This window comes from Numenius arquata, chromosome 3 (genome assembly GCF_964106895.1).
Source record: "Numenius arquata chromosome 3, bNumArq3.hap1.1, whole genome shotgun sequence".
Taxonomy (NCBI): domain Eukaryota; kingdom Metazoa; phylum Chordata; class Aves; order Charadriiformes; family Scolopacidae; genus Numenius; species Numenius arquata.
The window spans coordinates 71905607-72193964 of NC_133578.1; the positions used below are offsets into that span (position 1 = coordinate 71905607).

Sequence of the window (288358 nt, forward strand, 5' to 3'; positions counted from 1 at the left end):
GGACACTTTAGACTGCTCTAAATTCTAACCTCAGAAAGGCTACAATGATGTATTTTAGAAAGCAGATGGCTAGGATGGGATGTGGGAGAAGAATATAAGATAATGAATGCTCTGGAGAAGAATCTTTCTTTCTCGTGAGTCCAGATAGTTGTTCAAGGAAATTAAGAGGTGAGAAATGAAAGGCAGATCAAAGAAATGTCATTTCTAACTCACCATGGGATTAAACTGTAACTAATTGCTATAGCATGGGGATGAGGCCAAAAAATAGCAGGATTCTAAATGGGATAGAACATCTACATAGATAGCAGGAGTACCCACAGTTATTTTTATTGATGATTAAAATTTTTAATTAAAATAATTCACCCTATCAAAATATTAAGAAGGGATGTTAAATCTCGTGCTGTAGGGCTTGAGAGAATCTCCAAACATTAAGGGCTCTGGATGAGTCCCAGCTTGCAGAGCCGATTATTCACATCTTCCAATTGTTAATTCTGACACTTCAATCCTACCCTATGGTTTCAAATGAATGGGGCTGGGCCTCTGCTTCTCTCAGGCTAACCGGAATTTCTCAGCCCTAAGCCTTAAACCGTCCTTGTGCCCAGAGTATCCGAGAGCCGCAGGTGCTGAAGGACACATTGCTACTCATTACTTCAAAACATATTTCCATGCCCGTTTGTAATAAGTATTTATCAGCCCAAAGTACAGAATAGAAGATAAATTATATCCAATTATCTCCTGTTGTCCTCTCTGATATAATAATTTCTAGCTTCTCTTTTAAACTTATCACCCTCCTGGTTTTCCATTAGCTTGCTACTGACTTAATAAAAAATAAAAAAATTCAAAGTTACTTAGCATGGAGACATGCCTATATATAGAAATAAAGTTTGACGTGTGGGAACCAAAGACTGAAAGCAGAGATATTACCTTTTATTGGATCAATTCTTGAGAACTCCAGAAATGGTTTCCTTCTCACTTGTGTCTTTGACCTGGTGATGTTAACTTAAACGTACTTTTTATCCTCAGTGAAGTGCTGAGGCTAATGACTTTAACGTTCAGATCAATAACCCCTTGAAACAAATTGAAGTGAATTGAAGGCAGAGGAAATTGTAATATACTGAATCCCTGGGGACCCACCTTGTATCTCTTCAAAACAGTTACAGCATAGGCACTGTGAAGTCTACCTTGATCATGATGCTCTGCCAGTGTGGCCCACTCTTGTTCTGGAGAAACTGCTTCCAGGGATGACAGACTAAGCCTCCTCCCTCTTTAATTTGACTTCTTAGGGTGCCAATTAGCACAGGTTGATAGGAACTCCAGAGTGATGAGAAATCAATTGCATGCCCCAAGGTAAAGCAAAGACCTCATTTCCTGTTAGGAGGGAAAGGATTATGCAGCTAGGTTATTGCAAAAATTAGAAACCCAAATGAAATGGGCAAACTTGAATGTAGCTTACTTTAGTTGTTAAACTTGAAGCAGATTCGTTTTCTAGCTGCTATTAGGTTAAACTTCATAGAGATAAAATTTTATTTTAAAGTTACATATTTTGTTGGTAGGTCTGGTTGTTTAGCTTTGTCTGATTTCAGTCAAGTCTCCTGTATATCTAATGAGTTTGAGCCTACAGCAGACACAAGTAAGAGAGAACTAAAAGCATATATATCACTGACATTGCAGCACAGGGGGGTGCAGCGTCTTACACTACAGCAGCAGAAAGGTGAGGCTTGCCCCCCTCTCCACAATGACTTTCAGACCACACATGGCTTCCTTGTTTTTTCCTTTTAAAAATGTCTCCTGCAGTTGATTCACCCACCATAAATCAGATGAGATCCATCTTGGTATCCGCTTTGCAGGGTGGGGCTTCGACGTCTTTTGACTTCCTTTTCAGAGGAAAGAAATGCTTCAAATCTAAGACAGGCCAATGTGCCTCCTGCAGTTGTGGTCTTTGTCCCTCAAAGAAGAGTAGATCCTTCACATCCATTGGCTGCTTTGTGGATCTGGGCTAGGGACCTCAGTGGCTGTAGATCAGACATGCTGATCTGTGATCATCTTTTTGATGGCTAATGTGTGCCTAACCAGACCCAGGAGTAACAAGAAGCTGTTGTTAGGCTCATCCACTTCTAGTTTCCAAAAACTAATTCCCTCCTACTGCAGGTTCTCAAGATAACAAAAACATCCCCTATCACTTTCTTTAGCACACAAAGCCTTCAGGCATTAGTACCTTTGCTTTGCAGATGCAAAGATACGTGTATTTATACACATGTATCATAGCAACTACTTATATGCAACAAACCTTCTGTAGACTCATCTAAAGACAATATTGGTTCGATCTTTCCTGGTGTTCAGAGAGTGCTGAGTTGCACTGAATGACACAGATGTTTCCTTCCAATTAACTACACATTTCTGTATTTTGTTGGACGTAAGATACATTTAATTCCCATCAGTATGCACATTGCTTGCATATGCACTTCTGTGAGTCAACAGGATTTCAGGATGAGAGCCCTCAAAATTAGGAGCTGCAAAATCCTTCTTCAGCTCCTGTTTTATCCATGATGTGCCAGAAATAACAGTAGTCGCTCCAGGCACTTAACTTGCTGCATACAGCATAGCCAGTGTATGACTTTTTGCTTTGAGAAGTCAGAGCAACTGAGGGTCTATATCATATCTAACCCAGGGAGGACCCATAAGATAGCAATTCCTTTTCTAGTATTACCAAAGAGATTTGTATGAGGAAAGCACAAGGGAAATATAAGCACTCCATAACTGTATTTTCCGTACCCGGGCTCATTACAAAACACAGCTAGAGCATCCACAGTTATGTCTTTCATCCAAAAATTAAATGAATAAACAATCCCACAATCACATGGGAGACTCTAAAGATCAGTTCCCTCGCCCTGCTTGTGTTGATCTTAATCCATATCTCCTCCCCTCAACCTGCCCAAAGGGTTTGGTTCTGTGAAATACTATAAGCTGTTTTGGAACTAGTGTGCACCTCGTGTTGAAGTTGGACTATTCTGGCACTGCAAGTCTAAAAAAAGATTATATGAACCCAGTAACTACACAGAACTTTCCCCTGCCTGCCCCCAACATTTCATTAATTTATTTTTCCTCCCTTAGCTGAAAGGGCTCAGTGAATCAAAGACTAAAAAAGTTTTTCCCTTTTTTTTCCACAAAGCATTAAGCAAAACAAAACACTCTCTCTGTGTCCCCTAGCCTAAGGAATATATCACTATTTAAATCAAAGTGAAACCACTTCAGTTAACTAGAGGAGGGGAGCTACTCCCTAGTGCTTTTGTGAACATCATCAAACCAAGTGTTTAAAGTCTTTGCCGTAGATTTGGAGTTGTGGTTCTATGTTTCCTTTAGGCAGAAGGAGGATTTAATCTCCCAAACCTCCATGAGTGCTCTACCTACTGACTTATTGGATGAAAGGGTGCTATAATATCTTTCTGTGTCTTGCTCAAGGCCAGATCTGTAAGGGATGCTTCAAGCCTTTCTACCAGACTGAGAGGTACAGGTAGATGATCACCACAAGAGAATGTTGATCTGGGTAGACATATGAGCAAATCAGGATTTCCAAAACTGAGGCACTACTAAACACATTCAAGAGCAGAGTGGTGAGTGTCTGAGGAATTTACCTCAGTGTCTATTTTCCAGAGCTGGTCCCTCTACCTACATGATTCATTTTAAGCAGCCATATGCTGTTAACAGAAATAGGTCTCTGTACTAGTTGACTTATATTTGAGGAGAGTGAAATTATTGTTCTCTCATTCCTAATTGCTCTTATTAAGAGCAGCTTGTGCTACTCCCCATTTGATGTGGTGTTTACTGGCTAGTTAATTATTTCATGTGACTGTCCTATGAAAGTGGGAATGAAAACAAATTCTCAGCTGTGCACCAGAAAAGCTGGAGATGGTGTTAGGAAGCATGCTTTATCAAAGATTTATCCCACAAGGCTGGTTAGCATTAATTTTTCAGAGTTATCCCAGCTAGACTCATGGTCTTGTGTTGATCAGATGATTCTTTCCATCCTAACTCTGCTGCAGAACTGCGCTCAGCTGGTTGTTACTTAGGGTTGTTGCCTTTTAATTTTAGCCAGGATAGAAATTTCTCCCTTCTACATAAGTCCTTTCATTAACAAAACCTTCTTAAATGGTATTTCCTCTACTTGGCTGTACACACAGATAAAACCATCTCCTCTATTAATCTACTCGCTGCTCTTTGGCTACCACAGCTTTCCTTTTGCTCATTCACTCACCGCAGCTAAACTGGACACATCACTCTCAGTGAGCTCCCTTTGATCATTCCATCTTCCTCTACACACCAGGAGCAGGCTCCTTTAGGCAGTTTTACAATTTACACCCCATCCCATTTAGCTGACTCATTAGCAACTCAAAACAAAACCAATTTCTTCTGTCCTTCCACCAGCCTTTAACACTAAGGGATTAAATGAAACACAGTATTGCTTTCCTTCAAGTGATGACATCCCCTTGTTGCTCTGACACAAAGTCAGGATGATGCCAGAGCAGGGACCAGCTCCACAAAGTGCCTTCTGGGAACATGCTGGGACTCTGCTGCTCCTTACTTGTGCTATGCCCAGCTGCCCTCACTCTGTGTCAGGCATTCCTCTGCAAATTCCCACTCAAAATCTCCCCACATGCTGCTGGTTCTTGACCCCTACAGACACCCACAGAGTTGTAATAACACAGCAGTTCATAATCATTACTTGTCTAACTCAACTGTTATTAATCATGCACCAAGTCCAATAGATAAAGTAAGATGTATTATTTGAAAGACAGCCAGCTTCTTTATCAAAATTACTTCTTTTTTTTTTTGTTTCTTTTTTCTTTTAATTTGCTCTACTGGCTCCATTTGCATTAGGAAATACATGATTTTAAGAATCTGACAATATCTATGCTTGTTACTTGAACATGCTTGTATACCGAGGCTTGAAATGAAGTAACTTTGCCTTCTTTATCAGATGCATATTTTCAGTTCACAACAGATATCCTTACACCTGAGATCACTGTGTGAGCTCTGAAAAGCCAATATCCAGAGTAACATTGAAGACCAGACGCAGTCCATCAAGTAGAAAAACATTCATCCATCCTTTCTCTAAGGAACCTGTATAGCCAATGAGAGCCGGTGTCCTCCAGACAGGGACTCAGACCTCAGGATGGGATTAATCACTCTGAAGAAGGCTCTCTCTTTCTATAGAAAAAACATTTGCCAGACACATGCAGTGCTTTCAGTTAAGTATCGGAAATCTAGCAGTATGAATCTGTACTTTTAAGAAAGTAATTATTTATTACAGTTGGCAATGATATTAAGCATCTGTATTTTATATCTGTAACATCTGATATTAAACTTCTGTAAATTCATGAATCCATAACAAAAATCTATTTTTGTGGATATAAGCATTTCTGATTTTTCCTTTTCTGCACATCAGTAAGCTTTTACACTGAAATGTCCACATAACCATTTCCTTCCACTCTTTTTTCGCTTATGCATTTTTGTTTCAGTTATCATAAGCAAACTCTGAATTAATTCATTTTTCCATATTTTTACTTTAAAATCCATTTGTTATGCAGTGCATGTCCCTTAAAACACACTTCAGGGATCACTTCTTACTTTTTTGTTATGCCTTTACAATGTTGTATAAATCAGTAAGAATTTTCTTTGTTTTTTTTTTTAATGTTAAATTTCCTGCATGATTACACCTAAAAGGGAAAGAAATGCTTCCAGAGGAAGTAATGTTCTATGTCCCCACAAGACTCAGATTTACAGCTGGGGTTTCTTTCTAGGTCCAGTAATTTTCATTTACAGGCTGACACTTTTCACGGAAAAAAGGTGGCAGATATAAACAAGTGATGTGAAGAAAAATCACACGAATCATTTTCCTCACTTCAGTGCATCCTATTGAGAAAGAAGTTAATGAATGAGTGAAGTCATATTTTAAATATGGTTCAGATTAGTCATGAACTAAATCTGTTTCTAATAAAAACTTCCCAGCGACCTGTGTAAAAGATATGCGATGCTCTCCCAGACCTCCTAAATAGGCCTAATTAACACCTTTCTTGTTTTTTCAGGAACGATAGGTGGGGAGAAGGGCTCCTGCTCTTCAGCATAACTTTGTCATGACAGCTGACATGCTGTAACTGCCCTATAGCACAGCAGCTTTGCATCTAGGGCTTGTCATTCCTTCTCATGAACAAGAACTCATTACAAAATTTATGCAGAAGACCACAAAATAGAATTAACTTTGTCTAAAACTGAAATAGCGCCTTCTTTTTTCATTGTAGATACTCTTTAAATATTTTAGTCAGAGTTGCCTTCCTGGCCAAAGCAAAAATCATTACTTCCATTGTCTCTTTTCTGCTCTTTCTTCTTCCTTATTAACCTCCTTGATCTGTGTGCAGCTTCAACAGAAGGGTTGGGGCTGGGGAGAGAATAAATGGACACCTGTTTTCTCAGGTCCACTCTCTTTCTTTGATACCACCTTATTCACTGGGCTAGTTAATGTCCTCCACTGAGTCCTATGTAATTCAGCATTCTGGTCTTCTGTGTTACAGAAAAAATTCAAAGCAGAAAGAGCAAAGGCAGTGCAGCTACTCTGACTTGGAGAAAGGTGAGAAATCCTGTCCTACAAGATCCAAGCACAAGGGAGGGTGAGTAGAGAGAAGACGGCAGGACTGGGAAATCACTCCATTAACCGAATAATGACCTCAGCTCATAACTTAGTAGAAGCAAGCTCTATACAGTGAAAAAAATTTGAAAATTAGAAGAGGGCTTCCTGTGACTTCACTTCCTGTGAAGTACTAAATCATCCTTTTGATCAAGCAATAGGGGAAATATTTGCCATATGGATGCCAAGAGCACAGGCTGGATTCTATCACTTAGAAAGTCCTTTCCAGTCCCATATAGAATCATAGAATAGTTAAAGTTGGAAGGGACCTTAAAGACCACTGAGTTCCAACCCCCCTGCCATGGGCAGGGACACCTCCCACTAGACCAGGTTGCTCAAAGCCCCATCCAGCCTGGCCTTGAACACCTCCAGGGATGGGGCAGCCACAGTTTCTCCGGGCAACCTGTTCCAGTGTTTCACCACCCTCATAGTGAAAAATTTCTTCCTGATATCTAATCTAAATCTCCCCTCTTCCAGTTGCCCAGCTTCTTTCTCCAGGAGGTAAGTATTTAAATGCACACATCATCAGTAACAGCTCTCGCTGACTGAGCAGGCCGGGTAGGTTAATGTAGGCTAGGCCCCACCACACTATCTTAAATTGTGAATAGTATTAATAATAAAAAAAAACTAGCCCAGAAGGTTGGCTGAAAAATCCAAACTCGTGGTGGGTAGGGTAAAACTCAGCCAGAAGAAACGTGTCGCAGAGAATCAGTCTGCCAACCTATCTTAGACTCCTGTCTTAGCACGGGATGTTTTATCCTCTGGAGATACCTCTTTCTCTCCACAAACTACTGACAGATTCTAGAAACTAGCTTAGGCTACATTCCTAAATTTTAGATGGCCACATATAAGGGAGTTGAATCTGAGTGCGACATGCATGTCAATTTTGAATACGTGCTGCATTGGCTAATTCTTCTTCCTCTGGTAGGCTAAAGTGATCTTAGCTGTGATACTGTTTGACAAAAGCAGCAAAAGACATAGAAGGAAAAAGACCATAAAAAGAAACATAAGTGACACTACATAGGCTGTCATCTCATCAGATCTCACCGTCTAATGGCTGTCAGCGCTGGAGTAAGTGGCCCCCATGCAATAGTGAAACACCACAAACTAGTTCTAGCAGAACTGTGCTTCCTGGGGGCAGTAGGACAGCACATATAAGGGACACGTGGAGAGTGTGTGATCGACTGTATTTTAATTTGCTACTATTACTGTGAGCCTTTTAAACTCTGTAACTGCCGTAGTGGCAACACCACTTCAGTAAGTTCATACTTCAGTAAGTCATCTGGATGCAAGTGGTTGTATTATAGATGCGACTCCTACCTCAGCTATTCTGGTTTCAGTTTCGAGATGTACATTACATTCAGCGGAGCAACTCCAGAGGGACACAGAGGTGTTAATCAGGTTGCCACCCTGTGTCCTATTCAGTACAGGTTCCCATTTATAGCCTGTTCAGCTAGGAACAGCTGAACTGGTCCACTACTGCTGAGAGCTGACGTTTGAACATGGTCCATCTTCATATTAATTCTGCTCACAGCTGTCAGTCATTAGCATCCCCAGGCTTACCCACAGCATACCCATAGTCCCAGGCTCTACTTGTGAAAATAATGATATGCTAATCAGTACTGTTCTGTGCAGCTTCATTGTATAGCATGCCTGGCAGGGCTATATATTTGAAAAAGCAACATGTCAGAGAAAGAAAGACATTTCATATAACTTCCTCTTATGAAGTTCAACTGGGACCAATTTTGAAGGATGTAGGGAGCTGAATATTTCTGTCTACAACATCCCCTTATGAAAGGAGAGTTTTGATCTAATCTTGCTAATGATGTCTCTCATGCCAGTATTTTGCTCAGTCTCATAGAAATTGAAGTAATGAAGTTTTAAAATAGTCTGAAACAAAGCGGAATAGCACAGGTGGTGAAAGGCCTGCAAGGGCTGACATGAGAAAGAAGCGTAAAGAGATTGAGCTCACCCAGTTTAAATGAAGGAAAGGTGAGGTGAAGGGAAAATGAAAAGCTGTGACTATTTTTCAAGTGAAAATTAGGTAAGGGCAAGAACAATCTATTCCAGGCTGCTCTGGAATATATTCCAAAAAGATTTGCTTTATATTTCAGATGAGGAAAAACTTCGATAGAAAGCAAACAATTTAATCCTCAAAAAGGCATCCAACGAAATTCCCAAGCTACTCCTGATGCTGAGTGAGCTGCTCTTATTGCTGAATATTCAAAAGGATTTTAGCAAATGTCATCAGCAGAATTGTGTAGGATCAAAAATACGCTCAAGGAAGTGAGTGCTTATAGTGTGAATAAAAACATAGGTTGATTCTCACCCTCTAAGCCAGTACCAGGGATTTCTCTGGTCCTCCACAGCTGGAAGTATGGAAACCTTATCATCTTGAAGACGAAGGTTTCAAACTAGTAATAAGTCCATGGCCTCCATTATCAAGACCAAAGCAATATATAAAACATACAAGGAGTCATCTTCAGATATGATGACCCACATGAGGAGGAGAGCAGGATGAAAAACCACCTTCAGAGGAGGAAAATGAAGTAGTTTTAGGAGGTGAGATGGAGGATGTCCTCCAGTTTTAGCTGCTAACACTGTTGATCGGGATTTCTCTTGGAAACTCTTATTTACTTATATTTACAGGAAACAGTGAGCTCAGATGGTTTAAAAACGCCTAAAGCTGGCACAGCTGGCACAGAAAACTTGCTGCCTTTTGCCTGTTGAGACAGATCAAAGGGAAAGGCTCAGCACCTGGCAATAGGAGGGGCTGAGAGATGCCAATCAGATTTCTTATGTTTCTTTTCTCCCAAAAAGTGATTCTCTGTGCAGTAGAGGCCTAAGTGTCTCCTAAATAATTAGTCAGAAATAGGAAAGAGAAAACAATGTGATGCCCGGCCCCTGCATTGATGGATGCCGCTGAGCCGTAGCATGGGGAGGAGAGATCTCCGTGTTCCCAGAGAGGGAACAGTACATGCTCCCTCTGTAAATTGTTCTAATTATGCCCTAATTACTGTACCTGGAGGAAAACCTTCAGATGCTCTGTGCTGAAGTCTCACCTTTAAATTTTGACAAACAGCTGCAAATTGCTGTCAAAGTTATTAAGCTACTGGTGAGAAGGTCACCAGCTAGCTTGGTACCATAGCTTTAACACCCCCTCAGTTTCCTTCATTCACTTTTCTTTGCTCTGCAGCCTACATGTAACCCAGACACAGGACTACATTACCATCTCCCTCTGTGCTTCATACAGTGGTCTTCAAATTGGGCTCAAAACCCCAGCTCACATTCTTATAGCAGCTTAATATGTTGCCATCTGTAAAGATCATGAATTGGAGCCCTCATCTATCACAGTTCATATATTGGAGAATAAACTTAAATGGATGACAGCTTAATTTAGTAGGATATTGCCTGTTTTGTCACCTTTCCCACAGAGATGGTCATTCAGGTTAAGATGCAGAGCAGATAAGTAAAAACTGTAAGGTTAAAGAGTCCAGCACAAATCCTGAGTCCTCTGGTCCTCTGCCATATGAGCTCTGTTGTTCCATTTTTACTCACATTAACATGATGACAAGATACTGTATATGTGAAGCACATTTCAGTTCTAGGTAGGACATCCTCTTTAGAAGTCTTAACAATTGATGACAAAACCTGAATCAGGCAGTTCTTCACCTATTTTGCTGCCATTTATATGAAAGACATGAAGTCACAGCAGGGCTTATTGCATCAGCGCAGTATATGATATTCTACTTTTATCAAGGAGAAGGAGGAGCTAGAATGCAGACATATCCTTGAGGTCATGCTGTAGTGCTGATAGTATTTAGGACCTGTTCTAAAACAAGCCTCCAAGCCTTGATCTAACCACTGGATATTATTTGATGAAATTATTTGGCTGTGAAAAAAAAATGTTTTCAGAAGTGTTAAATGCTGGTTCTCATGCTGCTGTGAGATCTGTGTCTGGTATGAGCTCTCAGTTTACTATTTGCATGGCAAAGAGACATAGCACATGCGTAGGTGGAATATTCATGCATGCTCTGGTTTTTCAGGAAAATGTCTGTGCTATTGTTTCTGGAAGACCTGGTATGGCCCATGTTAAATCACAAGATTCAGCAATGCTAAAACACTCCATTCAGCTGTACCCAGGAAGTTCTAGAAGACTGTCACGTTGAAGAGTTGGAAGAGTAACATCCTTGGTCTTCTCAGCTAAATGCACCTACAGACATGACTGGATCTGTTTGCCGAAGGCCTCAAGACATCGGACGTGGAGAACTGATAAATGCATTAATATACTGTAGGTCAGCTACAGGTTGTGTAATCGAATACTTACAGAACAGATGCCTTGAAGATATGAAATGAAGATACAGTGGAATCCTGGAACTTTTTTGTATCCACTGGTTATGCATAATCCAGTGCAAAAACGTTCATCCATTCAGTAAAAGCAAAGCACAGTCCTGGGGTCGTTATTTGTAAAAGAAACAGGACCCCAGTACCACTCAATGGAAGTTACCATACAAGGAAGATATTTTTGCAGCTTTGGAATACTTCTGCCAACTTTGGTTTTGTTCAAATATTAGTATTTAAACCAGCTATAAATATTACATAAAAGATTATACACAAAATAATTCAGCCACCACATGATTTTCAGTATTTCTGTCTCAGGACATGGAAATTACCCCAGGGACATCTGATCATAATCTTAGGACAAGTTTATATTCATTAGAATTCCTCCTTTGCCAAACTACCTAGGAAAGCCAAGAATCTGACTGTATTAAAGAGAAAAAAACCCAAGTTCATTAAACTTAGTAGATCTGGTTGGATCTGACATTCTGTGTATCTTAAAGACAAAAAACATCAACAACAAGCTACAATGGAGAGCAGTTATTTCACAGTGGGTAAAGAATGTAATAGATGGAAAAACAGGAGGCATAGAAGATCAGCAACAAAGGTGAAAACTATTTTTTTAAAATTTATATGCTGCCTGATTTTGTACATTATTCTCCAAAAGGTAGGGCAGGCAATGACTACACACCAAGGAAAAAAGGAGGAGAGGAGAGGAGAGGAGAGGAGAGGAGAGGAGAGGAGAGGAGAGGAGAGGAGAGGAGAGGAGAGGAGAGGAGAGGAGAGGAGAGGAGAGGAGAGGAGAGGAGAGGAGAGGAGAGGAGAGGAGAGGAGAGGAGAGGAGAGGAGAGGAGAGGAGAGGAGAGGAGAGGAGAGGAGAGGAGAGGAGAGGAGAGGAGAGGAGAGGAGAGGAGAGGAGAGGAGAGGAGAGGAGAGGAGAGGAGAGGAGAGGAGAGGAGAGGAGAGGAGAGGAGAGGAGAAAAACTAGTAACATCCAAGTAGAATATAAGCAGATGTGAAAGGCAAGGTGAGGCCTAGCAAAGAGCAGATACCCTTCTTTTTTTGGCACAAACTGTGGCATAGTTGTCTGTGATTCCTATGGAGGTCTCTGAGCACAGTGTGGTATGTCAAAAGAAACAGAAATATGATATTCACAGTAGTAACAGAATAAATATTTTGTCAAGGTACATGGGGAAAAAAAAGAAAAGGAAAAGGAAAAGGAAAAGGAAAAGGAAAAGGAAAAGGAAAAGGAAAAGGAAAAGGAAAAGGAAAAGGAAAAGGAAAAGGAAAAGGAAAAGGAAAAGGAAAAGGAAAAGGAAAAGGAAAAGGAAAAGAAAATTCTGTCCCATTTGAGTCTGAATTTAGCCAACATAACTGGTAGGATTTATCCAGGACTTGTCAGTTCCCAGCAGGTTGATCCATTTTCTTAAGAAACACATTCACAAACATGCACAGCCCTGGGCATGCTTGTTGTGGAGAAGTAGGTTCATCAGCTAGGAATGTGTTAGAGCAGCCCTATGTTGATGGAACCCAAACCATTCTGCCATGTGAGGAGTCCCTGTATCATGGGGCTGCCTCAGATCTGTGCTTGGACATGGATGGAGTGAGATTCCCAGATCGATGTTACAGGGAAGATTTTTTCTGCCTACTGAATATCTACAGTGAAGGGAACAGAAGTAGGAAAGGGTGAGGCTATCCAGTGCTGTGGACATACCATGATAGACTGGTCAGCCAGTCTGCATCACCCTCCCCAGTCTCTTTCTACGAAACAACCCTTTTCTACACCACAGGTGGAAAAAGACCTACAAACTTCACAAAAATCAAACTTTTTCTAAACGTCCACACACCCATTCAGCAGTATCACTGTGAATGCAACGCTGAGAACATCCAGAGAGGCAGGACCATCCAAAGGAGATTTCAGGATTATCTCCTCAAATCACCTGTATGTCTCATTGAGGGGAGACACTTGCCTTATGTACTGGGGTGTCCTCCTCATGCACAGACACCCCTCTAAAGCACGGAGTGGTTCAGCCTCCAGAATCAAGCAAACAACCTAACATCACGATCAGGTTTAGAAAGAGGAAGGGAGGCAGAAAGCCACATACAGGGCATCCTCCAAATGTTTCCAGTGCATCAGGACCTCTGTCTGGTCAGTCTGCACAACACTAACAGCCATATGTGGGTGGCCTGCACCATGCTGAGCACCTCCATACCTCTCTTTTACACAGAGACAGCATAACTATCACATTTGTACAAAATCACGTATGAAATCAGAAAGCCTTGGGAAGTCAGGGCAAAGCACAAAGCAGAAAGAGAGAGAACAGTAATAATTGGTTTAATCCAGCCAAGCAACAGGCTGCCAGTTGGCACTGCTGGCATTTAGTGTATTAACTGTCAGCGCCTGACGGATTAAGCAGCAGAGCTCAGTGATATGTTTCTGCTGTAGGAGGCAATTCTACACCGGTGAAGGGCATTCGGTCCTAAAGAACAAAAAGCCCAACCTTGCTCTGTACTTTGCTCTTGGTTTACATTGAAATAACAGCAAAGTGGCTTTAGATACACACCAGAGTAGCTGACAACAGAATTTGACCTGACTTCAGCACAACTGCATTCTGTTAGAGGGGAAAGGAGGCTGTCCACAAGGATGGAGAGCTCATTGTGTCTGTGTTTGTACAGCTGCTAATGCAAGAGGGTTCTTGATCCATGACCAGGGCTCCTGGGCATTACGAAATACTAATTATAAAATCCATCTGTGTGACAACACAAGTCTAAAAACACAAGCTGAAGCACTTCCCAGTGACTTCTTTATATTTAGGATGAAACACAGACAGTCTGAAAGACTGAAATGTGAGGATCCTGCAAAGCTATTGAAAGTTAAAGTTCGGGTAAACACTAGAGGGCTTCCAGAAAGACTAGATGAGATTTGCTGTAATTCAGCAAAATGCTTGCTTATACCTTGTTGTGTTGGAACAGTTAGTTGATACTAGGTCAATTACTTGACTTAGTCAACTTGTCAATTAACTATCATTTAATCTGATTCCTAGTTAATCAGATTAAATGATTCCTTTTCAAAAGAATTAGCAAGAAATATATATGCACCAAAGATTTACTCTGGATATAAACATGATGGAGAGCTAGGTGGATGAGATTCTCAGTGCTGTATCTTTTTCCTTGAACCCAAACCTCAGCTGCAAAACTGAGCAAGCACAGATTCAGTAAAACCACCCCTGTACAAGGTCATTGCCAGCTGAGAGCACTAGGAGGCATGTACGTTGGGTGGCTATGGAGAGTGCGCAAGAGGTTTTGTCAGGATTTTTTTAATGGCTTTTTTGCTGTTGTTGTTGATGGTGGGGTTTTGTTTCATTCTTTTAATGAAAACCACAACAATTCTAAAAGTTATTTTATCCCCCATCTGTCTCTCATTTTCTGAAGAAATGAGATTATGACACAGTTATTCTGAAGCTTAGGAATTTGGTTCTGCTGCATGTTATACAAAGGAATACTTTGAGCCTTATTTTGCTTTTCTTGTGGAAAAAAGCTGCTCACATCTTCCTATCCAGGAAGTAGTTTCCTGCAGTCAAGCGAAATCCTCTTCTACTGGCTCTATTTCAATCTGTTCTGTCCCCTGCTTTTCCACACCCTCTTTCTACCTAGTCCAACCTCCTGTCTCCTTGTATCTGGGCTCCTTGGATTTTGCTCTCAGGTTTGTTGGCTTGCAAACCCTCACTGTCAGCCTTAGCAAGTGTCTCTTCTCCTCCATCATGGTGCCTCCACAAGAAACAACCGTGAACACAAATGAGAGGCTTTCAGCTGTCAACACTCATTCTCTGTCAACACCCTCTGCTGTCAACGCCCTCTATCTCCAGTTTACCAGAGGTAGGAGGGATGGGATTCAGCTCCAAATTGAAATATCTACATCTACATGTCTACATGTAGCTGTCCAAGCTCCCATTAAGTCAGCAAAGATTTGGTCAATCAGTCAATAAAGCCTAGAGAACGATTCATCTCTCGTCACTATTGGGTAGATCTACTCTCCTCTAGGTTTCTCTGGAGCCTGTTGTGCATGTTAACACTTACTTGGATGAACATTCACATAACTCATGTGCATATTGACACTCAGAAAGACCGTAGGTCTTGTGATAATCTGGAGTCTTGAAGAGAAGGTCCTGCGCAATCTGTGGAATGTGCATGTGCTACCACTGCATGTGGGGATGCTGTGAGGTGCTGGAGCACACTAATAGTGCCCGTGTCTTGAGAGCTTTTTGCTTCTAGCATATTTTCCAGAAGACTTACAAACTTGGATATGTGTCAGCCAGCATCGAAAGACATCTCTAACATTAAGAGTATCAACAACTGGAATTTCAGCTACTTTGTGCATTAGAGCCTATTGAGAGGAGAAAAAAAAAAGCCTATTGTCTTTTCTTTCACATGAAAAAAAGAAATATTTCTTTCCTCTAGTCTTCAGACTGACTGAAATAGTACAACACAAAGAGACACATACACACCCTTCAGTTTTAGGCACACACCCAGCAAGAAATATTTCAGCCAGGACAATTAAAGTTTGGCAAAGTTACAAGTAACAGAAATGAGGGCAGGTCTTGCATAATCTTAACCCTATCTGGCTCTACCAGCTCAGTTTATGAGACTACAATCTTTTCCTCAACTAACACCATACAGATCTTTCTCCTCCTCTGTTTCCACTGACTTCTCGCAGAGAGAGTCTTATTCTCTGTTCTTATGTCTTACAGGTAAAAGCACAAAATTGTTTTTCTTCCCTAAATAAATTAAAAGTCAGTCTTCACTCAGTTCTGCCAGTGTACTTCCACTCATTTCACCTGACCTCCCGTCAGGTTACTCTTGTGCGACCTAGATGACTGCTTTTCAAATCCTTGCATCTTTCAGAGATTTCCACGTGATCCGCGTTGTCTCCTTTTCCCCATGTACTTACCCATCACTTGTACACACCTGGATTTTTTTCATGCTCTACACCGATAGTATCTTTTTAGGTGAGAGACCACTGCTCTGTTCTGTGTTTCCACAGCTTTCCAATGCAATCCTGGCACAAGACTCATCTTCTTAATGCCAATGCACAGGTACAAAGACATGAAGGACATGTACAGCTAATGGCTACAAGCAGATCTTAGTAAATGTTTCAGCTAAGACCTTCCACTCAACAAAAAAAGTGTTATTTCCCTTATTAACCGCTAGGTCAAAACATAGGTTTCTAACCTTTTCAATTAAAATGCAGCAAGACCTGATAATGAATCACTGAATCTCTCTACAGAAACTAATCACCTCTCACAGTGCATCTCTTCTTATTGACATTCCCCTTGGCTCGGGAGTGACTCACCAGCTGCTGAGCTATGAACTTTGAAATGTTTACTTTCACACTACACAGTTTCGCCTCCATTGCTATTGAAGAGTGAGGACAAGGCACGGAGACCAGCCACTCCGTGCCAGAAATGTCTCACCCTCAATCACTGCAACAACCTGACAGTTAAAAAAACTCCATAGTTTTTAAACGATACATTGAAAAACATTACTAATTAATCATTTTCAAGACTCCTATAACAAATAACAAACGAAAGAGAAGCTACACTGCCCTGCCAACAGAAGCTTATTAAAAGACAAAGTCAGCAAAGATTTCAGCTTTTGCCCCAGTTCTCTGCCCTCCAGGTATGTGTGGGACAGGACCTCCTCTGGGCTCAACCTCCCAGCAATGAGTGCTTTACAGTCACAAACTTCAGCTTTGTACCTGAAAACACAGCTGTGTTGGGCAAAACAGTAGCCATCATAGTTTGTCTCTCCAAGAACTAAAATGAGAAAAAGTGAGACAAAGATGCTGGAGGTAAGAACAGTAAGGGCTGTTTGCTTTTGAATGATCTCTGATGGACTTATGAAAGTATCAAATTTAAGCAGTTTTTGAGAAGGAAGGATAGAAGTGGGGGCACTTCAACATTAAGCCATACAGAGACATTTTAAAAATGGTATCTCCTTACTCCAGTGATGCCTTTTGGAGACAACAATTTAAGACTGCTTAAGTATCCTGAAGGACAAGACTTCTCCTCTGGTGATCCACACATTTTTTTAAGATTATAAACTTGTCGTAGGAAAAAAAATATCTTAAATTGTGAAAGCTGACAGGCGGCATATAATTGGTGCATGTGTGTTTGTGGGAAATGTCTGAACTTATGAACTGTCAAGCAGAAGCCTGCTACTTGCTATCTGCAACCAGTAGAGGGGGGCTGTAAATTTTGGTAACTTCTGATCCAAAAAGAAATGACACATCCTGAGTCCTCCTGTCAGTGAAGAGACATGAAAAAGGACCACCACATAGGAGGCTGATCCCTTGCTGTGCTTTACCTTGACCATTCAGACTGGGAAACCAGTGGGTTCTCAGTCTGGAAAGAAGAGGAGACGTATACTTGAAAAGAAGAAGTGATTTTGAGAAGAAACAGGGGGCCTGGAAAGAAGGTGGTGAATATCCTGGCTGGAGGAAAGTTCTTGAAAGTGGGGGAAAGGCCCTGGAGCTAGGGCAGATGCACAGAGACAAGTCCAGGGGGACAACCAGGGACCTCACCAGTAACGCCCAAGAGTTGTGACTGTGAGCAGCAGCAGAGTACAGACCAACATGACTTTCTTCTCAAATTTCCCAGGCCAGCAGTGACCTCCCTGCAGGGAAGGGAAGATGAATCCTGATGAATGCAAACACTGTGTGGCAAAGGATGTGACTGAGTCTGAGACAACCAAGTAGGGTAAAAACGCCTGTCTCGGTTCTTAAATAAACCCCAGTACCCAGATACACTGCTTTGTTTTGCCCTTAGCACACTCCCACAAGCTTTATATATCTTCTCCTAAAACAATTTCCTCCAATTATTAATATGCCTCTGTATTTTGGTTTTATTTCAACATGAATAAATAGCCCCATGTTTGTCAAAGAAGCAGGCATATTGGATAGAGTGCAAGGCATGTGCAAGGTATACATTTCAAATACTGCCATGATTCTCCTTATTTTCCCTTATCATCTCTTCTCTGAAAGGATCTTGTAATCCATCTCAGACAGATACAGACTCCCGTGGGATGTCAGCGACACTCTCTGTGGTCGATTGTTCCAATTCCCTCCTGTATGTACTTTACACTCACAGTGTGTGCTTGCCTGGGGCACAAGAGATAAGTCTGCAGGGAACATGTCTGAGATCTAACCTGACAATTCACACGTAGTGAATGACGGACTGATCTGAATGACAGAAGATGCTGGGGCAGCTTAATCTCTTTGGGAAAAGAAGAGCTGATATGCACTGCGCTATTAAGAATAACATGCCAATCCCTGCAATTTCTGAGTGAGAGACGTTGAAAGCTTACGTTCTTGTTCTTGTCCCAGTTTGGGAAAAGATCTCTTCCACATTGCCTAAGTTTTAGGGCTTACCTTTTTTTCCACCCCTAACGGTTTGACTTGCACACAAGTTTAGCATTGCTTTGCATCTAAGGAAGCACACAATGTTGTAATGTTCTCTAGATCTCTTCAACAATATTTTGGTACTCTGGGTAAGGTATCCCACAGCACAGAGCACAAAGATAGCTGCATCTTCAGCAGGGATTGTAGTCAGCAAGTACCCACAGTTTGAGGTGCAGTCTGTTGACTTTCTGCTTGGGATCTGTTTCCTCATCATTATCACTGAATACATTGAAGCAAAGGGACTTGCAGCTTTTGGGTACCTTACCTCTATATTTTTTGTCTATGCATTGGCAAACCAAATTATTAAGCTTGACTTTTTAAGGCATTAAACTATTTTTTCTGCATTATTGTACCTTGTGGCTGGTAGCTCTGTTCTTGAGATGACTGTAACTACCACATCCTCTATTGCTCCTCCCAGCAAAAAAGCCTCACGTGCAACCTGCTGCATGGCTATAACTGGCTTAAGCTTGAGTCATGATATGAAAGCCTACAGAATGCTCATAAACCTGCACCGTGGAAATATTCGCCAACTATAAATAGAAGACTGTCAACCGAATAAAAGCAATCTTTTTCTGAAAACACTTTGTGGTACTCCCAGACAACTTCCACAGCTGTTACATCAAAAATGGATAGAAAGTACTGCTGCTAACCCTAAGGATTTAAGGTTCTTCAATAACTTGCACACAATCTTATTGACTTTGCTCTTTTTTGTTGTTGTTACAGAGATCTTGATAAAAACAGTCAGCAGCCAGAAAAATCTATATACAATGAGATGCTACTGTGGGCCAGCATACTGAATCTAGTCTAGCCTGAGACACCTTTGATAGGTAGGTGAGCAGCAGCTAAATCAAGCAGCCTGTGTAATATCAGCCTTGTCTTCCTCTGTCTCTAATTCTGCATGTCACTCCTCTCCCTTGGTACAGACAAGCATCCCCCGACACTTGCTGTGCTGGATTTGCTCTTCACCCAGTGACTTTTTGAGCCTCGGTCCAGTAAGCAGGGACTGAACAGCAATCCCACCTCTACAATTCAATGTTTTTTCTCCACTTACTTATTTTTTTCTCAAATCCCTGAGCATTATCCCAGGCAGACAAGTGTGAACGTGAATGCTCATTGACCATAGTCTTGTACTAAGCTGATTTTAATTTCTGGAGGCAAAGGGTGTGCTTATCTCTTGAGCTATTGAACCAGATACATAATGGCCTAGAATACTTACTGTTGTGATAATTCCAGCCTGGTTCTTTAAAACTTCACCACACAGGCAACAAAAAGTACTTCAGTAGGCATTTTTTTTTCCACATGTGAATGAATGAACAAAGTCTGGCCAAAGGAGTTTTATCAGTTGCTATACTTTGTTATATATTCTATATACTATACTTCTGTTAACATGGCATGAAGAAAGCATGTGGCTAAAGTAATTACATTTATTGAGCCCTTGGACAGCTCTGAAAGCTAAGGAGGCCATAATGTATTCATGCCTTGCATTTTCATGGCACTTTTCATTTATAAAATTTATCCACATAAAAATACCGTAGCTCTCGATCCCTGCTGCCATTTCTAGTGCTGTTATCTGTAGCAAGTATCTGCATCAACAATATATTATGGACTGAAAACTGCACAAAATTCACTTGCATCATGGAAAAAAAAAAAAAAAAGGCAGCAATAGAGAGGCATAAGCATGCCTAGTCTTGTGAAATCGCATTTTCATTTTGGACATCATTTTGGACAAGCTATTCATGTACAAAAGTTAGCATGGTTCAACAGATGCTACAAAATCCAGTCTAAAATTCTGCTGCCTAGGTTAGCAATGGTTTCACTTGGCCTCATGGACTACTTCAGTAGTCAAGGAGGCAAGGAATGAAAGCCAAGAGCCAAAGTAATCATGAAAAAAAACCAACCACGCACTTGTGATTTACTCAGTAAATACCGTTCAACAGCAAGAGATTGGGAGGATTAAAGAGAAAGCCTGTGTCCTTCATTAATAATAAGAGATGTTATTCTGTGGAAAAGATAGGTCTTGGTCATACAAAATGACCAGTATCACAGCCTGGCTTCTGGAATGACATACTTAACTGCATGAATGCAACTCAGCCTCTTAAAGACCTGGTTGCTGCCTTCGAGGGGCCTCTTCCTGAAAATTGGTTCTGTTCCCCCCGTGCTCATCATCCTACCCTGCTTCTGAAACATGGCCTAAAACATTGTATATGCAGCTTTGCAGCACTCTCTTAGCGCAGTTTCCAGTCTGGGAGCTTGGAAAACTGTAGCTATGGAAAACTGTAAGGACTGTCTTGTGTAGCTGTTTTATTGTACTCTAACATAGCGATGGACCTGCAAAGCTCAGGGCTTAAAGCTCTCAGAAACACAATTCCCATTCTGTCTTTAAAAAAGAAAGAAATAATGCTGGAAGGCTATACACAGATATCTGGATAAGTATATTGAAATTCTAGAGTAAAATGAACGTGGCAAGAATTAAATTGATGATCTTCTCATCCATTATTGAAAGAACTCTGGGTTCCAGAATAACCAGTAGAAAATACTTCATGATGACTTCATATATAGCCAGCACCTCTCAAAAGGTGAGAGGCCATCTTTGCTGCAGACTATTCGGTGCATTTATGATGGGTCTCCTGTAGAGGTTATTTCATGTGAAATTTAGAACTGATTCCCAAGTCTTGCAAAGTGCTGGAGGAAACAAAGCCAAAATGCTAACCTCCAGGACAGGCAGATTTCCACCTACTTTAACAAGCTTCATAGATTTTTCTCTAAAAAATGCATTTGTGCTGATTCTCGGTATAAATCTTGAAGGACTTTAAGGAAGAATTTAAAAGCAGGAGCGTATGGGCTTGTGATGTCAAGATGTTGTGTGTTCAGTGGTAGGCTTTCTCTTCCTAAGAGATTGTTGAGCAAGAAATCAAGGCCTTGGAATTCTGAGTGAGTATCAAAGAAATTATTCAGGGAACAATCTGGAAAAGAAGACAGTATTACTTAACTGCCTCATAGGTTTCTTGCAAATAGAGCAGAATATCAAACATTTCCTCTCTAAATCTCATGCTAAAGGTCAAGTGCAGTAAATTGCTGCAGTTGCACACAAGTGAGTGGGACTAAAGTAGTCTTTACTATAGATCTAGCTTGTGCTTTCATGCTAGATGAGTCTGCATCTTTTCTTTTAATATTACTCGAATGTCCTTTATCCCACAGAGACCTTGCAATTCAACGCCAAACATGTTTAGCTTTAATTAATAGATTTGCTCAAAAAGGGTCCTTGTTCTATTTTAATTGAAAAAGAAATGCCAATTTTTTGAGCAAAGAAAAACTGCTGGAGTAGAGGAGGCTGGGAAAAAAAAAAAAAAAAAAAGAAGGGATTCCTTAAACCACAATAACAAAGCTCAGTGAGATCAGTCATACGTGTTTCACATGTTGTTTATGTGTTTTGCTTTCAAAGGCTGTGGTTGATCAGCAAGAAGGCAGGCCATCTGTTTTCCTTTTACTGGTGATGCTACAACCTGGCCAGGTAAAAGCATCAAGAAGGGAGAAGCTTTTGCCTTCCTTAGAATAACTAAATAAGCCTGGAAGAGAAAAACTTTCAAGATGACATGCGGAACGGGGAGAGAAGAAACATGGCCAGGAGGGAGGCTGCAGCACAGGCAGGAGGTACAAGGTGCCTGTATCTCACCAGCAGCAAAGAGAGGATGGATGAGAACTGACTGTTCAGAGTACCATGAAGTGAGGCCAGTGGAGACATCAAAAGGAGGTTGATTCTTTGGGAAATGGACTGTAGACCTAGGAAACTCCTTGCCAAAGATGGTGTGGGTGCAATAAGTTTGAAAGGGCTCAAAACAGACTGGACTGGTGCTTGGAAGAGAGAACCTGGGATTATCTACTAAGCAGACAAGCTACATCAGGTTAAGGTCTCTCCTGTACTGTAAATACTCAGAAATTGATGAAGCATTAAAGGGTGGTATTAAATGTTTTTCCCTTGTCCTTATTTTTCCTTAGGCTACTTTTTATGGCCCTAATTAGAGAGCGAATACTACACAGATGGTCCAAGTTAACCCTTGATCTGAACCAGCACAGCTCTTCTTCCGGAGCCAGGCAGCCAGGACTAATAAGGGATGAGAAGAAACTACTCCGGAGGGTACCATGTGCAGTATGTTACAATCCCAGAAGCTACTGAAAGATTACTGGAGAGATAACAAATCTCAAATAAAGGACTGCACTGCCAGTACAGAGCTGTGTTTATAAACCGATTTTCATTTGTTCTCTCCCACTTCGAGCTTTCTTGGGTTTAAAATTATTAGCGCCCTAGTTCCTGTTGTATTACAACCCAGCTTTTGAAGTTTTAAGCTCTGTTGGGAATTTTGGGGGTGCGGGAGAATGACTTTCAGGAAAATGACTAGGCAAATACATCTGTTAGTTCCAGCCTTAATGCTCAGGGTGCATTCCACAGTCTAGTGCTAGAAGAGTGGTGCTTCCAGGCACCATTTCCAGCAGGTTAAGCCCTCTGGATGTTTTCCAGATGTAGCCAGGAGAAACCAACTAGTTGAGCCGTATTCACTGACCAAAGGATCACAGGCATAGACTGTCATATACCGAAATGGCCAGTGAGCACCACAGTGTGCAATTAATACCGCCATATCGCCTCTAAAGCTTTGTTTGGCCTTAATGTTTGAAGACTTTACACCTCTCTGGCTGCAGATTCAGGTGAAGGGAAGGGATTTGTAGCCGAGGTCATTGATTTCTCTGTGGCAGATATTAAATTTGAGAGCTTACTGCAGCTTATTGCTGTAAGTTCCCCACAGTTCCCCAGCTGTGGGCTCAAGCCAGAAGCCGTTTGTTAGGAGATGCCTGCAGAAGACTCCTGATAAGTATTTTCAGAAAATATATAAGCAACTCTACCCAGGGGGCAGTTCGTACCTCAGAGCATCCTATTCAAGGAAACACCCGTCAGCTCTAGCAAGCTGGGTCTGCAGGGAATCCCTCTGGAGAAGAGCTTTTTTAGGGTCCCTCTGGTCCTCGTTTCTTCTCCAAGAAGCTCTAACAAGGCTGGCAATGCACAGCACTACTGTGGCATGGAGGGGTCCTCAGTGGGAATCAGTTTGAGACCATTTGGCTAAGGAGTTCTTTGCAATCAGTGACAGAGACTGATAACTACAATCGATCCTGGAGATAAGAGGGAACCAGTCTTTGTGGACTCCTGAATGATCCTGCAGTTCAACAACTCCTGCTCTTTTAACTTTATTCCTGTAGCCACCCTCTTTTTATCCAGAGGATTAGATAAATCTTCAGTGTTTTCTGCAACAATAATGTCTATATTTTGACAACATATAATACATGCAGTGTACACAGAAGGGAAAAGAAAATAAGAGAAAGATTTGTTGGTATTGTTTACAATAAGGAAAGTTACAGGTAAACTTTTGATTCTTCTGGAATAAAACACTATTCCTATTTAAATGTAATTGTGGGGGAGGGAGCAAGGGAGGACTTTTGTTACTAAAAAGCAAATTTCATTTTGAAAATTAATTGTAAAATATCCTACGTGCTGTTCTCTAAAGAGGAAAAAGATTTTGGCTTAGGCTCTTTCTACCAGTCTGAAATGCGGGCTGTTTACAGTGACAATCTACCTAGTTCAAATAAAGCAAACGCTAGTTTTCCTGTATAATATCAGTCCATCATTATCTTCCCTTTCTGAAGAAACATCTGAAGGTCTAGCATGAACTCAATGACATCCACAAAAGTCTGTAAAGTGCTTTGAATATTAAAACAGGACAAGGAACTGGGATCTTACAGGGCATCTGCCTACTGGCTTTGCTAAATGAAGATGCAGAATCCACATGTACACATACCCATGGCATCATATAACTTCTTTCATTTTCTTTTCTGGTTTCATTCAGTTAGACCATGAAAAGTTTTCTAGGAAACAAAAAAATATCCCTATGCAGAAAGTGTCATAACTGTGCAGAAGTGGTGTCAGCCTGTACAGTACTAACAACAATACAAAAAGCTAAAGAAAAATAACCTTAACATTTCGAACAGGAACAGTCTAGGTATACAGAGCATCAGTTTAACATGTTCCCAACAAGCAATACCATCTAATAAGCAAAGAGACAACTAAGACCACAGAAGTGGAAGGAACGAGCAGGGTCATCAAGCCCAACTTCTTGGAAGGGCAGTAGCCTTTGGACAGACATTAGCTTAAAAGGCATCTACAGAGAAGTTCTGCCTCTAGGTCCCATACACAGGCCATGCAACTCTTCCCAGCTGCACAAGCCCTGACACCACCAAACACTAGAAGAGGGAATCAAGGGCATGTCCAAAGCACTTGAACCTCACAGTTGCCCAAAAAAATTAGGAATAACGGATAATTTAGGTTTATTAGTGTTCTAGGAACAAATCACAGTTATTCAGTCTGGATAAAGTTTGCTTTACACCTGAAAAACAGGTGTGACAGCAAGAGACACAGAACCATGCTGTTATTACTGTATGGATGATTAGAAATAGCTGAAGTGCAACACTATTTTATGTGTGAAAACTACACAGAAGCAATCAGTCTGGCAGATATTTAGCCTGTGTGAGCTAACTTTTTTTTTTCTATTCTTTTTTTGAACGTACAGACCCAATGCAAAGGGCCAACCTCCTAACAGCCAGTGGTAGAGAACAAAAAGGAATCCTCCTTTCATGTAGATCAAAAGAAGATGCCTGGGCTGATCTGAAAAACCCTTTTTACAAGTCGAAGGGTGCAGACATCCTCTAGTTGACATAGCTGCCCAGGGAACACACACAGATGCACACTGTGAGCTACTGAAACTAGTTATTGAAGGATCAAAACTGTCAGTTCCCTGCTGCCTTCTTAAAAATTACACGCTACTGAGGCCCATTCTGAGTCAAAGAAATAGGATTAAGGACATCTATTTGAAAATAGGACGCAGGAAGAAAAGACAAGGAGAGCTCCCAGCTGGCAAGATGGGACCAAAATGGGTTAGGTACCTCAATACGTGTGTCATTTCCCCCTCCCAGTGACTGTCTTTTCCCTGCACCATGGCTGGGCCAAAGTCCTCTGCACAGCAAACAAGTAGGGAAACGGAAGTTAATGTTTTCCCACAGGTTTCTGAGCTGTGTTTCCCAAGCTGGAAGAGGAGCTGTAACCCTCCACTACCACCATGGGACCACTGGCCATGACGCGGTACAGGCACTACCAAATCCTTTCAGCCTGGATGTGCTTGTGTTCTAATGAGCTCTGCTGGAGTCCCGGTCCCCAGCCCTCCCTGAATCTTTCTCCTGAGGCTGAAGCTGCAAGTGCCTGTTGCATTAAAGATAACTGTTTCACACAGCACTAGGCCTGTGCAAGGCAAAAAAAGTCGTGGTAGCTATAAGGAATATATATACTCTAAGTTAAAAAGCATATTTTTTTTCTTTTTTTTTTTTTTGTTGTTGTTTTTGTTGGGGGAGGGGGATTGGAATCAAGCATCTCTTGCCTTCAAGTCTTGCAAAAATTCTGGAACAAATGCACATTTCATAAGCACCTGGAAGATAAGTCGCAGTAGCAGCTGCTTCATGTAGCTGTAAGGACAAGTAGCCCATGTGGACTTGTCAAGAATAAATTGCTTTGAACCGATCTAATCTCCACTTTGAGCAGCGTAACAGGCTTTAAGAATAAAGGAAAAGTATCTGTCACAAATCTTACCATTACTAAGGTTTTCAAAATGGTTGCGTGTGACATTCTCATAAGCAAGCTGCAGCAGCATGGTCTAGATGAGACAATGATCAACTGGGTGCAAAGCTGGTTTGATAACATATTAGAAAAGTTATTGGTGGTGCTTTGTCAGAGTGGAAGGATGTAGAAAGTGGAGTTCAGCCAGGTCTGTTCTGGATCCAATCCTGGCATGTGTTTTCATTAATGAATTAGGCAGTAGAAAAGAGAGTATGGTTATTAAATTTTCAGATGGCATAAAGCTCAGAGGCTTTGTAAGCACAGGAGGACAGGATTTGAATTCAGAATGATTTTGAAGAATTGTATAACCAGTCTGGGGTAGGAGGGGGAAAGCTGAAATTCAGCAGGGACAAGCACAAGGTTACAAACTCCAGCTTATACAAATACACCAATAACAAATTTTTCCAATAACAGTTCTGTAACAAAGTGAGGTGTCACAGTAGGTGATAAGCTAAATTGCTTGTGAAAAAAGAGAAATCACCACCATACAAGAGTGAACAAACAGGTTTATAACTTCAAAGATGTGCAGTAGTCCTTTCTTTGGCACTAGAAAGACTTCAGATGCCATATTGTGTTCAGTTTTGAAAGTGACTGCTCAGTAAAGATGCGTAGTAATAGTCCAGAGGAGAAGAACACTACCAGAAATGTGGAAAACATGGCCAGAGCAGAAAGACTGATAGGCTCGGTGCTTGTTTAACTTTAATGTCTCATAAGAAGCTCTTCAATGAGCTTCATGTAAGTAAAAGGCTTGATGCAAACAGGACAAGAATAATCTGTTTTCTAAGTCTCTGAGGAATGGAAAAAAAAAGCAGCTTCCATTAAAGGAAGAAGTTTCAGTTTGAACTTTTCAACAATGAGACTTGCAAAGTACTGGAAAGATTTTTCTTTAGACATAATTTTGTGCTAATGGTCTCACCCCAGCTGAACCAATATCTTTGATGTGAGAGTCACTGCCTCCTACTGAATGCAAGTCCTCATAAAGTTCATGCACCAAATGACTGGGTGTGAGATCATTCTGGGAGTCTCGGCAGCAGTGAGCTCCAGGCTGGCTCTGTCAGACGTTTAAATTTGGCAAAACCCGGCGAGGTTCAGTATGAAGGCTCAGTGTGGGCTATTCCATCTGGGCTTTGCTCATAGCATCAGTCTCTTCCCCTCTCGCTATTTTCTTGTTGTCTGAACTGTTCAAGGAAAGTTTGTTTGCATGGCAGTGGGAATGGCAACACATTTTATAGTTCCCTTAGGGTGGTGGAAAAATAAAAAGTTTCTTGGTGACCACTGAGATCTTTAACAAACATAAGAAATCTGTGCCTTGGATGTATATTTATTTAAGCACAATTTACTACCTGTCTCTTGGTTCATGGGCAGAACACTCTGGGGAGTTGAAAACCTTTCTTTGGATGGCTTAGAGTGATCTTCATTAGATATGCTACTTAGGCTTTCATTGCAATTTGATGTGCTGAATGATATTGCACTCGCTCATGATAGATTGCTTTGTTTCTCCTATGGTACCATTGCCCAAATGTAGGGAAACATCTTCATTTGAATCTGGTGCCTCTGACAGTGACTGATCATATGCAATCAATGATAATCAAACCTATGAATCCCATGGATTCATGTCAGACCTGAACCTCTTGCACTGACTCAGTGTTGCATCACCAGAAAATCATTATTTCTGAAGTTGGACTGTCAAGTTCTGAGATGAGGCTACAGAGCACAGAGGAAGACAGAAGAGCAGGTAGAACTGGGGTCCATTCAGCTAGCAGGAACAGTGGCCTCTCTCAGTGATGATGGCCATTTGGATGGACACCCTCCTGGACTAGACATAGAAAACTTCTGGGAACAGATACCCAACAACTGCATGTTCAGAAGGTAACATTCTCCTTTCAGATGTAAAATAGGTTTGTATTGTTTGTAGGACACTAGCTGCATTGTCTTCTGTTTTCTGGGGGTCGGCAAAGTTGTGTTTCCTTTGATCTTCTAATATGTAATATATTTGGTTGATTAACCACAAGACTTTTCAAAGACCTGGAAAACTAAAGTGCTAAACTCCGCTCAAAGTGAATTCAGGACCAGTCTTCCATTAGTGAGCCTGGAAATCTGCTGCTGACTCCAAAGGGCATGAAAAGAACAGCAACTGCCACTTCATTTTTGTTTTGACAACTCAGAGACTCCACCACTGAACACGAGACCCCTCTGATGAGCGCTCCTGGCTTGGGGACCTTCAATTCTTCAAGCATTGCTCGTAGCCATTGAAAACTAAAAAGCTGAAGTTCATGAAGAGGTAAATTGAGGGAGAAGTAAGTAAACACTAGGATCTGATCTTTTAGATTTATGGTAGCCATAGATTGTAGCCATATACTTTTAAAGACAGAAGGAGCCTTTGTAACTTTCACTTTGCATAAAATGAGGTGGAGTGTTGCACTCCTACCTTCAGGTGAGCTAGACTGTGGGGTTTACAGACTTTGGGTGGTGGAAAATCTGTCATATCCTCAGGTGAACTCTCCAGCATCAAAAATACGCAGCTTATCTGCAGTCAGAACTTGTCTGGCTTGAGCTACCAGCCTGTGAAGTGTTATGCATTTGTATGTTAAATTAAAGAGCCCTCTGCCCTTATATATATTATTATTCTGAATTTCTGTTTGGAGCTTTTTTCACACACTGCTTTTACATTTCATTACTGTTCCACTGCAGGAGTTCAAAGTTTTCAGATTAAAGTCCTGTGCAATTCCAGGGGACAATGCTTTTCTCCTGCACCAGTCTGTTTGCAGTACAATATGGGGTGAAGGGAAATGCGTGCACAACTCCCATCAATGCTGAATGCCAGCTTTAACAATTTCCCCCTCTCCCTCCTCCCCCTCACCCCCCAGAGTATGGGTTATATCCAGGTCTTTTCGCCAGGGGCCTATATCCTAGCAGTTTGCCACTCTCTGATATTAATGCTTGAAGTTTTAATGAGCACAGGCAAAGGAGAGAGCTTAGCAACAATACAGAGAGTACAACAAATACAGGATAAGCAGTTTGAGATTAGATTTCAATGCCATCTTAATGACAACACCAAGATCTAGTTATTGCTCTGCGTAACTCTGCCACTAACACAGATGCCAGAATACTGCAGTGCATATGCACTATTGGGGTTTCCACTTTGGGAAGTGGGATTTTGGAAGCAAGGAGGAAAAAGAGAGAAGAAGAGGTGACAGACAGCATGGGGTCAGGACAGAATTTCTTCCAGCTGAATAACATATTGAGTCTGCTCAAGCAGCTTGATGGTCAAAGTGCCCTCACTTGCATTAATTTCTCAGAATTTCTCTTGATCCCAACAGACTGGAGAATTACAGCAAAGGTATTGGCGCTATTTATTAAAGATGACATTTTCTTGCTGGCTTTAACACCTGTTTTTAGCTCCATTCACTCGCAGGAATGACAGGCATATTATTAATGGGTACAGTCAGGCTTCAGAAATTATGTCTGTGGTCTTTTGAGAGGGGGTTACTTAAACTGAGCACTGATTTGCCTTGAAAAAAGCTTGCCTGCTCAATGAGAAACTTGTGGGACCCTCTAATGTATGAAACCTGGTTGGTCAAAATCAAAAATGAAAGCTGTGAGATGCTATAAACTCACCAAAACAAGCTAAAGTTAACTTCCTTTTTGGGAATCACTGGCCAAGAAGCAGAAAGGAAAGGCTCCCAAAACTGGAAATGGATCCTCAAGCCCAAACCCTCTGCAGTGGAGAAAAAGCCAGGCAGGATCTGAACAGTGTGACAAGGCATATGAGGAATTGTCCCTCATACCACTCATCTAAGATGATGCCCCGGAAGGATTCGGTGTGTTAGACACAAGCCTCTAAAAAAGACCACAATTACTAGAATTTCAGTCCTGCACATGTCCCAAAATAGGGGACTAATCTTGTCTTGTGCCCCACTACTAGCACTACCTTTATACATAAGTCCTATACTAGAGAAGCTTTAGAAAGGCAGGATGACTGCACATATTGAATGGGGCAGGAGAAACAGGGAAATAAGGCAGCAGACCCGCTTGAGTCCAGAGAATGAATCACTGGAAGAAATAGGAACAAAATCCCAGTCCTTTGACATCTGTCCTTCCTGAAGGATTTCTCTGTCTGACCTACCACCAGCTTCAGGAGCTATGGCACACACTGTCCCTTTTCATACTGCAGGTCTCTGAAAAACAACCAAGTGCAAAGGACTCGCAGTTCACGTTCTGCTCCTTCACCTCTGATTCTCCGTGCTGCCAGAGAAAGAGCCAAGCGAGCAAGGCACCACAGTCCCTTTGCTCCTTTCTGTCCTGTGTCACACATCTTAAAAATAATCAGCTGCAGGAAAAAACAAGTAAACTGGTTTGATGTTATGGCATGCCCATTATTGCCACGCATTGATTTATTGCTGTGTGAGATACTGCTCCTATACTGAATCTGCTTACTGTGCCACCAAAGGTGACAGCTGGTTTGAAAGCTTCACAGAGGTCAGGGGCAGACGGTGTCAGAGCAGTGTAAAAGTCAGTTCACGCTAAGAATATCTGGAGTCGTGCTTTTGTCACCCAGTAAAGTTTCAGCACACTGTCAGAGCTTTTATTCTCCTTCTGCTGATCCTTGCTACGAGAAGAAAATGACTGAACAAGAGACTTAATGATCCATGTATCAACGTCTCAAACCCTTTCTCTCCCCCTCTCTCTGTGAACCCTGGAAGCACGTGTTCATCTCCCAGCAGGCCTGACTCAGCCCTTCTTTCCAGGAAAGACACAAAGCTGCAGCTTTCCATACATTGGCCAAAGGAGAAATAGGAAACAAAGGAGACAGAGGGCAAAGAAAAGCATTTTTAAGGGAATGAGAGGCTTTTGATGAGAAAATAATGAAACACAAAGATAATGTCAGAGGGAGTAGCCACAGAGAAAACAAAAAGGGCAAAGCTAAGGAGAGGTGGGAGGAAAATGCTGATGAGAGGCTAAGGGGAAGAGAGAGCAAAATGAAACAGAAAGGAGTCTCAGCAAATTCCCATAATGTAACACTAATGAAGCCTTTTATGATTATAGACAGGAATTCTCAGAAATGTTCCCTTGCAGGAATTTTGCATACTCATATTTTAATATCTCGGAACACTTTCCCAGACTCAGTAGAAGCAGAAACCTTTTTGCTAGTGCTGCATGCTCTAAATCTGGGTTACCCGTGTCCATCCCCAAGCTCCAGTATCACTGAGCTCTGCTCTGGATGGACTGGCACATCAACTCCGGGTCCATGCTGCCTCCAGAAAGCGTGACAGCCCTGTGTTGAAACTGCTCTTCAGGAGAAGCTGAGTAATAAATGTGCCGTGTCCTTCCAAAGCAATGGAGACGTCACTTCTGTGGTACCTTGTGGGACCTAGACACAGGTTGGTTCTTATCCAGAGCCAGAGAGAAGGTTGAGCTGATTCCACCTGTGTGTCGGACGTAAAATACCATGGAAAGTAGTGAGATTCTGCACTACCTGAAGCAAAGCCAAATCCACAAGTCTGTGTGTCCTTAAACCCTTCCAGAAATCTCAGCCTGCATCTACTTCAAGTCCAGGCTCAAACACCAACACAGTGTGCAAACAAACAGTAAGGATTATTGCTGCTTTCACACCACCAGTTGTCTACCTGACTCTGTCCTCTCAGACTAGCTATTGCTCCTTTTCTCAGAGTGAATGTTTGTCTGCAACATTTCCTGAGATAGATGTACGCAACTGTAAATAACAAAAAAGATTATAGTTGTCCCCGAATGAATTTTTGAAAGGTATACACCACCGTTCAATACTAGTGTCAAAAGAAAAGACCGCCAGACAAATCACCTTACAGCAGAGAGGAAGCTCTTTTCCATCTGAAACCCATTTTGTTTGTGCAGTTAATTTGCACAGACTAAGTCCATCTCAGTCACTTCAGGAGGACTGGCACCAGTTGTCTAGTCTCTCTGTGCCCTATGAAAGGACAAGAAATAATCTCTGATCTCTTCTGGGCCTCTGCTGCAGACTTCAGGGGGAGGACTTTCCAGTGGATTCCCCTCAAAGTTGCACGAACAGTAATTGCATCCCCAGTCCAGGTTCACCAGCTCCCCAAAGCTTGCTGGAAGGGACCGTAGATGATTGTTTCCCAACCAAAGTGTGTGCAGGTTCCTTAACAGACAGACATCCTCGGGCAGGCTCTCCAGTGAGTTGAAGAGCAATAGCAACGTTTCCAGTTTCTCCAGATGCCGAATGCTGGGGGGGATCGTGCCTATTTTGTTGTCACTCACATCCAGAAAGGTGAGGCTCCTCAGCTGGCAGAGGGGTGCAGGCAGCTCGGTGAGGCTGTTGTTGGCCAGGTGGAGGCTGTGCAGCCTCTGCAGGGCCCCCATTTCTGGGGGCAGTGAGCTCAGGCTGTTGTTGCTTAGAGTGAGCCTCTCCAAGTGACTCAAGGTGCCAATTTCAGCAGGGATTTTCTTCAGGTTGTTGGAGTCCACATAGAGGCAGGTTAGGTTCCTCAGGCGGCTGATCTCTGGGGGGAGCAGCTCCATCCGGTACCTCAAGCAGCTCTCTCTTTCTGGGCTCATCTCCAGGACTTGCAGCTGGTCCAAGCTGAAGACCTGCACAGGAACTGATGGCAGCTCCCTGCCTGAGATCTTGAGTTTCTTCTTCCCTTCATACTTTGGATCGTGCTCTGTAAGGTACCTCCAGAGTAGAATCGGGCCTGAAAAGGCACATCCAAAGGAGGTGGCTGCATCCATTGTCCCACAGGACCGTGGCCAGTTGAACTGAAACAGCCACTGACGGTTTGTTGCAAACTCCACGGGCAACCTCTGAGGTTCTTGGTGGATTGAGGACCTCCGTCAACTTTCCTCTCTGCAAGGCACGTTACCAACGCACACACAGAGTGTTTGGGTTGCTCAGATACATCCCACTGAGTAAACACCTGGTGTTCTCACTTGACCAGGTGTTTCCCTTTCAGTTCTACAGCATACACAAGACCTAGCTCCTGGGCTATGACGTTGCCTCTCCTGGTTGCAGCCAGTGAGCTGGTGGCAAATATCTGTCGGTGTTCAGAAAGTGAAGCAGCAGTACTGTGCCTGTGCTTTTCAGCAGATTGGTTCAGATCCTTGTTTGTGTGTAGGACTCCCTCTGGGAGCACCCAGGGTGCATTCATCTGAGGAATTCACTTTGGTCACTCTCAGAGTGTTGCAATGAAAGCAGTAAGGCCGGGTAGATAAAACACATGGTACACAGGACCAGATAAAGGACACAGTAAATGGGACAAGAAGAAGACAGACTCACAGCTGGTGGCTTGGGAGCTGGGAACCTGTCCTCAGGTCAGTTTGTGCCTTTAACATTCAGCAAACACAATAAAGAATCAATTTTGAAATCTGGAAGTCCTTCTCCCTCTTGCTGAGCTTATGAACTCCTGCACCACAGAGATACTGACTTTCTGGCACTGCACTTGTTCTGGCATATTTAAAAGCAAATTTTTATTCCTCGCTGGCATAAAAGACATGAAAAATGCCAGGTTTATCCCAAGCCACTCAGCACAGTATGTGATGTAGAGAGCAAGGCATTTTCCTGGGAGGAGAAAATTGTGGGTTTGAAGCTCAGGCTGAGAAAACCCATCTCCTTTACGTCATTCTCTAATCCATAAGGCTTTCCACTAAAAAATGCTTAGGGTAACCATTTCAAAAGCTTTTCAAGGAGAGGGGGTCTCCACAGCCTCCCACAGGCTACCAAAAGTAGAAGACAATGTGTCAGAGGTATGGTGTAAGCGGGTCTACCAAGCCAGGTCTTGTGAAGGGGGGGTACATCAGCTATGATTTCCCACCCTGCTCAGTTCTGATCTCCTCAGACAAGGATGGTGCTGAGTGAATACAGCAGCCAAGGAAAAGGGAGATTTACACTTGCAAGGGAAAGTTGCCTACCAGAAATGACAGACCTCACAATTAACCATAAAAATAAGACTCAAAGTTAAACTCAACTCCCATCAAGAAAGTGCTGAAGAAGTTATTGCAATGAGAGTAATTTCAGACTTGGACAAAAGCCATCTCCTGCATTACCAAGGGGAAAAATGTGTTTCTAAGAACACATTGTCAAATACGTCTGTCCTGTGAAATAAACCGAGTTGCCGTGTGTTCTGCCTTCTGCTTAAACGTGCTTATCTCTTCAAATCAAACCCCAAGTCTTTCAGACAGAACATCATGCAGAGCCAAAGCAGTTGTCAGAGAGAGAGATTTTTGTGATGTTGGGCACTGTTCTCCTGTTGCACTTTTTCACACCTGGAATTTGACCTTGGATTTTCCAAGGTGGCAGGTTCTTTTCTGCTCCATCTTGCAGGACATCCTTCTTCCTGATGCTGATCACTGGCTCATCAGGAACGTCAGAGTATGATTAATATCACTCTGTCAAATTGTTCCCTTGTGCTTTCTACATAAGGTTCATGATCCAAAATGTAAAATAATAAGAAGGAGCCCATATTTTCAACATGTGATCTCCCTAGAGATCCCTAGATGATCCGTCCTCAATTCAGACAAACTCCAATGAGAATATTGCCAGCATCAATATTCTTGAGTAAAGCTATGCAAGGTATTCAGAAGTTAGCCACTACAGCGAAAATCTGCTTTGTAAAGCAATACTGAAAACCAGTCTCCTGCTCTTCATGTCTTCATGCTTGTCTAATCAGTTGTTCCCATTTCACAAGTCAGAAGACAAAAATCTAGGTTTATAACTTCCAGGTTTAATCCAGACTGATGAAGCTAAGCAGGCTTTCTTAATTCAACTTCAGCATTTACAAAGGTGTTGAAAGGAAATTCCAGACTCTGATACACCCTTCTTACCGTAAGAACCTCAGACAGATGCTCAAATTGGGATGTAGGACCCAATTGGGTGGCTGATGCAGAGACTTTTGCCCAGCAGCACTGGCTCTGCAGAGACAGCAGCAAGGAGAACTCCTCATGGTCTTTGATGGATTCTCACCCCTATGCAGGGCTGCAGATTGGGGCAGGAGCCTGCCTTCAGCTGCGGGCTGGCTCTGTCCTTGTGCTGCTCTTCCTCCCCAGGCGATGGAGCAGCAACCTTAACCCTCAGCAGCACTGGACTCCAACTCATGGAGGCTGAAAGATGTAGTAGTGGGTTTCTTTCAGTCTGTGTATTTACTGTTGAGTTAGTGCAGTCATTTAAAAAAAAATTTCCTGTTATTCCCTGGCATGAGAACAGCACAGGTTCATGCCATAACCTTGTTCCTCTCCCTCTGAGTTTTCTGGCTGCTACTTACATAACACCCAACACCTCATCATCTGTAACGCGTATAATCCCACACCAACTCAGGGGAAACATGAGTCAGTAGTGGTGGAGGATAAAGACAGCTACCAGAAGATCTTTTATCCATGAAGACCTAGTTAGTGGAGGCAACCCAGCCCAGAGTGCTTCAGTCAACTACTTTAGGATAAGCTGAACCACTCTCCAGGCTCTCCAGTTCACATTGGAACCACCAAGGTGCAGCTGCCATGGCCTGACTGAATCCCACTGAGAGAGACTGAGCATGGGATTCAGGTGCCTAGACATAAACATCTTACATCATTTCATGTGATACATACTCCTCCCTAGGGTCATCCACTGCAGATCTGGAAACACTCCCCTACATCATACCTGCCAGTCCCCTGCCAGCACCTCTGGTACCCAAGACATTGTCAGATGGTGACACCCAGCCATGCCTAGGCTCCAGCTCCAGAAGCGGCCAAAGGGCAATCTGTAGCAGGGCGGAGCTTGGCCAGTTTCCACATTAAAAGTCTGGTCCATCAATAAACTCTATTTTCTTTTTTTTTAATGTAATTTTATATTTTTTTTTAATTGCCTAGAATATAAAAGCCATGTCCATGTCCCAGCCAGTTAGAACACAGAGCTTTCTTGTTATTTTACATTTTGGACCCAAGCTTCTACAGCATTTTTGGTGTTTCTCTGGAAAAAAAACCCACACACATTTGATTTAGTTCTGAACAGAGTAGTCTTGCTTTGATTACACATCTCCAAACAAACATCTAGAATAGACTTCAGCCTTACACAGTTTAATTATCCCATATTAACAACAAGAGGTGGGAAAAAGCTCAGGAAAACAGCATCACAAGGTTAGACTGAGGAGAGCTACTCACAAGTGGCAAAGAAGGAAAATAATCCACTCCCTGCTACAGCTTCCAAGAAGCAGCTAATTCAAAACTGTTTAGAAAACAAGTATAAATTGTTAAATAATTTAACAGAAAAAATATTTTCCCCAAGTGATCCTCTTGCTTTGTTTTGTTTTTCTAGTTTGCTTATTTGACAAACAAAAATTTTAATGGAATAATGGTCTGTTTGCTGTAATTGCAATAATTTACACACTTGATTTAAAAAAAAGAAAAAGGAACAACCCACAGTGATGCCATAAAACCCATGTATCATTAGCACTTTTTAAAATATATAAATAATACATTATCTGGCTCTCTAATGCAATTTTAACAGTATGTTCTCTCTTACCACAGGACCAGCCAAAAAAAAAATATCAACAAATGTATCAGCGTGTTCCTGGGTTTAAACCTCAGACCCAGTGAACGGACTTTATGGTCATGCACCAACTGCTTGTTTGGAGAGACAGAAACACTGAGTTGCAAAAGCCACTGTCCCCTTTATTCAAGAGCAGTTAGGGGAGAGGCCATCAGCACGTCCCTGTCCTATCTGCCACCTCCTGCCTGCGTGGTCACCTGGCAAGATGCTGGACAGACAATATATGTCTACCTGTCACCTTCCATCACGCACAGTCACCTGGCTCAGGCACGGAGGCATCTGCCTTTTCTGGAGGGCAGCTTCTGACCATGCCCAGGGCTGTAGTTGTAGGTTTACCATCTGCCCAGATGGCAGACCTAATTTGGAAAGCAATCTCAGGCCACCTTTCCAAAGAATGCAAATACCCGTGAACAGACCGAGGCAAAAACTGTTGCAGCTTTTGGTGTTTGGGCACGCAGGGCAGAAATCCTGCAAATGCATCCTCCTTTCTTACCTTTTATTGCTGGTGGATCCACAGAGGGCTTGCTTCAGTAAGAGATGGCAGCTGTAGAAGCCTCCCTTGGGCGACTATACCCGTAGAAACAAGGTGGCTTTCAACACAGGTCTTGATCTGGGTCTGCAGCATGTGTCTTGTACTCCTCTCACTAGTGACAGATTATGCCATTTAACTGGCTGGAGACAAAACAAGGTTTAAGAAAAAGCAGGGAAACGACACCCACTGAATTTAGGGCACAGAGACAGTCTGGGGTGTCTCCAGGAACAGACTGAACAGACAACCATATGCTGGAGCAAAGAGAATTAGGCTGCGTCCCCTCTTCTGGGTGGAGAAGTTGCAGAGCTGTAGTCTGTGCCTAACCCTTGCAGATGTTTTAATTGCTATTAAAGATACAGATGTGTCCTTCATGTTACTAATACAGACTCTTGGCAACCGCTCCAACTGACATGCAGAGGAAAAGGGTTATCCAAAAAACCTCCTAGATCTCCTGCAACAAGATATCAGTGCACCATCTCACAGGGGTGAAAGACCCTGAAATTTGTTAAACAGAAGGTTGCTATGTATCTACCCTTCACATGGTGCCCTGGAGTGTATTAAAGTCTATGCCATGCATGGCACAAGCAGGCACACATGATGAGAGATGATCTACAGAGGTTGAGGAGTCACCATCATGACAGGAATTAAATGTCCCATTAACAAGGCCCGGTTTAATGTGATTGACCGTTGTAAAACCTGCTCCTTGCCACTGCATTTCTTCAAAATGACGGCTCGTGCCGTGTTGGGAGGTATCTCTTGTGTAGAAAAGACGTTCTACCTCACTGCTGGAGGGATGAAAGCTCAACCTGGACTAGGGAAAATGGTGCTGTTAAATAGAATGTGATCAACATGCTTGCTGAATACTGAAATACAGCAAGCTGACCTAAGATGCAGAACAGTAACAGATATACCATTGAGAGTTACTTAAAAGCATAAGCTTTTCACTTCATGACATTTTCACTTTGATTAGTCTTTCCATAGCAAGAAACACAGTAAAATCAAATCAAAGAGTTTATTTGCATAGGAAATAGCAAAAATAGCACCACTGAGAGCTACACAGTAAAGACTTTGTTTAACCTTGGCATGTGAACATGTTATTTCATTTCATCTTTCAGTAAAGCAGAGGCAAATTTTATCTGCTACTGGGTGAGAAAAAGACTCCAAGGCTGGCACATGGTTATCTCTGGGCTTTAGTGGTGGGAGCTGATTCTGGGGTGGTTATAGACACCTGTGGGATATGTTCAGCTTAGCCAGCTTGGAAGCACCATGCCATATGGTGAACGTGCCAGCAGGGCAGGGTGCCTCTCTTCCATCTCCAAAAGACCTGATGAGATTTCCAGACACATTCAGCACTTGGTGCCCGTGTCAGGTTCATTACTCCAATCTCTCAATACAAACTGCTTTGTGCAGAAGAGTTTTGAAACTGCAGCTGCTCTGCTGGCTAGCACATATGTTTGAGGCCTGATCACCTCTCAGATCTGCACCTTTGTGGGTGGGATTGCCTTGGTCAGAGGGTTAAACTCACAAATGACCTATTGTGAAGGTCTTTTGAGACTCCATCCCCTCTTTATTTTCTCTTTGCATTCTCAAGTTGATTTTGGCAATTAGCTGACAGGGAAAAATGGACAGTGTCTGACTTTTTGCTTTCACCCTCAAACAAAATTTTCTTTGGGTTTCTGAAGAACTCTTTGTTCTGACCCTTTCATGAGAGATCAACCTTCTCCCAGACCAGCCTGCAACTTCTCACCTACCCTCTAAAACACAACCCTGCCAAGTTATAATCATAGTGGAACATCCAAAATGGTCAAGTTGGGTCACACTTGGCTTCCTGAGATTTTTAATGCCATGTGACTTTCTATGCTGCTCTGGCTGATTTTGGGGTGAAGCAGTGGTAGGGAGCTGTGTGTGCGCTGACAATGAAAAGGGGATTTGGCATCCCTGAGCTGCCAGAGGACAGCATCGCGGCTTTCTGCAGAGGCATCTCCCTGACAGAAGGAAGCTGAGCTCCACCTGGTAGGACCAAACCCTCAGAGTACTGAAGTTCTTCCACAGGGAGCAGTGAGGAGGTTTAGATCATCTCTGCGGTCTCTTCAGACCTTACTGTGAGATCTGACATGGTCCCATAAAAAGTAATTCCTATAGGATACAGATTCACTTATGGGCAGAAGAACGTTAAATTTAACAGGGAATTTCTGGGAAACGCACACTGGCTATTCATAACTGTCTGTCCATTTTGAGCTGAATATAATGGAACCCCCTTCCCCAGCTCTGGCATGGCGTTGCCTTCCTCCCCTCCATGTGGATGGCAGATAGCACCAACAACCCTGCAATCAGCCCGTGTCTCACGGGCACAGTTAATGCCCTGGACTGCACAATGAAGGATTTGATTTCTCTTTCAAGGGTGAGGGGTAAAGCTTTGGAAAGAATTAACCAGGTAACAGACAAAAATTTTGGCATTGGAATGGTTTTGCATAAACAGCTACACAATGCATCGATACTGTATGCTCTTCAAAAGAGGAAAAAACCACTTATTTTTAATGTCGTAATATACCCTGATGTTAGAGAAAACAAAACCAAATTCACATATCACATCAAAGATAATAATAATAATAATTATAATTCATAAAAATAATCTGACCGACCGGCAGCATTTGTTGGCTTTAGAAGGCCTCCCACGAAAGAAACCCAGTTGAAGACATCTGAGAGCTCTTGGCAGGCATGATGAATTCAAGTTTTAAAAACAAGTCTGGGGGTACCCCCTGCACACTAGGGCCCCTTGATGTTGGCGGGTCTGGCAGCCAGGCTTGCATAGTAAGCGCACTGAGAGGGGTCGCACTGCCCGTTGGCTCCTGGAGGTCCCTGAGGGCCTGCGAGACCAGGTACCCCAGCTTCGCCTTGAGGGCCAGGTGGTCCTGGCATCCCATCTTTGGCATAACCAGGCTCCCCTGGGAGGCCTAAAATAAAAACAAAACACCCTTGATGAGTGGTTTTGCTGCTAACCTGGGTGCAAACGTCAGCTTGCACAGACTGGGGCCTGGCTGGCTTGTATCTACAAGGATGTGGCAAGCGTATCTCATCTGAATGCAAGATTTCCACCCTCTGTGGCATCCTTGGGCTGCACAACTGTGTGCTATTGCTGTTCTTCCTCTGTCACCAGGTTGCTAAAGTGGTGCAGCTGCACAAGCCAACCAATGACATACAGTCCTCATTGAGAGGAGGTGAGGATGGGAAAGCTTGAGGCAAGAGACGACTTTGGGAGATAACTCATTCTTATGAAGAACAGTGTGTCCATTGTTATTTTAAGGCAATGCAGGGCCAGAATGCCAAATGCACACCATGGAGATATGAAGGCTTCCCATAGTTTCCTTCTCCAACAAGGCAGGGTGAAGGCAAAACTGATTAATGGCTCCTAATTTCAAATTAGAAACAAAATACATTTGCTGCTTCTTTGCCATCATGAGCTGTATGCCTGAGGCACACATGTTGGATATGACCTTTTATAATATCTGAAACTGCCAGGACCTCTGGGTTCAGCTTGGTCACAACAAGATTCTGGCAAGAGCATAGAGGACACTTCACAGTGTATCTAGTAATTAAAGCTTCACTTTGGATTTGTCCCAAAGGTCAGTTAACCTAGCTCTTACTGAAATGGATCATAACGCCTGTCAAACAGGCTGAGGAAACAAAGGTGGCCAGATGTGATGTTAATAATACATTTCTTCCCTTTGGGCCACTTTCTACAGAAATCATGTATGCTGTATTTATGTTATCCTGGTCGTCTATCTGTACAGCAGAGACCTGTGTCCTTGTAGTGGTTTTGAGTGATGTGGGGTTTTGTGGGGTGTTCTGAATAAACACACCTGGAATTCCTGGAGGACCTATTTCCCCTCGTTGGCCAACACCAGTGTCTCCTTTCTCACCCTTTGCTCCTCTTTCTCCTGTAGAGAGGGAAAGAAAAATAATGAATTTATGAGCATGATCTACAGAAGCAAAGAATACCACCATAGGTGGTATCCCCACTGAAAGCAACATATTTGCTAAAAATAGTTCCTAATTTTGGCCAGTCCTTTGAGATGGGATGTTAAGTGGGAATGAAAAATCACCCTACTTCAATTCTGGACAGAGGTGGAACATGTCAGCAATTGCTGGTCACATTCACCACTTCTGGTTCAACAGATTGTTTCTAACACATGCATTTTGAGGACCACTTAGATGCTACTAACAGAGGAGGTGGACATCAAAGTGTGGTGGACACATCCCTTTATCCAACTTCCCAAACACACCAAGCTTCACTTACCTTTGGGACCAATTGGTCCAGGTGGCCCTTCAGACCCAGGCTGTCCAGGCTGTCCAGGCTCTCCTGGAAGGCCAGTTCTTCCTGGGAGTCCTTCCTTCCCAGGGGGACCAGGAGGTCCTGGTCTACCATGGGATGCTTTTACCTGTGCAGGCTGTAACTCAGCCAGGAGATAAGCTAACTTTGCTGTGAAGAGAGGAAAATGAGTTTGTTAGACTAGAAGGTCAGTGCTTCAAGACATGGAGAGCCAGAATCAGTGGCTCAGTAAAGTCCAAGTATTGTCACAGATCAGTTTTTCAGGGCCACATGTTTCTTGTCCCCACACAATCCTTCCCCATAAGCCATGGTGGTGCCCCTCTGACACTCTTGATACTATTTAAACCTAATTTCTCAGTAGCTTTAACTCTCACCTAAATTTCATCCTTAAACAATTCTCTCAACCTCTGCTCCTTGCGCACCAGGATCTGAAATGTCCTTTCCTTTAGATGTGCAGCTGGTGGATTTCTGTCAAACTGGAATCATTGCTGTTCTGAAAAGGAGAGTCTATTTCCACTGCTTCTGCTACACAGAGCGAGATGCTACATGGCTGCTCTGTAGGGAGAAAGCTTACATTTCTTGTCCTGGGTGGTTACACACGTGGTGTTAAAGCTAATGTACCCATCTTTGGCTGTGAAGTCAGGAACTAAGACAGCTCCCTGCTTCAGCAGATTCTTCAATTTCCAAGCAGGCATATTTGCTTGGCACTTCCATATGAAGACCCTGAACAGCCTAGAGAGCTCTTAAGACATACTCAGCATCACAAAAACATCCTACCGAATAGAGGCAGAAGGGTTTTCTATCTTCTCTTCATTGATCAAAAATTTTGAACGCTTTTAGATTGGCATGGAGTTTTAAGTCTGAGAGTGGGTAAATAAAATCCTTCAAATAAATCACTCCATTGAACCATGATCTTAAGCATGGAGGAAAATGCCTGCAGCTATGTGTCAGCTGCTCCAAGAGCAGTGTGAGAAGCACTACAGCTCTGCATTTCACTGTAGATGAGGTCAGTAGTGGTCTGCAATTCACGTATTTTGGGCGAAGCAGCAGCCCACACCCGCTCCCCATCCCTCTCCTCGTACTGTCGCAGCCATTCTCCTCCAGCTGGGACCTCAAAAGCAAGTTTACCAGAGCCCATAGTCCTTCTGTGGGCTCCCACTCTGTTTACTTTCTCTTCCAGGGCCCCAAATTACTCTGAATTTGTATCTTCTCTTTTCCTACGATCTCAGCCCAGGCATCTGCAGGAATGAGTCTCTGCAGCAAAGCTGTTTTGGTAGCAAAAAGCCACAAGGTGCTTAGCACAGACAATGGCCTTGGGCTGAAGAAGGGAGAAAGCCCCTGTGTTATTGCCGGGAACATCAAGCTTGAATAATGGTAAAGCTTGCTGAGCACATTTTATTTTACACATTACTCCTTCCAGGCAGGCATATTGCAACATTGCCCTCCATAAGCAGGAGAGGTTAAGGTGCCATCACAGCTATGTAAAGTATCTTTCATATTCTTATATATATCTTCTGGATTCCCAGAGCCGATTACTTACCATCTAGCTGCTTGGCTAACTCCTCTTGGATGAGCCTTCTCAAAGTGTCTAGAGATGGGGGTTCCCCCTAGAGAGTAATAATCACAGCAATAACAAGACATCATAATCACAGCCAGGGGATGTGCAAATTAAACCCTCCACAAAGGGTTTAGTGGGTTGCATTTCATCACCCACAGCATGCGCAGGGCTGCAGGGACTACCTGAAAGAAGAACATAAAGGGACTCAAAACATCCACAATTCCCAACCTGCTGGCAGGCCATGGGCTCAGCAGTGTAAGCAGGGAGCCTGTCAGAGGGAATAGTTGGGATACTGTCCCTGTCTCCTTCCCAGAGAAAATCTCCCTCCTATACACAGTCAGAGGAGAAGTAGTAGAAATTGAATCAGGAGACATCCTCTGCCCTACTGAATCATAGTTGGAAGTCTACTAGGGTAATGGTTTTAAACTGAAAGAGGGTAAATCTAGATTAGATATTAGGAAGAAATTCTTTACTGTCAGGATGGTGAGACACTGGAACAGGTTGCCCAGAGAAGCCATGGATGCCCCATCTCTGGAAGTGTTCAAGGCCGGGCTGGATGGGGCTTGGAGCAACCTGGTCTGGTGGTAGGTATCCCTGTCCATGGAAGGGAGGTTGGAACTAGGTGATCTTTAAGGTCACTTCCAACTCTAATCATTATATAGGGGAAGCACACGTGTCCACAGGCTACTTAAGGTGGGTATGTAGATTTGCTGTAAACACTCATACTGATGCATCGCCCACCAACAGGCCCTCTCTCAGGGAACAGAAGCCAATTTACACATATGATACCCATTCTTCCAAACAAGTGCAAGATTCTGCCCAATTTCAGGCAGTTGAAGGGAGATGGGATGTGGCTGCCTGGCCTCGGTCCCCTACCCAGCCTCCAAGGGACAGTATCTGTCATGCCCTCTCTCTGCTCTTTTGTGTGACATTGCTGTTGAACAGCTGTAACAGCTGTCAAAACTCAAAGCTATGTGAACAACAACTCTGGATGATGCAACTGAAAAAACAATGAAAACATTTTTGGTAGGTGAAAGGAGAATTTTTTTAGGTTGTGTTTTTCCAAGATAATAAAAAAAGTGCTTTTAGGCTAACCAGACTCTTGTCTTTGCATAAACTCAAAAGAAAATGTGTAGCTATATGTAAAAAATAAAACATTTTGAACCTGGAAGATAAAATGTTTTCCTTTGTAAATCATAAAGTGAGACATTTCACTTAAAATACATTTTGGCTAAAATTATTATTTGAATTTTTGCCAGTTTTGAAAATACTTCTGGTCAATATAAAGGCTGCTTTTTTTTGTGTGTATGAGCTATTCACATGAAAGCGTTACTTTTCCCTCACACCTGTCCTTTTAACATACAAGGATGCAGTCTGTGTCCTCTATGTTTATAAAAACCTTGTGAGGTCTTCTGAATCAGAAGTTACTCTTCATTAAGAAATGTAGATTTTATTAAATCGCGAAGAGACATTTCAATTTTAACCAATAACATTGCTGGTAAGTACAGAGTTGGTCTATTTACTGCCTGCTTCCCAGCACAAATTTTGCATGAGAAAAAGATGTGTTTGTCAGCGACAAAAGAAACAATTTTGTCATTAAGTACTAACCATTTATGATGGCTGTTAGTGAATACCCCAGTAAGTAAACATGATTGTGGAACATACTTTGAAGGCTTACAAATCATCTTTTCAAGCTTTAACTGTATTAGTTGCATTAGTCTCCATAATCATCACTGCATTTCATCAAATCTCTATGTCGTTGAGACACACAAAGAAATGTTTTGTCTAAAATTTACCCAGCTTTTACATCAGAGATTATTTGACTCTTTATTCCCCTCCGAGGTACCCTCTAATTCATCCTCAGGATGGGCATAGCAGCTTTGCTAGTGTTGGTAGTTTTTCTCATTCTTCTACATACATTACCCTCAGGCACTCTCAGTAGCGAGATTGTTTCCCGTTAGGGAAAAAAAAAAAAAAAAAAAAAGAGTATCAAACAAAAATAGGATTTTATGAATTCTGATGAGCTGACTTCAGGATTTCCAGGAATAGAGCGGTGACCTTTTCACGGCTCAGCATTTTGTCTGTCATAACAACCAGCAGCAGAGGAAGGCATAAGACCTCCGTATGCAATGCTACGCATTAACAGCCGTATAGAAAGAAGGTTTTTCAGACTCCAGACCCATGGCCATAGTCACACGACCTGATTTAGGTTTTTAGGGGTATAAGGTGTCAGGGACTGGCTGCCCTGTCTATAGGTCTGGATTGTTCAGCTCTCCTGAATTTCAGTCCAACACCCCCCCAGCATTTCCCTGGGATATGCTCTAGCTCTCTTTTCTGTCTCAAGAGACAGGAAATAAAAATCCTTCTTCACCATTATAACACACACTTGGTCTGGTTTCTACCAGTTTTACTGTTATCTAAGGTACTTTTCTGGTCACACACTGAGGCGGTAAAATTACTGTACAAAACCCTTCTTGGCAATCTTACCCTTGGTCCTGGAAATCCTGGCTGTCCTGGAGGACCGGGAGGTCCAACTTGCCCAGTGTCTCCTGGGGGTCCATGGGGACCCATCAGTCCTGGATGGCCTTTATGACCAGGTATCCCAGGATCACCTGGAGGGCCTTTTTCTCCTTGAGGGCCTTTTTCGCCTTTGGTGCCAGGCTCTCCCTAAGTGAAAAAGCCGACATTACCACCACAAAATAAGAGGCAAACTTGCAAAATTTCCAAGCACAGCGAAACACAAACAGCTGAGCTGGCAAAGTTACTGAACACAACATCTGGTGCATTACAAATGATCCACAAACTATTACTGATGGAGAATGATTAAAGAGAGGGCTGGGAGGGTGGGGAGTACGGCAGATCTCTACAGACTGCTCTTCACTCTTGAATCACCTCTTCCTCAACCCCTAACTCAAAATAGCTCTCTATTTCAACATAATGAAATAACTAATAATATTCTCCAACCTACCCTCTCTCCTCTGGAGCCAATTCCACCTGGTTTCCCTGGTGCACCCTGCAAAAAAAGAAGGGTGAGCATGAAAGAACTATCCATAATATCAGTAAATAATCAAGTGTATGCCTTCGCAATGATTCTTGTGACCTAAAGAAAATTTATTTCCCTGACATACCCATAGATTCCTGAGAGCTCCCAGTTTACTCACAAATATCAACAATTCAAGAAAAAAAATCAATTTGTTGCAACCCAGGTAGCATCCTTCATGGTTTTTTTTTTTTTTTTCCCAAGACACCAGCCCTACTTAGAAACAACCGGGAATTTCACTTACCTCTTTTCCGGGAGGGCCTTTCTCTCCTGGTTCTCCCTGAGACACAGAGAGTGAATTTAGTACAGAACTGCAAGGAGGTGGAAGGAAGACCCTACCTAATAACCATGACTCTAGCTTTCTGTTTAGAGTACAAGTTTTCTGCTACACAGCAGCAGGTTTGGATGATTTATCCTTATCCTACTGCTATAGGACATTCCTGGAAAGACACATCCTACTATTTAGAAAGCTGCTTAGTAAAGCTGCATACCGTGTAAATCTCTGTAAATAAAAGGACGTAATTTCTACCAAAGTAGCTGAGATCAGGATGGATGTTTCATTGAAAGTGTGTTCCTGCTTTGAATACATTTTATTCCTTTTTCTTATGTTTCACAAAGCTTCGTAAACTTTACTTGGGCTGTTTTAGCTTAATCTGTGCCAATGTTATTGCCAGAACAGTCTAAAGATGTAAGGGACATAACATTTTTTAAGGTGAGGTACCATCTTGTCTTACACCAGCTGAGACAATAGATATAGAGCCAGCGATAAAGCAAGCTTGAGCCTGAAATCTTGCCTGTATTTCAGAACTATATCAAATAACAAGCACCCTATTATGATTTTTTTCTGTACTTTGCCTTTATAATGTGATAATTAGGCAATATAATCTTTGCATTTTAGTCACTGCAGTCCTGAAATGCACTGATAAAGCAAAGCAAACATTAAACTAGATAGTGCTAAAATTCTGCCCACTTTCCCATACTGTGAATGGAAAGATTCATCCTTTATAGTCCATTTACAATCCACACACATGATCATACCTATAATGTATGCATGCAGGTGGTATTTTTTCCCATAATCTGGAAACACATATAACAACTTTGACAGCGCCAGCATTTATCTATGCGTGCATGAGCAATGTAACTAATCACAGATGTGTGATCGCATCAGCTCCAAATTAGGCAGCATCAGACTCACTCGAGTATTCCTTAGGGCCACTTCAGTTTTAAGTGGCCACCACGTTTGCTACTTTAAATTAATTTTCCAGAGAAATATTTCTTTCTCCTCTTTTCATCACGAAACACCCTTTCCAATCATAAAAAAAAAAAAAAATAAAATAAAATAAAAAGAAAGAAAGAAAGAAAGAGAGAAAGAAAGAAAAGAAAAAAAGAATCATCCTGTGGATGATTCAGTTCTGTTAGATTCACATGAAAACCTTTTAAAACTCATTTTAAGTCACAAAAGAGCAAGAAACAAAAATATTTACTTAACTTTCACATTTTCCATCCTTCCAGTGGAATGTAACATATTTCACTCATCTTGGAAAATATTGGATTTCAAGGCTGTGATATTTTCACATGTATAGGTATTATTTTAGATCACTTTGGGAGATATGTGAATGCTTTAATTGCAATGTACCTCTGTTGCTGGTAACAAAGGAATTTTCCTTGGAACAGCAAATATCAGAAGTACCTATATTATTATCAGCACTTAAAATTTCCCTATTTAGCCCTTCTGGGGTTCATGCAGAGATATAGTTTCAGTAACTTAAATACCCCATAACCATATTAAGAAGAGTATTGAACCAGCCCGATTAATGTACACATTATCAGGGCTGACTGACAGGTACCACCCCAGTAAATGAGATTATGGATGATCGTCCATAAGAAAAATGTTATTTTTGCAGTCTATTTTCCCTTAGAAGTACAGAGTTTAGTTTCTTGATCTGTTGGATCCCTGCCTGTGTTTTTTACCCAATTAAAGATGACTACGTTCCACCTTCATCAGTCCAGCATTTCAAAGCAGGCAATTAATGGGTCTAATCAATCCCCAGACATACTCACAGGTGGTCCTCGGGGTCCTATGAAGCCCGGGAGTCCTGGGCTGCCATTTTCTCCTTTATTTCCTTTAGGACCCTTAGGACAGAAATGAGACAGACACTAGCAGCCCTTTCTCCAACATCTCTTTTCCAAAGCATGCATTTACAGATACATTGGAACTGGGAAATTTCACTGTAGCAGCAGGATTCCCAAAACTGACAAGGAAAGGAAGAACAAAGTCACTTAGAAAAGCAGATTGCAAACAACACACCTGCATTATTAATGAGCTATGTGGGGTCCCTGCGAGAAGATGAAAAGGAAGTGACAATTATGGAAGTGACAGGAGGTATGTTCAGTGGCGATTCTGGCACTGCATGGCTTATAAGGTGGTGGTGCAGAGTGGAAAAGCTGTGATGTGCGACAACAGGGAAAGAGTGCAGATGGCCATAACGCTAAAATCTGAGAATACAATCAAGAGACAGCTACCAAGTTGCTCTTTTGCCTTTATTTTCATGTTCAATTTAAAAAAAGTCTGCCTTTTAGTTATCTCTTGTCATATTTTGCCAAACTATCCCTTTTTCTTACAGAGCAGGGCAGATTAAATGGCAGTTCATGATACAGAACCATTTCACGTATACTTCTGATTTTTTTTACTCTTCTTTTTACTCTTTCTCTTTTACTCTCCTTTTAACCTTTTCTTTCACACCTTTTTCCCCTACCTTCTAATTCCTAACGTATTCTTTTTTCTTCTTAGAGTGAAACTTGTCTTCATTTTAAGCCCATCTTGTGTAAATGAGCACCAATGGACCCTGGCAGGCACAAAGCCCATGGCTTTGGGGTAAGCCATCAGCCCTGGAGATGCCAGGGGCTGGGCTGCATTGCTGTATTCAGGCTCAGGCATGAGCCCTGTGAAGAGGGATGGGCACTGATACCCGGCAGATGCCAAAGGAGAAAGCTCCTGGCAGGTTTTACTTTGTGATTACAGGTCAGCAATGGTGAAAGTGGAAAAGAAACCCTTATTGCCATGATAACCATTCTCGCTTCTCCTTTTTTTCAGTATAATAAATATAATACATTGGCTTATCTCACCACATAGTGAAGGAAATTAGTGCATTTCCAGACAAGTTGGAAATAAAGGATTTTTGTAGAGCACATGGAAATACTTCCCATAATAACCTTTATGAAAGGGAGAGGATTAATTTTAATGACAGAGAAGGATACTGATGAGATGACTGTCTGTTCTGCTGACCAATACTGTCTCATTGTTTCCTCTTTCTCATCCATCTGACTTTATCCTTTTTCAATCTCTTATGTTATTTTTGGACTGTAAATCCTCAGGAGCAGAGACTGCTGTAGTTCTGTGTTTGTGCAGGAAGCTGCCTGGTGAGTCCCTGGGTCACTAACTGACTGTCTTGGTAATGTGATAACACGACGATGATTAAAAAAATAACCCCCCTTTGGCACTCACAGGGCATCCCAAAGACATGGTGGCCTGGTCAAGACTCAGAAAGCCAAAAAGCAGTAACAGGAATTGGGAACAGGCACGATAAGAAGAAATGAAGGTTGAAAAGGCAACAGCGGGGATCCACGGGGTAAGAAGCAATGGCAGTGGTCCCAGGAAGGTAAGAAGAAGTTGTGTCAAGGAGAAAAGAGCAGTGGTGCTAATTCTCGGCTGCAGAAAGGCTGCGAGACTGCACCGCCCCTGTAATCTGTGAGTTATCACCTCCCCATGCAGAAAGGTGTTGCTTGTGTCTCTGCGGCCGCTTGGGAGGAGACATCCCTGCAGCAAAGCGATACGTGCCGAGGGCACAAGTCCGTGGCGAGGCCAAGGTTGCTTTATGGCATTGCAAGGGCCATAAAGAAGAGTGAAATCCTGCTGCAATTTTTCAGATTCCTCCTGCTATGCCTTTGTTTCTATCTGAATCCACCAGCCCAGCAAGCTGTAATGTCTAGGTGGACAGAGGGAATAGCCCTGTATTTCAACAGATGCTACTGGACACAAAGGTACATTTGCATGGATTTGCTGAATCCTGAACCATTTTCAGCAGCAGAACAGAGGAATAAAATCCTCCTCACTGTCCCTCTTACAGCTCTTCATTACCATGCCGTTCTTCTGCACAGGATGGCCCCAGGGGGGTTTCATTCTGCTTCATGATCTTGGTTTACTGCCCACTGCCTGCTCTTTCCCCAAGTGCCTGGGGAGGATTTTTCTGCCACTGCTACTCCTCAATGGCAGTCTGCCAAATCCCCAAGGCCCTCTCCTTCCTTGTGACAACTCTCTGCTGGCTGCACAGTCTCTGCTTGGCAAAATTAAATCTACCAGTGAAGATGAGGCATGCCAATCTTTTTTTCCATAGCGGGCAATCAATCATTTCCTTTTTCTGTGAACACTTAACTTTTGCTGGGAAAAAACGATGACCCAGCTAGCAGCTCAGTTCCAGGAACGCAGCCAAACCCCCTGAGATGCCGTGGCCAGCCAGTGATTTTCAGATCACTGATCTTCAGACGTGGCACTTCAGGGATAGTAAGCAGCTACACATAATCCACTTTATCTATACTTCATCGGTCACCTCTCCTTGACATAACTGCTTACCGCATGAGCTTCTCTTTGTGGTACTTACTGGGTTACCTGCTGGGCCAGGTTCTCCTGCAGATCCAGGTGATCCATTCTTGCCCTATGACAAAAGGAAAAAAGTTAGTGAAATAGCGTATACCGTAATTAAAAATATCCACCTACTGCTACACCAGCAGGGATTTCCATTGTCCAACCTCCTCTCTAGGCAGACTACAGAGTAAGGATCTCTTATTTTCAATTGAGCCCACAATTTCTGCATCCCCTGCTTACATGGCTGACCCCATCTCAGGACAAAAAGTGAGACCTAGACCCCTAGTCTGAAGAGGTCCTAACCAGCATTCCTTCTCCTCCTCCATTTCTTCACCCTTATCCCTATCATATGCAACATCCTCCTGTACAGACGGAGCTACCTACTATGGCAGCTCCAAGTTACTAGTGTTCAGACAAGGCCCTTTAGTCCATGTTTGAAGCACCTCTTGGCAACTCATTAATAAATGTTAAAGTGCTCTGCACTAGTCAACAGATATCTCCAGATGCCCCCACACCTTCCTGATTTAGAAAACTTCCTCTCTCCAGTGACTGAGGTAGGTCCTGCAAGTTACTACCTACCATTCTCTCCTCAGGGCTGTCACCTGAATCAGGGTCCAGAGGCCAGGCATCTACTCTTTAATCAACTCAGGCTTCCATTTTTTTGGGGGAACAGAGGGAAATACTTGTTCTAAAGCCTTGAGGCATTTGATACTTGCTTGGCACCAAACAACTCAGAATGAGCCAAATCACCATTTAGAAAGACCTGTTTCTCACCATTCCTTATCAAAGTAGCTGAGCTGAACATCTACCTTGACTCTAGTTCGGTGAGATGACACTCTACACCTTGCTCCTCCCAGCTAACCATGCAGAGATGTTTTTCCCTGCATTGGGGTTGACCATAAAGACCAGCGCTTTTAATCACAATATTCAAAATCATGCCTCACGTTCCTTGTTAGAGAAGAAACAAAGCAGAGGAAGAACAAGAGAAGCTGATGCTTTGCCCTCCAACATACAAAATCCCAAGTATCTCTTCTCCAAAGAAGAATATGATCTGGATTTAATGATAATTTCTGTCTCCTCAAATCTTTTTATTCATTGCTAGCATTGTGCGGGGGCATGACACGTTAGTGAGTGATGCCAGCTGTACAGGAATAATGAGATATGTTACAAGGTAGACACAGGAGCTCTCCATATGCTTCTCTAGTCTAATTCAAACCCCTACCCTCCCAGCTCCAAGGGACCTCCAGCTCCAGCTCCTGGCATTGCTGGCTGAATCAGCATTTTGCCCTGATTATGGAACATGTTGTAGAATCTGTTTCACTAGCAGATCTTCTGAGAAGGAAAAGAAATTACTTGTTGCAACATATTAAAGATGTGCCCAGGTTCAGCAACAGAGACCTGCATTCAAATTTGGAAAGGGTTGATTTTTAAGAGAGAATTGAAAAGCCCATGAAATTAACAAAAGTAATTTCTTAGCTGTCCCAAATGACACTTTCTGAAATGTCAACTAAATTGCCATTTCTCCACTGAAGTTGTAATAAAACACTACAGGTCTTCAATTAAACAAAGCTTCTCCTAAAATTATGCTGCCTTTTTTTTTCCCAGAAGAAATTACAGCAACCATGACAAAAATTAATAGCATCACAACTGGACCCCACATATCTCAAACTGGGCACCCGCAATTAGTGTCTGCCTTTGAAAACTGAGGCCATGAGAGAAGTGAGTGAGATGCCAGAGGCAGGACTGGAATATGAGCCCTTCTGACACTGCAGTCCTGCCAGAATCCATTAAACTATTCTTCCCACCAAGTCAGCAACCATCACTCCATTGCACTATTATAAATCTTCATCAGTTTCTAGCAATATCATTCGGATTTGTCTTCCTCAAAGTAGGCAAAATGTTTTAAGCGAACATCACTTGAATCTTGCTTAAGACTTTTCTTCCAAACCAGAGTTCTGGACTGCAGAAAGTTCCCACTATATACAACGTACCTCCAGAACTGGCTTGTCAGGAGAGAAAACTCACCGGCGGCCCTCTGAGACCCCGAGGGCCCTGTGGTCCTATGGGACCTGTTTCACCCTGAAATGAAGAGAAGTATTCTGGTGAGAGGGAAAGATCTGACATGAAGACAAGAAAACAGGCATTTGAAAATGTTCCTACTAAATTAGGCTGTTCACGTATTAGAGGAAAACAGCATTAAAGTGTCACTACCCCCTTTCAGTTATGTATGAGGAAGAACAGCCTTTTGAATTTTAAACTTCTATCACTAAATGCAATCTGATTACATGCAGAAACCATTATTATCAGGTTATCTTAAAGCTTGTTTTCTCAGGGACAGAGATTCTCCAGTGTTCCTCAAACATTGACTACTTCGTTCTCTCCTGAGGGAGCCTTAAGACTGGCTTCTGTCTGCTCTGAGGAGTTCCCCTAGGTCTGTCTTCCATTTTACTTTGAAGGGTACCATTTGCAGCACAACAGTTTTGCAGTGATACAGGGGGGTGCAAATGAGAAACCACTTCCCCAGGTCCCCTGGCAATGGCACATCAGCCGCTGGGTACATCACCCAGCGGCTGCTGCTGCAGGAACCCACGTCAGCCACGCTCTCCCAGGACTTTGTTATGTGACTGCGTTTGACACTAATAATGTCAGAGGATCTGTTTGTACCATCTCTCTTTCCTCTGAGCAGCAGCATCTTATTCCATAGGTATTTCACAGATTTTGGAGGACCTACGCAGGCAGTAAGGTACAGCTTTTGCAGAGGAAGCGTGACAGAACCTGGCCCAGAGGGACCTGCAGAACGAAGCACTGCTCGGAGAGGGGTGGCAGAAAGCAGGTCCGTGGCTACACAGCACAGCCTGGGATTCAAACAACGCAGCTTTCTCTGCTTTTCCAAGGATATAGCTGACATTTAAGTGTCAGCAGCTGAGCAGTGACAAAGGTCCTCAAATTCTTTGTTACCCTAATGATCTTTGCACAAATCATTCCCTGTGCACTGCTGCAGCAATTCACCCTTCATTGCAGTTTCTGCAGTTGTTTTAGGTCAGGGTCGCTGTGAATTAAAATCTTCATTTGTCAGGGAGAAAGAGATTAGTTTCTGCTCAAAATGGTGTACTTACATCCTTCCCTGGTGGCCCCTCACGCCCAGCAGGACCTGTCGCACCTGGCTCCCCCTGCAATTCAGCAAAAAGGAAAGAGAGACCAGCTCAAGGTCAAAGACAGACCAGTAACACCACTATAAGTGGTATGGGTTTCTGTGATATTGGACTGAGCTCAGTGAAAAGTTTTTAAAAGCCAGCAAGAGCCTCGTACATCATACGTGACATGCAGCTTATTAAAAATAACTCAGAAGCATCTTCTGTAAGTGATGCACAAGGCAGCACACTGCTTCCCAGCAGAATATTTGCTACTGCCAGTGCAGTCACTGAAAACCACCGACCTATTCATGATACAGAAGCTACTGTAATGAGGAAGAGATGAGGAACTCCAGCACTGGATTTTTCAGCTAAACTCCTGCAAACAGAGCATTTTATCTCCCTGTAAAAAGCCAGAATTAGGCAGAAGGACATTCAGGTTTGTATTCCACTTTCTACACCCAGGAGCTTTTTGTACTGCATTGCTTAGAACTGAGAGGAGGCCAATTTTTCATGCAGGACTTGAATTTTGGGGTTTATGATCCAGAGGCAACTAAGTCAAAGGGCTGGAGACATTTCTATTCTCATTTCTGTAAGTTTTGTCCCTCAACTTTGTACTTAGGCATTTTTAGAGGAGAGCTGATACTTGTTCAACAAGCGCTGTAGGTTTCCTCACCTTGAACATCAGCATTTATACCAGAGGGATGTGGTATGGAGGCATCCCTGAAACTTTCTCATAAAGGGAGCATCGGAGGACTCAGCTCTACCAGCTGCCTCGCCTTACCTGGAAGCAGAACTTCCACAGAGGGAATGAAAACAGCTGCTGTGATTGTACGCCATGGGTGTGACCCACGGGTTTGTGGTTGAAAACAATCATATTATACACAGACCTGTCATTATTTTTGCCTATTGCCTCAGAAAGGTCAACTTCCATTCACACAATCTTTCTCCAAAGGATAATCAAGCATGTGGTACATGTTACTTACCCGGGGACCTGGGGGACCTGTATCACCTCTCTGTCCTTTGAAACCCTGCCAAAGAGAATTAAATCAATAATTACCCATTACCTAGATGCGTGAAACACCAAGAAAACTCTAGCTTGAATGTATACTTAATAACCTTCCTGATTTTGCCTAAGGTTACTGGGGACTGGTCAGTGCGGAGCTGCCATGTCCCAGGGAGTGATTAGGAAGGGCCACATCACAGGAAGAAAGAGCTTTCCATAGCTCCTTAGGCTGCAAGTGTATTCCTGGTGTGACCAGCCAAATTTTTAACCTTAAATTTCATTGTCCCCATCCTTTCTGAGGACATGTAACAGCACAAGGACTACAGCTGTGACCATGCCTTCTGGTAGAAGGGGCTTCATGAGGTTATGAGTTTTAATTTCTAGGCAAGGGACCTTCTCCAAATGTGAAGGATTTGGAAATGCCTGTGTTCGATTTTTGTTGATTACTTATTTAGTCACAATGCTGTGACTATTCTCAGCCAGGCCAGCTCTTTGGTTATATGTCTGCATCAGTAAGGGACCTCATCTGCCCAACAAAATCTTCCCAGCTATAGTGAAGAAAAGTGATTGGATTGACCCCTTCAGAGCAGCACCTACCGGTAAGCCTCTGGCACCCTCCTGGCCTGGGAGCCCTGGTTCTCCAGGCTTTCCCTATGGGAAACAATCATGTTCATGTTAGAGAGAGTCTCAGGTCCATCTCTGCTGTTGAAAGCTCTTCCTACTGTGCTCCCTTAGATGTAACGGCACTGAGAACTGTGATTGCTCAGGGTTTCTCAAGCAAGGCTGGAGTCTGAATGTGCAAGGACAGCAGTGACAGATGTTCCCACACATACCGCTAACCTGCAGTGTCATAGAATCATAGAATAGAATCGTAGACTCATCTCAGTTGGAAGGGACCTTTAAGATCACTGAGCCCAACTGTCAACCTAACACTGCCAAGACCACCACCCAACCATGTCCCTAAGCACCATGTCTACCCGTCTTTTAAAAACTTCCAGGGATGGCGATTCAACTACTTCCCTGGGCAGCCTGTTCCAATGCTTGACAACACTTTCAGTGAAGAAATTTTTCCTAATATCCAATCTAAACCTCCCCTGGCACAACCTGAGGCCATTTCCCCTTGTCCTATCACTTGTTACTTGGGAGAAGAGACTGATCCCCACCTCGCTACAGCCTCCTTTCAAGTAGTTGTAGAGAGCGATAAGGTCTCCCCCCCAGCCTCCTTTTCCGAATGCAGCCTTTGAGGTTCAAAGCCAGCTTACACCTTTGGACTGGTGCACCTTTATAGTGTTTTAGTGTCAGAGGCGTAACACCAATAACTGCACTAATACCCAGTCAGCACATGCAAAATCATCATCTGGATGTAGAAACCAGGTGTTTTGACGCAAGCACACAACTGTCTGCAGCTGCTCTGACAGGAGCTGCTCCACATACCACCAGTCGTCCTAATGACTGGGGACTTGGCTCTTCACAGAATCACTAAGTGCCATTTGACAAGTCTCAGAAAAGGGCTGGCAGTATCAGATACTGGAAACACATTCTTCATATAACAAACACAGTTGCAAGGAATAACATTCACTGCCCAATTTATTAAGATTTCCTTTGGGCTGACAACTTCATGGCTCAGTTTTTTTTGCTCAACAAATGCAAGTACACGCTAAGTAGAGAAAATCAAGCATAAAACCTCTAATTCTGCACAACAGAACTGTCACAGAGCAATCCAGAAAAGGCTTCTTTAAAGACGCCTCCTCTAAACTTTTTATGCCCCATAATCTTTCACCTAAAAAATAGATCACTAGTTTTAATGTTCCAAGACAGCCTTCTTTCTCTGCAATATTTACAGTAGCTGTAAAAGTGGAATCACTACGTTTTACTGTATTTATGGTAACTGTAAAAGTAAAAGAACACAGTTTCTTTTCAAGATTGTTAGTGTGTGATTCTTATAAATTGGTCAAGACAATATAGTCCTTCTGGTGTTAAAAAAAAAGACATGCAAATAAGCTCCCTGCCCCCCCTAAGGAGTCCATAGATAGGCAGCTCCAAAAGAAATAACTGGATGCAGGCTTTGATTGCCTGAGTGAAACAGTTTTAAATTAAATTACCGGTTCCCCAAGAGATCCTGGCTTGCCATCTTTGCCATCAGTCCCAGCAATGCCCTGTAAATGAAATGCAAAACAGGGTAAAGTGAAGGAGTCAACAAGAAAGACTGGTGTGGTTTTTGTCAGCGTGAGTTTCACAGTGACAACTCTGCTTCATCATGGCATACTTAAGTTTGCCTAATCCTCCAAAAACTACCCTATTTCCATAGCTCAGCCATACACCTCTCCTTCCCACACCACTGTAACAGCATAAACTGTTTCCCTCTCCAATAAGGGGTTTCCTCCTTTCAGTGAGCACTCCAACAATTTTCAAGCAGGATTCTAAAAAGAGCTGTTATAAATCATTATAATGCTATTATTTTCATTCAGCTAGGCCTCTTTACACTAGAAATAGCTCTGGGCCTATCCCTACGACAGATTAAAAAAAAAACAAAATGTTGTACTAAGACATTTTCCAGAAGAGAAGAGTCTATGCCCAAGATGCACTTGAACTTGGGTCAGTGCAAAGGAATTATTTCAACTGCGGATTCAACGACAGCATTCCATTCTATGAATTCTTGTGTCCTTTTACTGGAGCTATTACTTGATTTTTGTGCTCTGCATGACAGTATTTCTTCCAACAAGGAGGCAGATAAGGAACAGAACTTACTCACATTGGTAATTAACTCTTAGCTTTAAAGTGATCAAATACAGCATTCACGCTGTCCTGGACCACGGACATAGCATCAACATGACGGATGCAATTACAGATCATGCATAGCTTTCAAAGCACCTCAAAAATGTCACCTGTCTGTTTTACACACCTATGTGTTTATGAACAGTTTAATGTATTGAATGAGAAGGAGCTGAATTGCACTCACTGGAAGTCCAGGCAGCCCTGGTGGGCCCTGTGGACCTGGAGGGCCATCTTTTCCCTGGAAAGAAAGCAGAAACACTGCGGGTCAGACAACCTCCTCAGATGCTTCTATCAGATGAATATTTATCAGATGAAGAGTTTGACAAGGCACAACTGTGAGAAGCTGGACTTGTAGCCCTTGTCACACAGCCTATGAGGTTTCCTTGAATTCCTTCTAGCTTAAACTGGAGGGCTTTCTTCTCACATAAAACATCCAGTACTAGCTGTAAGTTGTTACAGATGGAGAAACCACTGAAATCACTGGTAATTTTTTCTGAAGTTTAATTATATTTCACATTTAGTCCTTAACTTCCTGCATGAGGTGTCCAGCCAGGAAGTAGAATATCTATATTTTATAGTTATCATATGAGTAGTTATAAGAAGTGCCTTGATGACAGTCCCAAAAAATCCCCTTGCTCTACAGGACTGGACAATGGCATCCCAGGTCTTTCACAGTGTCTCAACCTTGATCACCCTTTTGAAAGGGAATTTCAGCCAGCCTGTCTGTGTAATCTCTGGCCTTTCTGCTGAGAACACTCATTGATTTCACAGCAGCCACCACTGTTCACTCCTGATGAAGTTCAGGTTGAAATGGATTTGCAAAAGGCACCTTGCTTTAGGAAACCTTGCTCTAGAAATTAATCACAGAATTACACAGTCTTAAACTGTTCCAGCTCAACAGCGTGCATCACTCTGGGAAAGTTAATTTTTTTTCTTTTCAACCTGAAGTTAGCATCAATCAGATTACCTGTCTCTCCCAGGTTTTTCTGATGCATTACCCTAAAGTGGCATCTGAACACCATCCAAATGAAACAGCAGTAGCAAAATTCTTGATGGACTTCTCAAAGGTTACATCTGTACTAGCATTTTTTAGTGGTGCCAGGGAATGGTCCAAGGCCCTGGTATCTGCCCTGAGTACAGGAAAGACATGGACCTGTTGGAGTAGGTCCAGAGGAGGCCACAAAAATGATCAGAGGGCTGGAGCACCCTCCTATGAGGTCCTATGAGGACCCTTTAAAGGTCCCTTCCAATGTAAACTATTCTACCATTCTATGATTCTATGATCTGAGCGGTCTGTGCTGTGACATCCTTCAAAAAGTTGCTGGTTTCATTTTGACAATCCCCATGTTCAGTTCAGATGTCAGCCTGGGTCATGAAGCATCCTAACAGATTTAGGCATCCTGTTCTAGAGGCTAAGAGATGCTAATAGCAAGGACAAACAGACAAGAGGTATAAAAACCTCCTTAGAGGTCCCAGGGACTAGATTGTGCTCTGGCTAATTTCGAGTTTCATCTGGTGAGTAAACAAAACTGCAGGAACAGAGTAATCTGTGGTCATTTATGGGGTCCTACTTGCAGGTGTAGATTTGATTCAGGGTGAATAGTTTGGAGAGCTTTCAAAGGACATTGCGTGGGTTCCCGCTCAGATTTACTTCACAAAGTTAAAAATAGGTGAAGCTGGTGGTGAAACACAAATCTTAGATCTTACTATGTCTCCTGGGTTTCCTGCTGGTCCTATTGGTCCTGGTACCCCATCTGGTCCCTAAAAAAAATAAAGCAGAAAAAACAGGAGTGATTAGCGCATTTTGTACGTTTGTCAACACGCTCCCTACCACAGCTGGCTACACTGAAGTTTTCTTCAGTCATTCAGTTCAGCATTCGTTCCATCATTTCTCATTCAACACAGAAAAGCAGTGCCAACCTCTGCATCCAATCAGCCTCCAAAGCCAGAAATAGTCAGATATTTGAGTTTAGTCCTAGCCCTTCCTTCTGAAAATAGGGGACAAATAGGAAGCCAATCTTGTGACAAAAATAACTCTGAAGAACAGAAATTATGGGAGCAGTTTGAAGCACACTGCGACAGGCAAACTCCTGGAGCCACAAGTCAATGCAGACAGAGGAAAAAGTCAGCAAAAGTTGAAGAAAAAAATATCTAGGGGAACATCACATTTTGCTGTGCTTCGACAGGCTCATTTTCACTTTGCACATTTCCTTTCACTGTGAGTCTATTCAGAGGGTCTCACAGGAAAATTTTAAAGGTTTTAATCCTACTGGAATAACCCCATGGCTGTGGCAGTATGTGTCTGTATTATGATATTCTCCTAAAATAATGCTCACAGGAACACAAATGACCCACAAAGCAGGTCCATGTGTTGTCCCAATGGCAAAACTTTCAGCGTCCTTTAGGCACTGCTACCATCTGAAAACAGAATTTTAATGTAATCCTCTTTTCTGGTACTTTCTGTCGTTTAGTCAGTGCAATGTGAATTGGGCTTTGAAGAGACTGTGCTGATATCCAGAACAGAAGAAGGCTACACACCCTCAGCATGGCATAGCCAAACTGCAGCGTAAGCAGCAATATGAGTGGTGATGACTGTGGGAAAAGAAAGGCACTTTGGAAAGAAAAGCCCTTTGCTAAGGAAAAGTCACAACTCTTGGAGGGCATAAGCGGTGATACCACAAGCAGGAGAGCCAAGTTATTTCAGCCCTGCCTCTGTGCTGTCACCCCTTTTTAAATACAAAGAAACACAGCTGTATTTGCGGAGAGAGTAGAGCTAGGAAAGAGGAGGACTGTGATGGAGAGGGACAGCTCTCTTAAATTAAAGGCCTTTTAATTCAAAAGTAATCCACGGGATATGAAAACTGGAGAAAATCCAGTCTCATACCACTGGGAAAAATTGAGAACTAAAATATTCTTAGATCTGCTTGCTCTAGACTGACAAGGTGTTCCACATATAAGAAAACACCTATACACATGCTACTAAGTAGTCTCTGTGGAAGAGCTTTCATGATCATTGCCTTGTATAAAGAGAACGATTGAAGCTTAGCATCAATTTACAGAGTGAGTTGAAGCAATCAGTGAAAAGTGGCCAATGTATTAAATAGCAATTATTGTGACTAGGGAGCTCTATGACACTCAGGGGACCATTAGGAACACACTGGAAAAAGCAAATGCGATGCACAGGTGGGTGGGAATGGTCCTTTCTTCCATATGGAGCTTGCAACAACTTCATTAGTAAGGAAAATATAGGATAGTCTTTCTACAGAGGAACTTACAGGTGGACCAGGGTTTCCAGGAGCCCCTGAGAAGCCGGGCATTCCAGGGTGTCCCTGCAGAATGAAGAGAGAGGCTTTCTTTATGCATTACTCACATTTCTAGTAGTACAAAAGTTAACTGGTAATTGAAGACTGTGAGGTAACATCAAAAAGAGACAATACACAGAGAACTGTTTATAAGGAAATAAGGAACCATGACTTTTTAAAGCAAAACCTTGGTTTCAAGGCAGGTACTTCATAAATAAACATAGTGTTAAGGTGTACTTTTTCTAATATATTCTTTAGTCTGTACTAATGGGAGACAGGAACAGATATTGTGAATTTGTACAAGGCAGGAGATCAGGCAGGAAACCAAACCTGTTTAAAATATCCTACAAGTCTCATTGAAAAGGTGCTGATCTGCACCTTAAACTATTGACTCAACCCTTGACAAAATTAACTATTGAAGTTTGCTCTAATTTAGACCATTCTCCTCTTTCCTGTGGCATCTCAATCCCTTATAAAAGAGGTCATCCTTACATTCATCTTCTGGGACAAACACTGGCTTTTTCAACCCAGGAGGTGGTTGTCTTTAGGATCTAGAGAACCTAGCCTTTATCTGGGGAAGTGACTAAATGTTAGGTAATGTAGAGAGTTAAATGCATCCAATCTAGATATGAGGAAACAGATCGTAGAATCATAGAATAGTTTGGGTTGGAAGGGACTTTTAAAGGCCATCTAGTCTAACCCCCCTGCAATGAGCAGGGACATCTTCAAGTAGATCAGGTTGCTCAGAGCCCTGTCCAACCTGAACTTGAATATTTCCAGGGATGAGTCACCTACCTCCTTTCTGGGCAACCTGGGCCAGTGTTTCACCACTCTCATTGTAAAAAATTTCTTTCTTCTATCTAGTTTAAATCTACATTTTTTTAGTTTAAAACCATTACCCCTCATCCTATCACGACAGGCCCTGCTAAAAAGTTTGCCCCAAACTTTCTTATAAGCCCCTTTTAAGTACTGAAATGCTGCAATAAGGTCTTCCCAGAGCCTTCTCTTCTCCAGGCTGAACATCCCCAACTCTCTCAGCCTGTCTTCGTATGGGAAGGTTTTTACTGGACATGGGGACAGAAGCTGTGGAGGACTGCTACAGCACTCTTCAGCATAGTCCATTTGATATTTATCAGTGACAAGGAGCTCCCATCTTCCTCCTCTGTCCCTGAGAAGGGTATTCCTCTACTGACATCACAGGAGTTATTGATGAAAGAACAGTCACAGTGACAGCACTGTTGGACACCACATTCTGTTTTTACCTGTTCACCTTTTTCTCCTGCATCCCCAGTCATACCACGGTCTCCTTTAGAACCCTGATAATGAAAAAAAAGGAAAAAAAAAGCCATTGAAAGTCACTTAGATTCAGTATTGTATCAGCTTTTTGACCTATTTCATAAAGTACTTGGACATTTGAGCATAAAACAGATAAATTAGGACTGAGTCCTACTTGCCTTCCTCTTAAAGTCTTCCCTGGACTTTCACTACCAATGTTGGAGGCAGGATTATATGTGATGAATGGCCTTTGAGTAGACCCAGTGTAGCCCTTTTTTTTATGTTTTAGTCTCATGGACATGAAGAGGAATTACATATCCTTAGAAATTAGACAGGTTGTTAGGAACGTCACTAAATCAGATAGTAAGGAATCATCTTGCCCAACAAAGGTGACCACAGTATGAGCTAGTAATCTCTTCCTTCAGGGGCAGCAGCAATAAAACTGGCATTTCTAAGGTGCAGTCAGAAAATTCATACCCAGAAAGTGCCCCCCTCTTTCTCTCTCTTTTTCTTTCCTACTGACAACTGAACAGAAGCAGTCAACTCAAATGTGGATGTCTGAATTATCAGTGCTTAAAGTAAGGCAAGATGAGTCTCACAGTGAAAAATACTGAGATGATGGGGAACAAGTTATGAACAATGCACAGAACACTAATGAATCTCCTACCACGGAAATAATACTCTGGTTTACTACAGGAGAGCTAGCAGAAAAATGGGGGAGGGTGGGCTGTTATTTATTAATTAAAAGAGGCCTAACTCATATTGCCAGAAGGCATGAAGCTGCTCATGAGCAAAGATCTGCATTTTTACTGCTGTATTTCAGAATGGGACCTAATACTAGTTTGGATGTAAAGTATTGTTAAGGACAATATACTACATCTTCAAAAGTGCAGAGCAATTTGAGTCTTTCACTATGAGGATCCTCCTAATGTTAGAAAGGAGTCACAAAGACTATCTTTGTGTTTGCAGTTTCTTAGGGGTCTTACAATATTTTTTTAACATTTGCAAATTCTGTGAATCTGCCTTTTTACTGAATACAAGTTAGACTATTTATCAATTACTTGATTTTATTTTATACACATGTACAGTTTAAAATTGGTCCTGATACTTCACCTAAACATTCAGTCTTTCTGCCCAAATCTCTGCATTTTCATAGCATTTAAGAAAGCAGCAGACATCGTATGTCTCAGACTAATTGGCATTTCTACCAGTTATTGTCTTTATGGGTTACTAATTCTTTTGCAAATTTTATCCTGGAACATACATTCATTTCTATCCATCCTATATTTACTTTGGAGACTCTACTGCTCTCCCCACCACACTTTTAATTGCAAGATATAAAATTAATTCATGAATCTCTATTAGCTTGCCCTGCACTCTAATAAGTGCAAATACAAAGGTGTTAAAAGAGCAGAAGCTGTTTTAGACAGTAGGACAGTAATGCAGGGAAGTCTGGAGGAAACTGTGGTCCATCATGAAATCACCTTATCTCTCCCTCCATTGATTTGTTTTGATTTATTTTACATTAGGCAGTTGTAAAGGTTTTGATTGTGACCAGGAACTGGCATTGTGAGCACACTGATGACAGACCTCTTCATGGGAAACACTTGAAATGTGGTGTTTTTTGAATCCTTCAGACACTGGAAGTTTTATGTTGGTCTCTGTCCCTAGACCATTAGGCAGAAGCATATAGTTGAAACAAGGATTGCTCCCTATAGTGTGTTTTAGGAAACATTCAGAGTCTGTGGATAAAACCACCATGGCTTTTATTAGACAACTGAAGAAACGCAACCAACCTTTGGGCCATCCAGCCCAGGTGGGCCTGCAGGACCTCTGGGACCAGCATTCCCCTGCAACGCAGAAGAGGTAGAGGTGAGCACTAGTTTAGTCCATTGACTCCACAGATATCTCAAAAAAGATTCAGTAGGTTGTTAACGAAAATAAAATAAAAATCAACTCTTTAAAAATATTATAAGAAAAACAAGGTTACACCCCATCCAAGGGATGGTCACTTCCCCAGCTCTCTTACCATTTTCCCATCCTGGCCATCTCTACCTGGTGGTCCTCGGAGCCCTTTGTCACCTTTGAAACCTGGGATGCCTGGCAGTCCTGGTGGGCCAGGGGGACATTCACTGCACACGTCCTTGGACAGAAACATGGAGAAGTAAACTAACGATAGACTGAAGGCCCTTAGCAGACCCTACAGACACTCATTGTGAATGCAGCAGTGTGGGGTTAGTATAATAACGTAGGCCTTTGTAGTTTGGCCACATTGGGTAGGACTTGGATTACTTTGCCTTCCAGAACTGAAATGAGGGCAGTGTGGGACAGAGCGAGGGTCAGCAGCTGAGCTCTCACATGCTCCCATGGGGAGTTTCTATCAGTTCTAGTTGGACTATTCCTAACTGATCATCCAGGATCAAGAAACCAAGGAAAAGCTCTTCCCAATGGGGAGGTCAGAAAGCCGCCAAGCAAGACTAGCAAGAACAATATTGTTCTGAAGCTACAAGATTACTAGAAAATTGTGTCTATACCCGTCTGAAAGATCTGGGTTACTGTTCAGAGGGCAGATTGCAAGGGAAAACCCAGGTGCAGCACAATGTCAGAAAGGGTGCTCTGCAAAGGAAATTATTCAGCAGCTAACATGGCCAAAGAGAACTCATCCAATGGAGTTTGTGAAGACCGTGTGAATGTCACCGTGTCCTGGCCAAATTCTGTCATGGAGAATTACTACCTCCTTCCTTCCAAAAACTCTTTGAAACATCTCAGTAGTCTTTACGTTTCTACTGCCCTCAGGAAATGAAATACCACGAGCATGATATTTCCATTTCAAAGGCACGCTCCCTTCGGGAAAAGGGGAGTGAATTCTGCTTATAAGAGATGGGGTAGCACAACAGACAGATCATCAGGCCGAGAGTTAGGAGACCTTGCTCCAACATCCACCTCTGTCAATGATCTGTTGCAAAATTGTGGGATAAACTGTCTTTCTAAGTCCCAGTTCCTACATGCATATTTATCTACTTATAAGTGGCTTGAGAAACACCCAGAACAACAGAGCCCTAATTTCATCTGGGATTTCAAGGTGTTGCTTTATATAGATCTGTACCAAGTGTGGAGTGAAAAAGTACCAAACAGAAAGAATACACAAGGCATATGAGTGTGTTTAACCATGACATAATCAAAGGAAGAAAAAAAAAGGAACATCAAAATTACATCCTATACCCAAGAATCAGTCGCTTGCTATTGTCCTGATCAGAAATCCCGAACAATACCATACAGTGAAATCTCCAGAAAAATACTTGTCTCCATAAGAAGACAGCTCTTCAAGGAAAGCATTTCACAGTAGCAATCTGAAAAGGGTCCTTTTTTTCAATGGGGTTGGTAAAGAAAGGTAATTTTTTAGTTTCTCTTAATCAATAAGAAAGGATTTCTTGCCATGTCCCAAGACTGCTTAAAAATCTTCCAACTCAGCCCATGGAAATCTGTAAAGATTTTGCAGTCAACACCTATCAAATACTGACTTATTTCCCAAACAACTCTCTACATGGAGAGTAAAAGCAGACAGAAAGATCAGCAATTTTGAAACACAGGTGCATCTGGGGTTAATTACCTGCATCCTTTTAGATGCACTCTGCAAACTGGCTTTGCACCCACAGCTCAAAACTACTCCAGTCACTCCAGTTGAAGGTATATGAGAAAAATCAGACATTTTATTAAAATGGTTTCCATTTTCTGTTTTAGGTAATATAAGTTGACAATGTTTATTTCTCCTATGGAATTCGTGCCTCAGAAAGAGCTGAAAAAAGCCTCACAGCTTTTGTAACACACACCATGTTATAAAGATCTTTGTAGGTCACATCACTGCTGGGGACGGTCAAAAAGCACTGGATTTTGATCTCCAGCAAGTGTTCTAGTGTCCCCATACCTATGCAAGTAGGAGACCTGCAAGTTTCAAGCTTTGACAGAGGATTTAAAGGCACCTTTTTCCCTTGTAGCTCAGACATTTTCCCATCACAGAGTGTTAGTCAGGTCTGAATCAAACATACAGATAAACTCCCACCACCATCAAAGGCTGATTACCTTTACTAAGAGATTTATGTCCTCCGGAGAGAGCGGGGGTGAGGAACCCTGTGGAATGAGAAATTCATTATTTCAGGCAAGTTTAAGAGACACCAAGTTATAAGAAATTTTCCTGAACATGCTTATAGACTCTCATTGGTTTCCCTTGCTCTGCCCAGGACCCACTGGGCCAAAAACATACTTGCTGCCCCACATCATCAATGCACTTCAACAAACCTGAGATGAGTTTGACTCTTCATATATAGGAAACGCAGTTCTTGCTGAGGGTTCTGCACAGCAGTGCTAAGAAACTGCCTTTAAAATTTGGGCTTTTGTTCACATGGAGGATATCCAATTACTTTCATACTGTTCCAAAGCCATCACAGATATTTTTATCATAACCCCTTAGTGGTTCTTAGTGTTTTTCTAGTTGCTCTGCTGGGAAGACCAGCAGTGGAAGTGCACTGAAGTGCACTTCTGAGGTGAGGTATACAGATGGAAACTGAGTTAAAATGAAGATGTAATATAGAAGTGAAGTTACGTACTGGTTTTCCAGGAGGCCCTCTTTCCCCTGGATTTCCAGGTAGACCCTACAGATCAAGAGAAAAAAAAAATGTGAAATTATCATACAATAATGCCCTGGTTGCCTCCACACTCTGCTGACTGCTCTGGACTAGAGCACGTTTTACTTTCTGCCACTGAGCAACACTGCTCCTTGCATGTAACAAACAGTAAATTCCTTTAAATATTTGCAACTTTAAAAGTTATCCCTCTCAATTTTTTGCCATCTCTTAATCACGCCCTCTCAGTCCCTCTTAAATCTCATTTATCTACCATATTACCCTGTTAAATTCATCCGAGTTACACAAAGACTGAAATTGCTGTAGCTTTTCTCCTGATTGCAGGAAACACTGAACTGCAATCGTGTGAAGGATGAAGCTTTAAATCTCTGAAGGCACTTGTAGCATGCAAAATCAAGACCTTGCTTTGCACAGGCCTTGCAAACAGGTCCCTTACACCTGAAATGTCAATGAGCCTTTTGTTTGTTTGTGGGGGTGTATTGGTATCAGCCCTCATGAGATGAAGGCATAGAAATGACCAGCATCCTTAGAATTTAAGGTCCATGAAGTCCTGGTTTGGAAAAGGGACCTCCCTACCCCTCAATAGGCATCTCTTGCCTGTCATTAGCAAGTCATTAGTTTCTTAAAAAAACAACCAACCAAATAAATAAATAATAAAAAAAAAAACCAACAAGCAAACAACATCAATGAAAAACAAAACTAAACATTATTTTTGAATCTTTGCATAAAGTAATGCTCACATGGGAAACCGAATCTTTTGAACAGGACAGTTGGTCACTGCCCAGATGGCGACAGAAATCTGCATTGCAAGGACCCTTTCAGTGGTGATTTAAGTTGGACTGGGTGAGATTTCCCCAAACCATTCTCTGCTAAGTTCCTGTATCCATCTGGCCCATCACCCTGTGTCATCAATCAAGCACAGGCATATTCTATCCTTATTGAGTATCTTAAAGAACATACAAAATACCTTCTACCTATCTTAACCACATATAAAAGGCTGTCCTACGTGATCATTTTTTGCATCCTCAGGAACAGTTTCTACAGATAATTTAAAAGCATCTTGTCTTTGTTCAGTTTGGCTGATTCTGCAGTGCCAGATTTCCCACCCAGGTTATTAATCAACACATTGACGATACAAATAGTGGCTTTCAATCGGTCTAGGCTCAGCAGGGGCTACCTGAGGGACTCTCTGAGACTATCCAAAATTTTCACCGGGAAAACTCCTTTAAAAATTGGTCAAATGCTTTGTCAGGAAGGGACTAGGTGTTCTGTCAATCACTTTGTCTCAGGTTGGTCCATTGTCTCCAATCAGTCCATTACAACCAGTGTTGGAAAGCTCATACAGTTTGAACTCTTTCAGGAGTTTGCAGCCAACAGTGGCAGGCACAAAGTAGAATACCCGATGAGTGGTACAGCACACTAGTGCAGGAAAGAAATGTCAGCAGTGGGGAGGTATGATGCACAGGATCCAGAGTACTCTACCAGTCTGCAAAACCTGACACACAGGAGCGGTCTCTAACTGGGAACTGATGGAAGCTGTGCAGATGACACAGTGAAAAATGGTGCTCAGGTAAGTGAAGTATGTGAAAATAAAAGAAAGAAAGACTATATAGGGAAACCAGTCACACAGGTTTATGGATGGGTAGTTCTATTAAAAGACTGAAAATTAAACTAGAAACGCAATAGCTTGAATAGGTTATAGGTCTCGGGGATAAAAAGCCAATAGGAGTTTTAATAAATGTACTCTGGTTTGGGGTGTATGTACCCCAAAGCACAAAGGGTCCTTGGAACTGTCCCAACTCTATGGGAAAATCAACCCCAGAACAGAAAACTCTTCTTTTCAGATCCAATGGCAGTAATGTATGCATCCACTAAGTTTTTGTAATTATGAAAATAAATGCAGGGGAAGATTAACTTTGCGGTAATACTGGAACTTAGTTATCAGAAATAATTAACATAATTAAAAAGTCATTAATTCAATGTTTATGTTAATTAAAATGATCACAATCAAAATACAGAAAGAGCCTATTAAATGGGTGCTAATAGTAGGACAAGAGAATGTCTCGTTCAGATTGTTTTTTAATCTAAGGGAACTAAGTAGGTATGTTGAACAGAAACATTTTAGCTCCCAGCAGACAGGCAGAGGAGAGCAGATGCTTCCTGAAAAATGTGTAATTTAAGGGTGTTTGGCCGGAGAGTGTCTGCTTCTTTAGGGGTATCTGGTCAAGGACCATTTTCAATACAAGGGAAAATAAGGAGGAAGCCGTTAATAAGAACATACAGAGACACAAACCTGACCGACTAATAATAAGGGAGGCAGAGATGGGAACCAAACCTGAACAGTCACACTAATTGGTGTGATTGAGAGGGAGTGAGGTGGATGTTTATTCCAGCCAGGTTATCTGATCGGGGACCTTGTCAATTTGGAAACTAAGGGAAAAGGAGGAAACCAGAAATAAAATTAAAGGCACAAACCTGACAAGTAACAAACCTCACCACTCATACTAATTGATGGGCTACCAAGAAACCACAGGCACCACTTCAAGCAAATCAACCTGGACTTTGCAAGTGATAAGATTTTGAAACAGGGGGACCCAGGACTTGGAGGGGTACAGGAATTGATAGAGCTGTGCAGACCCATGAGGGGACGTGCAGGGGAAACAGGACATGGGTATAGGGCCACAAAGATGGAGCACCTCTGCTATGAGGACCAGCTGAGAGAATTGGAGTTTTTAAGCCTAGATAAGAGAAGGCTCTGGGGACACATTATAGCACCTTCCAGTACCTAAAGGGGGCCTACAGGAAAGCTGAGGAGGGACTCTTTATCAGGGAGTGGAGCAGGATGAGGAGGAACAGTTTAAAACTGAAAGAGGCCAGATTTAGATTAGATATTAGGAACAAATTTTATACTCTGAGGGTGGTGAGGTACTGGAACAGGTTGCCCAGAGAAGCTGTGGATACTCTCTTCCTGGAGGTGTTCAAGGCCGGGTTGGATGAGTCCTTGAGCAATCTGGTCTAGTGGGAGGTGTCCCTGCCCAGGGCAGGGGGCTTGGAACTCAATGATCTTTAAGGTCCCTTCCAACACAAATCATTCTATGATTTTATGATTCTATGAAGAAAAGAATCTGTAGGGATTTGTGGGCATAGTTCATACTGTAAAGTTCATACAAAGAAACACCAAGGCTTTTGCTAAAAGTAACAGAATAAAGCCAAATCAGCTTTATATATCAATGGTAGTGTAAACCTGGACCAGGATTTTTAAAACCTAAAATTTTAATAAAGCAAGACACTGTCCTGAGAACTCTTGATATTGGATCAAGTTGCCAACAGATGTTTCAAACAAAATGTGACCCTGAGCAGTCCTATTGCAAAAAAATAAGGCATATGGATTTAGGGCACTAGAAAAAAGCTAGGATGCAGTCATGGAAAAAAAAATGAAATCTATCCACCTTTGGGAGGTAATTCTGGCCAAAGCTATTGGAAAAGAAGTATTGACTCTTCCACCTCCCCAAATACGACTGTAAATTGGATTCAGCAATATCAGGGAATACAACAACTTATAGTAGACGCAGTTCCAAGAGCATCTGATGAGTCTGCAACTGGAAAAATAATGCAGAGAATAACCTCATGCATGTAAATGTGATTTAAAAGAATTACTCAGTCTCTGAAAAAATTTGGAATGCATTTGCAAAGACAACAACAAAAGACAAGACATTGAGGCAACTCATTAAGGCTATTGCCACAGAATGGCTTGGGAATTACATGGCAAATTCATATTAGCAATTCAAATTGGAGCTTTCCTAACTCATGATATACTGTTTTAAACACAACAGAGTACAAAAATGGGCATGCTTCAAAGAATACAGGAATGCTACATTCATATACAAGAGTGAAAAGCAGAACAAAAAAATCCTTTGTACTAATCATAAATGAAAGTGGAGATCAAGAAACCACAAATGCATGATCTTGTCAAGACAGGTATCCCTGCTGTTATACCAAGAAATAGTAGAACGTGCCCTGAAGTTACATTTACACTTCCTGAAACACAGGTAGAATTGCTTAGTAGGTGATCAACCAGGATACAGAGAGCTCCTGAAATACGTATTGAGTACAATTAAAACAGTTAATGTAATAGAGGATGTGTTTATAAGTAGCATAAGGAAGGGTTCCATTTGGGTAATTTTCTCGGGGGAAAGGAAAGATCTAAAGGCTGAGTGTTGCCTCTCCAACAGCTGACCAGTCAGTGCTGATCTGAGTAGAGCCAGAAAGACTCAGAAGAGCTAGCTCTGACACTCTCCTCACACAACACAGTTGTAATAAACCCATCTGCCGTATCTCCTGTTTAAAAACTCTAGGTTAAAAATCTCAGACACCTGAGATAAAGTGAGGACGGTCTAGGGGCAGGCAGGGTAATGGAGGCAAAGGACCATTTCTACTATCATGAGGAGTACCCTGGCCATAATTGTTTGTCTTGTGACAAAGTAGGTGAGAAGAAAACAAGACCTTCTTCTCCAAACACTTCAGGAGGAAAGGAGATCCTTCCCATAGGAAAGTACACCCTTTAGGCCAGCTAATGTACATGAGCAAAGCTATACTAGAGAGGAAAATTTCTTGCTGTGGACTTCACGAAAACTGGTACCCATTTCAGACATGATAGCATCATAAAGCAGCATTGAGGAGGAGAATTACAAAAGGCCACTTCCCCCTCCCCACAGCGTTCCCTCAACAGGCACAAATCCAAAGATCAAGCCTTTCAAAATCTTCAGAGCCCCCTTGCTGGTTTTTCTCCAGAACTGGTTTCCACATCGCAGAGCTGGCTGATCAGCAGAGAAAAAAATACCTCTCCTCTTTCTGATTCAGCACTGTGACAAAGCCGGGCAGCGAGAGGGGTCAGCCTTCCAGCTGGGAGTCTGCCACGTTTCTCTCTACCCCTCAGCTCCATGACTCACCCACTGAGACAGCAGGAGTGAAGACAATGCACCAAGAGGTTAAAATGTCATCTCTCATGCACAGCCGCAGCAGCAAAATGAACTCACAAAGCATTTTTTAACAGCTGTGGCCCTGTTTTCATAGAAATATTACAGGTTACTTATTTCAGTGGCTTCTAAGAAGTTCCTAGATAGCTTAATAATCATCGTTTTCCAGTGTGGGGTCATTCCCCAGTGTATGCTTCCAAGTCCCTTCTCTGGAGTCATTTTAAAATGGTTCAGTGGTAAAGTCCACCATTTTCCTTGAGACTACCCCCCTTAGGCTGTTTCCCCCCCCTTACATCCTAACCTGTAAGAGCTCCACTTATGCAAATCATCTCCCTTGGACCACCCTAGTAACACTCAATGACTGTGGTTGAGTAGGAGCATAATTTTTAGGTAAAGTAGATTCAAGCACTGACAAATTTCTTGAGCACTTACACTTTTATTTTACTTACGTCCTGGCCAGGAGGCCCCTGTGGTCCAGGGATACCAGGTACACCACGGGGACCCTGGTAGGGAGAGAACAGACAAGCCCACTAACGTGACCAGTACTTATCAGGAGCTTCTTAGCTGAAGAGAAGTTCTCAACCCAATAGTTATTAGGAAAAAAATTAACTAGCAGTTAAACAACTATGATGGAGTTTAAGGGGAAAAAAAAATTAAATCTCACATTGCACTATCACAATATCAGTAATTTCTGTGCTTCAAGGGACTTTACGTGCATCACTAAAGTCAAGCCTCACATACCATGATTGGAAAGGTAATAATGACTCTTTATAGGAGGCAAGTTTATGAACAGGGAGAAAATATGACTGAGCACAGGACTTGTACACCGGCTAGGACTGGCCATTGTGTTGGAAATTCATGCTAGTGTACACTGAGACCACCATGCACAGTTATTTGTTTCACACCAATGGATTTGTTTCACAACATCCTTGTAAAACTGCATGTTGAGGAACAAAGTGTGTTTGGTGAATACTTGGGGTTTTCTGTAAGGTTTAAGTAAGAAAAATGCTTTAAAATGTTTTATTTTAAACCTTTGAGGCCTTGGCTATAAAGCCTAGCGGTATGCCTTGAATTACGTGCCTCAAAATGCTATTTTTGAATGAAGGCTTAAAAAAGGAACTCATTATTTCTTTTGTAGGACTATTGACAGCTAAGGAAAAATTGTCACCACGCCGAGTCTCAATCAACTTTTTTTCACAACTCAATATAGCAGGCAAGTAGCTGGTAATGCACAAGAGAAGTCCCCTATGGAGGGTCAGCCATCCTGTGACCCTACCATCCTTGGGCAAAAAGAAAGTAATTAAACATGTCTTTATGAAATCACTGGTAGAAACACAATTAATGTGGTTGTCCCCTCCCCATAAAATCTGGGTGTAGTTAGAAAGACATACTGTACCAATGACCCTTTGTCTCCTGGGGGTCCCACAGGGCCCTGCAAACAGAAAAGACACAGCAATTAAAACACTTTAAATTAACCCCCCTGCTTTGGCTGATCAGGGTGGCTCCTGAAGCACACCCTTGAAGATAACAAAAATTGGAGAAGGAAGGGTGAGGAAAAGGAGCAAGTCTGACAGGCTGCTCACACAGACATCCTTGGAGTGTGCAATACTCCAACAGCAGGATGCTTAGGGGAAGGATCAAAGGCAGAGTAAGGAAGAAATTGAGGTGGATCATGGATCAGGATTACCCCGTCCCAGGTGGAGAATCCTGCACTTGCTCTCATTGAATTTCAGTTGGAAATTGCCTAGATCTCTCTGTAAGGCCTCTCTACTCTCAAGGGAGTCCACAGCTCCTCCTACTTTAGTATAATATTTTAGCAAACTTCCTTAATGTACGTTCGATTCCTGTATCCAGATAATTTATAAAAATATTGAAGAGCACTGGTCCTAAAATCAACCCTGGGGAACCCTCATGGTGACTGGCTGCCAGCCTGATGTAAGCCCATATACTATACTGTCATTAAATACTATCTGTAACACTCTTCAGCATGGGTGAGGTCATGAATCTGAGCTCATGTGGCTCAAACTTATTGAGCTTCAAGCCAAATGAGCTGGTGAGTAGGAGAGGTCTGGGTGCCAGCAACTGGGCTGCAAGGCTGTGAACCCAGGGGGCTCGCAGGTCTGGATGCCAGTAATTGGAGGACACTGGGGTCCGGAGGCCTGAGTATCAGGCAGAGTAGGTGACCAAGACCAGTTGCTCGAAAGATCCACATTGCATATATATATTCCAACAGTGGCCTTCAAACATCATCAGCCAGAGAGGAGGAGAGGGATCGAGATGTTCTTGCTGTCTCTCAACTGATGAGAGAGTTCAGCCTGTAGAAGAGAAGGCTCCGGGGAGACCTTACAGCAGCCTTCCAGTATCTGAAGGGGGCTTACACAAAAGCTGGAGAGGGACATTTACAAAAGCATGTAGTGACAGGACAAGGGGTAATGGCTTCAAACCGGAAGAGGGTAGATTTAGATTAGATATCAGGAAGAAATTCTTTCCTGTGAGGGTGGTGAGACATTGGCCCGGGTTGCCCAGAGAAGATGAACACCCCATCCCTGGAGGTGTCCAAGGCCAGGCTGGATGGGGCTTTGAGCAACTTGATCCAGTGGGAGGTGTCCCTGCCCAGGGCAGGGGGGTTGGAACTTGATAATCTTTAAGGTCCCTTCCAACCTGAATCATTCTATGATTCTGTGTTTCTGAGAGTGCTGTTTAGGTTTATATGAGTGTTGGTAAAGGCGTTATTCTCTGCAATGGTCTGTGTGGCCGCAAGCATGTGTGTGTGTGTGTAAGTGTGTGCATTGCATATGCATATGCCCATTGGCAATATGTGCTGAGCCTCACTACTGGCTGGACCTGGGGACCCAGAACGACAACACCCTCATATTTGTTGGGCTGGGACAAGACAACTCCCCCAGGCCCTGAAGACCACTATATTCAACTGCCTCTAACACAAGGAAAAGCATCCCACAGGACCTGTGTGCTCTTTAAATGAGGTCAAAGCAGGGAGTCCAGTGGACTTGCACATGCTATTTTTTTGGGGATGCAACTTTAAAAGGTGTAATTGAGTAGGAGGAGCCACAAGAAGGTATCCACTTCTATGGGAACACCACAGGAGTGATGCAGTACCCATATCCAGGACAGATGAGTCAATCTGGCATTCCAAACACACCCAAACCAAGGCTTGACCTCACATCTCTGAGGCTGTGTTTGAATAAATTGGTTCACTCTATGGCTCTTCTCCCTTTGGTTTCCTTTTCAGGCACAGTAATTCACTAATCCTCATACAGTTCTCCATGCAAGAGGCCTTAATGCTCTGCTCAAGTAAAGGCTAAATATGTATTTCTGAACCCATAGAATTATGAACAGGGCAAGGCAGAGCAAGAGCAAAACCCTTCTCCTTATGCAGCACACACATCCATTAGGCAACTTCAGCACAAGCGCATGAATTCACCCCATTTCTTCAAGCAGTCCCCTCTTCTGCTTGTGGTTTAGTTGGGAGGAACACACTCTGCTAACACTCAATTTATGGCTCAGTGTTATGTAAATAGTAACTCAATACTTCAGCAGACAAAGAAAAATTCCTCATCTACATATACCTTTTACACAGGGAGCAAAGCATGAGAGAGGTTAAGGGCACAGGAGGAAACAGGGTGAGGACTCCAATTAAAAAGAGTTGCTGGCTTTCAGCTCTGAAGCTGAAAGTATTATACACACAGTTTTGTCACATTGCTAAAGAGGGTATTAGCTGACACCTTTAATTCAGTGTGTAATATGCACTGATGAAGTTCTACCGACTTTATTCTATTTTTTTCTGTGGGACTTATTCTTTGTGAAAGCCTGATGGATTCAACGTCATACAGTGTTTTTCAAATTCCACTGGAGCTGAGGTTATGATGAATCTACAGTGGAGAAAGCCATCATAATAGTTGCTAAAAATATTTAGTGAAGCAGATTAAATAAATAAAAACAAATCGATCAGCAATAGCATGGTATATAGGTGGCTACTTATCCTGACAATGGTCAAACAATGACACAGGAAAAAGTAATCCTCTGGTGTGAGACAAGTGATGTCTACACTTGGATTCAAGTTCTTAGTCATTTGTGTTCATGGATATACAGATGCCAAAGCCCCAGTGAAGAATAACTTTTTTATCTGGTGTTCATCAGGATGTAGAGTTGAGCTCATCTACCCCTGTACTGCATCTAAAAACCAGTAATTAAAAACTAGCTACAGCCTAGTGACTTTCAAACAATCCAGATGCTCATTTGCTAATTTCATTTAAATTTTAATATTAATGACTGAACATTAAGAAATGCAAGAACATCAGAGTTCCTTAGATAAATTGTAAAAAATAACACCCAGCAAATCTTCAATCATTGGTAAGCCTGTGTGGACCACAAAGGCCATGACACAGTCGCAGTGTGAAACATGACTGACCCAGTCTGCTTTACCTTGTAGAGTATTCACCATGGTAAAAACAAATATTAAGTGGAGATACACCTCAGAAAGCTAGATTTGTCAACCCCTATTACACAGCAATATGACTTATAATTTCAAGGTAATTTCCTGTACTAATTGGGAAACAGATATAAGTAATCAGAGCATGAAAACATTGACTGTGATTGGTACAGTACAATGGGTTGCAAAAGAACGCAAGGTCTCAGATGTCCTCTATCAGTTACAGGTAAGAATAAAGTTTTCTTTCTCCTAAACTTATTTGACTCAACAATTCAGGGCATATCTGGAGGACTCTGAGCAGAGCTACAGTCAGAGCACTCCCAAATCCCCCTTATCTCAAGAGGGTTCATACATGCCAAGTACTGGAATCAATCAAACCCAAACGATATGAAAAGCCAAACTTTACAGAGCAGAATCCCTGATACACCTCATGGCCTACAAATGAGGGTATACCTTCAACACCGACAGCAGGAGGTGAGCTGGATGAGGTGCAGCTAAATCTCTGTGGGAAATTACGGGGACGATGGCACTCTTGGAACACCGAAATTTAAGTCATTTGAATTTCTATTTCCCTATGAGAGCACTGAATATGTCACTGATATGGGCATGTGTGTCACTCATCCCTTGTAATGGGGTGACAGCAGGGTTACATCTCCCCGGCAGAGCAGTCCTGCTGGCTTAGCGCAGATCTCAACTCACATCCACAGCCAACGTCTCAAGGTGATGCAGAAAAGTCATGAGTAACAGCCAGTGGCATCAATCACTCCTAGAGCACTTCTCTGCCTTTCTCTTTCAACTAAAACCAAATTCGTCAAGAGCCCTCACAACAGACATGTAGACATCTGAGACAGGAATGGCAGCCTCTGGACTATGCGGGTTGCATCTTCAGAGGGTAAAATGTCCCACAGGCACAGCTGAGCACAGGCAACACATTCCCCAGATAACAATGGGTAAATTTTTCCCTTGTTACAGGTTGCAGCAGCATCTGCTACTTACAGGGGGTCCAGCCAGCCCAATTCCTGGCACGCCTCTGTCTCCTGGCTGTCCAGGGAGGCCAGGAGCTCCCCTCTCACCCTGAAACAGAGGAAGAAGTTAAAGGCTGTTTGGAGGAAACTGTTGAGGAAACGTGCTGAAATGCAAACAGGTTTTACAACAGAACACTGATACATCCAGTACCTAAAGGGTGCCTACAAGAAAGCTGGAGAGGGACTTTTTACAAGGGCATGTAGTGATAGAACGAGGGGGAATGGCTTCAAACTGGAAGAGGGGAGGTTTAGATTAGATACCAGGAAGAAATTCTTTACTGTGAGGGTGGTGAGGGACTGGAACATGTTGCCCAGAGAAGTTATAGATGCCCCATCCCTCCAATTGTTCAAGACCAGGCTGGATGGTTGCTCAAAAGCAATCCGGTCTAGTGGGAGGTGTCCCTGCCCATGGCAGGGGGTTGGAACTAGATGATCTTTAAGGTCCCTTCCAACCCAAACCATTGATTCTATGATTCATCCTGGCCTGATCCTGCCCATGGAGAAATGGTATCAGGTTGTAGCAGCACGGGGATATGGCACAGTACCTGTCCCATTATGTTAAGAAAACTGCCCCCTTCCTTCACACGAGCCCCAGCCCATCTCTGTGAGCACTCACACACCACCAGTGTGTGCCGCATCACATAATTGAGCAGGAACACAGACTCTACAAGCATTTATTTCAGTGCACAGCATCCAATTCCCAGCATTTGCAATTGCCTGCAGGGTATTAGGCACTCTCCTTGGCTTGGGGAAACACTGAGCACCATAATGCACTTTTCTTTCTCTGTGTTTCTATGGGAGATGGCTAACCTGAAAACATTGCTAAATACAGATTATTTAGCTGGGGAAGAAAGTATTACATTTTAATGTTCTCTTTTCCTTTACCAATATAAGTTTACTCACAGAAGTGTATAAATAATTTTTTGTAATAAAATAATTCAACAGTTCTACCACTTTCTCTAGAGGACTATACTACAAAAAGAGAGTCCTCCCTATTGAAAAAAAAGAGGTTTTTCAATAGTAAAACCAGAAGAACAGACAACTACTTGAAAATGTTTATGGGGATTGTAGACACAGGGTTAAGAAAGAATTCAGCCGTAGTACTTAAATTTAACGTCTGTGCTCTTGTTATAGGGAGAAATCAAATAAGGTTTTTATGGATTGTCTTGCAGAGATTTGGTCTCACATTGGCAGTAGACTTATAACAATGAATCTCATTTATGTTATTTATTATTACACTATTTCCAGCTATGTAGAAGCATGGTAGAAAAATTGTTACCCATGGATTCTGCCCACCCAAAATGCATTCTGAATATCTCCTATTTTTTTTCCTTTCTTTCTTTCTTTCTTTCTTCTTAAACTAATCTTATATTACAAAGAAACAATACTGCAAGGACAGCGAGAGAAAATGTATTCTGATTAGTTCAAACACTCTGGCAGATCCCTTATCTGTTATTTTATTCAAGAATATAATTTCAATACAAAAAGTTCAATAGCATTTTCCCACGCACAATTAAGATTCTTACCATCTTGTGTTGATATTGAATAGAATATTTCATGAGATTTCTTTTAGTGTTTTTTTTTCTGAGTTTTATATTACTTCTAGTCTATTATCATGTGTGTGCTCTGAACTGTCAAAGATTTATACAACAGATTACAATGCATTTATACAGAATGCAGCAAAACAAAAAGAAAACATTTCATAGCAGTTTGGTTATTTCAAAAATATGGGATCTAGATGAATCTAGTCTCATACTGCTATATTCCTACTTATATCATTTACAGAATCTGTTTCAGCATCCTATTCTTCTTCCAATCCAGATCAGGACACGGTCATTTCAAAGAGCAGAATTTTTGACATATCTGATTAAAGATTCAAGCACAATCCAGATGTGCCCAGAAGCAAAAGGCTATTTTATTCCTTTCTCTATTTGATGTGTACTTATAAGGGAATCAGCATTATTTTCAGCTGAAATTAGTGTCATTAACTTAACCAACTAGCTAGTCTTTGCCTTAACTACAATATAGAAGGGCAAACCAGGATTATCTGGTCCCATTGGAAAATAATTCACGTCCCCGTTGGAGAGAGGTGAAGGAAATGAGTGTTACGGAGGAGTGCTCTTTGAGGGGCTGACAGGCAGTCTCAAGAGTAGGTCAAACTTTAGCTACAATGTCTCTCTTGCTGTATGGATTAAAGTTCCCCAGTCACAGTTTCCCTGAAAAAGTGTGCATTTAGCCCTTTGTGTTGAATTTTCGTAATGCTGGAAGAAGGAAAGTGAACACAGCCAATTCATATCTTAATATTTACATCTACAAACACATTGGAATAATAAAGAAAGGAACCTCCTAAAAAGTTAGAAGTGTACTTTTCAGTGAAAGCTTCACAAACTCTATTTTCCAGTGAAAAACAAAGCATGTTTTCATCGTAACTTTTTCTCCACTTCCAGCAATGGAGAGAAGCACAATCCACAATAAAGCCCATGCTCACCTTATGTCCAAAGGGTCCTGGCAAGCCTGGTGGGCCTCTTTGCCCCTAAAGTGACAGAGACGAAACCAAAAAACAGTCACCATGCAGCCAAACAGGAGCTTGGACTTTGAGATAGTCAAGGGAGCGAGCATCCCCACCACCACCCTCCTTGCCTCACATCATCCTGACAATATTTTACTGATAACATGCAAGAAAATTAAATAATCTGCTATCTTGCTTAGAATTAAATGTTTTTGGGGAGCTTCCGTCTAGTCATGAGGACAACGGTTACTCCTTGTGGAGGCCTCTGTTTTCAATGGCCACGATAGCACACTGAAGGAGGTTTAATGTTCAGAAATAAAGCTTCAGTTCTCTCTGCCTTTTTGGATGCAGCACTGTGATCTGCAGCACTTTGCACAAGACAGCCTGTAAGCCCTTGTGATGAAGCGTAACTCTACAAAAAATCCACTGTTCTTCTGTAGAAGTCATGCTTGTCTATCTCACATTGAACTACTCAAGTGCAGAGCTTGCCAGCAGTATTTACCTTTTCTCCATCTTTACCTTTACCAGGCAAACCTGGCTCTCCAGCACGCCCTGGCTCACCAGCTGGCCCAGGTAAACCCACGTTTCCTTCTTTTCCAGGGTCACCCTGTAGAAGACAATCCAGCAAAACTCTTAGTAGCATATTAAAGAACATTTCTATCATCTCAGGTCTTTCATTGGGACTGAAAGTTGCACGTTCCTTCTAGCCTTCTCATCCGAATTTCTCTTGGTATCATAGGAAACCCTCTTCTACAGGAAGCCTTTTCCTTCAGTAATCTCAAGGCATTTGTTATTTTCCTTAAGGAAAGTAAAAGGAGACTTCAAAATGTTCTGGGAACTAGCTATATGAGAGAGCCCCTTGGTCCACGCATGACCGTGGGGTAGATCTCAGTAATCTGGAAGATGATTTGACTGAAGGGGCTGCAATTCATCCCCTTTTAAACTCCATATATATGCATATATGAGGCCATGTTTCTGATTAGTCATTCCTGCTCCAGCAAACCAAGATCAGGACCCCAGCATGCTGAGCACTGTGCAACGTATGAATGAATTACAAACCCCTGACCTCAGAGGGCTCCCTGCCTAGCCATGAGATGGGACAGAAGAGGCAAGGCAGGGAAAAGGTAAGCAAGGATGCACTGGAAAACTGAATCAATGGTCCAGTTACAACAGCTTATCAGGAAAGCAGAAATCTCAGTTTCCTAACCATGAAAGCCAGTTTTTCTCCCAGCTTTGGAATTACAGCAGTGAACAGAAAGGAATTAAAACACTAAATGCCCACTCTCATCAGGGGGTGCAGGCAGTACATCATCACTGCACAAATGTATAGCAGTGACTTCGCTGTATCCAGTTGTATCTCAGTGGTTTAATTAGGTAAATTATAAAGCTGCAACAGGGTGAAAACCTTATAGCATGTGTAATGGCAGAGGTCAGACAAGATGATCTAATGAGCCCGTGGGTCCTAACTGTCCACAAACCTATGAAATCATTTCCCAGTTCTGAATGTTCCTGTTCCAGGTTACTTAAAAGTGACCAAGAAGAAAAGAAACAAATCCATGAAAGAAGAAACTCACCTTTTCCCCCTTTGCTCCCTCCTTTCCCGGCAGTCCAGGGTTTCCAGGCACGCCCTGGAGAGAAAAGAACTTTAAAGCTTAAAACTTTCTTTTCAGGCAGTATTTAATCTTAAAGCAAATGGATAGACCTGTGGGTTTAGTACAGTCTATCTCAAGGATTAGTATCAGTTCTACATTTCCCAGTGCAGACAACATGTAATCCAGAGAACCCCACAGAAAAGCTGTGTACCAAGTGCTTAAAGGAGGTTTTTTTTTTTTTTTTCAATATATAAAAGAGCTGAATAGCAAAAGCAGAAATTGAGTTAATCCCAGATTTGTGCAGTCTTCTTCTACCAATAACTACTTTTTTCATTCTGTGGAATCCTCAGCAGTTCCCAACCCATTACCAGCAAGACCCAAATCATCACCTCTGTATGAGAGAAGCCAAAAGCCTCACAATATTAATTTTCTATGGCTACTGCTCTCCAAAGCTATACATTGGAGAACATAGCTATGTTCGTTTTTCCTTCTATTTCAGTTTTCAATCCTTTTCACATCTTGGCAGATCTCAAAGGATTCCTTGTCAAAATATAAATGATTTAGAGCTCCCAATTAAACACTGCAACTTCCTAACTCACCAAAACACATTATGGAGTGGTACTCCATTTTATGATGTGAAATGATGTCTTGGCACCAGTAAGATTGGATTGACCCCCTCACAGGATGAATGCAATAATTATTTTCCTTTCTGCACCAGTAAAAAATATTTCCAATTATATTAGCTTTTATAGGTAATATATTGGTATTACTGATACAGAAGTTCACTTAAAGGAATATGAAATTGGAAAAGGTCTTCATTTTTTGTATCATCTTTTAGTATGAAATTAAATTACTACATTAATTTAATTAAATCAAATGTACCGTAACAATTAGTAGAAAGGCAATTTAAGATTTCTTAGATTGCCCAGGTAATAAACTCTGCCTTAAAGAGCCCTCTGTGTTAAACCACTGTGTCTGAATGCATTGTAACACGGAGTCTAACTGCTGTTTTGCACTTAGGTGTAAACTCAGAGAAACCCCAGACTCTATTACCAGAAAATTACCCTGGTGGAGCAGGGAGTAGAGTTAGTCCAAATATTTTTCTGCAGACATGAAAAGCTCTATCACGCACAACTTAATATTGTTGATGAACAGCTACTGGGGTAAGAAGGACACCATACTGATTTCAGGGCTCTGATTGCAGGATCAAATGCTTGCATGTTTTCATTGTACAAATAGGATCTTACCATATTTATATGGTATATTTTATATCAAGAAGTCATGTTTTCAAAAGGAAAGGAGGCAAACAAAACAGAACCAGAGAGACAATAAACATCAAAATTTTTCACTTGAAGAGCTGGCAGAAAAAATCCCTTTTGACAATTTGGTGGGGAATGAAGCAGCTCCATGCTTCCCTCTTGCTACAAATGAAAATGAGAGTATGTTTCATGGATACACCATTCCCAGGTTCCTCCAGATCTTTCTATTCAACCATAAAGAAAGCGTAATGAAGCACAGCCTTTTGAATCTGATAGTAAACCCCGTGGAAGGGAAAACTAAACATTAAATAAAGAAATCAGGGCACAGATGGGAAAACAAATACACTGATGTATACATACCACATTTCCTGGCAGGCCTCTTGGACCTGGGGGCCCTGCTGGTCCAATCACACCCTGTTTTAAGAAAATGAAATGTGTGTGCATATATAAATCACAACTTGTAACACCACAGGAACAAGATGTTCGAAATGAGATGGGAGTTCATGTCAAACAAGGTGTTGCACAAGCACAAAGCAAAAAATAGCATTTTTGTGAAATGCTTTGTGGTGTAAAGAAGCATGAAACAACACAAAATGGATGAAGACTCTCTTTGGGACCTTGAAATTACCCTCCGTCAAAATAAGTCCTAAATCTAGATAAGATACAGGAAGAAAAGTCTCGACCTGAAACATCGAGAGTACAGAAAAAAAGTATATTGATTTATCATTAAAATAAAAATTTAGGTCAACAAAATATGCGTTGTTGACAATTCTACCTTTCTCTACCCTGGGGAACAAAACACTCATTCACACTAAACAGATGAACAGCTCAAGCTATTCAGAATGTTATAGTTCTGAATTGCGGGTATTTTCTGTCTGCCAGTGAAAGCTTTTTGGGGTGGGAAAGCCCATGTGTATCCCCAAAAATGCATGGGGGGCATGACAGGACATATATTGGGGATTTATGTCCCCATAGAGATGTATGTTTGGGGTTACCATGCTATATTTAGACATATACTTGAACATTATCAGGTTGAAGTTGCTACCTCTGTAGTTGCTCACCACCTTGCACTGGCCAGGGTTCACCTGTCATCACAGCTTTGCAAGGAAAAGGATTTCTATTAGCATGCCTAATCTTTTTAGGGCTAAACCAGACAGGCTATCTAAAACCTTCTGCATCAGCAGACTGAAATAATCTGTCTGACTTGCATTACAGAGAAACCCTTTCTACTGGAAGGGCTGGGCAGTAATATCTTGCCGAAGGACAATGCAAAAAGTTGGGAGATGAGGAAAATCTTCCATAGCACAGGTCTTCACAAAGTGAATTTCTATCTGTTGCCTTTAGCTCACAAAAAATAATTAAAGGCTTCCTCATTTCTGTGTTATTTACAGTCACTGGTTTGTGAGCCAACAGAAACATTTGGAACAGTGGCAGTCTCTGAAAGGATGGCCAAAAAAAAGGACGCCTGCATATGCCTGCGTTTCCGTATCATTAACATCCTCCGAGCCACCAGGTTACACCAAGAAATAAACCAATGGATAGGTTTGGTGGAAGGGGGAGGTTTTTTGCCTTAGATTAAGGACTCCTTCAATCAAGAGTGAAAGAGAGCTGGGGACAGGCAGTTCAGAGTTTAGAGTCAAAGCACTGGTAGAGGCAACGTCTAAGCACAAGCCCAGAAAGGAAAACCATGCACACAAAGGTGGAAGAAGACATTTCAGTGCTCTAGGATGCTTTGTTTAGATTTCCTATTTCCTCCTTCTCCCAGACACAAACATCCTCTCTCTCAATCATTCTTTCAAATAGTTCTTCAGTCTTCCTTCTCTGCTTGCAAAGAAAGTATGTGGCCTTTTATTCCGCCGCAAAGGGCTTATATGCTCTCACAATAATAAAACGGGTCTTGAATCCTTTGCTGTTCTTTAGCACGCACTCAGACAATAGCAGCACTCCCTACAACACATGCCTCAAAAAGTGGATTGTGATGATTCCTCTGGTGATAAGCCTGTACTAAAGAAAGCAGAATTGACGAAGCAGCCCAAAAAACAACCGTGATCAGAAACTAATTCAGGCTGCTGCTGAGAAGTGAGCTCCCTCCACCAGCTGGCTGCCTGGGCTTGGCTGATAGCGCAGTGCAGTAACAAGCTCTGCCGGCACCTCACCCAGAAAAGAGGGCATTTTGTTCGAGAGGCAGAGATTTAGCCAACGAAAGCTGCACAATTTAGAGCTGGGCTGATTGGGGCATTGATGTGTTTGGTGCAGCTGTGCCTGTTTGCCCACAAGCAGCGACTCTTCCAGCTGCAGTTTAGGACGTGCCCTGTGCCCAAGCAGCCTGGGACTGCCAATCTGCAAGGCATTGACTTCAGTGTCCCTTCAGGTGTGTTACTGTCAGGGAAAAATGCTGCGAGGGAAGCAGTTACTCACAGTCTCTCCAGGGGCTCCAGCTTCTCCTCGGTCTCCTTTCTGCCCCTTTGTGCCCTGTGCGGAAAGAAGAGAGATATGAGCTGATTAGAGATGGGACAGGACTGCCTGCCAGACAAAAAGCCTTCGAGATACCTGAATATGCACGAGGCAATGGTTTTCATTAATCAATTCACAGAGGAGTTTAATGGCTGAGGAGATGGCTCCCAGTTCTCTGTGCAGCGAGAAAATGAAATATAAAAATAAAACCCTGAGACATAAGAAGAATTACTAATGACTGATCAGCCCAGAGGCTGTTTCTCGGCACAGGATGCTGAGTGAAACTCCTTCCTACCCTCAGGCCTACCAGCTACTTCATTTCCCACTCAGCTCTGATGGTCTCCCTGAACAGAGGAAGTTTTGCCTGTAGTTCTCAAATACAAACAACAGTCATTTAGGAATGGTCAAAATAAATCACAGTCCAGAGGATTTGTCCCAGTCCTATATATCATGTAGCCCTTTCTTAAAGATTTTAGCAGGACAGAGTCTACTCACTGAACAGTCCCCCATTTAGCAGATGTTAATTAAAATTTGCATGGTATTACTGTTTTTTTGGTAATGCTAAGACTGCTGTTAACCTATTCAAGATGTTGATGCCCAAGTAATAGCTGACTATGTCTTGGGCACAGCACCAACGATGGCAGAGTGAATACCCTCCCATGTAGACATGAAAATATACCGAAGTGATGACTGGAAATAATATGTGTGAGCCAAAAAATTTTCAGAAGATAATCAAGATGATAAAACCACTTCACATGAGCCATAGTGCATTCAGGGTCAAGTGGGTTAGAGTTGAATTGCAATGTTCTGCAATGTTTTGCCAATATACTGCAGTAACTTAGAATCATAGAATAGTTGGGGTTGGAAGGGACCTTTAAATGTGATCTAGTCCAACCTTCCTGCAATGAGCAGGCACATCTTCAACTCAATCAGGTTGCTCAAAGCCACATCCAACCTGACCTTCAATGTTTCCAGGAACAGGGCATCTACCACCTCTCTGGGCAATCTGTGCCAGTGTTTCACAACCCTCATTGTCAAAAATGTCTTCTATCTAGTCTAAATCTACCTTCTTTTAGTTTAAAACCATTAGCCCCTGTCCTATCACATGCTAAAATGTTTGTCCTCATCTTTCTTATTTTTTGTCCTCATCTTCCCTTGAGGCTCACTTCTTGAGCTTGTCCACATCCCTCTGCATGGCATTCAGTCCCTCAGGCATGTCTACTGCACCACTCAACTAGGTCTCATCCACAAACTTGCTGAGCATGCACTTGATCCCACTGTCTATTTCATCGATGAATATATTAAACAGTACTGGTCCTGATATGGTCACCTGTGGGACACCACTTGTCACCAGTCTCCATCTGGACATTGAGCCATTGACCACTACCCTCTGGATGCAGTTCCTCATCCAATGAACAGTCCAGCCATCAAATCCATATCTCTCTAATTTAGAGGGAAGGATGTTGTGGGGGACCGTGTCAAAGGCCTTACAGAAGTCCAGACAGACAAGATCCGTAGCTCTTCCCTTGTCCACTGATGTAGTCACTCCATCATAGAAGACCGGGAAGGACTTCTCCTTGGTGAAGCCATTCTGGCTGTCTCAAATCACCTTCCTGTGCCATAGCATAGCTTCTAGGAAGATCTGTTCCATGATCTTCTCAGGCACAGAGGTGAGGCTGATAGGTTGGTAGTTCCCAGGGTCCTCCTTTCTACCCTTTATTAAAAATGGGTGCAGTGTTTCCTTTTTTTCAGTCATCGGGGAGTTCACCTGACTGGCCATGAATTTTCAAATGTCACAGAGAGTGTCTTGGCAACTACATCAGCCAGCACCCTGGGATGCATCTTGTGAAGTCCTATAAACTTCTCTATGTTCACATTCCTCAGGTCGTCACAAACTTGTCTTCTCTTACAGTGGGAGGGACTTTGTTCCTCCACTCCTCATCTTGCAGTCCATCCACTCGAGAGGTGTGGGGAGAGAGGCTGTCAGTGAAGACTGGGGCAAAAAAGTGGTTGAGTACCTCAGTCTTCCCCTCATCCATTGTTACCAGTTTGCCAGTCTTGCTCATCTTTGGGGTACGCTTTCTTTGACCTTCCTTTTCTGGTTGACATACCTGTAGACCTTATTATTCTTTGCAAACCTTGCCAGGTTCAGCCCCAGCTACACCTTGGCCTTCCTGACCTCATCCCTACACTGCCTGTGCATTTCCTTCTTGCCTTTTAGTTTGACCAGCAGGTCTGAACTCATCCATGCCAGTCTCAGTGGAGACCTGTGGTTCAGTGGCATCTGTACAAGAAGCCCTCTTGAAGGATCCTGAAGTTGGAAGGAGTCTCTCACACAATACTGATCATGCCGTATATCTGCGTTAATTTTCCTCATGTTGTCCTGGTGTCCTGCATAAGTAAATGACACTGCAGAAGTCCCTGAACTTACAACAATGAGGAAGGAGAAATGGGCTGTTGGTGTATAGGGTAAGAATTATTTACAGTGATGCAGACCTTGAAGGCATCTCTCTATGGTCATGTCAAAGACTTTATTCAAGGCTGGGCTCTCTTACCTGTACTCCTGCAGGTCCTGGGACACCTTGCCCACCTGGCACCCCAGGTAATCCCTGCAAAAAGAGAGGGAGAGGTGAAGGAGCTGAAAGAAACTGTTTCTTCTCCTGAGAAGAAGAAGATGTTTCTCCTTCCTCCCACTGAGAGAAGAAAGGGTAGTTTTTACAGAGGCTGTGACTGCACAGGAGTCTGTCTCTCCTCAAGTCTCCATCCAGAGCAAGAGCAGTTCAGCATACAAATGGAGCAGCCAAATGCACAATTTAGCTTGGCCACATCACTTCAAAATCCCTGAATAAATCCTATACAACCTTAGTGTCAACCAAACTCTGCATAGCAAACCCCATAGTCCTCTCTTCAGCCACTGCGGCCTGGAGCTATAAATTAGGTGCTTAAATTCATATAATCATGTAGCTTCCTCTACAGCCAGTACAAAGCTGAGCACCACCATGGCCACTTCTGATGAGAGAAGCATCCCAACTATGGAAGGAACACATCTGGTCCCCCATCCTCCTAAAGCAGGTAGCTTTCATGTCCTATCCCTGCTAAAGTTCTAAACCAATTGAAGAAACAGTTGGCTGTGCTTACAGGTTCTCCGCTCGTTCCTTTATCTCCTTTGTCCCCTTTTGGTCCAGGTTCACCCTGATATAAAACAATAAGACAAAGAGAGAAATGAAAGTTATTTCCATGGCTGTATATCACACTAGTCCTGTTTTGTAAGAGCAGCTTCCTCAAAGGACTTTGAGGTCAATGAATCAAAACTATGATATCATACATAAAGATTTGGAGATCTTTGTCTAGACTTCTTAGACTGTTATGATAATAATTGCAAAAATGTTTAATTTAAAAAGAGAACAGTTTTCCCTCATAGATAATAGTAGTTAAAGAATCTACTGTTCCATAATTTTATCAGTTCAGCTCCAATGTATTAAAAGACCAGATGATACGACCAAGAGCAAATGCACCACTGCTATTGCACTGCCTCTCTGTAGGACCACAGATCTAATGTCATCTTACAATTGGGGAAATTATCTCACATACGGACAGTTTACTGTTCTGCCTATAAGAGAGAAGTGTTCAGGGTCTCATCTTGACCAGTTCCAGAGATGTGTACTATGCAGCTTTTCCTCATCTCTAGTTCTGTTACCATCTCCATACATCCATGCAACTTCCCCTCCCTCCTGCAATGTCAGTACATTTATTTCATGCACCACCATCACTGACTAATAGGATTAATTTATTCCTGTTCTTCCTCCTTACAGTAAATTGAAGATGCTTTCAGACAGAAGTTCATCAGCTTTGTTCTGAGTTCTAGAACAATAATCAATAGATCCATATTTCTGCTTTTTATAAATAGAAAAGGAACAGCCCACAACTATGGAACTAGCTGGAATAAACCAGGCATTACATGAATACTCACACTTGTAAATTTATATGAACATATGTATTCAGGCAAGAGCAATCATTACGTATTCATTATTTATCATACAAGGTGTTTCAATTATGCAATCAAGGAAGAGTAAGAACATAAGTGATTTAAGCTACACACACACGAGGAATAGTGATCAGTCAAAATGCAGAGCCCAAGACAAATCAGCTTGAATTTTATTCGTATCAGCTATTTGCCAATCATTTCTGCAGCACCTGGGAATTCAAAGTCCATTTGCAAATGATTCTTTAACAGGCATAATAAATGTAACTGCATAAATATTACTTATGTCTGTATTTATTATGCATTATGAATAAGTATCATCATCTGTGATAAACAGCAAGAGGAATTTCACTCTACAAGTAGCACCCTGTCAGATCAACTTTTAATCAGGCAGTCCCTTATGCCATCTAGTGGCCATCGGAAAGATAACGGGACCACCTAAAGTACTTCCAGAAAAAGGGTCCTATGCAACAAACCTGGATGGTGGTGCCTGGAAGTTGTTTTGCGTTATGACATTTCAAGCTCTGAAACCTTTTTTAGAGAGCAGAGTAAACAAAGCACAGACAGACAACGGTAAATTTTTAGGCAGGGGTGGTGTTAGTACATGGGAACGAGGGCACGTTTAACCAGGGAAAACAAGCCTGCAAAGGGAAGAAGTAACTCGACAGGTGAAGGGAAGAAGTTTTTTTTTAATATTCTCCTTTCTCCCACTTTTTCCTTGATACTCAATTTGTATCTTAATGCCAAATCGGCAAAATTCCAATCTAATGTCCTTGCACAGCCACAAACATGGGTAGAGGCAGCATTTTTCAACCCAACCTGCCAGCAAATCTGCTTGTGACTCCTTTCAAATTTGCCGAACCCGTAACTATCTGCTGAGACAGTTAACACTGTCTGCGAGTGCTGCATGTTGTGGAGACCTCTGCCCCCAGCAGCTGGACTTAATCCACTGCCACCCACTTCTTCCCTGCAGGTCAATGAACAGGAATGATGTGGTGACAGCCAACAGCTGCTACCAACCTCAGCCAGACCAGTGCTTAGAGCTTCCTTAACCTGCTCTCGGCAGTGTCCTCCTGTAATCTCAATTAACACCTTAGTCATTTCTTTGCCACTTAAAGGAGAGCAAACTGAGAGGGGGCTCAACTGTGCCCAGCTGCGGTGGAAGATAGAAGGCCAAGTGAGGAACCATCTACTGCTTTTGCCTCTTTCCAGCCATCACACCTGGCCACCACTGTGGTTCTCACACACCCCATCTCCAAGAAATATTTAGTGATTTTAAACGGCTGGCCTAAATAAACATGAAAAAGTTCCCTGCATCCCATGGGAGAAACAGACCCTCTGCTACATTGGCAAGTCTCTCCAGAGCACCCAAAACACAGCACGGAGCTGTGGTGGTGGGTAAATGGGATGTCCATTGCTCTGTTTACTTATAATTAGTTAAAATCAATTTCATTTAAACCACACATTGGTAATTGTCAGAAACAGCAGGTGCTGCTGCCTTCTCTCCAGGCTGTGTTTCCTGTTGCCTGCGTAAGCTGCTCCCTGTCACTGTTCATCACATACTCAGTGGAAAGCAATGGAAAATAGGGAGTTTTGGAGAGCGCATGACAACTTTCAGCACCCTGCTGTGGGTGCTGTGGCCTCAGTAACATAACCCATGACGCTCTCCTATGGCTTATCACCACCTTCTGACACCTTAATTTGTAGAGCTGTAAATCAAAGGTAACTATCCTTCCCTCCCCTTCTCCTCCCAAAGCTTGCAAGACTACGTGCAGACCTGTGCATCATCACATTCATCTTGCACGTGCAAAAATCCCAGTGACCTGACCTGCTAACACACTTCAAGCCTTTTATTCTTCACCGTCTTGCAGCTCATTTACGCAAGTAATGTGCTCAAAGCAAAAAGAGAGAACTCCTGTGATTGTAGCGCTACAAAGACCGCATAAGATGTCATTGTTCTGTATATTTTCTTAGTATATGTATGAGCAAACTATGAGCCAAAGGGAAAAGTGAACCAAAGAAACCTTGTTTCTATTTCCAGTACTACCTCACATTCCTATTTCCTTCCTCAGCCTCTGACAAACCTGGCACACGCACTTTCTTTTCTGATGGCACTCTTACAGCCTACCTCTGCCATTAATACATGCTGTAAAGCCTCCTGATCTTTAACATGCTTATTCACATGCCAATGGTGTGATCCTATATAATGCCAGATATTTCCTACTATGTGCTGCAAGTGGGAAATAAAACTTCATTTTAAACTTCATTTAAGAAGCTGGGACAGCGTACAGCTGTGTCCTGGCCACAGCTGGCTTTGATGCCACTGTTACCAGGACGGCTGTGGGCTTCTCATTGTGTCTGGTTGCAATGGTGAAGTTTCCCAGAAGCAGACTCAAGCTTTACTGAAACATGAAGCATTTAAAGAACATGAAAAATACTAAGGTGCTGTGTGTTTATGAGACACAAGAGGCAATAAGCTAGAGGCCGTATTTATTAGAGATGTTACTTACGGGAATCCTAGGGTGTGGGGTGAAGAAGGCTGTCTGGAAGAGAAACCGGACAATTAAAAGAAGCATTGCCTATTTTCCTTGAAACGCAATAACTTGTAATCTCCTTGTCATTACAGATTACACCTCCCATACATCCATCAGTAGGTTTATAAATGAGCAACTCATTGTAACATCTGGCTGTTTGGAAAAAAGCCCACAAATATCAGACATTTCCTAGAGTATTTGAAATATGAACATAAACTCAAACCCATCCTGTATGTCCTGCTGCTATGAAAAACCGAACAATCATTAACCTTGTTAGCAAGTTTACTGTTAGCAGTCTCCATCTCACTTTTCCACTTGGAGCTATTTTCAGTATTATTAAATTTCCTGACTCCGTGGCTGAGCTTGGTGTGTTGTCTCTCTGCTTTGTACCACGTACCAGACATACACATCTAAACATGGTTGTCTTAGGGATTACGTAGTCGCCCTGAAGGACTAGCCACAAAAAAAAGGATAAAGTTTTGTAGAGAGGCAGTATCTTTTACCAAAACTGATAAAATTAGGCAGAAAAATTTAGTCCTTGATGAAATGAGGATACAGTGAAATCACCACCAACTTTTACAGCTGAAATAGAAATTATTTTTTCCTACAAACACGGGAAGTTTGAGCAGCCAGGCATATCTTCTCTATATCTAGCCATGTTGTAATGTGTTCGTAACCTCCTTTCTCCACCTTATTAAAGACAGATTTATCCTTGGTGTTGTGACTGGTTCATTCTTGTGTGATACACATGGAGCCTTTCAAGCACCCTTTGACACAGACTAGAGGCACAACTCTAACGGCAAGGAATAAATTATAACATCTCCTCCACTTCTGCATGAAGGTCTTTAGGCACCTGATTTTCACCAACAGACCTTGATTCAAATTCTCTCCGTATTTTGTGAATGTGGCGACTGTAACCAGCTGTGGTAAGCAAAGCTGACAAGTGCTTGGGCAGCAGGATTGGACTGGAAGATCTCAAATGCTGCTTTCAAGCCCTACCTTTCTGTGATTCTGTGTAATTCTGTGATATCTACCATTTTTTTGAGGATCTGTGACTGGGATCTGCCCTCCTGTTGCAATGACAGGCCCATTCCTGTCATTGTGCTTACTCCAAGCTGCTTACTCAGATTTTACTGTAGGGAACTCTGAGGTTTATGTATTTACATTCTGTGGACACTGGTTTAATCACTAGTGAATTTCACTGTAGTTATTCTCATGCTCCCAAAAGCAATTTGGCAGGCTCATTTTTAAAAAAATAAATTGATATTTTCCTGGTCTTTTTTTTTTTATTAGCAGAAAGGGTACGTGCAATCAGGTGTGAGTGGTTTGTGTGCTTTTCCTGGTATCAGCTGGGATAGAGCTAATTTTCTTCCTAGTGGCTGCTGTGTTTTGGATTTAGCATGGGAATAATGTTTATAACACATATTGGTTTTGTTATTACTAAGTAATGTTTACATTAGTCAAGGATTTTTCAGCTTCCCATAGAAGCTGAAAGGGAACGTAGACAGGACAAGCTGGCCAATGGAATATTCCATACCATAATCATCATGTTCAGTATATAAACGGGTGTTGGCCCGGGGGCAGGAATCTGCAATCACTGCTCAAGATGGGCTGGACAGTCGATCATTGGGTGGTGAGAGCAACTTGAGTTGTATCACTTTATTTTGTATATTCCTTTACCATTACTATTATTATTATTTTCCTCTTCCATTACTGTTCTATTAAATTGTCTTTATCTCAACACACAAGCTTTTTTCCCCCCTCCTTTTCTCCCTCTTCTCCCTATCCTTCCGGGGTTTGGGTGGAGTGAGCAAACAGCTGAGTGGCCCTAGTTGCTGGCTGGGGTTAAACCATGACAGTGTTGGATCCAGTACTGAACCCAAAAGGAGCTCTGGGATAAGGTCTTTCTGGGCTTACAGCAGAGCATGGCACTGTGTGTGATGGAGGCTCTGGGAGGCTGCAGCATCGCTGACCCTGAGTGTTCCACCCCATAAGTTCATGTCAATGAGAACTGGAACCCTCTGCTCTTCCTGGAAGAAGGTGAATTGCTCCCCAGGAAGACAAGCTGTTGTTCACTGGTATCTGTTGGGAGTGAGCCAGTCTTATCCTGAGATCCCAGTGGGATCTTAGGATCTAGCTCACCCTTGAAAATCTGTAAGAACACACTCCCCATTTTCAGCCATAACCTTCTTCAGACAGCTCACACAGCTGCTAAACAAATCATAAATCCAATTTAAGTGCTACCACAAAGCCAGGGCATACAAAAATGTTGTTTGAAAAGCGGCAGAGGAGGACGCAATCTCCAACAAAAATAAAAGGACCAAATACACCTTGATATTGCTTCTCTGAAGCAAAGGGATATAATCTCAGAATAAATGGGTCCTAAAGTTTCTGCAGAGAAGTAGGGATATTGAAAAGCTTTGTTTCTGAGGAATTTCTCTGGAGGAAATGCGAAGATGCCTTAAATATTGTTATAGCACAGAACACAATCTTACTTACTGTTCCAGGTAAGCCTGGTGGTCCAGGGGAACCCATGTCACCCTAGAGAGAGGAGAAAAATATAACTAGAAAGATAAAATTATAAAACAATGCCCAAATAAAACTCAAGATTGTCAGCTAGAAGACGCAACATTACCAGACAGGTTGTAACCCAATGACAACCCATCCACTCAGTGACACTGAAAATCCCGTAGCACTTCCCTGATGGGTGGAATTTACCCCATTGCTCTGGCCAGAATTTCTGCTATCCTTGCTTTGTTGCATACAGGATTCTCACTTTGCTGTCTTTATCACTTGATGACTTTATCATTGATCTGACTTCACAAGTCAATGAATGTGTAACGTTACCCCATCCAGTGCAGTAGTGATATGGAGTTAAATTTGCATTTTTTCAGTTAAAGTTGATTAAAATTCTTGCTTGAAAAACATGTTTTAGCTGAACTTTTTTTGTGGATGGAAAAAAAAGCCTCTGTTTTTCATCAAAAATGTAAGTTTCTAAATTCAGCTCTAGCCTTCCATAGATGGTAAAAGTCACTGGTAAACTAAGGGTTGATGTATCCTAGGAAGAAGAACAAAGCGGTACCCACTTCCTGATGGCTATTGCCACTATAAGGAGGGCAATTTTTTCACTAGACAACCACAGGCATCTGCAAGGTCAGTGTTTCATCTTCACCTTCGTGTTCACAGTGGTTAAATGTAAATTTTGGTGGACATAGCCTTTCTCTAGTTCTCTCATTTTCACTAAGATTAGTAGTATTGTGATGGCAGAAGCCCTAACCATTCCTAAATTATTGTTCTAGCACACCACAGGCAGGCACAGAAAAGTTCTTTAGAATTTAATTCCAGGCTTGTTTCTATCAGACAATTCTAAAACAAAGAAAAGCTTCCTTGAATTAAAGAAACTGTCCTTAAATTTCATCAGCTTCTTACTATTTCTTGCATTACTCAACAAATGGTTGTCTCTGCGTCTGTCCCACACGCAGCTTTCTCTGCTGCTTCTTGGTAAGGCTCAGCTAACAGACTTCTAATGTTTTTAATCTTCCTCTATCACTTGTTCTGTGCCCTTGTCTCTTTTCCTCTCTCGTCTGAGGAGGAGCGTGCTCATTTCATGACTCACCTTTTCTCCCCTTTCACCTTTCAATCCTAGGAGACCGTCTTTTCCTTTTTCTCCCTAAAAGCAGGGAAGAGAAAGCAGGAAATATGCATGTTTTTATTTGATTGCATCAGTCCCACTAGAATATTTTACACTTTCAGCTGATCTTACCTGTCTTCCAGGATGTCGTGCAAGCAATTAAAAATGTAACATTTTGGAGATGGCTTCATAAAATCCACACTATTTTCAAAAGCCAACAAATAGGAATTAAGTTCATGGAAAGGAAAGCACCAATCCTAAATCAACTTTCATGTAGAAGATCCTACTGCCTGATGCAGTTATAAAAAACAATTTTTTTTTTCTAGTTGCTCAAGAGAGGCACCAGAACAGGAGTTAAGACCCAAAGAGGACATTCATACTACCAGTTTTGTTTATGTTAAACATTTCTGAGAAATCCATTCACTGGTGTCTACCTCTCTATTTTGCCCAGGTAACCTGATCATCTGAATGGGAGATACTTAACAAGAATGATGTGAATACTCCTCAAAGTGCATACACAAAATGTATTTATCTTGCATTCAAATAGGAGCTATTTGACCTACATTTCTATGATATTATATATAGAGAGAATATATTTTATATCTTATGCTCTACAATACTTATCATACAGCAAACTGAAACTTAGTTTGCAGTTTCTCAGATGATTTTAGAAACTCAGATGATTTTAGATCCCTCTTGCTCGCATTCAAGCATGAAGTCAATTATCAGGAGTGCAGGTCTCATTTACATGGCTAAATTTACTGTCAGGCTCCTGATCCAACTATTTCCCAGTATGTAAATGCCTCTGGAGGGCTGGAGCTAGCCAGGGGAAGCAGCAGACACCAGGACTTGGATGGAAGTTAGATCCAGAAAATGATCCAACCATCGGGAACCTTCTCCAGGGCTCAGTGACAAGAGGGATTTGTGATTTTTTTGCCTAAAGACCACTGTACCTCTTCTACTGTCTCAAGAGTTACAACCTTCTGCATTTAGGATAGACACTGTTCATTAGCACCTCCACTGCAATTAGGAACAGTCATTAGGCAGTAAAGTACCTTTTTGGAAGAGGTACTTGGTGACTTTGCTGGATGCCAATCAGCTGCTCACCACATCAATCACACCGAGAGAACATCATCTAGAGGCACTCAAGATAAGTCCTCCTGGCACCAAATGGCCCAAAAAAACCCAAACTGTGGCTCAAAGTCACTCACCTGGTCTCCTTTTTCTCCTCTCAGTCCAGGTAAACCCTGAGGACCAGGAAGACCTGCTTCACCCTGACGGTAAGAAAAAGAAATGTGTGAAATCTAAGAAGAGGCATCAAGCAGGGCTTCTATTAATAAATCCCATTACTCTCAAATATAATTAAGAATCAAAAGGCAGAATGGTGGGCCAAACTCCTCTCTCGCTCATGTCAGTTAAATATGCATCAAGTCTGGTTCTTAGGGTAGACTAGTCTCAGTGCCCTTAGGCTGGGGAGGATGAAACCCTGATTTAGCTGCCTGTCTCTGTGCATGTCTGACACTAGACTATCAATTGTTCAGAACTCATAATGACTGTAGATGATTTCTTCTCGATACCTAGTCACACGAGGATACACATGGTCTATGCTGTAGGCCGGAACCTGCCCCATTTTTTTCATGGCATTCATTATAGGTGTAGCTTGCTGAGAGAGAATGGGATTAGTTTGATTACCAAATAATTTTTTATTCTTGGAAAATCGTTACTTAAAACAGCAGCTAGACCCTCTTTTTTTTTTTTTTTTACCATTACACTGTAAACTGGAATTTAGGATATGTTTTCTTCATGCTGCTCTCTAGCAGGACCAAGCAAGAAAATAAAAGCATCTAAAAATTTAAATCTACCTTTTATTTTAATTTTTAGTGATCTGGTGTAGTCTGGAAATGCAAAAACTGCACTGTAATAATCTGAACGGTACAGATGTTTCCTGACAAACAGATCTGGATTTTTCTGGATGTGCTATTGCACATTTGGATTTCTTTCTGCTTGAACCTTATCTTTGAGTTTCTGCTTTATAACACTTGCTATTGGAGTAATTATGATCTCTGTGTCATGTGGTTTGTTCTAAATATATCAAGTATTCTCAAAGTTAGCTCCCAGTTGACCCATGTTGTCATCTGAATATAGCCATTTTGTGTCCTATTTATAATTTTTAATTTTTATAATTTATAATTTTTCTGCTCTCTGCATTTGTGCAGTATCACAAAGGATCTCAGTCATGGACAGGACCCAAATGCACTAAGTGCTGTACAAATACTGAACAAAGAAAAGGCGATCCCTGCTCTAAAGAGATTATCTCTGAAGTATGGGAAGACTCGAAACATTATCATGATATAGGCGCAAAGAATCTGTGCAAGAAATCAGGTGAGGAACAAGATGCTGTGGTGACTGAGTATGACTAGGAACATCAAGGTGATGTTTGAAGAATTCTAAAGAAAGTGACATTTGGTGACAGAGGGACTAGTGTTTTATGAAAGCCACTGCAGGATCCTGACCGATGATGAAATCCCAGAGATCATGAGGACAAACTGAAGGCCTAACGTTAAAGAAGAAAGAAAGAAGAATTTGGAGGAAAAAAGAAAACACGTGGTGTAACTTTGGCCTCTGGAAAGGTACTGAAGCAAGTTGAGTTCATATGAGCTCAAGGAGAGAAAGATAATACAAAACAGTCAGTGTGGATTTGGACTAAACATATCAAACCCATCCAGTTCCCTCCCTTGACAGGATAACTAAATAGACAAGAAGGAAGCATTTGTGTGATGTATCTTGGCATTAGTAAGATACTTGACACAGGCCAACATGACGTTCTCATTAGCAAACTACAGAAATGCAGCACAGAAGGGTCTCTGGAGGACAGTGTACAACTGAGTGAAGAAACTACATTCACACACCTGTTATTAGCTGTTCCCTGTCAAATTCAGAGGATATATGAAGTCCTCTATTTTAATTTATGACTGAGGTGACAGGAAAGAGAACGTTTATAAAATGTGTGGAGAACACCACTCTGTGGAGAGAGCAGCAAGCATTTTGGAAGGTGGTATTAGAATTCAGAACAGCCCCATGTGGGGAGACAGCCCAGATCGAGTGGCAGTGCTTTGACTGGGGGCCTGATCCCCCGTTATACTGGGACTAAGATTGCCTGGCAAGTGCAAGCTCAGCAGTTCCTTTGCCTGGTAACCATGAATTAGGAATTGGGTGATACCTACTGGGTAGATTATAAGGAATTTTGGAATAGAAGCAGAATAGTCCCCACGTGCATGGTGGTGTAATTGTTATCCACTTAATAAGTGCCTTATCCCAATAAATCTCGCTTTGTACCTCAGACGCTGAACCTTATTCCTTCAAGGGGTAGATAGCGGCAGGGAGTCTGACCACAACACCCTGACAAATAAGAAAATTGGTCAGCAATTCCTAAAATTTAACGGTCATGGAGAGACTGCCACAGCTTATGGAAAGCTGCTCTATGAGACTCCTCATGAAGAGCTTTTTCTCTTACTCCCTCTAAGTCCAGTTTGTGGTGCATGTTCTGCTTTGTTGCACAGACAACATGGGAGCAGCAGTCATGACCATCCTCCCATTTCATCTTTACAGCAGAAAACTGGACTGAGACTGGTAGGAGTAAGAGAAGACTGAGGTTCTGAGACTCTTCTATTGCTGGCGTACACTGTGTTCCCCAAATCCCTGATAAAAAACCTGCCAAAGATACAAGACTGTTTCACACAGATTTCTCTTTCTACAGAATTTCATATTAGAGTTGAAAAGTTGGCATAGGGACAAAAATGTTAACAGCAATGGTTATTGGTCCTGGCTGGACAAGTGTGTGCTTTAGGAAATCACAGGATATTTCCCTGGTTCTTCACCGAGTTCAGCAGCTGTCTGCTGAAACCCAAATCCCAATACAAAAAGCCTAAGATAACTGTGCAACTTCTAACAGTCATCTGGGGTAGTTTCCTAGCAACCATTTACTACTTAGAAATGACAGCGTCACCCCTTGTATCACATAGTTACAAATAAGTTCCTCATCTTCTAGAACCAGCACCCTGAGTTAATACGAGGTGTGAAGGAAAACAAGTGCTTTTAAGCCACTCTGCCTTGCTTTTCTTCCCTATCCACCAGGAGTAAGATAACTGAATTTTCCAGGATACAGTCACAAATTGGATTTAGCATATTCTTGGTCTGGAATTTTTGCATTGCTCTGTCCAGCCGTGAGTCTCCTCCACTCATCTGTTGCATCTTCAATCACAGATACAAATGATTTGCATGGAACTCATTACTGGCAAATGGCTTTCTTATTGCATGTAGTCACTTTATATCTCTCTGACAGGTAGACTTTGTTGTTAAGACTATTTTTCCTGCTCACCTGCTCACCGGGTTGGCCACGGCTCCCTGGTTCACCCTGGAAAAACAAAAGCAAAACTTTAACATTGCAAGGATCTGACCCTTTCATAAGAAGACTTTCTCATTAGTAAAGTGTGTCCCCTATGGTCCTGGCCCATGTTCTTCTCCCTGCTTCTCATAAGGCACTGAAGTTGCCTTCTTGATGTCTTGGGAACCCAGACCACAGGGAGTCAAGGCAAGGGCCAGGTTGTCACTACGCATATAGATTTGATAGAGGAACATCAAATACTGTTTAGTATTTTGAAACATCATGAACTCTGAAAGCCAATGCTCATCCTCTTATGCCTCCAACTTTAGAGGAATCTTATTCTCCTGACTTCAGCATAAGACCTTCCAAGATCACACCTTGATTGACTCAATGGCTACAGCAAACTATGAAATAAAATTCCTTACCTTAGCGCCAGCTTTTCCAGGAAAGCCTTCCTCACCTTTTTCCCCTTGTTCTCCCTGCAGGGAACACAAGAAGTTATACACAAACTCCTCTGGTAGTGCATGCAGTGCATGTTTGCAAGCAACGATGAGGAATATTTTGACTCAGATCCTCAGTACCAGCCTGAGGATGTGAATGGAGCCATGGGAGAATACATTTCCTGGAATGTTTTCCCATTCTAGTGCTGTTTGTAATCACATCTCCAGCACCAATGACCCTACTGGAATATTTCTGGAATAACACAAAGTCAACCACTGTTACATTAAAGATGTCTGTAACGAATTACCTGAAAAACAAAAATTTCATTCAGTTTCTTCAAAATATATGTGGCTAGAAAGTCTGCATTATTTCTATTAAGAAAAAGAAATAATTATGGGATTGGGACCCTGGCCACTGGGCCTCTTAGGTAAATACTTTGAAAGAGAGGATAGATTTAGATTAGATATCAGGAAGAAATTCTATACTCTGAGGGTGATGAGGAACAGGCTGCCCAGAGAAGCTGTGAATGCCCCATCCCTGGAAGTGTTCAAGGCCAGGTTGGATGGGGCTTTGAGCAACCTGGTCTGGTGGGAGGTGTCCCTGCCCATGGCAGGGGTGTTGGAACTGAATGATCTTTAAGGTCCCTTCCAAATCTAACCATTCTATGATTCTATGACCTTTAAATGCAGGTGGTGTCAGCATGGAGAGCAGAGACCTCAGTGGATTAAGAGCTGAACCACACTACGTAGCTGGGAAGCACAGTAGGTACCGCACAGGGCTGTGGATAAGATCGAAAGATTTATTTAGCCTCAGAAATTTTTTGTAAGCTCCAAATTCCTCACCTTTATTCATCAGTAAATGGGATCTGGGGAGTCTGCTAGATCTGGGCTCAAGAGCTCAGTGCTCTCAGTTGAGAGAGGCAAGTATAAATGTAGGGTGTTATTGGATCAAATAGGTACATAATGCTCAAGTATCAGAGACAAGAAGACATCAATGCAATCCAAGGCAGTAGATGGTTAAGAGCTGTTGTTCTTATCCAATATATAGTGCCATCATCCCCAAAGCCTAACTTAGCCTTCATAGTCAGAATACAGCACATTCCTTTGACACTTATTTTCATAGTGATGGGAAGTCAACCAGAGTTCCTCCTACATCTAAATCTCTTATCTCCCTTCTCCCACAGCAGAGACAGAAGAGGAGACAACTCTTCCCAATCTGTAGAAGCTTTCAAATGGGGCAAAAGTAGAAGTAAATAATGAAGAGCCATCTTTCTGTCACACAGACCTACAAAAGCCTTAGGGGGATGGCATCTCTTCTTTCCTGCCCTTCAGGAAGGAAAAAAAGGAACACCTTTGGAGCCTGCCACACTTCTTTGTTCTTCTTCCTTGTGCCTTGGATATATGCCTTGACTTGCCAGTGTCACTGGCTTTCCTGGGTAACAGTAGAAGCTTCTCTGTTCGCAATGCTCAGCTGTGTTTGCAGAATTGGATGCAGTAGTTGAAGACTGGAAGTAGGATCTCTCATCCCTGCTGTATTTACAACCAGCTCCATCTTCATAACAACTCAGTACAGTGCAATAACACCAGCTGACCTGGATCTTCACTGGTGGTCCCGTCGTGTGGGCTTGGTGAGGCGTGTTTAGCTCTGGAGACCTGCTCCCCTTCTCACTTACACTTGCTTACTAGCCCAGATAAACTGCCCAGGTAAGTAGCTTAATAACAGTATATGTGGCACCACTTACCTTTTGACCAGGAAGCCCAGGAAGCCCATTGAATCCATCTTTGCCAGGCAACCCCTACACAAGAGAAAACCCTAAGCTGCAGGTCATAAGATGTAAGCGCCTGTTTTTTGAACCATTAAAAGCAAGCTCATATAAGCACACTCAGTTCGTCCCTCTTGCCGCTGACCAAAGTTGAAGAAAAGAAGAACCACCTCATGCATTTCGTTTTGACTTTTTCCCTAATGTGACTCAAAATATACAGAAGTTCTCACAATGCATGTATGTGCTCAGCCCTTTTTCCAGTATCCCAGTTTTGGCGAATGACCACTGGATGTCAGTGTTGTCACAGAGAAACGACAGTATAGCAATTTTGTGCAATATGCATTCTTAAATAACTTTAAAATAAATTACATTTTTACTTATCATTCTCTACAAGTCTCTATTATCTGTAGCTGTAAGATTTTATAAAAGTCTATTTCTCCTTTTAAATATTGGTGATTTCTTATACAATACACAGACTCCTAAAATTAAATTATACAACAGAATTATATAGTGACAGAATTGCTCAGCAAGATAAGAATTAGAATTACTTCCTGTAATGCATTTAAAATGGTGAGAAAAAGTTTTGCCTCCTTTTCAAGTGTCATTCAGTCCCCAAAAACTGCAGGCTGTAGGTGGCACTTCTTAATACTAAGTATTTCATAATTTACCTTTCTTGACTTAAACAGACAACAGAAATTGCTATGCTCTGCTAAATAGAGAGCATATTTATTTATGCTTTGGCCTAATTCAGGAAAGTCCAGGTTTGGAAAAACAATATCTTGCCAAATGAAAAATGACTTTTGAAAGGTATCACACAAAGAAAACATCATGGTCCCAGTGTGTAGGAGTAGTGGAGCTGCGTCTGGTAAAATTCTTGTTCATAAAAGGCATCAGAGGCTAATGTCTGCATTAAAGGCAACAGTGTTGGAGCCCACATTAAAACTTTAGATGCAGATGAGCTGCTGGAAAGGAGGCAAAGACTTGAGAATTAAATTATCTGAAGTCATGGAGAGCATGAAGGCAAGGGAAGCAGTTCCTCAACACTTACAGCTGGTCCTGGTGGTCCAGTTTTACCAGAAACTCCAATCTCTCCTGGCAGTCCCTGAAAAATTAAATCAGAAGAAAAAAAAAGTATCAGTATTTCTGCCCTTTCTGTCAGTTTAAATGTAATTTTTCCTTGCACAGCAGTCAGGTCTCTGCCATGGGGAGTCCTGTAGACATTATTGACTTATCCCCAGGTAGCACCGATGTGGTTGTAATGCTAGGCACAGAGAAGCTGTGCTCTAGGACCAGCTGTGGCTTTTCAGTGAGAGAATATAAGAGAAAACACACATTACCAGAGGCCCTGACTCAGTTCCCACTGAAATTCATGACCTAAAATTCTCCCCAGATGTTTTTTTTCTTCTCCTTGCTATAAAACAAAATAAACCCAAGCTTGTTTTCTTACTGGTGCTCCAGGTGGTCCAGGGGGTCCAGCAATGCCTGGGGGCCCTGGAGGTCCCTGTAAGAGAGGAAGCAAAACCAGTTTATCAGTGTCTCTGATAGTGTCTGAAAACCTCGGGTCCTTCCCTGTGCGGTCAGGGCCCTATTGGAAACTGGCAAAAGCCCTGAGCTGTATTTCATTAATTTCTACCAAGAAAATACAAGATGCCAAACTGAGCTGCAAGGCAACCATGCTCTCCAGCAGAACATGATCTCCTGCTTAAGCCACTTTTTGCTATTGCTACAAGGTGAGCTCCATCCTCCAGTAAAAGAGTCAGGGGAGTTGAAGGCCATCAATGGTAACATACAGCACAAAGCTTGTCCAGTGGGATCCCTTGTATCATCCAGCCTAATTTAATCTTGATTAATGTTGTTTCAAAGTGAACAATTTACCTCTGAAAAAAGACCTCTGAAGTAACTAATGAATGCAACAGGCTTGTGGTTTGGGCTTTTTTTTGGGGGGGTATGGGTAAAAATATGAATCCAAGTGTGTGGAGAAACAATGGAGCAAATCAAGTGTTTTAAAACAAATGCACCACCATTTTAGTGCTCTACATTAACCCTCTTGATAGTACACAAATTAATACTTCAATATACATGTTCAGTTAGAAATGTCCTAACAGTCTTTCTTACTCATCTCCCTGCAACAGCTGTTTCTCTTAGGGAAAATATTCTCTCCATAGCCATCCGATTTCCAGAAGGATTTATTTTTGTGTATTGAGAAAATGGTAAAATTTGGCTTCCAAGCTGAGAAATTTGTTTCCATACTTGACAGATCTTAACAGGTTGCCTGAGATGCAGAGGTGTTTGCTACTTCCAGCTTCCGCTGTAGACAAGATGGGTTTTACTCTGTGCTCGGAATGAAGCATGAAGTGTTTGTGCACTTTTTGGATCAGGACCTAAGCAAACAACATTAGGATGGATATGAAAGATGGATATATGGCTGAGTTGAAATTTTACCCTGTCTGTCTCTTTCTGTCTTTCTAACATGATGATTTCATTCATTTTCAGTTCTCAGCGTAGCAGGAATTCTGGTGTATTTGTTCTTAAAAAGCAGCAAATCCTATGTAAAGAACTGAATCTAAATAACTGATACAAGATATAAAACGTCCAGTCAGCATTTTCCCTGTCACCATTCAATATCACAAAGCACAGCTTTTCTGATTAAGGTATCATGAGTCATGGATCAATAATAGCATTTCACATTTTTTTGTAGCTGAAGAGAAGAAAACAGTGTAAAAAAAACAACTGAGGACAAGGAGTTATTTGTGGCATGGTTTGACAGCGAAGGCAGCAGATGAACAGTCTTTTTAGACTACACTTGTAAAATTCAGCCAGAAGATAAGACAGCCTCTCACCAATAGATGGGGTAAGGTGACCAAAAAAGGGATCTGCAGATGCACTTGCCTCCTGCACTCAGCTTTCATTGCAACTCAGAATAGACGTGAAGCCATCCCACCAACATTAGCATTTGCAGAATGCCTCAGATGCGAGCACAACTAAAAAATCCCCGGAAAGATGTGCCTTGGGATTCACCGATGTTGCTGACATAATTACTGGGGAGCCCTGCGTCAGCTTCTGGGGACGTTGGTTCAGCTGCTATTGCAGAAGGGTCCTGCAGTTAAGGAGTGCTAATTCCATCAGGAGACACCTGATCAAGACCATCTACCACTTAAAAAAAGGCTTTGCCGTTCAAAGAAAATAATTGACAGTCCAAATGAGCCCAACGCAAGAGAAAACAACTCAGATGCCAGGGACCTGGAGGTTCTTCTTGGCCCTACTCCAACTCTACAAGAATGGTATTGCTGAGAGACCCTGCAGAAGATATGGGTTCCAAGAAGGGGCTTCCATGAAGAGCGGATGCAGTACTGGGAGAGAAAGCAAAGGTACTTTTAGAAAAACAACAACAAACTGATTCAGAGTCAGAGTGGACTATGCTTAAGTACAGGAAAGAAAGCGCAAAATTGACCTTTGCAGACTTTCCTTGCTAACTCCATTGGCTCCTCCCTAATAACCTAATTTTTTTCTCTCTGCCAATAACTGAACCACTTCCCACTGGAAAACACATATTTTCTCCATGACCCTACAACAGAGAGCTTCTATCAGAGGTGAAAAACCCCAGCCCAGACCCAGCCTAAGCCCAAGCATCCCCAAGTGTGATGCAAGTTACCCCACACAGTACAGACAGGGGTCAATCTGACCTAAAAGCAAAGTCTCACTCAAGCGTCTGTCAGCAGCCAGGTTAATTCCTGAAACCTGAGGTGCTACACCCTCCTCATCCCAACTATTTCTCCTAGTAACTCTCAATATTCTCACTATCCAGGACTATTTCTATTTATTCTCTTAAATTTTCTATATTCTGGACCTGGTTATTCTGCATAACCTTATGCAACCGTAAATGTTGAAATGGAAGCACACTGATCCTTACCATAAATTGCCACTAATAATTCCATTTCATTGCTCTCCATGAGAGCAGTCATCTGGGACATCATGCCCAAGACTGGTTTACTCAGGTAGCTTCACCACATATTGCACCAACCAACGTTACACCCACTAATGGAAAGCTCTTCTGATAAAAGCCTCTCTGAGATGGATGTAGAAAGAGTAGTTTTGCGACCACCAGTGTCCCTGGGAGATGCACAGGATGCTGACAGCCTGCTCCAGCTGACTGCATACACCAGGACATCTACAGTCCTCCTGGATTTCCTCTTTTCTGCAGCCTGGGCTACAGCAAGTGATTGGGACACAGGGAAATAAAATTGCATGATCACATGAAAGTTGCAGAAATACATCAGACGTCCTCTATAGAGCCCTCCCTTTTGCTACTGTCCAGAGTTTCAATTGTACATAAATTTCTGTTTTTATAGCCCTTCTCCTGACTTCTGAGTATACTTCAGAGCAAGGACTATTCTTTCTAAGTATTTAGAAAGGACCAAACTGACAGTATTTATTCGTGATTAAAAAACCCTATAAAAGAGCAGCAGCAGGGCAGCTTGTAATTCTTAACCCCAAAATCTCATGCCATATGTTTTCTTTGCCTCCCTTTTGTAACTGAATCTATATTAAAGTACCTGATTTTACTGATCGCCTTTTTCATTGTTTGATGAATTATACAGATGAGAGTCCCTGTCCAAAGTCCAGTCCCCAGTGTTGTCCCTTTAAAATTCTGATCTAGAAGAAAATAATCACACAATGTTCCTTTCTGGCTGGTAAAGACTTTGAAGTGTGCTTCCTACACGCTGAAACAGCAAAACCAGATATATGAAAACTTTATTCTACAACAGGACCACACAAACTCAGTTTGGGAAAAAATGCAAAACATGGATCTTTTATCAAAACGTTTAAACAAAAGCATTTTCAAACTGTTGTTTTGAAGAAGGAAGAGAAAAAGAGATTTCAAATGTTCATTAATTCAAATTCCAAATAATATGTAGAGGGGGGTGTGTGTCGTGGGGTGGGATATCTTTAAAAACATTGAGGGAAAAGGGATTTTTCAGACTTGTGTTTCATCCAGCTTATTCCTTAAACAATGAAATGCAGGGACAGCTCTCAGGAAAGAAATCTGACACTCTCCATATTGGAGGAACAGCTGTGCCTGTCCCCCCGCATCCACTGAAGGATGCTCTCCTCTTACACACCGTACCTTGCTGAAAGACAGGCTGGGAAAGGCAGAGATATTAAGATTTAGCTTTTGCACTCCCTAAGGAAGCTCTGAAAAGGAAGAAAACCCTTTGTCTGTGCTTGGCCCAAATTTCTTTTCCATGAAAGAAGGGATGGCTATGTTTTAGAAGGAGGTGAACAAATGCCATTCCAAGATGGAAACTGAAGTCTGATGGCTTTTCCAGATATCTGTCTCTGGAGGCAAAGGTTGCATAGGCGTATTTTCCATGCTGATGACTGGACTCTGAGAAAGGTTTAGATAAGCTCTTAACCCATGTCAAAACAGCCTGTCGTCTGGGACTTTTTAGCAGCGTGCCAGCTTTATGAATGAGAAGAGCCTCCGGTACACACAGGAGCGTCCTGTCTGCTGCCACGACAGTGAAATGCATGACCATGGTGCTGACAGCCCTTTCCACGCCAGTGTCTATGCTCGTCTCTACTTTCAAAACCAATTACTCCCTGCAATTTCACATCTCAAGAAGTCCCCCAGAGACCCTTCCTGCTGGCTTTGCACTGTCTCCCCTGTATTTCCACTTCTCTCCCATCAGACATGAGGCTGTTGCAGCTAATTTTGTGGAGCAGACCATGTGTCTTACTATGTCCCTTGCTGCTCCAACTTTCCGTTTCTCCTCTGCTGCATCTGAGTGGTTTCTGGTGGTTTCCTCAAATGTACTCTTCATTTCTCACCCCAGGCACTACAGTATCCACCAGCACAACTATTGTGAATTATTTTCAGTAACACTACATCAGAGGAACATATTGCTCTCGTGCCTTACAAACCAAGACAAAGAGGATCTAGAAAAAGGCTGTTGCTGATGACACTGAAAATCAAAAGCCTAAAGAGCCAACAGACCTGAACGTTTATCTATGACGCATGCTCTATAGTCAGCTTCAGTGATAGTTTCATAATTCATAAATGGATGAGGTCTCCAGTTATTTCACCGGGTGGCATTGTAACTGGAGTACCAACATTATTTTTAAAAATAAAGGTTTTTCAAAAACATTCTCTGAACTGTCTTTGCAGCTCTGTAAAAGTACTGAATAAAGTTGACTTTGTACATAACAGTCTCTACAGTAGAATTTCTTGCTTCCAGTGAAAGGCAATATTTGTTTAATTTCATCACTTAGTGTAAGATATGGACATGATCTCTTTTGTCTACAGAGGAAGATTTATTTCCCTATGTGTTTGCTTTGAGTTGGTTTACGGAGTCAGTACAGCAAATGAGAAAAACAACAAAAAACTTCCCTTATGGTCTTTCATTTCAGTACTACTAGTGATCTGCACTGGTGAAGACTTTTTTTTCCCTTAGTTTTGTTAAAGGTATAGATCTTATTAAAGATAGCTCTGAGCAATATCTTCCAATTTCGAGCAGCGCTGGCATAGTTCGAATTCAATCTGAGCTTTGCAGCTGGGGCCTGTATCCTTTTCTTACATTTCACAGTATTAACTTGCATTATAAAAAGGATATTAAGGACACTGTGCATTTCAGAGGATGTAATTTATTTCCTGAATTGCTTAAGAAAAGCTGGGCTTGAGCTCACACCCTACGGACAAGTCTATACTAATTCAATCACTGCCAGCCACGACCATAATAGGTACAGCTTGTACCAGTCGCAGGTCTTAGTTATACCAGCAGGTTATCTACCAGAAGGCAAACCTCAATGACAGCCCAGAGACATTGCAAGTGTCTCTGGTGAGGTATGGCATTTGTGTTTAAAAAATACAGAGTTTTACTTGCTCAGCTCAGGGAATCTAGAGAGCGGCTCAGCAGACCATTTGCAGGTACCTGCTTTAGGAGAGCTTCAGGCTCCACTGGTGATATTAACTGGATCTTCATCAACAGGAGCTCAGACACCTGCATCCCCATCCTTAATCCAACAAGTGTGAGAGAACACATCTTATGAGGAGCAGCTGAGGCAACTGGGGTTGTTTAGCCTGGGAAAAGGAGGCTAAGGAGAGACTTTACCTCTCTCTACAACTACCTGAAAGAAGGTTGGAGGAAGGTGAGGGTCAGTCTCTTCTCCCAAGTGATAGGACAAGAGGAAATAGCCTCAAAATGCACCAGGGGAGGTTTAGATTGGATATTAGGAAAAAATTCTTCATCAAAAGAGTTATCAAGCATTGGAACAGGCTGCCCAGGACAGTGGGGCAACTGCCATCCCTGGAGGTATTATGACAGCACCTATTGGTCAGTGTTAGGCTGATGGTTGGACTCAATGATCTGAAAGGTCCATTCCAACATATTCTATTCTATTCTATTCTATTCTATTCTATTCTATTCTATTCTATTCTATTCTATTCCTGTAGACATACACAGCAACCTAAGTGCTTGCATTTGGTGCTGAAGCCCAGCCCTGGTAACTCAGTGATACACCTCAGAGTGTCTGAGCCCTGGGTTAGCACTTGGGCCATCAGCTCCCCTGTGCTGAACCTGGGAACTCAGCCTTCACAGCTCTCTTAGCAAACACTGCCTAACTGCAAATCTCCTTTCTCCTGAGGATACCCCTCCTGCCTAGAAAAGCATTTGCAAAGGTACCTCATCAACTCCCTTCAGCCCCTTCTCTGAGCTCTTCCTCTCAACAGATGATGGGATAGATAAGCTACACTGAGATCTTGGGCGACCATGAAGAAATGCACAGCCTTGTTGATTCCCATGCTTGATACCCATCCATCTATTTCAACTGAAAGCGCTTTACAGAAATGCTCATTTTTCAGTCTGCATTTGAACAGCCTACTGTAATAGAAGTTTGGCCCATGATTAAGGTTCCTGGAAAATGAAATAGTACAAATAAATAAGAACATAAACACATTATGAGTTCAGATGTCTGTGTCCTTGCTGCAGGAAAATCATTCATATCCAGAGGAGAAATAAGACACAGAGTGTCTACTCCATGGCTTAATGATGTTGCAAGATGCACCATTTCTAAAGGTCACTGGAAAATAAATACTCATTTTTGGGGGTGCTGACTGGACAACATGGAGCAAATAAGCAACTGGTTCACCACAACAGCTGATTTAGAAAAAAAAAAAAAAAAAACACTTTAAAAATCTTTTGGGATTAAAATTTAATTCATGTTGGTGTCTGCAAGGAGAGAGGCAAAACTAGGGCTATCTTATTGTCACAAGACATCCCCAGGCTAGCTGAGAAGTTGCCGCCTAGCTGTTGCTTCAGGATTTGACACTTAAATTAACTCTCAGATGTGACCAGACCTCATCAATGGTCCTTGAGAGTTGGACTGACACCATCTCAACTGCGGTTCTTCTCTGGATCTGCTGACTCTGCTCTTGAGTAGCCTTCAGGTGGGTTCCCTAGCACAGCTGCCTGATCCTTCTGTGGCTTCTCAGTTGGACTGAGGATGACAGCAACTATTTTTCTTGACAAAGCCCAGCAAGAATATCAGATCATCTTTTCTATGTCTTTCAGCAACAATGCGTCTTCTACAGCTCCTACATCTACTCCTATATAGTATATTATAGTATATATATATTAAATATACAAAAGTATATTTAAATTCAAAATAACAAAGGAAAGGGAGGTTGTTTTAGTGTCCTATTCTAGGACATGGCCAATTCAAATCAGTTGGCCCTTAATGCCATGGAGATAGCACAGACACAGGTGACAAAGACTTCCATATATGACTTGGAAGAGTATCCTTGTAACTACAGTAAAGGAAACTGGTCTTCTTCTTGAGTATTTTTGGGGCATAGTCTCATGAAGAAAAAAAATGCTGATAAAGTGCTTAAAAAATCTAATGTCACAAAAAGTGCTGTTAAGCTGAAAAGTAGTTTTGTCACAAACTGAATGTAAGCACTTTCTCCAAACAGAAATATGGAAATCTGCAATAATATGCCCAGAACAGAGTGCCACTGCTGGAATAGGAACAATATTTTTCCATTCTTACAGTTAGGTTGGAGGAACAGTCAATTTAAGTATCCCTCGATGGGGCTAGCATTATATGCAGTTTTAATTAACATAAAATTTGCTAACTTTACTTAGCCTGTGCGGAAAGGAAAATTATTTAATGCCATGTCAGCAAGTTTCTCAGATTTATAAAATCGCTAACACATGCATATATTTTTTTTTTAAAAAGTTACAGGGAACTTGAGCTGTGCGAGTGTGACACTGTTTGGATGGATAATATCAGATATCTCAGAAATAACGCATGGAAAAAAATCTTCCCCCAAAAAACAAGGAAAATCCCCTCCCAGTGGTTCAGAAAGCTTGGGAGGACCTTTTAATGTTATCCAATGGAAAAAAAAACCCACAACAAAAACAACAACAAAAAAAAAAACCAACAACAAAACCAACAAAATATTTTAAATCCATTAGAAATACTGTTTTCATTCCTCTTGAAAGCTGCAGATGAAATACTTGCAAACCAGATACTCTACCAAAGGAAGAAGTCTTTAAAATATGTTAACCAGTATCAAGTGGTGTTTCGCAGGGCAAGGTTCCCAGACGGACACAAGGGCTCTCACCTGCTTGGTGTCGCAAGGCCCTGGATCATCTCTCCCACAGCCTCCGCACACATGTGAACAGCTCATTGCAAAACGTCTGCCACAGAAACCATCTCTAGATCATGTTTTGTGGTTACAGGGGCATAGTTTGCCAGAGGAAACACGTGAAAAGTCAGCATCTGCTGTCTAGCAGCGTGCTGGCTATTGCAATACATCAGCAACAGTGGTAGCAATGGAGGTTCTTCATTCCTGCCCAAAACGTAACCAGTTATTGAAAAAAATACGAAAGCCAAAGACCCAGTTCACTGATCTATTATTGAAAAGGGAATGAATGAAATGCTCAGCTTTACCCTGAATGGTCAGCTTGAAGTGAGGTTGCATCTTTCCTGCTTGAGGACATTTCCGCAGAAGTTTTTCTTATTGCAGGGGTGACCCTACAAAGTGACTCTGGTCAGCTGAATTTGGCTGCCAAGTTAGCAAGAAAGCAAGCCAGAGGCAAGTGTCAGTGGTGTTATAATACAGAGCAGAACGGGTTGATCCAAGGTGGAACCAAATCTTCTCTGATGGTTCTTAAGATGCACAGCACTATTTTGCCCTTATGATGTTACAGATGGTGCAATTTAGAGCACTAACTTGCCAAAAGCTTTAAAAAAAAAAAAAGCAACTAAGGGGTCATTAACTTACAACATCCTTCCTCACAGGGAGAATAAACATTTAGTTTTAAGCCCCTGCCTCTACCTTCCTCAATAAGCCAACAACTACCCCTCTATAACAAGTAAAAATATGAATATCAAAGCCACAAAAACAGCCTTGTGCTCAAAGAAGTGTGCTTTCTGAATAGCAAATACCTTTTAAACTGTTTCTTCCCTCAAGACTGCAGCACAGGAGGTATATCTGCAATTGCCAATTCACACAGCCAACAATTAGCTGAGACACTGGCCTAAATATTACCAAACACAAATCATTGCTTTCCCTCCGGAATGATACTGGTCTACGTACCAGCAATGGGGAAATCAAATACAAAACACCTCCTTATGTCCCCATTCAAAAGATGCTGAAAAACTCTGGAAGGTAAAAGTAATTGCTGCCAGACAGACGGGCTTCTTTCAATCACAACAGGATAAATTAGTTTGGCTCTTAAAGGAGAAACACCAGCTTCAAAGACAGTGCAGGTGAGAAGATAACAAGGTCATGGCATGCTGCATTGCGGCTCCAACTCACTTGTTGCCACAAAATATGTTTTTCCACATATTATATGAAAAGGAAGAAATCATCACTTACCTGAGGGCCAATCAGACCATTGATTCCTGGGAATCCTGGTTCTCCCTTTTTACCCTGTGAGTTCAACAGAGGAGCGAATATTAGACACCAGGGCAAAGACTGCTATTGACTTTCCAAAGCCTTTCACCCCCAAACCATTAAATCACCATAATGTGGGTACACAAAACACAAAAGCTAGAAACAAAAGCAGCAGACTCCATTTGGACGTGAAACTCCAGTTGTCGTTGTCACATCTGTAACTCTCCAGGTTGCGATAAGAGCCCCCGTAGAGGAGGGCTGGTCTCATGCAGGTCTTGGTATCTCCTACACTCTGCAGTCCCACCTGGGTGCTCCCCACAGAGGGTCAGAGAAGTCACAGTGCTGAGATGCAGCCAAGGGATGTATCATCTGTAGACACAAGCTGAGAGGCACTTTCCTTGCTACAGTCTAGCCCTTCACCCCTCAACATCAAATCCAAACAACGCCCCTTGTGTTCCTTGCACCGTCTTATGCATTAAGAAAGAAAATAATTAAGAGCTCTGGTATGTGGATGAATATAAAAGATTTACTATCTCTAAGCCAGAAAACAGGAATCCATGAGGCATTTCCACCAAGGGACAGAGCTCACTGACTCCTCCACAAGCAAAAAAAAGATTCCTCCAGAGAAGCAGAGAGCTTTGCCCATGCAAGGGAAGGATAAACCAGGAGTAAACCCGGAGTATACCCTTGAGAGATGCTGTGGCACCTGTGTCCCCCTTGGGTTTGACCTCAAATAGTTCACACGGAAAAAGTCCTACATAAGAAAAAAAGAGGAAGAAAAGATGTAGCAAGGATGGGATGCCTGAAGCCATGGTGTTAAGGCAGAGCTTGGATTTGTTTCTGAACTCAACAGATGACTTGCTGTGTTACTTTGGGCAAGTCACATATTTTGTGACTCAGCTTTCTTGTAAAAAAAATCTATCCTTCCCTGGTATTTAATAGACAATGAATCATTAATACCTCTGAGGTTATTAGTAATATACTAGCAGGGTACAAGAGGAGTCCATGTAAATATCTGACAGACAGAGAAGAGTTGTTTTTTCCCCCTCCTCATTTCTACTCCTCAGCCAAACTTATTTTCTTTTTAGAAGGATATTATAATAAAGTAAGCAAGTTTCATGTCGCTGGTGGTGGGATTGGTCATACAGAAATAAGAGTCAGCTATATAATTTTCCCTTTATTTTTTTTTATTGAAATATTTCCAGAAACAATTTGTATCATTCCTGCTGAGTTACATGAGTGAAAAAACTAAAAACATCACAAGCAAACCAAGTTTTCATTGTAATTTCCTTGGTTTTGACTGAATTTCATTAACTGGTGTGTCAGAATGATATTTTCCTTACTTTTCTCATAACAAAAAAAAAGCAGCTGTCATGTACAGAAGAACTTAAGAATAAAATTAAAGGAGTGATTATGAGGTCCTTGGATATCAGAAGTTTGTAGTAATTTCCAGGAAATTACTTTTTTTTTTTTTCCATTTCCATAATGCCAATTAGAAACCTGCATTATATACTCAAGTACATGCACTGTTCACGAACGCTCCATCTATTTTTTCAAAATCCATCACTTCCTTGTTTGTCAAAGCCCAAAACAGCCCATTTTTAACCTGAAGGACTCATGTCAGCACATGATTCAACATACGTATTCTGGTTAAAGATGTTCATCTTGCCAACTGCCAAGGTGACCATGGAAAGGACACTGTTAAAATACTCATTTAAATAAATAAATAAATAAGCTTATGATTAGAGCATTTTTGGGGTGTTATGTGGGGCCAGACATGGGAGATGAGTATGACTACATGCCACCTCCAGCATCCTCCCACTGTGGGAGCCACGCATTAAGGTGGATGGTTCCACAGCTACAACACTGAGGCCAGCATACAACAGAGTATAACTGCTTTCTTCGTGTCCCACCAACCTCATTGGTCTCTGGCCATAATTATCACTCATCTTGTACCTCTCCTTGTGATGTTTGTGTATCTCCTTAGACTCTAATTCAGAGACTACATTAGAGGCAGGAACCTGATGTAAACGCTTTTGATAACCCTTTGAAGGAGCACAACAGAATTAGCTCCCTAAATAGTCACCCTAAATCAGATACCGCAAGTGTGGCTACGCCCACGACATCAAGTTATAGAGCATGAACATACCCTGTTGCATACTCTATACAAAACCACAATGGGTGATACATACAATAGTGTTCAGGCCAACAAAATCCCAATCTGCCTTGTGTCATTGCAAATAAAGAGATGCCAGTAGTACACGTAGACCTTATTTTGGAATTCCGCAAGGGCATGTTTTTTTTTTTAGCTTAAGGGCATTACCCGTTTACAGTTTGCTGAATTGCTGCTTTTTGGAAACTTGGTTCCATCTGTAAAATACTACTTGGGAAACCTAAGGAAAGTTATGGCAGCACCACCTTCTGCCCAAGCCCATCTCAAGAGCCAAGAAGGCAGAGGAAGGACATATTTTGCCTCTGGCGACAAGTATGCACCAATTGTTCTGTTTCCATTCTGATGGCTGAGCATGCTAATCTGCGGCAGCAATGAGAGATATGAAGGAATCTTTTCTATCTTTTCCTTCGGTGTAATGCTGAGAAACATCAGTGCTTTTCAAAACACTCAGAAATACCCTAAAGCAGCATATAATTATACTGACAGAGAGGCTGAGAGTGTAATTTCCCATTATGAAGGGGACATTTTGTCCACTGTGGCAGATACACCCGCCCTGACAAAGACCTGGCAAAGACCTATCAAAGACCCAACAAAAGCTGACAAAAATTTCCCACCACAGCTCTTGTCCCATGCACACAGTGGTGGTCAGCACTTACACATTTTGGTTGGAATATGAGGAAGTTGGGATTCTCAGCCAATAAAAGCTGGTATGACTACAGATCAGATTCTATTTGGGTATAAATGGAGCCCCTGTTAGAGGGAAAAATTTGAGTTGTCCTCCTTGGAAGCAGAGGGTCTGCAGTTGAGGACTCTACCCGTGGTCTGGGATACCACCCATGGTTCATCTCCTGCATAAATTAAGAGTCCTCAACTAATAGGTGAGTGAGTGTGTACATTTCTTAACCATCATTTCTAAAGCTTAAGAATTCTTGAGTTGGTCATGCAGTATTAATTCCTCATACATTCTGAACCTGTAGTTCACTAATGTTGTTGGAGTGTTAAATGATTTTGATATACCTCGTTTCCGGTTGGTTCTTTGCTAAACAATTTTTGGTTAGAATAAAGTCTGAGTTTATCACCTGTCTAAATTTGACTTTGTGAGCCTCTGCAACAGCCACTCAGATGTTAGCCAAAATCAAACTACAGCAGATTTGCTCTATAACATTATATCCCATCTGTAAAGTACAGAAATACTTGCTAGGAGAAATTATACCTATGAGAGCAAAGCTCAGCAAAATGTCACATCGCCTAATAATATGACAGAGAAACCAACAATTATGCTCTGCTATAGTAAGAATGAGCTAAGTGTGTAAGAATGTATATCCTTTGACTATAAGAAATACATGTTATTTGCCTTCATCAGGAATTTGAACAACAGCACAGTTAAAATTGTGTGTTTTACTGGAAATGGATATATTTACCTCACTGACAATTACAGTTTCGCTCTGGATTTAATCTACGCCATCAAACCCTTTTTCCTTCCTTTTGTTAATTTTCTTACATTTCAGTATCTGCATGGTTGAACTTTGCCAGGGCAGGCAGTGTCACATGAACATTTCAAACACCCACAAATACATATGAACATAACCATTGGAAAAGATTTCTACTACACAGAAGACAGGAAACGAAGGGAAAATGTTGGCTCCACTCGGCTAGAGGGGAAATTTTGAAAGGTTTCATAGCCCAACACTGTTTCTCATCTTGCTGTCCAATAGCCAAAATGGCCATATATTTTCATAGCATGTTTTTCTCTAAGGTTTGCCCCCAGGAACAGAGGTGGATTTGGTGGCAAGTACATAGGAAGCATCCTTAACTGTGAAGGAATATGACTGCTAGGATAAATGTCAGTTATTTCCTCTGTAAGATAGATGGGATGCAAGGATTACCCCTTTCAGCCCTGTCCTTCTATCCCTACATTACTAGATAAGTCAGAAGAAATCCAGCAGTATTCATCAATGTTTGAGCTCCCTGAAGGCAACAGCCTTTTACAGTCTCCGTACATATTAGATTATGAAATAATATGAAATAATAATAATAATGAAATAAATTATGAAGTGAGAGCTTCTCCCTAGCTTTAGGATGCAAATATCATCAGGGTTGGCCACCTTAGCAGCGATTATCTGGGCTGTTGTGAAAAAAGGAAAAAAGGGCTAAAAAGAATTCTGGACATTGAGGGAGACTGCACCCTGGGACTGGCTCTTTCCAAAAATTCTGCCTAATTTGCTAGACAAACTTATTCTCCTCTCTCCCCTGGAACATTTACCTATCTCTCCCTGGTGATACCAGTCAACTATTTCCTTACCTTGGACCCCGCAAGTCTAAGGTGGTTCAAATCAAGGAGAGCTCATACACAGAGAAATAGGAGTTGAAACAGTGTTGACTGCTCATCAAGTAATGACTGGCCAGAACAGGAACGTCATATGCAACAACCCACTTAGGAGAGAGATGGGTCAAGAAGGGGAATGTCAAATACATGCATTTCTGTCCTGCCATCAAATGCACAAAGAAGAGCTTAGCAACCCTCCAGAGATCTGATAAATTTGTCTCCCCTGTGACAGATAACAGGGATAAACCTTTCATGTATTGGCAAGTGCTCTTAACACACCTTTTCTGGGTGGAGGAAGTGCCCTGATCCCAGTAGCCCCCAGTTTTAGCAGGATTCTTTAGGCTCTATTGTAAAACAAATATCTAGTATTTTCTGAGACTCATACCCTTGTAATCTAGTTGTAAGGAGTCAAGGTCAGTCTGTTAAGCTTTTTGTGCTGCTCTGATTTCGGGAATAAACATCCAGGGAGTGTGGACAGACAAACACAAAAACCTGCTGAAACATGACAGCTGAATTAAAGATGCAGAAGACACCCCTTTGTAACTCACTCCTGGAGCTGCTGCTCGTTCCTCTTGCCTCAAACCTGACAGACCACAATACTGAACTTTGTAATTAGCTTACAAAAAAAGGGTCTTGCAGTAAAATTTTTCTAAGTTATCTCTGTTTCTACAGTCAACTCACTCTCATCCTGTGCTTCACATGAATTATTCTGTGCATGAAATAACTAGAAAAAAAGGGAATTATTACTTATTATTACTTTTCTGCCTGACTCATGTACATTGGAGTCTTAATCATGGAGAAGGACATTCATTAAAGGTTACTATTTTAAAAAGATATTTTCCATTAATTTTTCCCCCATAAGACTGTTCTTGCTATCCTGTGAGACTCCTGTATTTTTTTTTTTTTGTTTTGCACTGATTGTTCTTTGAGCATGGGAAAACTTTGACAGTGCAAATTTAGAAAACTAGTCTGCAGTACAGCACATCAAACTCAAAATGGGTCTAAGTAGCTGCTACATCATGTCGACATGGAAAGTACTGCTGTAGAATAAATAGATGTTTTCTTTTGGTTTCCTTCTGGAATTTCAATCACTTGAATGAACTTGCATCATTTCAATGAGACAAATTCTTGGAATCCAAGATATTTGGAGCACATTTCAGAATAACGCTGTGTTTAGGCTGGATTACCCGATGATCTGCATGGTACACAGGAGCAAGTCATACATCTGCACCTTTTGTGTCTATCACGCAAAAAAAAGTTGGGTTTATTTCCAACAAATATTTCATTAGATCAAGTGTCAAAAAACTGAGAGCAGAATCAAAGCAATTCAGTTCTCTTCAATTTCACAGAAGAAAGAAGAGGACAGGAAGAGAGGAAAAAAACCCACAAAACCACCCTAAAATGAAACTAGACTCTCAGTGTTCTACCTCTTTTTCAGGCAGTTTTAGTAAAATCAGAGAGACAGTATTGTCTATCACTCAAGGTCTTATGGGGCAGATGAGAACAGCAAAGCTTCTTTATTCCCACTGTGTGCTCTTGAGATGAGAGTATCGTTGTCAAAATACAGACGTGAGGTGCCAGGCACTTGGAAGCAGCTGGCTAATAAAATGAACATAAGCCAGTTGCCTGGTTCAGGTTGGAATTGTTGTCTCCTGCCCCCAGACAGGATCAAAGGATGGATGTGAATTGTCAGATTAGCAGTTCAGCAGATGTACCAAGGAGACCATACGCATTTTTTCTGTGTCCACAAAACACTTCAAGATCTGCAACTAATGCAGACTAACAGAGAAGAGCTTTTAAATGCCCGAAAGATGATCTGGCTTCCCACCTTATGCTCCTCTTAGTGTGTTTCCACTAAGGGGCCACACTCCAAAATGTAAGCAGCCCTCCAATTAGCTTTCCACATTAAAGAATTATGTCTGTGAGTGTTGTTATTATAATTACATGGAAAACACGCGCTCCATGCTGGAGGTCCTGGGAATGGACTGCAGGAGGGAGAGGTTCATATACAGCAGGCTTAGCTTATGATAAATTTGGCAATCAGATCTCTGTAATACCGTCATCTCTTTTTAGAGAATAACACCCTCTTCACTCTCTGTCCCCAAACATGTTTGGTTTCCTTTTTTAAATAAAACATAAGGAAGATGCTCTCTCACATTCTTCAGTCATCTCAGGAGCCTTTCTTTTTCTAAGGCCAAGTAGGGTCCTGTAATGTCTTTTTCAGTCTGTCCCCAGCTCCCTCAGACTCCATCCTCCTGTACAGCACCATATCCCACCCAGCCTTTGGGCACACTTTCTGTAACTCACCAGCAACCTTTATGCTTTTGAGAACAGCTGTGAATATGCTGCTCTCTTGTCCCCAATTTCTGGAAAGCTTGTCTGAGTTTAATACTGTGGTGCTCTGAACTGCTTGGAAGTGACCTGCTGGGCTACATCTAAAGTTCTCAATGCTTGCAGATAACAGGGCTGCTTTGATGGCAAGCCCTCAAAAGGCAACAGAGACACAGAATAGAATCATAGAACCATTAGCCTTTCTACCCTCAAGCGAATCAACACTCTCACCCAACTTGGTGTCATCTGCAAACTTACTGAGGGTGCACTTGATCCCCTCATCCAGATCATTGATAAAGATAATAAATAAAACCGCCCCTGGTACTGAGTGTTGGTTCTTGGTCTTAAGTACGGCCTTAAGCAATCTGCAACATGGTCTTAAGCAACCTGTAATACCAAGGCCAGAAAAAGCCTTGGGCCACCAGAAGCCCCGATGACAGGGCTCCTTCACCCCACTTGGTTATTCAGACAGACTTGTACCACACATTAGCAGAAGACTCTGCAGCTGCTCCAAGAAATGTGCAGTCTAAGGAGAGGTGATGGAAAACTTTTTATGCAAGTATAAAAAATGCATTTAAATGAAAGCTTAAGCTTGCAGTAGCCATATTAAGAAATTGAACTGACACTCTCTTTACTATAACACATATGGGGACTCTATAAAGAATATGTCTTCTTTATTGGCAACTGTACTATCCCATGTATTCTTTTATTTCTTCAGCAATAACAGGAACAGCAACTTAAGGCTAAAAGAGTATCATGCTATTCCTAGAAATCTTCCCCAAATGTATGACCCTATTCCTGCCAGTCAAACTGTCACTAGGGTATTTGGCACAATATGTCATCTTCTATGAAATCTTCACACTGTGTAGGTGGCTCCTGCATCGTATTTATAACATCAGCCAACATTGCCTCTGTCCTTGCACAGCTCAGGATCCTTCACTTCCAGTGGACTGTGTTATGAGACATGAATTCCTCTATAAAATGGTTCCAAGCACATCTTTAGTCCATTAGTAGCTTGTGCCAGTTGCATTACAACTAAGTAAAGCACTGCAGGTTTCTAAGAACTAAAAAAAATGGTCATATCTGCATCCTTCTGTCAGAATAGAGCTCTGCACATGTGCTGACAGCATTTACATCTTAGTTGAGGACCATAAAGCAAAGCTGAGGTTGAATCATACTGCAAAACAGTTACTATTTCACATCAGCCCCTTTGCAGCAAGTGCAGAATAGTTATAAAGTACCTCAGGAGTCAAATTTTCAGGAAATATAAAACATACCTTGAAAACCCACTCCTATAAAATAGCAGAGGGACCAGCCAACTACCTGGTTAGTGATTTTTATCTGTTCTGCACAGGTCAGCTAACAACACCCAGGTTTAACTTCTCAACCTGTGTAGAGAAACGCTTTCTGCAGCCAAATTTATGTAAGGTCAATCAATGACTGGATTTATATTTGTGCTTTGTTAAGAACGGTACTAATGGTGGATGAGTAGTATCTGCTAATCTGCTCTCTCTCCTACATGTAGGTTTTCCATGTAGGTCCATCCCACAAGCCTGGGATTTGATTCATCTCAGGTATTCAGTCATTGAATAATGGTCTTTAATTAAAAAAAAAAATCTATCCACCTAAGATGTCTGGTGACTAATAAGGACCCTTAGGAGAAGAAATCTAACGAGCTAGACACAACAGAGTCTAGGGAAACATCCAAAGACAGTATGGATCAAATTATATCTCTAATCAAATGATCATTAGCAGGAGCATTTCGTGTCCTGTTGCAGATCCTGACAGATCACTGTCCTTTCCCTAACTAATATGCTCTATTAATCTTATTCAAGAAACAATGTTTCACAGCAGGCTTTAAAACCAGGACAATTCAGAACTTGTCAGCTCCTAAGTAAAGCACAGCACAGTTATTTGCTGAAGTGATAAGGTGATATTTTCTGAAGACTGGAAAAGTACAAGAAAGCAAGTAAATGTCCTTTTCCACTGTGGCGTTAACACAAGACTGCATGCCCCATCTTCTGAAGGAGAAGATTCCTAAAAGCCTAGCTTACAACTCATTTTAATATCATGTAATTCAATGGAAAGTCGGTAGAAAAACACATACCAAGGAATCTATTTCTTCCCTGTACAGTCCTTTGCCCATAACCCTCCCATGCTCAAAAGCAGGTCTTTCCCATCCACTCTCTAACAGTTCTGGTGCTGACTCAAGTGCAAAGAATTACAGGCAAGGGGAAACTACCTAAGCTCCTGGTGGACAATGGTACACCAGCTCCCATTATGTGGGAGCTTGTGTTTGAGTACAGACCAAATAGAACAGAAGGTAATAAGTATTGCAAGTGTCTTTGCATTTATTTGGATTAAAGGACAATAATATTTCTATGAATTTTCAACCTCTCTATATCACTAGTGGCTCTACACACTCAGAGTCATATCAAGAGTCCTCTTGGCAGCAAGGAGCAGACACGAAGACAGGTGAGCAAATGACAAGAAAGAAACTTTCCCAGGGTCCCACAGGGCCCCTGTGGACTCCAAGAGGCACTGAAAGTTGCTGGACCATAAAGAAACAATAGAGGAAAGGACGATGGCCTCCAGGTCCCTTAAATAAGTAGAAGAGTATATGTACAGTGGGTCAAACCTTTTTGAGCAAAGCCGTCCCCAGCCCCTTGAGACTTACATTAAATAAAAACAGCAACTCACCCTTTGACCTGGTAAACCAGGGACTCCAGTCTTGCCTTCCGGGCCAGCCTCTCCCTTTAAAAGTGAAAAGTTTTATAAAATTAACCGAGTAAGAAAAATTAATGAACTAAACTATATAACCATTTCCTAGCTGTTTTGGGCTACTGTTACTGCATGGCTACCTAGACAACTCTTACCTGATAATTATGTTGTCCTGTGAGCAGAACAGAATAAGAAAACAGGATAGAGAAAAGTGACAATGCCCTGATTAAACACAGAGCACACAACTACATTTAAATTGCATAATTAAAACCAGATTTACCTAAGTAACACATCTTCCCAATGCCATCAATTTTACAAAACCCAATCAACAGTGAAACACAACAAACAATTCAAAAGCAAGGAAATATAGACTATTTGCAAATGAGGCAGCAGTGACAGCCTGAACTGAGATATCCTGCAGAGTTGGGTTATAAAATATAACTGGAATAAGCTATATTTAAGTCATGCCTAAATTACTGCAAAAATTGTGCTGAAACAAAAACACACATACCCAACTCTTATTTTTCATCCACAAAATATTTTAGCTAGGACCTTGTGGCATAAAGCCAACCCCTTTTACAGCAACCATTCTCTGACCTTCATTACATGGTAGCTGACACGTTACCAGTGAGTGCCTCTCTGAGATGAGCCGAATGCCCATATGGCTCTTCAGGACATTAGAAACAGAAAAAACCCATCAGGTTCTGCATGACAACAGCCTTAAGGTAAAGTCTGCCTCTGTGCAATGACTGCCCATGTCCTGGGTGCCACCTTCATATGTTCGGAGTGGCCACCCACAGCAGGAGACCTTCTCTCAGCAGTGAAGAAAACGGGAGGCTGGGGGCGCTGTTTAAGATCTTAGGGCCTGAATAATATATAGAATTTTGCATGTATGCCTCACAGCAGCCTGAGTTCCAGTTTCTGGAAATTGCAAGCAGTGAGAGAAACAACTTACTGGAGGTCCGGGAAGTCCAGGTTGACCTTGTGGTCCTCGTGGCCCAGGCTCTCCCTATAGAAAAGTTTTTTTTTAAAAAAAGTGTTAAAGCCTCTGTATGAAAAATTTATGGGCACATTACTCATGTTGGCCATCTGTGCAGGATCTATACCACCCCTTTCCTCGTAGGTCCCAAAGAACCAGTGCGGAGACCAGCTGGTTTTCTCTTTAATCCTTCAGCTACTTGAATCATCAGCACTCGTTAGACTGTACACAGACTGATCCACCCACACGCAGTGGGCATTTATCCATAACTGGCTCTTTGTCTTTTCAAAGGTAGTAACTCTACCGAAGAACACTGGGCTATCCTGGATATTCCAGTAAAACTCTGTGGGTTGGGGTTCAGTGCTGGAGAAAAGCAATTCTTGCAAAAATAGCTTCCGCAAGCATTTGCTCCAAGCCAGCACAGCTGTGAAGGGCTTTAAAGTGTCATTTATATGATGCATATCATTATATTAAATAAAAGTAAAACACAAATTACACACCTACCAAGAGAAAATAAAAAATTAAATATATTTTATTCGTACGTAGGACTAACAGACTGAAGCAACTGGTGGCTTTTCCCTATTTAGGTGCCCATGTTCAGAGACAAACCCCGTGTGAAACTCTATTTGAGTTTAACTTTTATATTAACATGTCCCTGGACTTAAACAATTGTGCAGCTGACTCTCTTTGATTTATATTTCTCATTTATGTCAGATTCACCCCACCTGAAAAGGACATTGTCCTTTTTCCTTTCTTATTTATTTTCTTCACTGTAGATAGGAAAACTTGTTTCTTGATGGCCTGACAATGCTTCTATCCACCTTAATTTTGAAGCATAATTTTAAAGCAAAATTGAATCTAACAGGCCATTGAACTACATAAAAGCATCTTTGCAACAGAAGAATAGATATTGAGTCTCACTTACCCGCTCTCCTTTTAGGCCTTCAGTATGCACCTGCAATAAAAATGCATAGTCGTAAAGGAGAAAAAGAGAAAAGCCAACACAGGAGGTGCCGGTGGTGTGATGGTCCCCCACAGTGTCATTTTCTCCCCTCACCATTCCCTCAAGATGCGTGCTAACTGCTACAGCTCCTCAAACCCTGCTGCAGGCTGGGGGATATTTTCTATTTAAACAGCTCAGACTGACACAAGGTTTGCTCACTCAGTTACCTATGGAGTGATTTGTGTAGCTGTATGAACAGTGAGAACTTTATTCACTATCTCGTTGTTATAAATAAGTTAGTAAATTCCCCAGCTCTTGTCTTATTTTGAATTACAAAGTTGTGCTGAACGGAAAAGGCATCATATAAATAGCAGGCTGACTTTTGGTACATGCATGATTCAGACCTTCCTTTGGCTGTGACTGACAGCTGTCAGTCTTCTCGGCCTGTTCTCCACCCACCTCCTGGAACTTCAGGCTTATTTTCAGGTTTTATACCTATCTTTTGAAGTATCTTGGCAATTATTGTCACGTCACTAATTTCACATTTAAGCAGGACTGTAAAAGGCTATTACCCAAACAGGGTTTTTCCAGAGCTCTCTCTTTCTTCCTGCTTTGCTTTCTACCACATTCTGAGTAAGGACATTGCTTGCTGCCTTTCTCACAATTACCAGAGCTTCTCATTCTTGTCTTCAGCACCCAGTCCTCCTTTGGCAGAGCGTGACAGTTAACGTTTCTGGTATCAATGACCCTTTAATGTTTTCCACCAATAGTCCAAGAGTGTTGTTTCCCAATTTTAATTCTTTTTTTTTTTTTTTTGAAAGTAAAAGCGATATTGCCCAACTGGTTTGTTACCAGCCCCTGCAGAACTCAGTTCTAGACCTCTCCTCTGCATACTTTGCAGTTAATCTTTCTCCATTCACGTGGAGATGTCCTCTTCATACAGACACTACAAACCTCTGGACATCCTTATGTCCCTGCTAACGCCTCTGGGTTCACTGAAGGCAGTGACGAAGGCAGAGGGATACACAAAGGCATATAAATCTAGTGCTACAGGAAAGATAAAATCCCCTGTCTTATTTTCTTTTTTATTACTGATTTCCTGATTTCAGCACATCAGGTCCTAGTTGTCTCATATTCCACCAAGACTTTTTGAGATATAAGCCAAGGAAAGAGCATTCCCCCTCATCAGAAATTGCCTTTTCCTTCTCCCGTCCCAACCCTAACATCCAGCCAACAACAAAGGCACTCAGTAATTCAACTCAATTCTTTTATAACTTTCACAGACTCTATTGTCCAAAGGCATCAACTCAACAACTGTCCTGGAAACCACATCATCCTGTCACAGTGCCTCTCTGATGCACCTGAGGCAATGGTTTCATTGCTTCTTCAAGTCCTTGTCCTGGTTTCAGCTGGGATAAAGTTAATTTTCTTCCTAGTAGGTGGTATAGTGCTGTGTTTTGGATTTAGGATGAGAATAATGTTGATAACACACTCATATTTTAGTTGCTGCTGAGCAGTGCTTACACTAAGTCAAGGACTTTTCTGCTCCTCACACCACCCTGCCAGTGAGGAGGCTGGAGGTGCACAAGAAGCTGGGAGGGGACACAGCTGGGACAGCTGCCTCCAACTGGCCTAAGGCATATTCCATACCGTATGATGTATGCTCATGATATAAAGCTGGGGGGACATTCGGAGTTATGGCATTTGACTCCCCATGTAACCGTTACGCATGATGGAGCCCTGCTTTCCTGGGGATGGCTGAACACCTGCCTTCCCATGGGAAGTAGTGAATGAATTCCTTGTTTTGCTTTGCTTGTGTGCGTGGCTTTTTTTACCTATTAAACTGTCTTTATCTCAACCCACAAGTTTTCTCACTTTTACTCTTCCAATTCTCTCCCCCATCCCACTGGTGGGGAGTGAGTGAGCAGCTCTATGGTGCTCGGTTGCCATGTGGGGTTAAACCATGACAGTCCTGATCTTCACATTTCAAAATTTCCCAAAATTGTGGCAGTGCACCTCCTTGTTGGAATCCATCACTTGCCTTCTTCAGAAATCTTCACTGCCTTAAACTTTACTTTTTTTCGAAAAAAACATTTAAGAACATCTCCCATTTAGTAAAGTCCTCCCACGCTCAACTTCCACCTTCTCTTCTCACGCAATAATGCCTACAGTATTTAAGAAAGCTAAAAAAAAAAAAAATCTTACTGAAGAGCCAGGCAATCCTGGAAGTCCTGTTTCACCCTGCAGGGAAACATGAAAAAAATGAAAAAAACATTTCACAGAACACAACATAGCACAATGCATAACAGAACATAACACAAAAGAAAAGCAAACCTCCAAGGATGTTTTCCAACTGCTGTTGTACATTCTTATTTTCAATACCATGTCGTAGTTAATAGATATGAACATGTATTCCCAATTAACTTTGTTCTCTCTGCCCGGCAGATGAGTACTTGCAGGAACTGGTTGTGTTATGTGTTACTGTGATGTTATACATTGATTTTAATGACATTTAGTGGCTAAAAATGAATGATGCACTGGCTGCACTGTAACATGAAATTTGAACTTCAAAAATCTTACAATTGGTGCACACATACCAGACAAATAAACCCAATTGATTCTCAGATCCCTAACAGAGTCTGCACGATGGATATTTGGGAGCAAAAATGCCTTTGTTTGTTAATGAGCAAAAAATCTTTGCAAAAAGAAAAAAAAAGTAAGGAACGGTACCATTTTCCCCAAGTCATTTTATAGAGCAGAGTCACGTTATAAGTGACTTATATAGTCACATTATAAGTGTTTGCAGGACACTGAGATGCTACACGCTCTTTACATGATTTATTTCCATCTTGGCTATCAGTTTTTTCCAGCCTGTTTTTCTCCAGCAGTGTCCACCATTTATTATGCCTTAAGAACTAAGGACCCAGAAGGAATACCCTTTACTTTTTGGTACAGACTAATGCAAAAATTACCATATAACTTCCTTTCACACTCTATTTATTCTTTACTCATGTAGGTCTCTACAGGAGTATGACCCAGCATATCTTTCATGGTCCTTCCTCTTAAGACAAGCTTAATTGCTATTTGTTATTTATTCTAAAGAGAGTCCATAATACGCCAGAAGGACTGAAGAGGCGTACATCAGCTGCACTGAAAGTAATGGAGCAAGAAGCTCAACATCTTCTGGAAGCACCAAATGCAGCAATTTCAGAGGTATGGATGAGGTGTTATGAACTCAAGACTGCTTTCTACCGCACCCATGCTGGAGCATAAAGACCTTCTTGTCACTTATCGCTTCAGTGGATGTGCCCTGACTGTAGATGCTTCCGAAACCTCACCTATAGCTCTTGAATCTGAGTGGGAAAGTAACGGGAAACAGAGATTTGCTTCTGATCTTTGCATTCTTGGATAAGGCTCACTGCCTTGTCTGGAGGAGAAAAGGAAAAAGAAAATCCAGAATTGGGCATGCCTTTCCACTCATGCGAAAGAACTGGGTAGGAAATAACAAAACCACAATGTCACCTCTAGCAGAGAGGGAAACATAAGGCTGCCCTGGAAACCCTAACAACTCTGTAAAATAATGAGGTCAAAATTGCTGATGAGAGCAGTGAACAATTATTTTGCAGGCAAGAGGGTTGGGCTCTTTTGATTGGCACTTTCTGAGTCTATTCTACATCTCCTGGGTCAGAAAATCTGCATCTACACAAACATATTGACATTTCTACCCATCTTTCTTGGGTGAGGAAGATTTCCTGAGCCAAACTACTCTCCACTTCCTTCTACTCCCACTATGAGGGTTAAACTAAGAGCAGAGGAGCTACAACCAGACACGATTTAACACTCACTCACACCCCTTTCAGACTGAAGCAACATCAAAAAAGTGAAACATTTAAATGCATGCAAGCTTCGCTTACACACAAATGAGAGAAATATTAGGCCAAGAGCCCTGATATTTCAGCACTGGGGGCCCAAGGAGGAGTTAACAAATGTGTGCCCAAAACCCTCCTGTGCATGCCATCCCAACTCACCTTTTCTCCTTTGGTCCCACTGGCACCTGGAGGGCCCGGACTGCCAGGAGGGCCCTATAAACAGGTAAAACGGAGAGAAAAAAAATCTTTGTTTTATATACTGCAGGTCATCCGTTGCAAATCTCTTAAAGTATGGGAGAAACATAAGGCTGGTATCGGCAGCACAAGGAGTTATATCCCATTGCACAAGGCTAGGAGCTAATACAACACAGAAGGCTGCTGTGGCTCTGATGCCTAGAGAGGAAGGGCAATAAGGATGGAGATGCCACAGTCACCACGATAACAACAATCCAATTTCAGCTGGTTCAGAAGGATTGGGGTTCAGGGAGTACATTGGTGTCAAACACAAAATTTAGGATAAAATTCAGCATGAAGCTTTGCCAGCTGCTAGGTGTCTAGACATGAAAAAGGCAAAAAAAAAAATCTTCAGAGAAGCCCAACTTCTGTAATAGGGTATCACTTGGAGAAATTATTCCTTAGAAGTGGTAAACAACCAGCATCCACCTTTATATCCCTCTGCAATTTCTCACTTCATCCACATTTGCTGCAAGTATAAACCAGTCCCATAAACAACGTAATGGGGCTAGCGGACATAGTTCACTGTGATTCCAGTGCTGCATAGAGCACCGGAAAATATTTCCATCTTATGTGGATAGTGATATAGGCTAACTAGACAAATACTTCTCAGTATAGGGTAAATGGTGGCTGAGGAGCAGACGAGAGAGAAAGCAATCATTAACTGTCAAATCACCCATGGAGAAGCAGAGAAAAATTTAGTGCAATAATCTTTATCACCTCACTGAGACGAAGGTGTAGGTTTAACAATGATTAAGATTGCTGATGTCACAATACCTTGCCATCTAAATACAAAAGACATGTCTGACGTGACAAAGATGCTTCCCAAAAAAATCAAATTGAAACTCCAGCTGCTAAAAGAGTGAGAGCAAGGCACTCGGGCAGCTTGTGGCTGCTGTGCCTGTAAAGCACACCCAGGTCAGACCTCTTTGTCTGTGTGAGCAGCAGGATCAAACACCTGAGGACAAACTATCCTGAGGGTTCAGCTTGCAGCTCCTCCACCTCTGCAACTGCAAAAATGTTCCTCCAAATCACAGGATCCCAAAATGGTAGGGGTTGGAAGGGACCTCTGGAGATCATCTAGTCCAACCCCCCTGCCAAAGCAGGGTCACCTAGAGTAGGCTGGACAGGAACGCATCCAGGCAGGTTTTGAATGTCTCCAGAGGAGACTCCACACCCTCTCTGTGCAGCCTGTTCCAGGGCTCTGGCACCCTCAAAGTAAAGAAGTTTCTCCTCATGTTGAGATGGAATTTCCAGATCCTCTCCAGGGAGGGAAACAGCACAGACTAGTGAATAGGATGCAGACGTAGAAGCCTGGAGGCATCAGGCTCAAGGGTGACAGTGATTAGCTGCACGGCTTTTGGCAAATCACTTCTTAACCTCTGCTTCTTAGTCTGTCCTTTGCTGTTTAGACCAGAAGATCCTTTGGAGTACAGCATGCCTCTCATTAGGTATCATACCCTAAGTAATGAAAACAGTCTTGTGGGTTCTACAGATAGCAGTTTTAGACAAAGCATTATCTGTCTAATCACCAGAAATGTACTGGTCTTTCAGATCATTTTCTGGTTTCATCTTGTCTTAAAAATGTAAATAGTTCCAAGCCTTTCTTATTGAAAACAACCCAAATATATTAAATCCAGTTCTTCCCCTTTCATGTTGTGGGAGGGAAAAAAAAGTTTATAAAAATGAAGCTCAAACAACTGAATTTTTGTATGTGTTTCCTTATGTCTTTAATGAAAATTAAGACAAACATCTAACCTATCATGTTTAAAGGACTGACATTTCCTTTAAGTGTATATTGCATTACAATTTAATTCTAAAACAAACAAACAAAAAAAAAAAAAAAAAAAAAAAAAGGAAAACTTTGCCAACAAAGGTCCTTAGAATAAGGAGTACAAAAACTACCGGTGCAGCGGGGTCCTGTCATGACTCAGCAGCCACCCAGGATAAGACTCCATTTTAGAGTCAAACTTCCACTAGTCCCAAAGAAAAGCCTCCAGTCATTGAGTATTTGCCACATACCTGTTTCCCCTCCACACCTGGCTTTCCAGGAAACCCGTCTAGGCCTTTTTCTCCCTGGAGAAAGAAGAGAAGGAACCACTGTAACTCAAATCTGTGGCATTTAAGCCACCATTCTTCAAGAGATGTCCGCGTTATGCACTCCAAAAGTAATGAATAAGGAGAGAAATTCAAGCCAGCCCAATAGAGAAAATGGCTAAAGTACTCACATCTGTACTACAAGTTGCAGAAAGCCTCTATCTAGTAACAAGGAGGTGAACCAAGAGTAGTCAGTAGGAAACTTTTATTCTCTTGAACTCTGCTAATTTTTAGCACTTGTCTAGAAAACTTAGCACCAAATACCTGGGATGTGAATTTAGAGACAAGAAGGGGCTGTGTGCCAGCTCTCCATGTAGGCATCCTTCCTCTGCCTGCTGAGATGGTTCATGTAAACTGGACAAAGTGCACCAGGAGAGCATCACCCCAGAATAGCTCTTACAAAAGTAATGAATCCATAATCCAGCAACAGCTCATTTTTTTTCCCAGTTAGGAAAAAACTTTAATTTTTCACCTTTGCTTTCCATAACCTGCAGGAACAATTAATCTATTCCTATATGTCTTTAGGGTCAGACAGTCCACAAAGTCCACAGCCAACCTATTCCACTGCTTTATTTTTAATACCTGAAGGTATATTTTTTTCCCCTGTACCTAAACCTGACTTTTTCTAGCTACAGTTTTAGACTAGCATGGCATTCCCTAACCCCCCACAGAGAACAGACTGTCCCCTTCACCTTTACAATGGCCTTTTATATACTTGAAGACATACAAAACTCCCCCTTCAAACTTCTCTAGACTAAACAACCTCTATACTTTCAACTTTTCTTCACGGGCATGTTCTTCAGACCTCTGATCATTTTTGTTGCTCTCATTTGTGCATTGTCCAATTTTTCCATGTCTTCACTGTAGCTAGGTGCCTGAAGCTGGATACAGCTGAGGCTAACTTTAAGCAGAAAGATTATTTCATGTTTTATAGAGTATTCTTCTGTTTAAGCCCCAGGATAACGTTTACTTTACCCCAAGCCCCCTTCTGAAGGACAGCTCCTTAATCAGTTGTTCCCAACCCGTAGCAGTGTGCAATTTGGTGTCCTAAAAGTATGAAGCATCCTGCAGCTGCCCCTTCTCAATGTCTCCTTCTGCTTTGGGGGCTTTTGTTTTCAAAACCATTTTGAATTTTGACCTTGACCTCCACTATACTTCCACATTCAAACATAACGTATTCTGTATTGCGTAATCCAGGTCCTTGATAAAGATGATGACTAGATCAATGGCATACTCCTGTTAAACTTCACTTTTCTCTTACAGACTGTGGCACTTGCCCATTCCAGCCTCTTTGATTTAAAACTCTTTGAAATAGGAACTTTGTCTCACTGTGTAAATGCTGAAACCTCTGTAAAATGAAACATTGATTTTTGCTTGGACCTGCACATACAGCTGAATAAAAATTACCAAATACATGCACATGCTGCTACTGTTAACATAAATGTGTATGTAAAAATAAATTCTACAAGTACAAGGAGTGACAGCAAAATATTAGTTTTAATGTTACAGACATTTTAATTCTGATTCCTATCCCACAGGAACCCTCTTAGACCTCTGTTATTATCTGCAAACCCACACTTACGGCATTGGATTTAATTAGCTCCTTTTGAAAACTACATTGATTCAGCCAGTCAGAAACAGATTTGCAAATCAATTAATTTCTTTTTCCCTTTTAGAAAGTCAATCAGTCTTGTAACAGAAATGTTATTTCAAAACGATGCATCCAAGGAATGAAATTAGAGAGACCTGTACCCTGCAGAGAGCAGCTGAAAACCAGCATCAGAATCACAGAATATTTTTGGTTGGATGGGACCTTTGAGATCATCGAGTCCAACCAAAAAAAAAAAAAAAAAAAAAAAACCAAACCAAACCAAAAAAACCCCACACACCCAAAAAATCCCAGAACACCAACACCAAACCAAAGCAAACGCCCACAACCCCACCCCACCCCCAAACAGACACAAAAGACAACAGACACCCAGATCTGCTTGCTTTGGGGGAATAGTTTCCACATTCACGGTTTCCTTTGCACTGATTGAACTATGGGTATCCTGAATTTGAGACTTTCAGTAAACGACAGTCTGGTGGATTGCTGACAAAATGTGCAATGTATTCTCAGGAGAATTTTTAACATCAATACACTGCAGCGAGTACTTCACACATGCTGTTTTAGCTGCCAAAACAGAAAAGTGTTAATGTTCTTACTGCTAGTAATGAGGGCTGGGAAAGGCAAATGTATTATTTATACAACTGTATACAATAAAGCTGTTTGAAAACAATCCAAATGATTGTGCTTTCTGTTGTTTCTTCTGAACAATCTGTCATTATAAATATTTTTTTCCCGTTCTTTAAAAAGGGCTAGAGAAAGGGCTTCTTTTTCCAGAAGAAAGAAAAAACACAATAGAAGTTTTATTCTCAAATTTTCACTTGTGAGAACCTGACAGAAAACCAGGATGTCTCAAATCCCTTCCCGGACCGACAATCGTACCTGGACCTAACAAGACTCCATTTCCTTCCCCTCTGCTCGACTGGTTTTTCTGCTTTAATCAGTGGAGCAAAATAGTGAAGAGTCATAAGCAACCAGTGGAAATCCCAATTCCACAAAAAATTTAGTACTGTTGTCTGACCTCTACTAGTTAGGAAGCGTAATGATTTGTTGGAAAAATGATTTCCCAAGAGTCTGCTGGGCCCTGGGAAAGAGGGGGAGGAGAACAAACCCACTGCACAGAGGGACCTGGTGGCAGCAGACCAGACCCGCTGCCTCCTTAGGTGATCTCTTCTCCAATGCAACAGGCAAGGATTTACTGGATGGACACAGGCTTATGCAGCAAAAACAATACCACATGTCATGTTGAACTGCTGTAGATCCCTAAATTAAGATGCCACGTATCAGATGCGTATATGGCTTACGATGGTAGGGAATTGGGCCATGCTTATCTCTGCAGAGTCATTCCTGGGGTCTGGAGTGAGCCCACTGGATGCCGAAGGACATGAGATATCACTCATATTGTGCAGTGGCTTTTCTAAAGAGCGGGCGTAACCGATAATACCAGATTTGGGAACCGCACTATAAAACCTCAATATTTACATCTGAGGTCCCAGGATATAAGAATATAGCAGCAAGATGTATTATGGGTTATTTAGCCTTTTTTTTGATGCAAGGGTGCAGATTCCATGGACCATTACTCAGTGTATGGGCTAGTGCTCTCATCTGATATAATAAACACTTTTTTCCTCAGGCACAAAGAAACACAGGTTGCGTAGGTGTCAGTATTCAAGTTACAGACTGAGGAGCAGACAAGAAAATATTTGGCCCACAGAATTTACGCCCACCGTTTTCACAGTAGTGCTGACTAGTAGAACTTAAAGCAATGGCAGTGGATGCTCTGAGACCAGCATTAAAGCCTAGAAAAAATCAAAGTACAATTGTTGTAGCAGATATCTGGCTGCTCCAGGAAAAAAAAAAAAAAAAAAAAAAAAAAAAAAAAGGGGCTCTAATTGTGCATATCCTTTTAATGAAACAAAACCTAATTCATTTCTTCCCCACTTCCCCACTTTTATCTTCCTCTAGCTAAGTCAGCTGCCTGCCCACACACAGCTCCAGCTTCCTCTCCCATCACACTGATGTCAGAAAGATGGATTTTCTTCCGGGAGCCAAATATTCCAGCAGATTAGACAACCTCGCCTCCGGAAAAGCAGCGGAGGCACTGGCTAGACACAACACACTGAACCAGTCCTGCAAAGGGCTGAGGCAAAAGCACGAGGAAGAAAAAAGTATGATCCAGCCTTTTGCTCCAGCTGCAGCAGCGAGGACAGATAACACAAAACATGGTCATGGCTACTTCGTCATAAACAACAAAATGGACACCGGGAACGGACACCTCAACACATAGTAAAGCAAAACACAATATCTCTCACTGAGAGCCTATTGATCATTTTTCCCAATAGGCAAAAGCTCGGTGTAAATCTCTGGGTTTCTTCTCCAGAAGGAGATGGAGAGTGAGAAATAGGAACAAGGCCATGCTAGCAAGCTAACAACTGCCTCCTTTGCACAAACACATGTAGCTAGATATCACTAAAGACAGCTTGAACACAGGCAAAACTGCCAGACCAGCACTGAGATATTCCTGTCTCGGGACCAGCTTAGACATAATCAAGGCAGGACATTGCTCAGGGCTGCAAGCCACCCAGAGCTGGCAAGAAAGGTCCTGCTGCCTGCTTTTCCTGCATGAGAAAAGGGGTGGCTTAGATCCGACTGAGACTCTGGTGATGCCCCATCTCCAGTTGCTTGCTGGGGTGCAAGACATGTCAAGGGCAGCAAAACGCATTTTTGGTGACATTTCTGGGGAGCCCCAAGCACCTCCTGGCAGGTCTGGAGCAGAAGTGTGTGCACGTCTGAGGTGTCTCCAAACACAAGGAGCAAATTCAAATAATAAAGACTTTTGGTCTGCCCAGCTCTCCTTTCAAATGTTTTTTCCAGGTATAATGGGCACTTGGTCTCTTTCTTGAACCATAAATGTGGTTCAAATCCCAGAGTGTCCTGTAAACCAGCTATTCCCAGACAGGAGAGAGCAGAGAACTGAGAAGCAGCATCAGTTGGACAAAGCCTTTAACATAGAAAGTACCTGGTACTTATTATTGCTGAGTTTATGACAATGGGAGAAGACAGAAACATAGGAAGTTGGATAATCAGAGCAACTGCATCAAGATGGGAAAATGCTGGACGCAGACATGGTTAGCAGCAGTCAGTGGTCATTCACAGCTCTCAGGTGGTGCACACAATGTGGACACCCCACTAGATCTCCCCATACCTTCACTCCACTCCTTCTCTCTCTGCTCCATCCCTGGCTACGCATAGACAAGAAGTCCTGAAACGTGTGCTTAGTAGACAGCAGACATCCACACAAAGCCCTCCTGCACTCCCATGGGAGGTCTATTCCCAGACAGCACCGGGAGGTGGAGCACAGTGAGGGAACTCCATCATCAATCATTCTCAGCGCTGCTGGCCTGGCAGCCCACCCCACCTAAAGGGCAAAGACAAAGAGCAGCCTGCCTTTTCCTAGCGTGCAGCAATACCTTGTCTCCTCGTGTTCCCTTTTCTCCTCTTTCTCCTTGTAGACCCTAAAAATAAAAAGAAAAAATTATTATAAAGTTCAGTCCAAGTAGAGGCATAGTTACCTCCTCTAATTAGTCACCAAATCACTGTGCGCGTCTGCATAATCTATTCAAGTGAACCTCAAGGACATTTTCCATGTTGCCAGTCCTCAAAGTTGGCCACGAGCATGGTCTAAGCAGACTCACAGAGCAGGGATGACCTGTGGGCCCAGGAACGTCTGTAATATTATACTGCCTGCAGACACACGACCCTCCTGCCAACAGCAGTGTGGAGGGTCAGGAAACACATCACAGCTGCAGATGGTCTGGAAAGCAACCAATGCTCTGCATTTTTCATGTTGCTCATAAACAATGAGGACTTGGGTAGAGGACAATACTGATGGAAAAACCTATCACATAAACAAGCAAGAATGCCCATTCCTGGTGGTTTTGGATGCAGTATCCAGGCAGACAGCAGGTACCTCTGAGAGCTGGCAAAAGATAGATAATCCCTGTCCTGGAGGCCCAACCACATTTCTGCACTGTGAATCCAATGCCCATGGTCTTCTGGACTGTATAATTCATCTCCTCCCAGGTACACCAGAACCATTTGCTGGGGCTTAGGCTGATAAAGGACAGTGACACTAATACAGACGATCAACTCAAGGGGCGGGAATGGATTCCTCCTTCCCTTGGCACAGGAAGCACCTTGTATTTTACCTTTATTGTAGTAACTGGGCAACCAACTAATGGCTACAGGCAGACAAATATGGTCAGTCAGTAATGACCTCTCTAAAACTGCCAAATCTTAAAATGCTTCTTATTATAATACATTTGCATTTAATCTTCAATTTACTTTACACTATAGTGGAGGCTTACCTTCACACCAATGAGAGCTGCTCACCAGAGTTTATTTGGCCCATAGGATGATTTAGATAATTATTAAGATATTCAGATTGTAGGCCATGATTGACTGTAAGCAAACTCTGTACAGCCCTGTCCATCTCTAATGACCCAAACTGAGCCTGCACAGCTTCCCAGACTGCAAAGCAATAATCCCCCTATTTCCAAAAAGCAGACAGCAGGAGGTTTAAAAATACGACACTCTTAATGCACTAATAACGATGAGGCCCTCATGTAGACTGAGTATATGATCACTGTCTTGGTACTCCCCAGCAGCCCAAGCCAAACGTCGATCTTATGACAGGAATGGAGAAGACCTTCCATAACAGTGGACCACACCTGAGTGTGCAACCCAAAGAGCAGGAAGGAAGTGTCCTTATAGCTCTGCCCATTAATCTTGTTAATATTGCAAGAGTCTATCACATGGGAAGGCGATGCCACCCCCTGTCTTCATTTCATCATCTTCAGCCCTAATACAATTCAGCTTTAGACTATGCAGGGAAGCAGCATGCATGCACTTGGGCAAAGACAATAGTGCCCAAGCTCTTTTGAACGTTTGGCCTCTTTGTAATGAGTTGTAAAGCAAGTCCTTGGCCTGCACAGGGAAATCTTTCCTCCTTTCCAGGATGTCTGGTATGCCACTAAAGTGCACTGGTGTACAGTTGGGTCATTAAACCTCAGAAAATCCAATCAGTCTTTACACCACCAGCTTAAAGGCTGCCTCCACAATTACCAAGGTGAGACCACAAGACAGAGATGTTAACCTGACAGCATCTGATTTATTTTGGTCTTGCTGCCTGTTCATTCAAGGCAGGTTTGTCCCCTGAGGCCAAAAGCTACTCCCTGATAATTTTGAAAATTTGATTGGAAACTTGCTGAGAGGTGATATTTTTTTCGCTGGTGTTATGATAAAGTTTCTGAGCACCGTATAAATGGTACATCAACACAGACCAAAGCAACTGCATTATAGTGGGAGCATCACAAAATCACCAGCTGTTATCTCTGTAATCAAGTCATTTCTACTAACATCTCTCTACTGGCTCCAGGTCTGTTCTCATTTAAAGAAGTCAGAAGAAACTCAGTGAAGTCAAGAAAATGTCACTACTTGAACATAGTACAGGTAATTGGTCAGACATACCCTATACTGCATAATAAAAAATAAAAAAAATAGGTGGGCAGAATACACTGAAAAAGTGGAGGAAGCTTCTAGAGTTTCAAAAATTTAATAAGAGCCATGACTTACCGGTGCGCCTACATAGCCTTTAATTCCTGGAGGACCCTGTTTTCCCTCGGATCCCTGGAAAGGAATTGAGATACAGCTAAAACACCAGAAACTGTTTCACAGTTATTCAGAAATCAGTTAAAATCAGTTATTCAGACTGTGCTCACAGTGGGCTGTTGAGACTCCTCGATTTTCTCAGCCCTAATACACAGAGCAGCGTCCGACTCTTCAGCTACTTACCCAAAGTGACAGCCCAACATTCTTCTTTAACCCAAGCACTCAGACATTAGCAAGTTTTATCCTTCTGCTTTCAGTCTTGCCCTCCAACAGCAAACTGTCCCATGCAAGTTTCTCTACAGGTTATTTCAGAAGTTTTGGTGATGGCAGTCATTGCCTGCCTGTTGTTGAGCTTTGTCGTGACTCCTGAACACAGTGTTGGTGGAACAAAGCACAGGCACAGCTTGCCTGAATATCCCAGAATAAATGAACCACAGGCTTCGAGTGTTATATATTTGGAAGAGTAAATGAAAATAAACAGAACTGTATTCTCCAATGTTTATTTTCAGCGTAAGTGAGAGAAATGCAAGAGGATCAGGTACATTTCAATAGTTCTTCAGATGGTTACACATTGACTCTCTCCCTGGAGAAGGTAAGCTGAAATGGAGAGCACTCTCACTCCATGATTTTATGGCCTTACAATGCCTGCGAATGGTCTGGATCCCCAGGTTAACAGGATCAGCCCTCAGAGCCGTCTTTTGGAGACAGCCTGGGCCTGGCGAGGTGGCCATAAGAACTGCATAGATCTATTATATCACAAATTTGGCTGATTATTTTGTTACTTATGTTACTTTCCTTTTCTTTCTCCTCTCTCATCTCGCTAACTCCTGTCTTGGGTGGCTGTAGTGGATAAGACTTCAAAAACAGACCAAGACTCTATTTTTAAATCATTTACACATTTCATATTAATAGATGTTTCTTATTTAAAAAAAAAATATCAAAAATGCAAGATGTATTTGCACTGAATTATTAGCCAAACTGAGTTTTTTTTTCCCCAGTGCAAGCGCCTAGGAGGCTGGTCATGTCACACCACTGTCTGCACTTGCCTTAGTCCAAATGACAGTCTCATTTGGAGCAATGACAGAATCACAGAATGATATGGGGTTGGAAGGAACCTCTGGAGATCATCTAGTCCAACCCCCCTGCCAGAGCAGGTCCACCCAGAGCAGGTTGCACAGGAATGTGTCCAGGCAGGTTTTGAATGTCTCCAGAGACAGAGACTCCAGCACTTCTCTGTCATTAAGCACAGACCTGGCAGGCTGACTGGACTGTACTTGGCTAGTGTTTCACCACCGCTTTAAGCAGTGTGTTGCCAAAACTGTCCCCTCCCTCTGCCAGAGAGGACTTGTTAAAGCAGATGAAGCCATGCCATGAAGCTTGCAAAGAGCTCATCAGCCCAGATGTAAAGTGGTTAAGCCTGTGTTAAGCATGGAAGCAAATACAGCCAACTTGGGGGAAGATTCACAAACAGGTTAACAAGAGCTGGGCTTAGGCACAGGCAGAGTCTCGTCTGCTCCAAGTTGTCCAAATTATCAAAGTCCAACTCAGTGCCATTACATAAGATGTAGTTATAACACTCAGCAAAAGTTATAGGTAGAGAAACTGGGTTTGCCTGGATGAGAAGACATGCTGATCCTACTCAAGGTCTGTGCTGAGATCATGTCTGGTAAACCAGAGAAGTGTGAGACCTTCGACAGCTGAAGCAAACAAGAAGAAGGAAATTTGTCAAAATGAAACTCTTACCTAATACTTTATATTTCAAAGGCTTGATTTTTTTTTCCCTCTCTCTCTGTTTTTTCTATCAAGTGCAGATTACTGTTAGTTCAGATGGGAATACTGTTGCTATGTCAGTGACATAGCAATGACAGCCACAAAAAATCTCTTTAACCTTTTATTAAAGATACAGGGAAAAAAAAAAAAAAGGAAGGAAAAAGTTGAATATTTGCCACAGGATTTTAAAGTCTAAAGAGCTTAGTCTGAAAAATTCAAGCTTTGTTTCGCTGCTATAATATACAGTGAGGGACTTATGGCCTTTTTTCTTCTGGACCCACTTACTCCATTTAAAATAACCTGCCGGGTCCCACATATTTTTGTGGGAGCTTTCTCCACTGACCAGTGTATATATCATGCCATGAAATGCCATGAAACCAGATCTCCATCATTGATTAGCACAAGGCTGACTTTGAGTGCTCTTCTTTGCTTCCACCAGCTTGTAGTCAGCAAGACCACACATCCTTGGTGAGTAATGAAGTTTATCCACCAAGTCTGATGAAAAAGAAAAACAAATAACACCACCAAAAACTCCACACGTTTTTATGATGAAGACACTGAGCTAGGAACACTCTCCCCTGGAGACTTCACTGAGCAGCAAAAGCAGTAAAACCAGAGATGATGTACTGAAGCCATTTCATTCCTGTAACCCATACGTGTACCCTAATGGGCTCATCATCCATTATGGTACCTCTGTGGACTGAAGTCCTATTACCAGAAGTCTGAAGGACCCTTATCTGTGCTACTGGAAGCTTCACACAATTGATGAGGTCTGTAAAAGCTGTGAGGCACCTCCTGAAAAGAAAGTGCTGGCAATTCCCACAGAGGCAGAAGACTGGAAATGCCTCAGCCAAGCAGGTAAGGAGGGGGTTGAAGTTCCTGAGGTGCACGTACAGCTACTGGGCATGCACTGCGCTTCCCTGGCTCCATGCAAATGAAGATGGATTGAGCCGGGAAGGACTGCATCCCAAGTGACCAGAGAAACTGCAAGGTTGCTCTCCACTGAGCCTGGGTTAGAGCCCAGAGGCACTGTATTGATGCTGATGATTTTAAATAAAAATAAGTCATCTGGCAAAAACCAATCATTACAACAGTAATTGGAGATGTGACTTCTCTGATTGCCAACTCTGCCCTTTTCTACACACCCCGTTCCACACTGGCGAGGCGCTTGGGCTTAACACCGAGGAATAAAGGAGTGTAGATTCATATTTTTGTTTTTAAAGCCCTGTCAGCAAAGTAAGGATTGCTTCTTAAAATAGCTCAGGTCAGAATCCAGCTGAAGGACACTGCACACAGCCAGCGCATCTGCAGAGGTAAATAAAAGTCACTGTGAAAGCTCAGTTTTATATTTAGCCACTGTTGCTGAGAGGCTGAGGTTAGCCAAGCTCACCTCTTCCCTGAGAGAACTTGGCACTGTCCAGTCAGACATCTTTAGGTCCAGCCCCACCAGCACTGATCCTGCCCAGCCCATAGTGCTGAACTTCTATCCATCATTGCCTTGTTACTTGGCTGAACTATATGTGCCTGATGATCCTGGTGGGAAACATGCAGCATTTTCCAGGATCAAGTCCTTCTGGAGGTGGATGTGGATGCCTCGGTTTGACTCGGTTTGTAAAAGCTTTGCAAAGTAAGAGTGAGGAGCTTCATACCACAGGGAGCATCATCTAGCCCACTGATTTGCAATTCCATTATGGGAAACATGCAGGACAGAGAGAAAATATGTATTTATATACACAATAGGAGAGATGCCACTGACAGGCAATTGTGAGTGATGAATCCAGTTCATCTCATCCACTCCCAAATCCCACTGAAGGACAAAGCAATATTCAGAGTGTGTTTACTCAGCCCAGCCCAGCCCAGCCGCTGTCATTTATCCCCCACTGAACACACTGCCCTGCGGCTTCCACAATCAACCCCTTCACGTTGCTGAAGGCAATATGGCTCCCGCAGAGAACCCTGGGATGGCTGCCAAGTATCTCTGCTAATCCACAAACATGCCATTAGCTACGATACCCTCCTGATGAGACTTTAGGAAATGATGAACATTTCCCTCTATGAAAAAAAAAAAAGAAGATATTCTGGAGAAAGCGCCTCTCCATAGCTGAGGAACCCAGAAGGACTTGCATCAATGAACTGCTTGATAGAGTTCTCTCAGACGGGGCCAAGCGACAAGCAGGACTACGTCAGGAAAGGTGCTCAGGTACTTAACTCCTGTTTGAGGACAAATAGGTGAACACAGAGGGAGGTTTAGATGACCAGATCTGGCTCTTCTGGAAAGATGTGATGCTCAAAGATCTTTGCTTGTGCGGGAGCAGAACTGGATGAAGTAAATTTGGGCAATCAATCTGTTGTCATTGCAGCACATTTCATAGACTGAGCTGAACTTGCCGTCCATGATGTTGCTGAAAACACACTTGTCCATCTAGTGCACCATCTTATTTTTGTGTTGTAACAACAAGACTGAAAACAGCTGATGGGTAGTTATCCCCTCAGTAATTAGGGAACACGGCAAGGAGAGCTGAGACTTTGAAAAGATGGTAAAGAATTGCTCATGAGAAGAGCTTCAAAATTTATGTTTCTGATGCTCAGCTAAATGTCACCAGATCCCCATCCAGAAGCACCTTGTTTGAAGCAAACCCAGTGATATAACATTGGCTCAAGCTCTGTACCACTTTGACACTGTCCACTGATGCAAACTGAAGCTCCCAAAATAGGCAGAAACATACGGGATCTCTCCATGATTTCTTTTCACTCATAGAGTAGGGATAATTATCAGTGGCATCTTTGTGGGAGTTAGGAAGGCTTACTGGAGAAGCAAGACTTATGTGCCCCAAAACACATTCTCTTCACCTTCTCCATCTGTATGTTGATTGAATGAAAGGTATTTCTTCTCTTAACATACCTGGCCTAATTGGTAATATCTTAGCAGACCCTTAATGAAAATGAACATTTTGAGTTTCTTCATTCACCAGTGAGAAAAACTGAGAGTCATAAAGAACAAGTTATTCAAGCAATCCACACATTCAAAAAGTCAGTGGAAAAAATTATACCTGTCCATGTAAAGAAGATGTGAAAATCTTACCTTTGGACCTGCTGGCCCAGGCAGTCCAAATGCTCCTGGCTGTCCTGGTTGACCCTGCAAGTAACAGCAATATTGATAGTAAATGCTAATTTTTTATATATAAATACTAGGATTGCTCAAAACAGTCATTACATACAGGTTTAGAAATGGAAGCTCTGTCCAATATTTACAGTCCTGAGTACCGTTATTCAGAGATCTGAAAGTTTGGGGTGTGCTTTCTTCACAAAAAGAAAAGCAGAAAGAGACAGATCAAAAACTGCAGCATCTATTCATCTGCTCGTCAAACACAACCACATAAGCAGTGAGAAATGAGTTCCCCAAGTTGTGAACAACTTGCACCAACTACAATCTACAGTTGTGGATTCCCTAGAGATAAAATAATGCATTTGATCTTGAGTAGTCACCCCTCAGTGCAATAAGCACATCCTGAAGGAATTCTGCAAGTCCAAGTATGTCACTGTCCAATCCCAGAGCACACTGTGTGCGATGCGATGAAGTTGCATCAGTTCTGGAAGCTATATTAGAAAATCATCCTGGTTTTAGTGAAGTGGAACAAGTGTGGCATAAAACAGAAATAAGATGCAAGTAACAGGAAGAAAAAAAAAAATAAAAGAGCTTTTCTGCTCCACAACTTTTGTGCCCTTCCAAGAGCCTTTTCCCCATGTTCTTCCACTCACCACCAAATGACTGCCACAAATGGACAGTGAATGAGACAACAGAGGTCCACCATTGGGATGAATATGATTCAAAGGGACAGTGATCAAGCAGGGGGAAGGAGGGAAAGCTCTAAAACACTTAAGATGCTGGAAAAATATGTTTGTGGTTTTATGCCTCAACTGCAGTCCTCTTAAAGGCAATATTTCGTATGCAACACCCTTCTTTGAGCTAACCCTGCACCTCCTCCTTTGCTCTTAGCTTTTAGCAGCGCACAAGAGGAGATCAGGTCCTTGCTTCTGCGACCACTACATCTGTTTCTCTCACCCCTGTCCATTGTGCAAGCACAGGATGGTCCCCTGCACCCCCTGCCATCTCCACTAGCCAATAACTCTTTGCCAGACTTAAAACAAATGGCCAAGCTCTGCAGCTGCAGTTATTAACCAGCACAGCCACAGCAGAGGGTCCCGAACCACAGGCTGCCCCCACTGCTCCCTTTCCAATATTAATAAGCAGTAACAGAGCTGCCCCGGGAGCCCCTGAGGATGGCTAATCCATACGACGCCTGACATCGCTGCGAACGTGCAAGGGAGAGTGCTGCGGCTATTAACCTCCTGCCATTTGTTTCTGCTGCTCCTAAAATGGCCATACAAATCCCCAGGACATGTTCCACTCAATCCAGATTGATTTCCACTGCCTGCCTTGCACTGCCAGGCAAGGATGACACGGGAGGAAGAAAAAGGCTTACGGCTTCTCCTTTTGCTCCATCCTTCCCAGGGGGACCAGGTGAGCCCAGGGACCCCTGTAACAACAGAATTATCATTCAGCACAATATTAACATCCATTGCAAGTGAAAGGACATGAGTAGCACAGCAAGACAGGAATAAGGAATAAGGAGAATAATTTCAACATAAACATTTATTATTTACAATCTCTGGAGGAGCTGCTACTGCCATTAACATGCTATGGCCAATTGATGAGCTGTTAATGAGGAGCTAGGAACTCTTGGCCACTTAACTCATTTAAGAATAAATTAATATAAAAGACACGTAACCACTGAGTCATCTTAATATCATCTCCCCTCAGTCTCTCTGTCCACCATTCCATTCTCCCAAAAACTGCTGTTTTGTCACTAAATACTCATTTATTTTTTAAATTATTTTTTTATTCCACACTTGTACAACATCAATCCCAAAGCTCAGAAGCCTCTAGGCACAGCTGTAACACACAGAAGTAACAAGCCTAACAGAACACAGAAAAGAAGTCTTGAAAAACCCAAGCAGCCCTCAGAATCACAGGATTCCAGAATGGTAGGGTTTGGAAGGGATCTTCAGAGATCATCTAGTTCAACCCCCTGCCAAAGCATGCTGGAAAGGAACTCATCCAGGCGGTTTTGAGTATCTCCAGAGGAGGAGACTCCACCACCTCTCTGGGCAGCCTGTTCCAGTGCTCTGGCACCCTCAAAGTAAAGAAATTTTTCCTCATGTTGAGATGGAATTTCCTGTGTTCCAGCTTGTACCTGTTGCCCCTTATCCTGTCACAGGGCACCACTGAAAAGAGCCTGACCCCATCCTCTTGACACCCACACTTTAGATATTGATAAGCATTGATGAGGTCCCCTCTCAGTCTTGTCCAGGCTAAACAGACCCAGATCTCAGCCTTTCCTCATCAGAGAGGTGCTCCAGTCCCTTGATTATCTTTGTAGCCCTCCGCCGGACTCTCTCCAGCAGTTCCCTGTCCTTCTTGAACTGGGGAGCCCAGAACTGGACACAGTACTCCAGATGTGGCCTCACCAGGGCAGAGTAGAGAGGGAGAATGACCTCCCTCGACCTGCTGGCCACACTCTTTTTAATGCACCCCAGGTGACCATTGGTCTTCTTGGCCACCAGGGTACATTGCTGGCTCATGGTAAACTTATTGTCCAGAAGAACTCCCAGGTCTTTTTCCACAGAGCTTCTTTCCAGCAGGTCATCCCCTAACATGTACTGGTGCAGGGGGTTATTCCTCCCAAGTGCAGGACCCTACACTTACCCTGGTTGAATTTCATTAGTCTCCTCTCTGCCCAACTCTCTAGAATAGACACACAAGGCAAAGGCAGTGCGCATGGGGAGGAACTGGCTCAGCATTTTCACTTTTAGGCACTGCAGCAGGTTTGGGGTTTTTTTAAGTGCACTGTGAAAAAAGGCTCAAATAAGAAACAGACACAGGCACTGCAAACGCCTGCTCTGGGCTCTGATTAAACCGAGCTGGTTTGCTGTGTGTTACTTGGAGGGGCATCCTGCCGTGCAATCCTGAACATTGGCTATTTTACAAGAGGTGGAAAAAAATTAAATTTCTATAATCCTCCTTGTAAACGTTGTTTAAGGCATATCTGACAAATGTCTCCAACATATATACTAGTCGACAGAGCAAGCTCGGTGCAGGATAATTTTTTTAAACTATTTTTTAAGAAGATGTAAGCAGCTAAAGGCTATCACAGTCCAAAAGTTATTTATGTTCAGTGCAAGAAAGGAAATTATAATCTTTGCCCTTCCATGTCTCATAGTGGTGTTTCTGTACTTGGAGGCATTAACACCGACCTTCTGTTCTGTTTCACTCTTCTGCTCTGATTTGGAGTTTTACCAAGTTTAGACAAAGTTCATGCCTTGAGATCCTCACACCTTTGTCAAATGTGGCTGAGCACCGTCGATAGGTTTAAAGATTGTAAGGTGCACTTTGCTGAAAAGTAGTCCAACAGCACAGTCTGCTTTTGTTACTACCTTGTTAACACAGAACAAGAAAACACAGCGGTAAAGTAAAAGGTTTGGAAGAGGGCCTGTTGTCATTTGCCTTCCACAACAGCTTAAACTTAACTTGTCACAGTATAATTAATAAAGACTCGCACTTACTTTTTCTCCTTTATCCCCTTTCAGTCCAGGAAAGCCAGGGGAACCTTCATCACCCTAAAACACCAACAGAAAAGAAACATGAAATGCCACACCGTTCTCTGGTGTATCTGTGTAGTCCAGGTGGCAGTTGTCATCTGGGGAGAGTTGAGGCAACTTCTCTGCCTCATTGTAATGATGCTGCTCTCAGTCACCTGGAACTTGCCCAGATTTGAACAGGTTCAATTTCACTTTCACGTTCCAGTGCCTTCCTCTGGCTGATCCCTCCCTCCCCTTTTTTGTGTAAATACCACCCATAACCAGCCTTATTCCAGGAACGAAATTAGAGACCTGTCACTGGGAAACTATGTGAAGCGTAGAAACTGTTCACTGAGAAACTCTCCTGTTGCCACACATTCACAGACTCACTCACATGCTCATTCAAACACTCAGACCTTCACACACTCACACATTCATACACACACACTCACTCGCTAAGACACACGTTCAAACACTCACACACACTCACTCTCACAATCATACTCTCACTCTTATACACGCTCTCAAACATACACTTATACACTCTCACACCCACACAGAACCACTCACACACACACTCATGGCCAACTTACTGCCACACCAAATTGGCAATAGCAGGGAAGTTTTTGGAAAAACTAAAATGTGGGAATTTTTTCCCCTTTACTTGCTCAAATTGGGCCAAAATGTCGCCTTGGAAGCCACTCACTCATCAATAGAAACTTCTCATACTCCACAGCTAACTTCATCAATGATTCACAGTAGGCTTCAGCCAGAGCTTCGTCAATGGAGCAGGATTATTCCTGCTGTCTTGGGGTACTTGGTCATGCCTTGGGCCTGCCTGCATCTCTCCTGCATGTTCATGCTCCCACTAGTGGCACCCAGGTTCCAGCATTGCTGGATTTTATAAGAGATATTGGCATGAGTCCTTCAACGGACTGTTCTGTGTCTCTTCTGTCTGAAAGAGTGGACATCCATATGTGGGATGTAAAGCCACTAGCACTGTTTTTTCCCCATCTGATTTTGTAAAAACACAATACAAGGATTGGACAGAAGAATCCTTCTGAAGGAGCTTAAAGTGGCTAAGCAATTGACGCATATATTTCTAAGTTGCCTGTATATACCTAAGGACTACCTACATATGCAGATAAATTCAGGCCAAATTCTGCCATATTCAGTCTTATTTGTGATGGGTTTTACCTGCATGAGTAGTCCTGCAAACTTAGATGGATGTACACCTAAGGCAAGGTTCCAGTCAATGTCAGAGTGACAAAATCTGGCCTTATTTATTTATAGGTATATTTTGGCATGTCAAGTTTAATAAAAGACAGTATCTGGAAAGAATCTGTGCTGTATATGCAAATTAAAGTCATTAGATACTTTTATAATCACATTTCTTGCTAACTGAACCTTCATGAAGCACTCAGTCTAGAATTTGCAACGCAGCTAGTGGTAAAAATCAGATCTGCTGTATTTGAATGGCTCCCTAATGAGATAGAAAACCCATCAAATAGCAAATGTGATTTTTAAGGAAATCATTTGCTCTAGGAGGTCAACGTAACTCAAAGGAACTGCTGTTCCATGGCAAAGTGGGCAGCATAGGTAGGAGTACGATTTGTGTCTTTTCTATGCAAAGTAAAGGAATATGGTTAATTAGCTTCTTCTCTTGCCTTTTTTCTTTTTTTCTTCACGAAGTAGCATCTCCTTGGCACAGCTGCATAAATTAATCCTAACATGAGTCAGTAAGGTTGATGCAGAGTGCTCCTAGAGCCATTCATGCTGGACAGGACCTTATAAGCTTTCTAGCCCAACCTCCCACTCAAAGCACCATCAACAGTGAATTCATACCAAGTTGTTAAGGGTTTATCCAATTGATGTTGCAAGCCTCCAAAATAAGTTAACTTCTCTTCACAGATGCAAATGGTAACTTACCTCCTAAACCAATACCATTCAGAGAAGAGAAAAAGGCTTTTCCTTTTGTATTCTTTATTTATTAACTAAAGCAGTGAGATTTCACCATTTTGACTCTTAACAGATCTTAAGCAGCTGCCTACAAAGATGTAAAGCCCAGAGTTGGCCCTCACGGACAAGAGACTGCCTGGACATTTGCAGGAAAACACTGTAGAGTCTCTCCCACTAGATGACCATACATGCCAGAGACAGAGGCGAGCATGAACTGCCACCCACCAATCAGTTCTGGAGTCACCAAGGAGGGGAGAGGAGCTTCAGGGTTGGCCCCACACTCAGGATTATGTGACGCAGCAAAGCCCAGCACTGCCATACATCAGACAGCCTGGTACAGAGCAGACCCTTTACTGGCAATAGAGTGTTTTACCAGTTTGCAGTGGAAATCTTTGGCTATCCACCAGCTTCCCCAAGAAGAAAACTGCACAGAAGCAACCTAGACGCTAGAGGCAGGTTTAACGTCACCTGGGGAACCACCACTGAACCCCACCAGGCTGGGGAATGAGAAGGGCTCTCACTTCTGCCCCTTCCACTGACTCCCCATCAACCCTGGCTGGCTGCTTTGTATCCCTCACTATGCAGAAAAACCTGTAAGGCTAAGTTTGAACCTCAATACAAGCACAAGAAGAGAGTGTATCACCTGTGTCAAAACTCTCACGTTCACAAAATAAACTTCATAATTTACAGGAGTGGAAGTGGAACTTACAGGTGGAAGAGAGCATGACAAAGAAAAACATTGGTGCTGCTGTGCTTGCACAGTGCCAAAGGAGCTGTGACAAGCAGGGACGAGAAAGCAACCAACAGCTTGCACCCTTAACTCACCACCAGCTGCCAAAACCCTCTCCAAGGATGCAACTAACTGGAGCGGAGCCATGTTACCAGAGCAATTTGCTGCATTAAGCGACAATTTTGGTTTTTAATATATATTTTTTAAACTAACCAACTTCATGAGTTGCATTGCAGAACTATCACCTTTTCATCTTCCCACCAGATTTTTTTTTTAGTCAGGTAAAATCCCAAGCATTGTGCTCAGCATGCTTAGGTCACTAAGACCTACGGAAGTGATACCCAAAGGGTATCTGTTCCCTCCCCCCAAACCCTTCCAGTTAGGTCAGTTGGGTTAGCAAAAGAGCTCGCCTCTCTCTACACTGAGCAGCTCTGCCGGTGCATCTATCCTGGAAACCGCTCTCTAAAGCCAGGGAAAGTTGCAATTAGAGAATGACAAAATCGTCCAAAAATTGTCCAAAGAAAAAAAAAATAATCACCAAGGCTTGAAATAACATTGCTGAAGAGGAGTTCTTGCTGGGGAGGTTACAGCTTCGGCAATTAGGCTCAAAAGGAAGGCAGCAGATCTTCCTGAGTATTTTCCCCTTTCCAGGCTTAGGAGCATGCTGTACTTTTCTTACCCACTGCAAAGCCAGACACTTCTGTTTGGTTTCATCCTCTGTGCTGCACAGCCAGCGGCCTTTAATCAAACATTTCCACCCAAGTTAGCAAGAGAATAAACACGTTCATTAGCTCACTGTTGACAAAATATTTGTCAAAAGAGCCTAGATTTGGCAAACTCCCATCTGATCTAAAGCAATCAGAGGACTTTCCTTGCAATAGGGCTGTGAAGTGCAGTCAGTCTCATGGATGCAGATACTGCTACTTACGCGGTGCACAGGTAGCTACATATTTCTACAAATGCCATTTTTCGCTTTTCGGTAGTTATTTTCCGATTATTTGCTTGAATTACAGCAACACTTTATTTGTTTCCGGCTTGGGTCACTCTGCTGGACACTGAATAAATATTAAATGACAGTCACTATGTTCCAAACCTCAGTGTAAAAATTGCAAGCAATGTGTAAATATAATAAAGAAATAGAGGAGGCAGAGAGCACAGGCCAGTGAAATAGCTGCCAAGCAGACACAGTCTGCAAGTGCTCTGGGCTGAGGGATCCAGGCACCACACTGGGAAAACAGGTAGGCTTCGGTGGCTGGCATTGAGCCCTGGGGAAGAAAAGCCCATCGCATTCCTTGCACCAAGGCCAGACCTGGTCGTGTCACTGAGAGGGATAAAAATAATACTATATACCCACAGGCTGGCTGCATTCCCAGCTCCAACACAATGAGGATCTGGTGGTGACATATAAACCACACCTATCCGTTCATGTCGTGCATTTCTACTGCCACCCACCCATCTACTTTATGGATATCTGAATTTTGCAGGCTGTCCCTTTCTGGAGAAACATCTGGACCAGGATAGGAAGGTAACAAGGACCAAAGAAATGGGAAGCAGCAGCAAAAGCAGAAGTGACTATTGTTAAGGAGAGGAACAGAGTAAAGCTCCTAAGGCAGCTTCCCCTTAGGCTTAGCCTACATTTTTCTGGAGTATCTGTACACTTTAGATGGGGTCACCTATTTCTTCCTTGGTCAATAGTTTTGTGGACAAAAGCTTGAATGTGCAGGTAGTGGCACCTGTGAGGAAGTGCATTAACAAATACAGCAGCTTGGCTTAGGAAGTTCCTAAAATACTGAATACTGCAAGCTCTGAGGATGTAGCTCATGTCTAGACAAATCATTCCGAAAACTCCGTCTTTCATTCCTCAAACAGCTGACATAAATTCTGTGAGAGAATTAGGAAGGCTTTCTGAGCCACTCTAAACAGAAAGCTTAAGCAGAATTCAGTAAAAAAGGGTAGAATTCTGCATTTGCTTATATTTACTTTGTAATGGAAGCATTCAGAGCCACACAATGGATACAGAGGAAGCCCTAAGCACTATTTCTGTCCTTCCTGGGGGGTCTCCAAGCACAGCTTACATGAGCACATGGTTTGTCCAGACCCAATGAACAAAAAGAAATGCCACATCTTGAGGAAATTCAGAGCACAGGCAACTCTCAGCTGCTGCAGACAGAGTACTGCGGTGACGAAGAATAAAGATACACCCCTTGGCCTCAAACATATCATCCATTAAAAACAGGCAGGCGAGCTGGGGAAGTACAGAGACACACAGATAGGTTCCTTTATTAGTTTGTGTACATCAGCAGAGTTATCCCATTTCTACATTTAAGCAAGGATGTCTTCCTGGTAAATGTGTCACATGGATTTCCCAGATTACGCCAGTTCTAGGTTAGTGATCCTTCCATGGCCATGAAGGTTGGTTGGCTGTTTTTTTTAAAAAAAAACCTTCCATTACATGCTTACCATATGCACAAATAGCTTAATTTGTCGCATATCATCCAACAGTTCACCTCACCTGGGTTATATTGAGCCTCACTGCCCCATAGAATCTCCTGAACATTGGGTACATGGTCTGTGACCAAATTATATCTACATCCTCTGTAGATCTTCAGATGGCTGAACAGAGATAACTATGACATTAAAAAGCGGATAAATTAATTGCTAGATGATATATTACCTCATATTGGGAACAGCTAATACAGGGATTTTGCCATATCGAGCCTCATAGCCAAATTTCTCTGAAAAGAAAGAGACCTAAAATGGAGAAGGAAGGGATCTGCAGGTATACAGAAAGATACAGAAACAGAACAATTCAGTTTTACCAGATCCAAGGGAGATGTCAAAAGCACACAAACCTCAGTGATGTTTTTAAGCAATCTACTCAAGTTTAACTGCTTTTCTTTCCTCCACTTGCAGCTCCTCAAGCAGCTGCCAAGTTTACAAATATTTCTTCCAACTAAAGAACAGCTGTGGCCTATAATCACATATTTTACTTCAAACTCTAGGCTGTGGCCTATGTTAATGGAAATGAGAGCAAACTAAGCAAGAAAATAATGGGGGAAAAATCAGTCCAAAACACATGGTTAGATTCTCATTTGCCTGTCAAATTCAAGTAAATCACTGGACTTTTCCTTCAGCTTACAGGGCAGATGACAGAAGATAGATCATTCCAAGGACAATTCTATACAATTTATTTATTTTCTCTTCCAAACTGGTCTACATCTAACACAAAAGTGCCACTTTTCTAACCTTAAAATAAAATTACAATTTCTAACCCTGTCACAAAATGTCAATAAAGGTGTCATTGGAAGACCTTCAAAAATCTGCCAAGCAGAACCCCATGAATCACACACCCAGCATATTGACAGCTGCGCAAACCAGGGGATCTATATCCAAGGCAGGAGACAAAATAGCAAGAGCTGAAGAGAAGCAGAACAAAAGCGGCAAGATGAAATGGAAACAGAAGCAAAATTGCCCTATGCAGTGTTACCACTTCACCATTAACACACCCTTCTCTCCTTTGTTAATTAACTTCACAGCACCCCTGTGAAATCAGAAGGAAGTTATAGCAACTGTAATATTGCTTTCATCTCATGAGGGTGACGAGTCAGAGGCACAACTGAGAAGAAGACATATGGAAGGTCACAGAGTCTGGGACAAAGATAGAAACTCATTCCAGATTTCCTGTGTCCTAGATCAGTGCCCTAAGTGTAAGTTTATTCTTTCTCTCACCTGTATTTAACTTGGCAACTTGATGTTCACAAAGAATAAACCAGAAGAGCATAGGTAAGTGGCCTATGGCTGATCCATGGTTACACACTAAACTGTCTTCACTGATGAGAAAAGTGAAGGAGGAGGACAGAAGAGATATTGCAAGTTGAGTGTGGTCTTCACATTTGAATGTCTGAGAACACTTCCAAGAGAACGCATGTGTCTGGAAAAGAAGGAAGTAACACCCTTCTTTTCTAGGTTTTTGTCCATTCAGGGGCTACAAAGTTGAGGAGGCTGAAAGAAAAGATCTCACAACTTTGTTTCCAGCAGCCATACAAAATAAATATTTTCTTGAAAAATAGTGTAAATTTCGGGATTTTGGGCTTGTCTTTTTCTAGAGCATCGAGGCAAAGACAAAAGCTTCATTAAAAACCAGGGATGATCTGCAGATCAACCGAGAGGCATAGCTGCAACAGATATATGTCACCCAACTCCATTTTCAAAAGCTGCTGACCAGACAGGCAGCACAAATGACTGCCATTCTCCAATGTACAGATGCAGGATTCTATTAGCTTAATGATGCTAAAACCCTATTAATATCTTGGCAAATTCAACACCAAAACTGGCATTATCTTCTTCTTCCACAAGAAATAAGACATACATCTCCACTTGGAGTTCACTTCAGTTCATTCTAAGAGGAGAAAATCTTCTCTGCTGGGTCTCTATTATATTCTAATTTAATAAACAGAAAGGTTGTGTGGACATAATACGCAGGGGTGAATAGAAGTTGTAGGTTTGGCTGGTCTATCAGGAAACTCAGCACAGTATGTAGACAGCTGGCTAAAGGATAGATGGGCATTTTTTGTACTGCAAACATATAAAATATTTTATTTAATGCATTGCCTAGAAGTCAATTGTCCCCAAAAGGTACTTCCCCAGGAGAAATTCAGGGGACCTTGTCTTTCAAGATTATCTGAACCCTTGAACCTGATGAACATCATGGACCCTACCAAGAGACAGGAAGGATTCTTCTGACCCTTCATCATATCATCCTAGTCATTGTTCTTCTGGGGGGGAGCAGGTGCATCTTTTTTCAGGGATGCCAACAGATATCTTTGAAGAAACCTGATGCTCCATCATTGCATCAAAATGGGTAAAACAACAGCTGTGTAGCAGTTAATTGGACGCATGGTCACGGATAAACTTGGCATTGCAGCAGAGAAGATGCATCAGAGCTTACTGATGTGGTAAACAGCTATACCCTGATCAAGGTCACTGTAGAGTTCAGAATAGCCTGGAAATGTCCTAAAGAATTTGAAGCTGTCATTGGCGACCAAGAACCTGTTCATTAGCTTCATATTAGCTGCATCTCCACCACAACGCTCCTTAATTCACGACATAAGTAATTGCTGAAAGACTGAGGTGGTCAGACACCTGACAGCTTGAACTGCAGGTTCATCCATAATAAAAACTGTCCCAAGTGGAGTACTTACTTGAAAAAAACATCTACCTCTGCAATAGGGAGAGGACAGATGAGTACAGGGGGGGAGCTGTTGTGTTTGAAATACTTTTGGTCAACAGCTAGGAGAGTTGCTCAAGCAAATGCTGAAATCTTCAAATTAAGAAACAGTCAAATGGTTTGCAGACCTATTTATGATTGAACATACTGAATAGAAGGTAGGAGATAACTAGAATCAGTTGACACCACAATTCACACATTGTGTTGGTACCACAATACACAGAGGAATAACTGGAGAAATGAACTGGACTACAGTGCGTTGGATTCCCAGAAGCAGGACCAGTAGTTCCTGAAATTCCAGTTTTTCTTTTTTGCATGGTTGGGGCAAGAGGGTCCTCAATTAAAGATACATTTGTCAGACACTTTGAAATATGAAAAACATAACAGCTCTGTTCTGAAATCTTCCTTGTCTCGAAGTACAAACTGATGCTCCTTCCTGCATCTGCCACTGTTCGGGACCAGACAAACAGCTTGCCAAGTGCTACAGGGGAACTGTTCATCAAAGTAGAAAAATAACCCAGTCATGTATCATGACACTGATTAATTTATCATCTATAAATAGCACACAGAAAATAGTTCTGGTCTTGTGGATGATTTGCTATGTACTGGTTGATATTTTGCCTTGCAAGAAACATCTCTTAATTCCTTTTGCTCTGTTCCTGGGAAATTCCTGATGCGTCAGACCTCCACACAACCCTCAAAAAATTCAGTAGCTGTCAGAAGAGTACATCAGGGCAGAGGAGTTCTGTGTCAGGGTACTCCAAACTCCAGTGCTGACCTGTTCTTACGCATCTGCTGCTACTGATATTCCACATTCACCCCTTAAAGTTTACTGTGGTGCCTCATGAAAATACATAGAAAGTTTTTCCTCGAGATTAACCACATCATCTAGTCCATAATTTCTCCCCTCCCTGCAGAGCCCATTCCTTTCAGTCCCTCCCTGCTGGCTAAATTTGCAAAAATCACTGATGATTCTTCTCATTACTCTCTGCAATGAGCAACATCTCAAATGAAAGAAGTCCAGAGTGGTACTTGGGCAAGTAAAGAACAGCATGAAACATGGTGCTGCCATGGTGTCACCTGCACCTTCAGAGAGCCCTTGGACAAGGCACCTGCACCTTCTCAGCCATGAACAAGGAAACAGCCTGGCAACAGCTTTGATCAGTGGAAAGGGGGAAAATCTGCCTGCTTAACTAGATAGATGTGAAACTGTGGGAGGGGCAGGGAATACGCAAGATGCCTTTGATAGACCGGTGATACCAACTTGCTTCGTGGGATGCTTCAGCTCTCTGTGAGTCATTAGGCTACAGGATCCACTTCAGAGTGTATGCTCCAGACTGCTAGGAAAGCATTTTTTGTTTTCCACCTAACAGGCAGCTAATCCATACCTATCCATTGTAATATTGCTCTCAGGAACATCCCACATTCCAACAATAGTTATCAATGACAGAATCAAGGCAATCTGTTTCCCCTCCTCCCCAGTTCTTCTATCAGAAGAAGGATAAACTTGGAAAAATCTTTCTCGCATCCTTCCTTTCTCCACAGCCACTGGATCTTGGCAGAGAAATCCTCTAAAAAAACAAGTGCTGGAGACTTTGCAAACTGGTTGCCAGTAGATGTCATTGTATACCAGCAATGTACCTGCAAGCCAGGGGCCAATACTGAAAAAAAAAGAAATATTTTCTAAGTTTATGTAAGGAAAAAAATCCCAAGTTGCTAGTATTCTTGCATTGCTGAGAATTAAGCTGTCACGATGCAAAATTACTATGTGATCTGGCTTCAAGTTGTTTATTACAATCTGCAGCTGTTATTCTGGGTCACAGAAAACCACAGAATTTATCTAAACCCCTCTAATTATTGTTAAGAAAAATAACTCTACCAAACCACAGTTAGTTAGCTGTGCAGAATATACTTTAACCACAGTTAAGAGGACTCAAAAATCTCAATGTGCAGACTGAAATCACCTGCATACACAAGAGGATTCAACATACTCAGAGTACTAAGGCAGATACTAACATTAATACACCTCACTTTTTAATCAGAAGATTCAGAAAAGAAATGACAGATACAAATGACTCCAGTGAGCTGCATGACAGCCTTATGAAGTAGATGAGATATTATTATACAGCTGTTTAAGTGCTGGACTGAGAAGTGCTGAGTGACCTTATTCAGATGAAGTCAGTAGCTAAGAATGGTTCCCAAGAGACAATATTTCCAGCACAAAAAAAATAATAAGAAAAAAACCTGCAGATATTGCACTTTCACTTTCCATTACCAGGTCAGTTTGAGCTATGCTTACATTATTTTTTATTCTGCAATAAAGTAAAAAGATCTGAGAAGTAAGAACCAAACCCCAAGGAGGCAATATTTCCACAGCCACCGCCTCCAAGCAACACCAATTACCGGGCAGTTGGGGTTTTGTTTTGTTTTCAGATTTCATTGGCAATAGTATCTCTAAACTTGAAGATATTTTCCCATTTTGTTACTGTCAAGATGTGCTCACTGAAAGAGCACTGTCTGCCAGCCTGGATGCTGATGGGCAAAGGCTCCTGCTGCCTGCTGCTTCTTTAGGCTCGCAGAGTCACCCTTCAGCTCACCAGCTCTGGGTAAACTGGGTGGCATTTAAGAGTTTTGGGGCTTGGTGACAATGTCTGAACACCACAGCAGCCCGAACAAGGCCTGTAACCTCACTGGAGGACTTTCCCTGCACCGAGGCTCAAGGTTTCAGCAGTGAAAAGGACATACGCATTGTCTCCCGGAGCAATAGTTTTATTTGGAAGTTGCTGGAATAAGGACTAATTCTTGGTTTGTGCAAGCTCAGAGTCCACATTGTGTAAGTGCTCAGAGAGCACATTCTTCTCCTAGAAGTTCAGATGGTTGTTCCTGTTCTTTTGTATTGAAGCTGTTTCTAAGCTCTGCCCTTTGGCTCTCGCTTGAACTGCACCAGAGCAGCCTGGCAATGCACCCTGCTAATCCTGACTTGCAGCATCACTTTTCTGGCTTGGACTTCAACTTGCTTCATCAACCACGGACCAGTCTGGTGATCCGTACTCTCAGCTGAACCTGGCTACCATCACTGACCCATCCTGCTCCTTTGCTGTGGGATTAGTCCTGGCTGGTGAGGTCCCTGCCCTGCCAATCGTGGTATTGGTCCCAGCTCCCTCCCCCTTAGGGCACAGACGGTCCTTGCTGCACCCTGCCACTCAGGGATCCGACTCTCAAACATTATTATAGCTCTGTGTGTCTAAAACACCACTTCCAGCCTTACCCGCAACCAAGTCACGCACACAGCCCTCCTGGTCCCAAAACGCATCCCTTAAAAATGCCCAAAGCACGAGCTCTCTTTTGCCATCAAACCAGCATGCACAACCAGACTCCAGCAATGTCTGCGGCAGCTTTTGCAGGCAGAACTGCGCTCATTTTCTTGTGCCCCGCGTTACTGGATGCTGGCCAGCCCCGACACAGAGGCACCGCGCCGGTGCTAATTTGCTAAGCCCTGCTGACAGCACCCGGGTAGAAAAAGTTACACGGCTTTCAGGTCAGACCTTTCTGATATTCAGCTGCCCCGGGGCAAAGACAGCACAGGGCTCTGTGTGGACAGACTGTATCTAGCAGGGTAGATTTCCACAGCTTTTCCAGAAGCCCTAAAAAAGGCGATAATTCCAATTTGGAAGACAAGCAAGGGAAACGGAAGCAAAGCCTTTGTTTGAAGGATGCAAAGCCGGGAGGGAAAGAGGTTCTCCAGCTTCATTTTACAGGAACAAAGACTGGTTGCTTTGCCCAAGGTCAGCAAACCTGTTGGAGCCAAGTTTTAAGCCTGGGTCTCCTGCAGCCTAGCCCGGAGCCTTAGCTATCTGCCTGCTTTTCTTTTCTATGCTTGGTCCTGCAGTCACTGCATATCTAATAAGCCAAGCCACTTCAGAGGTTTTTTTCTCATTAGAAATCCTATAATAATCCTTCTGCATTTTTATCAGAGCAAGTAATTACCATGAAAAAACATTGTTAGGAGAATATAGACTTAATCTGCTAAAGTTGTTTCTCATATTCGTTGCTGCATGTATGATTATTAGCATGGAGGGAAACAGATAAAGCACAAAGGGAAAGTTTGAATACTTGTGGAAACACATTAGTGAGGGAAGTCCCAGTATAAACCACAATGAAACCTTCATCCACCACCTCTGCAGAAGGTGAGTGGTCCTAGTTTTCTCCTCCCACAGATTGGTTTCCTGTGGAAAATCACAGTAGCAATCACTTGACCTAATTGTTTCATGACTCCTGACTTGTGTTTCCTGCTCTTCTTCAACAGCTACAGACATTGGTGGCCCAAGCACTGCGTGGACTGTGGAAACTTCTGTCCCCTTCTAGATAATAAGGGTGTGTCCCAGTTTCAGGCAGAACAGAAACAATTTTCTTTGCAGTAATTTTAGTTTTCAGCTAAATCTCTTCTAACTAACTGCGCTTTCTGAAGTTAACTATGAACATCAGACGTTATCTGCTAGAAGCAGACACTGTCTGAAGAATATGCCATTAATTGGTTCTGTTCTACCTCAAACCAGGACAGGAATATTCAAGAGTTGTACGGAAGTCTAAGAACAGCTACCAGCAGTCAGACCAAAAGTCTAACCAGCTCCTATCCCATCTGCAGCAGTGGCCTTCTGGGAGACTTCTCTAGCCTACCGTCCTGCTCCCACCCATCACGGTTTGCAGAGACTCGCTGGTGTCCTGAAGCAGAGGTAATGTCTTTGTACTGACCAGATGTTTACAGATGTCTCTCTTTAATCAAACTCATATGCATTTCTTTAAGCACACAAAATTTTAACCTCCAGAGTAGACTGCAAAGAGCTCCAATACCCACTGTATGAAAAGCAACTTCACTTTGTTCATTTTAAACTTGCCATCAATTAGTTTGATTTGCTTTCCCTTAGCTTTTACCAAAGAAGAAACAGTGAAAAATAATTTCCTGCTGATATCTCCATTCCACTCAGTTTGACAGATTTTCATCATATCATCTCCAAAGTCATTGCTTTTGCAAGCACCTTTCCACATTCTCACTACTGTTGGCCTTTAGGATGCTCAAAGAATGGCTCAGCACCACTGCGTGATACTCTGTGCTTTGCAAGACAAGGATATAAGATTTTGAAAGCCTCTAAGTTAAACTTTGTATAGAAGCATTAGGAGGGCAGGCTGGCTCATGATGTGGATGAGAGCTCCCCAGGAATGCAGACCTCATACTCTACAGAACCACCCTTGTCAAATGTGATTTCCCTGACTTTGATCAAGAATCGCTGAAACCTCGTCTTGCTTGAATCATCCTCAGAAATGCTCTACAGCTGTTTCTTCTGCCCTCACTCCTCCTGCACCTACTCCTCTTGGATCAACAGAGGTTTGAAGATTTGAGTTATAGCCCTTGCAGGACCAAGCCATCTGGTCTAGCAAATATCCATTTGAATAACCTACAGAATAAAGTGAAAACATTGCTTTTCATGGTGATCATGTTATAGAACTGAATATTTGCCCATTCCTAATAATCAGCTCGATAATGTGTGTGCAAAACAAGTGAATGAACACACAGTAAAGGGGTGCACATTTATGAGCAGAAGCATAACAGACTATATATAATGACACAAGGATTAAACACTCCAAGGGCTGACAGATGACAGTCAACAGTGGAAATTAAAGACCCAATACAGAGCAGTAGCGGCTGAATCACACCTAACCAGAAAATCCACTTGGGAGCAGTTTACGTGAGCACCTGTAGATGCATTATGTTATTTTCTTTTTTTATATCTATGCAAAATTACTTGGTCTGCACATGCATGTTTCTGCACATAAAAAGCATCCTGTGTGAGGCTGAGATATTGAGGCCTCGCAGAACATGCTGAGCTGTTGCTTAAGCCATCACAGTGAATTTCCTGGTTTTCAAAGCCACACAGGACCTCATGTCAACATGAATTAGGCTTTTTACCCACAGCTGGTATTATCTTTTGGTTTACCGCTAATGATGCACTTGGCATATTATGTATTCTAATACAAGCATCATTTTGGCTTTAACTTAGTGATATAACTGAGGTAACAGCCTGGAGAAGCAAGGCCAGAGCTTCTACTGTCCTCCTGGAAAAGCACAGGATTTGCTCTCCAACAAATGCCTCAGACCTCACATAATTACCCTACACACAATACTGGGCAAAAGCATGATCTGGCAGGTGTTGGGCACTCACACAGCTGAAGAACAATACTATAATAAGGGGATTACCTTAGTCTTGTCATCTCAGTCTTTTCAAAGGTGAGATAACTTGATTCTATCAACACTTAGGATGTGAGCTTTCTGTTTGTAAAGGAGCCCACAGAACACGCACAGCAACGATTACACAGACTGCAGCTGTCTGAAGTCCAGCATCCCTGATCCAGTTTCCTAGCACTGGCCCATGCCCATAAACACCAAGGAAACATAAAGCTGTCACAGCCAGAGTGAAAAACAAGAATTCACACTCATGCAGCCCTTGCAGTGCAGCAGGCAAACAGAAAGGAGCCATGTGAATCCTCCCTTTCCAGATATTTTCCTATCTGGGAAGGGTTTCACTTTATAAGCTCTCTTCTTTTTTTCAGGAGTATAGATGACAACCAGCATTGCAGGCACTTGCACCCCGGTTCCCCGTGGTTCTGGCTATTTCCCTCTCATAGGCAATTCTTCTGATGCCAAGACACAGACACAGTACTCCGCTCCTACATGCAATGGCGACCCATTGTACACACACCACCTGCATGGCTGATCCACCCCGCTTACAGTCCTACCACTTCCTGCTGCCGACGACTTGATGATCTTAAAGGTCTTTTCCCATCTAAAGCTCAACATGAACTGGCAATGTGTATTTGCAGCCCAGAAAGCCAACCGTATCCCGGGCTGCATCAAAAGAAGTGTGGCCAGCAGGTCAAGGGAGGTGATTCTGTCCCTCTACTGTGCTCTGATGAGACCTCACCTGCACTGTGGGGACCCCACCTGCACTGTGTCCAGCTCTGGGGCCCCCAACAATAAGAAGGACATGGACCTGTTGGAGCAAGTCCAGAGGAGGGCCACAAAGATGATCAGAGGGATGGAGAACCTCTGCTATGAGGACAGGCTGAGATAGCTGGTGTTGTTCAGCCTGGAGAAGAGAAGGCTCCGGGGAGACCTTAGAGCCCCTTCCAGTGCCTAAAGGGGCTACAGGAAAGTTGAGGAGGGATTCTTTATCAGAGAGTGAACCGATGGGACAAAGGGTAACAGTTTTAAACTGAAAGAGGGTAAATTTAGATTAGATATTAAGAAGAAATTTTATACTCTGAGGGTGGTGAGACACTGGAACAGATGGTCCAGAAAAGCTGTGGATGCCACATCCCTGGAGGTGTTCAAGACCAGGTTGGATGGGGTTTTGAGCAGCCTGGTCTAGTGGGAGGTGCCCCTGCCCATGGCAGCGGGGTTGGAATAATCTTGAAGGTCCCTTCCAACTCTAACCATTCTATGACTCTATGAAGGCTCACTTTTGCACCTAAAGACTGACTCTGAAGATGGTCTTTTGTGCTTGGGAAAAGTTATACATGCAAACACATCACTGAAGTGAGCAGCTCTGGTGCCAGCATGACCAGTGTGGTGTACAGGGGGGGTTCCTGATCCAGGGGAACCTGAGGGCACTAGAGAGACCAGCCAGGAGCCTGCATCTTGTGCATCATGGCACCAACCCTGTCAGAGTTCAAGGAGTATCTGGATAATGCTCTTAGTCATATGGTTTAGTGTTAGGTAGTCCTGCAAGGAGTAGAGGGTTGGACTCCATGATCCTTATGGATCCCTTCCAACTTGAGATATTGTAGAGTTCTATGATTCTATATCCCCGGGCTCCCCTTTTAATCAAGCCAGAAATGTACAGCTGATATAGGTTTGCTCTCCCAGCAACAGTACTGACACTCACCCATTGGGCAAATGAGGACAAGCTGCCTCGGCTGGCAGGAGTACCAAATAAACAAATCAAGCTGGCCATAACTCAGGGATCTCCGTGCCTACACATTCGTTTGGGCCAGTCAATGTTGTTTGGCTACCCCAATAAAAGAAGTTCTGCACATACTAGGGGGGGTCTTTTTATTTTTTTCCCTCCAATCCAGACTTGCAGAACTATTTTTCTAAGCATGACAATAATACAGATGGAGAGATGTTTTCAGAAACTTTCTGCAGAGATCAAAACATAAGAAAACAGGAACTTGCTTCAACTGCAGCACAACTCATACTGTAAACATCATGTTTCCCATCAGACTGCTGACTCTCGCCACCTGCCACACATGAGCTGGTTTCCAAAGGCTGAATCCCGAATCTCAAAGGCTAAATAGTGGCTGTCAGTGGGAGGACTGCAGGAAGATGGATGCAGAAATGTGTGCTTTATAGCCCCCATGTCTCTACCCTGGCTTGATAATATTTCCTGCCATGAGCAACCCTCATTTAGATTGTAATTTCACATGATGCATTACTACTATATACAATCAATATATCATAATCACAGAAAGAACAAATGAGAAGATGCAATGGCCATAAATGCCATGTTCTCGCTAGTGCGGCATTCTTCCTTTCAGACCACAATCCAATATTATTTTAAATTTCCTGAGCAATCAGGTAGCCACAGACCCCCTGGAAAACAGCTCCACATATTCTTAATCCCATTTTCAGTATGAACCATGACTTCTTCCTTAATACATCCATCTATCTCCTAGACCCTCTTGGCAATCTTTTTCCATTGCTCCCCACAACTTGAAATTTCATTTTGGTGAAAAGGAAAACATCCACGACCAGGTATGATATGGAGCTACAAAGAGCTACTTCTCCTCTGCTCTCTAGGTCTGCAGCCTCATTTTCTTGTGGGAAATGGGAAGCCTGCAGCCAGAATTGCCTGGAAACATCTTTTTTAATGCAAATTAGTCCACTCTTGCTACTTGTTTCCCATTTTTGATCATCATTGAATGCATTTTCCAAGACAGATAATCTAGCAATTTTCAGTGGTTATTCTGTATCCTCAACTTTAACCTCCAAGTCTTAATACTCTGTCCTGCCTAATATTTGCAGTAAGAAAATACTCCCGCTTTTGTCCTTCAGGTTATTAATGAAAATATCCAGTGAAAAGAAAGAGTGTGGCAGTCTCCTCACGGCCCAAATTTAATCTTGTTGAAAATTCAATAAACTCAAAATTATACTTTCCCTTTGTTTTTTATCCTTCTAGCCAGTTGCTTTACTGCATTATCCTCCATGAACTCACTGCAGCTTACACAAAGCAAAGATTATGATTTCAATTTGATAGCATTTAACATGGCCAATGCACAAAGGAAACTCAACACGAAGGGGGAAAGCAATGAACACTCAACAGCTTTTCTGCAGAAGGCATAACACAATATAAAATTTCCCAAAAAGATCCGACTGTATCACATCTCTTGCATCCTGTGCACTCCAAAAAGAACCTCTGAGCTACAGATGGCAACAGTGACTCTCATTTAATTAGTCCAAGGAAGGATTAGATCTTACCTTTTCTCCCTTTTCTCCTCTTCCATAGGCTCTGCCCTAGAAATGAAAGAGAAGAGAGGAAAAGGTACATTTGATAGCAAGGATAACAAATGGCACTAAAAATATATATTTCATGCTTTCCTGTTGCATTTCTGAGATATATCTATCTATCCATATTTATCACATATATATATATAGACACACAAGTCACAGGACAGCTACTATAGGAAAAACAATTTTCTTCAGACAGAATTCCTTGATAATAATCCAGTGACAAATTAAAACAGAAAACCTACCCCCAATTCTCCTACTGCAGGCAGGAAAACCTCTTATTTTCTATACAGGGCAGAGTCTGATATTACATTTCCAAAATCAAAGATGCCAACAGCCCTTATTAGAATGAATTTTACACAGCGTTAAAGATTTCCTTGCCTAAAAACTTAGTCTGGCATTTGCATTAATTGCAGCTGGGGAAAGTTGTATCTTGGTCATCTGAATGTAAAACAGTTGAGAGAGATTTGCATCTTCCTTGTGTACAGTTGCCTCATACTATCCCTGCTGGATGCGCAGTTGTGCTATAATCAAGTACACTCAAGTTACATATTTTAATTAGAAGGCAAATACTAAGTCAGTTATTAGCTGTATTCAGGGATAAACCCCATCCATTCCCCCCCTCCAAGAAACACCATTGAGTGCCAGAAAGATCAGCTTTCCCCTGGGATAAAGGGCCAGGAAAGGAAACATACCCAACAGGGAACATTGGCATTGTAAACAAATTCTCACCATAAAGAAGAATACAACTACTTGTATTTCCATCTCCTTACGTAAAATCATTCTGCTATTTCATACTTACTGACTCTCCTTTTTCTCCTCTGAGTCCAGGAAGCCCTTGGCTGCCACTTTCTCCCTTGAAAAAGAAAAGGTGTTAATACCACAGATAAAATTCGTTCCTTTCTTGACAGGCACAGAAATAACAGATGTGATTTCCTCTTACACCTCCATGCTGGACTCATTTGTGAAGTGTACTACATTAATCTTTGTATGATGCGGTCAGCTTTCCAATGCTTTGATTTTTTGGGAAACAGCGCAAGAAGGGTTTGACTGAGACTGTGGACAATTCTGGTCCCACCAGTCTCTACAGCCAAGATTTCAGCTCCTGCCACAAGGACCGGGTATACCTCATTGCATTTAAACTGACTTGAAATGTCCAAGTTCTCAGGTTGATTCTATATCCTATTTTTTACATGGAAATACTGCTAGAAGCTTTCAGGGTGCATTGGCAAGACAGACACTTTTCTCTTGTGATGTACTTCAAAAGCCCTTATTTCCTATTAAGCCAGAAAGAACTTGGAAGGGTGGTTTGCATAAGGCTTAAAGGGTACACACCTAAAATATGGAAAAAATAAATGTGTCAATATTTTAGAGCTATTTAAAAAAAAAATAAATTCAAACCCCATTGTTTCAATTCACGCTAAATTTTCATGATCAGCTAACTCCTCCCTTCACTTGCAGAACTGCAACACACACAGAATTGCTCTCCTTGATTGTTCCAGTAGAAGCAAGGGAAGGGAACACAGAAAAAAAAGACGGTTGAAAACATACAAATTATGATGGGTGGAGGAATGAAAGTTGGAGAAGCAAATATGTAGGGAGGAAAAAAGAAAAATTGTCAATCAAAAACCAAACAAAACTTTTTCTTCACTTGTCTCCTAGAAAGGACGGGGTGACAGGGATAAAGAATCAAAGAAGATGCATCATTTCATAAATATTCATCAGATGCAGAACTAAAAGTGGTGCCAAAACCAACAAGTGCAGAAAAAAAATACCTGTAAATCACTTTCATATACTGCTCCACATGTACAAAACTGGAAGAAGGACCAGCTGAGGATACACCCATTACTAAGACTGGTGTAAGGCTCTGCGTGCAGGGCTGCCAGCAGTTCCTTCCATTCCTCTAGCACCAGGAGCTGCCGGAGAGCAGAGGGCTCTGCCCACACACCCCTGCCTGGCTTCTGCCCAATTCTCACCCACAAGATATATACCAGAAATACTCTGGCCTGAGCTCCCCGTCCAACACGAAAAAATACAACGTCCTCACCTATTTGTACCTTCCCACCGTCTTGTGCTTGTAGGGAGTTTAGGCAGTTGGGACTTCAGTGCAGACACAGCATCAAGCAGAAAAAGTTTCATACCTGGAGCAGGACCTTCCAGTATCACAACAACAATAAATCCAATGACCCCTGTCCTCCCCAAATCTCCCCACATGGACCACAGTAGGATTTAATTTTATGGCTCTATTCAACTTGTCTTGATCTATGCCCCCAAAAATGTGCTTAGCTGCACCAGACACTGAAACACTTGTCGGGATCGTGCTTTCTTTTTCTCAGATGAAGACAGGCTTTTGAAAGCACAGGAAATATAAAAGTTTCTTTCTTTAACCTTTATCTTTTTTTTTTTTTTTCCAAAAGAGAGAAACCTCACAGAGCAAGTAGCATAGATGCAAAAAAAATGTCACAGCCAATTCAAGTAGGCTGTGGCAAAATTCATAAAAATTTTCATGTGACTGTCTCTTTTAAGTCACTTGATGTACATCAAAACTCTTTTCTAATTTTAAAGGAAAAAAATACGTTGCACTAGAGCATGCCTAATACACTGGACTTCACAAACTTCCCACAGGCAGGTAACCAATATCATTTCTATGCTGTAGACGAATGCAGATCTCACAGAAAAGTGATTTTCTCTAAACTCAGATCGATAGCAGTGCTGGAAGAGAGCAGAAGCCTGTTGACCATCAGCCCAGCACCCCAACCAGCCAGCCTGGCTGCCTGCAAACAACACAGCATGCAGAGCAAGTACGGAAGGAAAATAAATTAGACTGGGCTGTTGTTAGCGTCTAAAACTTATCAATAGGACCCAGCTTCAGGCATGTTAGCCAGTTGTTCCACAGCTATTTCCTGCCTCATTCTTCCCCAATACCATCCTTGACTGCATCTCCTCCCAAACCATGTACGCTGCGTCTCCACGCATTATCCTCAGTTTGGCAGCATGGATGATTGAGGCAGAGGTGTTCATCTCTGCGGGATTTTTCCCCTTTTTTTTTAGTAACTGCAAGTGCTCCTGTTTTGCCCTGTCTTTGGAGACTTAAATTAGATAGGAACAGAAACTCATTATCTTCCTACACTGGTTATACACTCCAAATAGTTCCATTGGTCAGATTCTACCTAAGAAAAGCCTGTCCAAACCTCCTACCCTAAAAGAAGTGATATGCTAGGGGAGTTTAGGAGAGCAGAGCCTGAGCACCAGTCTCTCCACCTTCAACTCAGATAGACAACAGCCACATTTACTTCACTTCACAAACCCTCAAAATGACCTTTTTATAAAGAAAACCAAAAGAACCATGTAGACATTATTCTTTCTTTACATAAAGAGTGAAAAAGCCACCAGATAGGGTGGCTAGGGAAAACAAAATAAAACTAAACCCCAAAACTGCCGTAGCTTAGAGAAGGAGCTTCACAGTCCTCATGCCTTTGTCAGCTTCTCCAAAGATCCCTGTTTTGGGGCAAAGGGAGGTGTTTTGGTTTTTTAACACTGACTTCTCTCCCTATCAGTATCCCCTGGTGGGACTTATTTCTCAGGTGACTCCCACGAGCTGTGTGCTCTTTTTCTGATACAGCTGAACCAGCTGCTTTCCTGGGTTATTATATGGCCATACAGTCTCTCACAGGGCATTTTTCACTATCAGCCTGTAAAATATTTTTGGATAATGCTGAAGTACCTGCAGCCTACCTAAATATCCCTTGGGCCCAGTTATTTAGGGGTAGATTTCAGCTTTGCAATTCTTCCCAAACAAGAGATGCTCAGTAGTGATGATGTCTATAGAGAAAATGATGAATTTTGACTCAGAGTCCTGATGTTACTCTGTTTCTACCTTTTTCTGACAATTTCTTCCCTTATTCATTTGCTTACTGCAACCTCTCTCTTTAGTCAATGAATGCTTGGTCTTGTGCTGTACTCACTTGTTGGCATGTTTTAATCAAAATCTTTTTTTAGTGTTTCTTGAAGCCCCAGCTCTTGGATTCAAGTAACAAATGGAAATTTTTGATATTTGTTACCTTAAGAAAGCTTTACAGCCCTCCTCGTTACACAACAACAGGGTTTTGAAACACAACCCATACACCTTAGAAATTGTGAGCCAAGTTAAATGATCCTAAAACACAACTGTATAAGGTAGAAAACATTCATATTTTTTGTGGGGCCTTAGTCTTTCCTTAGTAAAGTACCAGGTGGTAATATTGTGAGGTTGCAAATAGCATTCACTTTCTTCCTCATGGCCAGCATTTTAGCCTGGGTAGCTCAATAATGTTGCAGAGAGAGAGAGGAGGAGAGAGAGAGTTCTTGCACATAGAGCAGAGACTGTGACAATCTGGTCCTTGGAAATAGCAGTGCAAGAACTGCTGTCAAGGGTGGTACGTGCCATTTATTCACATCTTTGCAAGTCAGAAGCAAAATCTATTACTTGCCTTATTTAGCAGAGAGAGAAGCTAAGTCGTTTGTCTCAAATCATCCCATTTGTACCAAATTGTTGTCAGAGCCTGGATTTAAATGGCATCATCCCCAGCTGCCTGAGACAGTGACACCGTCCTGCCCTGGCTGTGTACATGTCCCAGATCACTACAGCCAGGGAAAAGTCACACACATCTGAAGGGCTCTTCAGCAACCCACCTGCAGGAGTGGGACAGCTGTATCGGGATCTGTTACAGAAAATCTGCCGATGCTGCACTTGGTTATACACTATTTTGTATTCGACTGGTGTCTCCTGCACCCCAGCAGCGTGCCATGTTACGTAGCACAGACATCCTCACCAGCTCGTAGACCTTGTCAAAGCAGTGAAAGACAAAAGGATATTGCTGCAGGGTGCTTTTATTATTATCATCATCGTCTTTCTGCAACCTCCTCATAAACAGTCATGGCTCTGCCATTCTTCAAAACAGCCCATCATTATTTAAGCTGTCACAGATTAAAATAGAAAGTTGCTATTTATATACGCATGGAAGCATAAGGAAACATTTTCTGCAGTTTCAGTCGGGCACATCTGAGCATTAATTCGCCCATGTTCTTTCATGCCAGCAGAAAACATGCTCCAAAACACATCTCCTCATCATCCAAAACTTCTCCCTGCAGAGGGAAAGTTGCCAAACACATTGCCGATGATGTCTGACCTTCCAAGAAGCAGAGATTTCTCCTTTCCACCCCCACATTTCATAATAACTGAGTAACTTTTGGTGGGGTGCAATTTGTTTATTCACCAAACAGACATAAATTCAGTGACTGAATTTGTGGAAGTGATTCAGGTGGATATAGTTTTGAATGCAAATTTTTCAAACCTGAATACAAATTGAGTGTGACTGGGAAGCTGCTACCTAACCTGTGGATATCTAGGACTGCTGAGCAAGGCACAGTGCAGCAGCAGCACATGGTTTTCCAGGTGACTTACCATGACCATGTGAATAACACTAACTTGCAAAAATACCAGTTTAGAATCTACAGGAAAAGTTTTAGAACACACTTACTCTAAGAATGACAAAAAGCAGCAACAGAGAAACTCAAATGCAAGCCCAGCCCAGAGCAAAGATCCAAGATAGCCAGTCTCCAGCAGTCCCAGGCTCATCCAAAACTGTCTGAACTCAGTCATATGCCAAATTGACTCTTATTTCTAAAAATCTTCAACTCTTCAACTTACTCTGAAACTGGTTTTGTGTTGTTGCTTTTATTAAACAAATGAACTGTCACATATTACTGACCTTTTGACCTTTAGGACCTTCAGGGCCAGTTGGACCTCTCTCCCCCTAAGACAAAAAAACCCCATGATTAGTCAGACTGATCTTCTCATTATATAAGAAAGCAAGGGATCTGATCCTGCAACAACCGAGGACAACAAAAATGTTTTCGGGTTTTAGTGGAGAACACACTAAAACTGACATGCCTTCAAAAGCCCTTCATTGACATGTCAATGAAGCTGGCTTCTCAGAGGTCTTGGTCAAGGGCAATATGAGCAATCACACTGCTTTTAAAAGCTATGAGATTTTTTTCACTGTGGCTATACTTACCTCCAGAATCTCTTCCTTTTTTTTGAAGAAGGATGCGTGTAACTGGGCTGGATAAGAATAACTGCTTTGCTTTCAAGGTTGTTACCAGGACTACCAGCATGATCAAAACCACTGAATTAGGTAAAGAGAAAACACCTGGGAAGACTGCCATTACCTCTGCAGACATCCCACCTGTGAATAACACATCTGGCTCTTTCTATGAAGTGCTTTTCACCTCTAGATCCTAAAGTGCTTCACAAACCAGTACTGCCCTTCTTATAACTCACTTGCACAGTGTCATACCCCTATTTTCAAACCCATCCATCACAGCTCAAATGAAACATGCTCATCTCAACACTCACCTTTTGTCCAGCAGGACAGGAGCAGTTGAAAGTCTTGAGGTGGCCAACTTGCTCGTTGCCAACAGTTGGCCTCAATTCCAGGGGAGGTGCTTCAGTCAGGACCGTGACCTGGCACTACACCCAAACATCCAAGGTCATGACAAAGCCTTCGATGCCTAGAAAGCTTCCTCTTCCACCCCCTTTAGAGAAACCCCATAGGCATTACTGGATAACACACAGCTAAATGAGTCCTAGTGAGGAATGAAATCCCACGGAAGCCATTCTTTCAAGCAATAGGGAAAAAATGTGGCAAAATGAACAATGAATCTCTTTAACCAAGATTGAGGGGAGAAGAGTGAAAGGAGGGTGGAAGTTTCTAATGAGAGTTGGGCACGGGAAACTAAGCAGCAACTGGCACTGTCTTAGCCCTTCCCAGATAAAACCAGTGGGAAACGTGTTGAATATTTCATGCTGCATTTCTGTTGTTCCATCATCACTTCAGGGTTTTGTTTCCCCTGACAGTTTGACAAGGAAAGAGCAACTTGGAAGCCTCAAATTCCTCATACTCATCCCTCGGCAGTGGTCCTCTTCTGGCACTGCTACATTACCAAATGCCTAGTTAGGTTTCATTCACCATCATTAAAAAAATGATAATCCCACACTGTCATATACTCCCTGATTTATGCAATAGATTTCAACGAAAAGCGTTCATGTGAAAATGAACAAATGACAAAGAAGCTTACTGGTCCAGAGGGAATATCACAGCAGGTCTCCAGCTCAGCATGCCGAGAATCACAATAAATAACCATCCGTTGAAGATCAAACTAGAAGACAAAGTGAGGCAATAGTCTCAGAGACACTGAATTATTAAAGACCACATATCCTTTTGCTTGGATACAAACAGTGCAGAAAAATACAAACAAGAACCAGATGGGGCTAACTTCATAGTGATTCTATGGATCCTGTAGTCAATATCTCTCTCTCTCTAGCAATAATGGACCAATAACTCAGCATGCTCCAAGAACGCTGATCTAATGAGACCCTGAATATGCCATTAAAATTCTGGTGCAGGTTTTCATGCAAATAAGGATTTCATGCTAATCCCCATGTCCTGGCCAAACTTCTGTCTGAGAAGACATATACTGACCACCTCTATCCTTCCTAGAATTTAATCTAGAAAGAAAGTTTCTTTTTCTCCTGTTGTGCCTTGCATCTTCTGCCCATTTACCCCTGCGTGAGAAATGCTATTAGCACATTTAATATGCACATTCCATCCATTTTGCATGGCTAAGAAAGATTACACAAGTCTCAAAACACCAATCACACATCAGTTATACTGGGTTAACACTCCTACTGGACAATCAGGTCAAACCTGCAGGTCTCAGCTTTGGTTCAATTAGAGCTAGAGTCATATAATATGAGGTATCTTTTCTGAGGAACTGAGAATATATCATGAGTTTCTGGAGTTAACAAGCTTTCTTTTTTCCCCTATCTCTTCCTGTCAGATGTGGAAACATCCACAGTGTCAAGATCAGACAGCAAAAGACCTTCATGTGTATAGTTCAGTACCACATTTGATGGCATTTGTGGATGATTTTGTCTCTGATTTTAACTATAGCACATTCTGGGACTAGACAGAAAAGATGAAATGGATTTCTTTTTTAATCCCTTTTAAAATTTCTTTTTTAATTTAATTCTTTTTTAATCTTCTTTTTTATTTAATTTTTTAATGTTTAAAAACAGAGATACTGACAGTCTCACATAAAAGGACAGCAAGTCTTGCACATGATGAGGTGCCAATCTGTTTTGGCTATGTAACACAGGTAACATTTCAGTGATGCTACTTCAGAAGAAGGGTCAATTACAACATAACCTCCCAAACCCCATTCACATGCTGCAAACCCAATGATGAATGTTACCACAGCTCCAATGGGCACACACGTACTTACATCAATGGGGATGCTATCATACAAACGTTTGCCAATTACAGTCTTTCCTTGAATGTCAATATTTTCCCTGTCTTCAATCGGCAGCATCTGCACCAGCCTGCAGTCTATGTAAAGTGAGACAGCCTTGGACTGAATGCTGAGGGCAATTTTGTGCCAGCTGCGGTCAAAAAGATCACTGACTCGTGCATTTCGGAAGACCACTCTCACGGCGTCCTTGGTGAGCCCAACAGCATTGTACTCCACAGCTTTGTTCTCTCCGTCCAGTCGGATCGAGACCTACGGGCAGACAGAAATGACTTTGCTATTAAAGTACACATCCAAATCCCTCCCTCAATCCCTATAGTGATCCCATAAACTATAGCATGCTACTAAGAACATGCTCTATAGGGACAGCACTTTATTACACTATGATGTAGTGAGAGAGTACTTGACAAAAATTATTAGATAAAATTCCACAGCAGCCAGGACTCAGGGTTGTGGAGCAATAATAGGTGTTACATCCACATCCTAAGTAAGGAACCCATAATACCTTTGCATGATATCTAGAAGTCTGCATCAAAATTTGATGTAGCTCACTGCTCTGTGGTACGTCTGTCTGGGTATCTTTTCCAAACAGGCAAAACATTTTCCCTGAACAGAACTACCTGAAAAAAACAACCCAAACCCCCAAAGTGCTTTAAAGAGCAAGGATGGTATATTTTTCTCCTCCCCCTTTCCAACTCATATATCTACCTGCATGCTACTAACAATCAAGGTCTATGCACACCTTCCTCCACCGTGTAAATGAAAGGTAAAGGATTTTCAGCAAAATGAACTGAAAGACAGGCAAAGGGATTTTTAGTAGTCCACAAGGAAAAAGGAGTGGGAAGTTAAGGCAAGAAAATTAGTTCATGCAACAAAAGAGAAACAAGGCTGCTCTTGGTGGCTGCAAAGGACCTCATACCTGTGGTATGCCGTACTTGTCAATAATTTGCCAAATATACCAGTCTTCTTTCCTGGAAGCCTTCCGAAATTTGAAGGTAGTTACAAAGGCATATTCATCAGGCAGACCTTGTGGAAATACGTCCCTGGCATGGGGAGGGAAAAAGAGAGCAATGAATTAGGCTTAGCAGTGAAGAGCAAAACTTCTAAAACTCTCTGCATATCAAAACAACACCTCACAAAAGTATCACATGGCTCCTACGAAATCTGCTGTATTTGGCAGCCTGCAGAGAGACGAACATGAGCTTCTGCCCCCCAGGTGGTTCTGTCTTTGAGGAGCCCTTTTTGGAGCAACAGTGAAGCTCCCAAATTAAATTAGAGACAGTGAAATTCTGCAGCCTAGAATCCATCAGTTCAATCCAGTTTTTTTTCACTTGCTGCTTCAGTTCATGTAAATTGTAAACCATTCTGTTGTTCTCTAGATGCACTGGAGACCTGTGACATCTGACAGTAGGCAGGCACACCTGAAATGCTCTACCTCCAGCTCTGGGATCCAGGGGTCAAATTCAGAGACAACTAAAATTTCTACATTAATACGTTTTTATGGATTTATCTTGTATGGACTTCTCCACTCTCCCCTTGAGCTCAGGTAAACTTATTACATCCACAACATCCTTTGGGAAGGAATCACACTGCTCTGGTGCCCACTGTATAACGAGCCTCCTCTTGTTTGTTTAGGACATAACTCAGTTCTTATAAGGGACAACACAATGACCCTATTCTTTTTCTAATTTTTGTGTCATTCATGATTTTGAAAACTTTGCTTATAATGCCTCTAAGCCATCTTTTTTTCCAGTTGAAGAGTCCCAGTTAACTTTATTGTTCCTCATGCCCAAGCCAGCCTGTTCCTCTGATCGTTCCTAAACAGGCCCTTCCTAAATATCCTGTCTTTGCCTCCAGACATATGAGCAGTCAGGCATAAGCACCCATTACAAAACAAAACACAAGGGCAGCAATTATTAAAGAGCAAAGCAATGAAGACAGATTCTCTTAAGGAATATTTGATGTAGTCCATCACTATGCGGAAGCTGGCACAGTTAAAGGCACACAGAACTAGAGGCTCTTAATAGTGTTTCAAGCAAAAATCCTAAAAATTTCCAAAATGCTTTGTTTTGCAATTACAGTAAAATTTGAAAGCCAGTCATTCCTAATGGCAAAATACTCAGTCTTCTTTTAATGTGTGCTTTGAATTTCCTATCTTTTTAGCCAAGTTAAAAATGCAGAAGTCTGTGGTTTCCTCAGCTACAAAATGCCCATGCAGGTTGTGCACTCTGAAGTCTCCCAGCACAAGAGAAAACTGAACCAGGCTCCCTCTAGCTCCTTCACAAAATCATTCCTTTAGGAGAGAAGACAAGGCTGTCTCACTTCTTGGTACTAGCTATTCACAAACTAGCCCTCCCTGGTCTCACCCAGGTCTCACCCACCTCACCCCAGCACCCATCCCTCCGACAACACACAAAATAGCCAGACATTCTTTCCCTTCATGGCAAAACACGAAGTGTGTCAGTTGTCACTCTTGTGGCAGAGTTGCCATGGAGAATACAACTGGCATGACTGGAGCACTGAATGCCACTGAGAAGGTCTACAGGATGTTTGGCAAGAGAGAGTTGGGTCAGTCACATCAACCCTCCCAACAGGGCACCCTGCCAGGTCTCCTTCATGGTTGACATGCTTTAGTGAAAATTTCCTGTCAAATGGCTAGGTACACTTATCATGTCCAAGTTTGAGAGAGAGGAAGACACACATTACAGCTTTTAACATCCACCCCTTCAAGAAACTTCAGCAAGGTGGTAATGTTGATAGTTGAAAAGGTGTTGCTCCATCCTCTTGAGCAAAAACCATGGATGTTTCTACATGAGAGTGCTGCCAGTGGGGGTATTTCCCTGTGGCTCAGCTCTTCAAACTCTGTCATTTCAGCATACGTACCCAGTGCATTTACCTTCACTCACTACTCATGGACTATCTTCACCACCACAACTGGGGTTGAGTTCCCTCTCTGTTCTGCCCTTTAGGAGTCTAATTCACATTTTTGGTCACACACAGTGCCCAATACACAGTATTGGACTACTCTGCTAGCTACAGCCCACCACCGACTCCAGCCTCCTGCTGAATGAAAAGCAAGCAGAGAAATGGTTCTTCCGTTAATCCAGTGGTGGCACAAGGTAGTGGAGTTACAGCTCTGGGGGTGCTTTGCTCTCCTCCTGGTCCATAGCATGTTTGCTGTCATCACATCAACAGCAGCAGGACACATGCTTTCAAAGCTGCCTTTCCCTAATGCTTTTTCAACTCTGCATATGCAGGTGTGCTTTGTTCCAAGTACGAATTAAAGGCAGTGGCTGTGACTGTGGCATCACTGCTTTGCTGAGCGGGGAGGTATAGGAGCATGTACTTGAAATTAATCCCCCCATATATCACGGTGAGCCTTGGGCCTGAAAACCTACAACTAAATCTGGAAGAGCCCACTGCTGGCCTCTGTGCTAAGACACCTCTGAGCTGGGAAAAGGAATATCACCATGCGAGCTTAAATTCAAAAAGGGTTTTCAAATGCTTAATGCCCACAGAAATAACTAGGAATTAGGTACCTAAATATCCTTGTGAGTCTGGCCACACCTCATCACACAGAGGCTGACAAATGACCCATCAGGTAGATTGAAACTGATAGAAAGCTATAATGACCTATTACCTGTACCCTCAACTGATTTTTAAAGATGCTGAAGAACTGGCTGTAAATTCCCAGCATAGAAAGGCTTCGTGCCAAAAGCAAATCTAAAGACACTCTCATTGCTCTGAAGATATGATAAAAGCTTTTTCTGAAGTCCTTGGTCCCTACATCTTTCACAGATATGCGTTACTGCATAAATAACAAAAACTCTGTTTATGAGTTTTCATTTATTTCTTCGATGAAAAGTGATCTCCATCTAGAAGGCTCAGCTTTACTTAGGAATCCAAGGGCAGGAATTGCTGTCTCCAGAAATGTTTTATTTCCTTCTTTCACCCAAGGCTGAATTGAACTGATGATCCATATTATGGAGCTTTGCTGGATGCCTGGTACCTACAGGGAACACTCTACTTGCTCCTTGGTCTATAATTCTGACAACAGGATGGATTGCAGACGAGGCCATTATAAAACTCCAAGACAAGAGAATCCCCCAGTGCTGCAGGTTAGTCAAAGAGTTAATTAACCCAACTCCAAGGTCAGGTGAATCACAACTTCTACAAAGAAAAAATTATAAAAACCAGGCAGGAGGTTGTCTTAGTCACTGCCCAATTTTACAACATAGACTCCTTCTTACACACTTTTGTTTGGCATAAGAGCCTACATCTGTGACAATCAGCATGAGATCCTACATCTATAATAATAACACAATGGAGAAAAATAAGAGTATCAATTCTCTTTCAGACACTGAATGTGACAATCAATAGGGTGTCTGCATTTGGTAAGAAAAGGCATAATTAATGTATTTGGGATATTTTACCACATCTAAAACAGCTAAAAGCCACTAATACTTGATGTAACTCATTGACAATTAGTGGTTTTTATGACTGAAACAAGGATATAGAACGTTGGTTCATGTCCATATGCACCACATCATCAGAGGCTCTTAGAATGACATAAAAAAAAAAAAAAGAAAAAGAAAAGAAAAAAAAAAAGAAAAAATAACAGAAAAAGGGAAAAGAAAGGGCTGTGCAAGTATTGTCACAACACAGAATCAACCCCACTCATACATCCTTGGCAGGCATTTCAGAAGCTACTTCAGAAACCTCAGTGATGGAATAGATACAACCTCCCTAGCTAATTTCTTCCTGTGCTTCACTATCCTACATGCTACAAAAAAAGGTCTATCCTAAGTCTCACTTGCTGCAGTTTAGTCTTCCTCAAATAACTTTTTTCCACAAGGAACCATGCGAACAAGTTGTTCTCCCCTCTTGGCTGCAGCCTTTTGCATGGTTCTCAGCTCTCCCCTCAGTCTTCTATTCTCTAAAAGACAAAAAAAAATCCTTCAGTCATTCCACCTCAGCCGTGCTCCATCTTCTTTACCTTGTTAGAAGTAGGAGATTCTGTACACACTAGTTAATAATGGTCAGGGTCCATTTGCTAGCCATGAGTGAAGTTCAACCAAATGCTTCTTTCCCAGAGAGAGCGATCAGTTCCAAACTCCCTCTGGGGAGCAGTCTCTGGAATGCTTCATCCTCCACAGCAGGCTCGGGCATCATCTGGGATAGCACTGCTTGATATCAGGCAAAACTAACTTGATAAGAACACACAAACAGGTGAAGAGCACAAAGGATAAGAGCCTAGAGCTGGGGCCTATGAATTCACCCTGTTTCTTTGGTTAGTGAAGAAGCCTACAAGGATCTCCTCGGGTGTGCTCCTAACAGACGTTCTCCTACTAACTTCAGAGCAGATTTGGACAGACACATTTCTTCCAGATGACAAGTAATAGAGGTCATGACATTAGATAGGGGCCACAGCAAGATCCTTCAGCTGGGAAGGCTGCTCTCACCACTTCCTTAAACCAAGAAGCTGTGTCTCTCATCCCTGACTTCAGCACAGCATCTTGGCCTTTTTCCAACTCCAGGACCATGGAAAATTTTGCAACGAGTCACAGACCAGCAGCTGCCTCTGGTATGGGGAAGAGTGGCAGAAAGGGAAAGACAGGGCTAGCAGAGATGGTGAGAGGGTGCAGCGTTGAATCACAAATCCCAGAGTCCTTGAGGGTGGAAGGGACCTCTTGAGATCATCTAGTCTAAAGAAGGTTTTTCTTGTGTTCAGATTGAATTTTGTGTTTTTAATTGATTCCTATTCCTTCTTATCTTGTCACTGGATACCACTGAGAAGAGTCTGGCTCCATCTTCTTTGCTTCCTCCCCATCAGGTATTTATACACATGGATAAGATCCCCCCTGAGCCTTTTCTCCAAGCTGAAGAATCATACTTGTCTCACCTTTTATTCATATGAAATATATATTTGAGAAAAAGTAAGGAACAAGGAAGCATTCAACAGGTTTCATACCTAGTGTAGGAGATCTTGGCAGAGTAGAATTTTCTTCTCTGTGGAGCAGAAAAAATGATGAGACCATGACCAGAGCTCATGGAGAAACCCAGGGCAGGTAACTGACGTCAAAGTTGATGTCAGGACTCAAAGTCTCCAGAAAACCACATCAAGGTATACATGCCCAAAAAAACCCGAGACTCAGAAACTGGGAGGGACAACACTGACCCGATATAAATAGGAAACAGATCATGACTAGAAGCTAGGGCGAGCATCAGGAAGTTCTGCGAGGTGACAGATGAGGACCAAGCCAGGCTGGAACCAGAACAGTCAAGAGAAAATTGAGGGATGGGTATGGCAGGAGGGAAGCTCTGGAGTCAGGACAAGGAGAAATAGATGGAGAACAGAACAGGATAGTAAGCCAAAAGCTTGGCATTAGCCAAGACAAGAGTAATGAGAAACAAGCCTGAGTTCCCAAACCCAGAAATCAAGGGCACGGTTTTACCAGAAGACCAATTGAGAAGCCATAAGCAAACAGTAGGACAGCCCCAGTTAACCAAGGAGTGGGGAGAAACACCAATCAGATGTAGGGACTAGCTCTCAGTCAGCTAGAGAGGCCTGCAAGTCCCTCAGTGACCAGGACATTGATGACTGTGGCCGCATTCCTGGTTGTTGTACTTGCTTGTTCACAGAATCATCACAGGATACCTCATAACAAACGGGAAGAAAGTTCATAGTGGGAAGCTCCGGATCAGAAAATGAATAGGCACATTTCCCATGCAGCTAAGCTGGAACTTTGTAGGAGTACTAGTGCTTATATAAAAAGATACAAATCCTTTAAGCAGATAATAAAGTGAATTACATATATTACTCAGATAATGATTTTGTATCTAATAAGGAGATATTGCTATCAGTTGCTAAACGTTGTTTGAGGTTATCTGCAACACAGGACAGATGTTTTTGTTTTGTTTATTATTCCAGTTATCAGTTTTTTGCAACTCTACAAGATTGTATTTTCTGTGAGTAATGACCCTATACACAGCATTTCAGAATCTTGACATCCAAAGACTAAAAGGAACCAAAATATGCAGACACCTTCCATGGTGATATATCCATTTGGGTTCATTCCCAAACCACAGTAGTATGGAAGTTACAATACAAAAGGTTGAAAATATAAAAGTTCTTTAACTCCATGTTTCAGTTAATATTTCAAAAGAAAGCTTAGTCATTTCAGTCTATAAATTAAGGATATTTTACTTCTAATCAACCTAAGCAATAAAATATTCTACTTATTAAAAACAAAATCAACAACAACAAATAAATGGATGTAATCTGAGCAGAAAGTAAGTCATCATAGCTAGTTGGCCTGGCTTCATTCCCTCAGTTTTTCTGGAAAAACAACAGCAGAAACAACAACAACAAAGTACGTCAACCCTTAATTTGAAAAAGGAATGCAAATGGACAACTCTCCGTAATCTCTGCTAACTTGTTCCAGTGGAGCTGGAATTCTGCTCAGTTCAGTGGAACTCCCACTCTACACAGCTCTTGTCAGGTCACAACTGGAATACTGTGTTCAGTTTTGGTCCCCTCTATACAAAAAAGATGTGGCCAGGCTGGAGAGGGTCCAGAGAAGGGCCATCGAGATGATCCAAGGGCTGGGAAGCCTGCCATATGAGGAAACGCTGAGAGAATTGGGTTTGTTCAGCCTTGAGAAAACAAGTATTTAAAGGGTGGCTACAGAGAAAATGAAGTCTCCCTTTTCACAAGGAGTCATTTGGAAAAGACAAGGGACAATGGGTACAAGTTACTCCTGGGGAGATTCCAAGTGGACACAAGAGAAAAATTTTTCACAATGAGAACAACCAGCCATTGGAATAATCTCCCCAGGGAAGTGCCAGATTCCCCATCATTGGACACTTCTAGGATTCAGCTGGACAGGGGCTGGGCCATCTTCTCTAGACCGTGCTTTTGCCAAGAAAGGTTGGACCAGATGATCCTTCAAGTCCCTTCCAACCTGGTATTCTACGATTCTATTAACAATTACATTTGTTGTTAAAAGTGTGCCTTTCTTCCATGCTCTTTTTTGATGTTGTTAACAGGTAGCCACTGACTTTTAGTCTACCACTATCCTTAGCACCAAAAACCCTTTACTAAATTTTGCTTCCCCAGATATTCTTAGAGACAACAGTCACCTCAGTTGCTAACCACTTCTTAATTTTACCTGACTACGCTTAACTTCTTAATTTCTCACTATTAAGCTTGTTTCCCAGTTATTTAAACTTTCATTCACTCCTTTCCTATCTACGGGATTATGGAAAGAAAGGCCGGATGTAACATCCCAGCAGTGGTGATTGAGTTGCCTGATATGGAGATAGTCAGCTCATACTTGGCAGCTCCTGCTTAGACACCCAAGGACTGCATTAGTCCTATTTGTCATAGTATCACCCAGGGCTCAGATTCAGCAGATTTTCATTCCCAGAATTTCTTAAGTGCAAACTGTACTTCTTCATTTCAAGGGCTTCTTTCTATGTAATCTTGGTGGCAAAGATTTACGGTGCGTGCCACCACTAGCTGTTACTAGCCACAGCAAGCAGAGATTCCACCCAGAGACTACTGTGAGCCAAACAAAACACACACACACCAGTTATGTATATACCACTTATCAAGCCCAAGGTGTCTTTAGTTGGCTGGCCTTCTCCCAGATCATGAATTTACTTGCCCTAAGACTTGACTTCATTTATGGACTTTAGAGCAAATAGTTTTCCTTTCAGTCTATCATATTTGCACTTTTTTTTTTTTTTTAAAAGACTTTGTGTTTATATGGAGAAAGAGGGGGAGGGGAGAAGGGCAAATCAATTCAGGTTGTCACCAGGATGAAAAAAATATTGTGAAATCTAGCAAATACATGTCACAGAACAATCTCAAAAATGCAGGGAGCTGAGTAAAAGAGCTAAATCAGAGTAAAAAATAACAGCTCTTATCCATAAATAAAAGAATTGCTATTGATTATTTAAGCCGAAGTTCAAACCAGCCCAGAGAAATTTACTGCAAAAATGTTAATGATGACAATTCAATCTATGGTTCATGGTTACTCGCTGAAATTATGCACTCACTCCTCTCAAGGCTAATGCTAGCAACACTCAAATGACAACCCGAAGAGAAACCGTTCTGATAGACTGACACAACTGGCAGCCCCAGGTCAGAAAAGGCTTCAAGGACTGAATCCGTGTTGACACCGGATTAAAAATTGCTCATTCTTTTAGGAGGAGGCCAAAACTCATATTATCTAATGGATAACAACATCTACCAGGAACTGGTCTCTTGTGATTAGCAAATATATATCTCAATGGGAGCGCTACAAAATATTCCTTTTAGAAGCTGTTTACTAAGTCTTATGTTCTTTTGTGAATTTCTTGATACTGCTCTTCACAACCATTGAGATACACTGAAACCAGCTCATACTCTACCAGGATGCAGCCTGCAGTTGGTGTGGAGGCTCCCAACCATGTTGCATAAATTCTGTGCCAGCAGAACTGAAAGAGCTGACCAAAGCAGTAATGTATATATTTATAGGTACTAGATAACTACTACGAGGTTAACTTAGAGGAACCAAATAATGTAAAGCAGAGGCTCAGATGAAAATGAAGTGAAAAACAGGGTACTTACTCAGTTTTCTGAACAACAGGGAAGCTTCCAAGTCGTACATAAGCACTCTGAATTCCATTTTCTTTCATTCCAAAAATCTGTTTTACACTGAACGAATCCATCAGGTCAAATCCTGTCCATAACAGAAGTGTAAATATGAGACATTGATAAGACTGTGGGACATGTCTTCAACTGTACTTACGTAGTTATTTCAGTGTACAAACACAGCACTTCAGAGATTAATCTTGTTCTTGTTGGGAAAAGCCAGAACCAAATTCTGACATGGTTAAACCTGTTTAGTCCAAAAACTCAAAACCAAGTATAAATTCAAACCATAACAAGTTGTGGAGATATTAGAACAGAGTTCTCCAGAACCCAATAGTTACTGTTTGCATTGCCACAACACCCTGAAAGTGCTGTATAATTCATTAATTCCTACATAGAAGAATGCACAGGTGCAGACTGAAATACTTATTCATGGAATTATGGAACCACAGAATCATAGAATGGTTTGGGTTGGGAGGGAACTTAAAGATCATTTAGTTCCAACCTCCCTACCATGGGCAGGGACATCTTCTACTAGACCAGGTTGCTCAAAGCCCCGTCCACCCTGGCCTTGAACACCTCCACAGATGGGGCATCCACAGCTTCTCTGGGCAACCTGTTCCAGTGTCTCAACACGTTCAAAGTGATTTTTTTCCCCTAATTTCCAACTAAATCTACTCTCTTTCAGTTTTAAACTGTTTCCCCTTGATCTGTCATTACAGGCACTGGTAAAAACTCTCTCTCTATCTTTCCCATAAACATCTTTTACATATTGAAAGGCCACAATAAGGTTTCCCTGGAGCCTTCTCTTCTCCAGGCTGAACAACCCCAACTCTTTCAGCCTTTTTGCACAGGAGAAGTGATCCAGCCCTCGGATCATTTTCATGGCCTTCTCTGGACCCACTCCAATAGTTCCATGTATTTATTGAAAACCACTAGTTCAAGACACTTGACTACATACACTTTTCATACTATTTTAATATGACAGTCAGTCCAATCAACTCATCAGCATCATGAGCTATTACTGCAGACATTTGTGTAAAACTCTTGACACTGTTCTGACAAAGCTCATTAGCTCAAGCATAAACCACACACATGGGTCTACACAGCTTCAGAGTCAATATGGTCCTAGCCACAACAAACCCATGCTTTTGTGACATGAAGTTCCAGCTGCTAAACCCTGCCAGGGATCGCGGGGGTACAACTGTGCCATACTTCTGAAGGCATCTGTTCCTGGAGGTGCAGAACTGTGTGGATGCCACCATCGTGCTTTTAGCTCCAAACTGGCTCCACAGGATACCCATCCGAAGTAACAGCCGCTCCCAGAATCAGACACACTGTGGAGTTAGAGGTAAAGACGCTGCAAAAGCCAGGCTGAGAGTGGCTGAGCAGTGAACCTGTGTTCTTCTTTTATTTGGGCTGTTCCAGCCTCTTCCCCAGCTCACACAAGCACAATTATACTCATTAACTCCTCTGGCTGTAATTCCAGCAAACAAACCCCGTGCTATTATAGCAGCTTATTTTGATAAATTGATTTTAACCTATGGCAGTGCTTTTAACTTTGTTCAGTTAGTGAGCTCCTAAAACTTTTATAGGATAGATAAACAATTTTTTGTGGTGAACTTAGGCCCTAAAATTCTTAACCTTAAGGTTTCTTAATTGCCCTCATGAACCTTTCACAACCCACTGGCTGAAAGCCACTGCAGGACTTGAAAACCGCAGCAACAGGAAAAGGCACCCACCTAATGATATTATTCTTCAAATTTAAAGGAATAAATAGGTGCAAAAAAACCTGTGTAGGCCAGTCCCAAGGCAAATCAAGATGTGACAGCAGACAGCAAATAAAACATAAAGCTTCTATCATAGAGCTATTTCAAAAGAAATAGCTTTTTCTGAGGAAATATAATCTTAATTGTTTGCAAAGACAGAAATGATTGCTCGGTGCCAAGTTGAGGCCTTTTCTATTACAGTAACTTACCTGACTGTTAACAGCTTTTCCCTCCTTTCCACTCTATTTTCAGCTATTACTGGACATTCAGGAGGGCAAATAAGGCAGTTAAGATGCTCCAGGGCCTCATGGCTCCACCTCATAATCACCTCTGCAACAACTCCATGATACACCTTTCTGACATATTGTAATCAGCCACGATTGCAGCTATAAAACATAGCAAATAGACCCTACCAGCACTTGAGAGCTCCCTTCCAGCTGTCACGTGAAAAACAGTATGACCTGTCCATATAAACCCCCCCCATGGCTCTCATGTCACCATGTATCCTTCATCTACACCAACCCCAGAAATGTGAGGATGGCAGCTGAGTGTTGCTGGTGAGAGACCACACTAACTGGCAAGGAAAATTGTCAACTATTCATGGCAGCTGAGCTGTGAGTGGTGAAGGCTGAAAAGCTGCCCAAGTGACGTCCTAATGTCAAGTCACCAGAGTCCTCAAGCTGTGGAGTATTGCTCATGTCATGGAGCTCATTAAGCTCCATTGCTCAAACAAAAAAAAACGAGCGCAAGATACAATGACAAGAACTTCTTGCTAAGTTTTCCTGTCACTAGCTCAGGCCCAAGCTTACTCTCATCTTTCTCTCACAACTCAAGCTAATGTTCACATCACAAGCAACTATGAAGGTGTGCACACTACCATGCTTTTCCAAGGGAAACAAGTTCAGGTTCAGATTCAGATTTAATAAATTTCTTTTTTTTTTTACTGCTGAGATTTCCTAAGAACATGCAGTTTAGAAAGCCTGAATAACACCATGAAACATACGTAAGGTTATTAAAACTATTTTGCAAGCAGAACTTGCAGTAATAAAAATAAGCAACACTCATAATGTAGACTATCTCATTTGCATTCAGGATTCAATAAAGCACACAGGTAAATCATAATAGGATTTTTCTTATTCAGGCTATGGATCAGCAAATTGCAAATTTCTTGATATATTTTTCATTAAAGAATGAATTAGGATTGGTCTCTGAAAAATGTCATGTAGGTCCATGAGAAAATTAAGCCCTAGATGTGTCAGAGTCCACACTCAAAACCACCAAATGGTTTTGTTTAATCACACTATTAATTTGTTCTGTGTCAAATTGAGATATTGCCTCCACTTTCCTTAGAGGGAGCTATGAAACAAACTAATTCATGTTTACAGAGCACTTCACACGGTGTTCATCTGGCTAAATGTCAGCTCTCTAGGCAGGGTAATAACAGAGACTCTCATTCAGTTAGGCACAGAGAGGGAAAGATTACAGGCACTTCTAGGCAAAGATTAATCTCACAATAAAACAGATGCCAAAAGTGTGTGTTTCTCTCCCTTGACATAAAGAGAGCTTAGGATGCTCAGGTTTCATGCTAAACTTCACCTAGTAAAGGTCTATAGCTGGTGGGATAGCCTCCACTCTTAGACACTCCATTGCCAACCAAAACCCACAGAGGTAATGGACACTTCAGTTGCTGAAGGATTTCAATAGCATCACAGAAAATGTGGCATCCAGCCATACACCGAACAACAAAGAACTGTACTGAGGACAAGATGCATCCCACCTAATTTCAGATGTCTAAAAAGGAGATGTCTGATGTATGTAGGTTCCCTCGGTTCCCTCGTGGGTCAGCAGAGAAACGTTGGAGTCTCTAGGAAGACAACTCAGAGCATGTCTTGGACAGACTGAATCACTCTTTGGCAGTGCCTGCATCCTTCCATTCAGCAGAGAGGGAGCCCATACAGACAGTAGTCTTCACACCGCTAATCACATATAACTTAAATTTACATTGTCTCATTTGCCATCAGGATTGAATAAAGGTTGCAGATTTTTAAATTCAGGCTAGCAATATCTTAAGTTTGCCATCCTGACCATTCACTGGAAGAATCTCCTTAAACAGATACCATTACACTTCTAAGTGGGAGAAGAAACAAGGAAACCCAAAATATTGTCAACTGAGCTGAGAAATTAGTCAAGGTAGATTGTCCAGGTGGGACTGGAAAGAAGACACATAGGCAAACCTCCAAATCAATTTGTGCTTTAGAGTAACCTTTAAGATTATGTCAGGTGAAGGACAATAGTACTACTACTACTAATAATAATTATTATTATTATCATCATCATCATCATTATTATTTTGTCTACTTTGTGTGCCTGGAAGCACTTTGGATCGAGTACGTTCCCTTGGTGAGTTTAGGACTGGTACTGGGATTGTGAGGGAGACAGCATGATGTTTTTAATTTAGTCTTGAACCACAATGTTAATGTGAAAAAAAGGTGATGTTGTAATTTCTCCACTAGTTGAAGAGGATTTTTCACCTGGGACTGTCTGGCTGTTAACAGTGCAGTGGAAACAGCTCACTTGGATCTTTCCCCAAACATCTCACTTGCCATTTAGTCTGTTGTACAGCGTTTCCGGACTGGAGTGACAGCATAAATATGGGCTGTCCATTGTTTTTTTCCAACACCACGGAGGGGTCACTTTTTCAGTGCCGTAGGGAAAATGAGATACTACACATAGCTTCCCAGACCTCTCCACAAGTGAAATGGGAAAGAACATACCTGCATATATTAGCAAGGACAAAGCTACTGTTACCCAGTCATTGCACCACGCTCAACCTCAGGATTAAAGGGTGAGACTTTCCTGTTCTCAGTTGCTTTGATTTAAAAGGTGCTTTTTTGTGTACCCCAGCAGGTGTGGTTTCCCAATTGGCTTATAAACTATTTAATCAGTAATGTCTTAAACATGGTAATTAATAAGATGAATAATGTTCTTTGATCATAAGCCTCCTACTTCATTGTAGCTACTAAAACAATATGAGGCCACTGAAACCCTCTAACGTGATTACATCTCCTGAAAAGCAGCACACCCTAGTCTGTTAACATTAAAATTAAAATAGTGACCTGAAAGAGAAGCTCAGATTCCTAACAGCATATTTGGCTTGAAAAGCAATTTCTTATGCACTGCTCTGCTGATCAAATTGGCCAAATGTCTCTTTACTTGCAAGTAATAGCTCCCTTACAGGAAGCAGCCCATTTTTCCAGCTTCAGAAAACACACTGAGATCTGCCTGTTACACGGAGAAGATGGGCAAAACTTGGCACCGGACAATTTCTACATCATCTGACTCTAATGTGCAATCAGATTCTCTTTTACAGGAAAGACGTCCACACTGCACCCAAACACACCATAAAGCATGGCCAAAGCATGATCAAACAGCTCTGTGCTTGTCCCATGGTCCTACAATATTTGTTCCAAGATAATTATTTCAAGACCAGACTAAAGGGGCCATGGTTGGTTGCCCTGAATATAAGCTGGATTTCTGCCTGGCTCCATTAAGGATCTGATATGGACAGCATGGTGGCAGCTAGTGTGCATGAGATTTTCCTCTCTGTCCTGTGTTCAGGGGCAAAAAAGCCCAAACCCAAAATTAGAACAGCACCCAAACCCAGAAAACCAGAGCAACAAAAGGAAGTTTTAATAGCCAGATAACACAGCAGTGTTCACATTTGGAAAGTAAGGCAGAGCCATAAACTTCTTTAGCCTGAAGAAACCTTCTGAGAAAAGTGTTCTGCTTTGCATTCCCAAGGAGCCCAAGGTAACACTCACAAGGGGAATCACCAGGCTACTCCTAATTATGAAAGTTTCTGGTGAGACAACAGAGGGGAATGTGGAAAGCAGGTGAGAGAGGAACCCAGAAAGACACTAGACATCAGAGCCTCAAGTGATGTGTCCAGAATATATTTATTATGGAGGATTTCCAGCCACAAGCACTAATATAAAACAAAGCAACTTTAGCAGAAAATGCTCCATACTCTGGTCTTGCTTAAACTCTCAGCTGAGTTATCAGCCTTGTCAACGTACTGATGGAGTGTCATCAATAGCCAAGGTCAGGGAGGTTGTCATCAGCGACTCTTTCTCTGAAACTTCTGAAAATGGCAACCGGTATTGCCTATGATAAAACAGCATGTGTTACTTTTACTAGAGGGAGGTCAATGACAATAAACTGTATGGTAGACTAGAGGAGTGTATAAATTCCTAGGAAGAACAGTATCACTTGGGAGTCTTGCAGCAAATGCAAGGTCTTATAAATTTTCTTGCCTAACTATTCTGCAGTTTTGAAAGTTAAGCTTTCATGGATTGCCTGTCTTCACAAGGAAGAGCCTGTGTGCCCACTGGATCTTAAACATCCCTTTCAGTTCCTCCAGTACGGTCTGCAAGGCTATTACTACTATAAAGAGCCCTCATTTTTGTTACCTTAGTCGCTTTCTGTGCTAATTTTAAAGTAACAGAAAAAATATTTATCATGCCATATTCTAAAGATAAATAATGCATTTAACCAGCTATGTCTGGCAATTAGTCACTTGAGGTCAGAGATGAGGGGTATTTTTCCTTCTACTGTATCAAAACCTTTGGCATCCTTACCTTCCACAATGCACTAGGCTGAAACCAGCTATTTCTGAACAGCCAAGATGTGTCTCAGTTCAGGGCTGGGATAGAGTAAAAGTGCCCAGACCCTGAACCTGCTGCTTTATTCAACGTGTGTTGCTGTTATTGTTAAAGCATCCATCATCTGCTACAGCCTTTTTGCTGTTCCTGTCATTCCTTCCTCCACAGGAAAGGAAATCTTGGCAAGAACTGACAGAGCATCAGATATTAGGGGTATTTTTAAGAGTTCACTGAAGTGTCTGTCTCCAAGGCTCTTCCACCATGTTAAAATTACCTACATCCATATCAGTGTATCCCTGCCCCAACCATAGTTCCACTTGGCAACAAGAAGCAGTAATTAGGAGGGGATGAGGTGCACAGTGATGTTATCATCCTTCAGTGTCCTAGTCTTTCTGGCATGCTGTCAGGAAACAGTCAGAAAGCCCTTTTCCTCTTTCTTGATGACCAGCTGCTTGGGTTGGTGAGAAGTCTACAATGACAACACTGGGGTCAATGTCAAAGCAGCCAGACACTATATGTTGACATTGCCCCAGCATCCCTGTGGGGCACACAGGTGTCACTTTTTTGCTTGAGGTCATCTAGACAACAGGTAAGGTCAGAGTCCTGCAGCTCAGTGTTTAGACTTGTCTCATCACGAATGATTGTGAAAAGGGGTTTGAAAGAAAGTCTTTTGCTGAACTAATTTTTTTTTTCAGCTCTCTCTGGCTGTCAAAAGAAGTGATTTCCAAAGACTTACAATGGGTAAGAATTCTCTTTTTGCACTGTCTTATTCCCCTCTAGTTCACCTCTCCAGCAAAGACAGAAAAAGCAGCAGTTTGGTTTTTGCATCGATAATTCACCCCACGTCTAGCACTCCCAGCTCAACAGTTTGATTCAGCATCATCAGCCAGCAGTGGTTATCTGACATGCTCCCAAAGCATTAAGGACCGCACCTCTGGAGGAACAAACCAAAGAGATTTACTGGTTGCCCACAAGCCTTGCATGAAGTAGTGTGGTGAGTAAAGGGGTTGCACAAGTCATTAAAAAAAATTAATTTGCTATATTTTACAAGGGAACTTTGGAACTATAAAATTTTCCCAAGCCTATAGATTAAAGGGCCTCAAGAGTGTTTTAAAGAGGTTCTTGCTATTAACCAATTGCCCTTTCTTTCCACAGATGTTACAGTTGGGATTTAAGCAGCACTTCATGCTGGTCTGAATTCGTTGTCACCAGATCCACCAGACTTCACTGAGGAGAGTAGCTAAGAGATTAAGATAATAATGAGGCTTTGTTGAAGCACATGGAACAGCTCCTACAGCAGCATGAAGAAGGTATCTTCCAGCAAGCCTACTACCTTCTAGGTGATACTCCAGAAGGTGGCTTAGAGGGCCCTTTAAGTGGTTTTATAACAGTAATAAACCAGATTTATCCCCAGTACACAATGCCACAACTCAGGCTGTTGGTGTACTGATCCTCGTTTGCTCCCTCTGCATCATGACACTTGGGAGACACAATTCCTCCTTTTTCTTGGAGCTGGCAAAGCAGCACCACAAGAATCCCATGCAGATCACAAGAAGAGCTTGACCTCAGCTCGAGCATCAATCCGCATTTGGCATTATCAGAAGCGGGAACATTGCTTGAGGTATATCACGCACTTATACCTCAAAAAGAAGAAAGCATCAGGAGGCAGTGATGCAGGTGAGGAGACGGTCACCAGGTTGAACTACAGGCCACTCTTTTTCCTAAGCATCAGCCTAAATCTTCAGTCAAAAACAGAGAGGACAGATACAGCACTTGGTACCCTTACACAGGAAAGATAACACTTCAGGAAAGATAAAAGGGATACAAAACCAGTAAGGGATTAGTCCAAAGAGCCAGTATGAGAGAAAGAGAGAGAGGTCAAAACCACAAGCAAATAAATGAATACACAATTACAGACGTCTCACCTGGTGAAAAAGGGGCTGTTGTAACCTAACCCCCAGCCTGATGTAAAAACAGGAAATAAATACATGTCTACAGTGGCTGCCTCTGAGGCAGCAGCTTTCAACACCTGATCTCATGTTAATAACACACCACTTTATTTGATGTTCTGTTTATCTCCATCAGTCCACTCTTACCCGCTTGCCTCTCAGTTTTCGGACAGGTGCAGGTGCCATATTGAACGACACTGAAAGCTGGTTTTGACACTGAACTCCTTGCCTCATTACTGAAGGCTTTTCTGTGTTGAAGTCATTCTCCATTTTCTCAGTGATGGACATTTGGCTTAGTGCCACGGGCCCTCTTTCAACTCCTTTCCTGCTCCAGTGATTTACAAGATTAAACAGAGGTTCATTATTCCTTTGATGTCCTTGTATGCCAGATAGGCTTGCACCAGCTGAACTTACCGGGACTGTTTGTATTAGATTCTGATTTTAATTAGTTCCTCTATTTTCAAGTTCTTTTTTGAGTTCCTCGGACCCCAAGGTGCTCTGAGTTCCTCTGGAAAACCATAAAATGGCATAACTGCAAACTCATCACTTGGGATAGCAGGGGGAGGGGAGGACTTTACACTGCTTTGAATTAAGGTTTTGTTGGTAGCACCCAAGAGGACTCTATCCATATAGCTGAGAAAACTAACAGCAGATAAGTGTTTGTGAGAACAAAGTGGCAGGACCAATGAATTCAATATAACTAGCAACAATTCTTACTGTTTGTTCATACAAGAGACTAGTATGATTTTTAGGGTAAGGAAAACCACTTTATAAGACATAACTTGCTAGATTCACCCTATAAAGCTATTATTTGGGCTATAGAAAAACAGCCTCAAGATGTTATTCATGAAAATAAAAATATTCCCATTGCTTTTAGGTTCTATGAGCAAGGCCTAATATGAAAGCAGGTAGGGGCTGCTCTCTAAGAGACTGTGGTGGTTGTTTTATGCCAGATGATCAGTACAAAACACATCAGACCTACAGGTTCACCAAATCCTGGTCATAGCTGTCATCAGGGACCATTTGCATCAGACAGACTGATTTAACTCCGAGCGTTAGGAGTTTATTGAAAATGCATATGCACCTTCTTCCCATCATGTGTGCACAATGACCAAAAAACTTAGACTGATGAAGAATCTGTGGGATGGTTTCTCCATCTCCCTCTTTTGCAGCAATCTCTTTCTAAAGTAGAATTAATCTAAAATATTTGGACCAAGAAATATCCGGAAGTACCTCATGATTAGCCAATCTATTAGTCTTTTTATAGCCAAAGGACTGGCTGCTTCTTGGGCTAGGAATAGTCAAAAATTGAATTTATTTCCTTTTTATCAACCTCAAATGCACAGGAATAAGAAAAAATCCTGCTTGGTTTAACTTCTGGGAGAAATAAAATACTACTAGTTTAAAAAAGCTCCTTTAGGGATAGATTTATTTTTATTTCTTTAATATGCAGGTAGATCTGAATACTTCATGTGCACATTCCTGTGCATGGTTAACCCTTTTAAATCTTTTATGTGAATGCAGAAAACAGAATTTGTCACTGCTGGTATTCAGATCAGGGAAAGTTTTTCACAGTGACCGCTCAGCTGTTACCAGTTTTCCTCCTGCAGTAGCAGACTCTAAAGTAATTTCAGCATTCTTTCTCCATGTTTCACGCTGTCACTGAGCAGCTCAGCCAGGCTACCTGCTCCAACACAGATCTGATACCTGGTGCTGGTCAGGTCATTCACAGTGCTAGAAATCCACTGAGATCCAGGATGTTGGGCATTAGCTACATCTCTGCTCACAGTAGGAAAAGATTAATTTAAAACATGGGATTTTAATTCAAGGAACTCCTCAACCCAGCTCTGCTGCTGATAGTATGGTTACGTGTACTCTGCAGGATGCTTGAGTGTTTCCAGGCTCCTAATCCAGATGCACATTTTGGTGGCATCCTACTCCCCATTGGGGTGACCATACGCTTTCACTTCCCCATCCTTTAGTTTCTGTAGAAGGAAAATTCCTTGATACATAAACCCAAAAGAAACCACCACAGGTCCCCATGCTGGATAACTGGAGGATCTGGACACCAGGCATGCCACGGTGCACACTTAATGCCTGTAGGACTGCAGTGGCTACATTTAGAATTCACAGATGACCTGCTTGTCCTGGTTTTCTGGGAGTTACTGGGTATTAAAATGTCCTTGAAGACAGGTGAATCATTTGGCAACCTCTGAAAAAATTCAAAGATCTTTTAAGTGCAATGATCTAGGTAGGCTATAATGCTGAGACTAGCCATTGCACAGTACATAGACTCCTAGAAAGCAAAGATAAAAGGAACTTGTAAGGACATCTGCACTGAAGATATTCCACCTGCCAGCCCAGAGGACAAATCCACCCCACAGCACAAGTCCAGCCATTTTCTTCAGGTCACAGAAGACTGAAATGACTCTTGGGACCACAGGTACAGACCAGCTGCTACTTTTCCTATTTAATTCTTGTGGACATGCAGCAGCTGTAGCCAGACGTGTCTCCAGAACCCTGTTTCAAATTCAGCTCTCCAGATCCTTAGAGAACAGGGAACATTAGCACTCAAGTCAGCACTAATTACTCTTTATGAAATTTTGTATGGGGGACTTCTTAGGGCAAGGGGGAGGTGGGAGTGTGTGTGGAATAAGAAGCCCTTAGCCCCATACCCATTGTCATTGCCTAGTGACAGGTCACTGAAAAACATGACAGCAAAGTGCTTGTACCACAGCACAGCAAAGCTTCATTCTTCTGCCCCACTTCCCAGAAATGCTGTAGCTGCATCCAGTCCTGCCTATACGGGTATAGGACTGAAGACAGAGAGGAGAGTAGCTGGTGTCCACACGAACAGCCAGCTTCACCATCACTGCATACGTGCAGTCTTTGCTGGTGACCACTGTGTCTGTGCATCTACTGTCTGAAGACAGTGATCCGTTACAAATCTCTGCAACCATTCATGGATTTTCCACTTGCCTCTCAGGGGCTTCCCAAGGAGACGATGAGAGGGACAACACGAATTGCCAAGTGCAAAGGGAGGGCAAAATGCCCATCACACAGGGACCACAAAAAAGCTTTTGTCCCCCAGAGGACATCAGTCTAATGTGTTCGTTCTGCAGGTTCAACAGCCTGGACACTCCAATTTCCTTCTGCAACCACGTGTTCTAGTGGGCAAGTATAAATAGTCCCAGGGATATTATAATTAGCTGGTGAGTCACTGGCATCTCTGGAATGCAAACCCTGTGCTGAAAACCACAGGACACTGGAGACAGGCTGACAGTTAAACCCAGCCACTGCAGTCTATAATTGCAGGGTACTAGTTTTACAATCGGAGCCTCTATCGTAAAATGCCCAAACATCCTTTATAGAGCTACAGAAAAACACAGAGGTCATAAATACACTGGCATTTTGCTCATTTGCGCATGGAGGTTTCTGAGATGGGGGAGAGAGTTAGAGGCTGAGGTCAATATATGGAACAACCCATAATGCAATTTCAGGTGTTCTTCATACATACAGCCCGTGCGACTACCTAGGAGTTAGAGTCAGGGCTTTCATGTTCCCTCCTTGCCCCATTAACACCATCCAGCGTGGGATGTATAATGTGATGTAGTGGCTGGAAGTATCCGTCCCCAGGGTTAGCTTTTATTAGCACTTCATGGAAATCATTGCAGGTTTTTCTCTTCTTCTGTGGCAAACTCCCTTTGAAAACAGCAGTCAGTATCCGTTGAGGAGCACTGTCTCCTCCGGCGGATAATGTTGACAACTAGACCTCAGCCCATTTTTAATTCTAGGGATCATCCAGATTTCTGCAACCACATACCATGTCCTGCAGGTCTAATTTAAAATACAAATAATTCAAATATGAACTTTTAAAACCTCAAGAAGTATAATTAATCTTCAATAAATGTAAAGGGTTGTTTCAATGCAATATAATGGTTCACAAAAATGCACAAGGGGCACATCTTCAGGGTGCAAAATGTTATCATTGTGTTTTCCTGCCTGGTTGTGATTAATAGTAGGCCATGATCCTTTGTTAAATGCTGATGGAACCAAAATGACAACTCAACAATATAAGAGGTATTAAACATTACAACCGGGGTTTTACTTTGAATACGTCAGGGGAGATGAGTTAAACCCTCTTTCATCTTCATTCCTCTACTTGATAAAAACAAACACCATGGTACACATAAGGATGCCATAAGAACTTTGTTTAAAGTATCATTAAGCTTTACTTTAAAATACCAGACTTTCCGGAAGAGAAACAATGTTTATACTTGTATTCCAAACTAATGTCTCGTTTTCTTTAAAAATTCCCTGTGTAATTTCTAATGCATACAGCAACATTTGTGTTCTGAATTTACGTGTTATGAACTGTGAACCAGATGCCACTTCACTTCACTGCCAAAATTTGTATCAGTAGTAAAATAAAGCTGCCTATATATTCTTAACTCATGCAATCCTATTTCACTGTGGCAGCCCTTACTGAATGCCACAGCTAGTGACTTTTTATTTAAATGCTATGGTACCAGAGGGTCATAGAGTACAATCCTCCTATGAGACGACTCATAACTGTCCATGTCTATTTATTTGTCTCCATTACTACTACTTCACTGCTTGTTCCAGTACTTCATATCTCTGACAGTTTGAAACCTTCTTCTAATGTCCTGAATGTATCTCTTAAACACTTGATACCCATTTCTTATTTTACTCTTTGTCCTTTAGCTTGAGTGATTCCCCTATCTCCCTTCCGCTATTCCCCTGATCTATTTACAGAAAGCAATAGTATCTCCCCTTTACACCTGCACACTGCAAGATTAACCAAACTCAGTTTTTTAATCTCCTGTTTGAAAATAGTCTCTCTGGCTCCTGGACACACTAATAGCTCCTCAAGGCTGAATCCATCTTTCCTGAGCTAAAGAGCTCTGAGCACACTTTTCTAGATAAGCAGTAACCAAAGCCCTGAATTCTTCCTTATCTGCCCAAGACCTACTTCACCTTGTCCAATAACGTCCTTTGCCTTTTTCCCCCCAGCTGTACAGCACTGTGACTTACAAACATCTGCTGACTGAGACACCATCAGTTTCCAGGTATGAGTTTATAGCACAAAGTTCTGTTATTGATCCATAAGTACAATGACTAGCCTTTTAAACTAGTAGTCCCAAGGCAGTTGGAAAAACTTCCCAGGCTTTTGAGGTCAACCAGTTCCTCCTTCGAGGATATTCTGATCCAGATCTACATAGTGGTAACTCACAGAGAAGGTTAGACCTAAAACTGGACCTTCAGGAGGCCTACCACTGTCTGCCCTCTGGCTTGTTATTCCCTTTCCTAGAAACTTCATCACTATCTCCCTGCTAGCCGGTTTCTGGCTCCCTTTACAACTTTTCTTAAACTCTACCCTTTTTCATTTTAGCACTGATTTTCAATACAGTACTTAACAAATGATTGGTGAAGTCCAGATAGATGAGATTTATTTAATGCAGTTTGTCTAAAAAACAATAAAAAATAACCCGTCTTTTAAAAGAAAAATATCAGGTTAGGCTGTTGGCTCTCTTCCAGCTCATAATGTGCTTTTTGATGCAGTTATTCACTTCATTATGCATGGAGCCACACTCCTCACTCCTGCTCCCAGCCTCTGGCTTAAAATCCCATGCAACTTCCACCTCTCAGTCACACCACTGGTTCCCTTCATGTCCCAGAGTTTGTCCTTTTATAGCTCATTTTGTGATTTACCTTCTGTTTTTACTTCTACTAATCCAGAGTGACTCAATTCGCATTCACTTAACTGCAGACACAGACTTAAAGGTACCAGGTCATGCTGTAACTTGTTTGCAGGTAGGGTATACAAGAAGGGGCTGGCATTGGTGATGTTCTGTGTGAAACAATTGCCTGTGCCATCATCTGTCAGTGCATTTCACACAATAAAAATATATTAAAAAAAAAAAAAAGAAAAAAACAGGAAGACTTTTATCACTCTTGCCTTCAGTTCTGATATCTTGTTACCGTCTGAGAGATGGAAGAGGTTTTTAATCTGCAAAGCCTTTTAATACAGTCTTCCCTGTCCCCAAAATGAGACTTACTGCAATTTCCACTCTATGGGGCTGCACCTTACATCCATCTAGAAACAAGGTTGTGTAAGATATAGCTATGAAGTTCTGTGTTAGGAGCCTAGTGGGTAAGGATCAGTTCTCGTTGTCATTAAGCTTCCAAGTGGAGCAGAGGATAAAAGTGTTAACTTCAAATCTTGAACATATGAGGACCCTGGGTAGCAGAGAAACAGCGTCCCCACACTGCTGTCACCAGTGAATCCACAGAAATTCCAGAGCTGAACTGCTGTGACAACCATGAGGGAGCAGGAGGCAGGCTGCTCCTCAAAACTGAAGTGCAGTCCTCTTTGGGGTAGAACAGAAAAGCCTTTCAGCAACAACTAACAGCACAATATATCCTTTTGGAAGAGGAAACACAGCACACAGCCAACAGAAATTTTCCAGTTACTTTTGCTGGGAGAAGGCAATGATTTTCTGTTGGAATTGGACCTAGAGGTCCAGAGTCTTCAGAAAATGCTATGGAGCATGTAAGGAGTATGTAAGGAGTGGAACGGCATTTTGGTCCTATACTGATCCATCTCCAGCAGCACAATAACTCTTAGCAGACGCAGAATATCCAATCATTTTTTTCCAGAGAAGAGGTATACATTTTCCTAACCACCAGGAACAGGAAGATAAATCAATTTTTGTTGTCTCACCATATAGGAGCAAACAGGAGCCTTCTACAAATCCTCCTGTATTGGTGGAGAGGGGCCAGAGATGTCACTTTAATTAAATACTATAACAATCCTGTTATTAAGTCACGGTATGGTAAACGTTTACACTTTACAGTAAACAGAGGTTCCCTAGGTCAAATAAAAGACAGCCCTATCAGTCTAACCAGGGGAACAGACGTTGCAACAAACAAAATTCTGTTTAGATATTAGGGAAAAAAAAAATAATTCAGTGTGATAGTGACCAAACTGGAAGAGTTGCCCAAACCTGTGGAATGTTGATCTTTGGAAATACTCAAAACTCCACTGTATGAGGCCCTGAGCAACCTGTTCTAACATGAAAGTGGACCTAACTTTGAAGTAGGCCCTGCTTTGAGTAGGAGGTTGGACCATATTATTTCCATGGGACCCTTCCATCCTGAACTAGTTTACAGATCTAAGACAGCAAAGTCGTCTTTTAAGATAAAATGATCAATATTGACTTACTTTCGAGGGAGCAAAGTGGAATTTGAAGATAAAAAAAGGAAAAATAAGTCAAAAACTTTACAGAAAAGCATATGTACATACATATATAAATATGCATGCATTTATGCATTTATACCTCACTCTACTCAAAACTTCTGCACCAGACCTGAAGTGGGATTCTTTCCCTTCACACTGCTCAACAGAAGATATATTTTTGAAGTCAGATAAAAGCACAGATTCTATTAATTAGCATTTGAATTAAAATTCAGATTAACATGAACTAGACATAGGCAGCCATTTGCAACTCATTCTTCTGGAAGGGATCATATAGAAGATGATCATCTGAGGAGGGATATAATCCTCCTACACATTCTGAGCAGCGGCTCCCACTGCAAATATGTTAATTCAGAGTCAGTAATGCTATTTGCTGAAAAGCTCTACTGTTTGAGCAGCCCAGGGACAGAAGGACTGTCAGAACAGGTTAATGCAAGACCTAGCAATAGACAGCAGTTGAAAATGGGTATTTGGGGTTTATGAGTATGGGTCTAATGACCAGAAAAGATGTTACCACCTAGCATTATCACAGGCTTAGATGTAATCAGACTGCAGCCAAAATAAGCTGCCTACAGACAGCACAGTTGGAACTGATGTTTTGTGCAGGCAGTTAAAATCCCCCAATGAAAAAACTCTGAGCGAGTAGCAGAACTGTCAAACCTTGACCATTTCTACTCAAAATCAAGTTTCAGAAGAGCCTCCAGCCTCCTATTGCAGTGACTTATGTTCTTGGGTCAGTCACAGATATTCCCAGTATATCCTTGATGGGCAGGTTTTCTCTGCCAACAGCTCAAACAGTCTTGTGGGGGGAATAGAAAAGAGGTGCATCCCACGCATATATCTGACAGACAGATTAAGTCTTTCAGCTGGCTGGAAAGATATATCAGAACTCACAGAAAAGCAGAGATATCACCAGACTGGCTTTCCTCTTGATTTTTCACTAGCATTTCAGAAAAGACTGTTCTTGGGACTTTTTATCTTATCTGTTTGGGGTTTTTTTCCCCCCTTACATATATAAGCATTTCTTCAGTGGTAATTACCATTGTGCTTGGACGTCCCACAATAATCACAGATCAAATAAATAGACATTAAAACTCACCAAATGTGGAGTGGTAAAAGAAGAAAAAAAAAAAAGTCATCTCCAAGACTTATTGCATTCCTCTATCTACTACGCTAAGCTCCATTGGCTTTATAATTTGCTGTCATATCAAAAGAAAGCTTATGATTAATTTGCTGTCGACTGTCAGCAGACAACTCTTTTCCAGCCCTGAAGTTTCTAATGTAATTCTCCACCACTGAATACGTGTTGGATTAAGAAAATGCCAACTAGGAAAGGTGTAATGAATCAGAACATCAGAAAAGTGAAGTTATACTACGTCAATTCCCAGATGTACAACAGAAAAGCGTGTCTTCTCTTTACCTGGAATCTCATCAGTCCCCCCACTGGTGTGTTTGAATCGATCTCCTTCCACATGGACATTTGGACACAGGACATCTGAAAAGCAGAAAAAAGAGTACAAAATTATCACAGGTAAACACATAATTTTGAAAGCTATAGAACTAGCAAAGGCTGATCTCCTGGGTTTTGTCCAACACTTGCTCATGGTCCCACAGCAATAATTCTGTTCTGTGTCTCTGTGTGCCCTAAACCCCCTTCCTCTATCCTGTCCCCTAACCGTATGCTGGACAAGAGACTAAATACACTACAACTTGTTTTCTAGCCACTTTTTGATGACTGACCAGCCAAGAAGCTAAACAGAATAGATGACAAGAACTTTTCCCTCAGCTGGGACATCACTGTGGGGTTTTCTCTTTCCTTAGTCTGAAAATCTGAATGAACATCACAAAAATGTAAGAAAATTGAAAATACAATTCCATTCCCAGATTTGTTGAAGGAAATTTCTGAAGGCCCAGTTGACATTGAGGTGCTATCCAGACTTTGCAGAAAGGACAGTTGCTGCTCAGAAAAACCTCATACCTCAAGTGCTAAGACAGGAAAGGGAATCCAGGGCACAGAAGGATGAAGTGACTTAAGTCCCACCAAGGTCCCATCACAGGCCAGTGTCAGAGACAAAGAGCGAAGCCCACTCTCCTATCCCTTACTGTATTACTTGTGATTGCCCTGTTAACGTTCCCCCAGGACCATGACTATTCATTTGTCTGCTCCTCGAGTTTTTTCAAGCAGAAACAGTGTTAACTATGACTAAAACTTTGAAGAGTATTGACCCTTACTTTCAGAAAAGTCATGAAAATACCCAGCCTTTGTCAGCCATTTCTCATGCTCCCAATTAGTGTCAACACAATCACAGGTAAATGCTTTTCCGCAGAGAACACTCTACCGATCCACATCTTTCCTGCCGTATCTTTGAAGTAACATTTATTTATGCTTTGTGTTCCCAGATCAATAGGTAATTGCACACTTGTAAACAATGGGGGCAGGTAGCTCAAGGAATCAGTTTAATGAGAATGTGAAACTGAACCCCTGACTTTTCACCGCTTGCACAGCCCCAAATTTGTGCCCTTTCTCTGATTTAAAGAACAGCCAGGTGAGGACAGTCAAGTCCCATTCCTTCATTTGCCCAGTTGTACACATGACAATACACATATCCTCCTGCAGCTGCGATCCTCATCCTGCTGCATATGGTATTTAGCATCATCTCCCCATGGTGTTTGGTACATTATTCCTTCAGTATCGCTAATTGTTGTGCTTGTAAAGGTGCGGCAAGGGCCAAATGCTCCCTAAGGGATGGGGAGCCAGGAGCTGAAGGTGACACAAGCCCAACCAACACCCTCACCACTGGGGCACAATCTCTGAAGATTTTCTACAGCAGGCCTACCTTGAACTGCGTGTGAAGCTACATCCATGAGATGTATCATGAGATACATCATGAGATAAAATCATGAGATGAATCATGAGATAAAAATGACTTTTTGGAGAACGTTGCTAGCAGGCCCCATATCTCTCCTCCTGCTTTCTGGTTTTTAGTAAAAAATCCAATATTCCACCATGTTTGGTTAAGCACAGCAATGAAACCAGATATTTTTCCTGTTTTATTGTGCTAATGAATTTACAGTCCAGATTATCAGCTGCAGATGAGGCACTCACAGCTCAGTAGAAAAAAAAAAAAAAAAGGACTGTAAAAGCCACTGCCAGAAGCCCAAACAACCAATGCAGCAATCAAAAGCAGTCAAACACTTTCAGCCACCCCTTTGCCCCAGCAGTGGGGGAGGCGAGAACGGTTGCTCATGCAGGTTTGTATCATCCAGGGCATTTCAGATTTTCTTTGGACCATCTTTAGGGCTACTGCTTCATTGATAAAATGCAGAGTAGTCACGTTTTTTTCCCCACCACCCCAGAGCCCATACTGATTGATGCACAGGGTTACTGTGTGTAAATTTTAGCCAGAGGTCTCTTGTTCTCCCTGATGCCTGTTGGTATGAAAGTCAAGATAGTCCACTTAAACCTGCTTGTCTTGACATCAGATAGGTGAAACCATGTGGTAGGTTCCTCTCCAGCCACAGCTTCCCAACACAATAGGTAACCTTTTCCCTGCTAGAAGAACTCTAAAAGTTGAAAAACTTTTAAACCATTAAGACTTGAAAGAGCCAAAGTTAGGCCACCTCTGTTCCCATTCAAAACTAAGCTGTATTGACAAAAGAATTGTTTAGAAGTGTAGAAGCCCTGTGCAGAGGTTATACAGAGTCTTTAAATTTTGGCTTTGCCAACAACAAATGCTCTTTTGGTTACAGGCACTGTCAGTGCAGTAAACAGTGCTTCTGAGCCCGTCTCGGAACTGGAAGATGTATGGCTATGCAGTAAAATAAGGAATGTAAGAAATCAAAATGAGCACAATTTCCCCAAATAAAGAGTAAACAAATGGAAGGCATGAATAAAATCACAAAAATGTCATTCACCTCTGCTGCCCAGGACTCCCGATTGATACACAGGGGAGAATAAAGCATCTCAGACACAGCAGGGTGTCTCTTAGTGCAACAAGGAGGTAATGACTGAATTACAGATATATAAATTATCACTCCAATCTTTAATGACATCACATACCTTCCACCAGGTCCAACTAGAAAGAACCACAGCTTCCTAGCAGGGAAGTATGAGCTAGTGAAATATTCCTGCACTTAGCTCCTATTTTGAAACCAGGATCATACAGCAAACTCATGGGCTTGGCCTTGGTGCAGAACTGTCTTGCCACAATGGAAATGTTAATAGTGTTATTATTCTCTTCTCCCAGCTCTGACATTTAAATCTCTTATTACCTCTTAAAGAACCGTGGCCTCACTTTGGCCTTCATTTTACAAATGTCCTGTGCCCCTTTTGGCTTCTCCCTTCCTGTCTGCCTCTAAAGCACAAGCATAAACCATCCACAAGGGAAAGAAAATGATTGTAACGCTCACTTTCCAGTGACAGAATAATTCACAGAGGCACAAAAGAGGTTAGTTGTTTTAGCATCCAAGTTAGCAGCACGGCTGCTTGTGTCCAAAGGAGCAATGTGCCAGACCAACAGCACATCAATCCGTCCCAACCAGCCACCAGGTCTCATTGCTACACCCAGGGGTGCGTTGGTAGGAAAGGCAAGACAAAAGCTGTTCCTCTCCTTTGGAGCACTTCCTTGACATCCCTGATATAGATGAAAATTTTAACATTGAATTGTTTATGCTTATTCTTTCTGCTACTGCCAGGCAAAACTTTGAGCAAACACTCAACAATGCTTGGAGGATTTACAACAATGAGCATCCACTGCAAATGGCAAAAAGAGTAATAAAATCTGCATCACAGCTATATCTCTACTAATTTGTAAACATTTACAGGTTTACAAAAGAGAAGATACCACCGACTGACTTGAGCTTTCAGCCAGGGGTCCTTGTTAGGACCATTCTGGCCATTCTATTCAAGTTTATGTGCAGTTGCTTTTAAATACAGATTTTTTAAAAATACTTCGTTGTCCTCAACTTTATGTAATATTCTGTCAGTCTTTGCTTTATCCACAAACTTTATAAGCACAGATTTTACGTTATGTCCATGTGATTCATGGAAATTTTTAATAGCAGCCAAAGTGCTATATATCCCTTTTACAGCTGCACTAGAAATGATGACTTTCCACTGACACCTGCTGCATGATACCAGTCAGCTCTTAATCCATTGTAGAGTGTTACTTTTTAATGCAAATGTCATTCAACGGGCAATAACAATGCCTGAGAACAAATGTATTTTATCCAGGTAGTTACCATATCAACCAAACTGTGACTCTCCCCAGAAAGAAATTAGTTTTGTTAGAGATGACCTCTTTCTCATAAAATTATAATTCTTGAATAGGAATACATAATGATTCGCGTTCTGTGTTACTTTATTCACTGGCTTCGACGTCAATTATTATTTTTTTTGTGAGTGAGATCAGGCAAACTGGTCTATAGCTACACATATGAATCATTTTTCATTTTTTAATAGCGACACATTATCATCATTTCAAAGTCATTTCAATTAGTGTTGTACTAGGAAGCTATATATTTTCCCAGGTATCTTTCTTCTCTTTTACTATCGTTATGCTCTGGTAGTCCAAACTTGCCAAAGATGACTGTATGTTTTTTTAGGATGGCTGGTGAATTTCTCCTAGAGTGACTTGCTTCTTACAACCAGAAGGTCCATCCAGGGCTGTCACCTGAAACCTCATTTCCTTCCTCTAAAGACAGGCGTCTCAGCAGGTGACTTGCACAATGTAGAATAACCATTTCATTCTTGTAGCCTCCTTTTTTACCAATCTCCAAATTGTTTAGAATTTTTTGCAGATCCCACATCAGTGAGAAAACAAAGAATCCATTTCAGACTCACACAAGCTTTGGTGCTGACTCAAGTACAACTGTTTTCTACCTGTCCAGCTCCTGGGTGGATCTTTACAGATAACCATAGGCACACAGAACTGACAGGAGACAAGTGTGTCTGTTTTTCCACCCTGATCCTTGTCCTCCCTCACTCCAACCTACAAGGTCATCTGGAACAGAGGGGCATATGATAAGATGTCTGCTGCAGGAACTGCTTAAGTACAAATGAGTAGCAACAGAAAATATTTGGAAATAATATTGAAGTCATAGTGACCATTGAATCTCCAAGAGAAATGGACATTATATATCTTTCAGGGAGGCATTAAATCGTTTCCAATCACTATGGACTTTTGCTTATGGAAAATGTATCCTGAATGCTTTCAAAAGATGATCACACATCTTATAGTGACTGTGCTCCTCGTAGAATATTATTGGTTTTGATGAAAGAAGATAGTTAAAACTGGCATTTACAGCGCTTCGTTTTTGAATGGAAAGACTACTCTCTCTAGATTTCTTCTACAGTCAAAAAATAAATAACCCCTGGTTATTTAGAGAAGTGATAATTTAGAGAAGAAACATAGACAGAAACGCTTAAAACTACCCCAAAGGGCTTCACATTTTCCAGCAAGAATATACTTTCAGGAGATGCAGTCACAGTCAGACTTCTTTGCAATGCATCATTTCAGAGGGAACACACCAAGAACTCATGCAATACATTGGGCACTGAGAAACTTCTACTTAATCTTAGCTATCTTAGCACCCTCTTGGGCACCAGTTTTAGGATGGGATGCACCACTCTTCGAAGATGTCTCTCTCTGCATTGAATATTGACAGAGCTTGAGTATCTCTTTGGCAATAGATACTCTACTTTAAAGCAGGTAAGTTAGGTGAGGCAATTCCCATCATAAAAATGCTTAAGAATCTGAAGGAAATGGGGCTCTCTGTCCTGCTTCATGGAACTGTGAAATCCTGCTCTGAATCCTGCTTAGCACTGACTTGGTGTGTCTGAGCTTCTTGGTTCAAGGAAGCACAATGTAGTTTTCTGAAAGTGATCTAACTGCAGATAACACCCTTTTGTTTAAGCAAATCGTAATAAGATCTGTTTGATGATAATCAGTGATTTAAGCCTCACTTTTACATATCATCCTTCAGACTATTCCCTATGAAAAAAATCCTGAGCTGTCAAGCATTTTAAAATTAAAAGAGACAGTACGTCTTCCAAAGTATATGCACTGTAAGAGACATGTCAGCAGAGCACGTCATCTCAAGAACTTTCACTAGCATTAAATTAGCATTAATAACATATTGACTTGAAACTGTAATAATAGGGCTGTGAGTCTGGAAAAGAACACTGTGAATGATCTGTTAGTTCAAGTGTCTTTGCCTCCAAGCCATTTCAAAGGAAAGTCAAGGAAAAGGAATAGAAAATAGAAAAGAAAAAAAAAAAAGGAAACAGCAAAAAAAGAAAGAGAAAAGTACAGGGAGAAGAAGGAAGGGGAGAAGAAGGAACGGGAGAAGAAAAAGAGGAAAAAGAAAGGGAAAGGGAAAAGAGGAGCAGTTTGACACAGCAAGATTAATTTCGGGTCTATAAACATGCAAACAGAGAAATGATTTTTCACTGTAGTGGGCTATTAAATCTGCCAAACTCTCCGTTGAAACTGCAGTGAGACAGATTGAAACCATAAGGCACTTTTTGCTTTCTGACATTTCCTTTTTCCACCTCTGGACTAGCTTATATGAGGTGGAGATGAGGCTCTCCCTCTGCTGATCCAGCTTGTGCATATGTCTGCCTTGGAACCAGACCCAAGGGGCAGGTAAAGCGGGGGGAACGGCACAGCCCGCAGTGCTGTAGGAGCTCACACTGATGGACTGTGGTGTTCCCCCTTCACCCTACAAGATTATGAATCTCCATTTCTATTTGTACCATAGGAAGAGCATAATCATTGGAAGAACTGCCTTCTCCATAAGTACAATCTGAGTAGCTGTTTCCTAAAACACCCTTTTGAAGGCAACTCCCTCACTTGGAAAGTTTGTTTAAAGTCACAGCATAGGTGTCTGTTATAGCAATCCCTGGCCAGGACTGGTGCAATCCTGCTGCCCCTTAGGGCTTTCTACTGAGAAACCTTCCCTTTAAAGTGCTAAACACAAACCCCAGTTACCATTGCTCCATCCTTTTGTCCTTAGGACTCTGCTGAAACGGTTTCTTCATTTTCATTTTTATTCTTTCAAGAATAAGTAAGCCCTCAGCTGCCAAGGGCTCCTCCAGGGACTTGTGTATAATGAATGCTGAACACGTGTAGCTGTCAAGTTACACAAGAATAAAGTAGAGAGGTGAGAATAGAAACACAAGAAGGTTAAAGCAAACATTGTTTATTACCACCATGCTGCTTTTTTTTTTTTTTTCCAAACTGAGAATTTTAGGATTCCAGAATCTCAGCAGCACCCAGTGCATTGTCAGAGATTCAGCTGCTCTCTGCATCTCCATCATTATTCCATTCCTGCAACAGAGAGTCTCCTTTTTTCTTTTAAAAAGCGTGATATTCCCAACCTAAACATTTGAGTTGCCTCATCCTCTGACAGCAATCTATAGCCCACCATAAATTCTATCCACAGGTAAAGAAATAATCCGGCAAATGCAGGCCTCATTAAAAGCTGTCTCCCAAAGCTTAAGACCAGAATAAAAAATAGTTGTAAGGAATAACTGTTCTTCAGCCACTGTCCAAAGAAGACGTCTGAATCTTGTGTGTTTTTCAGAGCTAAACAATAATAACCTTGCAAGAGAGAGAGATTTGAGGGTGAAGAGGTAGAGGGGCACCTGCATAGAGCAAGCTTGATTTTTCCTGTAGTTAATATTGCAAATTTTTTCTACCTTGAAACAAAATTCACCATTGAAGCCTAAACTTAAAGGGGAAGGGCCTGGTGAGAAAGTTTTTCTTAAAGTTAAGAAATAGTCATGAAAGTAGTTTCTCAGAGGAGCTTTCTCAGACCCCATTAGCTCTGCTCTTCAATTACTTAGTTTGCTGTGCAGCAGTTCCTGCAGCACACTGAACTCCCTGCAGTCAGTTGATGACGAAAGTAGCTCCTATATATAGTGTTATCTTATTTATTCTTTTTTTTCTTTTATAAAACATTGTACATGGACTACAATGAAGCCTCAACATTTAAGGGCCTTTTTTCCCCCACTCTTTTAATAATACTTTTTTTAAAAGAATACCTCCACACTCTGCCCATATTCACTAATGTTCCTTGTCAGATATTCTTTCCCAGCAAATGAACTGATCCTTAAAGTGCCACCCACCCTTGGAAACAAATTCATAGGGAAAAAAACCGGCATATTTTTCAACTACAGTGGTGGCACTGACAGTGTAATGATACTGCAATTGCTTCTATACTAACATTATAATTTGTAGCAAGGTGTAGGTAAAACAGAGCATCACAGCAATTATATGATTCCACCTTGCAGTTTAATGCCTTATGCAATTATCACTTCCTTTCTGAAATCACACTGTATCTTCACATTGTAAAGTTTCAAGTCCATCAGTGCCACAAAAATCACCCACTCATGGCTGCTACAGACAAGGTGGATTTCGCCTTTTCCCCTTCAAATAATGCCTACATTGATTCTGGATGAGGTTTCCACATTTGCACACTGTCACTGAGGTGATGGGCCTCATAAATGCTCACAATGAAACAGAAAGGGAATAACAAACCCTCCCCACAACACAACCTATAGACTGAGCAAACGCAGTGACAGCCCACCCTACTCCTCATAATTTCCCAAGGCTGTCACATTTTCCACCAAAACATTAGTCTAAAAATGCACCAAGACCCAGTTGACTTGCTCTCCAGACTCCCCTGGCTGCTGAGTAGGTCCCAGGTGATGCTGTGGGAGTGTAGATATCTGCATTTACAGGGTTCCCTACACCTTTATCAGCCCAGCAGCCAGAAAATGTGGTTCTTTGGTTATTCAAACCACACATTTTGTGCCCAGCATTGTTCAGTAGTGCTGTTATATTCCACAGTTCAGTTATATTCCACACAGAGGGCAAACAAAACTATTACTAGATGTCATACTCCAGAGAACATTCACACATTTAAGGTCTCGGGCAGGAGGGTGCTCTTTGGCTCCTTCTACAGGAGCAAGGCTCCTTCAGAGGGCAGTTCAGAGCAGAAACCCAATTTAGGTGCCCTGATTTGCCCCTGAAAAAGCTACTTTCTTCCTGTTGGTTACAGGGGGAACCTGAGGACACACGGCTCCCAAGTTAGACATCTATCAAAGGCACCACAGTTACATCCACCCAATTAAAACAAGCATGGTTGGGTGCATTCCTGGGCACCGAGGCCAGGGCATGTTCGAGGCCACTTTTATGCTAGCAAACGGTCTTAGCCTCCAAAACAAGGCAGCTGCTGACCATGAACACTCCCTGGCACATTTAAGTACCCATCTGGGCCCTAGAAATGTTCTGACAGTGTTAGCTTGCCTGGGCCAAAAACAGGCAAGATATCGGTGCAGATGAGTGCATTACATTGCCCAGGAATGCTTCTGGCTACATTTACGGTTACTAGTTTAGATACAGCCCGTAAATATCATCCTTTCCTAAGAGCTCTGTAATAAAGATCAAAAGGAGCCTCTTGGGCAAAAATGCTAAATTCATTTTATGGTCACAGGTCACCAATTTTAAACACATTCAGTTCAAACAAGAAAGTGGGAAAGGGGCTGAGCTCACAGCCAAGAAATGTTGTACTCTATTTAAGTAGGGACAGGGGAAATGCAGGGAGTTCTGGCACTTGCAAAATACTTGAAGTCATTTTGAAGGTGAAAAAAGAAAAAAATTGTTAAATTCTTTCCCTACACTTTTCTTCCTGTCCTGCCTCACTTACACCAGAACTGTTCACCTAAACGTGAAATATATTGTTTTCCCCACAATGTGGTAGGCTGCGCTATGCGTTTATGCCACCTTCTCACCCTGGATCCAAGCTTCTCTCTCTTCTCCTTTTGTCACCATCCACTGACTTTTTTTTTTATTTCTCATTTACGCCTGTCCCATGCTCTGGATCTTGATTCCAGAAGGGACCATCCTATTACAAGTACTCACACCCCAACAGCACACATGAAGCGACAACCATGCAACCCCACCAACACAGGGAATGCTGAACAGCCCAACAGCCCTATCTCCAGGTTGGCCCCACACTCTAACCCTTAGCCCATCTTCAGATGTCCTTTAAAATTTCCTAGAGAAGCTCCTGAATCTCGGTGAGGACTCATCTTTCCAAGAGATACCTACACTGCAGGATTCACTGATGCACCCACACAAATGCAAGAAACTCGTTGGACGGCTGACAGCAGACATATATTGTCAAGAGGACTGATGTAATTAGCACCATTTAAGTGAGCAGCATACAGAATTAATTTGCACATGCTCCCACAGGGAATAAATGGCACTATGGGAACTATGAATATAGCATCAGGCCTCAGCACTTCCAAGCTAATTTGCTTCTGTCTGCCCCTAAACAAATACACAGACTGTGTGCCAAGGAGCTTGTCGGCAAACAGCACAAAGTTTTGAGGAAAGCAATTAGCAGCTGCAGCGCTTTCCACCCAGGCTGTGAGCTGATTGTTACTCTGGGGCACCAGTGCATCCCTTTCTCTCTGGTTCTCCCACCTTGGGAAAGAGGTGAAACTTCACCATGCAAAGTGTGCTTGATCCCAACAAATCACAGGGTTTCTCCTGAGTGGCCAACCTTTGCCTTAGCAGATAAATTGCCATTAAAATGTCTTCATGCTGATGATCTATAAAGTATTCAATGGGATGACAGTATGGAGTTAAGTTGGAGCACATTCTCCAGGGGTCAGCAGCCACAGTGACAAGTCCTAGTGGCTGCTCTATGGGCACAAATGGACCATGTCACTCCTGACTCAGCTACTGGGTTCCTTTGGACAATTTTAGATGCATTCGCTGCCTGTACTTCATAGGATGGAGAGCAAGGTCCTGCACAGCTGAGAAAGTTTCCTGCTTGCTCTTGGGTCCCAGACGAAGAACAAGGATTGAAGGTACTACTCAATTGGCTGTGGGGAGGCAAAGCTGCACCACCTAACACAGTAAGGATTCCAAAAGTGCAGAAAGAAGAGATCAGCACATAGTGCCTCTCTAGGGAAGTAGATGAGGGTGAATAGTCTGTGGATGACAACAGAAAGCACTGCAGGGAGACTGTCTAATCTGCTGATCAACTCTCTAATTCCATTCTTCTCCCTCCACTTCTCACTCATGAAGTTTTATAAAATAATGCTTTTTTCTTCCGGATTGTGCACCATTGGATATGGATCGATCCCAATATCCATCAATGTAATGAATAAATGAGACTTCCATGATCCTTAAAAAGAGCTGAGCTGAAACATCTGTGCTTTATACTCCTGTAGTAACATATAAGGATCAATACTATACATGCAAGTGTTGATAGTAGAAGTAGGAGGAGAAGCATCTCCACTAACAACAGTGGATCTCTCTTATCTTTTTTCCTGTGCTGTTAAACAAGTAATACAGAAGCAAAATTTTGCCAGCAGCAAATTTCACAACAGGGACATGGTAGCAACTGTAGCAAAAAAAATGCTAAATCTCCTACAGCAACAGATGGTTTTAGGATGGACTCAAATGTTGTAAAACCCTATTGACACAAGAGAGAAGGTGATTTTGTTTCATTTGTTTTTTAAAGTAGCAATTCTGTGTTAGTCCTGTAATTGAAACAACTGAGATTAAAAATAAACTGTGTGAAGCTTCGGTAGGTTGGCTCTCACTGAATAGGAACATTAAAATATTTCTGCTATAAAACCCCATCAATCTCACTTGCACTCAGCATTCATGAAAGGCACACTCCCCAAATGAGCCCAACGGAGCGGTACAGCTCCAGATCTGCTGAGGCCACCAGTTCCCACTGCTGGCTGGAGGTACAAGCCAGGCTGTCCATTATCCTCCCATGTGCCACAACACAGAGACAAATGTAGGGTGCCCTAATCTAAGCACTGTCAAAATGGTGAGATGCCAAGTCAGGGTTTCTAATTGATTTTTAAAAAAAAAAAAATCCTGAGAAGACTGAAAACGTTATTTTGTTTGTTAAATTGCTATAAAAATAATGATTTGTCCAGAATAATTACAAGAAATCCAGGCAGAGCATTCTGTTACTTCACAGTAGTTCCAAGAGTGAATTAATTAGAAGCAACTTGGTTCAAAGCTGTTGCCTTTTCAGCTGATCAATAAATATACTCTAGTTGTTCTCAAATAACTTTCAAGAGAGAAATATAGCTCAAGGACATGTTTAAGAGGGACTCTGACTGCCACTACTTTTCTGGTGTAATTACACAACTGCAAATTGAACAGTATCATCTTCCACATGGGTATTTTTGGGGGCTACTGTAAAAGTGGCTTTGGGAATCTAACCAGCAGCAGTATAATTATATCACAAGAGCAAAGCAAGGAAATTTCCGTGTAAACACAAGACTTGACTCTGGTTAAGAGTCTGAGAGTTTGGGTTTTTTTTTTGTAAAGAACTGTAACATCACCTTTGCAAAATAAAGGGGGGGTTAAGAAAAATAAGTGACTTTAGTTTCCTCTTAGAAGAAGCCAGGATTAATTAACATCCTGGCAGAAGGGCCCGGATGCACCTCAGCAAACTCAGCAGTTTGCCTGGTTGCAGTCCACAACCTTCCACCACCCAAATTTGACCTTTCATGGGTAAGATGCTGAACTGTTCACAGAAGCAGAAGGTAGCTGCGGGCAAGTGCAAGTCCCCATCCCTAGCTAGAGAAACCAGTGTGACACTTTTTGCTGGTAGAGCTCTTCAGAAGAGATCCTTCAAGAGCAAACCATCCCTCTGACAATCTTCACAATGATAAACCTTGATGACACCAAATGCAAACAGCATAGGGATGAAGTGATTTATCATGTGAGAAAAAGGGCTTGTCCCAGGCCAGGTACCACCACAAGCTGTTGGTTTTCAGAGCTCAGTAAACTCTCTGGTTCTGCCTTCCAGTATGCTACAGAGTCCAGATGTAAAAAGACATTATTCAAAATCACTAAAGGATGGCAGAATAAATTCAGCTCCTGCTTCCTTATATACTAAGAGTTAAAAAAGATCATTGACACCGATGTTTGGCACCTCTACAAAATTTAAACACCTTTTAGGAACTATATGGGTTCTACAGCTCTCAAACACACTTAAAAAAAAAAAAGCCAGGCTGAAAGCATTGGGTTAATTTCTGACTTGTGTTTTGAAAGATAACTCCAGTCCAATATTAATTTTATCCAAACAGCTTTATCCACCTGCCAGTTCCCATACATGCCACCAGGCCTATACTTTCTAAGGAGGTCTGTATGAGATCTGGACACTTCACTCCCATGGACACTTGCAGGAATCTCTCCTCAGAAGCCAAAAGCAGCCAAAAGAAAAGCAACTAAGTGGGAAGTGCTTTTGAGGGCGCCTGCCCCCTCCTCTCTCTGCTACACGAAGGATGTTACAACTGGAGCCTGGAAAGCAAGCGTTTGGGGGCTATAAATCAAAGTAAGCACAACCTGAGCTCTGTTCCTCAAGCCAGGTGCTCATAGCTCAAATGCATTCATCCTCTTCCTTTCCTCCCCTACAGAGTTTTCCCTGCTCAAATACGTCAATTGCTCATTTTTAAGGAGGAAAAAAAGAGGTCTGAAATGATGCTTCAGACAAGACAACTCAGCAAGAAGGGGAGAGGGAGAAAATCAACTCAGAGTACAAAAAAAGGAAATAATTTGAGAGACAGAAGGCATGTGAGTATCAATCAGCAGCTGCAGCCCTGCCGCTTGTGGGTACTGAGGTCTTCATTCCCCACTAAGAGCCTCTCTGTGCCAGAAAAGCTCCCGTTTATCAATAATACAGCACTGCTACACTGTGCAATACACCTGTGCTTTCTTATTCATGTGTTTGGAAACAAATTGTGCTGTTCTTCTGCTAGCCTGCCAGCAGTACAACCCAAACCTCCACACAGGCATGCCAGGCTGATTTAATGCTGTAAAAGTTTCAGTTGCATATAGCCATGACACGTACACCACGGCATGACAAAATAGGTGCCTACTGAGGACCTGCAATGTCGGAGTTACTGTACCTGTCCCCACAGCTCCTCTCTAGGGAGCCGAGCACACTGACTGTATGAAAGAGAACGTGGTTTGCATCGATTTTTTAAAATATATTACATTATTGACATTTTGAACTGAAAATGGGACTTCACTTTGCAAAAAAAAAGATCAAAAATAAGACAGTGATGGTTATTAGTGGTGGTTTTGCCAGTGTTAGGTTGATGGTTGGACTCGATGACCTTAAAGGTCCCTTCCAACCTTGACAATTCTATGATTCTACAGTTCTGTGACATTTTAATAACTTCAAAACTTTTTCCTAATCCCTCTCCCATCTTCAACAGTTTATCTAAATTGGCTTTTCCCAGGAAGTTTCAATCTTGACGAATTAGCATTTTCCCTATGGCAAGCATTCAATTAAGAGGTTCCAAACCAATCCTGAGAGGCTTCTTTTCCTACACAATGTAATGTCTGCAAGCCCATGCATGGTGCAGGAGGTGAATAATTTTATCTGCTGCCAGCTAGGAAAGACAGATTTGAAATTGATGTTTAAATCTGAAATAAAATAAAAATTGCAGGCGAAAGTACAGTATTTCAGCTCGAGAGCCTCTGATGAGTCCTGAAGGACAACTTTGAGCAATTGCTCATCCTGCATGCTCCTCTCCAGTCTGAGAAGGAAAGCAGTTTCAGAAAAGCTCTTGTGGACTCAGGAAAGGACACATTTGTTGTCATCAAATGCCTCCGTAACAGCTCGGCAGCAGAAGTGGTCTGTAGTGAAACTGATATCCAGAAGGTGTCCTTGCAGAGTCACTGCACATTTTAAAGGACTAATTCCCACAGGTTTGGTGGTGTTTTGTGTTAGGTTTTATTTGTTTTTTTTTCAGTTTGCACACTCCTAATTTCTTTTCAAGGACCCCTGGGACCTACATTTCAAATTTAGGCTGAGTTACCATTCCTTTTCTTCCATTTGGACTACTTTTTTTTTTTTTTTCCTAAATGATGCTTCTGCAGAGCATGTACTGGGAACTGCTGCATCAGGTGGGGCTATGTAGCTGTGAAGTGGGATTTCAGAGGCAGGTCTCCATCCTCAGTCTGCATCACCTGGCAAGGGGACCCACTGTGATCCTCTTCAACACAACCCACCATGTCTTTCCCTGGGCCAGTTCACCTCCATTGGCTCCAGTATGGCACTGGGTGACAGAGTCATGCAGCCTCAGAACCCCTGCTGGTCTATGCCTTTGTACAGCGCTAAAATGAAGATGCTCTCCTTGCACCAAAGAGCCACACAGGCACTGAGAACTGGGCAGACTCTACTGCTTTAATTCAGTTGGTTTTTTTCTTATCACATCTATTATATCAGATGTTGCTCCCCCTTTCTGCATTAGCATAGAGGCAGATTATTACTAGTACAGTCGATACCTAGAAAAGTAATTCTTGAAGCTCTTTAGCAGTTATTTCCCATACTTTATACTGAGTGTGTTGGGCACAAAGCAAAATAAAAGCAGGGAGGAACAGGGACATATCTTGGCTGGGATGTTCACGTGTCTCTACACACAAAGAGGACACAGCTAGAAGGGCTCAAAAACACCTGGCCAAGGACAGGGCAATCAGCTTTGGTTTTTATCAGGTAGCATTACAGAAAAGCATCACCACAGAAAGCTCCTGATGTTCATTCCCTGTTGTCTGTAACATCCAGACGGAATGGGGAAGGTGTGTGGGTGCGTGCTACAGAAGAGCGAGGCAGCTATACAGCTACTGATAAATGCAGAGCTGTTATTTAGCCTGGATCACAGCATCTGTCCCTCAAGGGCTATGGGAAAATATTATCACAGCTTTACTTACTAGGGAAGTTGCCTATTCCGTGAGGTTTGACTTGCAGTTATGCACTACCAATGTAGAGGGAGAACTGGAAGAGGAGCTGATGTTACCGTAGGGACTGCAATGCCCGAGGAAGTTACCAGCTGCCGTTTGCAGGGTAGATTCCTCCCCTCTTAAAGACAGACTTGAGCCTTAACCCAGTGTGGTGAAGGTTTGTGCGTGTTTACCTGACCCAGCTTGCAGAGGCACAGTTTTGGGGAGCGGATATTTTACGTGCTGACCTGAAGAAGAAATTTTTTCTGGACAAGGATCACAGGAGAATGAGTTTGAGCTTGCAGAAGTGTATCCTGGCACATACTGGGCTGGGACTTTGCATGTGAAGGAAGAGACGGTAGTGAAGCCAGCTACAGGATTATGGCTAGACACATTAAAGCTTTTCATTAGCGCTTTCTGATAAGATTATAAATATTCTGTATAATTACCATTAGCTAGAGTGGCCAAAAGCACAAAGTGGCAAAAAGTATAAGTTCGTTATAAAAATTATGGACAATACACAAGAGGGAAATGCAGAGGATGGAAAAGAGAGCTAAAGTAATTAATCCATTTCTTAAAAAAAAAAAAAAAACTTTTAATAACTCTGAAACATACCCCACAAGTCCCAGTGTGGACCAATTGGCCCTTTGCCACCTTCTACTTCAGGGCAATGGAAACGGGATCCATCAGCTCAGCAAATAACCAGCAGTGAACAAAGACCCCACTGCCAGGATTTGTTGGCACCAACACTATTCCCACGCATCGCCCCGCATCCCCTCTGGAGAGGAGGACTGACATGTTTAGTCCAAGTGTCCCTGCCTGGCACCAGCACCCGGAGCTTTGTCCTCTTCCCCTCCCCGTTTCCCTCCCCAGGTCTTTGGGAGGCCTGAGCTGTCTGAACCATCCAGGGGGTTCCCTCGCACACCGAGCCAACCTCATTGTGCTCTGCCCCAGTGAGCACAACTAATAACCACAGCTCGCCTCCTTTAATTGAGGCTCTGAATAACCCAGAGCAAGTACCAACCCCTCCAACAAAGGCAAAGCTACCCTTAACGCAGAGTACAGCTGCCACTCACACAGGTCCGTGTTGGTATTTCACAAAAGCTGGTCTATTTGCATGGAAAGCAGCTATCACAAAAAAACCAGCTATGAGCATGAATTCCAGGGAAGTCCCCATGGCAGAGAGCATGTCTAGCTTTCCGCGCCCCACACTTGCTGAGCATCAGCAGCTTAGCTAAATTATTTTGTCCTGAAACAGGATTTTCTCAGCAGCTGTGGAAGCCCAGAGGAATGACATACATGCTGGTGATGAAAATTACTGTAAACCAGAGGGTGTTTTTCAGCTCGGAATACAAAACAGATCAGCTTTTCTGCAGGCACTGGTAAGAAAATTACTAATTAGTGCTAAGTGTGGTGATAGGCCAACTCTCTTGCTTAGTTACTCATTCATTAAAGTGAAATTAATCTGGATTTAGATCAATGTAAATGAGTGCAGAATGTAGCTGGGTGTTTTGTTTTGTGAACACCCATCTGCTGCTGTTGCTGACAGCAGAGAAACAAAGCTAAAAGCACAACGTAGGACACCACAAACTAAGCCCTATCCCTAACGAACAAGGCCTGCTATGAAACAGTGATGTGTCCTGTTACAGCTGCTACCCCCCCAAAACTCAATCTGAGCATGTGGAGACATTCAGGTGAACGGAGATTAACCTAGCTAAGACTCACACAGAATTATTGGGGAGCAAAGGAAGGAGGCAGGGAAGGCAGCACGCCTCAAGTTCCCCATGTGGAGAGGTCAAAGACAGCCTTGGCTTGGTAAACAGTGAGAAAACCTTATAGGTAATACACCATATTCTTGTATTTGGCCATGAGGTTCCAGAGCTTCTGTATTTCATTAGGGTCCTCATCCCAGTAACATCTCAGATTAGACTTCACAGTTCACTGTGAACAAACCCAAATCCATGAAGAGGAAGACACCATAGAATCATAGAACTGCCTGGGTTGGAATGGACCTTTCAGAACATCTAGTCCAACCATCAACCCAACACTGACAAGAACCATCACTAAACCATGTTGCTAAGCACTACATCTACCTGTCTTTTAAATACCTCCAGAGATGGTGACTCAACCACTTCCCTGGGCAACCTGTTCCAATGCTTAATAACCCTTTCAGTGTAAAAGTTTTTCCTAATATCCAAATAAAACCTCCCCTGGTGCAACTTGAGGTTGTTTCCTCTTGTCCTATCACTTGTTACTTGCGAGAAGAGACCAACCCCAGCCTCACTACACCCTCCTTTCAGGTAGTTGTAGAGAGTGATAAGGTCTCCCCTCAGCCTCCTTTTCTCCAGGCTGAACACCCCCAGTTCCCTCAGCCGCTCCTTGTAAGACTTGTTCTCCAGACCCCTCACCAGGATGTGATGTGCGTAGGGACTACTTACAAACCTGATAGCCGTGCCACTAAAGAAAAGATGACAATGACAGCATTCAGGACCAGCTGAGGTAACCCACACCCCAAAACAGTGTAGTGTGGCCCAGTGCTTCCACATTCAAACATCCTATCTGCTTTACAGTGCTCAACACTTCTATATTTCTATACAAACCAAACTTGTTCTTTGGCCAGGAGGGCAAGAAGGCAGAGACAGACTATTTTCCCCACTCCTATCCACCCAAAATCAAGATGTCACATTCTCACTGCCTGTCAGGGAAACATTCCTGACCTGGGACTGTGCTATTCCCTGAACCACGGCTGGGCATTGTCCAGAAAGAGTTCATTAGCACAGAATGAACCCATCTCACCAGGTGTCCTGTGGGCTACAGTGGGACATTGCCAGGGCCAGGCTTTGTACTGGCAGTAGTGTAACTTCCAAGGGCCTGTGTTAACACAGCTCATCCTTCTGGGTTGCATTTCTCCTTGCTCCACTCTGCGTGCACTTGTAGAGTCAGGCTCTCCATGACTACTCCTCAGCATGGTCATCCGCAGAGAAGGATGCCTTATTTAAGATGGTTACCTCAATCCCAGAGCTCACTCTGAGCTGCCTAGAACCAGCAGGGATTTGGGTAAGTTACTCCAGCACTGATCACCATGGAGCACAAAGGAGACAAGTAAGTCCTTATGTACCAGTGGTACCTACTACCGGTAGCTTAAGCTTCACCAGGACATTGCCTTAAGCTACCAGCGGTAGCTGCCCTGGCAGACAAGAGGAGACACAAGCAGAATGCCTTCCCAATGACAGTGACTCCATCCTACAAAGGCCCACGCAGGGGCACCACTTTGGGCGGGACACGTCTTTATATAGTGTTACAGAAAGAGGGAATTTTCATGTAAGAAGTAAGACAATGCAGGACTGAGTCCTTTCAAAGTTAGACCTGATCCATACTGGATCTTTTCTACCCTAGCCATCACATCATTAGCTTCACAGCAGACTGCCTGTCTTTATAATGATCAGTCTCAAGGCCAGTTCCTCTTCAATTGTTCCACGTCTGCCTCTCTGGAAAGCAGAGAAGTCAGGGGGAGCGATAAGGACCCAAAGCTCCTGGCAGGAAAGTGAGAGCTTGGTCTCTGCAGCGATCACCAGCATGAACGTACACCCTCTTTCCCTGTTAAGTGTTAGATATGTGGCATTGTTTTCCTTGCCCGTAAGTGACTGAGGATTAGTTACTGAGAAACATCTTGGCAGCCCTCCAGGCCAGCAGACAAGAAAACCACTCTATTGCCTTATGGACAAACAAAGTCTTCAGTTTGTCTCTAATCATATCCATTAGAGCACAGTTTGCTTTCTAATCAAAGGACATATTTTCCATTTTTTCCTTTTTCCCACCTTCCACCCATGCCAGGGCCAAGATGCTGCAAACAACCCTATACATACAGACACTTATAAATTTAAATGTCCCTCCCATTATGGCCTGAAAGCTCAGAAGCTAAAACAAGAGATGCTCTGGTGGCTCTTCTCCTGGGAGAAAGCATAAGGCAAACATACTGGTGATATCTCAACAAGTTTTTTCAGCTCTTCTGCCAGATTCACAGATTTTACAGCTGTAGAAAGCTATGACCAGCATTAAGACCTCTTGCACAGGACATCAGACATCTCACGTCCCACAGCAATATTTGCTCGTTTGGAAACGAATCTCTCCTTTGTCAGAAGAAAATGCTGTTAAAGCCAGCAGTTTGAGGCTGAGCTGAACAAGACCACAACTCTTAAAAAAGGAATCAGCCTGCATTTTAAAGAATCTGGAGGAACACACTCTGGCATTACCCTTGGTGATCTTGTTCCAGTGATTAATTATCCTCAGAGTTAGAAAAAAATGAATCTTACACCCCCCTTGAAAAGCAACCTTTAGTTTACACTTTTGTCTTGCTGAAGGGGTTCAGACTATCAGTGTGCCATACTATTTTTCAAAGTGCTCATCATCTGGTTTGTAGCACAGAGATTACGGTCTACTCAACAATTCCCATAAGTGTAACAAGTTTTAACATAGCTGATGGGCCCACTGTTTTCATGTTTCCATACTTCTCCAAAGGCATGACAGGCACTGATGGTCACATGTCCTTATATATTATTCCACAGGTGGTTTGGGAATTCTGATTGTTAGCAATGTTGGTGTTTAATGTGGTAGGAATTTTCTAAGTCAGTAACTGCTGTAACTACTGAGCAAGAATGAATTTGGACCTGTACATAAACAACAGAGACGCAAAACGAGACTGTAGGCACACCTTCTCTCCTTATTTGAAGCTTGGGCTGGGCAAGCAACAGCTAAGGATAGGACAGTCTTTCAAAAGGTCTTTGTTGGAGGTGGTGCTGGTATCATGTCCACAGCACTATGACTCTCTTGACATCTTGCCCAAATACTGAGCAAGCCCAAGTTTTCATCCTAACGTATCTGTTCAGACAAACGCAGAGCTGCACACATAGATCCAATCTATTATTTGCATTAACTACTTTATACATGTAGATAAACTGCTAAATGTAATTGCTTTTGAATTAACGTTGCCATCATGTACGTTGGTAGAATGACTTCCTGAGCTGGCCCATTTCATCGATGAGAGCATCCACCTCCCAGAGTCAGATTTCATCTCTTTATGCTTCACCTTCACTGAAAAGAGCTGCCACAGTACGACAAGTGTATCCAGCAGGGAAGGTTAAATGCTGCTAGGCAAAATCATAGGGGAGTAAGCACTGTGTTACTCTTTCCTTGGTGAAAGATAACATTAAACACTTCTTCACACTATCACCCTAGAACAGTTCCTCCTCAGCTACAAACCCAAAAGTGTAGGGAGAATCAAACTTAGCATCCAGCCTGACATTTCAGACAGAAAGTGACATAAAAAGCTCAGCCTAAGAGCAGGAAAACTCCCAGACACTGGTTCCTCTTTACTGACTTCAGCTGCTTTTTCATAGGTCCTACCAACTCTAGGGAAATCATCCACGTGTCAAAAAAAAAAAAAAAAAAATCAAACCCAAAACAAACCACCACCAAAGCCCCAACAAAAACTAGAAAAATGACTATACAATTATAGATACATTGCAGATACATGTCTATATTCTCCACTTTCCCATCCAAAATTACGTAATTAAACATCTACTGATTTAATGAAAACTCAGTCTGTACTATTCTGAAATTAGGACACTCCGCTCCCCTCATGGGAGCACAGATCCACCCATCATGAATAGCATGTTTAGCCACCCCTGTGGTTTCCATTCCCTAGATTTTATTTGTATTTACTGAAAGAAAATCACTTGATTCACTTCCAGTTAAATATATATATAAGCATATATAAACATTAAAAAAATAGTGGATGCTATAAAAAGAACCGAGTGCAGAAGAGGAGAAAAGAAAGGATGCTGGATAGAGCCTGTACTCCAGAAGAGGCTAATTTCAAGGTAGGATTGTTGAGGATGCTTGAGTCCATGGGAGATGTGGAGTCCCCCATCAGTGCCCACCAGGAAGGGCCCATATCCACAAAGAGATGACCAGGCAGTACCTTCCACTTAGTGATTTGATCAATACTTGATCTCCTGATCAGTTAGAAGCCATCCAGTCACAGGCAGTGGCTCCCTGGGCAAAGCAGATGAAGGGGAGAGTGCCCTCAGTGCCCTCAGTCCCATTGCTTTCTGGTGACAGCAGGTTCCTTGGAAACTTATGCTATAATGAAGGGTGGGTGGGGGGAAAAAAACCACAGAAAAACAAACCTCTGTGACTATGAATTTATTGGCATAAATTCATCTGCTCTTCTTGGCCTTTCTCCCTCTTGTTCCACCGCAGGACAGAGTTACGGGTAGAAAACACTTTTCCTGAAAAGCTGTTTTCCTCCTGTACGTTTTGTGGTGAAGGGAAGACAATTATTGAGAAGAAAAAAATAAAAGAACAGAAGATGAAAGGGCCAGCCTTGCACAATTACAGCTTTAAGAGCTCCTGCACAACTCCTGAACTGCACCAACATAGTACCACCCTGGCATGAAACTGGTGGTGCCTGTCAATCAGCAGTAGAAGAGACACGAGCAGAAACACCATATGGAAACCTACAGAGTCCTTGAGTGCTGGACTGTGCTGAGCACACTAGGAAGGTGTAGGGACATACCCACCATACCCTTCAGATACTGGAAGGCCGCTGTGAGGTCTCCCCAAAGCCTTCTCTTCTCCAGGCTGAACAACCACAGCTTTCTCAGCCTGTCCTCACAGCACAGGTGTTCCAGCCCCCTGATCATCTTTATGGTCTCCTCTCAACCAACTCCATGTCCTTCCTGTGCTGAGGACTCCGAAGCTGAACGCAGTACTTCAGGTGGGGTCTCACCAGAGAGGAGTAAAGGGACAGAACCACCTCCTATTGTTTCACGTATTTTCTCTGTTAGTAGGACAAGACTTATTTTAGGACTGAAGAGGTTGGATCGGACACCAGGATCTCTAAGCCCCAACAAGCATCCTCTTTATGCTTGGGTGCACCAAAAGTCTCATAGAAAATCTTGTTTCCCATAAAGAAGGGAACTGCACCATGTGTAAATCAGGTCAAGTGAGGTTTTTTTCTGAGGTCTTTTACTGCCCTGCAGTGTGGCCTTAAGAAAACCATTGGAATCACTCAAAGTAACTCAGAATTGAAGTAAACAGCCATACAAAGTTGTGGCAAATCCGAATCTAATACTTTCTCAGATGGTTGTTTGATTAAACAGTTATTATCCTGCTATACTACTAGTTCACAGGAAATAATTAGTTGTGAGATATTACTGAGCATAAACACAGATGAGTAAAACTACTCCATGCTCCAGATGAGAGTCCCAAAATAAAGCTTACTGTTTTAGCTATAATCCAACCTAAGATCATTAATGCTAAAAAAACTTAAAAAGGGAAGCAACCTGCAGTAGGATCTGAACCAGGAAAAACTTTGATGTCCCTGTGAGACCAAGAAATGGGTTTGGAAATTTCAGCAGAGCATAACGTTTTATGATCAAGGCATGCACCCACGAAAAGCAAAGGAAAAAGCTGAGACTTTTCTTTATTATGGACCCCATGCACTAAAACAAATAAATGCATCATAAATTTGACCTCCAAAGTCAAATTACTTGAGAGATATAATAATCTCAAAAAGAGTTTGTAGAGCTGAACATGGCAGCAGGGTGTAGCAGCCCATCCACTAATTCCATTTGTTTAGCAGTCCTATGCTGTATTCTTGTGCTGTCAGCAGTTACCCAGGACAGTATTTTTAACTGAATAATAATATGTAAAAGAATTTACAATGAAAAAAAAAAAGCCCACCCACTGGGATAATCTGCTAATTATAGATGATAAAAATCCTTGATTCTGAACCAGCCACAAATTAAAGAGATTCCTGTGTGCCATCTTACATTGTGTGTATCCGCAGTGTCTCGCAGCATATAAAGCTGTGAGCACATAAATATTCAGTCGGTGATAAATACATTACAAATGTAACATTAGCTCAAAGAAATTAATTCTTCAGGATATTATCAAGGCCACTACAGAGTCAAAGAACAGTTTATCAGATAGGTAAACAAGCCCATCATTAGCTGCTATGCTTGCTAACAGAAATAGGAACAGCTAGTGGAAATGATGTTGAATTTTCAAAAGATTTGTAGCTCTGCAAATTTTACACTAGTCCTGAAACAGCTCCGTTAAAAATCAACATGCACGACTCACTATTCCAGCACAGAGCTCTGATAGCTTGGAGGAACAGTTAGCAGATACCTCCCCAAATACATTGATTTGTAACTAACACAGGAAATTTTCTAGGACATTTTGCCTTTTTTCATGAATTCTTATATACTCAAAGTTCAAGTAACTCTCATGGCCTATGTGATACCTCTAAGATAACGATGACTTGCTTCTAGCTTTATACTGTGTTAGCCTTTTCATTGCAGCAGTGAGCTCTGAACTAACAGGGTCACAAGTGTAGAAAGGGGGTTGTTTCTCTGGAAGGAGAATCGTGATTGCAGGTTGTCGATAAGCTGGACTAGGGCAGGAGCATCACGCCCAGTGTTTGCATTCTAATAGGAGTCCCAGGGCTGGGCACTGCCAAAATATATAGGGAAATATAGTGTCAGGAACTGAATGAAAAAATTGATAGCCAAGTTTCTTAATCTAGACACCTAAGTGACTTTCCTTTCCAAAGTGCCAAGCAGACCCTTCTACCTCTGCTGGACCCTTTCAGTCCCCTGGGATTGTCTGCCCTGAGCACACTCTCTCTATATCATGATCCTTATTATGTGTGCCATGCTCACATACAAGAGCCAAATTTAAAACAAGCCATGCTGTCTTCCCGCAGAGCAGAAACTACTGCAGAGCCAGCATTCCCAGGCGTCGGCAGTGAATTCCTTGAAAATTTGAATAAGGCTAAACTCATAAAATCATAGAATGGTTAGAGTTGGAACCAGGTTGCTCAAAGCCCCATCCAATCTGGTTCCAAGACATTTGCCAGCTTTCCAGTCCCATTCATAGCAAAATGCACCACCAGCTCTTCCACTGGGTTTTTTCACCAGGTCCTACCAGTGAATTCTTAGCTTGTCCTTATGGGAGGACAATGGGTACGGACCAGTAACACGGACTTGGTTAATATGTGAGCTGGTCTGAGCTGGCATCCCTCCCATTTTGATTCTAGTAGAGTACTGTTTGTTTTGGGGTCTGACTTCATTACAGCAAAAACCGGAAAGATCATTACGGAAGAGTGGATTTGTGGGTCTGTCTCGGGCTGCAACCGTCACGCTTCAATTAACAACAAAAAAAAAGGCTATTTGCAGCAAAGGTGTCTTTCAACAACAGTAATTAAAAAATCTGTTTCCTTCTCTGTTACTCTTAATTGTATTTCAGCCATTAGTTATTTTTTAAAGCATTATCTCCTTGCTATAATGAGTCAACAGACTGCAGCAGGTGCTATCACAGTGCACTTCACTTCAAGGGCCAATTTATCACAACGCTTAGGAAGAAGCCCAAGATAAGGGAGAGGAACCCATTCTTTTCACAGGAATAGTCTCTTAGGGATGAAGTACAATTTGGCAGTACAATGTTTGACCCAAAACATATGGCAATACTTGACAATAGTTCTCTAAGCTGATATTGTCTCCTGTGACTGCAGAAATACCATAGCATCAGGTAACTAGATGAGAAACAGAACACCCAACACCTAGGCTTGCAAGCAGACTGGCCTGTATATGCCAGTATATATATCAGTAATGTAAATCCCAACAGATTAATTTACTGGCATAAGGAACCAAATATTACTGTATTCCCAGAACACAGTGGGGAAAGATCCAACTCTCATGCTTTTGGCTGTGAAAGTGAGGAATCCAGCACGAGCAAGTTATCTAAGCTCTCTTGATAGTTAATGAAAAGAGATTGGCAGTCAGAGGTTGAATCACACCGCCTGCCTTGGACAGTCTTCTTGAAAAGGATGAATCACTCTCTGGAGGTGTTTATTCCTTTCCACTGACTATCAAAAGAGTCCAGACAAATAACTTTCAGGCCACTGTAGTCAGATGATATGAATTCCACCAAAAATACTTGAATATAAAGATACAATATTGTTTAATTCAATTTCTGGATCTCAGTTCTGGTCCAACGTCTGTTTTAAACTCAGAAACACCCTCAAGCTGTTAGAGTCATTTGCCAGAAAGCGTTAGCACTAGCAACTAAAATTCTGCTGCACCATCCTACTTGTGTCATATTAGTACTGCAGCGTCTCACAGAGATGTTATGTCTTCACTGCCAAAACGGAGAAGTTTTTATAGTAGATAACTAATATATGCTATCTATCTTGCTATAAAACCCTGGGGGAACAAAACACAGTGATTTCTACTGCAGTGTAGCTAAACAAAGTCTCACCCTGAGGTGGTGGATTGGGTTGATCGTGTGTAGTTACACTGCAGTAAAAACGTCCTGTATTTCCTCTTCACTAGGGCTTTAATGTGTTATGGCTTTTGTCTACCTCACTGTAAAAAAAAAAAAAAAAAAAAAAAAAAAAGACCGATGTTTCAGGCTGAAAGGACACAGCTTTATTTTCCAGAGTTTATGTATATATATAAAATATATATATAGAAATAAATATGTCTCATATGCATGCACACATACATATGTATTTTATATATAAATTTCTTCATTTCCTAGAGTACAGATCAAGTTATAGCCAAACTGAGACTAAATGTTGCCTATTGAGCTGCAAGGAAATGGACGGGGTTTTGAAACCTGACGTCACACAAGGCTGCTATTCAACAGTTGAGGACAGCAAAGGAAAACCACAGTATATGGAGCTACCTCCCCCGAAAGATACCCTCCCTGCTTCTGGTCGGCGTTTGCAGTAGCATTTACAGTTCATGAAATGGAGAGCAAGCCGAAAGGCATTTTATGCAGAACTCGGAACTGTTCTCCATCATTTGCAACTACATTAACATAGGAGAGCTTCTTCAATCTCTTATTTGCATTTTAAAGAACCTAAGTAGTATTTCATCAAAAAAAAGCAGTTCTCCTAGGTGTTCAAAACACTGCCACAGTTTTTTGTTTCACATTATAAACAAGATTACTGATTTGAAAAGGAATCTGGTATTTGGGTGTAACTTATAGGGAACTTGATGGGATTGAAACACTAACCCTACAATTTACTACCAAAAATAGCCCACCAGTGAAACCATGCTGCAGCTCTGCCACTGGGGAAGAATTATTCTCCGCAGAGTGGTACATTACAATTCAATTTTGCCTGTTGGCTCAGTTCATTTGAAAACAAAATGGGAAGTTGAAATTCAGTGGCAGAAAGGGCTGATAACCTGTACAAACTTTCACAGGAGAACGGATGCACCACTTCATCTTATCAAAGGATGAAAAAGGAAATGGTTATGTCATTTGAGTTTGAACTCCAATAACGACGCTAAGATCTCCTTTGCAGAGAGTCCACGTAAGGTTTACATGTATCAGAGATCTACCTACAGCTTCAAAATAAGCCCTTAGAAATCTAAATTACAAGCTTTGCTTCCATCCTCAGCACAGGGATAAAAACCACGGGCTTCTGAAGACAGCTCAGCAAGACACAGAACTGGAAACAATGGTTTAATCCCAGATCTGAAAAATAGGTGGTCCCGCCTATTTTGTTTCAGGGGTTAATATGACAGCTTGTCTACGTCTGAGCACGGTTTTGTTCTAACAGTTCTCTTCTGCCTGTGAAATTGTTTCTGAAATCAGTTTAACTTTCAGGTGATGCAAAAACCTTGATTCAATGCCATGAAAGGTCACAAATTTTCCATTGAAGCTATTTGACGAAAAATTAGCTCTTTATCCAGAGCTTTTGTGCTAAACATTTGCACAAGTGTCACAGGCAGCCTGTGACCAGCAAAGGCTGTGTCCCTCCCACGAGACCCAGCACCTGCCATGGTACCTCCAAGCTCCCTCACTACCCAGAATATTAGAATTTGCAGCTCTCATTGCAGTTATGCATCACAAGACTTTGAGGCTTGAATACATGGAGCCAGGAATGAAAAAAAAAAAAAAAAAAGACCCAACAAACCAGTTCTGAGAGACCAAGCTCACCATTGCTATAGGGCATTTACAGAAACATTAATTTCCTAAGGAGATGCGGGGTTCAGGGGTTCAGGAAATGTATAATATGCTCTGATGGGGTCTTTGATGCATTGCATGGGGTTTTGCGTGCTCTGACAAACATTCCCACTTCTGTCATTCACAGTAAATTCTGCCAGCTCCATCAACAGAACTGGGACTAAATCTCCATAGTACCTCTCCTGACTTGGCTTTCCCTATCCTAAATAGAAGTAGATCCCCAAATTGAGGGAGAGCAGAGGAAATCTTTCCTTTACAGGTGCACCTAATGAGGGCAGTTGATGGTCTAGCTCCATTTAAAGCCTGTGCTGAAAGATACCACTAGATTTTTATGGGAATAGCCACAAAAAACTTTTTTTTTTTTAAAAAAAAAAAAAAAAGAAAAAAGAAAAAAAGGCAAGCCTAGATTCTTAAGTAAGTGGTGTCCTTTCACACAAGAGCTGCTGAGGTTTAAAACATTTTAGCTTTTTGAAGGACACAGGGCAAGGGTTTTCTCCTCATCTCTCTGCTTTTCTTGGGCAGAAAAGCCTGTAACTAAACCTGAAGCCCCAGAGGTTTTTGTGTGCCTTGCCCTAGTCTCCTGCTGAGCATCTGCCCAGCTTCAGAGTCATTCTTTCTACTGAGCATTCCTTATCAGCTCATCAGAAGGCAAACACCAAGACAGAGGATGCTGCCCCAAGGATGAGCCCTCTCTTTTACCCTGTCATTTGGACTCCACCGGAGCAGACAGAAAACCTCCCTCTGATTGCAGCTGGATAAGTACTGGGTTCCACAGCCTAATTTTCAAAGTGCTGAGCACCCACAGCTCCTGCAAAATCAATGAGGGCTGCAGGCAGTGTTGAAAAAACAAGCTACTAATAACTCTCAGCACATGACAATATGTTCCAGCTTTTTGCCTGTTCCTATTTCTGTATTTCTCTTTCATTCCTATACTATTTAGAAATGGCTCCCATAGTCACCATATTTTTCCTCTTTTTGTTCTCTAAACAGCACATTACTTTTTCGTAAGACGTAATTTCTCCTGCCACTGAGACCCATACTTTTCCTGATTGTCTCAATGTTTCTTTCTAATGTCTGGGACTTAGTTTTATTTGTCATGAGTCTAATCTTCTCTCTGCCTTTACAATTAGTTTTACTGTACACCAAACATTGTTCACAGAGATTTCTTGTCTGAAATGCAAGAAAAACTATTACAAGCTAGGGGAGATATTATCATTCAGCTGGATTCTGTGATCTCAGACAAGACATTGTTGGCAGTCCAGGGATTAATTGCTTTATGTAAAGTGATTGTCCATGTTTTAGGATGCTACTATTTGTATATAACTGTTAAAGACAGAAACTAGAGATAAGAAAAGCAAGTGCAAAAGGTTTAATCGATCTCATTTTATTATGCTTCTACCTTCAGAGTCCCTTATTAAGGCTCCCAGCAGCCTGTACAAAGTTGCAGGTTTGGAACAGACTCCTTTTCTTTGCTGTATCAAAGAAGAGTAGAAGTAGCACCATTTTCTGCCACAGGCTGATTTCTAAAATTCTGTTGTTTGGATGACTTCAATTCATACCTTTGCTGCCCTCAGCAAAAAGGAGAAATCAGGCCACAGCTGCTGCAAGGCTGAATTTCCTCCTCACCTGAAGGCAATGTCTAAGACATTGTTTTTTCCAATGTACCAGGGAAGAAAAATAAGTCTATAAATCACTTTCCAGAACTGTGATGGAGCTAACAACGGTTCTGAGGGAGAGAAGCTACCTGGGTGCGTGATCACAGAAATATGGAAGTGCTGCCTGGAGGTCCTGACAGACTGTATGTAAGTGGTGGCAAGCTTCTTCATCCCACCTACCAATGATTTCCAGACAGACACAGCCCCTGTCCAAGGAGGGAGAGTTCTGTCATTACAGCTACACCCCTGAATGACCAAGTCAGTAGTAAAGCAGCAATAATTATGCATACTAAAAGCCTGTTTAGGGAAAATGGACCAGAATCATTCAGAGATCCATCTGCAGTGGGATATTTCTCTTAAACAGGCCATTTATGCAAGGCAAGTAAGCCTAGAAGTGGTTTCAATAGGAAGAACCCACCCAGCAATCCACTTTGTGCACACTTAGACCAGAGGATAGCAGAGCACAGGCTCAGATTTACAATGGGAGCACACGGAGGATTTTCCACAGCTTTCTGAAGTCCTTATCTAATGTTCATCAACCTGATATGAACTAGCATGGTATCAAGCACGCAATGCAGAACTTCCACTCCCAGTTACTTGTTCTCACCTTGTGCCACTTCTCCGCTAGGACAGCCAATCTCCCTGTGGCTGCACAGTGAACTAAATCGGACTAAAATCTAACCTGGGAAAGAAAACAGGAACGTTCATTGGCTCCCTGCTGTCATTCATGGTGGAGCCACATAAATGCCTGTACTGTCAGATGGGAGAAGGAAGTTAGTAAGAATGAGACTTTCTTTTTTAGCTGTGGGGCTGGCTTTAACTGGTTGTAAAACAGCCCTGTTGCTAATCTCAGAATAAACCTACTCATTTCAGAGTCCCAAGCAAAATAGGACATTATTTAAATGACATGGAGATTACACAGTGGCAGAACAGAACTGTAGTCACGGTCTGGGAAAACAGTCACTTCTCCATGATCTGTGGAGGAACTGAGGACCGACCAGCAGTCACTGTGAGCTCCCTGATCTCAAGGATTTCTGCCTGCCACACATAAGCTCTGGAACCATCTTGCTCTAAACTGGTGATGACTGGACCAAGTGGAAAATCAGATCTGGGAATTTCAGGAGTTTGATTTGAAAACAAAAAAAATGCTTTAAGATGAAAAGAGTATCCTTACTGTGCTTCCTGAAGCCATAATCCAAGATACCAGGTTGTTCTTCAATCCACCCAATGACAGAAGAAAGTTGTGTAATGTCATCGCCACTAAACCTATCAAATATTTTATCTCCTCCCAGCATATCATCCACGAAAAGTTAAATTTTTTTCTTCCCTTTCAATCAAAAGATAAATCAGATGGAAAATCTATCATAGGCCTTTTATGCCTTCACAGGAAACTACAGTGAGCCAGCTAATATGGCGATGAAAGGATGTGCGATCTTGTCATCTGTGACATGAGAGATTGCTAGAAGTTGGAGATGTTACAGAGTTTGAGAAAGCCACCACTGCAGCTGGCAGAGAAGAGCATCAAGAAGCAACAGGAGATATCAGAGGTGATATCAGCTGGGTCACTGTCTAGCTGCAGCTTTTAAAAAAACAGCAGTTGTCTGCTGAGCTTTTAATAGGCTTCCCAAACCATCTGGAAGTGATTAGATTTTCAAGTGAGAATAAAAATGTTAGTAGCTGTACTTAAGCCTGGACATACTCTTAAGCAGCCAAACATGGAATATTCCACTAGGAATGCTGCCTGTGGCAGGTGTGACGTATGCATAAGCTACAAGCATAAGAGTTAGATTATCTTTATGGGACATATCATGTTAATCAGACTTTAATCAGTCAGTTAGACATCAGCTATTACTCCAAAACACCTCAAGCTTCTCTGCATTCAATATGGAGATGGGTGCCACAGATTTTTCCAAGAAAACATATGGGTGCACTTCTGGCATCTACCAAGTTCTGCCAGATGACAAGAAGCTATGTTCAGATTTATAAAAGGTCTCTACAAGCCATCACAACAATAAGAAAGAGCTCTTGCAATAAGACTAAGCAAGACTTAGAACTACTGCTAAGCTGAATTTTGGAAGAACCCAAATAAAGCCATACTCCAACTATGGAAGTAAAAACAGTCTACAAATTCCCAAGTCCACAAATTCTGTTCAACAAACTAAAAGAATTAAAACTACTTCCACAACTGAGTTCATTAAAATACTTTAGGATTCTCACTCCTGCCAGCTTTCTGAGTTCTACCTCCTTTCCTATTCTGTGATGTCTAATGAAAAGCTACCTAAAAATGAACATTTCTACAGTGAAATCTCAGAGCTCAACAAGGAGTATAAAATGAGGGTAAACAGTTAAGCAAATATGGTTAAGTGCTGATGTATTTAGATATTTCAGTATGCATGTGAGATTTGACTATATTGATGTCTTTTAGGAACTGTCAATCAAGATACGGCAATTCAGACGCCTACCCTTTGTCATGGTCTCTGTGTATGAGATGTTTTTAACACTGAAGGCCAAGAAGAAACAGTTTGCTGTTCTTCTGTGAAATGCCATGAACCTGAGCAAAGCTGACTTCAAAAAAAATACATTTCTGAAGGGTTCAGACTATTATTTTTAATGGTGTTCAAGGTGTTGCCATGAAAGCTGGAAGCCCTTTTGCATCAGAAACAGAACAGTGGTAGCATAAGACATTTTATGCATTGCATACACAACCCAGAGTCAACAAAGACACGTACAAATAGAGAAATAAATGTTAGGAAACATCCAAACATGTGATTGCTTTTGAAAATTTACCACAGGCCTCACTATATCAACTGAAATCAATGACAAACCATTGGTACCAACCAGTCACTGAAACATTTCGGCTTCAGCTCCTTGTGTTTGCAAAGCATTTGGGATTTGCATGACATAGTTCACATGCATAGTTCCACACAGAGAAAGCCATCATGGCAAGGAGCTTATCAAGCTCACAGACAACTAAAAACTGGTTGTAGAAAGGGCTACATTATATATGAAATTCACTACTCAACATAGACCAATGCCAAGCACAATAGTCTTGTAGTAGTTCCTTAGAGAACATCTGCTTGTGTTTCTCCTATTACTAGCTGTAGAAAAAAAAGAAACCCAAATCTTAGCAGAGACTGTACCTCTGAAGCCAAATTTATTTTCAAGCTGTGAAATCTGACTTTTGCAGAAAAGCAGAGGCTTAGTAATAGCACATACATGCCATGTACTCTGAGGGTGCCAAGTCACAGACCTGCTTTATGGAGTTAGTAAAGAGTGAGAATGTTTTTGGAGAATATTTTTGCTTAGCTTTGCAAACGGGATCTTATCACCTGCCTGGCTTAACGATAATAGAATAAACTCAAATATGACAGCATCCCAAGCACTGCAATCAGTGTTTTTAAGAAACAATTACCTCTGAGCAGGTATGGGTGTTTTAGGTCACCATTGCAACATCTCCCCCCATTGAGGCTTAAATGTCAGATGATAGTGTTAAACCTCAGTGCAACCAGATCTAAGCCAGGCTGACAACTTTGTACATGCATTATCTTATCAACTCCAGTTTTACATTAAACCTGGGATGTAAATGAAGAAATTAACTTTCTTTGACAAGCATAAACCTACTGTTTACCTAGCAAAAGCAGATGCTAGTATATTTTTCAATATTCCATAACTGCCTGTTGCTCTCTCCACAACATATAAGCAGAAATGCTATTTAGGAAGCATGTAACATCTCTGGAATTTTTAGCAGAATGCATCTCTCCTGCTTTCCTGTGAAAGCATCATCCATTTTTGAATACTAACTATAGTCTGGAATGTAATTGAGATGTTTGGCAAAAATATCTCCTGCCACAATGTCCCACTGAGCAGACATGTTATTTTTCGATTCCGCTGTGCTTACTTCCACAAAATGAAATGAGAGATAAATGCTATTAATGCACTTAATGACATGTTCTTAGCAAGAAATTCGGTCAAATATAGCAAGATGGAATGACCGAGTGTAGGACAGACTAGTGAGACCAGAGACAAGTGATTCTGAACAGCTGCTGGCATGAAATTCAGTATTTAAAACACTGTGTGACTCTTCACATTTCAGTAGTACAGCAGTACAAGGACTGGAAGACTCATCATTGGTCAGTACAACAGAAAAAACTTTCTACCACTTCCACTCTTTGATTCATGTGTCTCCCAGGAGCTCACAAAGGATTATGTCTATTAAAACACTACCTTGGCTGTGGCAATGCATGTTTTTGTCTTAGAATGTGCACACTAACCAGAAGTTTGGCATGTGCCCTCATCACATCCTCCACCCACTTGGTGGCTTGTATGTTCCTGGTTTATGCAGTACTGTCATATTAAAATTACAGAAAGTAAACTACAACAGCTATTAAAAGTTTTCCCTTCTAAATATGTGCAGGGTACATCCCTTACAGTGAACTCATCTCCTGTTCCTACTGTGTTAACATAAAATTTAAAAGTGGCACATTCACTAGAAAACAGTGGCTGCAAAAAAAGCAGTCACCTAGATATTGTTGGGCAGTGTCAACTGCTTTATGCCTGCTCATGCTGGTCACTCTTTAAGAAACATACATAAGCCCAGAACAGCACTTTTTTTTCTTGCAAAAGAGGGTCACAGAGAGGAACAAAAGACCCTCAAAACACCACCTACAAAGCCCCCTTTTTTTTTTCAGGCAACTTATTGTCACCTGATCTCTTCTCCCTGGTATCCAGTGATAGGACACATGGGAATGGTCCAAAGCTGTACCACAGGAGCTTTAGACCGGACGTTAGAAAGCATTTCTTTACCGAGAGGGTGGTCAAATGCTGGAACAGGCTTCCTAGAGAGGTGGCCAATGCCCCATGTCAGTGTTCAAGAGAAATTTGGATAATGCCCTTAATAATATGCTTTGACTTTTGGTCAGCCCTGAAGTGGTCAGGCAGTTGGACTAGATGATCACCGTAGGCCCCTTCCAACTGAAACATTCTATTCCATTCTATTCTATTCAACAGTAATGCAAGTTCCTGAACTGCAGACCCCGTCATTTTAACACTGCAACGTATTATAACATCATACAGGGAATCTATTCACCAATTGGACCGGGACCTTACAGAGTCATTTATTATCTTTCAAGTCCAGACCTAGGAACCAGAGCAGTGTCCCAAAGAACTCACAGTAACCACAGCACACACTGTAAGCAGCAACAAAACCCAGCAACTTTTATGTAGTCACCAAGAATGATGGAGTGATTTATCAGGGGTGGAAAGAGAAAGAGGTATGTGATTGTTGTTCCCATTAAAGAGCTAGGAGATACCGTCCACGATGCCATTACAGTCCTCTTTAACAGGGTGCTGGAAATTCAAAGTTCATTTATTCAGTGTGAATTTCACACACTGCTCTCCATTAAAAGTAATTCAAAACATCACCAAGGTTTATGTGGTTTATAGCCAGAGCACTTAGGGAACACCAGTTGTCAGCAGAGTTGGAATGCTGAAAGGCAGAAAAGCACAAGAATCCTTTTGCAGCATCTATAGCACCCGTTACACACCCTAACACCAGCAAATAAGGGTAAATAAACCAAATCCAGGGTGTAAGATGTCACCCTTCATATTCAGTAGTCCACAATATTATAAAATAACTGAACTATATCAAAACCAAAAGGGAGTTCACTTTTTGGTCTCTAGTTGACCACTAGAAGCTGACCTATAGTTAATGTTGACTTGGGCAGAAGAACCCAGAAGTAAAATGACTTCTCACAGAGTGGAACAGAGTGGAAGACACTAAAATAAGGAATTATCATCATAGAATTATAAGCATGAAAGAAAACAATCACAGCTTTTCATATGCTAACTGAACTTATTATAGTTCTAATTGTGTAGAAGAACTGGGAGCTCTACTTACTTTCACAGAGACGTCTTCTCAGCTTCCCCCGAATTTTATCAATGGCGTTGTAATCGGAGACATGAAACACATGAGCAGACTTGGGCTCTGAAGCAATCTCATCAAGTTCCTCTTTTAAGGCTTCGCCAACACCCACAGCAAAGATCCGAATCCCAGCCTGATGGGCTGCAGTGGCTGGATCTAAGACATAATCCTGGCTCCTTCCATCAGTCAGCAGGATAGCCACTTTTTTAACAGTTGGATCGCTAAGTCTCCCACCAGCTTCTTTGGAAAAACTGTAGGTGTTGATGTACCTGAGAGCATCTCCAGTGTTCGTATTGCCCCCATAATACCTAATTTTTCGTGCAGCCTCTTTGATTTCCTCACGGGTTTTGTATTTTCCCAGGTCAAACTCTGTGGTTGGATGATCACTGTATCGCACCACACCTACACGGGTTTTGTCTGGGCCAATCTCAAAAGTTTCCACTAAATTAGACACCCACTGCCGAACTTTCTCAAAATCTTCTTTTCCAACGCTGGAGGATGCATCCAAGATGAAGACAAGGTCATAGTGAACATTCTTGCAACCTGCAAGAGTGGTAGAAAAATATCACTAAGGGAAGCTGAAAGATGAGTATCAGACATACTAAATATTCCCTAAGCATAGCTCTCTAGTGAGCAATTTGGAGGAGGCAGCAAACCCTCTTCCTATCCTGCAGAGAAAGTGCAGATTCTTAGCCTTTCTTCCTTGTGATTCACCTCATCCGTTTCGGGACACCTACAGTAGATTAGCACAGACTTTGCTTTGAAATGCAAACCCTTTCTCTTCCTGCACTACTAACTGCCTCCACGCGATCTTTCACCTACACCACCTGCATGCATATGAAGCTATTTTTCTCAAACTTCATTGCAGTGCCTTTGCTCAGGCAATGCTCTAAAATTACCTTGGCAGATCCAGATACCTGTCCTGACCTTGCCTATGCCAATCCTGGCCATGAGTATTGAAGCTTTCATGTTCCCTCTTGCATTAATATTATGATTTATTTATGCTTAGCTAGAAGCAGTTCTTTTGCTCAGCATGATATCTTCATGAAGCAAGTTTATAACAAGATTATTTTGATTTTGAGGCACTCTGCCATTGACTATTGACTAAAGGATGAGTCACTGAATACTGGGATGGCTTCCTTGACAACAAAGGGCAGTTGCTTTGTAAGAGAAAAGTTCACTCATCCCCACAACCATCCCTTTGGCTCCAACCATGATGTTTGTAATCTGAGGCCTGTGTAATCCAAAAGGCAAACGTATTTAAATTGCAGCTTGCTTGCCCTATGAAGCCAGACTGGTCATGTATTTGTCAGCCTCTTGCCAAGAAAGTAGATCCCCCAGGAGATGTTTTCTTTTTCTTTCTGAATATATGCAAGCCAAGAGGCAGTATATTCATAAATGTCCCACAGATGCCAAGGATTTATCAACATAATGCCCCAACTGGACAAAATGTATATATACACATATGCTATTTAATTCATTATTATAGACGATAATCCCTAACAAATTATGAGTTTCAAGACTGAAAGCTGCTCTACAAAGTCAATTTATCCATGGTCACAACGACCAGCCATTGTTTCTCCAGTAGTTCTTGTCTCACGCTGTCTCACAACGTACAACTGCCTGTTTGAACCAATAGTAAAAAGCTATTTTGACCAATCGTGTGGAGAACAAAGCACATAAAACATGGTACAAGACAGAAAGCTGGTCCACACCAGTCCCTGTGCCGCTTTATTTCTCTCAGCTGAGAGGACTCTTCTATGTCCCACTGAACTGGTGATGTTATATCTGTCCCCTAAGCTGTTGGCAATTGCCTTCAAATCCTGCTGCTTTACCAGGATCTGAGCTGGTAGCCCACATCTACATACACCCACTGAGAGCAGACCTGTTCTTGTTGACTCCTGTATCACTGCAGGACCCTGATTCCCCCAACTGTTCCCACTACGACCATATTAATAACCTCCTCTGGGCTCTGACCTGGGTTGACTGAGCTACCTCCCTTGGTCAGAAAATCTGAGAGAATTTGTGAGAATACATACAGGGTATGCCAACTGAGGACAGGTTACCTATCCATACATAAAAAATTATGTTCTCACTGTACAGTTTGCATGTTCTCAAATCACTCATCCCAGCCAGGTCCCAATAATTAAATGTCTATCAGTGACTACCTCGAACCTGCCTCACCTCTGTAGACTTGCCTAGAGAATAGCTGACCCTGGTTGCTGTCTTTAGACCAGAACTAGACCTTGACTCACTGAGTACATTCCTGGCTTGATCTTGGACCTGCTTCATCACTATGAGCTTGTCTGGGAATTTAGATTGTCCGTTGAGCCTGCCTGCCATCCCCAGACTTCCCCGCTCCCTGGCTGTGGCTGGTAGGACAGGCTGTGGTTGACGAGACCCTGTCCTGCCAACCCAGGGAGACCCCCAGCTCCTGGCTGCCCATCCGTTAGGAAGTAGTCTGTCCTTGGTGCGCTGTTGACCAGAGCTAAAACAGCGACGTAAATACACCCAAATATAGACATTAGCTGAGGACTAGGATGTTTTTAGCTGGAATGGACTAAAGAGTATGGAGGTGTCATACACAGTGCATCCAGTCAAGCACTTACTTGACAGCCAGCTCAGTGAACAGAAACATGAATTTTACTACCCAAAGCAGAGGGGAATGATGCTGTTGCCGTATTTCCTCACTGAGTTCCAGCATTTGAGCCTACGCAAAAGTCACAAAGTCTTCTCCAACACCCAAATTTGACCTTACAGTTCATAAATTACCTCTGGTGTATTTCATCATCCTGGGGCTGTCCACCTGCCCTGGAAAGGACAGGAATCCCAGAGCAGCCCACTGCTCTGGAAAGGAGACTGTGGGTGGCTCAGTCACATAAAGAGGACTTCCCTTCAAATAAGAGTAAAAACATTACAGGTGGGTATTATAACCCTGCAGGGCCGTGCTTGTGGTATTGCATGATGGCCGTGAGAGTGGTTGAATATACACCTGGTGTGTTGCAAGTGATGATGACAAATGAGCATCACCTGTTGCTGTGCTAATTTACTCAGCAGGGTGCATCCCAAAGACCCAACCCAGGTGCTGCTGTTCCTTCAGTGTCTACGGAAACAACATATAGACATGGGCTTGGGATCATGTTGGGAACAATCCATCTGCACGTGATCATGTTGGAAACAACCTGTCCACATCAGATCATGTTCTGTGATGGTGTTTTGTGAGTGAGGGAACACTTGTCTCTAAGCACAGGGCAAGAAAGGTCTGGCTGGAAACACACAGTAACTCTCTCAAAGGTTATCGGAGTAAGGAAATTACTGAATAAATCATTTTATATTATCAAGTGTAAGTTACATTACATCTGTGTATATTTACTGGACTGCCAAGTGTAGTTCTGCTTGATTTTTGCAGAATATAAAGGACACAATAAAGTGAAACAAGAAATCTCCCCTCCTCTGTAATTCATTATTATATTAATCTATTCTAAGAGAATATTAATTAAGTGAGACTAACCACAGAATATAAAGGCTTAAGTAAAAAAACCCACAAGCTACAGACCTTCTTGTTGCTTATTTTAACAACTCTCAGCGGGTGAGATGACTGCAATTAAATACCAAACAGAACAGACAGAATGAATCCTGGTGGTGTTCAAAGGCATAGAACCTTAAAACAAAGGGCTTTTAAGGTTTAAAAAGCGATGCCTGTTCAGGCAGTATGCAGGGAAGAAAAAGATAGTCTTTCAGGATCATTTTCTTAGAGTCAGTGATTCTTTGCTTGCAGACCTGATGGCAGTGAGACGAAATGCTGCAGAAAAGATTTTAGTAAATATTCATCTGCATTTGTAGCACATTTTTAATGTCCACTGCTGGACAAAATTGATTGTTTTCCAAGAATGCTGTAATAATATTGTTTACTGGCAGAAACAGTTCACGTTAAGTGAATATGGGAGATAATTCATAGAAAGTGAACTTTCAGTTTCATAATTACAGGAATAGTCTCTGGAAGTATAATTCCAGGAGCTGCATTCATCCACTCAGACACTGAGTCAACTATTTTGCAATACTGCCATTAAAAATAGTTCACAAACAGTCCATAAGCCCAAAATTATTTAAAGTAATCACAGAATGAACATCGCCATATCCTTCCTGCGACTGATCCACAAGCAGACAAAAAGATGAGATTTCACTTTGTTTCATTACTAAGTACTTATTCCTGTTAAACTTCACCTAAAAAGCTTTATATAGATCACATAACAAAACTGTAAAGCAGCTATTTCCTAGACTGAGAGAAGGTAGAAAAGATAATTTTCTTTCTTATAAATTAGCCAAGGTGACAGAATAGCATCCTTCCTAGAAAAAGAGACAGAGAGTCTCCATCTCAAAGTACTTTTGGGCTTTTATATCAATAAACTGCATGGGTCTACAACTGTTTTCTGTCCCTGAGGTACAGCATCATTCACAAACAGATAACTCTTCCTACTCCCCACCAAAAGCAATATGTCCTTGTCAAGACTGCCTGTAGGAACAGTCCCTCAGCTGCACCATCCTCTATTGCAGTCAGGGGCATTTGGGAGAGAGTGCTCACCAGCATGGGCCAAAAGCCATGCCAGGGACCATTCTAGCAACTAGGCAATATGAGCCAAGAGAGGGTACGAGCAGTGCCCTGGCCCTGTTTACCTCCCTTGGAAAGTCCCAGCCAGATAGAAGATTCACCAGATCTAATCTGAAACTTACTGAAGACAATGGAAGAAGTGATCTCTGTTCCAGTGTAGGGCAGATGAATCACAGAATCATAGAATGGTTTAGGTTGGAAGCGACCTTAGAGATCATTGAGTTCCAACCCCCCTGCCATGGGCGGCAACACCTCCCACCAGACCAGGTTGCTCAAAGCCCCATCCAGCCTGGCCTTGAACACCTCCAGGGATGGGGCATCCACAGCTTCTCTGGGCAACCTGGGCCAGTGTCTCAACACCCTCACAGTAAAAAATTTCTTCCTAATATCTAATCTAAATCTACCCTCTGAAAAATATTTAGAATATACTGCATTCTCCCTTTGCCCTAGGTAGCTGATCTAACCTTCCTAAATCCACAGCAGAACAAGAGACCCTATGTAAATCATAACTAATCCCTGAACTATCTCCATTCCTAGGGTCCAATTTATGTCTTTTCCTGCTTGGTTTTTATATTATTTTCCTCCTAGCAACTATAGCTTCTCAGCCACCTAAAACCCCCGCAGCTACTTAGCACGAGGCAGTAAGGCGGACGGCGTGTACCTGCTCTTTGTGCCTCAGTTCTCTCCCCGCCGAACACGAATGTGAGAAGAACCAGGAGATGGGGCACGCGGCATCTTCCTGGAAAGGACATATCTCCTTTCTCACATCAGCTTGTCTTTTCGCCGTGGTGAGAAGCTTGCTAGTAATCCAATCCGTAGCCTAAAATAAAGAGCAAGCGTTATTTCAGAGAAACACAAACAGAAGTAATGATGCAAATCATGGGAGCAACATTCTGGGGAGTTGTCTCTTCTGCCTGTCATTTTGTTTGACCAGACACAAACTGCTCAGACAAAGAGGCAGGAGTTCACCTACTTTTCAAAAGCTATAGCCTTTCACTGGCTCTATTCAGTATGCAGCAGCCTGAATGGAAAAAGGAGAGAGATTACCAGATTATTATACTTTAATTGAGCCCACTGCCAACAACACAATCAATGCACTGGAGTGGAAACCGTTCCTGACCTGGCCCTCCCACGCATTCATCATTAGGAGATACACAACGCAGAACCGAGATACAAACCACTGCAAATCACACACAACCGGTTGTCACTTCACCCGTCACTGTTTTCAGTTCTGGAGTCTCAGAAATGACAAACGCTAAAAATACGTGGTTGTTTTCATATACTAATTTGTTGCTATCGGTCCTTCTCTATGGGAGTAAACTCAGCAGCTTCAAAACACATCTTTCAACTGTTTAGTTTAAAGGAGTGCAAAAGCTCAGGTGGATGATCTTCAATTTAAAGTAATTGGTTTGATTTACCTTGACTCCAGCCACTGAAGTCAGCCAGTATTGTAACAAGCCAGGCAAAGTGTTAAAAGTTTAGCTATGTTTTCTAACACTAGATCAACTTTTTTTTGTCTTAAAAAAAAAAAAGTAATTATTTACTTGTTGATGTTGTTTTATTATTTTTTATTAGATAGACCACAAAATCATTGCAGTTCTATGCACTATGTACACACACACAGGGGAAAACAGTTTCCACCCTGTAGCTCTTTTCTGCTGAAGAAATCATTTTGGAAAACTTTCTTCTGAATCCGTCTTATCCTCTTTAATGCACAGATGTCTCTGTTCATTTCTGCTTCCTCTGTCTTTTAACATGCACATCAGCTTGCCGCTGTTGATAGCCGAATAAAAGAGGCATGAAGGGGACACTGAGTGTTGTAGATTATTGCTGCAGGGACGATTATGCATTCTAGGATATTTCTTTTCAAAGCAATAGGGTTCTGTGGGAATCACAGACAGAAAGGAATGGTAGTGTCAGCATTTGTTCAAAACCAGTCTTGGTCAGTCAAATGTTGGGCCTATCTCTACCATGTACCTCAGAAATAAAGTGTATGTCATTCGGGTTTAGGAAACAAAAAAGGGGAAAATCTTACATAGTTGTTGAGATGTAGTTGTTAACCCTTATTCCCAGGACAAAATATAGGCTCCTGTATTTTCAGAAGTCCATATCATATGCAGACAATGAGAAAAAGCAATACATCTAATAAAGCCTGCAAATAAAACTTGGAAGTATCTGCCAGCAGTGGAACTTAAATGGAAGAAAGAATTAAAAAAAAAAAAAAGAAAAAAAAAAGAAAAAGAAAAACCCCATACTTATTCAAGTACCATCCCAAAATCCAAAGGGCACAAGCTGGTGCTGTAGTTTACACCTCAGCCAGACGGTGTCCCTGCGAGACAGTGAGGTGCTCAGATTTAAGTGAGATGGAAAAGGCTGTAGGGTAAAAAGGGCATGAAAATATCACCGTGCCCTACAGTAGTTAGAATTTCCTTTTAAATAAGTACATTACTGAAATACCAATCAGGCAGCCACCTGTGGAGGGATCAAGGCAAGCACTACTGAAAATAGCTATGGGAGCTTTCAGCCCAAGGTTTTTTCCTCCCGTGTATTTTTTAGGAAACATTGGTTTCTGGCACTGCTGATGGGAGAGCAGGTCAGTGGCGGCAGCAAGAGATGGGAAACCAGATCTGCTGTGCGGCGTTCTGCACCTCCAGCGCTGAGAGCTCAAAACGTCCTCTCTCTGTGTCTGGGCTTGCACGGCTGCGAAGTTTTATAAATACCTTATTAAAAACAGTCCTTGCCAGCTGCTAACTCACATGAGGCCAGCCAGGATAAAAGGAGCAGAGCACCAGCTGGTGTCAGTCACCGACACTGGCTCGATGGGCTGCGGATGCAACTTGATGGGGAGCGTGGTGGATATGGCTCACTTGGTCCACATGTGACTTCTGCCTCAGCAGAAGGGCTACCTACATGACCAGTCTGAGAGCTGTGTCTCTGAGGCATCATTCCTCTCCCCTCTTTGCCAAAACACTTCAAGAGCTCGTTGCTGTGTTATGAATGCTGAAAGGCGTCTCAGAACAGTCATCTAGGTTAAAAATAGTGGGAAAAAAACCCAAATCAAATCAGAACATCTGCTTAAAATGTATAATCATAACCTGTGGTGGCTTTAATACACATTTGTGGTTCAATATTATTCTTGCATTCAGGCCAAAAGACATCATTTTATCCATTTTTATAGCATGAAGAATTGAACCAAGTGTCTTAACTTGCCATGGCTTTATGTACGGATATATCAGTGGGAGAAAATTGCCCCGTTCACATCAACAGGACTCATACCACAGCAAGGAAGTCTTCAGGGGTATTAGAGGAAAGGTTGGAGATAAAGCACTTTTAGTGATGGGTTTTCCACACTGGTTTCTTTCCCACCTCAGTCTGTCACTGTGAGACTGAGCCCAGTTTGAGATCACAGCAGCTGATGAACATTTATTTCCGCTTCCAGGAGAAAGAGTCGAAAAGGAGCCAAAAGTGGGACAGTTTAGGCTTCAGAGTAATCCAAGAATAAGAAATTCTGTTTAGTTGACCCTATTTCCAAATGGCCAATGTGGATTTTTTATTACTATTATTTTTAGTTCAGCCTATCATGTGGGAATAATTTTCCTCAAAGTGGCCTAAGTCAATGTACATCCTTAAAAAATACCTCCTTTTTTTCTTTTTATCTCACAAGCATCACTTTGGGATTACCTTGTGACACATTTAGATGTACGAAGGGATATTGCAAAAAGAACTGGCAAATCCTATCACATCCGAGTTTATTACCAAACTGCGGACTCTGTCTGAGGCCCTGTGTTTAATAGTTTAATGGGAAAAAAAGGGGTGAATAATTCTGGCTACATGCAAACATGACGTGGGAATGGCATCCAGACTGAGAAGCGTGCTAGTAAATGTTAAAGTGAGCTCTCTACACTTAAAATACAGGCATAGTACTAAGCTATTCATACCGCCTCACAGCTGAACAAACAATATGCAGAAGATAGACACAGGCTCTGTAAAACCTTCAGCTTCGGTATGGCTTTTGCAGGGGGATTGGTGTAGAGTTTTAAGTCAGTGAGCATCCATGGTAAGGCCTCTCTACTTCTGAACTGTAAGTAAACACTCTTTGGGAAACGTGCCACTCATAAAGAGCAGCATTAAAAAAAAAAGAGAGCAGAAGGAGAACTAGGTCTTCTCATCTCAAACATATTTTTATATTTGGCTCACCATTGGGCTTCCCTTGCACTCCTGCATTCTAAGGAATGTTGCTTAGTCTTCTCAAGCTTCATCCCTTGAGACTGGGAACAGAGATAGGGCTCTGCTTTCCGGAGAGTCACCTACGTATCCAGAGCGGAACCACATAACTGGGCTGCATTTTATCCTGTGGTTCATTCCTGATCGAACCAAAGTAAGAAAATGTCCTGACACCAGTTTATTTAGAAAATGAAACTCCTGTCAATTACAAATAAGACAATGATGTTTTCTATCCTGGTCTCTCTGTCTTTGTACTGCCAGAGTCTGATCTTGAAGGGCCATATGACGACTTTGGTCTAACCTTGCTTCTCAGATAATGCTGTCGCATCATTGTAATTCAGGGGACAAGGAGGAAAAACTTGTATGAAAGAATAGAAGCAAAACTGTTTGTTTAGAAATGACATCTTGAAAAAAAAAAAGGAAAAGAAGGGGCAAATACAAAGAATGTGACAGAGAAGAAAACTTCACAGCATTTCTAGGACAAGTAACTTAAGCAACAAGCACTAGATATTCCCTATCTCAGCCTCTCCAGAAACTGCTCTTCTGTCCTGGTTTGAGGGACATCACCAACAGCAAAACCCACATGACTTAGAGATGAAAAGAACCAGAACACTTTCTGCGATCTCTTATCCTTCAGAGGAGAGATTCAGTCACAAATATTAATAAAACAAAACAAAACTGTAGTCAATAGGAAGATGAGCATTTCAGGAGCATGATTTAGTAAAACTGCTTCTACCTCATGCGAGCAAAAGTTCAAAGACCCTGCAGGGACAGTGAAAAGATCAGTGATTCAAGGCTGAATGTAAAAAGCATGTCCAGTTATGGACTGTAGCTCATTAACATATCTGAGCTTTTACTTATGTTTTACTAAGTTATACCACTGAACTGTTCATCAGCTGTTAAATTCAAGGAGGGCTAATGCTATTATTGTGCTTAATTTCATCCATTCGTCTGCTGCCACTGAACATCACCATACGCCTTATAAATGTTCTAACTATGCTGGCACTCATAATGTGATTTTAAATGTCTTTGGTATACTCCTCTGAAGAAGAGGTTAGCCTGGGGTGAAAAAGATAGAGTCCAGTTATACAGCTTTTCACACACACACAAAAAGAAAAACAAAAAAAAACCTCAGAACACTAATACATCTGACATCTTAGTAGAGTCATCTTGTTGATCATGCCTCTTCCAACACAGAACTAAGCAATTTAATTATCTAAGTTATTGCTGATATGAGCAGGAAGCCAACCATATAAAAGAGAGATGGGACTTTCTTCCCCCTGATCAGCCCATGCCGTCGTATATCTTTGTTCAATGCTTTTTAAAGAAATGATCCGATGGCATTTCTGGAAGATATGCATCTTCCCAGGCCTGATCCAAAGCCAACTGCAGTTAATGAAAAGAGGGCCATTGATTTCAGTGGGCATTATTTCAAGACCCATGTGAAAAATAGAGCAGAAAATCCTCTGCTAACACCAGAGTTGTTCCTGAGGCACTCTGTTCAACTACAATTGATCCAAAGTTTGCTGAAGTCAAGGAGGAGACTGTCAGCAGCTCCACAGTATGTTAAATGAGGACATTCATGCACCCTGCTACCAAACAGCCCTCCAACATCACCTCTAAGTGCGGTCAAGGCTGCAGGACCTGAGAAGTTTCTACTCTTCTGTTGCAACATCACGTCTCAAGAGCAACTTCTACCCCAACCCCTAACAACCTGATCAGACGCAGAGACATGGTTAGCACGAATGCTAGCCAAAGCGATCTGTCAGCTTTATAGGACATGAAATAGGGTGGTGGGAAAGATCAGCAGACCATTCAAACCCATCAATTTGTTTGCCTTAGCTGAACTCTATTACTGCCCTGAACTACTTCAGTGCTGGAACTATCAGGGCCCATGAATGATTAATATTGCTGCAATTGGAAATAGGCTTGATTGTGCAAGAAATAAAGTTCATACTGAACAAGTAGGAGGGGAAAAATAATAAATAGCTGCTCCCTAAGTGACAGGTATCTGTCCAAGAGACTGAACGAGACAGGAATTGAATGGGGAAAAATATCACACAGGGGAGTGTAAGCAAGAGTCTTAGAGGGCCATAAAGCATACTCCAAGGGGGGCTGGATTAAGTCAGCATGGGCATTTCCTAATTTCTGTGTGTTCCACTTTGCAACCTTAGAAAAGTTCTTTTAACCTCTGTGGTGTTGCACATGCATGCGCAAGGAAACCGGAGAGAAAGTCAGAATTAGAATTCAGCCATTCCTGACTCCTTAACCTATGCTTGGATCATGCATCCCTCAAATTGACCCCTTTCCAAATGCATATACCTCAGACGCTTTAAAACAAGCTCTTACTGGTCGTCTGCCAAATCGCTGTAATTCTAAAATACCCTAAGAGCTAGACGAGGACTTTGCAATGTATTTTTGCCTGCTGCAGCCACGCAGTGTCTGCAGGCTAAAACCCTGATGAAATAACTCCAACTATAACTTTCCAGTGATTTGTCCAGAGGAAGTAATTCCAGATTTAAATTGTGCTCTTGCATGTCAAGCTTAGAAATCTTTCTACTGATTGGCTACAAAAAACCAAAACCAACCTGTGATAAAAAGTCTCTATGACAGAGTCTCCCAAATTCTCCAGTCTGTGGTTAGGGTACTATCAAATACACACCATCATTCCCAATTTAATGTTGTTACCTCTGCTATAAACGGGCTGTACTCACATAGTGGGACTGGTCATGCGTCATAGACGTGTCATGTATCTACATCCTAGCTTCCTGATGGGACAAGACATAGGTGCACTACGTTCTGCAAGTGCCCCAGCTGCTGTGCCCAAGAGAACAGATGCTACGAAGTGATGCTCCAGTCCTTTTAGATCTGGCCAAATGGCTAAAGCAAGTCTTAAGGGCATGCCACAGAGTGCAACTGTCCCTTGCTCTCCTGACATAACTTACCAGGAGCTAGAAACAAGCTACATCCCTTGTTAGTGCAGAAAAAGGTACGTTCTCAAGTGATGTTTGATAAAGTTACACCCAGCAGTTCTTTGGCTTTGGCATCATCAACCAGTCTGTAAGGAAAATCCGTACTGCACCATATGAACACATGTTTATTGAGCAGCCAAGTGGTAACTCTGTCTTGCTACAGCAAATAAGGAGTTTGAATTTCAAAAGAAATCTTACATCTCAAACACTACACTGGCTTGGTATAAAATGCTATTTCACAAGCATCTTAGTTAACCTGACTGAAATAATTATCAAAGAAAAGACTGACAGGAAGCGTCTCAGAGCATTTGTGGGGCCCAGGGTATTAGGACACCTGATAAGAGGAAGCTTTGATTATCTGATTCGGGAAAACAATGGCTGGAAAGAAGGGTTTGCCCAAGAACCATGCACCAGCACCTGTAGTGTGCGTACTGATAGCTGCTCTCCCCAGGTTTAATTACTAGCTGGCAAAACTAAGAAAAAAAACCTTGAACTTGAAACTGAAGCATTGGTTCAATACTTCTACTATAAAGAAAAATGCATCTAAACCTTCTGGTGCTGCATTTTGTTTGAATCAATTTTTTTCCCCTTAATTTTTACTTACTTTCCTTTGGAAAACACTAGACTGAACCTCTTTAGCATGGACCAGGGAATTAGGAACAGAACAGGAGGCTCATAATCTTATTTGGGAGCGATCCTCTCCTACCCCCAAAATATCCCCAAATATATACTTTGAGTCACATCATAGATTGCAAATCATTTACACAACATGTTTGTACAGCCTCTGCAGTGGCTCATCCATTGGGGCATAAATGTATTTGAATTCTACAGATATCAATACAATGAAATTATTAAATACAAAACTATTTATGAACAGTGTTGGACTTGTTAGAGGGGAACGCACACTCCAAACTACATGACTCAACAGCAGCTGCACAGCTCACCCATCCCAATAATGACTCTATCACACCGTGGCTACGTTAGAAAACTTTGTCCATACTCCCTTGCCTACTTCATTTAAACTTAATACAGCTCTGAAATATCTCTCACTGAAGCAGGGTTTGCAGCATACACATGTCCTAGAACTGGAAAGTCCACCACTTGCATGTAGTACAAGGCCCACTGGCTGTTTAGGGTAAGAGAGAACATTATTCACTGGCCTTCATGGGAAGAGGAGCCCAATTCATACATTTAAATTAACAGCCACTGCAGACTAATGAGGAGTGATGTAGGCAAGACAAAGATCAAAATGATGTCCGCAGAGGAAGCAAGCAGTTCAAACTGTAGAAAAGTTTGCCTTGGAGTGGAAAATCCTGAGATTTGTCCCCAGGACTACATGCTCAGACTGTCCTTACTGATGTCTGTGTGGAGCATGTTGATTTACTACAGGGTCACAGCACACCACTCCTTTGGCCTAAGCCCTATAACCTGTACGGGGAAAGTCCCACAAATCCCATTTCCTCTCAAGAAGAGACAGAGCTGTTCCAGCCCACATTAACTATTAGGAAGAAGCCTTCTTTAACATTTAGCCCCTTGAGGCTATTCAATATGAAAGTGCTCTACTCTTACAGGACCCATTTCCTGCTTTTTATATCCTTATGGAAGTTCTTCCAGCTCTTGGAATGAAACCTAATATTTTCTTTTTTAGTACAGTAGAGGATTATGTCAGTAAAAAGACCCATATGTCATGGCTTTATATAGTCAGCTAGCAGAGCCGGAGCGAGGAATCAGGATGGGGTAACAACCTAAATCTGTTTGGAAAATAGGCAACATACTTTCTAACAAAGAGGAGCCTGGTGAATGCATTTCCCAGAATCCTACTGGGGCCAATGCAAGGAAGGAAGAATTGCTTTGGATTCCTTGCCCTATGCCTTATGATAATGGCCTGGATAAGGATTACCAGGATCCCTACAAGCTCCAGAATTGAGCTCATACCAACTGTCTGTCACTCCCAGGGTTATTAACAGGGCTATGCTAATTTGAAATGTACCATGCACTCACTCACCGCTTCCCCAACACTTCTGCTGAACTGTCCAGAGGACAGAAAGTTTCCCAAATACAGGAACATCGATGCCTCCTACTTGCACGATGTGGGTGAATTTCTCCTCCACATGTTCCAACAAGTTGATGGCCATCTAATGTCATGAAAGTTCGTTCAGAAACAACAGCTACATTTTATTAAGAGACTTAGTATTGCAAAGCCTTTCCATGGCCTAATTTCCATGGTCTTGGCCTTTATAATGAAACACAGAACTCTACTGTGAACACCACCACACCAGCAAAAGTGAAAGGTCTGTGAAGAAAGGCCATGAAAACAAGAGATACCTGTTGTTACTTGGGGAAGTGCAGGGTCACATCCTCAGCCTTGCCTCTTTCTGAAGCTTTCCCTCTTTATCCAGCACTTGCAGAAGGACTTGTCCCCTGTGCAGTATCCACTGCCCGAGATCCACTCAAGCTGAGCATTTCCATGCTCTTGTCTACCGAGAACAAGCATTGCCACTTCTCTTAAAACAGAAGAAAGAAAAGGACAGCTGAAAGGGTATAGGCAGCTCGCAAGAAACCTTTTCCCACCAGGTACTCTAGAAAAAGACCATTCTTTGCCTCCTTGTTGCAGCCGAGCCCCAGGGTAGAAACCAATTCCTGGTTGGTTGATATTGCGGCATGGCAGCAAAGTGTTTTGGGAACTGACCTGCAACACAAAGTAGGACTAGAACTCACATAGGATTGCTGTTTTTATTTCTCATAATTGCATAAATCAAATTGTTTAAGACAGAGGCGAGGCTGGGAAGACCCACCAACAGAACTCTAAGGTCAGACACCTTAACCAGTTTAGGTGTCTGCAGAGCGGGGAGGCTGTGTGGAGGATTTGAGACTGAAAATCTTGGAAGCAAGTGGCTTAAGTCTTTTTTTTGGGCTCTAATCTCAAATGTTTCTCTCTCCCATGAGAGGAGCTGGGGCTGGAGAACCACAGAGGTCTGCATTGTGGATGTCTTCACCATCACATAAACTCCTTTAAAATAAGAGAAAAAAAAGAAAGAAGAGAAAGAAGTGAAATAAGCAGCACGAAGACACGTTGGAATGAAGACACGTTGGATAGCATGTCCTTGATGCCTCAGCAATCTCTACCCAGCACCATGGCCACCATTAATGTTGAACTAGCAGGTAAGGGGAACACACAGGAGTCAAGCAGAAGCAGAGTTTATCCAGTGTCACAGAGATCCTAAGTCTGAGACTGAGAAAAAACACACTTTACTCCTCTCAACTTCTGAATGCAACACACAGGAAATCACTGCCTGTGAATGCTTCTGTGGTCTTGCCATGATCCTGGCAGTGGGAGACCTGCAGCAATGTTCTGCCTTGTCACTTCTCTTGGCATCGCTGCTGCCAGGGCTGTGACTAAGACAGAAAAGAGGAGGCTGATGAAGAAGACACAGCAAATAATGGTCTGAAAGCGGTAAATTAAATGGGGAAAAAAACTGTAGCCGGTTAGTCTGTGCTTAAGGCAAGGGGTAGGACAGTGTCAGGTCAATAATCCTGACATTGGATGGAAGGGCTTTGAACCATCTCAACTCACTCCTCGTCCCATCCCCTCCAATCCGCTTCCTTCCTTTTAATTCTTCATACAAGTCTCAGAAACAGCAGCGGTCACTCTGTTGCAGGAAAGAGAAATCAGAAAGGGAGAGAGCCAAGAAAGAAATAAAGGAGTATAAGGAATCAATCACATGGATGAAACATGGAGCAGCATCAAACCCAGGTCTCCCTAACATTCTCATTTTTATCATATCTCAAATTTCTTAATTAACTGTAGGAAGAAGTGTGATATCAAGCTGTCTCAAAAAGACTTGAAACTTAAAAACTTACTTGATATCCTTTCCATACCTCTTCAAATTTAATATCCTGAATTTGTATCTTAAAAGAAGAGATAGCCATTGGGTAGGCAATAGCAGATATCACAGATTTTATTTGGTATTTAGAGGGAGGATATTTCCAAATGGATAAGGACTCAAACATTTTCAAAGTTCCCATTACTTCCAAAACTTGTGACAACCTTGCAGACTGAATTGTTATCTCAGGAACAGAGTTTAGATCTTTAGGTACAGGTCTTTTATGATACTATATCTCTCTCATGTGCTCTGCTCAGGTAGATGGCCAAGGGCACCAGGAAAGAAGTATTTCCTTGAAAACAGATACAACTGAAAACGATAGAGCCGGGATCAGATCGCAGGACGTGCAGTAGTTACCAGGAAAATAATAGCAAATGCAAAATTGGAAACTTTGGTGGAGGAGAAAGGACATGGAAAAACTGTATGAATGGAAAAGAGACCCTCTGAGACAGCAGTTCTAGAATTTAAAACAAATTACATACGTGCCTTTCTGGACTTTAAGATACTGTCTCTCACTAGGCTATTTCCTAAGACATAGCAGAGCTTTGTCTGGGATTTAGCCCACTGAAGTTTAGATGGTAGGTGTCTAACTAACATTTTATGTGGTTTTATACTTGAGCTCCTCAGGATGTGTCTCCTTTCCAGTTCATGGAGAAAAAACAAAAAAGAAAAGAAAAAAAAATCCATAGCCAGATTGATTTTATCTCTTTCTAAGGAGGATGAGTAAAATAAACAAACTACTCACAAGAAGTGCTTATTTTCCAGACACAATTAAAGGAACCTAGACAAACAGCTAAGATTTTGATATTGATATTTCAACAGATACCGATATTTCAGCAGACACTGATATTTCGGCAGACGTCTATCTGGTCAAGGTGCCATAAGAAAGTCACCCAAAAGCAGCATCAGGAAACAGATGGTAACGGTAATAATAAGAAACTTTAGCAAGATCAGAGGCAGAGGGGGGAAAAGACTTGAGTGTAAAGTCTTTGTCTAATGGGGAATGGGAGAAGCACATATAGATTTCTAAACGGATACGCCTTCCTGAATGATGAAATTGTCTTAGAAAAGCAACTTTAGGTAAAAGGACCAAAATGCAACTAGGAAAAGCAATGTTTTTGTGAACTTTTACACTAGTTTACACAAAGAGAGCTTAAGAACATCCTGTACGTTATTTAGTCCAGTTTCTAGGTGAATTATAATTGATATGGGAACTAAAACTATGGGGTATTCTTGGAATCCCGGACTGCATAGAGGGTTAAATTCCAGTCTCAGTTTTCTGTATCCATAAATTGCATTGGATGAAGTCAGCCCTGATGTTCAGCTGTCTTGATGCCAGTGGGTAATGCATTGCTCTCTGCAAGCAGGCTCAGGAGCCTGGAGGGCTGAAGACAGTCCTCACCAGTAAAATAAAGGTTACAAAAAGGCACTGCGCACCTTGGCCTTTTCTACATCTTTTTTGTCTCACTAGATTTCCTGCCCCACTGACCACCAAGCAGGTACTTTTCTTTGCATTCCTTTTGATGCCAAGGAAAATGCCAGAGTACTAATACACCACCATGATGGGCAGAGACGCACATTAATTTACCCCATATACAGATAAGTAATATTTCACACACAGTTTGTCTCTGAAGAGTAATTGTTTTAATCTATCTGCTGCCAATTAAAAAAAAAAAAAAGACGATGGGATTATGCTTGCTTTGCTCTTTTGTCTCTGTTAGCAAAACTGGCGGCTTATTCTTTATTAGACAAAGCCAGGTGTTATAACTTGTTTTCCATGAATACGCATAAGGCCTAATTTAACATATGAAAGTTTTTCATGTTCACGTTGATGTATTCAGGGAACAACTTCTATTCATAGGTTATTACAGATGAAAGGGACAATTATGTACAGTCTGACCTCCTGGCCAACATAAATCCAAAATTATTCTTAATAATACCAGTATCTCTTCTATATCTATCTTGTACAAAAGTCGCAGTACTTTTCCAGCTCTAGAGATCCATCAGTCTTGATTTATGAGACAGAATATTGCCTCACCAGAACTAGAAAGTTGTTCAAGTGCTCAGTTATCATCACCTGATGTACTTGATCTCTAGAATGAATGCGTTCATCTTCTGTTTGCAGTGTCATGGTTTAATTTGAAACCTTTCCCTGGCTTCTAGGGCCCAGAATGAGTTGCTAGGCTGGTGGTTAATAATTAAAGGATTTGAATTTTTTTCCCTACTAAGGCAAACATGAAACCCCACAAAGCTATTAGCTACTCCTTAGCCTAAAAAGAACCCCATGCGGACAAAAAAATAAGAAACTGAATAAAACACTAGCTCAGTTACATTAGTAATGTTTCACTTGTGAAACAAAGCGAAAAAAAAAAAAGAAAAGAATTCTCAAGATCAACATAGCACCTCGCCTTTTTCTACTGTCTCCAGAAACTCTCAACACTTGCTGCTCACCAGTGGCAGTTTAAATGCTGTAGGAGAGAATCCAAACACAAGGTGATGTTGAATCCTCAGAGTAAGAAAAACTATGCATTTGTGTACAACTAAACAGTAAGTACTTCAAGAAGTTCTCCACAAAATCTTGCTGGTAGCTATAGCAACTGCATTCAGTGTATTTTTACTAGAAAACGTTTTCTAAAGCTACTTAAGAAAGTATGTTTTTCAGCCATTATTTACGTACCTAACTTTCAGGCCTTTTGATGAAACCCTGCTCTCCATTCAGCTTCCACCCTTCTGTTTCCACTTGGCATGCATGGCATGTGAGTTGCTGGGGTGACTCCCAAATTCGGGGAAGGAATTTTCTCTCCAAAATTTCAGCAGGCTTAAATCTAAACTGCTGAACTGTGTCTTTCATTTCCAGCGAAATGCCACGCCAGCACAAACACTTACATCTCTCAGGCAAATCGGACATCCGAGGAGAATTACACTTCAAGCAATAACTGGTGTAAGTACCAAAACACTACAAAGGGGATGGGAAAAGAAATAATCTTTAGGAACCCTAAATTGTTAGATCTGTAGAAATATTTGCTGCATCAGAATTCTGGTCTTTCTACATTTACTTAATAACAAGTGCTGTAAAACAACAAAACTTCAACACTACTTGGGATACGAAAGCTTTGGAGAGCCACGACACATAGTTTGTCTTACATAAATTATGCCTTTCCATGGCACTGTCTTCCCTGCATGATCGGCATCATACAGCACAATAGCCATGTTTGACATTTATCTGTTGAAAGGGATTTTTCCCCCTTTAAAATAGCTATGTGAGACCAAATGAGAGTGCTGTTGGTTTCCTATGTTCAAATCAACCACCTGAGCAGAAGACTACTGTGGGCTTAACTCTTCTCTGTGGAGCTCCCATCCTCATGAACACCAGCTTTGACTCTCGAGTCTGAGAGAGAAGTACAGTAGCACTTCACTTTTGGTCTCTCCTTGGAGAAGACAGAATCTTATTTCCCTCTGAGCTGTACAAAACAGAGAAAAGATTGAAAGCATAGTGCAGGTCTTCAATCTTGAGGCAGACCTTCCCCTTCTGAAGTGTCTGGAAAAAACGTTTGTCAGAGGAAAGCGCAAAGCATAATCTGCTCTCACACCCCCCAAGTCTCTTCGCACTGACAATGGGCTGCTCCTTGCTTTTCCACATCACTACATTAGTTTGATGTATTGATTCATTTATCCACAGGTAACAGCTTGTCTAACTTGCCCGTGACTTCACTAATTATGAAGAGTTCACAATGAAAAACAAAACCCACCAAAAAAAAATCCATCATAGTGTACTATTAGATTTCATCTAAAAGCTTTGCTTTGGGATACTTTTTCTATAATTATAAAGCATTCAGTTATATCCACAGAAATGCCACTGAATAGCCAATGTTTTCCCTGGTTTTGTGTACTTTGTAGGTGTCCCTGTAAGGTTGAAAGCATGAAAGGGCAAAAAACAATGTTAAAAGCTGGAATATAGGTTTCAGCATTTTGTGGTGGGGTTTTTTTTAGTTTTTGTTTGTTTTTGTGTGTGTGTGTGGTTGAACTTGATGATCTCAAAGGTCCCTTACAACCATGAAGATTCTGTGACTCTGTGATTCTGTGACTTTTGATGTCCACCTTAAGCTAAAACAAAGATAGCTGCAATTCAGAGTAACAGAAACACTACTTCTTCTGTCACATGTTGCCATGATGTTATCACCAATGTTATTCAACATTCCAATATATTAAAGCATTATGATACCTGGAAAATATTCGCAACTTGTCATCTTGTTCCTAATAACATCCTAGAGGCAAAAAGTTTTCTTCCCCACATACCAGCGTATACGAGTGTCAGCTTTACGACTCCTGCCTATGAATTATACACCAGGAGGACTCAGTTTCACTGGCAACAATTCAAGAACAGGAAAGTCAGGACAATGAAACGACTTCAAAGGAACATGAGTTATTGGAAAGATCATGCAAGTGCAGGCTAAGTATTCAACCTTAACACATTTCAGTTTCATCAGATTCCAAATAGCAGGAATCAATTATTTTTTCGTAGCAGCAAATCTGTGGTATCTCAGGGCCTGGCTCTATCCTGATGTGCAGCTGCAACTCTAAGTATTAGTGTAAATTAAAAAGAAAAACCAAAACAAAACTAACAACAAAAAAACCCACCCAAGCCCTGGTGGATTTACACAAGGGCAAAATATGAAAAAAGCCACATAGACCCTGGTGCTGAGGCTGACCCACCTTTCTGCAGAGGGCAAGCTCTTAAAATAAATATGTAAGCAAAGAATTTAAATCCATTCAACAGTTACTCTAAGATGACTCTTCTACTTAATGAGAGACTTCTCTTCAACCACAAGCTATAAATAGGAACATTGGCTTTGCATAGTGTGAATCTCACAGCGAAGGGAACATTTCTAGGGGAAGTTCAAAGATTTCATCTAGCACTGGATTATATTATCCCGTTTCTCAGCTTAGGAAAAGAATGAGAGGAGGGAAAAGTATTTTTCCCACCACGTGGCTCTCAGCCATGTGAAGACCTACCTTATTCCTGAGCTCTGTCCTGCGGCAGAGGAACTCCTTTCTTGCAGGCTACAGCCCTGCAAGTAAACAGGCAGGGACGGGCAGGATGTGGGCAGAACTTGGGATCTACTCTACCCCTCCCAGGGACCAAAGTAGCCCTCACGGCCACCACAAATGCAGAAGAGAAGGATGGTCACGTAGGGTTATCCCTGCTGCTGTGCCTTCCACGATTACTGCTTGGGCAACCTCTGCCGTCGCCTCCCGCCTGGCCCAGGACGACAGACGGGCACTGCTTAGCATCCCTCTCGTCTGCAGACAGTGCTGGTCCCAGGATCGGCACTCGTACGCCAGGGAGTGCACCAGTATTTGCAGATAGATACCCATTGAATTCAGATTGCTGCCTGGCAATCAGAGGTCAGTGGCTTCTAGTCTGCTATTTCAAGCATTTCCTAATGCAATAGCCTAGAAAGGATATTGCAGAAATGTTGTAGCTCACCTGCTTTTGCTGCAGAGAGCAGTCTGACTGCATTATTTTTTTCAAAACTTGTCATATACAGATTTAAAAAAAGATTTAAGTCATAATTTTAAACATTCGGTTTACATTACACAGACAATTTTTGAAAGCATTTAAAATGTTATGTATTTCAAAAATTATGTATTTTTAGTACTTTAAGTGTTCCTACTGATCTCACCACATCAGTGGAAGCCAATGCAGACAATTATTTTTTCTTAAATACCCCACCCTGAATTATGTGATTCAGAAATGACTACAGTCTTTGCTGGCTCTGTTGATTTAGTAACACAGCTTGCAAAAAGATCAATGTTCAGACAATCCCACTGATATCTCTCCATACCTCTTAGCAGATTAAAGCACTCCATAATTTTTTATTGGAATGACAGAATCTGCCCCTAAATAAAGACACTGTGGTAGAAGCCTCAATAAATTGGGAGTCATTTTCCACTTAAGACTGTATAACACCAAACACACTGTTGAAACCTTAAATCACAGATAACTATTGGTGGTGACAGAGCCCTTCTTCGACTTCATGGATTTACTCCCAGAAAGCATTAAACCTAAGGGAAGGATTGCATCAATTTTCCTATCTCTGTTTCCCATTCTGTTGACATCGTTTAAACCACATCCCAAAGAATCGATTTTTACTGCCTAAGAAAGCATCAGTGTGAACAAGGTCAGAGGCCTTTCCCCAAACTCAAGGTGATACAATAAAAGAACCTGGATAAAGGGATGTCTGTGCCTTAAATATAGAGTTGCATATAAAGCAAAACCTAAGTAATCCCCGAGTTCCCACCCATCCAGAAAATCTACTTATATTCATCACCAACGGTTTTATTAAAAATTTGGGATTTGGGATCCCACAGACTATGGCATAAAAGCAAGCACTGAAAGAGAGGTACATACCACTATTTTTATACATGGTTACCAAAGGAAGCAGCTTGCTATTTCAATGCATCTGAGAACTTTCACTTCAGTGGAATCATTGAAAGAAGATTTAAGTGTTTATTCTCCTTCAAGTGACAGGCTAATTTTTTTTATTTAATAAGACATGGCTACCCAACTCCTCCTTTCTCCTAGAAAGTAATAGCATAATCTTTTGAAAATTTGCCTCAGTTCCTAATACCTCACAATCCCCTTTTGCAAATTTTAGCTTTTAATATCCATTCTTCTCAAATTTTGTTGTACGTATCAAAGTGATTTTATATTCCAGGGGCTGAAATTTATAAGTCTTTTGTGATTCAGTTTCACTCCTCCAGAAAAGCCAGAAGCTTGTCTTTTGTGATATACCATGAGTTGAAATGGACCATCTCCAGTAAAACACAAGATTGCACAACTGCCAGGACCAAAGGACAGTGCTGTTTCAATGTGCATCCTTTAAGAGGATAAAAGAAGCCCAATAGTCACCCAGATGCCTAGGAAGAAGACTGTGCTTTGGGCAGCAGAGCAACTGGCAACACACTGGAAACAACACCAAAAGCATGAATAGGTAGTAACTGACTCTCTTTAAAACCCAGTAAGACATCAGGGAGTCGTGATACCTAGTGTAAAACCTACCAGACCTGGTCTCTCCTGGCATTGTCACAGATCCCAAGCAACATAAGAAGCTGCCCAGCCGGAGGTTTTTTAGGAAGAAAGGGGAGTTCGTCGGTGAACAAACAACACAGGCAGATGGTGGAATAAAAAGAGGTAGGTTGGATAAATGGTACCCATAGTAGCTCCTCTAAGTTTCTCTATCCTGAGTGAGCCTTTCAAAGTCCTAAAATAAAATGCTCCTTCGTCTGGTCTTCGAGATGCCACCATTCCTCAAGTATTCCATCTGGATACATCTCCCAGCAAGCCTCTGTTATGAACCAAATTCAAAACAGGTCCTGAAGGGCTGAGAAAAGGGTTATAACCAGGCTCTTCACCTGTTACCTGGTCTTTAAAATGTCAGTTTTTCACACAGGGGGCTTCGATCTGTTTTGCCTAAGGTTACTGTGACACAGCAGGAATTAAGCTCAGCCCAGCAGTCCAAGCCTTGTACCAAAAGGAAAACCCTCCTCTCCCACATTATCTCTGCTGGGGCAGGAGCAAAGGGTGACCTGTTTACCAGGCATGATCCCTGTGCCAAAAGAGTTTACAATCTAATAGGCAGGATTTCACAAATCCTGTGAGTACACAGTCATGAAGGATTCAAAGGGGATTAATGGACTCCTTACCCTTCCCATTCTTAAGGAGAGTATTTAAGGAGAAAAACTCTCCTATCGCCTTCACTGCCATCATGTCACTGAACAGAGAAGGGATTAGCGCTTATCATCTGATCAGGCAAACAAGTTAGCTAAACAAGAAGAGCTGGTAATGAGGCAGAAAAGCTGTGTGCACAAGGGCATGGATCCTCCCACCTAGGCATGGATCAAGAGTATTCATAATGCTGTTATTTAATTGAGAGACTTCATAGATAAAGGGCCAACTTTTGCAGACAGCGTAGGACTGACAATGGAAAAATCCATGCTCTGTGGAGCCTTTTAATGATGAATCAGAATTAATAAACATTATCCCATTTATAACAGGAGTAAGTGAAATGATCATTCACGTTAAGTGTCTGTTTCGAAGAAAATTGTCGCCATGTTTCAGCAATAATTTTTGGCTGGCTCGTTTCAATGCAAGAGAAACACTGTCTTCATGTCAGTATTGTCTGACAAATAAATCAACCCAAAGGCTAGCATTCCCCAAAGCCAGTGTAATCCCTCCTCCTGCATGGGCCCTTGAGGAGAGAGGGAAGAGCTTTTATAAGATAATGTGCAGTCCAACAGCCTAATACTTCCTATATCATCTATACATGATGGAGCACTTAGCTACATGACATCACTGCCACACTGCATATCTCCTGAAAGATCCTAAATCTGATACCTGGGATAAAATTGTCACATCACCCTGCTACAGCTATTTCAGATCTTCCTGCTCATCTAAACTGCTCTGAGAGTTTTAATCAATACAAAACCTTCCTGCAGGGCTAATTTATTGAGAAGGAGATGCCACTGCATGTTGGTCAACAGCCATGGACCACCCCCAGCCTGCCTCTGGGGAATGCAGTCCTGCCAGTTAACACTGCTGAGTGACGTTCTGAGGCCTTATTGAAATTACAGGGATTAATCTGACCAAATACAGAGATTTACAGTGTAGTTGTCTATATCTGAGTAAACCACCTACCAGCCCTTTATAATCCATAGAGAGGAGCAGACACTTCTAAGGAGTATTACATTTCAAACAGGCCAGATGAATCATCCTACGGAAATGAGGAGAAATTAAAGGAAGAGTAAATATTTTTACGTTGTTTATCATACCAGTAGAATCAGGCATAAGGGTACTTTGTGCGTTATCTGTCTTGCTGCGTGCTATTACCAGTCTGAGCTCAGAAACTGCTGAAGGAAAGGTGATCTCACTTTATGTTAGTACACAGCTTGATCAGATGATAGTGTCCTGGAAAGCAGCATTTCTCCAACTTCCCTGTATCCCCACATCTAAAATTAGCAACTTCATTTTATAACCCACTCACAACTGCCACAGCCTTCCTGGGGTCATGGCCCATTATCTGAGAACAGCTGCTAAGGGAAGTGAAAAGGATGCTAAGGGAAGAAAATATGACAATAGAGATACCTACTGAAAAAGAAAAAAAAGTTGAAGATGGCGATAAAAAAGAACAGCAGATTAAAAAGAAGCAGAAGAAAGTACTCAGAAATGCACAAATAACTTGAGTGGAAAAAGAACAGAAAATGCACTCAGTAATAAACCCAAGAGACGGCAAAGAAAGAAGCTAAAACAAACCCACTTGTAAACTGTTTTAATTTCGGGTATCAGTCATAAAAGTACTTACCCGTATAATTAAGAAAAGCCTCCAGAAAACATAAAAACCACTTTTGGAAGTACTCTAGAGGTGGTACCATAATTAAACAACAAAGCAAGACAGTTGTTTGAAACAACTCAAGCACAAGGTGGCTTATGAAATGTCAGACTTGAGTAAAGGTTGTCAACCCACCTGTTAGGAATGAGCCATTCACTCCTGCCCCAGCCTCCCAGAGGGGTTCAACAGTTTTATTACCTATGCTAAAACATTGTCCTTTAAAAAGGAATTTATTTTTCTTTTTCTTCCTGCTGCAGGAACACAAAGTCATGGGCTGTTGCAGAACTAGATCATCAGGTCCCACGTTCAGATTGAGAGCATCCCGGGCTGTGATGCAGCAGATCGTATAAACGAGGCAGATCTGAGCTTTGCCAGCACTCACACAAGGCCAGCTCAATTTCAGGTGCTACAGAAGGGCTGTGCCTTCCTGCCTCTTAGCAGGTACTGAATTCATTTCCCATTCAGGGATTAAAACCACTGTGCCTGATCACCCTGTCTAGATCTAGTCAATGGGGTTTGTTGAAGGTTTTCCAGTATATTTTGCAGTTATCAGCGCTGGGCACCCTTCTCTTAACACGTACTACAACAGACTGAAAACCATGTGTTCCTTTGCATTTCTACCTCATCATTTCATTAGGGTATTTCACTCACTGTGGAGAAAAACTGAGCCCTACCACTGAAACAGATAAATGGTTGAAGGGATGCCCAGTACAAGAAGCGCTTTGAAATGGGTACCAGCTGTTGTTTCATTTCTAAGAACTGCAGTGGTAATCAAGACAGTCCATTCAGGTTATTTGTAGCCTTTATCTGCTGATGAAATTGGAATTGCTGAAGTTCTGTTGTACAAGTGATAATTAGTTTTATACTAAATGTGGAGCCAACAGAAATCCCCCCGGTAGCCCCAGCTCTAAACTTTCCAGCTCAAAGAAAATCTTTGCAATTGATATGCAGAATGGTTCTTCTTATGACAATCAATATAAACCTGGTTTCTCTGGAGAGGAATACCTGGATGCTGCCAATAGACACATAATTCAACACGGTTAAGCAAACAGCCCTGCAAAAATTGCACTTGGGTAACAAGCTGTCAAACCACAACCGAGTGCTGGCTAAGCTTAGATCAGAGAGCATGAGTCCAAAAATATTTAAAACCATCAATGATTTAAACTTCCCCTCAAATGTGATGTGAAGTACCGGAGTTTTGGCATCTCTTCTTAAAATCACTTAAGAATCAATATTCAGGACATAACAATAATCAAATCAAGTTGCTTAAACCGAACTCAAGGGATCTTTCTATTTTGCAAAGAATCAAAGATTAATTTATAAGGAACTGAATCAATGTAAAGTAAATAGATTCTGATAGGCTGGGGAAGGATAGCTTACATCTACTGCATAGTAGATAAGCTCTGTGATAGCAGTACTCCCTGAGCAAAGGAAATCGAGACAACTGCATAATCAGGACTGACAGCACTTGCAAAATATGACCCATAACTCAGTTTCATTCATTCCTAATGAATTGTCAAGGCTAACACAGCTTGGAGAAGACTTCTGACCTGTAGCCAGATCCGCTCCAGGTTTTGCACTTGTTGGCCAGCTCTGCAGCCACACACCCCCTGGTGCGGGATTTGTGACTCTTCAGTGGGCTCTCAGGACTGGCCGCTTCCCTATTTCTGTAGCACAAGAATTTCCAAGCAAGTGCCAGGGCTCACAGGCACCTGCCCTGTCTTTATTGCTAAATTTCCTCCCTACTGGGGAAGAACTGGGAAGTTTTTTAAAGAGTGTTCATACCTTTTTATGGAAAGAAACCTTTTAAAGTCAAAATTCTTCCAGAAATCTCAGACTCTTGTTTGTCACTGTACACAAAGATACCAGGTATTTGCCATGAAAACCTCAATATAATAAAGAATGGCAACTCGGCCCAATTTCAGTCTCCCAAGCAAAGAAACTCCCTTTTTTCTTTTTTTTATAATTTCTTTCTGGCAGCTCAAGGAAATAAAAGTAATCTCACTAATTGCATCACCTGTGATGTGAAATTAATTTTCCACTAACCAGTAGAAGCAACATATCCGTTGTATATCAATAATGTTTATTATAGAGGTGGATCGTTTCTCCTTTCCCCACTCCAGGTTAAATGTCTAATCTATACCACCAGTCCCTGGTAGGTGATACACCCACCATCTACCCACCCTGAAACAGTTTTCTCAAGGCAATAATAATAATGTGCGCATACTTTTTCCTTGCTAGGTAGAGTATCAGCTATTTAATATTCATAGACCTTTTAGTGATGCTGAAAAGTAAATATTATCAGCCCCGTCCCACCCTCATATTCAGACTAGGAACAAATAAGCGACTTTTCTCTCAACCAGAACTGCCAGTCCTGTTTCGCAGATCATATTCACATGATAAAATATTTCAGCCTAGTCAGTGGACCTGGACATGAGGAGTAGAATGGGGAGAAGAAATCAGTGCACAATCACCCCCACACCCCCAGCCAAGCTCTTCTGCTGTGATTGTCAGCCTGGCGTTTGTAATTGCTGATTAATTTGTAATCATCCCCCATGGCAGCCAGGACCAGCAAGTGCAAAGGAGATCATACAAAGGAAACGAAAAGTCCTGAGATGGAAAACAAGGGTTGTAGGGTTCTCAGTGTTGCATTACTATCTCTGAATAGAAGACCATGTCATTTTTGTTCACATTTCTCAATAACTGGAGTACCAACACACTGCAAGAGTCATGGAAGTGGGCTGGAAGCTCAGTAAGGTAGCTTCATGCCCACATCTCAGACACAAAAAAGGGGAGCCAGCCTGCCCCATTCTACAGCTTCCTTCATGGTTTCAGAGCCATGCCAGGGTAAATCTGGGTTCCTAGGACCTCATTCCCCCACATAAAACAGCTGTGGACATATTTTTTCACCAGTGACATGTTCCAGCTCAGAAAGGGAGAAAAATGTTAGAGGATAAGTCATTCTGTACTTCCCAAAAATTGGATCCAGCTAGTCTCTCCTTGCAACTTGAATTCTGGAAATGTTGCCGATCATTAGAGAATATATTACTCAATTAATAAGAAATGGGAATGCTTTGAACTAATAAAAGTCTTCTTGTTTCTTTTTTTCTTCTTTTGTTTAGGATCTCAAGGTCACAATTGATGTAAGACCTTCTAATATTATCTCTCATTCGCAGGTGGAAGAACTGATTGTGCAGACTCAGTGCCTTGGTAAAGGCTGTGCAGCACATCTGCCAGAGCAACATCCTCTGCCCGTGGCCCCTGGCTACAGTCCAACGGGGTTTTTAGCTGCAATGTTAAGGCAAAAATCCTTAACTTCACCTGTAATTTACTGACCCGTGATGTCATTTATAAATCAAGATCGTTAGGACTAAAAACCTCTTCTCCCCTGAAAAAAAAACCCAAACCTACAGTACTTCTTAAACAAAATTTGAAAACTGCAAAAATAAATGTTATAATTTATTACCTCACAAGACCTCACACTTGTTTGCCAAGGAGAATGTGAGCCTGAGTGCAGCTTGAGCAGACCACTTCAGGGCTTAAGACGTGTAAGTCTCCCAAAAGCGCAATGGGAGATCTTTGCAGAAGCTTCTCTTTTTGCAAAATACTTGACTCTTGGCTTGGCTCTGCCAATTGAGCTGGGACAGAGTCATCTCAGCCAAGGAAAGATTGTGGAATTTGGCATTGCCTGAACAGCTGAAATAGCCCAGCATCACCTGTATTATTCAGTATGGTGGTACAGACAAGATGTTGATATAATGCAGGTTTTTCTTAAAGGTTTTGCTCCTCATTATGAGAAAGGGGAAAAGTTTAAAAATGTTTTTTTAAGGGGAGGAATTGCAATCACCCAGCAGCGATTAATCAAAACAGGTTTTAGAAGAAAGTGTTGCAGTATGACAAATTGAAATATCCTTCGAAGCCAAGATAATTACCGAGCAAATCTCAGAAACGTATTTTAGCAAGAAAGTTATCACATGCTGGAAACAAAAGTGTTCTTTTCACTGAATTTTCACTGAATTTCACTGAATTTTTAGAGTTGGAAGGGACCATAGAGATCATCTAGTCCAACTCTCCTGCTGAAGCAGGATTGCCCAGAGCATGTTAGAGCATGTTACTCAGGACTGCATCCAGGCAGGTCTTGAAAATCTCCAAAGAAGGGGAGATTTCTTCCTATTATTTTCAGTGTCATAATCTCCAGAATCAAAAGCTACCTCCAGGATGTAGCAAAGATGTTTGCCCTAAAACTGTATGAAATATCAGCAGAAGTAAGAAGAGACTTATGTGTACGGATAGGTGTTACAGACACGCTCACCCACACATCGTCGGGGTCTCTGAGCTCAGAAAACGCTTCCCACAGACCACAGAAACAAACTAATTCTTCCACCTAATTCTTCCTCTGTTAGGTCCCCATTGGGGACCTTGTTCTTCCACCATAGTAACATGACTCATATTCATGAGTCATACTGATACTTCCCCCACAATAAGTCCTCCATCAGATATACTATTCCAACCCAAGGCCTCTTCTCATTCATGGCATTGCTCTCACTCAAATTCGAGAGACACTCACTCACATTAGAGAAACAATCACCCAAATACTATTTTCACTGGTAAAAGATTTGGTCCCAAACTGATCCCAGGAGAGAGTGGCACTATCATCTGCTGTTTTGGAGGTCAGAAGACCTGGTTTCTTCCCTTCGCTTTGCAATGTGTTGAGAAACGCCCTTCTGCAAGTTACTTGGAATAAGTCTACCCAAAACCAGATGTCATTCATCAGTTGGTAGGCTGCCCATTGCTAAGTTCAGAATGGGACTGTTAACTTCTCCAAGCCTCAGTCTCACCAGAAAGGATCCCAAAACAGCACCTTGTCTCTTATTAGAAGCAACAGCAACAAACACACTTATTGAAGATACACAGTGAATCTGCAACACGTACTCAGAACTTTCTTTTGTAATAATATTCCATAAATACTTCACTGATGTAAATTCTAATATATATCCTCATATATTTAATAAGTCTTACTGGAAGTTACTTCAGAGCACTGTCCCAGTGGTGGACAAAAACATGGTCTTTGTATATTCAGAATAGCAGCATCATGCCAGGAAATACGGATGGCAGTTGATAGAAGGATTGAAACTTGTGTAAAAACTACTAAATGCTTACTCTTAAAAAAAAAAAAAAAGTCATGGAGCTTTTGAGGTTGAATAAAACTTGCAAGTGCCTGCCTAACCTATTTGAGGAACTCCACCTACTATTTTATCAATTAGTATTTATTCTTCAGTATTTATACAAACTCCCCCAAATCAGATGTCTAAACAGGCGTTCATAGAACAAAAAAAGGAGACTCAGGCACGCATCTAGAGTAATCCTGGGTGGAAATTAAGCGCACAGTTACATAGATAGATTTTGCAGGTGCATCTTCCCAAGAAGGATTCCATTAGTGTCCACACCACGCAGATGGGCTGTGTTATTTTAAGGTCTTAATCAAAATACGTGCAAACAGGCAGAGTGCTACATGCATACTAATGTCTGTGAAGTGTCAGCTGGGAAGCAGTCAGTACACTTTTTTAAGTACACTAGCTATGTGAAAAATACAGAAGCAAAGGAACTGCTGAATTAGGCAGCTTAGAGGGAAACTTAGAGGCTATAGCTAGAAAGTGATGTACAGCACATTTGTTATAAGAATGAACTGAAGAAAACATTATCCTGTTAACACGGCACGGTATTCCCACATACTGATGGAAACTGAAGTGTCACACAGGCAGAATACAACAAGGTGTTAGGTCATCAAAGTCCCAAGGTATATATGATTAGGACAAGCAACCCTAAACCTAGTAATTATAATATAAATTTGACATCTGTAAACTTCTTTTTACCTCCAAATTTTTTCAATGGCTTTCCTCAATGAAGGCACTACACATTCCTCAGGCTCTGCTTTATCACCTGCAGTGAAGGCACTCTGCATCCACTAATCACAACTCTGAACCAGACCCGATTCAGATGACAGACTCGCCCTAAGCAGACCCTGTAGTCTGAAAACTTTTTTTTTTTTTACCAAGGGAAAAATAAACAAACCCAGATTAAGAATAACGTAACACAGTTCCTTCTGGATTTTCTTTGTAAAAAAAGATCCTGTTCCTGCATGTCTGCATACTTAAAATAAATAGTCGTCTTCCGAACCTGAGCAGCCTTCCTGTGCGAGGGAAAAATTAAAAGAACCGGACAAAGCAAAAGTTGTGTTCAGAGTCACCAGGCTTGTAAACCCAAAAATATCCTCTTACCTGCACAAACACAGCACCACCCAAAGTGGGAACTGGTGCCAGCTCCTGAGCCGCGCTCAGCACGCAGCCGAGGTGCGCTTTGCGGAGTTGTCAGCCCAGGCGGGGACGTGTGGTGGGGATGTGGCAGGAGCAGACACACGGACACGCAGACAGACACACAGGCACACACCCCCCGAACACCCCCTGCGCACACACGGGCTCACAGGGACATGCTGGTGACAGAGCGGGGATGGGCAAAAAGCTGCATCCTCTCCCCACCCACCCCTGTGCTGGAGGGGGAAACCAGGGGGAGGAAAGAAGGGAAAAGAGAGGAGAGGAGAGGAGAGGAGAGGAGAGGAGAGGAGAGGAGAGGAGAGGAGAGGAGAGGAGAGGAGAGGAGAGGAGAGGAGAGGAGAGGAGAGGAGAGGAGAGGAGAGGAGAGGAGAGGAGAGGAGAGGAGAGGAGAGGAGAGGAGAGGAGAGGAGAGGAGAGGAGAAAAAGAAGGAAGGAAGGAAGGAAGGAAGGAAGGAAGGAAGGAAGGAAGGAAGGAAGGAAGGAAGGAAGGAAGGAAGGAAGGAAGGAAAAGAAAGAAAAGGAAGGAAAAGAAAGAAAAGGAAGGAAAAGAAAGAAAACGAAGAAGAGAGAGAAAAGAGAGAGGAGAAAAAAGAGAGAAAGAAAGAGAGAAAGAAAGAAAGAGAGAGAGAAAGAGAGAGAGAGAAAGAGAGAGAGAAAGAGAGAAAGAGAGAAAGAGAGGAAGGAAGGAAGGAAGGAAGGAAGGAAGGAAGGAAGGAAGGAAGGAAGGAAGGAAGGAAGGAAGGAAAAGAAAGAAAAGGAAGGAAAAGAAAGAAAAGGAAGGAAAAGAAAGAAAAGGAAGGAAAAGAAAGAAAAGAAAGAAAACGAAGGAGAGAGAGAAAAGAGAGAGGAGAAAAAAGAGAGAAAGAAAGAAAGAGAGAGAGAAAGAGAGAGAGAGAAAGAGAGAGAGAAAGAGAGAAAGAGAGAAAGAGAGAAAGAGAGGAAGGAAGGAAGGAAGGAAGGAAGGAAGGAAGGAAGGAAGGAAGGAAGGAAGGAAGGAAGGAAAAGAAAGAAAAGGAAGGAAAAGAAAGAAAACGAAGAAGAGAGAGAAAAGAGAGAGGAGAAAAAAGAGAGAGAGAAAGAGAGAAAGAGAGAAAGAGAGAAAGAGAAAGAAGAGAGAAAGAAAGAAAGAAAGAAAGAAAGAAAGAAAGAAAGAAAGAAAGAAAGAAAGAAAGAAAGAAAGAAAGAAAGAAAGAAAGAAAGAAAGAAAGAAAGAGAAAGAAAAAGAGGGAACGTAAGAAAGGGAAGAGAAGGACGGGATGGAGCGGAGCGGAGCGGGCCGGGCGGCAGCGGGACCTGGCGGCGGCGGGCGCGGACCGAGCCGGGCCGGGCGCGGAGACGGGAGAGGGGCCGGGCTGGGGAGGGCGCGGGGTTTAAGGAGCGAGGAGAGGGGAAGGGCTGGGCGGGGAGGGCTGGGGGCCTTGCCGCCGTCCGGGAGCGGGGGGGCGGCCCGGGGATGGGGACGGGACCGGCGGGGTGCGAGGGGACCGGGAGAGGGACTCGGGGGGAAGAGATGTGGGGAAGGAGGGAGATGCTTGAGGGAAGGAGAGTGGGGATGGTGACCCAAGGGGCATGTGGGCAACCCGAGCCCCCTGCCCTACAAGAAGAGGGGCAGAGAAATGTCCCACCCTGGAGGGAACAGAGAACCGAAGGGAGATGTGTTCCCAGACAGTGTGGTTTAGCAAACAGGTGGCCTCTGCTTTTACCCTCTCCCCGAGGTCAGTGTCTAAATAAAAAGCCCTCAGCTGGGATATTTTTGCTTGAATTTCAACTCTGACTTGTGTGCTGGAGCCACCAGCCCTTTACCCCTCCTCTGGACACATCTCTGTCTCCTCCAGTGCTGCAAATTGCAGACCACAGCTTCTGCCCATCAAGAAGCATTTTGATATCTGTCCCCTGCTGTTCCATCAGGAACGGGTGTCCATCAGAGTGGGCTGCAAGGCTCACAAAGTAGCCCAGTCCATCCCAGACTGCTGGACCCAGTTAGGGGCCACAGGAGATAGAAAGGATGTCATCAGCGCCCCACATTGCCATCTAGTTATTTAGCATAGCTGTAAATGAGGTGGCATCTAGAGCAGGTCTGTGAGCCAGGAGCTAGACCAGGTTATGGAGAACTTCCTGCATCTGCTGAAATTTCCCAGTGGAGGATTGAGGGCTTTGGTGTCAGCTGAGTTGAGGCTGCTCAGCTCCATGAATGTCAACATAGCTTTGCCAGCAGGTTATAGTTTTATTTTATCTGGTCTATCTGCTACATGGTACTGAGAGATGCAGAAACTGATTTCTGTTATGTTGCAGCCCACCCTAGAGCTGAAGGAGCACTGCAGGTTCCCCTCAACAAAGTTTTCAGCTTTCCAAAGAAAAATCATTCACCAAATTCAGTTTGCCAGATTTCAAAATGTATTGGGGATCATGTATTCACTTTTTTTTTTTTATATTATATATATGTACATGTGTGTGTATAATTTGAATTTTTGTAATACCTACACATAATTCCAATGGCAATATATATATTATTGAATGTAATACTTTTTACTATATTTTTAAAAATAAATAAAAGTTTCTAATAAATTATAGAATCGTCTAGGTTAGAATCATGGAATCGTCTAGGTTGGAAAAGACCCTTGGGATCATCGAGTCCAACCATCAAATGGTTATGGTTAAACCATAAAACAAATGGTTAAACCATTATGTTAGCGTTACCATAGCAGTTACTGGCAGGTGGGAGACTGAACTGAACTAGATGCTGTTTTTTCGTTTGGCCTTTCTCACCACACACCTGTCTATGTCAAGTGCTCGCTGTAAACTAACGCAGAGGAGAAAGGTCCCCCCCCTTATTTCAGGCTTATTTCAGGTTGAAACGTGAAATTGAGACGTGCTTAAATGGTGTGGATTTCTGTCCTGTAAAACGGCTGGGGTGGCAGCTCTGGTGCTTTCTGTAAACCCTCTCACCAGTGACAGATGTTATTTTCACTCACCCCGGTCTCCTCCCCGCTACTGCCAATGCCACACGCTATAATAATGTTATCTTACCTTTTGCACATTATTAAGACCCATTCAAGACCGTCCTATACATTTCTAAGAGACCTGTTTCATCCATCAGTTCCTCCCTTCCTTGGGCAGAACATGTTCTTTATCTTCTGTGTGGGTATACAAAGTCTTTGCTAATGAAGAAGCATCATCACCTTTGCTGCTCCTTTCAGGTTTCCTGCAGGGATCATTAACTCAATACAAGCGAGAGCCTGATTCAGCAAAGCAATTAAGTACGTATTTACCGAATTGGGACTTGAAGTTTGCATTCATAGTGTGGCTATTTAAAATTTCTTTGCAGGATTGCGTTTTAGGCACAGGTTATTAGCAAATGTGTTCAGAGATATTTTTGATTTTTTTTTTTTTTCCCAGAAAGAAAATGTCTATAAGTGAGTGCAGAAAGGTGAAAAATATCTTGAGGACCCACAACCTGCTTGAATACTGCCCAGCTTCTGGAGTGGTTGCAGGGTTTATTCACAGCTCTACCACCAGCAGCAGCCTTTCATTAGTCTACAAAAAATAGATGCAGTATCTAATTCTGCATATGCATCTATAACCCTGAAAAGGAAACATCTGTCTCAGACTGTTCCCATTCCAGCATTCACAAACTCTGTCAAAAGAAACAGGAGGATAGAGGGTTGCTTAACTCCAGACTAAAATAGCAAACCAAAATTTTTCCCATAATTGAGTGCTTCAGTATGTATGCTGACTTTCTGTATACCTTTTCCTTCAGGCTGCTTTACTTTTCAACTCAATATTTGACTAAATATTATCTTTATTTAATGTAAAAATATTAAGTCTATAGGGTACTGGTTGTTTTCTCCCTAAAGCTTCGCCTTGCCAATAATCAGGCAACGGTAATAGATCAGGGACCTTTTCACCACCACATTAGCTTGGTCAGCTGTAACGGATTAAACCAAGTGGTGTATCGAAGAAGAATGTTGCATACGGTGAAAAAAGCCTAATATCCTTACTCTGTCTTTAACAGTGGCCTAGTATGTACTTCTATTTTGCAGCCACTAGTATTTCAGCTACTGCATCTAATAATCATCTGTCAACATACTTCAAGCAAGCTCAGTCATTAAAGCTGTTGTTTCTCTTTACATGGTACAGAGGTGGTTAACAGAAAGGAAATCATTCCTCTTCGCAGATATTTTGTTTCCAGCGATCTGGAGAGAAACATGAACTGTTTCAAGAATATGTAGATGGTAATTCAAGGTGATGGCTTATTAGGATTTCTACTGGAAGCAGCAGCTCAGAGGGCTATGATAACCGGCAAAGCAGGGATACATAACACAATTTCCCCACGTTTTGCAGTTCTTTCTGTTCTGATTGTGAGCCTTTGACTTCCATTTTCACCCTGGGGTTAGGAGTATAAGAGATGGCTGTACCAGGTCAGGGAGAAGGTCTGTGTAGCCTGATATCTTATCCTTAGGAATGGATGCCTCAGCAGGTGTGGAAGAAAACAGTAATCATTCCACAATGCTTCCCCAGAATAGCTTCTCCGCCTGTGATTGTGGTGCGGGGATTTCCTCACAAAGACATAGTGTGTGGCTTGAACAGCTCACACTCCTTCCTTCTTCAGTAAATTTGACCAGCTGTATTTGAATCCGTATAAATATTACTTCGAAACGCTTTGTGGCAAGATATTCCACAACAGTTCACCCCCAGGAATTACGCAGTCTGCAAATCACAGTGCCTTCACTGCCTGAAACTACTAGTTTGGTCACAGATATAACCATAACACCATGACTCCATATCTGTACTGAGTCCAGAGAAGGGTAATGAAGCTGGTGAGGGGTCTGGAGCACAAGTCTTGTAAGGAGAGGCTGAGGGAGCTGAGGTTGTTCAGGCTGGAGACAAGGAGGCTGAGGGGAGACCTTATTGCTGTCTACAGCTACCTGAAAGGAGGATGTAGCCAGGTAAGGGTCAGTCTCTTCTTCCAAGTAACAAGTGATAGGACAAGAGGAAATGGTCTAAGTTGTGCCAAGGTAGGTTTAGATTGGCTATTAGGAAAACATTCTTCACCAAAAGGGTTATCAAGCATTGGAAAAGGCTGTCCAGGGAAGTTGTTGAGTCACCATCTCTGGAGGTATTTAAAAGACGGGTAGATGTGGTGCTGAGGGACATGGTTTGGTGGTGGTTTTGGCAGTGTTGGGTTGATGGTTGGACTCGATGATCTTACGGGTCTCTTCCAACCTAGACAATTCTGCCCCTCTACTCTGCGCTCGTGAGACCCCTCCTGGAGTACTGTGTCCAGCTTTGGAGTCCTCAACACAGAAAGGACATGGACCTGTTGGAACGGGTCCAGCGGAGGGCCACGAGGATGATCAGAGGGATGGAGCACCTCTCCTATGAAGACAGACTGAGAGAGCTGGGGTTGTTCAGCCTGGAGAAGAGAAGGCTCCGGGGAGACCTTATAACAGCCTATCAATACCTGAAGGGAGCCTACAGAAGAGCTGAAGAGGGACTCTTTGTCAGGAAGAGTGGTGACAGGACAAGGGGCAATGGTTTTAAATTGGAAGAGAAGAGATTTAGATTAGATATAAGGAAGAAATTCTTTACAGTGAGGGTGGTGAGGCACTGGAACAGGTTGCCCAGGGAAGTTGTGGATGCCCCATCCCTGGAAGTGTTCAAGGCCAGGCTGGATGGGGCTTTGAGCAACCTGCTCTAGTGAGAGGTGTCCCTGCCCATGGCAGGGGGGTTGGAACTAGATGATCTTTAAGGTCCTTTCCAACGCTAGCCATTCTATGATTCTATGATTCTATGATTCTATGATTCTATGATTCTGTAACCATTAGCCAGTTTTTTCTTCATTAACTTTGCTGCAATTGCGCAGTGCTTTTTTGTCTGGTTAATGCTGTCTCAGGGCTCTGACAGGTTTCTTTTACAAATTTCCTGAAAATTCTGGTGCTGGCAAGGCTCAGATCAGTAGCTGTGTGTTGGCAACTCATAAGTTCCTAGGAGACAAGGAACTACATCACTGGGGAATCCTTCTGTGCCTTTTATATATTTATATATATTGTCTTGTACACATTATATGTTATAGTCCCACATGAGTTACGTTTCAAGGCATGAAGCAGATTCAAATGGTCTCTCAAAAAAAAAAAAGTCTATCTAGCATAGAAATGTCTTTTTTTTTCTTTCATGCAGTGTAGAATTTTCTATACCAAAAGCTATTAAAAGCAATGGAAGAAAAATACTAAATTCTGCTGTAAAATATATGTGCTGTCTCCCGTTGCATTACACATTGTGGGCTATATCACGTTACTGTGCTTTATGTCATGGTTGAATTTGTTATAGGTTTTATACGATACATGTATCATGACACAATGTTATTTTGTCCTTACTTCTTAATATCTTACTTTGTTATTGTTAATGAATTACAGGGTATGTCATTCCCAAATCCTGACTCATAAATAATTTCTCTTTGATAAGCACTGCATCCGGTACTGAAAGTTAAAAAGTCATGAACTATGGAATCCTCACAGTTTAGAGAAAAGTTCATCTAACAACAAAAAAAATTTCTACTAGTCCTACAGTACTTTTTGGAATAAAACCTTAACAGACTGAAGAGAAACAGCAATAAAATGGAAAAAAAAAAAATCTCCACCATCATGAGCAAAGACTCAAAATTTGCTGCCTGGTCTTTAGAAAGATCATTCTTTAGTTGACTGTTTGGGCCATATAAAATCTAAAACAGTTGTAAGAACAATGATAATTCACACAACCCATTATTCTTGTTATATTCTAAGTATTTCTTGTTTCCTGACTTATCTAATGATAGATTCATACTGCTCCATCCCTCTAATGCACAGTGTTTATGTTTATCCCTCTCCACAGTCACCAACTTCTGACTCTTCATTCACAACTCACCTTTATAAAAATGTAACCTTTAATATGATAGGCTGTGATACTGTACCTAAACTAATCACAATATTCAATAAGACCCCATTTGTCTTCTCCATGTAAACTGGGACAGAAAATGCTATGCTAGAGAAAAGGAGAAAACTTACTTTATGATGGCCCAACCCTTTAAAACTCATTTTTGTAAAATATAACTGTTTTAAGCAGCTCATTGGACTGACATATGAGCAGGATGCACAGTGGAACAAAGCTCTCCGTATGTAATAAATGTGATTAACCACATATCTCCCTCCACAATATCTGCAAAAGCAATGCAAATGCCAAACATATAATTTAATTCTAGTTAGTTATATAAATATGAAAGAGGGCCAAGTATCACATCATTTACATAGGTCTGATTTAATTATTGCAAATTAAGACTGCTGCTAGATTTAGTAGCTTCTATAAATCAGATAGCTGATCATAGGTGACAGTGCAGTTCTAAAATTAAATGCTGTTCTCTCCAGCTATACGTGATAAACGTCTGTGGTGCTGAGTTCTGGAGCAAGATAATAAATCATATCACACTTGAAATCAGGACACTTTTAATGATATTGATACAGTGGAAAAGAATTCTTCTGAATATGTCTACAACTCAGTGGTTCAAGTACTCAATGAATTGCAAAATGGAGTTTGCCTGAGGAACTAGAATTGAACGGTTTTCTTCCTCTTTATTGAGCAACATTTCAAGGATTTGCCGTCAATGCACTTCAAGTTTCCTTGTAATATGGTAAATCAACATCAATGCCTCTTTATTGACATTTCAGTGAAGGCAGGCAAAGCGGGCACAGCTTTGGTCGCTGAAAGTAAAACCTAAATGCAGTATCTCCGTCTCTGTCAAAACAGTGAGACATCTCTCTTCCCCTCTTCCACACATCTCAGTATCCTTACAATCAGCAAAGAATCTGGAATTCCACAGTCCTAATTCATTTACAAACACCCTGCTCACTGAACTCAAAGGCATCACATATGCCCAGAGTAGAACTCTATGTGGAATATCACCAATACATTACTTGTGCGTAGTTCACCTTTAAATATGAGCAGAGGGGTTTTTTCAGTCTCTTATTGGGAATGTAACGTAGATTGAGAGAAAAGGTACATGCTATATACCATCCTTCTAGGTAGTCTTCCTTTTGCATATATTCTCTATTTCTTTAAAATTAATATTGCATTGAAATCAAACAGTTATTCTTTTAATAGAGACAAATATAACAGGAGCAGGAATTAAAGAATTCTAGAATCATTTAGGTTGAAAAAGATCTTTAAGATCAAGTCCAACCATAAACCTAAACTGTCAAGTCCACCACTAAACCACGTCCCTCAGCACTACATCTATACATCTTTTAAGTACCTCCAGGGATGGCGACTCAACCACTTCCCTGGGCAGCCTGTTCCAGTGCTTGATAACCCTTTCAGTGAAGAAATTTTTCCCAATAGCCAAACAAAGCCTCCCCTGGCGCAGCTTGAGGCCCTTTCCTCTTGTCCTATCACTTGTTACTTGGCAAAAGAGATGCAGAAGAGAAAAGATATGATTATGACTTTAGAGTTAAGGGTACCAATGTAGATACAAAATATTACAATCTATATTTTGAATGAGACAATTAACCAGCTTCATGGCCCTGTGGTCACTCATGACTTTGTAACAATACCTATAAGAAAATAAATTTATTCTGATATCATAGTCAGCACTGTGACCCTTATTTGTGCTGAAAAATGCTTTACAAGCTGTTGATCTGAAATGGTTTGTTCTCCGGCTTGTGCCGGTTGATATATCCTGCATCAGCCCCACATCAGTAAAACGTGTTCATGTGCTGAGCATCCTTGCTTGATTCTAGAACCACGCTGGAGAATTTACAACTGAACTTACCAGCAGTGTGGAAGCAGTAAATTAGATGTAAGACACTGTGCATGTCAAACACAGAGAGAATACATGAGGGTGAGCAGTACTGTGGGTGTAAAACCTTTCACAATGTACACTTGAGATGAGGCTATTACTTATATACAAAGGAGCTGGGCATCCTAAACAAGTGCTAATCATACCTTTCCTTTTTGCACTGCCTTAGCCTGCCATCTGCTATGTTAAACGGTTGGAGGCTGATGTTGTTTGTCCTATCAACCACAGATTCCCATGCTTATACCACCCAAGTGTCCTTCTCTGTGAAGCCATTTTAAAAGCTCAGAATTATTTTTATAACATTTTTCTATATATATTTTCAATGCAAAATAAGGTTCTCAATGCAGAAATAACTTTCCAATGTGAATAATTTTGTATCTTAGTACCTTCTGGGTCTATAAGTCATAGTTTGTATCCCGCTGGGAAGCAAAAATCTCATTTTAACCGCAGATAAAGTCAAATTTCTTCTCCTATAACTTCCAGAAAACAAAGTTCCGTAGATTTTTATATACAGAATACAAAAATATTGACCAAGACTGCATATGGCTTATTCAGGGCCTCAAGCCAAGACAGACATAGAAGGAAATTTTTAAGGAATAAGTTTGAGAGATGAAGATGACATTCCCATATAGGATAACTTATTTTAAATGGTAACTGCCTAATGTTTTTTCTAGGTTTGAAATATTACAATTAGCCTAGGAAGAAAGGTTAGAGGGCATTGAGCTGGTGAAGTGGTCAAAGGGAAATAATATATGAATTTATTACATGGATATCCATAACTCATGTATAGCATATTTACTAGACAGAGCCTTTTTTTTTTCTTTCCAGTAGACTTCAACATGCAGAGAAAAACCAGTGTCAGCCCTGACAACAAATAACAAATGCACCCAGCTGCTAGGTATTTACAGAATGAGCAAGGTGGTGAAAAAAACCCATCTGAACATAAAATACATTTTTCAGTTGAAGAGTTGGTTGTTTTTCTTTTTGATCCCATCAAAGAAATATTAATGCACTAGCTGACATATCATTTGAGAAGAGGCACAAGTCAAAAAAAAAAAAAAGAAGGGAGAAATTTTGAGAGATGAGAGGACTGAAGACAAGGTTGTCCTATCGGACAGATGGGATGAGTTGAGGTGAAAGTGGGGAGGAGAGTAACTTTGAAGACTGTTCTGTGCCTATAAGGAAGCACTCAGCTGGGTGATCCGGACTGTATTGCTGGACGCGAGGGGCTGCAAGTTTGGTCTTCAGACGTGACAGAAAATTTGGGAGCAGAAAGAATTGTGAGATTTCTGAAGCAACACTTAAGATGTCTGAATTTCACGGAGTGACCATCAGGCAGCTTAGGGGAGGATGACAGGGTGACTTAGGACAGTGGCAAGCCAGAAGAATGTTTTCACTGGTTGCATTTTGAAGACTGTGGGATAATGCATGTGTTTTAGAAATTACAAGAACATAAGAAGAGCTGTACTGAGTCAGACCAAAGTTGCACTTAGCCCCTAATCTTGACTGCACCAATAGCCAATGACACATGACCAGAGAAAAACAGGGCAAATCTACAGTGAAGCTTTCCCAGAATTATCTTCCTTGCCTGGGTAATTTGTAGTTTAGTTTGTTCATAGATGAGAGGTATCTAAAGTGGTATCTGAGTGGTATCTAAGTGGTATCTAAAAATTTTCAGTGGATTTCTTCCCCATGAAATGCACAATTCCTTTTTGAACCCATGCAAAATTATCCTGCAGAAAGTTTCAAAACTTTTACCACACCGTGCAACCAACCAACTCCTTCTATGTATTTGGCATCTACATTTTATTTTATGACCCTTAGTACCTTTGCTGTGGTGACCATGAAGCCTCTCAAGGAATGATCGATAGATCTCCTGGGATGTTCACTGGAGGACTTGTCCCAAGCATCTTCAGATACATCTCAGCTTACTCTGTAACACATAAAGCAACTGAGGTTGTCCCTATGCTGAACAGCCTCAAGATGCCCAGGTAAGCTCTGGGACTCAGGTTGAGGAATCCTCTTTCGAAGCACAAATTGCGGTAAACAACATGAAAAGTAGGTGAGCTTAGTCTGAGCATAAACAGACCCATACTCAACTGACAGCAAAGATGTGTTTCTTCGTAATTATTTCCTGTTCATTTACATTGTCTCCCCTTGTCGATGTTTTCTGGAGTGTAATGCCCAAAACAGCATCCAGTGCTCCAAACGAGGCCTCACAGGCTCTGAGTGCAATGGAATAATTGATCCTCTTGCCCATTAATAATTCCCATAATAAGTTTTTCCATTTTCTGCAGCAGAATTCTGCTGCTTCTTGCAGGAAATCTACATCTGGGAGTTAAATGCAGTAAATCAGACATAACGTACATTAGGAAGACCATGGAAAAGGAAGGCAGTTTGTTGTGTTAGAGATGTACACAGCCCCACTGAAAGTCACTGGGAAACAAAGTGTGCAGCAGGACAAGCCTAAGAAATTCTGGAGGAGGATAAATAGCCAAACTACAGGAAAAGAAGACAGCAATGGTTTTCTGGATTAGCCATTCGAGTTTTGTCCCACAGATGGGTATGTGAGGAGATTTATTCAATTGCCCAAAGAAACAAAGATGTAGAAATAATAAAGTGAGTAAAGAAAAACTCAGCATCAACACGGGTAAAAAGCCTCAGTAAAAATATTTCCTGTTGAAAATGACCTTTTTTCTTTCTAGAATTCCCAACATTTTTAATGTGAATTTTAGTTTTCGGGATTTTTGCTAAAAGCTTGTGTCGGGGCAAAGCTTTGTGAAGCAACCCGATCTTTTTTTAGATTCCTCACAAAACACCTTTTTGATCAAGTCCTCTTAACTACCCAGTGCACAGAACAAATGTCTGACCTTCAGGTACGCGTTTCCCAGGATACTAAGTTATGACATGCATGAAGGAAGGCACTGCAGTTGGGGTCTAGCTCAGGCAAAGACAGACTCTTTTCTGGTAGTGACAAATGTTGTAAGCATCAGGCACAACAGTCAGTCATCTTCTGTAAGTGAGGCTAAGAAACGGGAGGGCAGATTTGACCTTTACCACCTCTTTGCCCTCCAAAATGCCAGAGCAGTTAAGGATGGGATATTAATCTCTGTCTGGTCTTTTCAGTTTGTTATGTTCTTTTTACTGGGATGAGGGTTATGCGGGTCTGGTGAAAAGCACCATCACAACAGACTCGTCATGGGCTTTTTATAGCTTTCTCAGCAGTGATGAAAAGAAATGTTACTATGGAGCCAAAAACTGGCTCAGTAATTTTAGTGAAATATTCAACACAGTTTCAAAAATGCTTCCCTGTAGGATCTAACTCATGGTCTCAAAGAGAGCCTGTGAAAACATTTCCCCTGCTTCTGTAAATGCTGAGTGCTCCTTTCCTAAACTGAAAATCCTGGTTAGGTGTTATAGCTTGTGATGACTGTAGGATATCTCACTGTCATCACAATCTAAGCAAAATATCAGCAGTGAGCACAGCAGCACAGTTATATTCTCTTCAACACAGTCTTAGAAGGAGTCTGCAGTGTCGTTTAGAAACTCAAAGGAGTGATGATGCTACGTGGTGTACCAGTGAGCTTCATTCCATGAGTGTCACCAACGAGTGTGTACAGAATTCATCTCACTGTACAAAAATATGCATGTTGTCAGGACAATGAGATCAAAGAGTCTTAAAGGTTTGGAACCTTCCCTATGTTCACTGTCCATTTCCAGGTATTTTACCAGCAAACATGAATTCCCCTACATAAGCGAATGACTAAGGGAACAAAGCTTCTGCTCCGCTTCACTAAAAGTTACAGTTTTAAGTCCCTTGTGAGATTACTTGTGATGTAATGTGATTCTGTTTTGAGGCAAATAAACAGCTTCACAAGGTTCTTCCATTTAACAGAAATTTGGGTGGCAGGGTGGCACAGACTGCCACATGATGGCTTGTCCGAACAGCGAATCTGGCTCACGTGAATAAGGAAAAATGTGAATATTTAACTCTGCAAGAGGTTTATTTCTGAACTAATTGCTATATAGGAAGTCATAGCTCTGCCAGAATGATCTCTAGTCAATTCCATATCAGTGTCATCTGGCCTCAGCTGGCTTCACAGGTGACTCCCAGTTTTGGAAGCTCCCTGGTGAGACAGCATCACTGCAACATGAGCAATACTCTCAGACAGCTATTCTGGCTTAAGAAATGGCTTTAACCTGCTCACATGGCCTTTATTCCTCAAATAGCTCTTGCAGTCCTCTACAGGAGGAAGACTGTGAACTAGATAGAAATTGCTTATGGACTAGGTTTGCCATGTAGGCCACCAAGGGAACCTTATAATTTAGACCATCCCAGTGGAAGCCTGTCTGACCTGGGTAACAATGATTGCCCTCAGAAATTATTATTAATTTTCCTAATACTTGACAGTTATTAAAGTTAGAAAGTTTTTCCTAAATGTCCTTTGCTATGAACCAAGATGCATACTGGCTCTGCATAATGAACTGGGAAAAGTTAATCATTACTTCTTAAAAGAAAGAAATTATCTGATTAGATAGTTGCACAGCGTTCTTGAGTTCCCCCTCATCACTCTCTTTTCTATGCTCAACAAGCCGGATTATTTCATATTCTCAAAAGCTTTTGCCAGCCTTGTTGCTTTTTGCTCATACTGCTTTAATTAGTCTGTGTATTGAAGTCTATGTCAGTAACTGCACATACTCCTCTATTCATAAATAAACATGAATAAAGAGAAATAATTCAATCTCAGCTTTTTTCCACTGTCATGATGTTAGCTGTACGTTTCCTAAAATTCACTCTCTTCCACCACCCAACTCGTTAATGATGACAACTCAGTATCTGTGGATTCAGTACGGGTTCTGCTAAGAGCCTACTCAGCATTTCCGCTCAAACTGACGTAATACTTTTGGGAGTGATTTTCCAATATGTCATTTACATGTCAGGTTTTGCTCATTGTGTGTATCTAAAAATGTCACATCAGACCTTCCCAAAAGCCAACAGAAGTCACGAAGTACCATTATGTCACTTCCACCGTATCTACTAATCCATTGCTTCTTAAAGGAAGATTAATAAATTGATTTAATGGGATGTGACGGATTGCTGGACCCAACCATTTAGCAGTCTGAGAACTTGAACAAGCTTCATGAGTGAGGATTATACCATGCTTTTAAAAGGGCACATAAACTATCAGATTTAAAAGCATCATCCAATCTCTCTATCAAGGAATTAAAACACTTTCCCATGCCCACAGCATCCCACAGTGATTGCCTATGAGGTTAATGGTACCTTCTTTAAATATCAAAGATGACAACCATCAGTCAGAAAATACTGCCCTGGATGACCTATGGGTCTGTTTGTTCCTGTGGTGCAGATGGGATGTGAAAGAAGACTTTTGAAATACTTTTCAAAGTACTTTTATGGGTTGGATCACATTCCAAATATAAATTCCTCTACAGTCACTTGGAATACAGGCACATATGTTTAATCCCTTCACCTCTTCACCTGGAGAGGGCATTGCACTAACAAAAAAGAAAGGCACATGTTGAATTGACAACAGCCATATGGCAGAACAGGTGCTTTTATTTGCAGACCAAAAGGTGCTTATCCAATACTCTTAAACACCAGCTTTTTACAACACTCAGTGCTGTGTCCTGTTTCAGGTCCTATATTGTGAGAATGAAATGGCTGAACAGGACAGAATTCAGAGAGCAGGATGAATGCTCAGAAGTCAGGAAAACATGACCTAAGGAAAGAGATTGAAATGAATGGATTGTTTAGCCTAGAAAAGAGGAAATTGAGGGTGGACATGACAGAAATCCTGAAATATGTAGAAGGCTGCTGAAAGGAGAAAGGTAGTAGATTTTTCTGCATACCCCTCTGGGATAGGTCAACAAGCAACGGACTTCAGTTCTCTTTAGGGAGATAGAGACAAAGATAAATTGACAGAGAAAAAAACAGTATTCACAAGGCTACTGAAATAGACATGAAATCTTTATTTTTGGAAAGTTTGGAGGTTTGGGTTGGTCGGGTTTTTTTTTTTTAGAATTTGAAAAAGCACTACTAGGACAGATTTGTGTGGAGCAAGAACATGGACTAAAGGAGAGTCTCTGGAAGTCCCTTAAGCCCTGCTTTCTGTGATTCACTGTGCTACAGTATTCACCCCACAGCTGTGGCTCCCTGGCCATAAATACATCCCTTTATTGAATGCAGTGTCAAACATCAAGTTGTCTGTCAGTTTAGCTATTGCAGAGATGGCAGTGATGGTACCAGTATGTCAGTTCTGAATAAATTTTCATGTGTGTCCCTTTATGACACTTAAGACTCGGGGCCCTTTATTCTGCTGTTCTACTTCAACAGTTGGGAAGAATTGGGATTTACTTACTTTCGTACATGATGACACTGAAAGCTAAAAGATTTCAGGGCATGATTTCTATCAGATGCAACCTGAATCCAACAGCCAGTTTTTGAAGAATTTCTTGCTTTGCTGTTGAGCACGCTCACTTTAATCCACATATCTGAATGTTCAAGAACTACAAGATCATCTCACCTGGCCTTTTTTGTTTCATCTTTCACCCTCCTACTGAGACAAATCAAATCTGTTTGCTTAAATACATTCAGCCTTTTCCCTTTGGTTCTAGGGAAGGGGAACAGCATTTATTTGAACATGACCCAAAGAGAATCCATCCAGAATAAAAGTGTTAAATACTTTAGAAGTACCAGTTTCTAAAAAGGAGAGTTGAACCAGGAATAGAGTTTGGTGACAGTGAATCTTTTCATGTCAGCAATTTACTTTGCTTTGTCATATTTGTCTGCCTTGAACTGCACAGGGTTGTTTTTATTTCGAGTTTCATTAACGGATCCAAAGTGGAAAGAGAGCTGCTGTATTAATCAATAGCCGAAGGAAATAAATCTCTGCTCTCTCCTGCAAATGTGCTGCTGAACGATGTGCTTTCCTTTGGAGAGTTTTATTCATGACAGAAGCCAGCCATCTACTGGAGTGCTACTGTAATAGCCTTTTCTAGGACTGCAGGACCGAGCCGCGTGCTGATGTTTGAAAAAAATACAATTTTTTTCTTCAAACTTGATGAAAAATAAGCAGCTTGGAAAAGAAGGTGGGGAAATTACACAGAGACTCCTTAAAAGTAGGCCATTAGACACGTGTTAAATGCTGACGGAGGGCAAAATGTGATGAGTGGGGATAAAGCACAAAATGCTAAGCACAGATTCACTATCTATCTGCATGGTAAAAACTTAACCAAGGAAAACCAGAGCACTGAACCAGCTGCTCCCCAGACCTTCAGAGGAGAAGGACTAGAATATTGTCCTGGTGTGGGACCCATCAGGAGGAGCCAACCAAAGACACTCCTTCTCCAGAAACCATGCCACCTGAACAGTTAGTGCCTGATCACTGGAAGAGCATTTTGAGATTGTGCAAAATTTAGGACTGAAGGTTTTAAGGGGATTATGGAAATGTGAAAAATGTATTATGGGATGTTTAGAGGAAGAACCGAAGGTGGGGAAAGGGAGAGACTGAGGTGAACTGGGGAGAAACAAGAGCAGGGAAATAAAGGCAAAAGGAAGTGGACCTGTGGTACCATGATACTGGTGAGTAGATTTGTCTCACTGGACAGACAGTGCTTGATCACTACAGTCTATCCGATATCCTCATGAAATCCTATTTCCAACTACCCTCTCTACTCTAAGTGAGCATGTGTCAATGCTGGTGAGCTTCAAGGTGGCCCGACTGGTGAGTGGAATAAGAGGTCTGGGTGCCAGCAACCGGAGGAGACCATGGTCTCCAGGGGCTGGTTATTGGGCAGACTGGGGGTCCCAGACCAGCTGCTGGAGAGACATATAGCGTGTGTGTATATTCCAATAGCAGCCTTCAATCCTGATCAGCCAGAGGGGAAGAGAGGGTTGAGCTGTCTTTGATCATTTTTCTATGAGTGCTGGGCTTTTTCATGTGGATGTCAATAAAAAAAAAAAGAAAAGTAATCTCTGTCTGCATTGGTCTGTGTGTCTGAGCTCTTGTGGAGTCTGTAGTGTGTGTGTGTCTATCTATGCATGTGTGTCTACTGGGAACTGGACCCAGGGACACAGAACAACAGCAACCTCGCAGCTATTGGGCTGAGAGAGGAGGAAACCCTCTGGGTCCTGAAGCCCAGCAGGTTTGGCTACTTCTGACAAAATGGGAGAAAAATTCCAGGTCTGAACCTTTGGTAACTAAGTCCGGGAGAGAAATTATCAGAGGCACCTAAGTGACTTCACAGCATGTATTCACTTTTCAAAGGTAACTGAAGGAGGAAGAAGGAGGCAGGTGAAACAAACTGATCATCGTGTTCAGCTGGGAAACTAGGACTGCGTTTTTATTCTATTCCTGATGGAATCTGTAGCTCCTGGTCCCAAGCTTATCTTCAGTGCTTGCCACCATGGCCAGAGGAAGAAGGTATCAGGTTCTCTCACCCCTGAATGCTCTGTGCTTTGCCCCGCAGTTTGAGTTGATATTTAATAATAGTGTAGGAAGCCATATCTCAGAAGCAAGAGGCTGAATACACCGCTTCAAGGCAAAGCTGATTAGCATCTTTACTTGGGCAGAGAGGTGTATCCTGTTAGCTAATGGGGCTGAAATAGTAATGACTTGCTTAATAGTCTCTGGCAGGGACCTGGTGCAGCACTGCTTGGAAATGACAGCTTGATGATAGGACAAACCGGCTGATTTACCAAATGAATTACCACTGGAAGTGCACCCAGACCTCAGACTGTGATTTTTAACTTAACACCAAAGTTTACTTCCCGCCCACACAACCCTGGCTCGCTTACATTTTCATTACCTTCCACTGACAGATCTCTAAAATGAGAAAATGATGAACAGAGGAAACTTGGTGATGGAAAAACATTAATTGAATTATAGACATGAAAAAGGATGCTCACTTTCAAGAGGAAAAATAAAAAATCTTCTGTTCCTAATACAGCAGTCTTGGGTTGTTGGGACTGAGAGGTTATGAAAGGTGGCTTTACATCCTGCTGCCTCTGGATGTAGAGATTGCTCTGCTGGTTGGGGGATGAGAGCAGGGATTGTCGCTGAGTTTCCCATCAAGGGAAGAGTGATAGGCCTTCTCTCTGTGCACCCAGCTTGGCATGGGCATGGCTGCTGGGACTTCGTAGAGATGGCAAAATAGTCTCACAGCCACACAGTGGCCTCTAGAAAGACAGATCATGCTCCCTGCCATCCACGAGTGTCTTGGGACAGCTCTGGAGTGTGCTGGGTGTAGGAGGGGTCCATGCCCAGGTGTTGTGCCCTGTGTGTGGAGCGGCCGGGGCTGCCCCGTGCCGGACACAGCCGGACACAGCCGGTCCCAGCCGGCTCCAAGGGCCCCACCGCAGGACACAGCCGAGCCCCTCAGCCAAGCTGGGGGCGCCGGGAACGGGGAAAAGAGGTTTGGGAAAGGGCGGAAGGCGGCCCAGGCAGAGGAGGAGGAAGGCAAGGAGGGAGCAGCAGCAGAGGGAGCCCGAGGGCGCAGGAGGAGGAGGGCAGGAGGTGCTGCAGGCCCGGAGCAGGGATCCCCTGCAGCCCTGGAGAGACCCCGCTGGAGCAGAGACCCACCCTGCAGCCCGGGGAGGGGGGATATTTCCTGCAGGAGCTGCGGCCCTGGAGAGCCCAGGCGGGAGCAGGGTGTCCCTGAAGGACTGCAGCCCGGGGCAGGGCCCGCGCTGGAGCAGGGAGAGGGGTGAGGAGGGAGGAGCGGCCCAGAGGGGCTGCCATGGAGGGACCCCAACCCCCAGCCCCAGCCCTGCGCCCCCCGGGGTGAGGAGAGGGGTCGGGAGTGAGGGGGGAAGCTGGGAATGGGAAAGATGTTTTAAATTTTGACTTAGCTCCTTACCATCTAAACCTATTTTAATCGGGAAAAAAATGTAAATTCCCGGTTTTGAGTCTGTTTTGCCCTCGAAGATAATCTATAAGTGATCTCCCTTATCTCAAAGTACAAAGTAGAAATGGAAAGAAAAGAGGAAAAGCTCGCCCCAAACTTTGGGGCAAATTAACAACAGGAATTCCACACTTCCTTCTCCACTATGTGATCAGTAATCAAGCGACTACTTTTCATCACTTTTTTCCTCGTACTCTCATGCTGAGTCTGCACCTACGTCTTAGAACGTGTAGCCTGGATAAAACACGCACTACCCAAACACGTCGGCCGAGTCGCCTGAAGTCAGGATTGCAGAGAGGATGTCGCTTACACAACCCCGGTGAATTTCACCGAGGACATTTTGGGTTTTGCTTTTGAGGTGTTTTTAGTGCCTCCAGTCTGAGCTGAGATACCTCTCGCTGTGCATTTGACTCACCTCTAACGCACAGTGTAGTACTATTAGAATAAACCCCTGTTCAGGTGTCTGTCAGCAGTTGGATAGGTGTAGCTGCAGGAGGCCTAAGAAAAAAGACTTGCCTCAGAAATTCACTGAAGCCCTGCTGATAGATTCCCATTGACTACAAAAGCAAATAAAAAGTCTTGGTCACACCAAGACCTCATGTGCTCTTTGCTCATCTTAACTTTATTAGACTTTTTGGATCTTTCTTGCTCTGAAAACCTGACAGATGAGTTCACAAGGTGCTTGCATGCTGCTTTCTGTTCCTTACTGGGCCAGAAACACTCAAAAGGCCTTTCAGAGCTTCTGTTCCTATTACCTGCAGGAATTAGCAAGAAAAGAAGGATGAGTTTAGCTGGAGGCTCTATACATCCTTTATTTTAACTGAACCAATTTCATCTTCCACTGCTACAATAAATTTCTGAAGACCGAAGAAGTGTCAGCAGCCTGCCCAGGGTAGAAGCCCGTGTACTCAAGGAATGAACTTAAAAGTACTCTCTGCTAATGATTTTCCAGCACTGCTCCTTTTATTGACGTTTCTGCTGCAATTGCCTGAAAGCATGTCACCCCCAGGGCCTCAGTGAATATTCAGAGGAAATGATTATGTATAAAATCTTGTCTCTCATAAACTGAAAATTAAGGCAACCTGTTGGTACAAACGGCCTGAGAGCATTAGCACATTGATCCCAAAGGCAAGCATGGTGCCAGCTCATTTCTGAAGTTGTAAGACTGTTTTCCAAGAGTTTAACGTATCCGGGTTACACAAGCAGGAGAAAGCAGAGTCTACGCTCCACACTGACAAGAAGAAATCCTGGTTTAGAATAACAGCATTTTCCCTACTGCTGCTAATTGCTGAGCTCTTCTGGAAAAAACCCTACTGCTGCTTGAACTCCAAGCCGGTCAGTACCAGTGGGATCACAGGCTCCAGTGTGGGATCATTCTCCTCCTGTGATTCACCCCGCAAAAGTGCATGGACAGAGTCTAGTGCAAAGTCTTTGATTCATTATCAGTGGGCCCTACTCAGGCTCCTCCAGACTTTGGAGACTTTGGAGATGGAGGCTTTGACTGGGATTTTTTAATCCTTCCTGTCTTCGCAACTTGAAGAGACAAGGAAAAGCTTGCAGCAAGCAGGAATGGCAGTCAGTGAGGACAGTCTCTGGAGACCTTCTCAGTTCCATGTTTCTAGTTCATATCTTTCCCTTCCTTTAGTTGATGACTGCATTGTCGTTTCCTATAGTTCTGGCAAAATGCAAAAGGAATCTAATAATAAATAACAATAAAGCTAAAAAAATCTTAGTCTGCTGCTCCAGGTCCTCACTTCTAAAAGCTTTCCTGAATCTCTTCTCCGTTGTTTTGCCTTCCATCCAAGGCTGAGTTTTCCTGCTGCAGGCTGAAAGAAGAAAGAGCTGCAACCAAACACCCAGGCAGAGTCTTCAGGGACAAATTCTGCACATTGTAGGGGACAGCCAAGACATTTGGCTATTTCATAGTGTTCCCATCTGCTTCAAGTCGTGACTGGGATCCAGTTATCTCTGGGTTGTCCTCTTCACACTTCCAATGAGCCACCGCGTCTGGCTCTAGAAGTCTATGAATCAATCAAGAATTTGCCCTTTTTTCCTCATCCCGGGAAGTGTTATTCTGCTGTGCTGTGAGGCCTGTAAAACTCTGTGGGGGTGGAAAGTGCTATTTATGAAATATGCACTATTCCTAAATTAGATAATTGTGCCACTAGTCTGCGACTTTTGCTCATGACTGATTTGGAAAGGATGTCGCTATTCCACTTGCTCTGTGTTGTGTCCCTCCACTGCCTCTTTATTTCACATTGAGGCTAAAAAATCTTTGGACCAGAGATCATCTTTGTTTCCTGCTTTTCCACAGCCTCGGGGAGAGGGATGGAGCTTGCTTTTGCAGTACAGAAAAGAAATTATCTCCTGGGTTCCTGAGTTGCAAAAACATTGGAAGTAAAGGCAGAAAAAGAAGTAAATGCAATCAAAGAACTTTTCTCTTGGAACAACCTACTGAACAGATACATGGATATGAATCCTTAAAGCGCTATTTATTCCTTTATGAACTTTATTTACATAAAAGTGGACCCCCCCCATGTTTAGTTGCTAGATTTTTTCCCTTTATACACAGTATTTGAGAATATATTTACGGGTCAATTAGATCTCAGCTCACTGATTGTGTCATCCCCGGTTCAAACACATTACTAAGTCAGGTTTTTTCTGATGTCAGTCTGAAGACAAAGCAACTGAATTGATTTCAGGGGGTCATGCTATAGGTACAACATGTAAATGGGAACAGAGCTTGGTTCCCCTCCATGATACCCACCTTGATGTGGCCAGAGTTCTCCGGCAAAAATCCCTCTGCACACAACTGCTTTCTCATTACTTACTTTATACCCTAGCAAGTATTAGATAACATTGAGTTACACCTACTTTACTAGCAAAAGGCAACATTTTGGAAGCATCCTGCTCTAATAGTTTGGATAAGTGCGAGAGTTCCCTTGATGCTCCCACATTGACATGATTTTCCATTGTGGAAAACATTTGACAATCATCATATTTCACACCGAATAGATTTAAAACCATAGTAGAGCAGAAGGATGCACAGTTTCAGAACAGGGAGTGGTGCATCGTATTCCCTAGACTGCAGTTCCAGCTAACACTGGCCAAGCATTTCTAAACCAAAGCCATGATTATCTTTAAATATATAGAAGTCTAAGGATGGAGCCCACGGATACAATCTAAGGATTGTATCACGTCACAGAGCCCACTGTGTTCCTTTGCACTTTGTTATAGTTTATTGCCTTTATAGAATAGTTTAGACACAATTTAACATGACAGTACAGTCAGTCACCAGAATGCATATATTCTTCCCAGTCCTTGTCTCCTTCATGCTGACACAAGCACTGCTGAAGCCATTCAGTAAATCAAGACTGGGGCAGATCCCAGTTGAAAACTCATCTTTTGGGAGAGTTTGCTATGTTAAATTCCCTGTTCCAGGCCACTGTGCTACTGTTTGAGAAGCAGTGCCAGCGTAAGGGGGTGGTGGGAAGGTCTAACCAGCACAAAGAGCCAGGACAGCATGCATTTATAGTGGACAGCAGCCCGAGTTAAAATGCTGCATGCAATTCCTGTGTGAATTTCTCAAGATTCAGCTTCCACTAAATTTTTTATATCTTTTTTATTATTCTTCTTCTAAAAGAACCTTGGATAAACTACAAATCAATTTTTTTTTTCCCTGTCACACAGAAGGTAAGTTTCCTAGAATTCAGATTAGTCTCCTAGCACTTTTCCAATAAGTGAAGATGCTTTTTGAAGCATGGGACAGAGAGCACAAAATTCCATGTAAAGCTGGACACCAGATCCTGGAGACACCATTTCAGCAATGACCTTGCTAATGCTGGAGTTGGAAAAGTTTTTTAGTCCCTTCCCCTAATCAAAAGTCGCCTGCCCATGCATCCATCAACAATTTGCCACTGCAGCCATAGGACAAAGTTGGGATATCTAATTCCTTTTCAGTCTCAGTGTTTTACAATTTTAAAGCAGTACTTCATAATTTGTTCCTGGACACATGATTTTTTGCATTTAGTTGCATTAAAAGAGCTAAATAAAGGAGTAGGGCAATAGCAAGTCATTCTGATACATGCAGTGGCCTTCCCACAGTTCCAGACAATTGCAGGTTGTTCATCCTAGTTCAGATGTCACTGTATTTCCAAGGCAGGAGTCTCAACCAGGTGGGTTCAAACACCCATTTGAGCAACCTTCTTACCTCATGGCTTAACGAAGGGCAACAGCTTCTCAGGTGAACCAGGCCAAACTCAAGAACTCAGCTGTTCCCTCATGCCATCCCTCTTCTACTGTGAACTGAAAATCTTGGTAGCATTTTCTTTGGAGATCACATTAATACTGTCTGTAATACTGTCTGGCTGGAAACTTGTGGGATGCTACCAAAACACGTCGGGATTGCAGTTTCATATTCACAATTAAGTAGGTGCAGTGATCCAGAGATCCAGTTGAGTTTATGAGTTAAATTACCATTTCTTCTTACTGCCCA

At 42.1% G+C, this 288358-nt stretch overlaps 2 protein-coding genes across 2 annotated transcripts; both read right to left on the reverse strand.

Moving 5' to 3' along the window:
- Positions 1-32109: 32109 nt before the first annotated feature.
- On the reverse strand, positions 32110-32910 carry LOC141462742 (uncharacterized). The gene has a single exon (XM_074144727.1). It carries the CDS (start codon positions 32908-32910, stop codon positions 32110-32112), a length of 801 nt encoding a protein of 266 aa, XP_074000828.1.
- Positions 32911-39995: 7085 nt separating this feature from the next.
- On the reverse strand, positions 39996-239066 carry COL22A1 (collagen type XXII alpha 1 chain). The gene is made up of 63 exons (XM_074145482.1): positions 238976-239066; positions 233682-234248; positions 198731-198805; positions 181629-181740; positions 172932-173055; positions 171989-172264; positions 170783-170863; positions 170061-170174; positions 169414-169458; positions 164466-164519; positions 163634-163669; positions 144031-144084; positions 142629-142682; positions 137741-137794; positions 135577-135621; positions 130426-130479; positions 128329-128382; positions 126506-126541; positions 124283-124312; positions 123334-123387; positions 122358-122411; positions 112810-112863; positions 103375-103428; positions 102976-103029; positions 101907-101960; positions 100150-100203; positions 99719-99754; positions 96552-96614; positions 95326-95379; positions 94209-94250; positions 91686-91718; positions 88332-88385; positions 87749-87802; positions 85158-85211; positions 83100-83153; positions 81463-81516; positions 80391-80495; positions 79868-79912; positions 77351-77428; positions 73301-73336; positions 72354-72407; positions 66893-66937; positions 66369-66416; positions 64318-64431; positions 64085-64138; positions 62276-62329; positions 60987-61040; positions 59419-59472; positions 57896-57949; positions 57039-57092; positions 55534-55587; positions 54917-54961; positions 53916-53969; positions 52825-52878; positions 50816-50869; positions 48219-48290; positions 46402-46437; positions 46086-46130; positions 45605-45784; positions 43100-43166; positions 41527-41709; positions 41090-41167; positions 39996-40183 (listed from the first exon to the last, which is right to left on the reverse strand). Exons 1-63 carry the CDS (start codon positions 239064-239066, stop codon positions 39996-39998), a joined length of 4791 nt encoding a protein of 1596 aa, XP_074001583.1.
- Positions 239067-288358: the final 49292 nt, after the last annotated feature.

What these genes read in the sequence shown, in the direction of transcription:
- LOC141462742 (XM_074144727.1), bottom strand. Translation starts at nt 32,910, where the DNA reads ATGGATGCAGCCACCTCCTTTGGATGTGCCTTTTCAGGCCCGATTCTA.
- COL22A1 (XM_074145482.1), bottom strand. Translation starts at nt 239,066, where the DNA reads ATGTCCTTTCCAGGAAGATGCCGCGTGCCCCATCTCCTGGTTCTTCTC. An exon ending in ATGGTCTGATTGGCCCTCAG is followed by an intron (nt 103,429 to 112,809) that starts GTAAGTGATGAT and finishes CCTCTCTTACAG; the next exon opens with GGACCTCCAGGGCCCCCAGG. An exon ending in GGGGTCTCAGAGGGCCGCCG is followed by an intron (nt 50,870 to 52,824) that starts GTGAGTTTTCTC and finishes CTTTTGTCATAG; the next exon opens with GGCAAGAATGGATCACCTGG.